Source organism: Salvelinus alpinus, chromosome 20 (assembly GCF_045679555.1).
Source record: "Salvelinus alpinus chromosome 20, SLU_Salpinus.1, whole genome shotgun sequence".
NCBI lineage: Eukaryota > Metazoa > Chordata > Actinopteri > Salmoniformes > Salmonidae > Salvelinus > Salvelinus alpinus.
The window spans coordinates 48,805,163-49,093,520 of NC_092105.1; the positions used below are offsets into that span (position 1 = coordinate 48,805,163).

The 288,358-nt window shown below is 42.8% G+C and overlaps 4 protein-coding genes and 1 long non-coding RNA gene across 12 annotated transcripts; 2 read left to right on the top strand and 3 right to left on the bottom strand.

Annotated features, from left to right (window-relative positions):
- Positions 1-12,686: 12,686 nt before the first annotated feature.
- On the bottom strand, positions 12,687-23,757 carry LOC139547029 (uncharacterized). Of its 2 annotated transcripts, XR_011669311.1 has the most exons (6): positions 23,632-23,757; positions 22,426-23,540; positions 22,232-22,322; positions 18,709-18,982; positions 18,495-18,590; positions 12,687-18,404 (listed from the first exon to the last, which is right to left on the bottom strand). It is a non-coding gene; the product is annotated as an uncharacterized lncRNA (long non-coding RNA). The 2 variants fall into 2 exon arrangements; XR_011669310.1 differs by lacking the exon at positions 18,709-18,982.
- A 78-nt stretch (positions 23,758-23,835) lies between these two features.
- Positions 23,836-29,010, top strand: LOC139547028 (putative nuclease HARBI1). Of its 6 annotated transcripts, XR_011669309.1 has the most exons (12): positions 24,176-24,314; positions 24,516-26,006; positions 26,094-26,270; positions 26,361-26,422; positions 26,505-26,591; positions 26,679-26,720; positions 26,789-26,981; positions 27,061-27,096; positions 27,196-27,750; positions 27,820-27,933; positions 28,030-28,141; positions 28,236-29,010. XR_011669309.1 is itself a non-coding variant. In XM_071356075.1 (11 exons), the coding sequence occupies exons 8-11, from the start codon at positions 27,682-27,684 to the stop codon at positions 28,604-28,606; spliced, it is 666 nt and encodes a 221-aa protein (XP_071212176.1). In that variant the 5' UTR covers positions 23,841-24,314; positions 24,516-26,006; positions 26,094-26,270; positions 26,361-26,422; positions 26,505-26,591; positions 26,679-26,981; positions 27,061-27,096; positions 27,196-27,681; the 3' UTR covers positions 28,607-29,010. The 6 variants fall into 6 exon arrangements, 4 of the variants coding, with proteins under 4 accessions (XP_071212178.1, XP_071212176.1, XP_071212175.1 ...); XM_071356075.1 differs by having other exon boundaries at positions 23,841-24,314; positions 26,679-26,981; XM_071356074.1 differs by having other exon boundaries at positions 23,841-24,314; positions 27,061-27,750.
- A 13,228-nt stretch (positions 29,011-42,238) lies between these two features.
- dnah7 (dynein, axonemal, heavy chain 7) lies at positions 42,239-242,501 on the bottom strand. The gene is made up of 67 exons (XM_071356079.1): positions 242,149-242,501; positions 233,511-233,582; positions 233,169-233,271; positions 232,550-232,730; positions 232,319-232,409; positions 232,024-232,204; positions 231,774-231,846; positions 231,322-231,447; positions 231,036-231,155; positions 228,970-229,153; positions 228,601-228,780; positions 226,522-226,794; positions 225,904-226,031; positions 223,356-223,434; positions 215,248-215,472; positions 213,773-213,919; positions 213,093-213,413; positions 206,574-206,941; positions 200,079-200,265; positions 183,932-184,125; positions 175,255-175,453; positions 173,272-173,412; positions 172,626-172,838; positions 172,388-172,497; positions 171,929-172,097; positions 169,736-169,838; positions 169,241-169,368; positions 168,770-168,982; positions 167,724-167,822; positions 167,121-167,369; positions 159,229-159,378; positions 157,374-157,556; positions 154,559-154,735; positions 150,324-150,455; positions 147,194-147,415; positions 146,009-146,206; positions 139,008-139,163; positions 138,634-138,802; positions 138,171-138,297; positions 127,794-128,013; positions 125,806-126,264; positions 125,549-125,716; positions 124,955-125,200; positions 118,834-119,063; positions 118,169-118,499; positions 117,323-117,669; positions 116,933-117,113; positions 111,439-111,624; positions 110,371-110,534; positions 106,882-107,036; positions 101,326-101,516; positions 97,027-97,160; positions 96,575-96,910; positions 82,094-82,220; positions 81,468-81,662; positions 80,276-80,368; positions 80,025-80,201; positions 79,447-79,608; positions 75,944-76,144; positions 75,501-75,662; positions 68,839-69,021; positions 67,399-67,536; positions 64,399-64,629; positions 54,762-54,914; positions 52,298-52,475; positions 51,454-51,557; positions 42,239-46,614 (listed from the first exon to the last, which is right to left on the bottom strand). Exons 1-67 carry the CDS (start codon positions 242,158-242,160, stop codon positions 46,408-46,410), a joined length of 12,042 nt encoding a protein of 4,013 aa, XP_071212180.1. The 5' UTR covers positions 242,161-242,501; the 3' UTR covers positions 42,239-46,407.
- Positions 242,502-254,241: 11,740 nt separating this feature from the next.
- On the bottom strand, positions 254,242-261,313 carry LOC139547032 (fas apoptotic inhibitory molecule 1-like). 2 transcript variants are annotated; one of them, XM_071356080.1, is made up of 5 exons: positions 261,059-261,313; positions 260,599-260,748; positions 259,995-260,223; positions 255,961-256,010; positions 254,242-254,823 (listed from the first exon to the last, which is right to left on the bottom strand). In XM_071356080.1, the coding sequence occupies exons 2-5, from the start codon at positions 260,710-260,712 to the stop codon at positions 254,674-254,676; spliced, it is 543 nt and encodes a 180-aa protein (XP_071212181.1). In that variant the 5' UTR covers positions 260,713-260,748; positions 261,059-261,313; the 3' UTR covers positions 254,242-254,673. The 2 variants fall into 2 exon arrangements, with proteins under 2 accessions (XP_071212181.1, XP_071212182.1); XM_071356081.1 differs by having other exon boundaries at positions 261,069-261,213.
- A 10,812-nt stretch (positions 261,314-272,125) lies between these two features.
- On the top strand, positions 272,126-278,134 carry LOC139547033 (P2Y purinoceptor 8-like). The gene is made up of 3 exons (XM_071356082.1): positions 272,126-272,211; positions 275,663-275,981; positions 276,098-278,134. The coding sequence occupies exons 2-3, from the start codon at positions 275,689-275,691 to the stop codon at positions 276,855-276,857; spliced, it is 1,053 nt and encodes a 350-aa protein (XP_071212183.1). The 5' UTR covers positions 272,126-272,211; positions 275,663-275,688; the 3' UTR covers positions 276,858-278,134.
- The last annotated feature ends 10,224 nt before the right edge of the window (positions 278,135-288,358 follow it).

Below are 288,358 nucleotides of genomic sequence, written 5' to 3' on the forward strand. Positions count from 1 at the left end.
TAGTGTAACGGTGGTCCTCCTCCTCTTCAACCGAAAAGGAGGAGTATTGAGGGAACCAAGGCGCAGCGGGTTGTGAACACATAATATTTATTAAATAAACAAAACAGACAAAGACGAAAACGATCTATACTTGATATAACTAACAAAACAACAAACGGAGTAGACAGACCTGAACGACGAACTTACATAAACACGAGAACGCACGAACAGGGAAAATAGCCTACACATAAAATGACGAAGTACAACACAAACCGAACAGTCCCGTATGGTGCGACAAACACTGACACAGGAGACAACCACCCACAACGAACACTGTGAAACAACCTACCTAAATATGACTCTCAATTAGAGGAACGCCAAACACCTGCCTCTAATTGAGAGCCATACCAGGCAACCCTTAAACCAACATAGAAACAGACAACATAGAATGCCCACCCAAACTCACGTCCTGACCAACTAACACATACAACAAACTAACAGAAATAGGTCAGGAACGTGACATAACCCCCCCCTTAAGGTGCGAACTCCGGGCGCACCAGCACAAAGTCTAGGGGAGGGTCTGGGTGGGCATCTGACCACGGTGGTGGCTCAGGCTCCGGACGCTGTCCCCACACCACCATAGTCACTCCCCGCTTCTGTATCCCCCTCCCAATGACCACCCTCCAACTAAACCCACCTAAATGAAGGGGCAGCATCGGGATAAGGGGCAGCACCGGGATAAGGGGCAGCACCGGGATAAGGGGCAGCAGCTCCGGGATGAGGGACTCTGGCGGGTCCTGGCTGAGGGACTCTGGCGGGTCCTGGCTGAGGGACTCTGGCGGGTCCTGGCTGAGGGACTCTGGCGGGTCCTGGCTGAGGGACTCTGGCGGGTCCTGGCTGAGGGACTCTGGCGGGTCCTGGCTGAGGGACTCTGGCGGGTCCTGGCTGAGGGACTCTGGCGGGTCCTGGCTGAGGGACTCTGGCGGGTCCTGGCTGAGGGACTCTGGCGGGTCCTGGCTGAGGGACTCTGGCGGGTCCTGGCTGAGGGACTCTGGCGGGTCCTGGCTGAGGGACTCTGGCGGGTCCTGGCTGAGGGACTCTGGCGGGTCCTGGCTGAGGGACTCTGGCGGGTCCTGGCTGAGGGACTCTGGCGGGTCCTGGCTGAGGGACTCTGGCGGGTCCTGGCTGAGGGACTCTGGCGGGTCCTGGCTGAGGGACTCTGGCGGGTCCTGGCTGAGGGACTCTGGCGGGTCCTGACTGGACGGCTCTGAAGGCTGGTCCGGTCTGGCGGAAGGCTCTGAAGGCTGGTCCGGTCTGGCGGAAGGCTCTGGCGGGTCCTGACTGGACGGCTCTGAAGGCTGGTCCGGTCTGGCGGAAGGCTCTGGCTGATCCGGTCTGGCGGAAGGCTCTGGCTGATCCGGTCTGGCGGAAGGCTCTGGCTGATCCGGTCTGGCGGAAGGCTCTGGCTGATCCGGTCTGGCGGAAGGCTCTAGCGGCTCCTGTCTGGCGGACGGCTCTGCAGGCTCTTGGCAGACGGGCGGCTTTGCAGGCTCATGGCAGACGGGCGGCTTTGCAGGCTCATGGCAGACGGGCGGCTTTGCAGGCTCATGACAGACGGGCGGCTTTGCAGGCTCATGACAGACGGGCAGTTCAGGCGCCGTTGGGCAGACGGACAGTTCAGACGCCATAAGGCAGACGGGCAGTTCAGGCGCCGCTGGGCAGACGGGCAGTTCAGGCGCCGCTGGGCAGACGGGCAGTTCAGGCGCCGCTGGGCAGACGGGCAGTTCAGGCGCCGCTGGGCAGACGGGCAGTTCAGGCGCCGCTGGGCAGACGGGCAGTTCAGACGGCGTAGAGCAGACGGGCAGTTCAGACGGCGTAGGGCAGACGGGCACACCTGTAGGGAGGAGACGGAGAGACAGCCTGGTGCGTGGGGCTGCCACAGGACCCACCAGGCTGGAGAGACCTACAGGAGGCTTGATTTTAAGAGGCACCTGAAGGACCGGGCTGTGGGGGAGTACTGGAGCTCTGGTGCGCAGCCTTGGCACCACTCCCCCAGGCTGGAATACTACACCAGCCCGTACCCTCCAGAGTGCAGGCACAGGTTGAACCGGGCTGTGGATGAGCACTGGAGATCTAGTGCCTACTACGCGCACTTCTCTCTTAGGCTCCACTACCACATTTGCCCGGTACGAGCGGAGCGTAGGCATAGGACGCACTGCACCCTCCCAGCGCTCCGGAGACACAGCACGCAGAGCCGGCGCAGGATACCCTGGACCGAAACTGCGTACCGGAGACCAGACGCGCTGAGCAGGCACAATACGCCCCGGCTGGATGCCCACACTCACATGACACTTTCGGGGGGCTGCTCTATAGCGCACCGGGCTATGGGCACGCACTGGCGACACCGTGCGCTTAACCGCATAACACGGTGCCTGACCAGTGACGCGTTGCTTATAATAAGCACGAGGAGTGCGCTCAGGTCTGCTACCTGGCTTAGCCACACTCCTCTCTAGCCACCCCCCAAAAAAATTCTGGGGTTGCCTCTCGTACCTGTCCCGCTGCCGTGCTGCCTCCTCATATCGCCGCCGCTCAGCTTTCGCTTCATCCAGCTCAGCTTTGGGGCGGCGATACTCCCCAGCCTGTGCCCAGGGTCCTTCTCCGTTCAACTCGTCCTCCCAAGTCCACAAGTCCTGGTTGCTCTGTTGAGCTCTCCCTTTTCCCCGCTGCTTGGTTCTGGTAATTTGGTGGGTGGTTCTGTAACGGTGGTCCTCCTCCTCTTCAACCGAAAAGGAGGAGTATTGAGGGAACCAAGGCGCAGCGGGTTGTGAACACATAATATTTATTAAATAAACAAAACAGACAAAGACGAAAACGATCTATACTTGATATAACTAACAAAACAACAAACGGAGTAGACAGACCTGAACGACGAACTTACATAAACACGAGAACGCACGAACAGGGAAAACAGCCTACACATAAAATGACGAAGTACAACACAAACCGAACAGTCCCGTATGGTGCGACAAACACTGACACAGGAGACAACCACCCACAATGAACACTGTGAAACAACCTACCTAAATATGACTCTCAATTAGAGGAACGCCAAACACCTGCCTCTAATTGAGAGCCATACCAGGCAACCCTTAAACCAACATAGAAACAGACAACATAGAATGCCCACCCAAACTCACGTCCTGACCAACTAACACATACAACAAACTAACAGAAATAGGTCAGGAACGTGACAAATAGAGTTACAGTAAATTTAACAGCTTCTTTTTACAAAGTAAAATGGAAAAAAGAATGGTACAAACCCGCGTAGTCAAATTATTAACATGAGAGCCAAAACTGATAAACAGGCATAACACAAACTCATCATTACACAATTGTCTTTTCTAAATAAAATCATCCTCTTCACCCTTATTATCATTCAGTTAGGCCTAATTTAAATTCAATTGTGAAGTAAGGTGCACAATTATCGCCCATTCCATCCATTGGTCATTCATTCAGTGGGCTGGCATCGTTTGCTTTCCTGGATAGAGTTAAGGATATGTTTTGCATTATTCTAAAGGCCTACTGCAACATGTACCATGCCTTCATTACCCTTACAATGCATTTGATTAGTAATAGAGTTATAGTAAATAAAACACTCCCATAACAGCTTCATTTTACAATGTAAACCGTAAAAGAGAAAGTATCAACCCCCAAAGCACGTGGTCAAATGATTTACTGTTGATAAATAGGCATAATAGAAACTCAACATTACACTATTGTCTTTCTAAATTAAATCAACCTATTCATCCCTCCTTATCATTCAGTTAGGCCTAACTTTAAATTCAATTGTGAAGTAAGGTGCACAATTATTGCCCATTCATCCATTTGTCATTCATTCCGTGAGGAGAGAGAGAGACGCAATAGTGTCAGAGAGGAAGAGGTGAAGGAGAGAGCTGACTCGGTACCAAAATATGTCCTCTTGAAAATAAATCATGAAGCAGTGGAAGTGGAAGTGGGGATTTGTTTGTATGGAGGGCAATGAGAGGGTGTTGAATATCAGTAAACATAAAATGTAATTTCTAATTTGCAGTGTGAGGCCTATTTGATTGAAAATATGTTTCATAATGCTTAGATTTTTACAAATGTACTGGTATAAGTGGTCACGCGTGACATTTCATCAACTTTGAGAACAAGCATTTGATATTGCCATTGTGCTTGTTGTTCACATGCAAATCTACCATCTCATTGGCTACAATGTCCCGCCTCCTCCCGCCTACCTTCTGCGGACATTGATTTCCATTATTAGAGCGGAGACTTTGGGTGTTTCTCAATAGGCACACTACCGTGCTCCACACTCTCATGCTCCGAATGCATTCTCCGACCATATTCTCTTGAGTACGTTCTAGTGAGGACGAGAGTGTGGAGAATGCTTCAAACAATCATTTTGAGAAGCACTCGCAACCCCCTTACTGTATTACCTCACGCTTCACCTCCCCATTAACTGAACCTTCTTCGTGCCAGGACAATGGCAGCAATACGCGAAACAAGATACACACAAATAATTAAATAAGTATTCCTTCTACAAGCTTCCCACAATAAGTTGGGTGAATTTTGGCCCATTCCTCCTGACAGAGCTGGTGTAACTGAGTCAGGTTTGTAGGCCTCCTTGCTCGCACACAATTTTTCAGTTCTGCCCACATATTTTCTATGGGATTGAAGTCAGAGCTTTGTGATGGCCACTCCAATACCTTGACTTTGTTGTCCATAAGCCATTTTGCCACAACTTTGGAAGTATGCTTGGGGTCATTGTCCATTTGGAAGACCCATTTGCAACCAAGCTTTAACTTCCTGACTGATGTCTTGAGATGTTGCTTCAAAATATCCACATAATTTTACTCCCTCATGATGCCATCTATTTTGTGAAGTGCATCAGTCCCTCCTGCAGCAAAGCACCCCTACAACACGTTGATGCCACCCCCGTGCATCACGGTTGGGATTGTGTTCTTCGGCATGCAAGCCTCCCCCTTTTTCTCCAAAGATAACAATGGTCATTATGGCCAAACAGTTCCATTCTTGTTTCATCAGACCAGAGGACATTTCTCCAAAAAGTACGATATTTGTCCCCATGTGCAGTTGCAAACCATAGTCTGGCATTTTTTATGGTGGTTTTGGAGCAATGGCTTCTTCCTTGCTGAGCGGCCTTTCGGGTTATGTCAACATAGGACTTGTTTTACTGTGGATATACAGTGGGGCAAAAAAGTATTTAGTCAGCCACCAATTGTGCAAGTTCTCCCACTTAAAAAGATGAGAGAGGCCTGTAATTTTCATCATAGGTACACTTCAACTATGACAGACAAAATGAGAAAAAAAATCCAGAAAATCACATTGTAGGATTTTTTATGAATTTATTTGCAAATGATGGTGGAAAATAAGTATTTGGTCAATAACAAAAGTTTATCTCAATACTTTGTTATATACCCTTTGTTGGCAATGACAGAGGTCAAACGTTTTCTGTAAGTCTTCACAAGGTTTTCACACACTGTTGCTGGTATTTTGGCCCATTCCTCCATGCAGATCTCCTCTAGAGCAGTGATGTTTTGGGGCTGTTGCTGGGCAACACGGACTTCCAACTCCCTCCAAAGATTTTCTATGGGGTTGAGATCTGGAGACTGGCTATGCTTCTTACGAAACCACTCCTTCGTTGCCCGGGCGTTGTGTTTGGGATCATTGTCATGCTGAAAGACCCAGCCACGTTTCATCTCCAATGCCCTTGCTGATGGAAGGAGGTTTTCACTCAAAATCTCACGATACATGGCCCCATTCATTCTTTCCTTTACACGGATCAGTCGTCCTGGTCCCTTTGCAGAAAAACAGCCCCAAAGCATGATGTTTCCACCCCCATGCTTCACAGTAGGTATGGTGTTCTTTGGATGCAACTCAGCATTCTTTGTCCTCCAAACACGACGAGTTGAGTTTTTACCAAAAAGTTATATTTTGGTTTCATCTGACCATATGACATTCTCCCAATCTTCTTCTGGATCATCCAAATGCTCTCTAGCAAACTTCAGACGGGCCTGGACATGTACTGGCTTGAGCAGGGGGACACGTCTGGCACTGCAGGATTTGAGTCCCTGGCGGCGTAGTGTGTTACTGATGGTAGGCTTTGTTACTTTGGTCCCAGCTCTCTGCATGTCATTCACTAGGTCCCCCCGTGTGGTTCTGGGATTTTTGCTCACCGTTCTTGTGATCATTTTGACCCCACGGGGTGAGATCTTGCGTGGAGCCCCAGATCGAGGGAGATTATCAGTGGTCTTGTATGTCTTCCATTTCCTAATAATTGCTCCCACAGTTGATTTCTTCAAACCAAGCTGCTTACCTATTGCAGATTCAATCTTCCCAGCCTGGTGCAGGTCTACAAGTTTGTTTCTGGTGTCCTTTGACAGCTCTTTGGTCTTGGCCATAGTGGAGTTTGGAGTGTGACTGTTTGAGGTTGTGGACAGGTGTCTTTTATACTGATAACAAGTTCAAACAGGTGCCATTAATACAGGTAACGAGTGGAGGACAGAGGAGCCTCTTAAAGAAGAAGTTACAGGTCTGTGAGAGCCAGAAATCTTGCTTGTTTGTAGGTGACCAAATACTTATTTTCCACCATAATTTGCAAATAAATTCATTAAAAATCCTACAATGTGATTTTCTGGATTTTATTTTCTCATTTTGTCTGTCATAGTTGAAGTGTACCTATGATGAAAATGAAAGGCCTCTCTCATCTTTTTAAGTGGGAGAACTTGCACAATTGGTGGCTGACTAAATACTTTTTTGCCCCACTGTAGATACTTTTGTACCTGTTTCCTCCAGCATCTTCACAAGGTCCTTTGCTGTTGTTCTGGGATTGATTTGCACTTTTTCTCTCGGCGACAGAACGCGTCTCCTTCCTGAGCGGTATGACGGTTGCGTGGTCTCATGGTGTTTATACTTGCATACTATTGTTTGTACAGATGAATGTGGTACCTTCAGGCGTTTGGAAATTCCTCCCAAGGATGAACCAGACTTGTGGAGGTCTACAATATTTTTTCTGAGGCATTCACACTCACGTAACTCATCTACTCCCCCTCTCATTACCCCCATCAGGAAGAGAGGGAGAGCCTGGTGGAGAAATGGGGAAGGAGGGAAGAGGGAGAGAGAGGAGAACAACTGGTCCGTGTCCTCTCCAATTATGCTTCTCCTTCGAGCCGTTGTTCAGAAAGAAAGATGGCATTCATGTTGCTTAAGACTGTCCTAATTGGCAGGGGAGAAAAAACTAATGAGTAAAAATCTGGAGGGGAAATTTTCTGAGCTCCCCAGTAGAAGTTATTGGGAGGTAAAGGATAGGTATCTTATCTTCGAGTGTGGGATGCCCCCCTGGTGTCTCTCTGTGAACCATGGGAGAGACTCCAGCGCCTACAGTCCTCCACTAATGTGAAGCCATCGGTGCCTTCTTGCCTTTTTCAGTTCCAACTTCATCATGTCCTTCATCACCATTTTTATTGTCGTCTTCAGCCCCACAGCACATGTTGCATTAGGACTCTGGAGTGTGTGTGACAATCAAAGATGTAAGATGAGGAGGGTTGGGTGGGTGAGGAGGGAGGCTATTTTATTCACACCCATGGAACTTCACAGTGTGGTTGTCTGAAAGCTTTCTCCAATCCCGTGGCGAAACACTTTTGAGCCCTGCAGTTTAATGAGCATTGAGGGGCCTTGAGACGTACGACTGAATTGGCCCTGGTGATTTCAATCATGTTTGGCTATACTTACATACAAAAGTAAAATGTTTGAATACGAAATAGAATTAAAACGTCAAATTTGATGATGGAGCTGCTGTGATATGACTGACGATGGAGAAAGTGTGATATGATTAACCCGGTACACTAGTTGTCCAAGGTCTTTGCCTTTTATAAATGTATTGTCATGGGTAAGAACAATTTAGTAGTAGTAGCTAAAAGCTGAATTGCAGTACCGAGTGCCATTACGGTATAAGCATGAGAAAACAGAAAAGCACCTAAGCCTATCCAGACCCAAGAAGTATGAATTCAGCATACCAATGAAAGGGCAAAAACAGTTGTAAGATCAACCCTTGCGCTGCTCTCACGTGTTTTGGCAAGCTTCAGCAGAGACCTGGGCAATGTTGTAGGCAAATAACCTGGCAAAGTATGGCAACTATTATGGTCTACACAGAAACACAAGACTGTCACAAAGCTATTGGCACTATTCACCTCATTTTCAACTGAAATATGGACCGGGTCTGTTTTTTTTTTTTGTGTGAGGGACTTCCGGTTAAGCACCGGCCAGTAGCTAGCTAGCACCGGCCAGTAGCTAGCTAGCTAACTAACTCACTATCGCTTCTCACAACTTCCCAAACATGGATTCACGCAAACGGCATTTTATGTTCGGTAAGGGGATGCCACAATAACTGGCAGAAACGGAAGCTGTTCATGGAGTGTTTTGACCACCAAACTTTTATGAGGAGCGAGTGCAGTTGTCAGGCACTTTTTGATTTGCACCCACCTCTTAAGGACAAGGAAACTCTTTGGCTTTGGCTCAAAGCCTTGAACTTGAAGAAACCACCAAACTGACCATATGTATGTTCCTACCACTTCATGGACAAGAGGACGACTGAAGAGCATTCTTTCACTGATAAGTGGCTGGGCAATGCTGCTCCAGTACAGACCAGAAGGCGACATCTCATCAGGACATCAACATATACAGGTAGCTGTTAGCTAGCTGCTTCTCGCTAGCTATCGTCACAGATGGAGTGTCCTAAATCAGACAGAAGTTATCTAGCTTAGCTAACTATGTTACTAGTAAACTCAGCAAAAAAAGAAACGTCCTCTCACTGTCAACTGTTTATTCTCAGCAAACTCAACATGTGTAAATATTTGGATGAACATTGCAAGACTCAACAACTGAGACATAAACTGAAGAAGTTCCACAGACATGTGACGAAAAGAAATGGAATAATGTGTCCCTGAACAAAGGGGGGATCAAAATCAAAAGTAACAGTCAGCATCTGGTGTGGCAACCAGCTGCATTAAGTACTGCAGTGCATCTCCTCCTCATGGACTGCACCAGATTTGACAGTTCTTGCTGTGAGATGTTACCCTACTCTTCCACCAAGGCACCTGCAAGTTCCTGGACATTTCTGGGGGGGAATGGCCCTAACCCTCACCCTCCGATCCAACAGGTCCCAGACGTACTCAATGGCATTGAGATCCGGGCTCTTCGCTGGTCATGGCAGAACACTGACATTCCTGTCTTGCAGGAAATCACAAACAGAACGAGCTGTATGGCTGGTGGCATTCTGGAGGGTCATGTCAGGATGAGCCTGCAGGAAGGGTACCACATGAGGGAGGAGGATGACTTCCCTGGAACACACAGCGTTGAGATTGCCTGCAATGACAACAAGCTCAGTCCGATGATGCTGTGACACACCGCCAGACCATGACGGACCCTCCACCTCCAAATCGATCCCGCTCCAGAGTACAGGCCTCGGTGTAAGTCTCATTCCTTCGACGATAAACGTGAATCCGACCATCACCCCTGGTGAGATAAAACCGTGACTCATCAGTGAAGAGCACCTTTTGCCAGTCCTGTCTGGTCCAGCGACGGTGGGTTTGTGCCCATAGGCGAAGTTGATGCCGGTGATGTCTGGTGAGTACCTGCCTTACAACAGGCCTACAAGCCCTCAGTCCAGCCTCTCTCAGCCTATTACGGAAAGTCTGAGCACTGATGGAGGGATTGTGCGTTCCTAGTGTAACTCGGGCAGTTGTTGTTGCCATCCTGTACCTGTCTCGCAGGTATGATGTTCAGATGTACCGATCCTGTGCAGGTGTTGTTACACGTGGTCTGCCCATGCGAGGATGATCAGCTGTCCTTCCTGTCTCCCTGTAGTGCTGTCTTAGGCGTCTCACAGTACGGACATTGCAATTTATTGCCCTGGCCACATCTGCAGTCCTCATGCCTCCTTGCAGCATGCCTAAGGCACCTTCACGCAGATGAGCAGGGACCCTGGGCATCTTTCTTTTGGTGTTTTTCAGAGTAGAAAGGTCTCTTTCGTGTCCTATGTTTTCATAACTGTGACCTTAATTGCCTACTGTCTGTAAGCTGTTAGTGTCTTAACGACCGTTCCACAGGTGCATGTTCATTAATTGTTTATGGTTCATTGAACAAGCATGGGAAACAGTGTTTAAACCCTTTACAATGAAGATCTGTGAAGTTATTTGGATTTTTACGAATTATCTTTGAAAGATAGGGTCCTGAAAAAGGGCCGTTAATTTTTTTTGCTGAGTTTATATGGTGTTCCGGTCCACTGGACCCAAGGGTAATAAAAGTGTGGAAAAGTGTGTGTGTGTGTGTGTAGGTTGTTTCAACAAAGCACCAGAACCTGTCTGTCTCCCTGCATGTCTGCCTGTCTCCTGCTTTTCTCGCACTCTTTACCCTTTGTAGTGTGTGAAACTACACAATATCTTGCGGGAACCTGCACAATGTTATTACAAAACATTATTTCGATACACTGTAAAAAAAAATCTGTATTTTCCCACACTACTCTAGTCAGGTGCAAATTGGGGGAGGGATACAACAAATAACTGGCTTTGTATGTGTGGCTCCTTACCACAATCAATCAGTATGGCAAAAATAATCTCTGCTCAGAGGGCCTTAGAAAATTTTTTTTGCAGAGGGAGAAGCTAGTGTAGGAGTGTCTTCCACTTTGGAAGATTTTTTCCAAATATGAGGATCATGTCTATGTCAATTCGGAGTCTGACAGTGAGTTGGAAGAAGAGGATTTAAAAAAATGTGTATTTTATTTAACGTTTATAGTGTGCCGCCCTATGGGACTCCCAATCACGGCCGATTGTGATCGAACCAGGGTCTGTAGTGACTGCCTCTAGCACTGAGATGCAGTGCCTTAGATCGCTGTGCCACTCGGGAGCAGAGATTGACCCTCAGCTAGCCCCAGGACCCTTCCATCAGCATCCAGTTCATCATCAGCCTGCAGGAGGAGAAATATGGATGTAAAAAAATTATGAAATTGAATGGTCCCCCCTGCATCGCTGCCATTGTGATAAGGATGCAACCAGGGCTGACGCGGATGGCGGTTACTTATGTGCAGGACAAAAAGTCTTATTTTGAACTGTTCATCCCAGGCACCACCATAAAATCATTCTGGACACAATGATTTGGAGGGAAGGTGTATTTCTGGAGAGAAATGGAAGGAGATGAAACACATGCATACTGTGCATACTCATTTACATGCATACTTTGGGGTTCTTATCCTTGCTGGTGTTTTCAGATCAAATGGGGAATCCACAGAATCCCTGTGGGATGCAGAAACTGGCAGATAACTTTTCTGTAGAACAATGTCTCTGGAAAACTTCAGAAATTATTTAACGGATTATCCGCTTCGATAACCGAAACATCAGACCAGCTCGGCGGCAGAGAGACAAGCAGCTGCAATCAGATCAGTATGGGACAAGTGGGTGGACTGCCTTCCCCTGTTTTACAACCCTGGGCCCAACGTTATTGTTGATCAGCAGCTCATGCCATTTAGGGGCCGTTGTCCCTTCAGGTAGTACATACCGTCTAAACCGCAAAATATGGACTCAAGATTTGGGCTGCCTGTGATGCTGCTTCATCATATGCGTGGAACTTGCAAGAGTACACGGGCAAGCCAGACGCAGGCTGAGAAGAACCAAGGGATGCGGGTTGTCTTGGACGGGACACAGGGACTCCGTGGCCACAAAATTACATGTGACAACTCTTTTACTTTGCACAAGCTTGGACAGGAGCTCCTCAAGAGGAAGCTGACAATGGTAAGAACAGCACGAAAAAACAACCAAGAGCTCCCACCTCAGCTGTTGAATACACGGAACAGATCTATCAATTCCTCTAAGTTTGTGTTCACTGCCGACACGTCCCTAGTGTCCTACTTTCCAAAGAAAGGCAAAAATGTGGTAATCATGAGTACGGTTAATAGGAATGGGAGAATCTGTGGCCGGGAACATCAAAAAACAGAAATCATAACGGATTACAATGCCACAAAAGGAGGGGTGGACAATTCAGACACGCTGGTGACTGGCTACAGCTGCAAAACAAGAACCCTACGCTAGCCATTTGTGATTATTCTTCAACATCTTGGACATCTTAGCGTACAGCGCGTTTGTCATCTGGATGACGTTGGACCCAGATTGGAACAGAGCGAAGCTCCAGAGGAGACGGCTCTTTCTCAAGGAGCTGGGCAAAGCATTGTTAAGACCTCAAATCCATAGGAGGCAACATATCCCAAGGACCCCAGCTTCTGCAGCCATCGTGAGGAGGATTCAGGAGGAGGATGCTGGTGCCCCATCTTAATTTTTTTGATAGGAATAACACCATTCTCTGTAATTTATAACTTGACAAGAGCTAGGTAAATGAGTAGTCCGTTTGGATAAGGGAATTGTAAATATAAATTACTCTTATTTTAGATACTGTATATTTTACTTTATAATCGCTGGAGACAAATGTGAAACCGGTCATATGGCAACACACTGAAGCATATCAACTTTCCCACAGTCAAGTTTATGAAATGCTGTACCATTATGCAGAATTTAAATTGTACAGGCTTTTAACTTGAAGGGATGGGCACTAACATGTCTTAATTATAGTGTCGTGGAAATTACCATTAAGGACTCCACATCAAAGTTAAATGAACAGACCTTTATTGATTTCGACCGGAGAGGTTACAACAAACGTAATACTCAAAGTACAAGTGTGTCAGAAGCTATGAAGGGGTGCTCTCCCTTCAGCACTCTTTACACTCATGCACAAACTAGGTGTCTCTGCTCTCAGGGTGGAGTAAGCTGATCATGACCTTGCACACATAGTTTCCAGGCATTGAGCAAAAGGAACAATGTGTTCCCTTCTTTCTGTTCTTCTATCAGTCCCCTCCCTGAGAGCAGTCACAGAACATCCTAACACAATAATCAGGAAACAACACGCTACATGTAGTCACCCATTTGCAGAGACACAGAGGACACTAAACATGTCCACATCACCCTCACGTCTTACTTCTTAACACACATTCAGTCTAGCAACAGGAGGGCATTTAGTAAATACTGATTATTATATACAAGAGGCATAACAGTAGTAAGAAAACATTTCTCCATTACCCTTTACGTCGTAAGGCTGCTGTCGTTTAACAACCTAACTTAAAACCGTCAGGTACTTAATCAAACATGGATACTAACTCATTATTGTCTATTATCATCCATTATAGGGGGGAAGGGGAGTTCCTGGAGAGACAGCAAGTTATCAGTATCATCTTCTTTTGTAGCATTGAACAGTATGGTTGCTGAGATTCGAGTTGCCAGGGAAGTACAAATGGCCTTAGCAAAATCAAACACATTAAACAAAAGATTCCCACTGAGCTATCTGGGAGCCCCAAGCTCCAAAGAGGCCTTCCAGTAAACACCCACTGATTCCCCGCAATGAGACTTTTCAACAGTGGCAATGTAGTTAGCAAGATCATTCACATTTGATGACACACCTGGGACAAAACTGCAGCATTTGTCACCAATGAGTGCACAAGTACCCCCTTGACCAGCCAATAAATAGTCAAGTGCCTTCTGTTTTGCAGGGCCACCTTGCGGAGTGATACCACTTCCTCATTCAGAGCACACGCAACTCCATATTGGGGCAGCAAAACACAAGCAAATCGGGAGAAGAAGGTCTGCACCTGAGTGGCATCTGCAAGGGATCGCTTATTAAAATGAGGGGTTGGCTGATGATAGTCCCTAAACAGAATCCTCAATTCTGTTTCTGTGTTTCCAAGGACTCTCATGGCCGGCAGCACAAACCCAACAGTAAACGTCCCTCCCCAATTAGGAGGTAAACGATGATGAGCAAATCGGCCACACAACCAAAAGGTGCCATTTTGGGTTCCTTTCAATGCGATAGACTTATTGTTGACAGAAATTGCATAACTCACATTTCCTGGTGCTCCTGTAACAGAATCATGTACTACATGAGAGCAGTTACCATGGATCCTACTATAGTGATGGGTGGGTCACTGCAATTGTTTGGTCTAGGATATACAAGGCTGACAATAAAATTTTCCATCACAAAATAAGTAATGGAGTCAGAATTCTTTGGAGGTAATTGGCCAATGACAATATTGAGGACAGTTAAATAGTTAAGTTCACCCTCAAGGGAACCCCTACATATGGGAGACCCTTGCCTACTCCCACAGGACCCCACCCACATACCCAAAAAATAAGTCTGATATGAGGTGACATTTGCTGCCATTTCAGCTCGAGAGAGGAACAGATTCCCTCCCTCATCTTGACCTCTTACTTCTCTTCCTTCGGCTGGCTCCTCCATCTGGACCACCCTCCGGGTCTGCGGTGGTACCATTGGCTCGGGACTTTCATCTTCACCTGAATGTTCACCCACTGTTAAAATCAACACAATATAGCAGATCTATACAGGCAGGCGACACACCCTAAGGGATGGGGCTCCTGCCATCCTCCTCAAGGACAGGAATTTGTCTGCAGTGCGAGACGTGAATCCAGGTGTCCCTCTCAGCTACCTTTACTGCAGTCGGGATGGTCAGCGAAACCTGATATGGTCCACTCCAACGAGGATCCTTCCAGCACTTCCTTCTGTAGTCTTTTACCACCACAAAGTCTCCAGGGCGCAGACAATGCTCAGTTCCTCCTTATAGGTTGTGCAGAGAAACCTTCACCCGTGGGAAGAGAGTCTTAAGAACATTGTTAAGTGAGACACAGTATGCAACCATGTCTTCTTCCATTCCCTGCAACGTCAACCTGTTTTGAGGAAATAGCGTGTGAGTCATTCTCATGGGTTGCCCTGTCAGCACCTCATGGGGAGAGAGACCAGTCACTGTGTCGGATCTGCCTCTCATGCTCATGCTCATGGAAGCACCTTCACCCATGCCAGACTTGTTTCACCAATCAGTTTAATCAATTTCGTTTTTAGGGTTTGGTTTTCCCATTCTACCGCACACACAGATTCAGGATGATTGGCACAATGGGTTCTCAAATCAATCTGTAAAGCCTCTGACAGGGACTGAACAATTTCATTCACAAATCCCGAACATTGTCGGAGAAGACTTTTGACGGAAGACCCCACCTTGGTATGATCTCTCTCAGAAGAGCCTTTGCCACAGCAGCTGCTGTAGCTCTCCTGCAAGGAAAAGCTACAACATTTTTAAAAAATATGTCAACAATCACTAAACAATACATGTTCCCCTCACAAGGGGTCAACTCCATGAAGTCCATCATAAAGTGCTTGTCACGCTCTGACCTTAGAGAGCCTTTTTATTTCTCTATGTGGTTAGGTCAGGGTGTGATTTGGGGTGGGCATTCTAGTTTGTATATTTCTTTGTTGGCCGGGTATGGTTCCCAATCAGAGTCGGCTGTCTATCGTTGTCTCTGATTGGGGATCATACTTAGGCAGCCCTTTTTCCCACCTTCAGTTGTGGGATCTTGTTTTCTGTTTAGTGTCTTTGCCTGACAGAACTGTGCGCTTTCGTTTTCGCTTTTGATATTTTGTTTGAGTGTTTTTTGATTAAAAGAATCATGAACACTTTCCACGCTGCGCTTTGGTCTACCCTTCCTACCACCAACGAGAGCCGTTACTGTGCTCAAAAGGCCTATCTGGCCTGGGATGGGGTGTGGGGGTTACTGAAATGCTGCGTCCAACATTGTTAGTCCTACAGATCACATATTTATTACAATACATTTCTGTAAACAGTAAATCCTACTGTACTCCAATATTTATTTAGAAGATCCACCACCACTTTTGACTCATGGTCTTGACCATGTGACAATTTAGCAAGGTATTGGAAAGTAAAACGAGGCAATGCAGGTCTATTATAATCATTAAGCCATACAGCTGAGGTGTCCTTGTGACCGTGTTCAGCCCACTGCCTTTTCTCAGTCGCATCTGCTGCTGCCTGCAAAACAACAAAATCATTAGGAGAAAAAGGGTTAGTGGGAACAGGAACTGCTGCCATCTGTAGAAAGGGGGAAACAGAAGAGGAAGCAGCCAGCTTGGCCACACAATCAGCTTTGGCCTTCCCTTGAGAAACACTGCCCATTGCAGAAGTGTGTGCTTGGCACTGAACCACTGCAATAGCTGAAGGGAGCTGAACGGCAATCAGCAAAGAAGAGACAAGATCACAGTGAGCAATAGTTTTTCCAGACCAAGTAAAAAATCCTCTATTTTCCACAATGTGCCAAAATAGTGCACAACACCAAATGCATATCTATTATCAGTATCAGTGTAATCCTCAGCGAAAATACATGCCCTGGTCAAACCAAATAACTCTGCTGCCTGAGCAGACAAGTGAGGGGAAAGTCTGGCACTTTCCACAGTTTGAACAGCGGTGACAACAGCATAGCCTACTAAAGGTTCACCCTTGCTGTTTCGCAAGGCAGAGCCATCCACAAAAAACTCAAAGTCAGAATTCAATGGAGGAACGTCTTTTAGGTCAAGCCTAGGGCTACAGTCAATCGCAATGATTAGTTCACAGTCATGTTCTTCCCCGGCATCAGCTGTATGGAGAAGAGTAGATGGGTTAAGCCGATTACAGTGGTTCGTCCTTTAAAAGTTGCAGCGTACTGGTGCCACAGAATTCTATGGCACGTTATTTAAGTGTCAACCACTGGTACCATTGATGGGAGTTTGACCACCAGAGGCCTTCAATAGTGGTTGTACTAGAGAATTTAAAGCCTCTTTTTTAAGAACATAGTATATGGGACTGATTTTAAGACATTTTGCTTAATTAATTGAATTAATATTATGGTGTTTCTATTCCAAGGGAAATGAAAAACCCTCTGCGTTTCCGTTAGGATGGAATGAAAAATATATACACCCTATGTATAATTGTAGTCTAACCAATATAAAAATGGAGATCCAGTGAAAATAAAAATTCTCATTGATTTATCAAGACCAGCCCCCATGCTTGTCTCAGAGCAGCACGAAACATTGCTAAAATAGTTGTAAGCTATTGCTTCAAATCCTATTGCATCTAACTTCAATATGCTCTTGTAATAAGTAAGACCAACACCACTTTAACAGCACATTACTTAACACTAGTGAGACTCATGTCACCTACGCTAGGCCTAGAGTATATTGAAAAATATGACGTGACTCTCCGCCAATAATTACATATAGAAGATTGGAGGATTCTAAATTAAAACCAAAAGCCGCGTCTTGGGTCTTCTGGTGGCAGCCGTCAAGGGTATTGAACCTGCATCTGTAGCAACGCATTTTGCACTGTGGGAGCCCCCATTCACAAAGTATCGAAATACAGAGAGGTGTTGGTAAAGGTATATTGTCCTGCTAATAGCCCATAATGGGCTATTATAATACTGTACATTGTGTCCCGGTCAGGATAACCAAAACATTTATTTATTAAAGAAAGATTGTTGGTACTTATTTATTTTGATCTAAAGCCATGAAAGAGTGAGTCACTCAGGTTTATGTATGTGCTGGGCTATATGACCGTGCCATCAACTTGATAATATATAACAATATTTTGGAGGTTATTTAATTTTCAAAAGATGAAAGTGAGCGATTGTAATCTGAATAATGGCCAAAATAATAAAATTTCTGTTTTTAGAGGGAGAGAAACGCTGGGCCATTTGTGCCCCGTTCATAAAGGCCAAAATATAGCTCTGCTAATAGCTATACAATGTGACCGTGTGTTTGAAAGAGTATTTTCCAGTAAGCAACAATTTGTTTACCTTCATTAGACAACTTTGTTCCAATATTTCTGTAATTCAGTGATATTTATTCCCATAGTAATTCATTATGGATCCATAACTAAATAAACTTCTGCATTTTGAAAGAGTATTTTCATCATTATTTTATGAACGAAATCATAAAGATGCTGAGGAAGAAATACTGTACTGTACAGTATATGCTTTTAAATTTGGATAATAAAGCATTTAGAAGATATAAGCCACCTGCATTTGTTTATTAGGCCACAGCAGAACAGCATAACGGTCCGGATGGCCCTTACTGTGCCTGGTGAGCAGTTGGTCGAGTTCTGTTGTCAGAAGAGGAATGGAAATGTCAGGCTGAACCGAAGACCTGATGAATCCGCCAGGTATGTTGACTCTGCCTGTCAGAGGTGGAGTTCCAGAGCTCACAGGTGTGCCTGCATGGATTGTGACTCCATCTCATTGCTCTCGTCATTCTCTGCCTGTCTCTCCGCCAATGCCGCATGGCTCTGGACCAATGCATCAGCTGTCGCCCGTATCTCTGCCCTCCGATAATGTTTCTCTTTCTGCTGGTCTGCCTTCAATGACTCGATCTCGGTTTTCAAAGTTTGAATCTGATCCATGTGCACCTTCATCAGATGAGCAGAATGGTTCGATTATAGTGACCTATGATAGAAACGGTAGATCAATTAAGAATTAAAAGTGACTCCAACACACATATGCTGTGTACACATTTTAAGAATCTATCTAACTAACCCCTTTCTTGGCAACCATGTATTTTTTCAGTGCGGCCCGTTGTCTAGCCCTTTGTCCACTGATCTCCACGGATGGTTGTTGGAATGTTTGTATGGGCTGCAAAAACACATTCACGTTTTTAGTACACAATTTTTTTAAATGTAATTTAACCTTTATTTAATTATTGATTTTATTACACAGTATGCCTACCCAAAATGCACTGAAACCAAAATACCTTTTAGTTTTGGTGATTATCTCAGCTCTGGCTCATTATCAAGTTCTCTCGTGTTTACGGTCCTAACCCTGGAACAGGTAGCACCATAGAAAGAAGCTGGCTTGATGAAAACAATGTCCATTTCGTCTGTTCTCTTTGGTAGCAATGTCATTTTTTGCCATTAGGGGGGTGTTCACACCTACAGTAGCACGGCTATAAAGAGTCTATTGTCCTGCTAACCGGGCTACAAGTGTTTGAAAACGTGTTTTCAAATGCCACCAGCTGTCCATCACAACTGTAAATAAAAACACAGCATCTTGTTTACATTCTTTACTGTAACCACAATGTCACAAATAATTTGTATCTCCCCCTATCTTTCCAATTACTTTTAGAGTTTGGGATTTACAAATGTGAGCTATTCATGTCATTTTTCGTTAAATCCAGTTTGGATTAAAGTATGACTTTTGAGTGAAGCCTTTTAGTGAGAGGTCTAATGCTTTAATGTTTGATAATATCGGCCCTCCGAATTCATATCTAAGGAGCATTTTTGACGCCATTATTAGTTACATTGTTTTAGTTTGAACGTGCAGACAGGCACTAAGAACAGCGGGAACGTTTCCCTAGTCAGCGCCATTATTAGTGAAATGCCCCTTAAAGTGTTGCTCTGTGCTACCCAGTGGGGCGGGGTGGGGGTCCACCCCCCTTTCCCCGTGGGCTAGGCCCATCCCATGCCCCCTACCCTCGTGCCTTGAACCTCACGCGCCCACTGCTGTTTCAGTGGATACAGCTGGAGAACTGCAAGGCAATTCCATTGTGCGCCACTCGGGAGCCATGAGCAATATATATTGTCCTGCTAATAACAGGGTTAATAATATATCTGTGAGAATATCCATGGGGCTTTTATATAATTCTAAATTAATAGTAATAATAATAATAATCACTTTGTTAAAAAAAAAAATATTTTGTAGATTATTTCGCTTTCAAATAACGTAAAATGAGCGAGAAAAATGCCATTCTTGAATATTGGGTGAGATATTGTTACTAATTTGTAAATAAAACCAGTTTGTTATTTAGAATTATTTATATCTGTTTTTAGAGGGAGAGAAACCAAAATCTTACAGTCATCTCATGGGTCTCCCAGTCAAGGCTGGCAGGGTTATTGTAGCAACACAGCTTGCAGCATCTGTCAAGGCTGGCAGCATCTGTAGCAACACAGCTTGCAGCATCTGTCAAGGCTGGCAGCATCTGTAGCAACACAGCTTGCACTGCTATGCAGTGTCTTAGACCGTTGCGCCACTCAGGCGCTGTAGAATGTGACTGGTCAGGAGTGGGCTACAGTACTAAATTAAGAGCAAAATAAAATAATAAAAACCTTTGTTTTAGTAAGTAATACTGAAGTTGTGCACGGTTATCAGTTTCTATTTAGGTTTATGTCACCCATTCATTGTCAGTTAGAGACACGGTAGGACCCAAAAGCATAATCAGTCCTCAAACTCCCCCTTGCGCTGGTCTGGAGCAATTAAGTAGTGACGCAGGGTACCATACTTAACCACATATTACCTCTAAGTCCCGCAGCATAATCGCAAATCTTTTAGGGGAGCAACCACTGTACATCTTTTCAGGGTAACATGAGACATTGTCAACAGAATGTTCTGATAATCCAGTAATCTGGCAGGCGTAAAATGGGCAGTTTTAGTCTGTAATAATTGCATGAACCACTCAGTCATTGCTACAATATATGAACATGCCAAACCGCCTCAGTAACAAAGCGGAGGCAGGAAACCAAACCTCAAATAACAGTGTATAAATGCTTAGCCAACTCCGTGGTACTTGGCCTATAGCCAACTCCATGGTACTGTGTCAACATAGCAGACATAAATCCATGATTCTCAGAGACAAAAAGATGGAATGGTTTGGTGTGGTCAGGCAAACCCAAACAGGGGCTCGACAGTAGAGCCTGTTTAACTTAATCAAGGCTGATTCATTCCACCACTTCAGACATTTCCTACTTTCTGCCATGAATACAATCTTGCAGAGGCTGTACTGTCTCCACTTAATCTTTCAACCATGGGTGGCAGTAACCAGCCACTCCCGTCAGTGACATCATATGGTGTTTAGTAACAAGTTTAGACAGGGACTCAAGCATATCTTTGGAGATGGTGTGATCCTTAGAAGTAATGTCATGATCCAAATACTTAACCAAACTTTTACACAACTGCATCTTAGAGGGGGACATTTTGTGTCCATTTTCAGCGAAGAAAATCAACAGTGCCTTAGTATCTTCGTGACAGATCTCCTCCGATAAGGAACAGACCAACAGTTCATCTACATGAGAAGGGCCACAGTCTGGTTTCTAAACCAGAATGTAATGGTGATCTGTAGGAGGAATGTATATGGTGGAGTCAATTAAGGTTGGATATATAATGTACTGAGTAAAGGAAAGGTAATCACATGGTCGTGGTCACTGATAAGGTTGAAGAGCTGTGGATTAGTGAGGAATGGAGGCCGAGGTCAGGTCACATTAAGGGAGAAGGAAAGAGAGATTAAAGTAGATGTCACGCGTCAAAATTTGATTGATGACCCTAAGTCCAGCTGTCAAAAAAATGATTGATGACCCTATGTTCTGCTGATGTTCTGCTGACACGTGCAAGCCCTGGGTTTCCTGTCCTGACCCCCCTTTTGGTTTGAGGGGGGTGGGGTGGTTGGGGGTGTGTGTGCTGAACATTTCAAAGAGTAAGGCCTATTTTATAGCTTATAGCCCTCCGGGGTTGTTGTCTAGGAAACACTAATGTCAGGGGCACAGCCTTATAAAGCCCTAGGAACAATCCCCCTGTTTAAGTCTGTACATGATAACCCCCTGAATATTAAACAAAAATGCCCCCTATGCCAATTTTAGGGATGTTATGCTCGGCTTGTCATGAACCCAGTGACCAAAGCCTTGAAGAAGTTCTGTGTGAAGCTCCAGAATGTTTTAAAGGATTTTTGGGTACGAGTGAAGGCCACATTTCTTACATATTCCACCCGGAGGATTCTACGGTAAAGATATTCACAGACAGTGGCCCCAAACCCGTTTATCAGGCAAAACCTGGGATTTTTTCTCCTGCTCTGGGGATGAGAGAATGGCTAAAGATCAGGCTGGCTCTCTGTAAAATTGAACAGGTTCTGAGTGGTACACAGCTGCCGGGCTATGCGTTGGAAGAACAGGTCTGCGGACGCAGTGATCTGAAAGCTCTAAGAATCGCTTCAATGGACTATGCCCCTAATAACAAAGTGACAATTTTAGCCTGTGAATTTTATGATGGTGCTAATGCTACAAAGTCTGTCAATTCTCCTGTAGCTTCCAGAGCCTGCAAAGATGTCAACTTTTTTATTCCTGTGTTTAGTTTTAAATGGTTGGATTATCCGATTTTCATAACCCTTATGAATAAGCTGGACATTCTCTTCCAAAATGGGGAACAGTTAAAGCGCTGGGCGAGGCTTTCCTTGAGACAGAGTCAAGACCAAAAGGCCCGACGGAGGATCTACCCCTGGAGTGAAAACTTACCAAGTGTTGATGGACCTAGCAAGAGAGCCATGCCTTTTGAGGGCGAACTCGACACTGATAATGGGGGGGTGGTTGCATAAGCCCCCTGGATCTGTAAGAAAGGCATCGTAAAATACCTTAATTGTGAACGGTTATAAAATGTATGTACTAAATATTTTGAATGAAATAAATGGTTTTTAAAAGCCGAATCTCACCATGTCCTGAACTCGCTAGTTTGTTCACTCTTAGCTCAGTCTGTCCCTGAGGAGAAAACTTGCTGAAAAAGACATGTGTGTGGGCGTGCGTGTGCTGGAGTGGCTGTGTGTGTGTGTGTTTCAAAACAAAGAAAACGGGGCGGGGTGTGTTCATAAATGGATATGCGTCAGCGCTCAAGGCTCTCTCTCTCTCTCTCTCTCTCTAGTCTTTGTCTTACGGACACTTACGAATCATTAACAGCATTTCAAAACATAATTTAGGTTTTAGGGTCTAATGTAGCAAGCAATACGTGTCAAATATGGGCCACAGTCAATCATGACAGCCTCTTTATGAAAGGCCTTTACTTATGACTTAAACAGATTCATTTTCTACACATCTTATTCATTAATGCTGTGGGATAAATCAGGGGTTTCTAGGTGGGCTTAAACAAATCTACAGTGAAACAAAAGTGTACATTTTACACATATGCTTATTGACTTTTAAAAAGACCACAGTAACATGACAGATATAGTGGAGATGCATGCTACACAAATCTGCTAGTGGATATTCAATGTACAACAATAGTCTTAGGTAACAAGCAATACGTGTTAAATATGGGGCCACAGTCAATCATGACAGCCTCTTTAGGAAAGGCCTTTACTTATGACTTAAACAGAATCATTTTATACCCAGCTTATTTATTAATGCTGTGGGATAAATCAGGTGTTTCTAGGTGGGCTTAAACAAATCTACAGTGAAACAAAAGTGTACATTTTACACACATGTTTTATTGACTTTTAAAAAGACCACGGTAACATGACAGATATAGTGGAGATGCATGCTACACAAATCTGCTAGTGGATATTCAATGTACAACAATAGTCTTAGGTAACAAGCAATACGGGTTAAATATGGGGCCACAGTCAATCATGACAGCCTCTTTATGAAAGGCCTTTACTTATGACTTAAACAGATTCATTTTCTACCCCTCTTATTCATTAATGCTGTGGGCATACCCCAGGATTTACATGCCGGACGGATTATCTAACCATGGAGGGAAAATTTACGGAGCTTTGAGGGAGTGTGCAAGCGTCTCAGCGATCGGATAATGGTCAGGGCTAACCAGGACCTATATCTGTAAGAAAGGCATAGTAAAAGACATTAATTATGAACGGCTATAAACTGTATGTACAAAATATTTTGAATTAAATAAAATGGTATCTCACCTTTCAACGATAGGAATAAGTCCTTTCCATCTATCACCAAGCATGCCCCCGGAGGAAAAAAAAACTTGAGGAAAAAGCCATGTGCGCGCGTGCGTGTGCTGGAGTGTATGTGCATGTGTGTTTCAAAACAAAGAAAACGGGGCGTGGTGTGTGTTCAGAAATGGCCAGGCGTCTGCGCTCAAGGCTCTCTCTCTAGTCTTTGTCTTACGGCCACTTACGAATCATTAACAACATGTCAAAACATAATTTATGTTTTAGGGTCTAAAACAGAGGCTTTAGGGTTTTAAAAAGTCAATCAGTCCCTCGTTGTCTAGAACTCCCAAACCCCAGGGCTTGAAACGTACATACGTTGTCTATTTACCGGTTAGTTTGTAGAATATCCTAGGGGGTAATAAGGTTTAGCCACACCAATCCCTTTGTTTGAACCAAATAACTTAGGAGTTAAATATAGCTGGGGTCTAGTCCTAAAAAAAACGTCACCCCCGGCTCTGTAAACTCATTCCGTACTATCACGACTTTTGAGCCAAGGCCGCAAACTTCTCAACGAGTCTAGTGAAACAGATAGTTTCCTACTGTTAGCATCGTTTTAGCGCAGTTACACACATGCAGGACAGCAGAATTGTTATCGGACTGACCCGTTAAAAAGATAATCTGGGAAACCCTCCTAATGGATCTTTCTGAAGGTGAGTTCGTGAAATAAATATATATATATATATATATATATATATATGCTGTATATTAGATTTAGGATGCGGGGACTTGTTTGAACATTGTGAATGTTATAGTAATATTAAACAGGAGTTATAGGGGTTTTAACCGATGACAACAATGATTATTTTATTTAAGTCAAATGCACATATTCATGTAATTTAAAACGTTCGCAGGATATGCAACATTAAGCCAACTGCATCCCGGGGATAAAGGATATGGAACCGCCTTCATTAGAAAGGAATTCCGAAGAGCAACGGATGGACACAGAATTTTACGAGATATCTATATGTCAACTGTATGTATTTTTTATGCTAAAATGTACACCCGAAATCGAAAATCATACAACCCTGGAGGACATGATCGAAACGGAAGGGGTACCCCCGGAACATGAAGAGTAAAACATTGAATTCGGAAGATTTCCCCGCTTCAAATGACATTTCGGAGGTCTCTGATTTGCGGTTGTTTGTGATGGGCAGAAAACAGGTTAAGGAAAACTCCGAGGCTGAAACAACATTCAGTCATGCTATTCTAAAACAGGAAGACAACGATTTTTACAGATATTCAGAAACAGATGGACAATAATTATCATTATAATTTGTTTTTTAAATATATTTTTTAGGCCATATGTTAAATGGACGTATTCGTATAAGTTAAAATGTATCTATTTTGTATAAATACATGTTAACATTATCTAACGTATGTATGATACCCAGAGGCTACAGGGCATAATGGATTTGGAACCGACAGAGTTAGATGGGGATTCTCAGAAGCAAACTGCGTCAGGTCCTTTACGTGGCCCATTCACTAATACACTATTTTCGGCGTAAGTCCCCCTCCCCCCGACTACGGAAGAGCAGATGAAACAGAGACAATTCTGCGGGCTTGTACTGAAGGCCTTAACCTAACTCCAAACACAAGCCAGCAGCCCAGGGGCCTGTTGCACAAAAGTAGAATTAAGACATCCGGGATAAATGACTCAGCTGAGCTCAATGAAGCCAAAACATGTGCGTCCAGGCTTAATTGGTTGCACAAAGACCAAGCCAGGATGAGCAGACACGGATTCATTAAGCCAGGTGAAACCAATCCTGGATAGGTGCGCGCTCACGGCTCACTCAAATAGACCCCGCCACAGATCACAGATTAACTGATTTACCATGGCAACTAGAGCCGCGTACTTTTCCCCGTCGGAAGCACAAATCCTCATGGAGGCATACGAGGAGGTAAAAGATATAATTAAGAAGAAAGGCAACACCGCCACAGTGATAAAGCAAAGAGAAAAAGCGTGGCAAAGTATTGCAGACCGCCTGAATGCGTAAGTAGTGCACAATTACACACTCACCGCTCCGCTGAAACATCACAATTACAATTCAAATATTTAATTCACATCTCCAAAAATGCAGTTGTACTGTAATTATGAAACGGTTAAATTTTTAATTGAAATGCACTGCAGATATGAGTGAAATTGTGTAAAGTAACTCCATCACACTGTATAAAGCTATGATAAATTTTTTGATATTTTTACTGAAAACAAGACAAAAATACCAAGTAATTTTTTGCAGTGTGACTCCATTAAATGTGTGTGTGTGTGTGTAGATTAAACATGAACGGGCCAAAACGGACATGGCAGCAGGTCAAAATCAAATACAAGAACATTCTGCAGAATGGTATGGTCCCTGACTAATATTTAACAAAGCACAAGCATATATTGTACCCAGAAGGTGCCTGCTCACACATTGTCTGTACTGTTTTAGCAGTGAAAAAGAATACCCACAGACAAGGCACGGGTGGTGGGTCACCAAAGGCTGACCTTACCCCAGCAGAGGACATGGCCTTGGAGCTAAATAAAGGCAGGCCCGTCTTAGAGGGGATCCCTGGGGGGAAAGAGACGAGCATAGGTTCCTCCCAAGATGCCACCCGCTTCATTCAAGGTATGTCCTTCCATCTCTACATGGGATACAACCACATTCATATTGAATCAATTTGGACTGTCTGACTTTGGTTTACCTATTGCCTTGCAGTGTCTGGCAGCACTGTGTTCCTGTTAGAGCCACCAGCACAAGCACCAGACGATGCTGATCCAGTGAGTACTCCATCAAAGGCATACTGTAGGCCTGGCATGTCTTGTCTACTAGCTTCAATATGAATCCGATTAAATGTGATAGGGTGAAGGCCCCAGTGCAGCAGCAACAGCACATGATGGAGACGATGATGAGGAGGAGACCATCTCTCTGGATTCCAGAAGGCATGAGGTATCATGTTAAGACTGTGAAAGTACTATTTACTCTACAATGGTGAGGAGTCCTCATCAAAATCAAAAAATCTAATTTCTTTTACAGGACCCAGATGCTATACAGTGGGAAAACCAGCCTGGCAACATAGTGCGTATTAATAAAAGGACACCACATCCTGCCAAATTCCAGCTGCGCTAATTGTATTGTGTTCACAGAGCTCACAAGCTATCAGAAAGTTGTATGGCAACCACCTCCGGCGCCAAATAGAACTGGCAGACATAGACATTCAGTACAAGAAGAAAAAGATGGAAAATCTTGCACTGGAGTCCGAAATAAAAAAAAAAAAAAAAAAAAAAAAAATTAACAATTAGGAAACTGGACCTTGAAATAAAAAAACTTGAGAGGGAGGTGAGATATGCCTTCAATGTACACTGTATGCTAACTGTAACACAAATGTATTATTCATTATTTTTCTTTCCTCCCCCAGCTCCAAGAAGATGACACAGCTCAAAATAAAAATTAGGTATATTCTCGTAAAGTCAAGTGAGCCATGACATATGAGCTCTTATTGTGAGCACACAGGACGGTGGCATCTTTCTAAGGTTTTTTTTTATTTTCCCAGCAATCAGTACAACCAAGTCATCGTTATAAGGCATCGCCCTCTTTTGCCCACCCCCCCAGCACCAGGTGTGGCCACTAGCCTATATGAAGGCCCAAAATTGTGTGTTCCTTTCTGCTCTGACAATGGCATGCCCATTCGTGCGAGATGTGGTGGATGAAGAAGCACTTGTGCTGAGGAGAGCCTTCAGGCGAGAAAGGGTCTTCAGGGACCGGTTGGACCCACTGGCCTTCCCTGATGACCATCTATATGAAAGATACAGGTTTTCTGCAGATGGCATCAGGTATCTATGCAGACTACTGGGTCCCAGGATTAAGCACCGCACTGCACGGAGCCATGCACTGAGTGTGGAGCAAATGGTTTGTGTGGCCTTGCGCTTTTTTGCTAGTGGAGCCTTCCTGTACTCAGTGGGGGATGCAGAACAGCTGAACAAGGCCACAATTTGCCGCACAATAAGGAGTGTGTGTCTGGCTATCAAAGCATTAGCAGATGTCTTCATCTCCTTCCCTGGCCACAGAAGACTCTGTGACATCAAAGAGGAGTTCTATAGGATTGCAGGTAAGAGGATCTACAAATTACAGGACAACTGTTAACACATAGTAGGATACTCATTACTTTGTGTGACAGGTTTCCCCAATGTCATTGGTGCAGTGGACTGCACACACAAGGATAAAAGCCCCCTCAGGTGCCCATGAGGCCGATTTTGTGAATAGGAAATCCTTTCACAGCATTAATGTTCAGGTGAACATAACTTTTTGATATTGTCCATTGACGAACACTCTGCATTGCCAGTGATGTGCATTGATTGGTGTAATATTCCTCATCTTATGATTTCAGATGGTCTGCAATGCTGACTGTGTGATCAGCAATGTTGTGGCAAAATGGCCTGGCTCAGTCCATGACTCCAGAATCTTTCGGGCCTCTGAAATCTATCAGTGCCTATCACAAGGTAAGCCACACAACCCCTATTTATAACCATCATGGCTGTGTCAAGAATATCACTGTGTTTATGAGGTAGTAATGATGAGATTTTGTGTTGACAGGTGAATTCTCTGGTGTGTTGCTGGGAGACAGGGGGTATGGCTGCCAGCCTTTTCTCCTGACACCTTTCACAGACCCCCAGGAAGCACAGCAGGCCTACAACCATGCCCATGCCAGGACCAGGGCCAGAGTTGAAATGACCTTTGGCCTCCTGAAGGCACGCTTTCACTGCCTTCACAAATTAAGGGTCAGCCCTGTTAGGGCATGTGATATTACTGTGGCTTGTGCTGTCCTCCACAATGTGGCCTGCCTGAGGAAGGAGAGGGCCCCCAGAGTGCCACCAGCCATGGACTGGGACAATCCGGCAATCTTCCCTGATGACGACAGTGGTCGGCTGCTGAGGGACCAATATGTGTTGAATTATTTTAGTTAGTATGTGTGCTTTCAATTTTGGTTAAATATGTCCTGCGGTGGCAGAGGAATTTGGGTTTTTTTGGGTTCGTTTTTTGACGAATTTGGCCTCTTATGATGTTTGTGCGGTATACTGTGTGTAATACAAGGCTGCAGGGAGGCTACTGCATCCATTCATTTGTCTGTTCAGTTGATGTGTATGGATTTGTCCTGCATTTATTTTAGTGTGCAGACATGCAGGGTGTGTTATATACAGACCTTTGAATGTGTATGTATCATTTTGTATAATATGCTTGGATTCTGTGCTTTCCATCTTGTAGAGTCACTGTGACTTCAGTTTCGAAAGGAGCTGATGGTTTACCTGCTTTGTTTTGTCCTTATTCAATAAAGGAACATAATGTTACACATTGTGTTTTTATATTCATATGGAATGTGTATTTGTTTATATGACAGAGTACTAGGGCCACACTGAAGAAAAAGGATAAAGTCATAAATTTATGAGGCTGGTTCTTTCTGCAGAAAAGCTACATATTGTTTTTACAGTTTTGATACTTATGACAATGTGATACTTAATATTCTGGCACATCAGCATGTCTTTGTTTATGAAACCATACTGAAGTACAATTTCACGAAATGCCCCACATCTGTCATTTTAACAACTGTCCTCCTTTAAAACAACTGGTTACAATATTATGACTTGTGTTTTTTTCCCCTCTGTGGCCCTAATATTCTATCATTTTATATATAGCCTTATAGTCTATGGGAAACTGTAAATTATCTAATGATAGCAACATCATCTAAAAATCATTTTTTATCCAAAATCATTGAAATTAATGATCACAAACGTTTAAATAATAACAGTGGGTCTAGTTATATGTGATAACAATGTATAGTGAGCAGTGAAATAACTATTGGTTTCCATTTGTGGTGACTGCTGACTGACATTAGGGATGAGATTAAATAGATCCTGGAATTTAGCCTGGTCTGGAGCAGGCTAGCTCCACAGAATAAATCTCCATGGTAATTTATACCATAACATATCCTCCTGCCCCCTATCCATCTTTAGTGCAACCGGATTACGGATCAATTGAGCCAGGATCACCAAGATATCCTGGCTTAATCCCTTATCCTAGTTTTGTGCAACAGGCCCCTGGACAGATAAAACGATAGTCGGTGAATCTTTCCTTCCTCATGGAACTTTTTTGAAGGGGAGGTGAATATTTGAGGTGATGTTTGTATATATATATATATACTATCTAAGAATGATTGGTATTAATTCTAGGCATTTACATGTATGTTTTTAAAAATGAAGGCTATTTATACAATGAAACATTGTTTTTATTCATAATGTTTGTAAACAATAGCTTCTGCTCCCTTAGGGTCTACTTGAACCGCTTATTAAATCAGACCTCTCAGACCAGAAAGATTGATTAGAAACCATGGCCGCCTATATTCAATCTGTGATTAGAAATGATAATTAGAAGCTATGACAAAACTATGATCAAACTATGATAATAAACTATGAAGACAGGGCTGTATGTGTGTGAATGATGAGCTATTATTTAAGTGTGTAATATTACTCTCTCTCTCTCTCTCTGTCAGGCTATGAAAAAGACAAGAGATAGGACATTGACTCCTGAGTGTTGATAGGTCTTAGATTTTTATAGACAGGGTATCTGTAAAACACAATGTGACAACTATTGAAGATGCAAAAAGGGGTTTTCAGAAATATATTTGGTTGACAGATTTGTATTATTATAAAAAGTAATATAAAAATGATTAGAATCTTTAGTATTATTATGTTACATGCGAGACATACCCAGAAATGTCAGCGTAGACAACTTACAAGAATGTGTTTACCAGGCCGTGATGAAAACATTTTAAAGGAGCTTTAATTCAAACATGCAAAGATATATATTTGAGACAATTACCAACGTTAAAAACATTTGTTACAATATCACAAATAATGTTTCTTGGACTAACACACTGTAGAGTTTCCTATTTACTAAAGAACAATCACTAAGACAAAACACAAAAAGTTGTAATACAATCAGTATACATGGCATTATATATGGAAAACAGGTACATTTTGAAAGATTATGCTGTTGATGTGATTTTTAAAAATTCATTTCTCAATTTAGGATAATACGGTTTATTTTATACTTTACTTAAATTGTATTATTTATCTTGCCTCATACCAGGCTAATACACTACCAAGCCATGCAAACAGCTAGGGACTTAACCCAGAACAGTTGTGGGTCTTTTTTTGGAACAATAAATGATCACGAATACCAATAGGCGTGATTTGATCCTCAAACCTATCAAGACATCCTATAATGCACAGACATATGCAAAAGCATAAAACTCTGACAAGAAAACAATGAAAACCTTAACATGACTACATGCCCTGCCATTATTTTTTAGTTACCATCCACCAATGGTTGAATTTGGTACTTTTTCTATGTAGATGCACCGAGCCTCCAAGTGGCTGGAGACATACAACAGGCTAAATTAAAATGACCCAGTATGTGAAAAGCTGGGGGTCAAATGTATTTTTTATGTTTGGTTTTTGTTACAACCAACAGGGCTTCCTAACATTCGACATAACTAGTAAGCCTTACGCGGGAGATTAGAACTCAAAAGTAATAGGGGGTAAGAAAGATCATAAAGGTAATTTCATATTTCGGTTTAGGGGGTTAATAACTTTAGGGGAAACAATATTCACACTATGTGTATTATAAACATGTTAGAGAGCCATCACATCATGATGTAACAGGGCTGAGTGGCGATTCAAAGTACAACAGGAGGCTTCTGTAAACTGCAATACGTGTTAAATATGTTCTACATACAGCCAAGACTGAGTGGTTTCACAAACTCTCTTTAAAGGTTTTGTAAGAAAGTAGTAACAGGCCTCATTCAACAGTCTAGAGATTAACCTAGAGACACCAAAAAACATCAACGTTTAGAGCAGCTTGGAGATTATTCCCCCATGTAAGGGGGGCAAAGAGTTGATTTACCTAACCCTGTACAAACCAAAGGAATTTCCAGAGTTAGCAAACCCTGACACTGGGTATGATAACTCTGACTCGTATGTCTAATGATTATTGTAGATGTTTACACCTGAGGGAGTTTACAGTAGGTCAATTAGATGTATAAAGGCAAAGAGAGCAACAAATTGACCTACGTGACCTCAAAGGACAGCCTACTTTATAATAGAGAATGCATGGATGTGTACTGAACATGTACCCCTTATAAAACATAGCGATCTACGGTCAAATGCATCTAAAGTTTTTAATGAAGTGGCCGCTGCATTTAATTTAGATTACTTCAACATAGTCTAGAACCAGTAAGACCATTGATTGAATGATCTGCTTTGTGCTATTGAGCAAGAGGCCTGACCCATTTCTATGTAAGAAGCAGCATCTTTATATTATTTTTTATATTCAGCTTCTTAATTAACTAACCCATAAATATTTTTTTTATTTTATTAAGTCAGCTTAACGTATATACTAGTACAACATATTAGGTACATACACTTCAATCATTAGAATTATTTTCGTATACTTGTGAAAACAACCTATACTTAGTTTTTACACGTATTCTATAATGATTTTGGTGAAGTTATTAATCACACTTTGGATGGTGCATCAATACACTCAGTCACTACAAAGATACAGGCGTCCTTCCTAACTCAGTTGCGAGATAGGAAAGAAACTGCTCAGGGATTTCACCATGAGGCAATGGTGACTTTAAAACAGTGACAGAGTTTTAATGGGTGTGATAGGAGACAACTGAGGGTGGATCAACAACATAGTTTATCCACAATACTAACCTAATTGACAGAGTGAAAGAAGGAAGCCTGTACAAAATAAAGATATTCCAAAACATGCATCCTGTTTGCAACAAGGCAAAATTTGGCAAAGCAATTAACTTTGTCCTGAAAATAAGTTTTATGTTTGGGGCAAATCCAATAAAAAACATTACTGAGTACCACTCTCCATATTTTTAAGCATATTGGTGGCTGCATCATGTTATGGGTGTGCTTGTAATTGTTAAGGACTTGGGAGTTTTTTAGGATAAAAAATTAACGGAATGAAGCTAAGCACTCGCAAACTCCTAGAGGAAAACCTGGTTCAGTCTGCTTTCCACCAGACACTGGGAGATAAATTCACCTTTCAGCAGGTCAATAGCCTAAAACACTAGGCTAAATCTACACTGGAGTTGCTTACCAAGAAGACAGTGAACGTTTCTGAGTGGCCGAGTTACAGTTATTACTTAAATCTACTTGAAAATCTATGGCTAGACCTGGAAATGGTTGTCTAGCAATGATTAACAACCAATTTGACAGAGTTTGACGAATTTGAAAATAGCCATGGGTAAAGGTTGCACAATCTAGGTGTGGAAAGCTCTCAGAGACTTACACAGAAAGACTCACAGCTGTAATCACTGCTTGTACAAAGCATCAACTCAGGGGTGTGAATACCTATGTAAATTAGATATGTATTTTATTTTCAATACATTTGCAAACATTTAAAAAAACATGTTTTCATTGTGTCATTATGGGGTATTGTGTTTAGATATGGGTGAGACATTTAAAAAAAAAATACATTTTGAAATCGGGCTGTAACACAAAATCTGGAATAAGTCAAGGTGAATGAATATTTGCACTAATTACAGTGCCTTCAGAAAGTATTCATACCCCTTGACTTATTCCAACATACATTCCACCATACCAGATTTAAATACTGTCAAAAATATTGTCGGAATGAATTCTAATTGATTGTCATAGCCCCAAAAATAAATGTTGATTACATAACTTTTTTCACATGGTAGGGTCGTGATAATTTTCTGATATCAAAATGGGATCGTAGGCCTGAAAGATTTGGAACACCTATCCTAATGGCAAAGTCCAGTACAGTGTAATGACCTCTCTCGCCTCCTAGTGTGTAACATTTATATAGTGTAGTCGCCTCTTCATTGTTCCATATGGTGTCTGACTACATTGTGACCTCTCTCCCCTACTCTAGTTACCAGAGATGCTTCACGGCCACAGCGAAGAACATAAGCCCTGCCAGCTGGCCGACTTTGTCCTCTAGAACCTGGGCCTGCTAACTGAGTTCACCATCATGCTGCTCATTTTCATCTTTGAAGACCAGATCCTTATTGACTTTGGCTTCAAGCGGGGGACGGTTGGAAGAGGGAAGGGAAATATGGGGTCATGTGTCAGTACTTGTGCTTCTTGGCCTTAAAAAAATATATTTTTTGGTTCTGTGGTGTTCCAGTCTCCTGTATGCATGATGATCGAGCTCTCATTCATGCTCCCCGTACCTCCATTCCATAAATCAGAAGCAGTGGCTTATACATATCTCATAATCATGCAGTCAGATGATGTTTACACTTTTACTCTCCTCTCCCTCCCCTACCCCTCTGTTAGGTTCCTTTCTCTATCCCATGCTGCTTCTGTTTCTGGTGAGCCATACTGGGGCATGATGCAGCTTAGATGCTGTAGTGAAGGAATACCTCAATGGGAGTCTCCCATCAACAAACACCTATCTAGTTGATACTAACACTATTGCTAAGGCCACCTTCCTTTAGGAGACTATCCTACGCAAGTAACACTTTGAATACTCTCCCCATTCCTTTGAAAAATGTCATAGGAAACGAAAAGGCATGTCACAGTCCAATTGGTCTCGAAATACATTTGTCAACAAGATAAGTTCACATATTGTCGGCTCGCATCAGTATCAGCAGATACGTCCCACTGCATTGGAGCTTCTCTCTCAGAAGAGTTCGTCACCGGTCTGTGTAAGATAGATGAAATGGCTGACTCCCAACCTGGAGAACTCAGCCCCAGACTGCTACCCACCGGCTCAGAGAGGCAGCTATCACGGCCCAGCAGCCCTATGCTCATCCATCATAACACAGTGCAGTGTGTCATCGTTGACGTCCCCCCTCCCTAATAATGTGGTGTGTCCCATTATCCATGCTTAGTGCACCTGTGCCGCCTTCCCATTGCCCCCATCTATCATACATTTGGATGTGTGTCCTATCAATGTCTATCGTTTCACGCCGAGGCGGGTGACAGTCTCAGGCAACTGTGGTGGCTTGCCCAGATAACACACTGTGATAGTAGAGTAGCTTGGCGCTAGCTAGTCCATAGACTTGCAAATTGGGAATTACTGCAGTACACCGGATGTGGAGGTCCTGGTCTGGCATGGTTACACGTGGTCTGTGGTTGTGAGGCCCGTTGGACGTACTACCAAATTCTATAAAAGGATGGAGGCGGCTTATGGTAGAGAAATGAATATAACATTCTGGTGGACAGTCCTGCAGTCAGCATTCCAATTGCACAATCCAATCTCTCAAAACTTGACACATCTGTGGCATTGTGCTGTATGACAAAACAGCACATTCTAGGCATTTTATGGTCCCCAGCACAAGGTGCACCTGTGTAATGATCATGATGTTTAATCAGCTTCTTGATATGCCACACCTGTCAGGTGGATGGATTATCTTGGTAAAGGAGAAACGCTAACAGGGGTGTAAACACATTTGTGCACAAAATTTGGGAGGAATAGGCTGTTTGTGCATATGGAAAATGTGGGTTTTATTTCAGCTCATGAAACATGGGAACAACACTTTACATGTTGCGTTTATATTTTTGTTCAGTATTTGTAGTAATGTATTAGCCTAACTGTACGGTCATTATAGTACTGCATATGACAGTTAATAGCAATATTAGTACACACAGGTTGTCGTACCCAATGACTATAAACACTATATATACAAAAGTATGTTGGCACACCTTCAAATTAGTGGATTCGGCTATTTCAGCCACACCCGTTGCTAACAGGTGTATAAAATCGAGCACACAGCAAGCAATCTCCATAGACAAACATTGATAGTAGAATGGCCTTTCTGTCACGTTCCTGACCTGTTTTCCTTTGTTTTGTATTTGTTTTAGTTGGTCAGGGCGTGAGTTGGGTGGGTTGGTCTAGGTTTGATTTTCTATGTTGGGATTTTGTGTTCGGCCTGGTATGATTCTCAATCAGAGACAGCTGTCAATCGTTGTCCCTGATTGAGAATCATACTTAGGCAGCCTGGGTTTCACCTGTGTTTTGTGGGTGTTTGTTCCTGTGTCAGTGTTTGGGCCACACAGGACTGTTTCAGGTTAGTCACGTTTGTTGGTTGTTGTATTTTGTAGTGTTTGTTGTTTTCCCATTAAAATATGAATACTTACCAATCCGCATCTTGGTCCGATCCATGCTCCTCCTCGTCTGAGGAGGAGAACGACTACGACAGCCGTTACAGAAACACCCACCATAACAGGACCAAGCGGATTGGAGAAGGAAGGCAAGAACAACAACAATGGGGAAAAGAGGAATGGACTTGGGAGGAAATCCTAGACGGTAAAGGACCCTGGGCAGAGCCAGTGGAGTGTCGCCGCCCCAAAGCGGAGCTGGAGGCAGCGAAAGCGGAGAGGAGGTTTTATGAGGCGAAAGCAAGGCAGAGCGGCTGGAAGCCCGAGAGGCTCACCCAAAAAATTCTTGGGGGGGGGGGGATAAAGGGGAGTGTGGCGAAGCCGGGTTGGATACCCGAGCCAACTCCCCGGGCTTACCGTGGAGTGAGAGGGCGTCGTACTGGTCAGACACCGTGTTATGCGGTGGAGCGCACGGTGTCCCCAGTACGCGTGCTTAGCCCAGTGCGGGCTATTCCACCTTGCCGCACTGGGAGGGCTAGGTTGGGCATCGAGCCGGGTGCCATGAAGCCGGCCCAACATATCTGGCCTCCAGTACGTCTCCTCGGGCCGGCGTACATGGCACCAGCCTTACAGGTGGTGTCCCCGGTTCGCCTGCATAGCCCAGTGCGGGCTATTCCACCTCGCCGCACTGGCAGGGCTACGGGGACCATTCAACCTGGTAAGGTTGGGGAGGCTCGGTGCTCAAGAGCACGTGTCCTCCTTCACGGTCCGGTATATCCGGCGCCACCTTCCCACCCCAGCCCAGTACCATCAGTGCCGACACCACGCACCAGGCTTCCAGTGCATTTCCAGAGCCCTGTTCCTCCTCCACGCACTCTCCCTGTGGTGCGTGTCTCCAGCCCAGTGCCTCCAGTTCCGGCACCACGCACCAGACCTACTGTGCGCCTCAGCAGGTCAGAGTCGGCCGTCTGCTCAACGCCGCCTGCGCTGCTTGCCTGCTCAGCGCAGCCTGTGTCTGAACTGCCTGCGCTGTCTGAACTGCCTGCCTTCCCAGCGCTGTCTGAACTGCCTGCCTTCCCAGCGCTGTCTGAACTGCCTGCCCAGCGCTGCCCGTCTGTCCCGAGCCTTCAGAGCCGTCCAGCCAGGACCAGCCAGAGCCGTCCAGCCAGGACCAGCCAGAGCCGTCCAGCCAGGACCAGCCAGAGCCGTCCAGCCAGGATCAGCCAGAGCCGTCCAGCCAGGATCAGCCAGAGCCGTCCAGCCAGGATCAGCCAGAGCCGTCCAGCCAGGATCAGCCAGCCAGCCAGGATCCGCCAGAGCCTTCCGCCAGCCAGGATCCGCCAGAGCCTTCCGCCAGCCAGGATCCGCCAGAGCCTTCCGCCAGCCAGGATCCGCCAGAGCCTTCCGCCAGCCAGGATCCGCCCCTCAGTCCGGTGCTGCCCCTCAGTCCGGTGCTGCCCCTCAGTCCGGTGCTACCCCTCAGTCTGTTACTGCTCTTTGGAATAGTGGGATTGACATGGAGGGTGGATATTGGGAGGAGGCCACGGAAGCGGGGGTTGACTATGGTGGGGTGGGGACCACGACCAGCGCCAGAGCCGCCACCGTGGACAGACGCCCACCCAGACCCTCCCCTAGACTTTGTGCTGGTGCGCCCGGAGTTCGCACCTTAAGGGGGGGGTTCTGTCACGTTCCTGACCTGTTTTCCTTTGTTTTGTATTTGTTTTAGTTGGTCAGGGCGTGAGTTGGGTGGGTTGGTCTAGGTTTGATTTTCTATGTTGGGATTTTGTGTTCGGCCTGGTATGATTCTCAATCAGAGACAGCTGTCAATCGTTGTCCCTGATTGAGAATCATACTTAGGCAGCCTGGGTTTCACCTGTGTTTTGTGGGTGTTTGTTCCTGTGTCAGTGTTTGGGCCACACAGGACTGTTTCAGGTTAGTCACGTTTGTTGGTTGTTGTATTTTGTAGTGTTTGTTGTTTTCCCATTAAAATATGAATACTTACCAATCCGCATCTTGGTCCGATCCATGCTCCTCCTCGTCTGAGGAGGAGAACGACTACGACAGCCGTTACACTTACTGAAGAGTTGTTAAATAATTTCTGCCCTGCTAGAGCTGCCCCGGTCAACTGTAAGTGCTGTTATTGTGAAGTGGAAACGTCTAGGAGCAACAACGGCTCAGTCGCCACGTAGTAGGCCACACAAGCTCACAAAACAGGACTGCTGAGGCGCGTAGCAGGTAGAAATAGTCTGGCCTCGGTAGCAAACCTAACTATAGAGTTCTGCCTCTGGAAGAAACATCAGCACAATAAGTGTTTGTTGGGAGCTTCATAAAATAGGTTTACATGGCCGAGCAGCCGCACACAAGCCTAAGATCACCATGCGCAATGCCAAGCTTCGGTTGGCGTGGCGTACACATTTGACTCTTGAGCAGTGGAAAACCCATTCACTGGAGTGATGAATCACGCTTCACCATCTGGCAGTCCGACGGATGAATCTGGGTTTGGCGGATGCCAGGAGAACGCTACCTGCACGAATGCATAGTGCCAACAGTAAAGTTTGGTGGAGGAAGAATAAGAATAAGAATCCTTCCAGTGAAGGGATATTTTTACGTTACAGCATACAATGACATTCTAGATGATTCTGTGCTTCCAACTTGGTGGCAACATTTAGGGGAAGGCCCGTTCTTCTTTCAGCAAGACTATACCGCCGTGCACAAAGCAAAGTACAAACTAAATGGTTTGTTGAGAATGGAGGCAGCCCACGCTGCAGTGTTCCAACATCTAGTGGAAAGCCTTCCCAGAAGAGTGGAGGCTGTTAAAGCAGCAAAGGGGGACCAACTCCATATTAATGTCCATGATTTTGGAATGAGATGTTCGACGAGCAGGTGTGTACATCCTTTTGGTCATGTAGTGTATGAATGGACAAAGCTATCGATTACGTGACACCATCCATTCCTATGTGAAGACACAATAGCGCATTGAAGCCAAGTTAGGTAGGTTAAGATGGCGTCTCATGGGCTGCATTTACACAGGCAGCCCACTTCTGATATTAGTAAGATGGCACCGACAGAATTGGCAGCTCTGCTTCTAACTTCTAAGCAACATTGCAGTATTTATTTAAAAAAATTGTGTATCAGTTCCTACATTATTAGCCCAGAAAGTTTTTTGTGTTATTACATACAGCCGGAAATTACTTTTGGATATCAGAGCGGCGGTAACTCACCAGCATTTCGAGCAGAAATACGACTTTCCCGAATTGGATCCTTTGTTCAAACCGCCCAAGGCAATTGAACTTATTCCAGAGGCTGCTCCGAGACGCAGCCAGAGGAGAAGAGATATTCGGACTGGACTTCTAGTCCGACTCGAGAAATGCACACCATCCACCTCTTCTAAGTATATTACTCGGTGATGTTCAGTCTCTGGACAATAAAGTAGACGAGCTCAGGGCGAAGATCTCCTTCCAGAGAGACATTAAGGACTGTAACATACTCTTTTTCACATTGTCCCTGTCCATACAGCCAGCTGGGTTCTCAGTACATTGCACAGACACAAACAAAGAACCCTCTGGGAAGAAGAAAGGCAATGGTGTATGATTCATGATTAACTACTCATGGTGTGATTGTGATAACGTACAGGAACTCAAGTCCTTTTGTCACCGACCGAGAATACCTCACAATCAAATGCCGACTCTATTACCTCTTCGCTTATAGTTACAGCTGGGTATATTCCCCCTAAAGCATATACCACGAAGGCCCTCAAGGAACTACACTGGACTTTGAGCAAACTGGAGACCACATATTTTATTGGATTTTTTGTAGCTGGAGACTTTAGCAAAACAAATAAGAGACCCGTTTCATGAAACTAGGCGTATGTCTCAGGTCTTTAAAAAAAAATGAAATACATGTTTTTTGGCAGAAATGCCTTCTTGAACATGTCAAATTTCAGGTGCCTTAATACGGCTTGACGTTCCGATAGCGGAACACCTCGACAACATCCGGTGAAATTGCAGAGCGCGAAATTCAAATTAAATTATTAGAAATATTTAACTTTCATAAAATCACAAGTGCAATACATCAAAATAAAGCTGAAATTCTTGTTAATCCAGCCGCCGTGTCAGTTTTCAAAGGCTTTACTGCGAAAGCAAACCATGCGATTATCCGAGGACAGCGCCCTGCATACAAATGCATGAAAAACATATTTTAACCAGGGAGGTGCGACACGAAAGTCAGAAATAGCGATATAAAAAATGCCTTACCTTTGATGATCATCTTCTGTTGGCACTCCAAAAGGTCCCAGTTACATCACAAATGGTCCTTTTGTTCGATAATGTCCTTCTTTATATCCATAAAAACCCAGTTTAGCTGGTGCGCTTCAGTCAATAATCCACTCAGTTTCCCTCTGTCAAAATGCATACAAAAGGAATCCCAAACATTACTAATAAACTTTTACAAACAAGTTAAACAACGTTTATAATCAAACATTAGGTATCCTAATATGCAAATAAACGATAAATGATGTTATTGTTTTTATCGGAGATAAACAAGAAAGAACGCGCTTTCCTCCACGCGCTTGGAAACACTACAGCCAAAATGGGAGCCATCTACAAATACTAAAACTTCTGGCTAATTTTTCCATAAAACAGCATGAAACTATTTCTAAAGACTGTTGACATCTAGTGGAAGCCCTAGGAACTGCAATCGGGGAGGATTTCGCCTTTATAATAAAAGTGACAGCCATTGAAAACAGTGGTAGGCCGAAAGTTCTTTTGGGGGGGGGGGGGGGGTGGTTTGTCCTCGGGTTTTCGCCTGCCATATCAGTTCAGTTATACTCACAGACATAAGTTTAACAGTTTTAGAAACATTAGAGTGTTTTCTATCCAAATCTACCAATTATATGCATATCCTAGCTTCTGGGCCTGAGTAACAGGCAGTTTACTTTGGGGACGCTTTTCATCCGGACGTGAAAATACTGCCTCCTAGTCCAAAGAGGTTAAACAAACTTGAATGCAATCTTTAAATACGAATAAAAATCTTAAATTACAAGCCTAGTCGGTTTAGCTAAAGAAAAAGTGAGCAACCTTCCTGCTAGCCATGATTGGCTGAGATAATGAGTGGGCTGGACATACTGAGAGATGAGTTTGGATTGGTCTGCGATATAGCACACTTCTATTTGAGCTCGTCAGTATGTCTAGGTAATCCTGCCTAACACAGATTTTTTTAATGTATCGTGTAGGAAAACTTCATAAGTTTTGCTCTCCACTTTCTGGAGGACAGAGTTTTGAAATCAGTGGAATTCGAGCATGATAGCTAAGGACATGGAGAAAACACCTGTCTCTGGATTACATCTTCAAACTAAGGGAAACCATGGCATCCGATAGGAGATACGGGTAAGATAGTCTAGCTAGCTACATTTTCAGATATTACACATTTCTAATTTTGACAGAAAGTGGTTTCATTTCAAGTTAATTAAAGTGTACTATCAGCTAGCTAGCTAATGTTAGCTGGCTGACTCGCTAGGTAACGCTACGTGTATAATCTTATTATTCGTATCTCAGAGCCATTTGCTTGGCTCGCTATAGCCAAATGTTAGCTAGCTAACATTGAACCTGGTTGGTTAGCTACCTGCAGATTCATGCAGGGTAGTAAAGTCATGAGTTGGAATTATGGTTCACTGTTTACCTAGCTAGCTAACATTAGCTGGCTGGCTCAGTAGCTAATGTTACGTGTATGATCTTATTATTCATATCTCAGAGCCATTTGCTTGGTTAGCTATAGCCTAATGTTAGCTAGCTAACATTGAACCTGGTTGGTTAGCTACCTGCAGATTCATGTAGGGTAGTTACATGATGAGTTGGGTTAATGGTACATTGTTTACCTAGCTAGCTAGCTAACATATATTCCGTCTGCCCATCTACTCCGACTTCAGAACACTCTTGTCTGAGTGTATCGGAGCACAGAATAACTGATGAATTTAAGAACGCACAACACCCGTTGAATATTGCCGGTGTCAGTAAACGTCTGCAAAAAAAGCATAATTCAATTGTTGCCAGCAACACAATCACCAACGCTCTGGATAACATGAAAACAGCCTATCCAGCTCTGCTAGGGTGAGTATAATCATCAGAGTGGGGTGTCCTCTCATTTGTCTGGAAGTAGCTAGCCAATGTTAGCCAGTTAGCTTGGGTGCTTGACTGCTGTTGTGAGTTCAGAAAGTTCAGATCAACCCTACTCATCGGCCAGGGCGTCCAGTGTGCGCTTCGAGAGCGAAACACTCTGATGTACAATCTGACAGTCCAGTTGCAGTCACCAACACTCTGGATAACATAACAGCCTACTCCGCTAGGGCGAGTAATATTACATTTACATTTACATTTAAGTCATTTAGCAGACGCTCTTATCCAGAGCGACTTACAAGTTGGACCCAAATGGCACCCTATTCCCTATATAAGGCTCAAGTCAAAAGTAGTGTACTATATAGAGAATAGGGTGACATTTGAGACACGAGACTTGAGTCCATGAAGGTGAACGGTCCATCAATGGATGGTAGATATCAAGCCGAGCAGCTGTGACTTGATACCAGCTGAATTTGTTTTGGGATGATTTGACTTCTAAAGGAGACGTGTCCATATCATCACACAGGAAACAAACGTGTTGGGGTTGTGGCTCCCTCAGTGGGAAGCTGTTTGGGCGACTGATCGGCTTTCATAAAGAGAACATCTGTGACTGATTCCACATTTCTGCTTCAGTCAAAAAGACATTGGATGTAATGTGTAATGAAGGACAGAAGCCATATTTAGTATGTGAAGAGGTATAAACAGTCTACTGAGGTAAAAGAGCAAGAGATGCACAACATCAACAACAACAACAACAGATGAAGAAGTACACAAACTAATCCAACAGTCTACTGAGGTAAAAGAGCAAGAGATACACAACAACATCAACAACAACAACAGATGAAGTAGTACACTGGGTTTCCTTTAGAAAACTAATCCAACAGTCTACTGAGGTAAAAGAGCAAGAGATGCACAACATCAACAACATCAACAACAGATGAAGCTAATCCAACAGTCTACTGAGGTAAAAGAGCAAGAGAAAACAACATCAACAACAACAACAGATGAAGAAGTACACAAACTAATCCTTCAATAGTAGAGATGCTTACTTATATTCAGTGAGCTGTTCTCTCATTTGTGTCTGGAAGTAGCTAGCAAGTTAGCTTGGGTGCTTGACTGCTGTTAATAGATAACGCTCGGATCAACCCTTATAGAGATTCTTCTTCTTCAGTGGGGTTTATCGGCGGTTGGTCTTAAAAAAGATAACACAATATTTGAGTCTATATCTAATGGCGTTCTACTCAATATACACTTTAGACTAATTTCCTGTATCCCCTTCTCCCTCATACTAGATCTCAGCCTCTCTCTTTCCCTCTGATACTGCCCACACTGTAGCAATATATGCTACACGCTCTCTGTTTCCTGACAATAATCACGCTTTCCTATCACATTTAAGGACTTATTCAACTGGCTATGTCCCACTCTTAATCTTGTAAAAATACCCTCCTCTCTTCTGTCCCTTCCTGCCGTCCTCCTCGACTTTCCTCTGTACTTGAAATAAATGCATGCCCTTATTATCTCTATTCCCCCAGAGATTGCTGGGGCTAAAGCTTAAGAAGGTGTGAAAAATGCTGAATGTGTGTAGACGAAGAAGGGCTCTCCAGTAGCAGTACCAAAACATTCAAATGCGTTTTTGCTGGAGACCCCGGGCCGGGTACCGTCGCTAGAGACCCCGGCCGGGGACCGTCGCTGGAGGCCCCAGACTGGGGACCGTCGCTGGAGGCCCCGGACTGGGGACCGTCGCTGGAGGCCCCGGACTGGGGACCGTCGCTGGAGGCCCCGGACTGGGGATTGCCGCTGGAGATCCGGACTGTTAAAGTTGTTTTCAAGTCGCAAAAACCTTCAAGCGCTATGATGAAACTGGCGCTCATGAGGACTGCCAGAGGAAAGGAAGACCCAGAGTTACCTCTGCTGCAGATGATAAGTTCATTAGAGTTACCAGCCTCAGAAATTGCGGCCCAAATAAATGCTTCAGAGTTCACGTAACAAACATCTCAACATCAGCTGTTCAGAGGAGATTGCGTGAATCAGACCTTCATGGTCGAAACGCTGCAAAGTAACCACTACTAAAGGTCACCAATAATAAGAAGAGACTTGCTTGGGCCAAGAAACACAAGCAATAGACATTAGACCGGTGGAAATCTGTCCTTTGGTCTGATGAGTTCAAATTTGAGATTTTTGGTTCCAACCGCTGTGTCTTTGTGAGATGCAGAGTAGGTGAACGGAGGATTTCCGCATGTGTGGTTCCCACCGTGAAGCATGGAGGAGGAGGTGTGATGGTATGGGGGTGATTTGGTGGTGACACTGTCTGTGATTAATTAGAATTCAAGGCACACTTTTCAATATGGCTACCACACCATTTCCCATCTGGTGTGTGCTTAATGGGACCATCATTTGTTTTTTAACAGGACAATGACCCAAAACACACCTCCAGGCTGTGTAAGGGCAATTTGAACAAGCAGGAGAGTGATGGAGTGCTGCATCAGATAACCTGGCCTCCACAATCACCCAACTTCAACCCAATTGAGATGGTTTGGGATGAGTTGGACGGCAGAGTGAAGGAAAAGCAGCTAACAAGTGCTCAGCATATGTGGGAACTCCTTCAAGACTGTTGGAAAAGCATTCCAGGTGAAGCTAGTTGAGAGAATGCCAAGAGTGTGCAAAGCTGTCATCATGGCAAAGGGTGGCTACTTTGAAGAATCTAAAATCTAAAATATATTATGATTTGTTTAAGACCTTGTTAGTTACTAAATGATTCCATATGTGTTATTTCATAGTTGTGATGTCTTCACTATTATTCTACAATGTAGAAAATAGTACAAATAAAGAAAAACCCTTGAATGAGTAGGTGTGTCCAAACTTTTCACTGGTACTGTATTATTTATACTCCGAACTCCGACATTGCTCCACCTAATATTTCTTAATTCCATTATTTTACTTTTAGATCTGTGTGTATTGTTGTGAGTTGTTAGATATTAGTTTGACCAATCAGATGAACTTTGAAAAATATCTGATGTGAAAAGATTTAATGTGACCAATTAGTCAGAAAAAAGATCAGAATTCGGCTGCCTGTGTAAATGCAGCCTTAGGGACAAAACATGGGCAGTTTGAGCTACCAGGAAGTGACGTTGCAAACTAGTTCATTGCTGCCACCTCTCATTGAGTAACTGCAGGCTGCCATTAACTTTCTCTGTGTGCGATTTTAAAATAATCAGTTCAAGGACATACAGTACATCTGGTGAATTAGAAGCAATTATTGGTACAATGATTGTTTTCGAAAAATGGTTTTATATACATGAAGATTGACCACGAAGATTGCAATTTTTCCATTCACCATAATGGGGGGGGATCCTATTTTCTGCTAACAACTTCTGCCGTACCGAGGTCGGCTAAAAACCTTTTAGTCACAGGGTCCTTAGATTAGTGATAAGGTTTGTGGGCACTATGGTGTTGATTGCTGGGCTGTAGTCAATGAACAGCATTGGTGTTCCTTTTGTCCAGGTGGGAAAGGGCAATGTGGAGTGCAATTGAGATTGCGTCATCTGTGGATCTGTTGGGGCGGTATGCGAATTGGAGTGGGTCTAGGATTTCCGGCATGATGGTTTTGATGTGAGCCAAGTAATTTTTTAAGATTATTACTTATTTCACGTGATTGGTGATTCATTTATGTTTGTCCCTCATTTGAATAGATAGGCTAGAATCATTTTAACAATTTCATTTTTAATGTGAAGTTTGCATTGTATTGCCCCATCCCTGTTGCACACAGCAATTATGGTTGATTTAAGATTTTTTTTAAACTTCAACACTGTTACTTTAATTGACACCTACTATAGTATATTTTCTTAATTTAAACTCTTGAGATGGGGAAAACATGTTTTTTTATGAATTTGAACCGTTTTTTTTTTTTTACCAAATTACCTTAGCAAAAAGGCACTCTAGTGGTGGAATGACCCATCTCTGATCACATTTGATTCTGCAGAGCTGCCCTCAGAACAACATAGAATAAGAACAATCTGTGTTTGTATCTGTCATTGGAGAATTTGAAGCAAAATTTGATTCGTTTAAAGAAAGTTGTGTTGCTCTAAAATGTTGCTCTATGTACAGATGCATCTTAGAAATCAAGAATTATTGTGAAAATGTAATGGCAATCATTGTTGGCAGACTGATTCTGATTCTGATTGTTGTGCAATCAGCCGTGTCGAATTTTAAGATTTTAAGGCTGATGTTCAATTATGTAATACAAGGCTACGGAAACATGCAAAAGTTCAATGTCCAGTGCTTGTGGGTATAGAGGCGTTGCATCTATGAGGTTTTGGGCTCATACTCATCACTTGTGCTTTTGTGTATGCTTCCGTAGCCCATCAAAGTAAAATATCATCACAAACTATTCTCAGCAATACATTCATGAAGCACTGTGTGAAAAGAAAAACAAGCCAGAGAACATCCTTTTCATAACTCTTCTTACATAAAACTGGATAAATAGTAGGTGCAAAACAGAGCATAGGGGGAAGTCTATGCATTGAGCTGGCAAAGCAGCGCCACCCCTCGTCTGATCCAGTGCTCGGCGGGCACGTCCGAGTTGAGCGCCATGGCGATTACGTAGTTGGTGGAGTGGCCAGTGGTGGAGAGTGTGCCGCGGCGCTCGCCGGTCTTGTAGACGGGGGAGAGGTAGCACATACGCTGGGGGATGTCCTGCCTTTTGATTGGTTTCAGCCACATCTGGGGGGCAGGAGAGGGAAGAATGGATGGAGGATAGGAATGGAGAGAGGGGGTACAGGCAGAGAGGGGGGGATGATGTCCACATAAGGAGTAGGCAGGAGGACAATGATGAGGAGAAAAGACAAGGTGGGATAATGGTTTTAGGAAATGGAATGGATGTGAGGAAGAAAGTTGGGACAACATCAGAGAATTAAACAATTAAACCAGTTGGAAATTTGGTGGCGTAACATTTGATACAATAGTAGTGAGAGAGTGAGACCCTGGGGTACATTAGCAGGTCTGGTAAAACAAAAAGGATAAACTGGAACACTCAACTTCTCACAAAAGCGAGTTTGTGAAATCCTCATCCAATTTGATAGCAGGAGCTGCTGGTTAGATTTGCATTTCAAATCTGACAGTGTTGTGTTTCCCCCCACAAATAATAAACACATTTTAAATAAAGTTCCGCTCTTGTCAAAACAAATTTTGATAATAAGAGTGCCCTGAAATGTCTGAATATTAAAAAGAGAATGCTTGTGCATTATTCAACAGCCGGCATTGTGAGGGCAAAGAAGAAGAGGGGGGGAAAAAAAACAACTGAGAAAACGTACAAAGCAATCAGTTATACTTTGTCTGGGAGCTTCTTGCAGGAATCTGCCACTAGCAATCTATTTTAATGTCTTACTTAATATACTATTCATACACCATATCAAGTTGTAATTAAGAAGCCCGCTAGAAACTAGGGGAGGATAAGAGAGGACAAACTTTGTTATTGCGCTTGCCATGTTTGGGCTGAAATTGATGCGGCTGGGTGAGGCCCTGAGATAGAGCTTTGAACACGACGCTGGGAACAATCTCCTGGGTTGAACAACGGAGCATCATTTTTTGATTCTGCCGTTTGTTGTTGTTTGTATTCTCCTTGGCACCTACAGGGTATTGTAGTCTGATAAAAAGAGCTGCCTCGTAGGAGTTAAGACACAGAATATAGATAGAATCTGCTCGGTTTCACTACAGTTGGGTCCACTGATACATGGGAAGATATTATCCCTCTCTCTATGCCCGGTGGAATTCATGGGAAAAGAATACATTAATCTTTATCCTCTGAAACCACTGTGAGGTAAACTGCTATGCATCGAGGGAAGATGGAGACATTGTCCTGACATGAAATGGAAACTCAGTAGATACTGAATAATTTGCAACAAACATCATCAGGATCTTAACACGTAGGCCAGGATTCAAACACACCGCACCACAAAAGCTATTTAGTGTTCGTTCTACTTAGACCTTACTTATAAAACTGATATTTACTTATACAATCCCACGTTAAACAAACTACAACTTATAAAGTCTTCATAAGCACAATATTCATGCTTTGAAAATCCTCTATAAGCTTATGTCATACTGTATAAATGGTGTATAACATATCAGCTCCCTATGTATGTTACATTACAGCTCCCTATGTAGGGTGCTTTACCCCAAAAAGCTGTGCTGGAGCAGGGCAGAGATGCGCTCAACAAGGAAAATATTTTGTGAACATTAGCTAACGGCGTGTCTGTTTCTGGTCTCAACTGCCACTACAAATAATCAAGTGGCCATGTAGGCTATCCATTACATGTGGTAGAAATATAATAATAATAATAATTAGGAGGTGCTTATGCAGTCCTGTTTCACTGTATGTACAAGAGGGTAACCTGTACAGGTGTGAAATGTGTGTTTTGCATATATATTTTTTTCACCTTTATTTAACCAGGTAGGCTGGTTGAGAACAAGTTCTAACTGCGACCTGGCCAAGATAAAGCAAAGCAGTGTGACACAAACAACAACACAGAGTTACACATGGAATAAACAAACGTACAGTCAATAATACAATAGAAAAAAATCTATATACAGTGTGTGCAAATGAGGTAAGATTAGGGAGGTAAGGCAATAAATAGGCCGTAGTGGCGAAGTAATTACAATTGAGCAATTAAACACTGGAGTGATATATCAGAAGATGAATGTGCAAGTAGAGACACTGGGGTGCACAGGAGCAAAAAAACAAAAACAATATGGGGATGAGGAAGTTGGATGGGCTATGCACAGGTGCAATGATCTGTGAGCTGCTCTGACAGACGATGCTTAAAGTTAGTGAGGGAGATATGAGTCTTTAGCTTCAGTGATTTTTGCAATTAGTTCCAGTCATTGGCAGCAGAGAACTGGAAGGATTCCTGCCAAAGCAGGAATTGGCTTTGGGGGTGACCAGTGAAATATACCTGCTGGAGTGCATGCTACGGGTGGGTGCTGCTATTGTGACCAGTAGCTGAGATAAGGCAGGGCATTACCTAGCAAAGATTTGTAGATGATCTGGAGCCAGTGGGTTTGGTGACGAATATGAAGCGAGGGCCAGCCAACGAGAGCATACAGGTCGCGATGGTGGGAAGTATATGGGGCTTTGGTGACAAAACGGATGGCACTGTGATAGACTGCATCCAATTTGCTGAGTAGAGTGTTGGAAGATATTTTGTAAATGACATCGCCGAAGTCAAGTATCGGTAGGATAGTCAGTTTTACGAGGGTATGTTTGGCAGCATGAGTGAATGATGCTTTGTTGCGAAATAGGAAGCCGAATCTAGATTTAATTTTTAAATAAAAGATTGGAGATGCTTAATGTGAGTCTGGAAGGAGACACATTCCAGTCATCCCACTCCCCCTAAGACACATTCACAGAGTGGGGTCACAGCCAGGGGATCAGCCATAATTGACGGCAACGCTGGCGCAATTATGAGGGTTAATTGCCTTAATCAAGGGCGGAACAACATATTTTACCTTTTACCTGGCCCAATGCTCCCACTGGCCTCACTTGCGGTGAAAATGTAGCAGTGCAGCAATGGCAGCTTTCTCTGTGTTATCGCTCTTTCTTGCATTCCTCCATCCCATACGTTTTAGTCATATGTACAGTTGAAGTCAGAAGTTTACATACACTTAGGTTGGAGTCATTAAAACTCGTTTTTCAACCACTCCACACATTTCTTGTTAACAAACTAAAGTTTGTCAAGTCAGTTAGGACATCTACTTCGTGCATGACACCAGTAATTTTCCCAACAATTGTTTACAGAAAGATTATTTCACTTATAATTCACTGTATCACAACTCCAGTGGGTCAGAAGTTTACATACACTAAGTTGACTGTGCCTTTAAACAGCTTGGAAAATTCCAGAAAATTATGTCATGGCTTTAGAAGCTTCTGATAGGCTAATTGACATCATTTGAGTCAATTGGAGGTGTACATGTTGATGTATTTCAAAGCCTACCTTCAAACTCAGTGCCTCTTTGCTTGACATCATGGGAAAATCAAAAGAAATCAGCCAAGACCTCCAAAAAATAATTGTAGCCCTCCACAAGTCTGGTTCATCCTTGGGAGCAATTTCCAAATGCCTGAAGGTACCACGTTCATCTGTACAAACAATAGTACGCAAGTATAAACACCATGGGACCACGTAGCCGTCATACCGCTCAGGAAGGAGACGTGTTCTGTCTCCTAGAGATTAACATACTTTGGTGCAAAAAGTGCAAATCAATCTCAGAACAACAGCAAAGGACCTTGTGAAGATGTTGGAGGACACAGATACAAAGTATCAATATCCACAGTAAAATTAGTCCTGTATCGACATAAGCTGATAGGCCGCTCAGCAAGGAAGAAGCCACTGATCCAAAACCGCCGTAAAAAAGCCAGACTACAGTTTGCAACTGGACATGGGTACAAAGATCGTACTTTTTGGAGAAATGTCCTCTGGTCGGATGAAACAAAAAATATAACTTTTTGGCTATAATGACAATCGTTATGTTTGGAGGAAAAAGGGGGATGCTTGCAAGCCGAAGAACACCATCCCAACCGTGAAGCACGGGGGTGGCAGCATCATGTTGTGGGGGTGCTTTGCTGCAGGAGGGACTGGTGCACTTCACACAATAGATGGCATCATGAGGAGAGAAAATGATGTGGACATATTGAAGCAACATCTCAAGACATCAGTCAGGAAGTTAAAGCTTGGTCGCAAATGGGTCTTCCAAATGGACAATGACCCCAAGCATACTTCCAAAGTTGTGGCAAAATGGCTTATGGACAACAAAGTCAAGGTATTGGAGTGGCCATCACATAGCCCTGACCTCAAATCCTTTAGAACATTTCTGGGCAGAACTGAAAAAGCATGTGTGAGCAAGGAGGCCTACAAACCTGACTCAGTTACACCAGCTCTGTCAGGAGGAATGGGACAAAATTCACCCAACTTATTGTGGGAAGCTTGTGGAAGGCTACCAGAAACATTTGATCTAAGTTAACACAATTTAAAGGCAATGCTACCAACTACTAATTGAGTGTACGTAAACTTCTGACCCATTGGGAATGTGATGAATGAAATAAAAGCTGAAATAAATCATTCTCTCTACTATTATTCTGACATTTCACATTCTTAAAATAAAGCAGTGATCCTAACTGACCAAAGACAGGGAATTGTTACTAGGATTAAATGTCAGGAATTGTGAAAAATGTATTTGGCTAAGGTGTATGTAAACTTCCGACTTCAACTCGATGATTGTTTACGTTAGACTGCTTATAACACTGAACCTATAGGTCAATCGGCACCATTCCTTTTGACCAAGTTACTCATGGCCTCTAGTTTATGTTTGCCAAATTAGTTGTTATTTGACTATGTCAAAGAAAAAAAAATCTAAGAAGAACAATAGGTTTTGCTTCGCTGTGAACCACTAAAAATAGTTTAAGATGATCTTTCAACTAGAAATGACAAATCATTTCCTGATGTTTGTTGCAAATTTGTATGTGTATTGCTTAAGGTGTAATTTGTGAGCTTGTGATGAGTTACTCACCACAGGCATGGCGTCGTGTAGCACTTTGGGGTAGGACTCAGCCAAGAGCTTGGTCTTTCTGTCCCAACGTGCACAGTCAAGGTAGAGCCCATAAATGTACACACCTGAGAAACACACATACAATCAGATACACGATACCTAGCACGATACCTAGCACACCACCTGTTGACGCACGCACACACACAACAGAGTACAATTTCAACATGATGCACAGAGTACAATTTTAATATTGTACTCGAGTGTAACTGTGGCTTCCACTCTTGAAGCAAGGAGCATCATGGCAAGCTGATGAAAGAGCAGCAGGGGACTGATGGAGAGGTTGCAGTACAACATGATACAACATGTTTTGAACACATTTCTAACAAATTCAATGGCTTATTTCATGTGAAATGAAATCATTTCCTTTGGGAGGGTGATGCAGGGCTGGGGACAGAGGAGGGGAGCGTCCCTCTTTCTCTCTCCGTATCGATTTATTTTCTCTCTTATTCTCCAATCATTACCTTCCTCCCTCCCTTTCTTTCCATACTCTCTCTCTAGTCTCTTGCTACCCACCATTCGCTCTAACCCTTACCTTTCAGACTCTCTCTCCATCACCTTCCTCTCTCTCTTCCCACTTGCCCTCTCTAAAACTGCTCTGGATGTGATCAGGACAAACATAAACTGGGAAAGCAGGATTTTGGCTCAGGAATAGGTCAGTTTCAATGAATGGAGGATTGTGTCAGAAAAGCAGGAATGCCTGATTAATCAAGAGAAATCACATCCCTCATCTCTTTCTCTACTTCACCCTTTTACTTCTCCCTGCCCTCTCTCACCCTTCCATCCCTCCACCCTCTGTCTGTCTCACCGTCTTCGGGGGGCTGGCAATACTCCTTGTCATCCAGCACCTCAAAGTCGAAGCCCAGCAAGTCGATGGGGATGGTGTGTTTGCGGGCATAGTTCTGCTGGCCTCCCGTCAGGAAGGCCTGGGTGAAGAAGAAGCCTGACATCCAGAATACTGCCGGAGTCCCGTGTTCATACCAGTCCTGCAGAGGGACGAATGGAGCACAGCACAAAGGCTTAATGCAAAGGCAAACTAAGGTCGGCAGGCAATTAAAGGGTGATACTTTGCAAGTGCAGTATGAAAGTTTACCTACCCCCTCATGAGGTAAAGGTTTTCTGTTAAAAACAATAAAGGCAGACTGAAGGTCAGAGACAGCCTTGTCAACAGGAGCAACACAATATCCAACAGTAGCCCCCGGCTAATAGTCAAAGTGTCAGGACCCGGTGCGAGAAACAGTCACTAATAATCGTCAGAACCCAGAAGATGAGGCAGACACAGCAGTACTAGAGATGGTGGTTTAATAAAATAACAAAATCTTCAGGCAAAGAAACTAAATCCACAATGTCCAAAAATAAAGCCAAGAGGCACAAAATGGAAATCCTCCAAAATACAAAAGAAACTCCACAAAGTGGTAAAAAACAGCAGGGAAAAACAAACCTCAAAAGACTACTCAAATAATACACAAGAACTAAACCAGAGAACCTCTGGAAAATCCAACAAGAGAAATATCTGTATAAAACAAGGCTAGGGCTGGGGCTGGGTGCTAACTTACAAACACTGAGCAAGGAACTGAGGAACACACAGGGTTTAAATACTAACAAGGGAATGACCTACAGGTGCAAACAATAATTAGAGCAAGAAAAACAAAAGGTACAAAAAAGGTGCAAAGGGGACATCTAGTGACCAAAACCCGAACAGTCTTGGCCAAAACCTGACACAAAGTTTAAAGTACACTACTTAACCAAAAGTATGTGGACATGTGCTCGTCGGAATCTCATTCTGTCACGCCCTGATCTGTTTCACCTGTCCTTGTGCTTGTCTCCACCCCCCTCCAGGTGTTTCCCATCTTCCCCATTATCCCTTGTGTATTTATACCTGTGTTTTCTGTCTGTGTTGCTAGTTATTCTTGTTTGTTCAAGCCTACCAGCATTTTGTCTCAGCTCCTAATTTCCCGTAGTCTCTCTTTTTCTGGTCCTCCTGGTTTTTGACCTTTGCCTGTCCTAACTCTGGAAATTGAATGATTTTTAAAACTGAAGGATTGTTTTGATGAGTTATTGTTTTGTGATTTTGGTTTATGTAGAATATATATATTTTCTATGTAAATGAATGTTCTCTTAAATATTGCAATTTTCTTTTAATAAGTTGAGAAGATTCTCAAAATGGGGGAGATGTCGTGGAAAATTGCAACATTATGTTATAATGCTTGTATTACATTATAATATTTACTTTCGACCAAATAGAGTATTCTTTTAACTATTCTGTGTGTGTGTTCCACTGAGGATGGGCCTCTATGAGATAGTACTGACAGAGGAGATTTACGATGTCTTTGGGTGATAAAACCTAAAGAGCATTCCAGAGAACATGAGCTAATGGTTCTGTTCTATGCCGTACCAGGGAGAGACGGTTCCCTTTTGGAGTAAGGGGGCCAGACACTGGTCTTAACAATGAAAACGGTTGACACAGCAGTAACTGCCTGCTATGTTTTATATATATATATATTTTATACAAATCGTAACCTTTGTGAAATGTTCCTAAGATCTGTGGTTCGTCAGTGTAAGTTGAGAGGGGTGTATCTTGGCTATAAAAGATCTTTGTACTTTTCTGTTGGTACTTTTCAATGGTTCATTAGAGATAGCGCATCATTGAAAGTCAAAAAAGGCTATTGCAAAACTCTTATTAAAAAATATGTAGTTTAAGTATAACTCTGACTGGTGTGTGAAGTTTGTAACTCTCCTCATTTGGTAAAGCAGAAATATGACACCACAGGTCTTAGTGCCAGCGTCGGTTTGTGGTGTTAAATAGACGGCTACGAAAAATATAGATGAAAAATATCTCGGTAGATAGGGTGGTCTACAGCATATCATGAGGTACTCTACCTCAGGCGAGCAATACCTCGAGACTACCTTAATATTAGACATTGCGCACCAGCTGTTATTAACAAATAACAGACACACACCCCCACCCCTCGTCTTACCGGCCATAGCTGTTCTGTCCTGCAGATGCACGGAAAACCCAGCCAACTGTATATTATCCTTGTCGGAGTTCAGCCACAACTCGGTGAAACATAAGATATTACAGTTTTTAATGTCCCGTTGGTAGGATGGTCTCGGATGGAGCTCATCCAGAAGTTCTGATATCCAGAAGCTCTTTTCAGTCATAAAAGACGGTAGCATCAACATGATGTACAAAATAAGTTACAAACAATGCGAGGAAAAAACAAGTGGTTAGGAGCCCGTAAAATAGGGGAAACTTCACACGGAGCATGTACCTGAAGAAACTTGAGCCTATCCAGGAAGTCATTGACGTAGCTGCCCAGGGGTTTGAGGCTGGGGTAGGACTTCTTTATCCACATGCCAGGGATACGACCTTTCAGAATGCTGTTCACAACCTCCTCCAGCTCACCAGACATCACCACCAGGCCCTGACACACAGACACACACGCACACATACAGAAACACAGTTAATGTGTATGGCAATACATTGCAGTTATTTTATTTTTGATTTAACTTATTCTTATTTACATTGCCTTTACAATGATGGCCTACACCAGCCAAAACCAGAAGACGCTGGTCTAATTGTGCGCCGTCCTATGGGACTCCCAATCACGGCCGGTTGTGATACAGTCTGGATTCGAACCAGGGTGTCTATAGTGACACCTCTAGCACTGAGATGCATTGCCTTAGACCGCTGCGCCACTCAGGAGTTATAGTGGTCTAGCCTAAATAATACATAAATCATAATACCCATACATACTGTATACACAAAGCGAAACACTAATTTCTTAAAGTCCTATGTACAGTAGGTATGCTGAACAGTGAACACTATAGCCTATCTCAGATCTAGGAAGAAGAGAGTCCCAGACTCTGGAGTGTAGCAGCCAGGAAGAGATCCAGGCTTGTCCGTTTAGAACATCCCTCCAGAGATGTGACAGCCAAATAACGGGTACTTGAGAAAGGCTACGCAAGAGGCTCCACTCCACTCAAATCACTGTCACCTCCCGATAACCCTACTCATCATCCCGTTCCTGCTTTAACCCCACAGGACTGGAGCTTCATCTGAAAAGTCGACTCGCTGAGACAGGGACTTAGTTCAAAAAACATACCGAACAAATTATAAGGGTAACACACTCAGTGTGGGAACTCTACAGTGACAGTACCCTAAGGAGGCTCCCTAGAGCTAGTTTTTGTCTCTGAAGCGATTACTAGGGCCGACTTAGACACAGAGGGTGCCCTCTCGAGTACCACCATGCGCTGAGGCATTCACACGGAGTAGGATCTAGGCAGAGATAAGTCCAGCGCTTGAATAGAAGACTGAAGAACACTAAGTGTGTTCTCTCATGGGATGTATTGGCTCCATTGTTTATATCTTTCTTGGTTACAGTTATGTTGTTGGATTAGGCTTTGAGGGTATACATCACGGAGTATGAGAGTCACTTTAATCTAGTGAATTTACCATTTGAACAACTTTAGTCGACAGGAATCGAATGCTTTTGAGCCCAGCTCTGCTTTTCAGTGGGGTAAAACAGTGGCTAGCACTTTGCAATCAAAATAAACATCTCATCAAGTCCATTTGAACCAGCGCACTTAGAACAAGCCGTATTCATGGGTTGCACCTCCATCCCTCAGTCGCGTCATGCCATTGTTATGAAGATTCTAAATTCTGACGTCTCAGCCATCGTGACTCCCAAAATGATTGTTTCGTCTAAATTAGTGTCTTGAAAATACAATGGCCTTGCTAAAGTAGACAAATAATTAGTAGGAAACCACTTTGTCGTCATTATGATGTCGCCAAATCTACTAGCTAGCAATGCTAACATCGTTAACTAATGTAAAATAATTAGCTAGAAATGCTAACGTTAAGTCCAGTACTCTCCCCTCACTCTTTGCTAGTTAGCTAACGTTATACTACATCTAAAAGCTCTTTCTCACAAGTCAGTTTTTTCGCCCGAATACTTCGAAAGCATGAAAATGGCCGCTGCAGCAGCGTTTGTGACGTTATGCAGATTTTCCGGAAAAGTGGGGGGAAAACGCATCAGACTGCATCAAAATCGGAATCTATCTTTTTTCGGAATTCAGAAGAAAAATCAGGTTGCAAGTCACATCATCTCAGTCAAATTGAAGCTGCTTTTGTAATATGTTCGAGAATTCTAAACTCACCCTGTCATCTGCTGCGTTAGATTAATTCACTAATTATTTGTCTATCCAATCATTTGGTTATTGTCAGGGGCGCAATTAATCACTGGGGACAGGGAGGTCATGTCACCCCACATCCTGAAATTGCACTTTTGTACCCCCAGTTTTATCATTGCAATGTGATACAAAAAGCGGCAATGGTGTGCTTTAGGACCATGCAGACGCCTCAGAGTGGCATTGAGATATCAGCTGATGTACGAAGGGCTATATAAATAAATTTGATTTGGGTAGGCTGTTTGAATTTTCAGCCAGATTTAGGACCATGCGGACACCACAGAGCAGGCAGACAGGCTGTGTGGAAGGAAAAGCTTCTGTAAGGCTGGCTGGACCAGCACGGGAGAGTTGAACTGATGAAGCTGCAATCAGTGTGTTGCGCTCTTTCCCCCGAGTTGTAAAAGCAAGCAGAGCTACTCTTTAGTTGACTGATGTAGCTGGCAAGGTAACTGCTGTTTAACTTGACAGAAAAAAACCTGAACTAGTGTTTATTCCCAGTGTTGAGCTATTAGCTAGTATAACTGACATGTAACGTTAGCTACTGTTTCATCCCCTCTCGACTGAGGTGAATTAATTAGCTAGCTAGTAGCTACCACAGCCAGTTCAGCTCTAGCCTCTAGCTATCTGTCAGATAGTAATACTAGCCACCTTATATCGCTATCTAACAGCTGTTGTTTGTATGTGTCACGTTCCTGACCTGTTTTCCTTTTTCTTGTATTTATTTAGTTGGTCAGGGCGTGAGTTGGGTGGGTTTGTCTATGTGTGATTTTCTATGTTGGGATGTTTGTGTTCGGCCGGGTATGATTCTCAATCAGAGGCAGCTGTCAATCGTTGTCCCTGATTGAGAATCATACTTAGGCAGCCTGGGTTTCACGTGTGTTTTGTGCGTGTTTGTTCCTGTGTCAGTGTTTGTGCCACACAGGACTGTTTCGGTTTTGTCACGTTTGTTGGTTGTTTTGTATTTTGAAGTGTTTTGTTGACTTTCATTAAATAATGAACACTAACCACTCTGCGTTTTGGTCCTCTCCTTCTGTCAGCGAGGACAGCCGTTACAGTATGTAAATGTTTTGTCCCGTTTCAATAGAAGTAAATGAACCTGGCTAGCTTTTGCAAGTTGATGAACTATTAGAAAGAGAGCTGGCCAAAAGTTTGCTAAAGTTAGCTATTCGTTTTGCCTCAATCACACTAGACCTGAATGAAACGATGAAACCAGCAGCCAAAAGATTGACATTCTTTCAGTGCAATGTGAGTTTGTATTAGTCAATATAGCAACGTAACATTATTGAACTGTCAGCTTCCCTAGCTAATTCCCCACTTTTCACACAAACACAGCAATACACAGCTATTCAGGCTTCACTGTCATGGTGCACAGTCAGTACACAACACATTATGCTCATCATGTCTTAGCAGGATCAGTTGGTGACAGGTGTCTTACAGCTACAGTCTGGGATCTGTAAATAATGGTAATTTCAATTATTGAACCATTGATTCTATTCTTTGATAATATAATGTATAAATGAACACCAAGGTCATTTTTGTCATGCTTCATCTTAGGAGGATTAGATGGTGACAGGGGTCTCAGCAGGGTCAGGCAGCCAAGAAAGACAAGTCTGTGACGAAGCTGAGGTGAATTTTTGCAGATACAACACTATATTCTCTGTGCAGCAAACACTGGACAAGCCAGATGCTTCAAGATTGAAACTATTTTTAAGGTAGCCAGTCTGACAAACCTCCAAAGTTGATTTCCAAACTGTATCAAGATAGAGGCTTTTCCCAATTTCTCAAAACATGTAAAATCAAAATGTGAGGAAGACCTGGTAGAAGCTATTGATGACGATGAATGGATACAGATACCGTATGTTTGAATGCCCAGTCATGTTCATATAATCTCAGACATAAATTACTGCAGTTTAAGACCATCCATACAACGTACTATTTGCCAGTGACACTGAATTACATGCACTCAGAAATGTAATTCCTCTGCTGGAGGTGTAAAACACAAACAGGGACATATGTGCATATGTTATGGTCTTGTGAAGGCTAGCTGAATTCTGGCAAAGAGTATGTTTTATCTCAACATCTCAGTATCTCCCTTCTTCCTGTTTTTGTTTGCTTGATAATGTTGATACTGGAGACTGTTATCAGAAGAAACTGTGTAACCTAGCGTTTATAGGGGCTAAGAAATGCATTGCCATTAATTGGGAGGTTGGTTATCCTCCCACAATGTCACAATGGATGGCAGAAATGTCAAGTTAAAGTATATTTGATTTATTACAAGATTAAGGCTATACTGTAACTGTCATATGGTCAGGATGCCTTATATGGAATACTGTACAACAAAAGGAGTCTGTATTGAAAACATGGCCATTTCAGGGGAGATACCTATTTAGGCAATCCCTAGCTGCTGGGCTGCTCAGTCACTCTGGCCTTAGCCTAACACACCTGAAACCAATAATGACTGTTTCACTAAGATCCTGAAGCTGAGTGCAGTGTTTTGGTTTGGGGCGCTGCAGGGCGGTGGACCCCTAGGGGCAGGACGGGGCGATCCAGCTATATTATGTGCAAGTAAAAAGGGCTCAACAGTACTATTACACCTATGATATGAATTACAGTGCCCTCAGTAATATTGGGAAAGTGAAGTATTTTCTCTTCTTTTGGCTCTATACTCCAAAAGTTTGGAGTATAAAACAAACAATGACGATGAAGTTAAAGTATAGACTGCCAGCTTTCATTTGAGGGTATTCATCCATATCAAGTGAACCGTTTAGAAATTACAGCACTTTTTGAACATTGTCCTCCATTTTAGGGGAGCAAAAGTATTGGGACAAATTCACTTGTATGTGCATTAAGTAGTAAAAAGTTAAGTATTTGGTCCCACATTCATAGCATGCAATGACTACACCAATCTTGTAACTACAAATGTGTTGGATGCATTTGCTGTTTGTTTTGGTTGTGTTTCAGATTATTTTGTGCCCAATAGAAATTAATAGTAAATCATTTATTGTGTCATTTTGGAGTAACTTTTATTGTAAATAAGAGTATAATATGTTTCTAAAAACTTCTACATTAATGTGGATGCAACCATGATTCCGGATAATCCTGAATGAATTCTGAATAATTATGAGTGAGAAAGTTAGATGCATGAATATCAAACCCCCAAGACATGCTAACCTCTCACCATTACACTAACAGCGAAGCATTTTTGGGGGGGGTATGATATTCGTGCATATATAATGTTCTCACTAATCATTACTCACGATTCATTCAGGATTCATTCAGGATTATCATAATCATGGTAGCATCCACATTCATGTAGAAGTGTTTAAAATAAGAGTGTCCAACATTAGATTGTGTAGAAATGCTGGAAATGAGCTTTAGATGCCCAAGAATTCTGAGGGAGGACCACCAGACCCCCCGCCAGGTTATGTCCCCCCCACTTCTCTAACCAAAGTTGCACCCTTGATTATTGTTATTGTAAAGTCAATCTGACGACATCACAATGATGACAAAGGGTTTTCCTACAAATTATTTGCTTCCTTTTGAAATGTCATTGCGCTTCCAAGACACTTTTATGTACTTTATCAAATTGTATTTGTCACATGCTTCGTAAACAACATGTGTAGACAAAGAGTGAAATGCTTACCTACGTGCCCTTTCCATTAATGCAGAAAGAAATATAATAGAAAAATAATAACTTGAGAAATATATGCACAATGAGTAATGATAAGTTGGCTATAAACACGGGATACCAGTACCGAGTCAATGTGCAGGGGTACGGGGTAATTGAGGTAGATATGTACATATAGGAAGGGGTAAAGTGACTGAGCAACAGGATATATAATTAGCAGTGATGAGTCAAAATAGTTAGTGAAAAAAGGGGGTCAATGGAGATAACCAAATAGCTACCTGGATTAACTATTTAGCAGTTTTATGGATTGTGGGTAGAAGCTGTTCAGGGTTCTGTTTGTTCCAGATTTGGTGCATCGGTACCACTTGCCATGTGGTAGCAAAGAGAACAGTCTGATTTGGATGGCTTCAGTCTTCGACAATTTTTTGGGCCTTCCTCTGACATCGCCTGGTATAGGCGTCCTGGATGAAAGGGAGCTCGGCCCCAGTGATGTATAAATTACACTCTGTAGTGCCTTGCGGTCAGATGCCAAGCAGTTGCAATGCCAAGCAGTGATGCAGCTCGTCAAGATGCTCTCAATGGTGCAGCTGTAGTTCTGTTTGAGGATCTGAGGACCCGTGCCAAAGCTTTTCAGCCTCCTGATGGGGGAAAAAGGCGTTGTCGTGTCTTCTTCACAACTGTGTTGGTATGTGTTGTCCTTAGTGACATGGACACCGAGGAACTTGAAGCACTCGACCCGCTCCGGTACAGGCCCTTCGATGTGGATGGGGGCGGGCTCGGCCCTCCGTTTCCTGTAGTCCACGATCAGCTCCTTTGTCTTGCTGACATTGAACGAGAGGCTGTTGTCCTGGCACTGACCTCCTCCCTATAGGCAGTCTCATCGTCGTTCATAATCACAGTCGTGTCATCAGAAAACTTAATGATGGTGTTGATTTAGTGTGGGTACTGCAGTCGTGGGTGAACAGGGAGTACAGGAGACAGACATGTTACCTACCCTCACCACCTGGGGGTGGCCCGTCAAGGATCCAGTTATAGAGGGAGGTGTTCAGTCCCAGGGATTTGCGCTTAGTGATGAGATTGGAGGGCACTATAGTGTTGAGCTGTAGCCTAGTGGTTATGAACATTGGGTCAGTAACCGAAAGGTCACTGGTTCAAATCCCTGAGCCAACTAGAAATACAAATCTGTTGATGTGCCCTTGAGTAAGGCCAGCATCCCAGTTTCTCAAACTAGACACTCTAATGTACTTGTCCTCTTGCTCAGTTGTGCACCGGGGCCTCCCACTCTTTCTATTCTTGTTAGAGCCAGTTTGCGCTGTTCTGTGAAGGGAGTAGTACACAGCGTTGTACAAGATCTTCAGTGTCTTGGCAATTTCTCGCATGGAATAGCCTTTATTTCTCAGAATAATGGCCCTTTTGAGCCTATAATCGAACCCACAAATGTTGATGCTCCAGATACTCAACTAGTCTAAAGAAGGACAGTTTTATTGCTTCTTTAAATCAGAACAACAGTTTTCAGCTGTGCTAACATAATTGTAAAAGGATTTTCTAATGATCAATTAGCCTTTAAAATGATCAACCTGGAGTAGCTAACACAACGTGCCATAGGAGCGATGGTTGCTGATAATGGGCCTCTGTACGCCTATGTAGATATCCATAAAAAAAAAAAAAAAATAAGGCATTTCCAGCTTCAAGTCATTTACAACATTAACCTCTCGGGTAGGGGGCAGTATTTTCACGTCCGGATGAAAAGCGTGCCCAAAGTAAACTGCCTGTTAATCCGTCATTGTAAATAAGAATTTGTTCTTCACTGACTTGCCTAGTTAAATAAAGGTAAAACATTTAAAAATCCTTAAATCTGCGGTCCAACTCAACCCAAACCATCTCAATTGGGTTGAGGTTGGGTGAGTGTGGAGGCCAGGTCATCTGATGCAGCACTCCATCACTCTCCTTCTTGGTCAAATAGCCCTTACACAGCCTGGAGGTATGGAGGGTCATTAAAAAACAAAAAGATAGTCTCACTAAGCGCAAACCAGATGGGACGGTGTAATGCTGTGGTAGCCATGCTGGTTAAGTGTGCCTTGAATTCTAAATAAATCACATACAGTGTCACCAGCAAATCACCCCTACACCATCACACCTCCTCCTCCATGCTTCACGGTGGGAACCACACATGCGGAAATCATCCGTTCACCTACTCTGCATTTCACAAAGACACAGCAGTTGAAACCAAAAATCTCAAATTTGGATTCATCAGACCAAAGGACAGATTTACAATGGTCTAATGTCCATTGCTCGTGTTTCTTGGCCTAAGCAAGTCTCTTATTCTTATTGGTGTCCTTTAGTAGTGGTTTCTTTGTAGCAATTCAATTCAAGACCCTGATTCACGCGGTCTCATCTGAACAGTTGATGTTGAGATGTGTCCGTTACTTGAACTCTGTGAAGCATTTATTAGGGCTTCAATTTCTGAGGCTGGTAACTGTAGTGAACTTATCCTCTGCTGCAGAGGTAACTCTGGGTCTTCCTTTCCTGTGGCGGTCCTCATGAGAGCCAGTGTCATCATAGCGCGTGATGGTTTTTGCGACTGCACTTGAAGAAAATCTCAAAAGTTCTTGAAATGTTCCGGATTGACTGACCTTCATGTCTTAAAGTAATGATGGACTGTTGTTTCTCTTTGCTTATTTGAGCTGTTCTTGCCATAAAATAGACTTGGTCTTTTTCCAAATAGGTCTATCTTCCGTATTACAACCATACCCTGTCACAGCACAAGTGATTGGCTCAAACACATTAAGAAGGATAGAAATTCCACAAATTAACAAGGCACACCTGTTAATTGAAATGCATTCCAGGTGACTACCTCATGAAGCTGGTTGAAAGAATGCCAAGAGTGTGCAAAGTTGTCATCAAGGCAAAGGGTGGTTACGTCGAAGACTATCAAATATATTTAGATTTGTTTTAACACTTTTTGTACTACATGATTCCATATGTGTTATTTCATAGTTTTGAGGTCTTCACTAATATTCTACAATGTAGAAAATAGTCAAAATAAAGAAAAACCCTGGAATGAGTAGGTGTGTCCAAACTTTTGACTGGTACTGTATAATATGAAGTATGCATCAATGCAAACTTTAATAGAAAGTATGCAAAGCAGTATGATGCAACCACGTAAGAAATTACAAAACATTTCTTGAACTCAATGGCGGCCATTATTTCAGCTGAAGCGAGAGAAAATACACTCTGACTTCGGAATAAAATGTTGCCTATATACAGTACATCTCATATGTTGCCTGACTACGATATTTTATCTTGATACGTTAGCTAGCGAGATAGCCACAAAAAATTGTTAGCTAGCTACCCACGAAAAATTGACATCTACCTTGGATAACAAATTGGTTTTAGGTCATTTATGTCTGCTATACTATCTTGTTAGCTACATTATTACGATTCACATATAGCTAGCTGATAGTTATAGAGTAAAATGTTTGCTTTGTGTATATATTGTTTGGTCTCTATTGCCATTGTCTTGGATAGAAGAAGGAAGGTTCAAGTCCATAGTAAGTAAATAGGGCTAACTGGCTAGCCACTTAGAATTGTTAGCTAGATACCCATAAAACATTTACATCTACTGTACCTTCCATAACATTTGTTTTAGGTCATTTTTGCCTGTTTAACTAGCTAGCTGTCTAGCTAGATTACAACAATTCACATATACTGTATCTAGCTGATAATTATGAAGTAAAACACTTGCTTTGTGTATATCTTGTTTAGTCTCTATTGTTGCCATTGTCCTGCCTGGAATGGATTGAAAATGAATGGACTGGTGGAAGGAATATGGTGGAAACTCCATGCTTGCACCAATCCAATACTTTTAAATGCATTAGGGCAAGTGAATGAGTGCACCCATCTGGAGAAGGGTAGTGACTTGGAATGCAGCCCATGTCCTCCCACCGTCAGTGGGTCGGGGAAAAACGGATGCATCTGGTTTAGAGGAAAAGCATAGAGGCAAAGCCTGAAAACCGGATGCTTCCAGGTTTCTTTTGAACCCGCTCAGGTGTTTCTTTTACGCCTGTACATTAGGTTAATGTTCTCCTTACTTTGATGGCTTTCTGGATGTTGATGCAGGAGTCTCGGATGATCCTGAGCAGGTTGTTGAAGCGGCCCATCTCCTGCACCAGCACTGTGTTCATGCTCTGGTTGTAGCTGGTGGGGTAGCGGCGCATGGATGCCTCAATGTCAAAGTCGGGCGGCAGCTTGCTGAGGACGTCTGCCGCCACGTCATACACCATGTCGTCTGATGACTTGGCGTCACCGCCTGAGGAACGTGACTGACAGGAGACAGAGAAGTTAGTGTGTGCGAGTTTGGACAACAAATACAATTTTGTGCTACTTAGTGGTATGTTGAAAAAAACTGTTTAAATGTTTCTTTTACCAGTGTTAGTCTCTTCCAAGGCCCTATCATGAAAATCCAACTATAACCTTCACCAACTCAAGATTGTTCTGACTACATACAGGCACTGCATCAATTTATCTGTACTTACTCTTGTTTCTCCCTTGAGTCTAAGCCCTGTGGTTCACTTACAACTATCTGTAACGCTCACTGAGGTCCAAGGCCTCAGCGGTACTTACTGTTAACTCTCCCTGCAAACACAAACACAAACACAAACACACACACACACACACACACACACACACACACACACACACACACACACACACACACACACACACACACACACACACACACACACACACACACACACACACAGGTTTGGTTACCAACAAGTGTCATCGTGAAATTTCAAATCCCTTTCTTGCATAAGTCTGGAGTGCCAGGGAAACAAATAAAAAACAATTCCCTCAACTTTTCAAAGTAATTCATTCTAAAGAATGGTTATTTTCCCGCTTGCCATATTTACTCACTGGTAGCTCTGTCACGACCCAGCGGTAATGGATAATCATTAGATGATAGTTGGGGTTACAGTAGGAATGACAAATAGCTGCTTCATTCCACATGGAGCATCTTCCTGTTTATCGGTCATTCAGAGTAATGGTCCCGTATTAGCTGCTAATAAAGTTCACACTTGACTGCAACTGATATTAATCTTAGTGAAGACGATAAGTATGAATCAAGATTAGGCTTCATTGAGTCCTAATTGTACTAGCAAAATCATTTTTTTTTAAAGTAGCGGAGCCTCGACAGACCATTTTTCTAACATTTGAGTTGCACTCTCCCACTTTTGCCCTCAGAACAGCAGAACTACATGGTGTCGAAAGTATTCTGGCTCATGTCGACTCCAATGCTTTCCACAGTTGGCTGGATGTCCTGTGGGTGGTGGACTATTCTTTTGTCTCGCCCATTCACCCTCTGAATGGCACACATACACAATCCATGTCTCAATTGTCTCAAGGCTTAAAACATCTTCTTTAACCTCCCCTTAATCTACACTGATTGAAGTGGATTTAACAATAAATAAGAGATCATAACTTTCACCTGTATTCACCTGCTCAGTCCATGGTCATAGAAAGAGCAGGTGTTCTTAATGTTTCGTTTGTGTGTTTATCTGTGCGCCATTATGCCTGAGCAGTTAGCCCTAAACTTTTGGCTGCCTAATTTTCAGCAAAGCTATATAAAAAAAAAAAAAAAAAAGATACTTCTAGAATCTAGAGCTGGAGTTCTCAATTTCTGTCACCCGATTGGATTTGATGTTCACTCCTTTAGAGTTCTACTGTGAGTGATTGTGATAGATGTAAGCTAAGCTTCTACGAGGTAGTATCTTGGGCCAACTCAAAGAGAGCTTTAATGGAGTATGAGAAGTGAGTGTCACGCCCTGATCTGCTTCACCTTGTCCTTGTGATTGTCTCCAACCCCTGCAGGTGTCGCTGATTTTTCCCAGTGTATTTATCCCTGTGTTTCCTGTCTCTCTGTGCCAGTTCACCTTGTATGTTTCCAAGTCAACCAGCACTTTTCCTGTTCTCCTGCTTTTTGCATTTCTCCTATTTCTAGTCCTCACAGTTTTGACCCTTGCCTGTTTCTGGACTTTGTACCCGCCTGCCTAACCATTCTGCCTGCCTTGACCACGAGCCTGTCTGCCACTCTGTACCTCCTGGACTCTGATCTGGTTTTGACCTTTTGCCTGTCCACGACCATTATCTTGCCTACTCCGTTTGGATTAATTAACATAGTAGGACTCCAACCTTATGCCTCCTGTGTCTGCATCTGGGCCTCGCCTTGGGTCATGATAGTGGGATCACAGAGTTTCTCCAAAGCCACTGATTGTCACACCATGTTATCTTACTCCGTCAAAGGCAGACAATGCATCGCATTTACACTAAAGGGAGTTTAGTTTTTTGGAGGGAGATATCTCTGTACAAACAACTTTTCTTCCTAATTAATGTTGCATGGTACAGTTTAATGGAAGGTAATTAAATATTAAAGTCTGGCAAAGATACTGATAAAATAGGTAAGACGTGTGTGTGTGTGTGTGCATATGCATGCGTACATGCACCGCACCACACACACACACACATGGGTTTGCTCTGAGTTTGGAGACATGCCATGAGAATAAATGACGTACAAAGATTTGGGACATCGGGGATAGGTGACAAGAGGGTGTGCTTTGCTTTGGTTTATGATGTACCTCCAAATTCACTGCCAACGGAAAGAAAGGGCTGTGCTAACTTAAGCCACTGTTTCAATAGATCCCAAGCCAAAACACACCGCTACGTCACTCTACATATGACTTGAGTGAGTTCACAGTTGTATGGAGGTGGACCATATGGCTAGCACTTTGCTCGAAGTATCTGTCATAAAACCTATACTGTCATTTGAAAATGGCTGTAAGAGAGCATGGCATATAACACTGCCATGAGGATGCCATGGGAGGACATGGCAGATTAGGACAACAATCATGACACTTCTGAAAACTGGGATTCACTGTGCCAAAATGTTGGTGAGCTTACTTTGTATTCCATATCTTTGCGTGTCTATATTACAAATCAAGTGTGTGTGTTCAGTGTGTGTATAATATGTGTGTGTGTGTGTGTTTAAGTAAAGGCACTACAACGGACTATTGTGGTAAGTTTGCTGGCCATACCTGTGTGAGCAGAATGCTATCGAAGAGCAGCTGCGTCTCGGACTGGTCCTTGGTGATATCAGCGTTGGCGTTCATACCAAAAATCTCAGGAGACGGATTCAGAGGCAGAGCCTTGGTGTAGTCTATGTAACTGTTATACTGCAGAAGGGGGGAGGGGGGAGAGATTGGTGACATTTAGAATAATGACTATGTAAATGATAGTTCATGAATAAAATATGGGGTTTAGGAAAATGCCAAATAAAATTGTGCATATATTATAATTGTTCTCACAAATAAATTAAATGGCACAATTGTCAGTGGCCGCTGTGTCTCGTTAATGACTTTTTAAAGGTACCTCAAAGTGAACTTTGCTTGAACAAGTTAATGTACTACTGAAATCACCTCAAGTGACTTTCTTGACTTCTCTGTCTCTTTACATCTATAGTTTGCCAAAGCTAGACCATTTAAAGTGTAGTTCTATAGTATTTGATGCCTTCATGTTGACTGTTCCTCATTCTCACTTAATAATCTTTGTTCATTATACATTATACAACAAATATCATTTTTATTTATTTTACCTTTATTTAACTAGGCAAATCAGTTAAGAACAAATTCTTATTTTCAATGACGGCCTAGGAACAGTGGGTTAACTGCCTCGTTCAGGAGCAGATTTTTACCTTGTCAACTCGGGGATTCGATCTTGCAACGTTTCGGTTACTAGTCCAACACTCTAACCACTAGGCTACCTGCTGCCCCAATGGACAAATATCATATTTAATAAGGGAAGACAGAATACATCATAACTGAAATGAATGAATATGTAATGTATCTTCGCATTATATTAAGTGGGAGCAATGTACATGTTTCATGCACAGATGGGCATTAATAATACATATGAACATGCCTGTGTCGATTAATCCCAGGGTTATATCCGATCTTTCTCGGATCTTAAAGGTACAGTTCACCTCTACTTCAGGGCTCTCCAACACTATTCCTGGATGCTACCCTCATGTAGGTTTCATTACAACCCTAGTTGTAACTAACCTGATTCAGATTATCAACCAGTTAATTATTAGAATCAGGTGCACTAGATTACGGTTGGAACACCTACAGGATGGTAGCTCTCCAGGAACAGGGTTGGAGAACCCTGCTCGAATTTGAAGTAAATGTTTTGATATTGGGGTGCAACATCCCTTTAGTTTCAACCATAGAATAAACAGCTTTGCGATTTAGGCGAACAGTCCATTTCATTTGACCAGGGCTCCCTTGAGAAAGGGATTCCGATCTCAATGGGACTCACCTGGAGAAATAAAGTATAAACTAGAAAAGGACATTTCCTAAAGAAAATGTGACGTTTAAAACTTAAAATGTTTTGGAGCTAGAGCGATGTGGGATTTTTTGTGTTCTTGCTTTCACAAAGCACACAAATAAATTTCAACCATATGAGAAGTTGTTCCTTACGTCTCCTTCTGGTGGTGAGTAATACAGGCCGCTGGGGTCAAACTTGTAGTCAGGGTCTTGAATCTTGGGGGTGTAGAAGATCGTCAGGATGGTGCGCAGCGTCCGCCGGTCCCAGTCATCCGTCACGCGGCCACCGTAGTTACATTCACCAGTCATGTAGTGGATGGCTTCAAAGGGCACTTCCTGTGTAGGGTGGGCAGAGGGAGTCATGAGCTGTCTGAAATGTAACCATATTCCCTATATAGTGCACTACTTTTGACCAGGGGATGCATATGTCTGTGTAGGTTGGGCATAGGGATTCATGAGCTAAATCCAAAATGGCATCCTATGTATTCCCTTCATAGTGCACTACTTTTGACAAGGGCCCACATAGGGACAAAAGTTGTGCTCTATATATGGAATAGGGTGCCTTTTCGAATGCTAACATGCATTCACAATGGGATGACATTTAGATATGGGTCAGTGTCAACTCAATGCAGTGTGTTTGAAGGTATTTAAAGAAGCACTGAATTATTCAAATTCAGTCCCCCAATGACAACTTCTCCTTTCAGCTGGTGACAAAACAGCAATTTTTCAATAATTGATATAGTTGCACAAGTGACAGTAGAGGTCGAATAGAACTTTAAAGTTTGGGAGAAATGTAAAGGTAGACAGGGGGAAACCACTGTCCATGGCATTGTGGATGAAAATGTCCCCTGCAAATGTTGCAGGTGGCTCTTTGGTTATGAGGGAAAATGTCAGCATATTCAAAGATGCCTCTTGTTCAGTTTCTTCACAACTTGTTTTGTAGGAAGGGGGTTGAGAAGGGCAACGGAGTACTTTCTGTGGTTTTTAAATGTCAAGGGGGTTTTGAATCGGGCTGATGAAAGAGACTCGAGTGCAGCAAAAGCACTTGTAAATGTCAGTTGGTACCCACATGTACACTTACTGTAGATATAGATCATGTTGGAGCGAGTGAGAGAACGAGCCTTATTCAAAATTGATGAAAAGTTTTTTCCCCCTCATCAATCTACATAAAATACCCCATAATGAAAAGCAAAAATTGTTTTTTTGATTTATTTAGCCAAAAAGAAAAGGAAATATAACATTTACATAAGTATTCAGACCCTTTCCTCAGTACTTTGTTGAAGCACCTTTGGCAGCGATTACAGCTTAGAGTCTTCTTGGGTATGACGCTACAAGCTTGGCACACCTGTATTTGGGGAGTTTCTCCCATTATTCTCTGCAGATCCTCTCAAGCTCTGTCAGGTTGGATAGAGAGCGTCACTGCACAGCCACTTACAAGTCTCTCCAGAGATGTGAGATAGGGTTCAAGTCCGCGCTCTGGCTGGGCCACTTAAGGACATTCAGAGACTTTTCCCAAAGCCACTCCTGCGTTGTCTTGGCTGTGTGCCTGCCTCAACACAACTCTGTTTTGGAGCTCTAAATAAAAAAATTGAATAAAATCTAATTTGATTTGTCACATGCAATGAATACAACAGGTGTACCCTACAGTGAAATGCTTACTTACAAACCGGTAACCAACAAAGTGTTAAGAAAGTATTTACTAAATAAACTGAAGTAAACAATTAATTAATAAAAATAAGAAAATAGAAAAATAACAAATAATTAAAAAGAAACAATAAAATAAAAGTAACAAGGCTATATACACGGGGTATCGGTACAGAGTCAATGTGCAGGGGCACAGGTTAGTCAAGGTAATTGAGGTAATAAGTACATGTTGGTAGAGGTAAAGTGACTATGCATTGATAATAAACAGAGAATAGCAGCAGCGTAAAAACGCAAATAGCCCGGGTAGCCATTTGGTTAGCTGTTCAGGCCTTTTGGACCTAGACTTGGAGCTCCAGTACCGCTTGCCATGCGGTAATAGAGAGAACAGTCTATGACTAGGGTGGCTGGAGTCTTTGACAATTTTTTGGGCCTTCTTCTGACACAGCCTGGTATAGAGGTCCTGGATGGCAGGAAGCTTGGCCCCGGTGATGTACTGGGCTGTATGCACTACCCTCTGTAGTGCCTTGCGGTCGGAGGCCAAGCAGTTGCCATACCAGGCGGTGATGCAACTAGTCAGGATGTTCTCGATGGTGCAGTTGTACAACTTTTTGAGGATCTGAGGACCCACGCCAAATCTTTTCAGTCTCCTGAGCGGGAATAGGCATTGTCGTGCCCTCTTCACGACTGTCTTGGTGTGTTTGAACTGTTTATTGGTGATGTGGACTACAAGGAACTTGAAGCTCTCAACCTTCAGCCCAGTCGATGAGAATGGGGGCATGCTCGGCCCTCCTTTTCCTGTAGTCCACAATAATTTCCTTAGTCTTGATCACTTTGAGGGAGAGGTTGCACCACACTGTCTGGTCTCTGGCCTCCTCCCTATAGGCTGTCTCATTGTTGTCGGTGATCAGGCCCACCACTGTTGTGTTGTCGGCAAACTTAATGATTGTGTTGGAGTCGTGTTTTGCCATGCAGTCATGGGTGAAAAGGGAGTACAGGAGGGGACTGAGCATGCACCCCTGAGGGGCCCACATGTTGAGGATCAGCGTGGCAGACGTGTTGTTACTCTAACCACCTGGAGGCGGCCCATCAGGAAGTCAAGGATCCAGTTGCAGAGGGAGGTGTTTAGTCCCAGGGTCCTTCGCTTAGTGATGAGCTTCGAGAGCACTATGGTGTTGAACCCTAAGATGTAGTCAATGAATAGCATTCTCAAGTAGGTGTTCTTTTTGTCCAGGTGGGAAAGGGCAGTGTGGAGTGCAATAGAGATTGCGTCATCTGTGGATCTGTTGGGGCGGTATGCAAATTGGAGTGGGTCTAGGGTTTCTGGGATAATGGTGTTGATGTGAGCCATGACCAGCCTTTCAAAGCACTTCATGGCAACAGAGTGCTACGGGTCGGTAGTCATTTAGGCAAGTTACCTTGGTGTTCTTGGGCACAGGGACTATGGTGGTCTGTTTGAAACATGTTGGTATTACAGACTCAGTCAGGGACGGTTGATAATGTCAGTGAAGACACTTGCCAGTTGCTCAGCGTATGCTCGGAGTACACGTCCTGGTAATCCGTCTGGCCCTTTGGCCTTGTGAATGTTGACCTGTTTAAAAGGTCTTATTCACATCGGCTACGGAGAGCGTGATCACACAGTCGTCCGAAACAGCTGGTCATGCAGGCTTCAGTGTTGCTTGCCTCGAAGCACGCATATAAGTTATTTAGCTCGTCTGGTAGGCTCGTGTCACTGGGCAGCGCGCGGCTGTGCTTCATTTTGTATTCCGTAGTAGTTTGCAAGCCATGCCACATCCGACGAGTGTCAGAGCCAGTGTAGTAGGGTTCAATCTTAGTCCTGTATTGACACTTTGTCCATTTGATGGTTCATCGGAGGGCATAGCGGGATTTTTTATAAGTGTCCGGGTTAGAGTCCCGCTCCTTGAAAGCAGCAGCTCTACCCTTTAGCTCAGTGCGGATGTTTCCTGTAATCCATGGCTTCTGGTTGGGGTATGAATGTACGGTCACTGTGGGGGTGACATCATTGATGCACTTATTGATGAAGTCAGTGACTGATGAAGTGTACTCGGAAGAACTCCCGGAACATATTCCAGACTGTACTAGCAACACAGTCCTGTAGCTCAAAATCTGCATCATCTGACCACTTCCGTATTGAGTGAGTCACTGGTATTTCCTGCTTTAGTTTTTGCTTGTAAGCAGGAATCAGGAGGATAGAGATATGGTCAGATTTCCCAAATGGAGGGCGAGGGAGAGCTTTGTATGCCTCTCTGTGTGTGGAGTAAAGGTTGTCTAGAGTTTTTTTTCGCTCTGGTTGCACATGTACCATGCTGGTAAAAATAAGGTCAAATTGATTTAAGTTTCCCTGCAATAAAGACCCCGGCCAATAGGAGCGCCGCCTCTGGATGAGCATTTTCATGTTTGTTTGAGGCCTTATACAACTCGTTGAGTGCGGTCTTAGTGCCAGCATCGGTTTGTGGTGGTAAATAGACAGCTATGAAAAATATAGATGTAACATCTCTTGGTAGATAGAGTGTCTCATGATAAGCTGTAGACCACACTACCTCAGGCGAGCAAACCTTGAGACTTCATTAATATTAGATGTTGTGCACCAGCTGTTACTGACAAATATACACAGACCACGACCCCTTGTATTACCCGGAGGCAGCTGTTCCCTCTTGGTGATGCATGGAAAACCCAGTCAGTTGTATGTTATCCATGTCGTCGTTCAGCCACGACTTGTGAAACATAAGATATTGCAGTTTTTAATGTCCCGTTGGTAGGATAGTCTTGACCGGAGCTCACCCAGTTAATTATCCAATGATTGCACGTTGGCTAATAGGACTAATGGTAGAGGCGGTCACCCACTCGCTGTCGGATTCTTACAAGGCACTCTTACCTACAACCCCTATATTTCTGTCTCTTCTTCATGCAAATGGCATGGATTTGAGCCTTGTCTGGCGTCGGAAGTAAATCCTTTGCGTCTGACTCATTAAATAAAAAACTCTTCGTCCAGTACGAGGTGAGCAATCACTGCTCAGATAGCCAGAAGCTCTTTTCAGTCATAAGAGACGGTGGCAGAAACATTATGTACAAAATAAATTACAAATTAGGCGAAAACTCACACAATAGCAGAATTGGTTAGGAGTCCGTAAAATGGCATCCATCTCCCTCACCACTCTTCCTCAATTCCTGCGACCTCGTGGCTTGGTTTTTGCTCTGACATGCACTGTCAACTGTGGGACCTTATATAGACAGGTGTGTGTCATGTCCAATCAATTGAATTTACCACAGGTGGACTCCGCTCAAGTTGTAGAAACACCTCAAGGATGATCAATGGAAACAGGATGCACCTGAGCTCAATTTCAAGTCTCATAGCAAAGGGTCTGAATACTTATTTAAATAACGTATTTATGTTTTTAATTTTTAATACATTTGCAAACATTTCTAAAACCTATTTTCACTTTGTCATTATGGAGTATTGCGTGTAGATTGCAATTCTATATTTTTATACATTTTAGAATAAGGCTGTAACGTAACAAAATGTGGAAAAAGTCAAGGGGTCTGAATAATTTCCAAAGACACTGTATAGGGAATAGTAGTGACGTAGTCGAGTCACTAAACCTCGAGTCCGTGTCGAGTCCCAAGTCCCCATGTGCTCCAGTCCGAGTCAACATCCGAGTCCCCAATGGTCGAGTCACGATTCCATATGGCTGAAGTCCGAGTCCCAGTGCTCGAGTCCTGGTCCAAGTGCTTAAGTCTGATTCACAGGGTCCACATTAACTCAAAATGTAGTTATTTACCCAGTCAGATATAGTGTAGTGGCAAGCGGAAATTATTTAGTCAATATGGTTTATGAATGTAAAATGCAGACCGCCAATGCACGATACAAAGAACAAAATGTAGCACAGGTAATAAGGGTCATACCTTTGAACGGTTAGGGCTAGAAACAAGCTGTTTTCTTCGTGGAAAAGAAAGAGACATGTCAGAACCTGGCTATGGAATGCAATTGGGAAAGTGGGAGGGTTGAGCAAGACAACGTACTTAAAGACAGCCTACTTTTCTATACTCAAGGGGAAGAGAGACAAACATAGCTATACTGTTGTTTTACTAGTAAACTCAATGCTATTGTTTTTAATTTAGTAAAGCAGCTTGTGTTTCTTAACCAGGCAAAGGGTAGCTAAACTAAAGGCTGGTGACTGGTTAGCTACGGGAAACAAAAGCGGCGCCTTCACGACATGTATGATCAGAGGCGGAGCCGGAGCGCAGCCTGCCTGCATGTCTGCCCACACTCATCGCTTGTTGCCCCGCGGCTCACCAGCTGATGTAGGCTGTGTGTGCGAGTCCAAGACTCCGAGTCCAAGTCCGTGTCACCAACGGTCGAGAAGGCGAGTATGAGTCCAAGTCACCAATGCTCAAGTCTAAGTCGAGTCACAAGTCATGAAAACTGGGACTCGAGTCTGACTGGGGAATAGGGTGCCATTTGGGAAGCAGCTAATAATGTATATGAGAGAGAGAGAGAGACAATAATCACAACCCACACATTAGGTTGACCCTGACTATTTAATGTTGTTGATAATGACTTTTTCCACAAATATTGTGAATTTTATCAGAATCTCCCACAAGTCTTCAAATGGGTTGAGATCTGGTGACAAAGACGGCCATGGCATATGGCTTACATCATTTTCATGCTCATCAAACCATTCAATGATCACTGCCATCCTATGGGGACATAGCCATGGTAGCTAAAATAATGGCCTGCCCAGCATTTTTAAACAATGACCTCAAGCATGATGGGATGTTAATTGCTTAATTAACTCAGGAACAACACCTGTGTGGAAGCACCTTCTTCCAATATACTTTGTATCCAATATTTTAGCAGTTACCTGTAGCCCGGGGTCAATTATGTTTTCAAAATGGACGTCCGAAACTACAACAGGGAACTAACCAATATTTTAAAAAGTCATAAAAATACATGCCAGGGGGTCAGCTTGATACATTTTTGCACTTTCACAATAGAGGACAGTTGTTAAACGTATTGCTAAACTCAATTCGTAGAAATAATAAATTAGGGCCAATAACACAAAAGCATGTGTGTGTGCATTTTTATTGGGAGTCATGAAACTCTGGAAGTGTGTGTGTGTGTTTGTGTGGTGTATGTAGTGTATAGTATGTACCTCATACTGCTCCAGGAACATATGGAGCTGCTGGACAGAGATCCTCAGGTCGGTTTCATTGAACTCATACGGAATGTTCCAGCCCATGGGACCAAACTTCTTCCTCTCCTGGATCAACGCGTGGAAGAAGCACAGGCCATACAGCAGCCTCTTAAACACACCCTGTGAGAGACCCCACAAACACACCCACATTTAGTCCACCATCTTACAAAGAGTGTAAAAGATGTACAAACACCTGAGACACACAAACGTTACGACCATTATGTATTCCTTAAAAATGGTTCTACCCACATTCATAACAGCCACGGTACCATTATTGATTGAAACATCTCAGGCGGTTAATGAAAAATCTTTCTATATCATTATGGATTTAGAGGGACAATCTGACATACAAATATGTACTGTAGATATATATATATATACACATAGGCAGACACACACACCGGCTTGCTGCTGCTGGAGAAGAACTCTGGGTCGGAGATGGGGTCCATGAGGAAGGAGCGGGCGATGTTGGCGCGGAGGCCTTTTGGCGCCTCATTGGTCATCTTCACCCCGTTCTGAAGCACTGCCACAGGGAAGGTGGGCGAGGGGTAGCTGGTCAGCCACAGACGGAAGTCTGGATGGGTGGTGTCAGGGTTCAGCTCCTAACAGAGGCACACAGGGTAGAGACATTGGGGTATACTAACAGACAAATGTTTATCAGTGTATAATACCCCTTATACTGTAACGGTATTATTGGGGACTCTGACTTAAAGAGGCAATCATAAGTTGCTACATCCGTTTTTGGATGTATCTACCCATTGATTCTTGAAGAATATAACTTAGAAAATGCCTCATGAGCTTAGTTCAACAGTCGTACCCCAAAGCCCAAAATATAAGCTTGTTTTACTCCAATGTTTGTAAACAAAGTAAATGTAAACACACTATTTAGCCTCAAAACATGGTTTTACCTCTATAACTTCCTTCATACTGCATGTAGAAACATAAAAATGATATCCACGAGTTCATCTGACTCTGCGTAAGTAGAAAAACAGAAAACGTAATCTCGCAGTATCCCTTTAGGATCGTTTCCCCCCCGAAAAAAACATTAGATGTATTTATTTTTACTCAGACCACCTGTATATTTGACACCCCTGGGTTAGACAGTTGAATTAAGCTCATGAGGCATGACTGATCAGGGACTGATGATCAGGAACTGATTCCGACCTGGGACACCAAATGAGTGAAACTACAAGGTAGAAAAGACAACCAGAATTACAAGTGTATCTTTAAAATGCTGTAAAATACATGTATGTTTGAGGAATTTTAATTATGGGATTTCTGTTGTTTTGAATTTGGCGCCCTGCAGTTTCACTGGCTGTTGACGAGGTGTGACGCTACCGTCCCACATACCCTAGAGAGGTTAACCAGCATTGCTACCACAGCATTCTGCAGCGATATGCCATCCCATCTGGTTTACGTTTAGTGGGACTATCAGTTGTTTTTCAGCAGGACAATGACCCAACACACCTCCAGGCTGTGTAAGGGCAATTTGACCAAGAAGGAGAGTGATGGAGTGCTGCATCAAATGACCCGACCTCAACCCAATTGAGATGGTTTGGGATGAGTTGGACTGCATAGGAAAAGCAGTCAACAAGTGCTCAGCATATGTGGGAACTCCTTCAAGACTGTTGGAAAAACACTCCTCAAGAAGCTGGTTGAGAGAATGCCAAGAAGAATCTAAAATATATTTAGATTTGGTTAACACTTTTTTGGCTACTAAATGATTCCATATGTGTTATTTCATAGTTTTGATGTCGTCACTATTATTCTACAATGTAGAAAATAGCAAAAATAAAGAAAAACACTTGAATGAGTAGGTGTGTCAAAACTTTTGACTGGTACTGTATATACATTTATACTGACTCAACACACGCACACCCACTCACATACAAGCTGCTGCTACTCTGTTTATCTTGTATCCTGTTGCTTAGTTACCTTACCCCTATATATATATATATATATCTACCTCAATGAGCGCGACGTATGTTTGTTGTTGTTGAATGCTGTCGAACACCGAAACCTGTCTAACGCTGAAATCTGAACTAAAGACCTCGGTTTAAAAGCTGACAGTGTTTTTATATACTTTTATTTTATTTTGAATCCTGCGGCTCTGTTGGGCTAAATTGCTGTGAGCGTTGCTATCTGTCCCGGGATCCTGCCAGATTCCGTATAGGGGGAGAGACGCGAAAGCCCAGCTAGCTTAGCTGCGGCCTCAAATGGAGGCTGCTATTGAACGTTTCCAGCGTTGCAGGAGCTGCGTTTACTTTGCTTTGTTCCGGGACAATGTGGACCGCGCTGACTTTCAATGTAGCAACTGCTTGCGGAGGACTACAGGAGCGAAGTAGCAACTCTTAGCAAGCAAGTAGCAAACCTACATAAGCTATTGGGGAACCCACGCCCACCTACTTTTTTTTTCTTCTTCCACCCCAGTAGCCAGACGCCGCTCTGGTCTGGTGGAAGATTTGCCGCTGTGTCGGCTCTCCACAGCCGACTGGCCGGTGCTAGGCAGGGTTCCATCCCCGAAGGGGTCTCCCCCTTTCCTGGAGAACGGAGCTGATCTCGACCCAACCAGCCATGGAGGTACGTCACTCGCCGTGGAAGTCGAAAAAGGCATCCTCTGGCAATGGGGCTCTCCATGGAGATGTTGAGCCCAGAACTGACACAGACCAGAAACAGCTTTGGCGACCAGGATCCAGAGGTCCCGGCGCCTTCGTCCTTGGTGGCTTTCCAATCAAGATCGGATCCAGAGGGACCTGCGTCTTCGTCCTCGGCTCTATCTCCCTCTCCGGTGGCTTCTACCTCGGGTTCAGATCCTCGGAGCTCCCAGCCTCACTAGACCGTGAGGCTGCCTGAGAGACCGGCCCATTCAACAATCACCAGCTGTCACGCCCTGACCATAGAGAGCCCTTGGTTCTCTATGGTGTAGTAGGTAAGGGCGCGACTAGGCGGTGTTCTAGTTCAATATTTCTATGTTGGTGTTTTGTATGGTTGCCAATTAGAGGCAGCTGGTAATCGTTGCCTCTAATTGGGGATCATATTTAGGTAGCCATTTTCCCCACCTGTGTTTGTGGGATATTGTTTGTGTGAGTGTTTTTGTGCACCACGACTTTCACGTTTCGTTGTTCGTTTCTTGTTTTGTTGAAGTTTCACGGTTAGTAAAGATGTGCACAACCGAATTTCGAACTACTACTATTCTAACTCTCAACCGTAAGTTGACTGAGTTCCTAAAAAATATATATTTGTATTATTTTTTGGGGGGGGGGGTCGTGGGAAGACTAGCGGCCTGGGGCCCTAAGCGACCGCTTATGTCGCTTTTGCCTGGAGCCGACCCTGACTGTAGTCAATGAACAGCATTCTCAAAAAAGTGTTCCTCTTGTTCAGATGTGTTAGGGTTGAGGGGAGGCTTCGGTGGGCACCACACAGCTGGATTTGCCTTTGTAGTCCGTGATAGTCTGTAGTCCTTGCCACATGTGTCGAGAGTCTGAGTTGTCGAACATTGATTCAAGTTTGAGTCTGTCTATTTTTGCCTAATGGATTCACGGAGATCGTACCTACTTGCCTTGTACGCCACCAAATCATCAGGGTTTGTTCTGCTAACATTGAATGCCTGAATGTCTTTGGTTGGGTTACTGTATGTCTGGATTGTTATTGTGGGTACAACATCATCAACACATTTCCTAATGAAGCCTGTGACTGACGATGTATATTCCTCAATGTTGATGGATGAGTCCTGGGTGGATAAATCTTTGAACATATTCCAATCAGTATTCTCAAACAGTCCTGCAGCATTGAAGGGAAAAACTGGTTAAGTGCCTCTGTAACCCCCACACCAAACTAACTAACTAAATGATTATTATAATATTGAGACTGAGGTGTGTCATCACAGTGCAAGCTGCCCTCTGACCTCACACACTCTCTCCATAGTGGACATCCATGAGGTGGCCAGGTGACAGTTCTGTAGGACCACCCAGGTGCCCTCCTTCACGCCCGTCTCAATCAAGCTCATGGCGATGGGGCCCTGGCCCTGGCCCAGAGACAGAGAGGTCAACTTGTTTCCACTGAAGCCCTGGGGAACACACAGACAGACACACGCACACACATACAGACACACGCGTACAGACACACGGTGCAGACACACGTGTCAACAGGCTGCTTTAAAAGGGGAATCCCAAAGATTGAGTGACAAACGTACCATTAATTGCCTAGCTATAGCATGATAATGACTTGAAACATTTAAGGATATTTTAACCTTGTAGAAATCTACAAGCTTTATCAATCTGTGATCTATCTACTCTGCGTGTCTACTCGTGTTTTTTCTGTAAAACATCTATAGCAACAAGACCAGCTAGGGACAAGCAAAACAGGATGGTTGTTTTTCCACAACAATTGTCATTTAGGCTAAACCTAGGTAGAAATGGGCCAATGGAGTGGCAATGAGTGGCATGATGGCACAAACAGACTGGTACCCAGGCTTATTCATACCTGCTCATCACCAAACTTGAGTAAGGCGGCCATGGGGTCAGAACCGGGGGAGAGGATGAAGATGAGGGGGGCGCAGCAGTGACTGTCCCCAAATGCTTTCCCCAGGTTGAAGGGGGGCGCCTCGATGAACTGACGCCCCAGACTGTCCGATACAAACTCCTGCACCATGGGAATGACCTGGGAGGCAGGAGGGTGAAGAATGTGGATTTGACTGTGTGTGTGTGTGTGTGTGTGTGTGTGTGGTAACTCACCTTGTCTGGTCTAAGACAGCGTATAACCAGCATCTTCTGAAACTGTCCAAGGTTCTGCTGCCATTCTGCTGGGAAAGGTGTGTGGTGGGGAGTCTGCACATGAGCACACGCACACACATTGTTATTGACAATATCACATACTCACTACATACAAAGACATTCGATTGATGGTTTAACGATAACTAATCCCCTCGTCTCTCTAAACTACAGCATTGAAATAAAAACTTTAAAAAGCTTGCTTCACACACTCATATTCTTCACCTTTTACCAACTAGCCTAATTCTTGTTTACAACATTAAGACAAACCAGGAAGAACTCCCTACAACGCAACTGAATTCCAATAAACCCCATGTCCAGGGCCAGCTCTGCGAGAAAAAAAAGCGGGGTGTTAAAAGTGGAATGGTACCCTATTACTTACATAGTGCACTTCTTTTGAGTAGAGCCCAATGGGAGCATAGTGTTTCCTTCCAAATGTCTGAACCACGGTAGCCAAACGACACGAGCCTCACAGGCTGTTTATATAACTAAACGTGAGCTTTAATACTCCCCTTAATAATGAGGGAATCCATGGCCATTTTGCATTCATCAGACGCAAATCTGGAGGGGATTGCATTTACGCGGTGCCCATAATCAGGTTATCCCCACGTATAATGGAGACGATTTGGCATCACATTTGTTTTAGGTACGTGGGTGTGTGTTTGTGTGTGTGTGTGTGTGCGTGCGTGTGTGTTGGGAGTTCTTTATTGACCTGTAGCAAGATTAATCAAATGTAATTAAGTGGTAAGAGAAGCAATCTGGGATGTGCAGCGGGGCCAGCCGATGTATTTGGTTAATGCGTGGAACCGCTGCGCCGGGTAGGGAGAGAGATGGTGTGAGTGAGGAGGGATAATCCCCGGATACTTTTGAACACATTTTTACATCAGACGTCTGAGAGTTGTTTTGCTCTTAGAGTTATATGGAGTAAGGATCTGATTTCATTGTTCACGGAGGTAGGTACCTTCACTGTCTGTGGCTGAAACCTATTTAAAGTTAGAGGAAAGTTAATTGTATTGGATGTGTTTGTTTGTTTGTGTGTGTGTGTGTGTGCATGCGTGCTCTTGTCTGCCTACCTGTCTGTGTGTGTGTATCTACAGACCACATAGTTAAACATAAAAATCGTATTATATTGTATTGCAATGCTACAGTAACGCACCGGGCTATCGTACACCTCCTTCCAGGCGTCTTTCATACGGGACATGTCCTTGCGCAGGCCCTTGAAGCAGTCCATCTCATCGAGGCGGCAAAGCTCATCCCAGGCCTTCTTGGGGAGCCAGGTGCAAGGGTTGGCGTGGGGGTTGTCCAGGCCCACGCCACCTGTTAGCAGGAAGCGCCACTCGCTCTCATCCACCTGGTGTGGAGGATTGGGTGGAGAGGGGGGAAAGACAAAGGGTCAATCTGGAGCTTTGCTGGGAATGTGAGGCTTTGGGATCCTGGGAGAGCTAAGACCCATATGCTCCTGACTGGAAATATATATATTTTTTTATTTCACCTTTATTTAACCAGGTAGGCCAGTTGAGAACAAGTTCTCATTTACAACTGCGCCCTTGCCATGTGTGTGTGTGTGTGTATTGATGATATTAGTCAAGAGAAGTTGTTGATGGAGAAGGAAATATGTGGTTATGCATTAATATAACCTTGCAGTGACGGTGTGATAATGCTATGGGAAAGTTGTGGCCATATACAATAAACCAAACATAAACCAATACATACACAGAGGTTCTGTGTTCATGTCTATGGTTCTGACAATATTTTGAGAACGTTGTTGTAAAGCTAACCCACCAGCTTGTCGTGCATGAGCAGGTTGACGTTGAGGCAGAAGGAGAAGAGCAGCTTGTCTTTCTCGAATAGCGAGCGGCACACATTGACGTAGAGAGAGTAGGTGAAATGGTCCCTCAGAATCTGTAACCTGGGGTAAAAACAATAACAAAGATTTGATTAATGCCTAGGTTTAGGCCTTTGTCGACTAAACTTTTATTGAAAGTGTTGATTTTCTTAAATGTGTTGCAAAATGTAAAATAAAGCTTGAGAAGTAAAATGTCATTCATGTTGATTCTCGTCACTTTGGTAATACATTATGGGACAGTAGCGTAAACTATAGCCTAACAATAATAATTGATGTAGCTTTTAGAGCATTTCATTACTACCTAAAATCTAGCACCGCTTGCAAAACCCCCAAAAAGAAGCACAACAACTTATAAAAAATGGAAAGCGAATGGTGTCTAGTCAGCTTCAGACAGAAGTAGAAGCAGTTTGGAAAGGCATGTCTCTGCTTTGGCTTGAGCGGAGAGAGAGGAATCGATGGTTTGGCAGGGAGAAAGTCAGTCTGACAGATAGCACAGGAGCTCTTCTTCAGGACATCTTGCCATCTATATGCACTATGGTGCAGACCTAGAATAACTATAGTTTTAACAGTAACACATTTTCCTGTTGAACAACTAGTTTAAATATATTTTTAAAGATATATTTTTCTTCTTTATTCCCCTAACCCTAACACCCCTCCCGTAATTGGTTTAAACTAATGGACAACAATACTTAGACTTCTACTTCCAGTTTATACATACTATATACATTTTATGGACATGGTACATTTACATTAATTATATATTTTTTGTCCCACCCCTCAGCTACCCTCAACCCCTCCCATCTATCTCTGAAAATCATCCAGTATATGTTTCAACTGTGCTGTGATGTTTCATAAAAGTTTGGAATCTTTCTATTCTCATAGATTGTAAACTAAAGATTTTTTACTAAGAGTATTACTATTTGGAATGGAAATGGCGCCACACCAAACTGGAAGTCTTCCGACTAGCTCGGAAAGACAGTACATTGCAGTATCGAAGAGCCCTCACTGCTGCTCGATCATCCGATTTTTCCAACTTAATTGAGTAAATTAAGAACAATCCAAAATCTATTTTTGCTTTACTGTCGCAAAGCTAACTGAAAAGCAGCATTCCCCAAGAGAGGATGGCTTTCACTTCAGCAGTGATAAATTCATGAACTTCTTTGAGGAAAAGATCATGATCATTAGAAACAAAATTACGGACTCCTCTTTAAATCTGTGTATTCCTCCAAAGATCAGTTGTCCTGAGTCTGCACAACTCTGCCAGGACCTAGGATCAAGGGAGCCACTCAAGTGTTTTAGTACTATATCTCTTGACACAATGATGAAAATAATCATGGCCTCTCTGCATACTGGACCCTATTCCAACTAAACTACTGAAAGAGCTGCTTCCTGTGCTTGGCCCTCCTATGTTGAACATAATAAACGACTCTCTATCCACCGGATGTGTACCAAACTCACTAAAAGTGGCAGTAATAAAGCCTCTCTTGAAAAAGCCAAACCTATATTTTTTCCATACATTTAACCTTTCTAATCTCATAGTGCCCCCAGATTGTGAGCTAAAGATGAACACCTTTCCCAGGAGTATGATTATAATATTTATTGACTGACTATGGCTTTCCAAATTGCCCAACACTGCTATTTGTAAGGGTCATTTTAATTGCATGTTGTGGATTTTTGACTTAAAAAAAATTCCTGAACCTGAACCTGAAAATTCCTGAACCTGAACCTTCCTGAACATTCCTGAACCTGTGACCAGAAACAAGCTACATAGGGGCAATACCAGAATAAATGATCTATTGATTCTGTCTCTTCACAGCAAAATCTACAGAGCTGAGATTGTTGTATGCCCCATATATATAGCATTCTGTTGGTGGCAAGAATTTTATATAATTTAAATTGAAGTGTTGAATCAAGTGTCGTTTTTCAGAACCAGTTCATAAACCATGTGCCATGGAATTGGTATGTCAAAACTCTTCTCATTTATTTTGCAATCTGTATGGCACAGCTGTCAACATATTTGTCCTCAAATTAAACTGATTTATTTTTCTATTTATGCCAGTTCCTTTCAGCCAATTTGTATCTTTATGTCAAGCAAACAAGTCCCCTACCGTCTCCCTTTTCCGCTTGCCTGCTGCAATCAGTTGGTTGTAAATTTGGATTGAGCAGACATTCCCATATATTTTGATAGCTGCATATGGGACATAACTCCTCCGTTTATATTCATATAATTAAAAAAGTAACTTTTTTCCATAATATTTTTATTAAATCAGCATATTTCAGTTTAACCATAGCATTTGTATATTTTCTGGAGGATAAAAGTGAAATTGTAACTAGCTTTGTATGGATTGTTTAAGGGTGATACTTTAAACAACATTTAATTTTCAATTAGTCGGAAATGAGAAGTTGTAATCTGTATAAAAGGCAAAAAGGCCATTTTTGAACAAAGGATGAGCCTTAATAATCTACCATTTTAGAACCATTTTAGGATTAAGTATAATTTATGTATGAGTGAAGCTTTTAGTGAGAGGTTTAAAGCTTTAATATTTAATAATTTTAGCACCCCAAACTCATATTCATTATATAAATAGGCATGCTTAATTTCTCTGGCTTAGCATTCCAAATAAAATGTAATATTTTTTGCTCATATGATTTAAAAAAAAGTGTCATCTGGAGTAGGCAGTGCCATGAGTAAGTAAGTAAACTGTGATAGGACCAAAGAGTTAATCAATGTGATTTTTTACCTAAATAGACAAGTATTTACCTCTCCATGGTTGCATAATCTTATCTATGTTTGCTAACTTTCTATAGAAATTTATTGTGGTAAATTCATTTATATTTTCGGAGATGTGAATACCAAGTATGTCTACTTCACCATCCACCCATTTAATTGGTAAGCTATAAGGTATTGTAAACACAATTTTTTAACGATCCAATACGTAGTATGGTACACTTGTCATAATTAGGTTTTAATCCAGAGAGGCTAGAAGTGATCAATATCTTCAATGAAAATGTGCAGGGATCCAGATTGCGGACTTAGAATAAAAAAATAGACTCATCGGCATACATTGACACTTTTGTTTTTAGCCCCTCGATTTCTAACCCATTGATGGTCTTGTTGGATCGAATTTTAATAGCTAGCATTTCAATGGCCATAATAAATAGATATGGAAACAACGGACAACTTTGTTTTAATCCTCATGAAAGCCAAATACTTTCTGAGAAGTAACCATTATTTACTATTTTACATCTGGGGTTGCTGTACATAACTTTAACCCATTGTATAAGAGACTCACCAAAATTAAAGTAATCCAGGCATTTATATATAATTCTAGTCGTACTTTATCAAAAGCCTTTTAAAAATCTGCTATGAAGACCAGGCCTGGTATCTTTGATGTTTCATAATGTTCAATTGTTTCAAGTAACTGTTGTATATTATCTTCAATATATCATCAATGTAAAAAATCTGTCTGATCAGGATGAACAATATCTGGTAAAAACCTTTTTTATTCTACGTTCTACGCATTTTGGCAGGATTTTCCCAGCACGACATTGAAATGTAAGAGGCCTCCAGTTTCTTAAATGGACTGGATCTTTATACATTACCACCTGGGTCCTGTTTTAGTAGTAATGAAATCAGACCTTCTTGTTGAGTACCTGAAAGTCTACCATTTGTATAGGAGCAATTAAAACATGCTAATAATTGATCTTTGAGTACATCAAAAAAGGTCTGATATGCCTCTACTGGTATACCGTCAAGCCCTGGTGTTTTTCCAGACTGACATTTTTTTATTGCATCAAAAAGTTCTTCTTCTGTAAATTGGCCTTCACACAGGTCTTTCTGTAAATGTCTTAATTTTACATTATTATTATTATTATTATTAGGAAAGAAATCCTTACAGTTAACATCATTCAGTGGAAATGGAGGAGACTGAAAAGAAAACTTCTCAAAATATAATTTGGGGAACCATGGATGACTCCATCATTTGTAACGAGTTTCTGTAAATTATTTTTGGTATGATTTCTATGTTGAAGATTCAAGAAAATGTTGTTGCATTTTTCACCATTTTCTATCCAATTCGCTTTATATTTGTAATATATTACACTTGATCGTTCTTGAATAAGTACCTCCATTTCTTTTTGTTTCATCCACGATGTGCCTCTATAGTACAGTTTCCTTACCATTGTCATGACGTTGGCCCGATGGGGGAGGTTTATGATCCCCATAAATACCTTTCCCCTTTTTCCTCTCTCTACTCTACCAATGCGACTCTAGTAAAGCCTTTGTTAACATTGAGAGAGAGTCTGGTGACATCAAAAGATGGGAAACGGAAACATATTTCGGTAATCCAACCAGGTGAAAATATGCGTTGGGACTTAATGAATATGATGTCAGTTCAGTTGGCGTCTGAGACATGATTACTGATGATAGGATGACATAAATTGTATCTTGGAAAATCTACACATTCTAGTTATCAGATTCACATGGAATTGTTGTGCAATTTGAATATTTAAATATGAAACTATTTGTGAAAAGATTAAATGTAATTTTTAGCTTCTTAATGAGAGAACGGTTTGTCAGAAGAACACCATTCTGCTCACTCACAGGCCCCGCCCAAGTGAACAGACATGGGTTGTAAAAAATGAAACACGCCCTTCTTTCACCACTATATAAACCGGTTGGCGAAAATGTAACTTCCTGTTCCAAGGACGTGTGGACTTGTGGTCCCCACGTTGAAAAGACAAAGACCACCGACAGAACTAAGCCAACCTCAGCAAGAACCTAACGAAATTAGCATCGAATTTCAAGGTGACGACCTACACGCCGGAAGGATGAATTTCGACTATACCAGCCAGAATATAGCATGAGCATATAGCATGGCAACTTGGTATGAACTTTGAACCCTTATTCACTAAAGAAGTGATACCTCCTAGCCGTTGCGTTAGCGCAGCAACTGTAGACGTGGGCTAGGAGAGGACGGACAGAGTATTTGTTCTACCACACAACGACGGTACTACCAAGTAACCGTTCTACCACCAGACATTCTTCAAAGGACAACCCGGACTCCCGGACTCCCATCTACGACGAACCTATTAAATATTTATTGCATTTTCCTTTTCCAAATGGGCGGTAATTTAGAATGCATAATAAACTGTATTTACGATAGCATAGCTGCCTACGGCCCGATAGAGACACACAAAACCTTTTTGCTCCTCAGTCTTCCCGCTCTTTCACTCAAACCCAACACCCTTTCTTTGTGTAACCAGCTGTCATATCTGTTCCGTCCACTAGGGACATTTTCCTTTATGACATAATTTGTAATCAATGTATGATATATTCTGTGTATATGTAATTCAGGTATTTAGTAAATAAATAATTAAAACAAATTTTGTATTGCTTATTCAACTTGTTAGCCACGGTTTGTGAAGATGACCAATAATTTACAACTTTCAGATGAGACTAAATAAGGTGACGATTAAATATTGACTGCTACTGATGTAAAAGATTACCAGGTCTTTAAGAGTTTATTCGGAAGATAACAGCTCTATAAACATTATTTCGTGGTGCCCCGACTTTCTAGTTAATTATTTACCTGATTAGCTTAATCAGATAATATTAATTACAGAGAAATTATTTTATAGAATAGCATGTCATATCACTTAATCCGGTATAGCCAAAGTCACTACACCAACTACCTGCGCTGTTAATTCCTCTATTTCCTTTATTAATCTAATCTCTTTTGACATAAACTGCTTTAGTTTTAATGATGAGTATTGTATTGAATGTCCTCTAAAATTACATTTAAAAGTGTCCCATACAATAAGGGGATCTGCTGTACCTATGTTGTGCAAAAGAAAGTCAATTATTAATTATTTTGTTGTGTATGTCAACAAATGGGCTTTGATTAAATTTCCAATTGTCCACGTGGAAAGTTATATGGAGGCCAATTAGATGGTGGTCTCCTATTAATCGTTTTTAAACTTTTGATGCCAGCAAGAATGAGACTAGGAAGTAATCAAGACGGCTATATTGATTAAGCCTCCTCCATGTACAGTGGGGAGAACAAGTATTTGATACACTGCCGATTTTGCAGGTTTTCCTACTTACAAAGCATGTAGAGGTCTGTCATTTTTATCATAGGTACACTTCAACTGTGAGAGACGGAATCTAAAACAAAAATCCAGAAAATCACATTGTATGATTTTTAAATAATTAATTTGCATTTTATTGCATGACATAAGTATTTGATCACCTACCAACCAGTAAGAATTCCGGCTCTCACAGACCTGTTAGTTTTTCTTTAAGAAGCCCTCCTGTTCTCCACTCATTACCTGTATTAACTGCACCTGTTTGAACTCGTTACCTGTATAAAAGACACCTGTCCACACACTCAATCAAACAGATTCCAACCTCTCCACAATGGCCAAGACCAGAGAGCTGTGTAAGGACATCAGGGATAAAATTGTAGACCTGCACAAGGCTGGGATGGGCTACAGGACAATAGGCAAGCAGCTTGGTGAGAAGGAAACAACTGTTGGCGCAATTATTAGAAAATGGAAGAAGTTCAAGATGATGGTCAATCACCCTCGGTCTGGGGCTCCATGCAAGATTTCACCTCGTGGGGCATCAATGATCATGAGGAAGGTGAGGGATCAGCCCAGAACTACACGGCAGGACCTGGTCAATGACCTGAAGAGAGCTGGGACCACAGTCTCAAAGAAAACCATTAGTAACACACTACGCCGTCATGGATTAAAATCCTGCAGCGCACGCAAGGTCCCCCTGCTTAAGCCAGTGCATGTCCAGGCCCGTCTGAAGTTTGCCAATGACCATCTGGATGATCCAGAGGAGGAATGGGAGAAGGTCATGTGGTCTGATGAGACAAAAATAGAGCTTTTTGGTCTAAACTCCACTCGCCGTGTTTGGAGGAAGAAGAAGGATGAGTACAACCCCAAGAATACCATCCCAACCGTGAAGCATGGAGGTGGAAACATCATTCTTTGGGGATGCTTTTCTGCAAAGGGGACAGGACGACTGCACCGTATTGAGGGGAGGATGGATGGGGCCATGTATCGCGAGATCTTGGCCAACAACCTCCTTCCCTCAGTAAGAGCATTGAAGATGGGTCGTGGCTGGGTCTTCCAGCATGACAACGACACGAAGCACACAGCCATGGCAACTAAGGAGTGGCTCCGTAAGAAGCATCTCAAGGTCCTGGAGTGGCCTAGCCAGTCTCCAGACCTGAACCCAATAGAAAATCTTTGGAGGGAGCTGAAAGTCCGTATTGCCCAGCGACAGCCCCGAAACCTGAAGGATCTGGAGAAGATCTGTAGGGAGGAGTGGGCCAAAATCCCTGCTGCAGTGTGTGCAAACCTAGTCAAGAACTACAGGAAACGTATGATCTCTGTAATTGCAAACAAAGGTTTCTGTACCAAATATTAAGTTCTGCTTTTCTGATGTATCAAATACTTATGTCATGCAATAAAATGCGAATTAATTACTTAAAAATCATACAATGTGATTTTCTGGATTTTTGTTTTAGATTCCGTCTCTCATAGTTGAAGTGTACCTATGATAAAAATTACAGACCTCTACATGCTTTGTAAGTAGGAAAACCTGCAAAATCGGCAGTGTATCAAATACTTGTTCTCCCCACTGTATATCTCACTAGGTCAGGGTTTTTCAGCCTCCATATATCAACTAGTTCTAATGTATCCATGATCTTCGTGATCTCCTTTAGTGCTTGAGGGTGATAGTTTGTAGAGTGATTTCCTTTACGATCCATTGAGGTACTTAAAACCGTATTATAATCTCACACCATAATAATAGATTCATTAGTTGCTTGTGAGCTCAATAGATTTTTATATATATTTTCGAAGAAGTGTTGATCATCATTATTTGGCCCATATAGATTAATTAGCCAGATCTGTTTTTGGTCCAATAGCATATTTAAAATAATCCATCTTCCTTGTGGATCTGTTTGCACAGTAAAGTCACCCCTTTTGAGTTTCTTTGCCCATGAAAAAAAAAATTATTTCTCCCTCCCAGTCCTTTTCCCACCCAATCTCATTTATATTTGTAGAATGAGTTTCCTGTAAGCAATGTATATTATATTATTTATCTTTTAGCCATGTAAACATTGCTCTTCTTGTTTAATGATCTGCTAAGCCATTCCAATTTTAACTGGCTATACTTATTTCCCCACTTACCATAATAATACCCACGTTTCAATTATACTTACCACAACCAATGTTTGTAAACTTACCATTAAAAAGCACCATGATGATTAAGTGTCCATATAGCTGTACACTAATATTTGCACTGTTAAGCATACTATAGCTGCAAACTTTAAACCTCCAATTGTCCTAATATTCCACCCACTAAAACCTCCCCCCATATCTAGGTCTGTTTTCACTAAGAAAAGTCTGTTTTCACCATCTCCCTGACTCAGGATGCACTTTTGCGTCCAAAGGCAAACCCCTGGCCGCCAATTGGCGTTGGCCAGAGGGAAATATGGGCAGTCCCATGATAACATAAATATCTTCATGGGTGCTTTTTAAGAGAACTAACCAAATAACATGGAAGACAGTCAGAAAAAAATATAATAGTAACAATAACAGAAAATATTGATAGAAATAATAACAGCACAATCTTATAAACGCATGCTCATATTTAGATAGGCCTGGCAAGAATATAAGCATGTCAGCCCAGCCTGCTCACTTTTTATGAAAAAATGAAGAGAAAACAACCTAAATATATCACAAGACCAGTCCTTTTTTATGTCCATTACATGCTAGACATATTTCATGTACTCCTCATTATATCCTGTTGTATTCCGGCAAAAAAAGGAAAAAGGAACATAGATTCTAACGGCCTCAAATTTTTACTTGCAGTCATTAGTCTTAGGCATCACACTGCCCATAAAGGAATACAACTTACAATCGACTCTGACACAGCCATGGCACGATAGCCAAGAATACAAGCAGTACTGACAATCCAGAGCAAGTAAACCTATAAAACCAACCCTCTCTCCACCCACACACATTTTGTTTTTTATTCCAGGGTCGTTGCTCTATCACCTCGGCTGTTTTACACCTAGGCCTATATCATTAGGATCAAGAATATAAAAGGTAGCATAAATAGCTTATATAGAAATACACTGCTCAAAAAAATAAAGGGAACACTTAAACAACACAATGTAACTCCAAGTCAATCACACTTCTGTGAAATCAAACTGTCCACTTAGGAAGCAACACTGATTGACAATACATTTCACATGCTGTTGTGCAAATGGAATAGACAAAAGGTGGAAATTATAGGCAATTAGCAAGACACCCCCAATAAAGGAGTGGTTCTGCAGGTGGTGACCACAGACCACTTCTCAGTTCCTATGCTTCCTGGCTGATGTTTTGGTCACTTTTGAATGCTGGCGGTGCTTTCACGCTAGTGGTAGCATGAGACGGAGTCTACAACCCACACAAGTGGCTCAGGTAGTGCAGCTCATCCAGGATGGCACATCAATGCGAGCTGTGGCAAGAAGGTTTGCTGTGTCTGTCAGCGTAGTGTCCAGAGCATGGAGGCGCTACCAGGAGACAGGCCAGTACATCAGGAGACGTGGAGGAGGCCGTAGGAGGGCAACAACCCAGCAGCAGGACCGCTACCTCCGCCTTTGTGCAAGGAGGAGCACTGCCAGAGCCCTGCAAAATGACCTCCAGCAGGCCACAAATGTGCATGTGTCTGCTCAAACGGTCAGAAACAGACTCCATGAGGGTGGTATGAGGGCCCGACGTCCACAGGTGGGGGTTGTGCTTACAGCCCAACACCGTGCAGGACGTTTGGCATTTGCCAGAGAACACCAAGATTGGCAAATTCGCCACTGGCGCCCTGTGCTCTTCACAGATGAAAGCAGGTTCACACTGAGCACATGAGCACATGTGACAGACGTGACAGAGTCTGGAGACGCCGTGGAGAACGTTCTGCTGCCTGCAACATCCTTCAGCATGACCGGTTTGGCGGTGGGTCAGTCATGGTGTGGGGTGGCATTTCTTTGTGGGGCCGCACAGCCCTCCATGTGCTCGCCAGAGGTAGCCTGACTGCCATTAGGTACCGAGATGAGATCCTCAGACCCCTTGTGAGACCATATGCTGACACATGCACATTTGTGGCCTGCTGGAGATCATTTTGCAGGGCTCTGGCAGTGCACCTCCTTGCACAAAGGCGGAGGTAGCGGTCCTGCTGCTGGGTTGTTGCCCTCCTACGGCCTCCTCCACGTCTCCTGATGTACTGGCCTGTCTCCTGGTAGCGCCTCCATGCTCTGGACACTACGCTGACAGACACAGCAAACCTTTTTGCCACAGCTCGCATTGATGTGCCATCCTGGATGAACTGCACTACCTGAGCCACTTGTGTGGGTTGTAGACTCCGTCTCATGCTACCACTAGAGTGAAAGCACCGCCAGCATTCAAAAGTGACCAAAACATCAGCCAGGAAGCATAGGAACTGAGAAGTGGTCTGTGGTCACCACCTGCAGAACCATTCCTTTTTTGGGGGTGTCTTGCTAATTGCCTATAATTTCCACCTTTTGTCTATTCCATTTGCACAACAGCATGTGAAATTTATTGTCAATCAGTGTTGCTTCCTAAGTGGACAGTTTGATTTCACAGAAGTGTGATTGACTTGGAGTTACGTTGTGTTGTTTAAGTGTTCCCTTTATTTTTTTGAGCAGTGTATATAATATACCTCTATCTGGCATAGAGAAGTGCTTCCATAAGCCAGTTATTATGTTGGTTCTACCGTTAACTTTAATCAGTTTATCCTAGTGTTAACCAGCCCGCCACACACTAATAGAGACAACAACCCTGTTGACAAAACCTAATCCATTTGCCGGTGTGTATCGGAAAAATAATCATTGTTTACATTTTTATATTGAGATTTATTTTTTTAAATGTAAAAGGGTAATGACCCCAATTATTTTAGGATCTTATAGGCCTATTCCAATAGAGAACCTAGGCAGGTTTTTAATTCTATAATCCTTTATCCTTACAATAAATATATTCATATTTACTAAGTTCACATCCGCGAACAAGGGCCACACTATATAACAGCTTTTAAGTAATAACACACCCAACCTCTACAATTAGGCCATGACAAACTAAAACTAAAAACAACCTTTGTATTTATAATGTACAATCTTCAAATTAAATAATAAAACATTCATAAAGAAAAAAGGTCACACTTACCCATCTTCGCCTTCCCCTAAATCAAAACTTGATATTATTTAAGTCCATATAATCCAAAGTTCCATATTGCTTGAATAGAAAAAGTATAAATTCATCATACCCATTCTGCATTACCATAAATCCAACCTTATTTTAAGTCGACATAGTCTACGGTTCCTTACTGCATGAAAAAAATATATAATAAAAAAGTCCATTATGCCAAAAAAAAGTTTTTTGTAAAAAACAAATTAATCCATATTTGTACTGCGTAATGCGGTGCAAATATGTATTGGGGACTACTTCAACTGGAGGTAGCTATCACTCACAGCCACGTTGTAATCTTTGAGTCCTTGAACATTTAGTTGTTTACATATAATTTATCGACCACAAGATTAACATTCTGCTTCTCTGCTCAGAGCCTTTTGAAAGTGGGGTACAGGACACGTCGTCTCTCCATTATTTCATGAGGAAATTGTTCATGAATAGAGAATTGGGTGTTCTTCAATTCCCAACCCTGTTTTAACAAGGCAATGTTCATTTTGTAGTGGCTTAGCATAGCAACGATCGGACGGGGTCTTCCCTCTGCTCTGCCACCGAAACGGTGAGCCCTTTGAAAATCAATAGTTTCCACCTGTTCGTCCGTCATCTTAAGTTTACTGTCACACCCTGATCTGTTTCACCTGTCTTTGTGATTGTCTCCACCCCCCTCCAAATTGCACAACAATTCCATGTGAATCTGATAACTAGAATGTGTCGACTTTCCAAGATACAGTTTATGTCATCCTGTCATGAGTAGTAATGTCTCAGACAACAACTGATCTGAGATCATATTCATTAAGTACCAACGCATATTTTCAACTGGTTGGATTACCGAAATATGGTTCCGTTTCCCACCTTTCGATGTTACCAGACTCTCTATGTTACAAAGGCTTTACAAGAGTCAACTCTATAGAGTAGAGAGAGAGAAAAGGGGAAAGGTATTTATGGGGGTCATAAACCTCCCCCAACAGGCCAACTTCATGACACTTGTATTCTTGGAGGATGCTAAATGTAAAAGGATGCTAAATGTATTCATGTTAACATAATCAAGTCAAACCAATTAACCAATTCTATTTTGAAAGTTTGAATAAGTTGTGACGCTCAAATACTGTATGACTCTTTCAACATGCCACGGAAAAGGTCGAAAGCTGCAATTAATTGTATGATGCCTGAAAATACTGCAGAGTAAGTCAAAGCCATTTGCAAACATTGCAAACAGCAAGTTGGACAGATAGCAAAAACTACTTTGAACCTCTTTGTTCATCTAAGGCTAAGTGCTCTTGTTTCAAACACTATACCATCTTTAAAGGGATAGTTTACTCAGAATACACGCTAACATGATTGTACACCTACCATGGTTGTAGTTGATTCAATAAGGCAGTTTTGGGATATTTCGTTTCCTTATAGCAATATTGTGTTACTGTTAGCATTCTCAGTAACACAACATTAAACTGTTGTTATGCATGTGTAATAAAACTGTATATACTTTTTGAGCAACATTTTATTAGCATGTTGTTACATAATACTTTGGTAATTGCATTTTAATTGCATAGCAATGAGAGGAGAGTTTTTGCAACTACTGTACACAGAAGGAATAGTCACTGTTCCTTATTCCAATGTAATAATGTAATATCTCCGTTATTATGCAATTAAAGCAATTTCCTAAGTCCTATATAACAACAACGTTGCTATTGTAATAAGCAAAGTTACTACACATGTATAGGGACTTCATGTGAAGTGTTACTGTATTACCTTATGTCTCACTCATAATGAAAATGTATGTGTTAGTCATTTTGAAGCTGCCAAAGTGGTCTACTCTAATGTTGAGGTCATTCACGTCCATCATGTCTTTTATTCTAGCTAGGCTATATTAATATTCAAGAGCCCTCCAAACCATATGCTTATAATATATTTAGACTGATTCAACTAACTGTATTTTGGTTCTTCATAAAATAGTTGGCAGCCATCAGATACATATTTGTTTTGCGTTCAAATAACTTGCATATATTCAAAAACGTAAAAATATTGTTTGGTGTTTCTGAGACCTGTATTTGAATATCGAAGGAAATAGTTGACAATAGTTGATTCACTATAGTCAATTACCTCCAGTATTTGAAAAGTTGGTGTATTAAAATAAACTACAAAATACAACTATGTTCTGCAAAGGTCTGCTATGGTTCAACATTTCTGACGGTTCGTTACAATATGTCAATGTAGCCTACTTGTATCTGTCCCTAGTAAAAAAATACATATTTGATAGGTTTAACAGTAGCCAATGATATAGCTTGGTCAATGCTTTGTCAATCATTCAAAGTGGCTACAGTACCAAAAACGTATCATTTGGCAAGAGCTAAAACATTGCCCATGCAAATTATGGAGTGCAAACTCTGACAGCAGACGTGCAATTATTAGTTAGGCTACATGCTGCATTGACAGTTATTCTCATCTGCCATCACTTCTACTTATTATGCATACAATAGATTTTGTGGGTTATGATGGAACCCCCTCCCCCTACCGTATTTATCTTACGAAGTGGCCATTAAATCTCTCTGAGTGATGCCACTGCATTAAATCAAACATACTTGTTGATTAGGGCTGCTAGGACTCTAGGACTGTGACCTGTTCTGCAGTCTGCTTCGAGCTAGTGTGTTGTCTGTCAATGCACTAGGCGTCCATTTTGGATTCAGTGTTTACACTTAGGTTAAAGGAGCAAGCAGTATTCACAACTTTTAAAGGCCGTCAGACAAACACACTGCCAGGCCGGACAGTAATGTGTCAATAAGCTACAGCTATGTAACCAGCAATGTCTTTGTCTGTGACAACCCCACAGACAACCAATTAGTTACCGTAAGGATAGGAAGGGGAGGGGAGGGGAGCTCACTCACTTGAATGAGTAGTTCATCTACTTTTTATTTCCTTTTTCATCACTCTTTGGGGCCATATTTATGCAGGATATATGAATGCACTGACATTCAAGCTTATTTGTCCTATGCTAGACAATGTTTAAAAATGTCAATTGACTTCAATGGAACACTTCCGCTTACTAACTTTCAGCATCCATGACACGCTTAATACTGTGTGCAAATCAAAAAACACACTATCTGCAATATTTGCATTCCGCCAAAAATATTTTCATCACAATTTACTAATTAGCTAGCTACCTCTGGTCCAGGATGTCACTCTTGTCCGAGTTGTCGATGGAAGCGATGAAGAGGTTGATGAACCAGGTGAGCGAGTACTGGTACATGGGCTCGATGTTGGCCAAGTCTGCGATGGAGAAGAAGAGGATGGCAGAGTGCACAGCGATGGGAGTGTAACCCATGCGCGTCTCGTCGATCTTCACCTCCGTCACCTCGGCGATGGCCTGCTTCTCCGAGATCTCGTTGGCCAGAACCTTAGACGAGGAGAGGATCTTGACGGCCGTCTCATCCTCCAGGATGTTGCCCTCTGAAGAGGACAGCACCTCCAGGATCTTGTCCTCGATCTCCTGCAGCTGCCTGGGGGGGGAGGGGGTGGAAAGGTCATGTGATTAGTACCAGAGTCTACTGTGCTACCTGTTCCTTTGTTTGAACAGACTGAATGATTGGAACTCCCCCATTTGTTAAGCAATTACCTCTTGTTCTCGGCCCCCTGCAATATGAGGGCCTGTTTCTCCTCCTCCAGGTCAGGCCTCTCCCTGGCCACCACAATGCCCAGCAGCTGGTCCTGCATGCCCTCGGGGGTGATCATAAAGTTCAGTAGGGTCACCTATAGTACACACACACAGTATAGGGCAAACATACACAATACATCAGCCTTCACAATGACAAACATCACTATAGAGTTTACAGTAGTGTGTGGGGTGGCAGTTAGCCTAACAGTTAAGAGGCCGCTGGTTCGAATCCCCGAGCCGACAAGGTGAACAATCTGTCGATGTGCCCATGAGTAAGGCACTTAACCCTAATTGGTCCTCTGGATAAGAGCGTCTGCTAAATGACTAACATGCAAACGTGTGTGCTCATTTAATGGTTCGCACTTCACTACTATCCAATCCCACAGTGGTAACTTTCACCTTAAGCTACTGTAATAGCCTTTTTTAAAAGCTACAGCAATAGCCTTTTTCCTCTTTCACAAGTGAGAGAAGTGAGCACATCTCAACCCACACACCCAGTCCTTAGGGCCTACTATCCTAGAGGTTAAAAGCTGGTATCTGGTATCTACTCCCCGCTCTAATAAATGAGTGCACTTCTCCAGGCATCTAATTACATTTCTATTAATGCCAAGGCCTGCTCAGCTGGTGGTAAAGACTCTCAAAGCCTGTATATATCCCGGAGCTGCCATTTTCAAAAAATAATCAAATCTGCGCTCCCTGCAGTTCCTTTGGCCTGGCTTAAAAGGTGTATTTGAAAAATGTTAGCAGTGCAAACAACCGTTACAAAACAACTCAACAACCACCCAGTAGCCTATTCACAACCAATAGTAATCTAATTTCACCCCTAAAACGACTTTTTATGTGCATTTGTAGAGACATCACTGGGGGAACCACATAGTGCACTGGCACTGCAAACATTGTACACTTGTAGCTATCCTATGAAATCATTTTGCAACAAAATGTTCTGACATAATTTTTATTAAAAAAAACTGACAATATATCAGCATACAAATTAGATGTTACAATGTTTTGGATAAATCATTTACAGATGTCCATGTCAATAGAGTGATGGATAGATGACAAGGTGATTTGCAAAGCCTATTCATCACTGAAATGTGCCGATCACAACAGCTGTAATATCTTAATAATAACACAGTAATTTTACAACAAAAAATGTAAAACATAGGGATGGATTGATCAGGGGATGTTCATTCAATGAAAAACCTGTTATGTCCAACTCAATGCCTATCCACGGGAGTAGCCTACCCATACATCCAAAAGACTACTGACTGGGAACGTACAGTGCATTCGGAAAGTATTCAGACCCCTTGACTTTTTCCACATTTTGTTACCGTTACAGTCTTATTCTAAAATGTATTAAATTGTTATTTTTTTCCCTCATTAATCTACACACAATACCCCCTAATGACAAAACAAAAACAGTAAAAAAAAAAAAAAGTTTGCTAATTTATAGAAACTAAAAAACGGAAATATCACATTTACCATAAATATCATAAGTATTCAGACCCTTTACTCAGTACTTTGTTGAAGTACCTTTGGCAATGATTACAGCCTCAATACTTCTTGGGTATGATGCTACAAGCTTGGCACACCTGTATTTGAGGAGTTTATGCCATTCTTCTCTGCAGATCCTCAAGGTCTGTCAGGTTGGATGGGGAGCGTTGCTGCACAGCTATTTTCAGGTGTTCGATCGGGTTCAAGTCTGGGCTCTGGCTGGTCCACTCAAGGTCATTCAGAGACTTGTCCCAAAGCCACTCCGGCGTTGTTTTGTCTGTGTGGATAGGGTCATTGTCCTGTTGGAAGGTGAACCTTCACCCCAGTCTGAGGTCCTGAGTGCTCTGGAGCAGGTTTTCATCAAGGATCTCTCTGTACTTTTCTCTGTACATCTTTGCCTCAATCCTGATTAGTCTCCCAGTCCCTGCCGCTAAAAACATCCCCACAGCATGATGCTGCCACCACCATGCTTCACTGTAGGGATGGTGCCAGGTTTCCTCCAGACTGATTCCCTATATCCAGTGAAAACATCATAAAAAAAAAACTGCTGTTTGTTCCGAGCTCACTGGCTCGTGAATAGGCTAGCTGATACAATGTTGCAAGTTTGCTGGCGACAGCTTCAGCTTCATCACCCAGTTGATGATTTGATACAATGTTGTACTTCACTAGCAATAGCTCAAGTCAAGACAGAAAGAAAGAAAGGGAGGCAGACAGGCGGAGTAGAGAGATGATTGTGAAATATGTTCTACTGTTTTTACTTGTCGGCTTTAGGCCTATGTATTTTACTTAGTTGATGATTAAGTTATAGGGTTACTTCTGCATTGGCCTATAGGCTATCTCTGACTTCTACGCGCTCGTTTCTTTAGCTGCCAATGGATAATCATGTATCAATGTGTCCAAATGGCAGAATTGTATCGTTTAACTTCAGATTTTTATGATTAACCATTTGACAATGATTTTGAGAAACAAAAAACGTTATTATTGAAATGAAACTGGCACGCAGATTGGTAGTAATGGTAGGATAAATTGAAAGCTTCCCCAACGTGAAACTCACAAGCTGCCTATTGCACGCAAGCGCGTGCACACATATGGAGTTCCCGTGAAAAAACGTGCCCGCTCATGGAAATCAAAGGCCCATCGAACTGATTAGTTCTGGCGCCGGCGCTGGGCCTGCTCCGATTGGAGGTATTGTGTTTCAAATATGGCTCGATGGGAAGAATGAGAGCCTATCATGAGAGTGTACTGTAGGCAGTCAGGAAAAAGTGTGCTCGTAAAAAATGAGCTGAATCTATTTAATGGGGGCCTATAAAAAACAGGCGGGTGGCCCTGCAAATAGATGCTTGAAATGCGATCCTTGGTAATGCCTTTTTTTCTCCATAATGCCATTCACTTTATATGTGCATTATCTGAAAATTGCTTTTTCTGGGGGCCTGCCCGAGGACACACACTCACTTGCTTGTATTGGTGTTGCTACATTAAATGGGACAATATTGAGTGATTGGCTGATGTGTGTTGGGTGGTAAATGCATCTTTGCTCAAGTGCTGTTACCCTGAAACTGCAGTGCGTAACCCGCTGTAAACTTCGCTCCCTTCCCTCTTTGAGAGAGATATCATACTTTCGAAGCAGCTGTCTGAAACTCTGTCTGAAAAGCACTGCAATTATTAAGTAGAGTGGATCTGGTGTACAGTTTTGTTCTAAGAGCAGTACCATATTTGATGTTTAGAACACCATTTCAAAGTCTGAATGTTACAATTTTCATTTTAAAATAAGAGGCCTATTTTAATCATAGACTATGCTCCAATGCTACGACGATGCTCAGCCATTTTGTATGGAGCAGATACAGTTTCTAAAGACTACATGAGGAAGGAGAAAGGTATAGCCAGACTCCCCTATAATTCTGCATTGTATCATTTTCACTTCCCTTAGCACATACAGCATAAGATTGCACATCTGCATGCCAGTGAGCTCTGGGAAGCGTGAATGAGCAGTAAAGGCTCATTAGAAGAAAGTTACACCTGCCTCAGGCACATGTGCTGCTCGGCTATGGATAGAAACACACATACTGTAAAGTCACACTTGGGGAAGAACAGAGTCCATGCAGACAGGTGTCGTCGTTCTAAGGAGGTAGATGTGATAGTGAGGCTTCGCTTTGAAATGAAGCCTCGCAAGTTCAACCCCTATGGAGCTCGATGGCTAGTTTCCTTCAAATGCAATTGCCTAAACTGGTTATCTTAGCCATGTGTGTACATGCTTTAGTATAATTGCTCAAATCCAGTACAGTGATCATAAATTATAAACAGAGTTGTCATCTACGGCTGTTACTTATTCACAAAACTGTTTGTGTTGTATTTCATTGTATTAAAAAAGGGATGAATTATCCTAATTACAGATATTATCAAATACAGGTCCATATTACAATGGAGAGCAGAATGATCTGTTTTCTCTTTAAATTTGTTTTGAATGTTTTTTTTGGTCCTGTGCAGTTGTAAATCAAACAAATACGTGTGAACACCAATTTTTTATTATTATATTAACTTATTTTAAAAGAAATACTGAAATGTGCTAGGGTGCCAATACTGTATTTGACAACATCTGTAAATAAGAATTATTTTGCTATGAATCCACCTTCAACAATAAAGTATAACGGAGGCATGTTACAAATCAGTTTGCGTGTGTGTGTGCATATGTTCCTCCCTCCTCTCTGTGTGTGTCCTGTGTGTGTTACACGTATGTGTGTGTGTGTGTGCGTTCTATGGTAGTCTAACCTTAACAGAAGTTTCGGGCAGGTAGTGGGGGTTGCGGAGCTTGGTGGTGATGTAGAAACGGAAGTCCGGGGCATACTCGATAGTGGAGTCTCCCAGGCGGATGCAGATGGCACCGCCCTGCTTGAAGGTCTGCTTCAGCAGCAGGGGCTCCAGAATGGCATCCAGCTCCTCACCAATGTTCTCCAGGAGCACTGAGAAACAACAGGGCTTTGTTCAATAATACTGACCAGATAAATGAGTGCAAAACGGATTAGAACAAAATATGTAAAAACATACAAATTTTACCCTCTGGGAAGAGTGTTGTGTTTGCGTGTTTGTGTTAGTTGTAAAACGGTTTATTTCCAGGTTAGACCACACTTGGCAAATTATAGATCATTCTGTAATACACCTGCTCTGAGCTGCTTAGGCTTTTCGTATGCTTTCGCCGAAAAGCCTATTTGAAATCTGACATGTTGGCTGGATTCACAACCAGTTTAGCTTTAATTTGGTATCTTTCATGTGTGATTTAATGAAAGTTTGATTTTATAGTAATTTTCATAGTAATTCATTTTAATTTGGCGCTCTGCATTTTCTCAGGCTTTTTGCCAAGCGATACAGTAGCGTCTTGCCTAAACTCAGATTTTTTGTGTAACATGAAGTCCTATGAGTGTCATCTGATGAAGATTATCAAAGGTTAGTGATACATTTTATCTCTATTTCTGCTTTTTAATGCTCTCTTTAGCTGGAAAAATGGCTGTCTTTTTCTGTGACTTGGCTCCTAACATAATCGTTTGGTGTGCTTTCGTCGTAAAACCTTTTTGAAATCGGACACTTTGGCTGGATTTACAACAAGTGTAGCTTTAAAATGGTGTGAAATACATGTATGCTTGAGGAATTTTAATTATGGGATTTCTGTTGTTTTGAATTTGGCGCCATGCAGTTTCACTGGCTGTTGACGTGGTGGAACGCTACCGTCCCAAATACCCTAGAGAGGTTAACTTCTTGGGACTATAGGGGGTGCTGTTCCGCATTAGCATATTTGGGTCTCCAAATTAAACTGCCTCGTGCTAAATTCTTGATCGTACAATATGCATATTATTGTTATTATTGGATAGAAAACACCTTCTAGTTTCTATAGAAGTTGGAATTTTGTCTCTGAGTGGTACAGAACAATATCTACAGCACTTTTCATGACAGGGGTCAGATTTCAGAAATTTTTACCCCTGATCTGGAGTCTGTTTTTAAGGCGACAGTGAATGCTATGAAGAAACCGACACTGCCTACGTCTTCCTCTGGGTGTCTGTACGTCATCACGTTTTGAATGGAGTCTATTGCACAATCCCAGCCCATATAAAACCACAAAACGTGGGAGGATCTCTCTCTCTTCTCCGCGCGCCACAAGCAAGATGGACATCGGACCTGCCTCATTCCAAATCGTTGTTTAACTAGTTATATTTCTCCGGTCATGTTTTCAGTCGTTATAGTTGTTAAAAACATCATAATGTAGTTAATTTGAACCGTTTTATAGCAATTTATATCCGTTTAGTGCGATTTTGAGGAATTTCTTTGTCGTGCACTTTTTAGCTTTGGAAACGTTTCGGGGTGTCGGTCGTTGGTGGTGGACATTTCGAAGGACAGAGGACATCTATCGACCAAAAGACGTTTATAACATAGAAAGGATACATTGCCCAAGAATATGATGGAAGAACAGCTCAAAGTAAGCAATATTTAATATGATAAATCGTTGTTCTGTCGAAATATTTTAAACGCATATTTCGCCATTTTGTTTGGTATAGCTTCACTTGGCGAACCCTGTATTGAAAAGTAAGGATAATTTTAAAAATGTAAATCAGCGGTTGCATTAAGAACTAATTTGTCTTTCGATTCCTGTCAACCCTGTATTTTTTAGTCAAGTATATGATTAGCTTTCGATTAAACTAGATCACTCTGAAAGCTGACGTTCCTCATTTTGAGGCTTGAGTTGTGACTATTTCCATTGTATAACCACGGTTTTGTATGGCTAAATATGCACCTTTTCGAACAAACTGTATATGTATGTTGTAAAATGATGTTACAGGAGTGTCATCGGAAGAATTCTGAGAAGGTTAGTGAAAAAATTAATATATTTTGGCGGTGATTACGTTATAGCGCTCTTTGGCTGGAATCGATGCTCTGGTAACGTTTGCACATGTGGTATGCTAACTTATCGATTTATTGTGTTTTCGCTGAAAAACGCTTAGAAAATCTGAAATATGGTCTGAAATCACAAGAACTGGGTCTTTCCATTGCTATGCTTTGTCTATTTTTATGAAATGTTTTATGATGAGTAAATTGGTCATACACGTTGCTCTATCTAGTAATTCTAGTCGATTTGTGATGGTCGGTGCAATTGTAAACTGTGATTTCTACCTGAAATATGCACTTTTTTCTAACAACACCTATCCTATACCATAAATATGTTATCAGACTGTCATCTGATGAGTTTTTTTCTTGGTTAGTGGCTATCAATATCTTAGTTTAGCCGAATTGGTGATAGCACCTGAAGGAGTAAGAAACTGATGGAGTTAGAAAAGTGGTGTATTTTGCTAACGTGTTTAGCTAATAGATTTACATATTTTGTCTTCCCTGTAAAACATTTTAAAAATCTGAAATGGTGGCTTTATTCACAAGATCTGTATCTTTCATCTGGTGTCTTGGACTTGTGATTTAATGATATTTAGATGCTACTATCTACTTGTGAAGCTATGCTAGCTATGCTAATCAGTGTGTGGGGGGGGTGGGGGGTGATCCCGGACCCGGGGTAGAGGCTCGTGAAAGGTTAAATTGATGTAGTTTTGTCCTCGAGCTGTTCTTGTCTATTAAAGTTATGTATTATGTCATGTTTCATGTTTTGTGTGGACCCCAGGAAGAGTAGCTGTCCTTCTGTTCACCTGACTTAGAATTCCTCACAATCAAATGTCGACTGAGAGAATTCTCTTCGATTACAATAACAGCCGCATATATTCTCCCCCAAGCAGACACATCGACGGCCCTGAACGAACTTTATTTGACTCTATTTAAACTGGAAACCAGTAAGGCTGCATTCATTATAGCTGGGGATTTTAACAAGGCTAATCTGAAAACTAGACTCCCTAAATTCTATCAGCATATCGATTGTGCTACCAGGGCTGGTAAAACCCTAGATCATTGTTATTCTAACTTCCGCGATGCATATAAGGCCCTCCCCCGCCCTCCTTTTGGAAAAGCTGACCACGACTCCATTTTGTTGCTTCCAGCCTATAGACAGAGACTATAACAGGAAGCTCCCGCGCTCAGGTCTGTTCAACGCTGGTCCGACCAATCTGATTCCACGCTTCAAGATTGCTTCGATCACGTGGATTGGGATATGTTCCGCACTGCGTCAAACAACAACATTGACGAATACGCTGATTCGGTGAGCGAGTTTATTAGCAAGGGCATCGGCGATGTCGTACCCACAGCAACTATTAAAACATTCCCAAACCATAAACTGTGGATTGGTGGCAGCATTCACGCGAAACTGAAAGCGTGAACCACTGCTTTTAACCAGGGCAAGGTGACCGGAAACATGACCGAATACAAACAGTGTAGCTATTCCCTCCGCAAGTCAATCAAACAAACTAAGCGTCAGTATAGAGACAAAGTAGAGTCGCAATTCAACGGCTCAGACACAAGAGGTGTGTGGCAGGGTCTACAGTCAATCACGGATTACAAAAAGAAAACCAGCCCCGTCGCGGACCAGGATGTCTTGCTCCCAGACAGACTAAACAACTTCTTTGCTCGCTTTGAGGACAATACAGTGCCACTGACACAGCCCGCTACCAAAACCTGCGGACTCTCCTTCACTGCAGCCGACGTGAGTAAAACATTTAAACGTGTTAACCCTCACAAGGCTGCAGGATCAGACGGCATCCCCAGCCGCGTCCTCAGAGCATGCGCAGACCAGCTGGCTGGTGTGTTTACAGACATATTCAATCAAACCTTATCCCAGGCTGCTGTTCCCACATGCTTCAAGAGGGCCACCATTGTTCCTGTTCCCAAGAAAGCTAAGGTAACTGAGCTAAATGACTACCGCCCCGTAGCACTCACTTCCATCATCATGAAGTGCTTTGAGAGACTAGTCAAGAACCATATCACCTCCACCCTACCTGACACCCTAGACCCACTCCAATTAGCTTACCGCCCCAATAGGTCCACAGACGACGTTATCGCAACCACACTGCACACTGCCCTAACCCATCTGGACAAAAGGAATACCTATGTGAGAATGCTGTACATCATTCATTCATATGCCGTTCTGTACCATCACTCATTCATATATTTTTATGTACATATTCTTCATCCCTTTACACTTGTGTGTACAAGGTAGTTGTTGTGAAATTGTTAGGTTACTCGTTGGTTATTACTGCATTGTCGGAACTAGAAGCACAAGCATTTCGCTACACTCGCATTGACATCTGCTAACCATGTGTATGTGACAAATAACATTTGATTTGACTTGATTTGCTGCTTTTGCAACAGCTAAAGGATATCCAAATAAAATACCAAAAAATATCAATATCAATACCAAATACAAGGACACAGCACTTGTAAATGCTGTTCCTGTTGTCTGCAAGTACATATTGACCTGACTGCTAACCCGAGTTGGGCTTTGTTTTTATATTTGTGCTTTGTATCGCTCTCCCAGCCTATGCCGCGACGAGAGCTACTGGATTGGTAAAAGCTTGTTTGTTACTGTGAACAATTGAATCATACAGATGAAAAACCACATGAATCATTATAAAAAGTAAGAGGAAAAAAATGACATTTGATGTGGTATTCACACCCCCCCCCCCCAATTTAAAAAGAAATATTTAACAATATCAGCATTTTTTTAAAGCACATATGGTTCTTCGTTGCAAGGGTTACATTTTCTATGCAGTTTTGTAAAACAAATAAATACTGAGGGCACAACAGTCAAGTCTATACGATGGCGGTGGGAATTGAGGCAATGCAAATCCACCCCAGGGCTAAAACTCGAGGGACGTATTGAACAAAGAGAGAACAACACAAACAACCAACCAAACATGTTAATCTAAAAAAGATTGCATCCATCTACCCACAAAGATGATAGTCAGCTTCCCTCTTCCCGCAAAGACACATGGATTTAACCAAGGGTTCAACCAACACACTTAGTTGAACACACATCTAATTTGTTATGTACAGTAGTGAATATACATTGAATCTATTTCTATGCAGTAGCCTATGTTTACTCCATCCCAAGGGTCCTGGGGGTGTAGATATAAATGTATCTAAAACTGTAAGTATCATTAAAACTCTCGCCCTTAAGAATAGAGAAACAAATGCCCACCACCACATCACATTTCTGTGTTCTCTGATCCTGAATACAGATTCACATCTGTATCTGTTATTGTGGTGACAGGAGACCCCTTCATGTGACCAGGAGTACTGCACCAACCAGAGGCTAGTGGTTTTAGTCTGGCATTCAAACTCATGTGCTCAGTTTAACCATAGTTCCACTTCAAAATATAGTTTGGATTCTAGGCTATGGGAGTTCACCTGGTGTTCCAAACTGGATGCAGTTCTCCAGGGTGCGCACAAAGTCTCCGTCGCTCAGTTTGATGATGTGCAGACTGTTGGCCTTCTCCATGTTCTTTACCCACTTGTTTGCCTGGCCCTGGGGGTCGATCATCAGGGGCCACCGTCGGGCATTGCTGCACACACACACAAACACATAGAGAACAGTTAGGCACAACATGACACACACGCACAGGCACACACACACTCACACTGGGAGGACAGTGTGGCCAGGGCTCGAAATTAAAGGAGTCCCGTCATTCCGGGGACGATAAAAATGATGCCAGGGATGGTTCAAAACAGATGTTGGGACAGATGCGGGACGGTAAGCCAGAAAGATATATAACAGTGGTTCGATAGTAAAATGTTTAAACACAAAGACAAGGTTGAAACAGATCACAACATTTACAGTTGAAGTCGAAAGTTTACATACACTTAGGTTGAAGTCATTAAACACATTTTTCAAACACTCCACAAATTTCTTGTTAACAAACTATAACAAACTATAGGTTTGGCAAGTCGGTTAGGACATCTACTTTGTGCATGACACAAGTAATATTTCAACAATTGTTTACAGATAGATTATTTCACATATAGTTCACTGTATCACAATTCAAGTGGGTCAGAAGTTTACATAGACTAAGTTGACTATGCCTTTAAACAGCATGGACAATTCCGGAAATGATGTCATGGCTTTAGAAGCTTCTGATAGGCTAATTGACATCATTTGAGTCAATTGGAGGTGTACCTGTGGATGTATTTCAAGGCCTACCTTCAAACTCAGTGCCTCTTTGCTTGACATCATGGGAAAATCTAAAGAAATCAGCCAAGACCTCAGAAGAAAAATTGTCTGGTTCATCCTTGGGAGCAGTTTCCAAACGCCTGAAGGTACCACGTTCATCTGTACAAACAATAGTACGCAAGTATAAACACCATGGGACCACGCAGCCGTCATACCGCTCAGGAAGGAGACCCGTTCTGTCTCTTAGAGATGAACGTACTTTGGTGTGAAAAGTGCAAATCAATCCCAGAACAACAGCAAAGGACCTTGTGAAGATGCTGGAGGAAACAGGTACAAAAGTATCTATATCCACAGTAAAACGAGTCCTATATCGACATAATCTGAAAGGCCGCTCAGCAAGGAAAAAGCCACTGCTCAAAAACCGCCATAAAAAAGCTACGGTTTGAAAAGACTACGGTTTGCAACTGCACATGTGGACAAAGATCATACTTTTTGGAGAAATGTCCTCTGGTCTGATGAAACAAAAATATAACTGTTTGGCCATAATGACCATCGTTATGTTTGGAGGAAAAAAGGGGAGGCTTGCAAGCCGAAGAACACCATCCCAAACGTGAAGCACGGGGGTTGCAGCATCATGTTGTGGGGGTGCTTTGTTGCAGGAGGGACTGGTGCACTTCACAAAATCATGAGGAAGGAAAAGTATGTGGATATATTGAAGCAACATCTCAAGACATCAGTCAGAAGTTAAATCTTGGTTGCAAATGGGTCTTCCAAATGAGCAATGACCCTGTGAACAAAACTATGTAAATAGCTAAGGAACACAAGGACAAAGTCTCAGTTCAGTAGCCTTCAGTTTCAGCTGAAGCAATGTTGCAGCGTGAGGCAGAAATACTTTGCCCGTTTTACAGTGTGCATTTGGTGCAGGTCAGGGAGACAACCATATTATATTGATAACCATAGTAGCTAGCCATAGCCTACAGATAATGCAAATGCCACAGCAACTCCCGACACACGAAACCTCAGCTCCTGGCCGGCGGACCACAGAAAGGCTGGGAGAGAGTAAAATGTGCAATCTAATAGGCCTATTTGCCCAACATTGGAATGATATTCTAATATTATACATTTCCATAACCTAAATAATTACATATGCAATGCCTAGCCAGCTATGTCATTGTTTGAAACCTGGACATTTTACATAGCCTATCTTACCTTGCTTTTAATAGCCTACAGCCAAAATCCGACCATAGACAAAAAGCTAAGATTTCCTGGTACTGTATGCCACTGAAACCAGCATTTATTCTGTCCAAAGGCAGTAAGGCAAAATCCTATTGTTGCATCTTCAGATATTCCTTCTTTCTAAGTCTATACCATTAGGCTGAATATCAATCTTTGTCGCATTATAAGAAACGCTGGCATCAGATGTGCGTTTGAGAATGGTGTTCTCCAGTAATAGCATTTTGGAACATTCACGCATATGGCCGAGACAAGTGAACACATTGCTGCGCTTGTAATGTGAATTATTCACAGTTTATCGACTTTTAAGCTACAGTTGAAGTCGGAAGTTTAAATGTATTTGGCTAAGGTGTATGTAAGCTCAGTTTTTCACAATTCCTGACATTTAATCCTCGTAAAAAATCCCTGTTTTAGGTCAGTTAGGATGACCACTTTATTTTAAGAATGTGAAATGTCAGAATAATCATAGAGAGAATGATTTATTTCAGCTTTTATATCTTTCATCAAGTTCCCAGTGGATCAGAAGTTTACATACACTCAATTAGTATTTGGTAGCATTGCCTTTAAATTGTTTAACTTGGGTCAAATGTTTCGGGTAGCCTTCCACAAGCTTCCCGCAATAAGTTGGGTGAATTGTGGCCAATTCCTCCTGACAGAGCTGGTGTAACTGAGTCAGGTTTGTAGGCCTCCTGGCTCGCACATACTTTTTCAGTTCTGTCCACAAATTCTCTATAGGATTGAGGTCAGGACTTTGTGATGGCCACTCCAATACCTTGACTTTGTTGTCCTTAAGCCAATTTGCCACAACTTTGGAAGTATGCTTGGGGTCAGGTTGTTTGTCAATGTTTGAGTTCCAACTGCTAGGGAAGAGAAACAAGGCAGATTCTAGTCAGACTCTCAATCTCACAGGCCACGGTAACCACCCACCCTTAAAGGGGAAGGTGAAAATGTCTGTCTCATCTGTAATATTTTGGTTAAAAGGCAGGTCACAAAAAATGTAATGAAACAATAAACCACATTACATTTTACTAGTAATAGATTTATAGTTATAGAAACATTACAAAGCACGCTCATCCGTTTTTTTGTGTTTTGTTGGTGTAATTTTAGTGAAAATCTTTGTTTGGGACGGTTCAAGTTAAGTTTGGGATGCTGAAATTGCACATCGGGACGGTGAGGAAAAAAATTAGTTGCGAGCCCCGAGTGTGGCTCTGCCTAGGCAGTAAGCAGGAGAGACCTCCTATGGTTCTTGCATTAGGTAACAGAACATGGTGAGTGGGATTGAAACGTAGGTAGGCAGCCTAGCGGTTAAGAGCGTTGGGCCAGTAACCGAAAGGTTGCTGGTTCGAATCCCCGAGCCAACTAGGTGAAAAATCTGTCGAACTGCTATTGAGCAAGGCTGTTGGCATACAATGGCTGCCATGTATCACCAGAGGGGGTTGCTAAAAGTACTCGAAGTGGTGGCTGAGGTAATATGTTGGCTTAAGTTGTGGACTTACGAGATGATGATGCCATTGTCTACAGAAAAGCTGTCCGATGGCAGCCCGGCAATGGTCCAACTGCGGATCTTGACCGGCTCGCCCAGCGAGTTCATCAGGGACATGTTGCTGGAGCACGGGATGTCTCTGCTCTTACACAGCTCCATCCACTCCTCGGTCTGAGCCTGGAAAACACATACAAATAGACATGGGAGCACACCATCCCACGAGCACAGATCAAAAAGTAATAATTTCATATCGTCAGCTCATGAAAATAATTATTTTAATCACAAACATTTCCCACAATCGCAACAATGTTTTTATCAGTGTCATCTATTTTTCATGACGGCTCGTGTTTGTTGTTAAAAATACTTGCGTGAGTGGATGCGGGGGTAGCAATAATAACGTATTTCGAGGGAGACTCTTTAATGCAGTTCCTTTTGAGCATCATAGAAAAGCATACAAGTTAAATATTTAACTTATCTGGCGTCCTCTCGTCTTTGTCACATCAAAGCTCTTAGTGTTGACTGAGGCCAAGTGCATCAAAACACACACAGGCAAACATGCTGCACATAGATGTAAACACTCTCTCAAGTGCTCACTGACATGCAAACTGATTCTATGTCCCTGTATGTACCTTTTTTAAATTCGTACAGTATCTACCTGTGCTGTATACTGTATTTCTTTATGTCCCTCTATGTGCCAGCATGTTCATATACGCACCTGTATATCAATTTATGTCTCAGTTTTTTACCTGTATGTCACTGTAATTCTATGTCCAAGTACGACCTGTTGCGCATTGGCACCGGGATCCAATATCACCCTTTACATCATTGTATTTCATTTTTGGAGTCAATTCCATTTAATATCCTGGCAGTTGAAAAGAACATGGAATTTCTCTCCAGGAATTATTTTCAATTCCCGTATTGACCGGATAATATCATGAAAGAGGATATCCTGTGTATGTCTCTACCTTGTATTTACCTACTTTAACCAGTATGTCTATTCTGAGCCTGTATATCTGTGTGTGTACCTACAGTATGTACCAGTCTTTCATGATGCCTGTGTGTACCACCACTGTGTACCTACCTGTCTATAGCTGGAGGTGAATGCCCCCAGGTAGGCTACGATGGCTGACGAAATGAGGATGTCCCCTGTCAGGTTGGTGTAGAGGTCCCCAAGGTTAAAGGCTGTCTCGCTCCAGCGAGTCTTCTCGCCACCCAGCCCACCAATCAGCTGCTCAGCTCTCTCCAGCTTCTTGCTGCACAATTCCACCTAGAGGTCGAGAAGGGAAGGACAAGGCTGAGGATTTGTAACATTACCGTCCGTGTCGCGTTCAGTAGTCACTAAATGGGAAAACGTTTTGAAATAGTTTGGGTAGAACCTTCACTGTTTCAAAACGGCTCGTTTCATATGTACTGAACATGAACATGGCCTTGTTTAAATAATGCAGAGGCAGAGGCTACCACTCCATTAAAATGCAATTATCATCTTGTTTTGATTGAATGATTGAAGGCAGGCTTTACCAACAATTTATCTTATAAGGACACTCAACAATGACACTCAATATCCTTCCAAACATTTGTACATAGGAGTTACTTTTGGAAGAGATTTGAAAAATAACAGATAAATCTTAAATAGAACAGAAATGATTGTCGATTGATGGCTATTTAATTCTCCCGTTTTAGCTTAGTGTGTTTACTTTTCATGTTGAGAAAGTTTAAATGAAAATAGATAAAACTATATTAGAGTATTTGCACCTACTCCGATCGCCTGGGAAAACCCCTATATGATTGTTGGTCTTTTGGTGTTCAAAAGGTACACTTCCCCAAATCTGTGCCTCAGCACAATCCTGTCTCGGAGCTCTACGGACAATTCCTTTGACCTCATGGCTTGGTTTCTAATCTGACATGCACTGTTAACTGTGGGACCTTATATAGACAGGTGTGTGTGCGCCTTTCCAAATCATGTCCAGTCAATTGAATTTACCACAGGTGGACTCCAACCAAGATGTAGAAACATTTGAAGGATGATCAATGGAAACAGGATGCACTTGAGCTACATTTAGAGACTCATAGCAAAGGGTCTAAAAACGTATGTAATTACAAAAATACAAAAAATAAAAACTGTTTTTTCGCATTGTCATTATGGGGTATTCTGTGTAGATTGATGAGGAATTGCTTTTATTTAATCCATTTTAAAATAAGGCTGTAACGCAACAAAATGTGGAAAAAGCCAAGGGGTCTGAATACTTTCCAAATGCACTGTATCTGCTCTTCAGCAAATGTTAAATCGGGAAAAATGCTTTCAATTCTTTCACAAAATTCTGCCAATAAGTCGAGCTACCACAAATCGTGTTAAGCAAGTGCTAAGAGGGAGAGAGCTATAGAACTCTTTTGAAAATGACCCTTTAAAACAATTCAGGGGCCTCCCAAGTGGCACAGCAGTCTAAGGCACTGCATCGCAGTGCTTGAGGCGTCACTACAGACCCGGGTTCGATCCCAGGCTGTGTCGCAGCCGGCTGCAACCGGGAGACCCATGAGGCAGTGCACTGTTGGCATAGCGTTGTCCGGGTTAGGGAAGGGTTTGGCTGGCCCGGGATGTCCTTGTCCCATCGCGCTCTAGCGACTCCTTGAGGCGGGACGGGCGCATGCACGCTGACTTCGGTCGCCAGCTGTATGGTGTTTCCATACGACAGACTGGTGTGGCTGGCTTCCGGGGTAAACGAGCAGTGTGACAAGAAGCAGTGCAGCTTGGTAGGGTCGTGTTTCGGAGGACGCATGGCTCTCGCCCTTCACCTCTCCTGAGTCCGTATGGGAGTTGCAGGGATGGGACAAGACTGGAACTACCAACTGGATATCACGAAAAAGGGCTAAAAAAAAAACCGACCAAAATAATATATAGATATATACAGTACCAGTCAAAAGTTTGGATACGGGCCTGCCAAGTGGCGCAGTGGTCTAAGGCACTGCATCACAGTGCTAGCTGTGCCACTAGAGATTCTGGTTTTGAGTCCAGGCTCTGTCGCAGCCGGCCTGACAGGGAGACCCATGGGGCGGCGCACAATTGGCCCAGCGTCGTCCGGGTTAGGGGAGGGTTTGGCCGGCAGTGATGTCCTTGGCCCATCGCGCACTAGCGACTCCTGTGGCGGGCTGAACGCAGTGCACGCTGACACCATCGCCATGTGTACGGTGTTTCCTCCGACACAGTGGTACGGTTGGCTTCCAGGTTAAGTAGGCATTGTGTCAAGAAGCAGTGAGGCTTGGTTGGGTTGTGTTTCGGAGGAGGCACGGCTCTTGACGATCGCCTCTCCTGACTCCTGAGTTGCTTTGATGAGACAAGACTGTTGTACCAATTGGATACCACAAAATTGGGGAGGAAAAGGTGTAAAATTTAATAAAAAGTTTGGATATTATTTTACTATTTTCTACATAGTACATATGGAGTCATGTAGCAACCAAAAAAAGTGTTAAACAAAACAAAATATATTTTAGATTCTTCAAAATAGCCACCCTTTGCCTTGATGACAGCTTTGCACACTCTTGGCATTCTCCAACAAGCTTCAACTGGAATGGTTTTCCAAAAGTCTTGAAGGAGTTCCCACATATGCTGAGCACTTGTTGGCTGCTTTTCCTCCACTCTGCGGGCCAACTCATCCCAAACCATCTCAATTGGGTTGAGGTCGGGTGATTGTGGAGGCCAGGTCATCTGATGCAGCACTCCATTACTCTTCTTCTTGGTCAAACAGCCCTTACACAGTCCTGAGGTGTGTTTGGTCATTGTCTTTTTGAAAAACAAATGATAGTCCCACTAGGCACAAACCAGATGGGATGGCGTATCACCGCCAGTTTCACCAGCAAAGCACCATCACACCACCTCCTCCATGCTTCACGGTGGGAACCACATATGCAGAGATCATCCATTCACCTATTCTGCGTCTCACAAAGAAATGGTGGTTGGAACCAAAAATCTTACATTTGGACTAAAGGACAGTTTTCCACTGGTCTAATATCCATTTATCGTGTTTCTTGACGCAAGCAAGTGTCTTCTTCTTATTGGTGTCCTTTAGTAGTGTTTTTTTGTTGTTGCAGCAATTCGATCATGAAGGCCTGATTCATGCAGTCTCCTCTGAACGGTTGATGTTGAGATATGTGTTACTTGAACTCTGTGAAGCATTTATTTGGGCTGCAATTTCTGAGGCTGGTAACTCTAATGAACTTATCCTCTGCATCAGAGGTAACTCTGGGTCTTCCTTTCCTTTGGCGGTCCTCATGAGGGCCAGTTTCATCATAGCGCTTGATGGTTTTTGCGACTGGACTTGAACAAATGTTTATGTTCTGCATTGACTGGCCTTCATGTCTTAAAGTAATGATGGACTGTTGTTTCTCTTTGCTTATTTGAGATGTTCTTGCCAAAAAATGGACTTGGTATTTTACCAAATAGGGCTATCTTCTGTACACGGCTATCTCCAAGATGATTCAAATCAAAATCAAATCAAATCAAATTTTATTGGTCACATACACATGGTTAGCAGATGTTAATGCGAGTGTACCGAAATGCTTGTGCTTCTAGTTCTGACAGTGCAGTAATATCTAATAAGTAATCTAACAATCTGAGGTGCCTACTATAAAAAATATGTTTTATTTGTTTAACACCTGTTTGGTTCCAACATGATTCAATATGTGTTAGTTCACTGTAGATGTTAAATGTCCAATGTAGAAAATAGTAAAAATAAAGAAAAACCCTGGAATGAGCAGGTGTGTCCAAACTTTGACTGGTACTGTACACAGTTGAAGTCGGAAGATTAAATACACCTTAGCTAAATACATTTAAACTCAGTTTTTCACAATTCCTGACATTTAATCCTAGTAAAACATCCCTGTCTTAGGTCAGTTAGGATCCCCACTTTATTTTAAGACTGTGAAATGTCAGAATAATAATAGAGAGAATGATTTATTTCAGCTTTTATTTATTTCATCACATTCCAAGTGGGTCAGAAGTTTACAGACACTCAATTAGTATTTGGTAGCATTGCCTTTAAATTGTTTAACAAGCTTCCCACAATATGTTGGGTGAATTTTGGCCCATTCCTCCTGACAGAGCTGGTGTAACTGAGTCAGGTTTGTAGGCCTCCTTGCTCACACATGCTTTTTCAGTTCTGCCCACACATTCTCTATAGGATTGAGGTCAGGGGTTTGTGATGGCCACTCCAATACTTTGACTTTGTTGTCCTTAAGCCATTTTGCCACAACTTTGGAAGTATGCTTGGAGTCATTGTCCATTTGGAAGACCCATTTGCGACCAAGCTTTAACTTCCTGACTGATGCCTTGAGATGTTGCTTCAATATATCCACATAATTTTACTCCCTCATGATGCCATCTATTTTGTGAAGTGCAGCAGTCCCACCTGCAGCAAAGCACCCCCACAACATGATGCTGCCACCCCCATGCTTCACGGTTGGGATGGTATTCTTCGGCTTGCAAGCCTCCCCCTTTTTCCTCCAAATATAACGATGGTCATTATGACGAAACAGTTCAATTTTTGTTTCATCAGACCAGAGGACAATTTTTGTTTCATCAGACCAGAGGACATTTCTCCAAAAAGTACGATCTTTGTCCCCATGTGTAGTTGCAAACCGTAGTCTGGCTATTTTATGGTGGTTTTGGAGCAGTGGCTTCTTCCTTGCTGAGCGTCCTTTCAGGTTACGTCGAAATAGGACTAGTTTTACTGTGGATATGGATACTTTTGTACCGGTTTCCTCCAGCATCTTCACAAGGTCCTTTGCTGTTGTTCTGGGATTGATTTGCACTTTTCGCACCAAAGTACATTCATCTCTAGGAGACAGAATGCGTCTCCTTCCTGAGCAGAATGACGGCTGCGTGGTCCCATGGTGTATATACTTGCGTAGTATTGTTTTTACAGATGAACGTGGTACCTTCAGGTGTTTGGAAATTGCTCGCAAAGATGAACCAGACTTGCGGAGGTCTACAATTTTTATTCTGAGGTCTTGGCTGATTGCTTTTCATTTTTCCCATGATATCAAGCAAAGAGGCACTGAGTTTGAAGGTAAGCCTTGAAATACATCCACAGGTACACCTTCAATTGACTCATGATGTCAATAAGCCTATCAGAAGCTAAAACTATGACATCATTTTCTGGAATTTTCCAAGCTGTTTAAAGGCACAGTCAATTTAGTGTCTGACCCACTGGAATTATGATACAGTGAATTATAAGTGAAATAATCTGTCTGTAAGTAATTGTTGGAAAAATTACTTGTGTCATACACAAAGTAGATGTCCTAACCGACTTGCCAAAACTAGTTTGTTTACAAGAAATTTGTGGAGTGGTTGAAAAACGAGTTTTAATGACTCCAACCTAAGTGTATGTAAACTTCCGACTTCAACTATATATTCCATTGGATTAATGGATGTAATACTACAACAAATACTGATCCATTTGTATTTTGGTCTTAAACCATTATGTAAATATTTGAAAGAAAGTGGATAGCTGCTAACCAGAGCTGGCTGGTGTATTGAAGGAGATAATGGTTCACCTCCGTAATTTGTGCCTAACCCCACTGACCTGATTCTCTAGTTCAGCCTTCTTGTTCTTGTTGGCCTCCAGTGTCTGCTGCAGCTTTGCAAGTTTGTCCTGGACCTCTTTGAGGGCAGCCTGTTTTTTACGCAGGCTCTCCATGGCCACCTTCAGCTCCCCCTCGGCCTGAGCTAGCTTCTCCTTCTTAGGGGCCACCACTTTGGCCACTCTGAGCGAGAGGAGAGAATATATAGGTTGGGGTTCCATTCAGGAAATGTAACTTAACATTTTCTAATAATAACCACCAAGGCTTCTTTCAATTTACTTCAATAAAACAACTCAGTATCCTTGTGAGATTCAAGAAAATACTATATTGTACTGTACTATTCAATGTGATCACAATTCTTCTTACACATTACAGCTCTACACGTTACTCACTTGTCGTAGGATTCCATGGCGCGCACCCACTTGCACAGCCCCTCGGCGGCCGTGGAGGCGGTACGGATCTTCTCGGGGACAAAGTCTGGGTTGGTGATGTACTGTTTACGGATAATGGCGATGAGGTGGGGTGGGATGTTTTCCTTGTCATACTCATGAAGGCTCTGAAGAAACTTCATGTCTCCAAGGAGCTTCTTGGCCGGGCCCCAGAAGTCCTCCACCTTCTTGCCGGAGCCCGAGGGGTCAGGGATGCGGTCCGGCTTCAGGCCCTTCAGGATGCAGATGGCCTCCATCACCAGCTTGACCGCCGGTGGAGGGCTCTTCATGGACTTGACCACTGTGATGTCCTAGACAAAGGGGCAAACAATCACAGTCACCTAGGGCTGAACTTTGTTTGTGCATGTGCACATTTTTGGGTGCATTTAATGTTTATGAGAGATTTAGGCTATGCCAAAGTGTTGTGCACATGATTCTCAAGTTAGGATGTGGTCCTTTCAGCATCATCTTTATATAAAGTTATACATTGACTTAGCTGCATCCCAGATCTCTATATGCTTTAGCAAACTCTTCTGACTGGCTTGACAAAGAATGAAAACAACATTCTTGGCTGAACCACAAACTTATCTGGAGACAGGCTATCACTGATTGGGCCTAACATTTATATACAAAGAAGAAGAAATATACTGAATATAGTTAAATGGCATTTGGAAAAATATCCTGCATTATTTTGGAAGGGGGGTGGGCAAAGGCTGAATTCTGAGAGGGGTTGGGATAAAGCAGAAGACAAGTCCATTGGAGATTGGACTATAAAGTCAATGTAAAGCAATCTCCCAATCGTTTTCCAACCTGGTTGGTTAGTGTGTCCAGAGCGGACAGGGCTGACTCTAGGATGGGCATGGCGATGGCCAGGTCGGCGTCGCACTCGTCCTTGATGGCCTTGGCCGCCATGGCCTGTTCGTTGGCCACCGCCTCATCCACCTTCACCACCTTCTCCGTCTTGGCAACCTCCACCGACTCGTGCTCAATCACCACCATCATCTCATCCACCTCCTTGCTGGCCACACGCAGCTGCGGCTGCAGGGCCTCCAGTTCCACCTGCATGGTGGCTACCTGGGCAGCTGCAGACTCCAGCTTCTCCAAGCCCACTTCATAGCGGCGCTTCAGCTTCATTACTTCTCTGTGGATGCAGAGAGTGTTGGGTGTTTCAGCTTAATTATGTCAGTTTAATGGGTGGTAATATATTCATAACCACTGGCATAATATCAAAATCTCTTGCATCTATATTAAAAATTATTAACATTGACTCAGATCTGTTTAGTGCTCTCTTGCCAACAACCACAGGTGTTGGCTACACAACACAAATAGATCAGGGACCAGGCTATAAATGAATGTAAAAGCCACATATTTGTGGGGAAAATATGTCGACTGTTTCTCAATCCAAAGGCAGCTGCCTCAAAGGGAAGCGTCCTTGTGGATTGAGAAACATCCTTCTTGTTTTGACTGTTTCTTACGCTCTCTTCTTCTCCAACAGAGCCTTGAAGGTAGAGATGAGCTCCAGGTAGGAGGTGGGCGTGACATAGTTATGGCGTTGCAGCTCGGACAGGAAGCAGGCCGACAGCTCGATGGTGGACGTGTGGAAGCTCTTGCACATGTTAATGCAGCCCATTCGCGACTCGTCCGTCATCTCGATGTCCTCCAGGAACCGTGAGGCCACCGCCTGCAGCGCGTCCTCTGGCCAGCTCTGGGAGGAGAGAGGAGAGGGTATAGGTGTGAAGTTGCCCCTAGAGAAACTGATCTTTTAGTTTTGCAAGGTTAGGATTGGGGAGGGGAAGCTGATCCTAGATCAGAGTAAATGAAAAGCCTGCCTGAGTTCCATAATTATATACAGTACCAGTCAAACGTTTAGACAAACCTACTCAATCCAGGGTTTTTCTTTATTTTTTACATTGTAAAATAATAATGAAGACAACAAAACTATGAAATAACACATATGGAATCATGTAGTAAGCAAAAAAGTAATTTGGGCACCACGGAAGAAAATGTTTAACGAGTTACCATCTCCCAAATTAAACTCTGGAAGATAGGTTATATATTGATAACAGTCACTTATTAATCATTACCTCATATCAGTCTCATTCTGAACAGTCGTAACCCTCTTGGATCTGCAAGAACCCCAACCTTTGCTCATCATTCAGTACCACACAAATTGATTTAATTATTTATTTACTAATTATTTATTTACTAAGTAACTAAATAATAACAGAGAATACACATACACACTTACATGAGACAAACGTCTCCAGTGGACTGACAAGCTATGACGGCTTATTACACAGAGACGGAGAAGGGGGTTGGGAAAATAGAGACAGAGAAAAAGGGACATTTATCGTGGATACATTCTAGGACTGTCTTCACATTAAAAGCGTGCCCAGAGTAAACTGCCTGCTACTCAGTCCCAGTTGCTAATATATACATATTATTAGTAGATTTGGATAGAAAACACTCTGAAGTTTGAATGATGTCTGTGAGTATAACATAACTCATATGGCAGGCAAAAACCTGAGAAAAATCCAACCAGGAAGTGTGAAATCTGAGGTTTGTAGGTTTTCAACTCTTGGCCCATCAGTGTCTATGGGGTCATTTTGCACTTCCTAAGGAATCTAGTTTAGAACCTTGTTTGATGCTTCTACTGTGAAGTGGAGCCGAATGAGAGGGGATTGAGTAAGGTCTGCCATGAGCTGAACATGCGCTGACCATGCGCATTCACGTGAGCGAGCTCTGTTCCATCGCATTTCTGAAGACAAAGGAATTCTCCGGTTGGAACATTATTGAAGATTTTTGTTAAAAACATCCTAAAGATAGATTGTATACTTCGTTTGACATGTTTCTACGGACTGTAATATTACTTTTCGTCTGAACATTTGCCTGGACCTGCCCGCGTGTCGTGAGTTTAGATTGTGTACTGAACGCGCAAACCAAAAGGAGTAATTTGGACATATATGATGGACTTTATGGAACAAATCAAACAATTATTGTGAAACTGGGATTCCTGGGAGTGCATTCTGATGAAGATCATCAAAGGTAAGTGAATATTTATAATGCTATTTCTGATTTATGTTGACACCAACATGGTGGATATCTCAGATTATACTCAGATTATTGCATGGTTTGCTTTTTCCGTAAAGTTTTTTAGAAATCTTACACAGCGGTTGCATTAAGGAGAAGTATATCTTTAAATCTGTGAATGACACTTGTATCTTTTATCAATGTTTATTATGAGTATTTCTGTGATTTGATGTGGCTCTGTGCAAATTCACGGGATGTTTTGGAGGCAAATGTAAACTGAGGATTTTGGATATAAATATGAACTTGATCGAACAAAACATACATGTATTGTGTAACATGTTGTCCCGGGAGTGTCATCTGATGAAGAATATCAAAGGTTAGTGATTCATTTTATCAATATTTCTGCTTTGTGTGACTCCTCTCTTTGGTTGGAAAATCACTGTATGCTTTCTGTGACTAGTTGCTGACCTAACATAATGATATGTTCTGCTAGCGGAACCCCAGTCCTAGACAGGTTAATCATATAAACACAGCAAAAAAAGAAACGTCCCTTTTTCTGGACACTGTCTTTCAAAGATAGTAAAAATACAAATAACTTCACAGATCTTCATTGTAAAGGGTTTAAACACTGTTTCCCATGCTTGTTCAATGAACCATAAACAATTAATGAACATGCACCTATGGAATGGTCGTTAATGTGCAACGGATATGATTAGAAGTTATCTCCTATGACTCCTAAAATCACATTCCTATCTTAACAAAAATAGTTTAATCCATGTCTAAATCACATAGACAACGTATTGGATGGAAACTTGACAGCTAGAGGGGGTTTCCTTCCGAAGTTACAGTATTTGGTTCCTACAATTTTTAATAACATCACAAAATAAAAAGCAAAATAACGATAGCCCTATTTGGTAAAAGACAAAGTCCATATTATGGCAAGAACAGCTCAAATAAGCAAAGAGAAACGACAGTCCATCATTACTTTAAGACATGAAGGTCAGTCAAGCAGGAACATTTCAAGAGCTTTGAAAGTTTATTCAAGTGCGGTCACAAAAACCATCAAGCTGTCACACCCTGATCTGTTTCGCTTGTCTACATCCCCCTCCAGGTGTCGCCTATCTTCCCAATTATCCCCAGTGTATTTATAACGGTCTGTTTGTCTGTTGCCAGTTTGTTTTGTTTCGTCAAGCCTACCAGCGTTTTTCCCGTGCTCCTGTCTTTCTCTAGTTTCTGTTTTCTAGTTTTCCCGTGTTTTGACAATTATGCCTGCCCTGATCCTGAGCCTGCCTGCTGTTCTGTACCTTTAAAACTTTGCTCTGGAGTACTGACCTCTGCCTGCCCTTGACCTGTCGTTTGCCTACCCCCGTTGTTGTAATACGCATTTGTTACTTCGAAACTGTCTGCATCTGGATCTTCTCCTGAACCTTGACAGTACGAACTGGCCATGACGGACCCAGCAGACTCGGACCAGCTCCACAACGCGTCTCCTCCCAAGGAGCCACCATTGGAAGGCACGAGGAGTTGCTACATGGTCTTATCGAAGGGTTCTAGACCTTGGCCGAATGGCATGACCGCCGCGCATTGAACACATTTCTGGAGCAATTCTGTGGGTTGTCTATCAGGCAGACTACCATGACGGTAACCTCCCAGCCCCTCAGTAACTTGGCTGTTAGCAGCGCGGCCTACCCGGTCACACCGGTTTCCCGAGAACCCCGCTTACCTACCCTGGAACACTTTGCTGGAGAGTCGGGAACCTGTCGGGCGTTTCTCGCGCAGTGTTCTCTCATCATCGGGCTGCAGCCCTCCTCCTTCCCCTCGGACCGCTCAAAGATAGTGTACCTCATCACGCTGATGCCCGGGAGGGCTCTCGCTTGCGCTACAGCCGTGTGCGAACTCCAGACTGAAGCATACGGCCAACTGTTGTTCCCACACAGAGGTGAAGAAGGTTTTTCATTCTCCACTGTCCGGGAGAGAGACTGCCCGGAAGACACTCCAGCTTTGGCAAACTCCCGCAGTGTGGCAGACTTTGTGGTGGATTTCCGCACGTTGGCAGCTGAGAGTGCCTGGAACCCGGAATCGCTGTGTGACATGTTCCTGCACGGATTACCGGAGGAAGTGAAGGACGAGCTAGCAGCCCGGGAACTACCAAAGGATCTCAACTCGCTCATTGCCTTGACCATCCGGATCGACGGGAGGCTACAGAAACGTAGGAAAGATTCCACCTCGCCTCTGAGGCATCCCGGAAGTCCCCGACATTTTCATGGCCGAGAGGACCCGAGGCTACCCGAGTTCCCCCGAAAGTCTCCGAAGGTCTGTCGATTCTTTTCAAGCCGATGCAAATAGGCAGAGCTAGGCTGTCCCCAGCCGAACGTCTACACCGGCTTCACACGAAGAGTTGCCTGTATTGCAGGACTACTGGTCATTTCATGTCCTCCTGTTCACTAAAAGACCAGGCTCACCGGTAGGGGCGAGAACTTTTCCTCCCCCTTTACTCGTACCCCTTTCCATACCATCCTGCTGTGGGGGAACCAGTCAAAATATCTCTGGATACTCATCGACTCTGGGACTGATGAGTTTTTTGGATATTACCCTGGTGTCTGAGCTGTGCATCCCCACTCATTCCCTTTCCATTCCCATGGATGTTAGAGAGTGCTGGACGGCCGCTCTATAGCCTGGGTCACCCAAATACACCTCCAATCAGCCTACGCGTGTCAGGGAACCACAGCGAGGCAATCCAACATCCTCAGGTTCCCATGGTACTGGAATATTCTTGGCTCCAGCGAAACAATCCAATCATAGACTGGACTGCTGGTGCCATCATGAGCTGCAGCCAATTCTGCCACGGCCATTGTCAGAAGTCAGCGCAGCCTGCCCCGGGTCATCTTCCTGTGGGCTCAGAAGTTGACCCGGAACTCTTCGCCATTCCCGCAGAGTACCAGGACCTCCGGGATGTTTTCAGTAAGGCCCGGGCCACTTCCTCCACACCGACCCTATGACTGCGGGATCTTCTTTGTGGAGAAGAAAAACAAAACCCTGCGCCCGTGCATCGACTACCGGGGCCTATGTGACCGCTACCCGCTACCACTCATCGCCTCGGCCTTCGAGGCGCTCCAGGGGGCCACCATTTTCTCCAAGTTGGGCCTGCGGAACGCCTACCACCTGGTGCGGATACGAGAAGGGGACGAGTGGAAGACTGCCTTTAACACGGCCAGCAGTCACTACGAATACCTGGTCATGCCAGTTGGCCTTACCAATGCCCCAGCTGTGTTCCAGGCCCTGGCCTGGACCGGTTCGTCTTCGTTCGGTTGTGAATTGGCCCCAGCCTACGTCCAGAGCGCAGCTGCAACGCTTCCTGGGATTTGCCTACTTTTATTGCCGATTTATTCGGGGTTAAAGCATCCTGGCTTCCCCCTTGTCTGCACTCACCTCTCCCAAGACTCCATTCACGTGGTCACCAGCTGCTGACCGGGCGTTCCGGGACCTCAAGCACCGCTTCACCACTGCTCCCATATTGATTCATCCTGACCCGTCCCATCAGTTCGTGGTGGAGGCCGATGCTTCGGATGTCGGAGTGGGGGCTATCCTGTCCCAGCGTTCCACCCTGGACCTCAAGTTACATCCCTGCGCCTTCTTCTCCCATCGCCTCAATGCCACGGAGAGGAATTACGATGTGGGGAATTGTGAGCTTCTCGTGGTGAAGATGCCGTTGGAGGAGTGGAGACACTGCTTGGAGGGGACGGAACATCCGTTCATTGTGTGGACGGATCACAAGAGCCTGGAATATCTTCGCACAGCAAGCTAGGTGGGCCCTGCTTTTCACCCAGTTTAACTTCTCCCTCTCCTACCGACCGGGATCCAAGAATATCAAGTCGGATGCTCTGTCACGCCGCTATAGCCCTGCGGCTACACCCTCGGACCCCGAGACCATCCTTCCCACCTCGTGGCTGGCGACAGCACTCTGTTGGGGAATAGGGAAGCAGGTCCATGAGACTACGCAGCATTTCCAGCCGGGGGGGGGGGGGAGGGGAGGCTAGATAACCGGGTGTTTGTTCCTGACGCTGTCAGCCCCTCGGTCCTGGAGTGGGCCCACTCCTCCACGATCCAGGAAATCTTAAAGCTACAGCATACAATGACATTCTAGACGATTTTGTGCTTCTAAATTTGTGGCAACAATTTGGGGAAGGCCCTTTGCTGTTTCAGTGTGCACAAAGCGAGGTCCATACAGAAATGCTTTGTCGAGAACGGTGTGGAAGAACTTGAATGGGCTGCACAGAGCCCTGACCTCAGCCCCATTGAACACCTTTGGGATGAATTGGAACGCTGACTGAGAGCCAGGCCTAATTGCCCAATATCAGTGCCGACCTCACTAATGGTCTTGTGGCTGAATGGAAGCAAGTCCCTGCAGCAATGTTCCAACATCTATTGGAAAGCCTTCCCAGAAGAAAGCCTTCCCAGAAGAATAGCAGCAAATGGTGGACCAACTCCATATTAATGCCCATGATTTCTAATGAGATGTTCGATGAGCAGGAAACAACATACTTTTGGTCATGTAGTGTATATTACCTGGAACCAGTCGATGGTGCAACAGTTGATGAGGGCGGGGAAGCGTCTCAGGCGGCTCCGGAAGGTGTCTCCAATAGGGCTCATGGCCAGCACCACGTGCAGCTGCGAGCGGCAGCGCTCCAGGAACATGTTGAAGAGCGATAGCGGGCTGCCATCCGTCTGCTTGTCGCGCTCCCGCTGACGATCAAGCACACGCATGCGCTCGCAGATCTCTGCTTTCTCGTCAGTTGCAAACAAGTTGGGTACCTGGCGTGAGGAAAGGGAAAAGGAAGGGAATGAGGATTTTTTTTCATGACACTGTAGCCATTTTTTTGTTGTTGATTATTATAAAACATTTTAAACCACCTAAATGTTTGCATTTAAGTATTTCGTAAATTGAGATATGGGTGTGTATCTCGAATGTTCATGCAAACCATTAATTAATTCATGCAATATTAACATGATTTAAGAAAAGTTCAATTTAGGCAAATTACATAAATCACATAATGTATACGCCTAGTATGTGTGTTTGTCTCTGTTGTTGTGTCTGTGACCCTGAATTTCTCTATAGGGGATAAAGAAAAGTGTCTGTCTGTCTGTCCATCCATCCATCACCTCTCCAGTGTTGAGCAGGTTGCTGACGTCCTCCAGGAAGGACTCCATCTTGATCTGCGTGTCAGTGAAGAGGAAAACACCGTGCGTGTCGCCCTGCGTGGACTTGCGCATGATCAGCTTGAGGTCGTCACGCCACTCCGTCATGCCATAGCTCTTTGCAATCTCCACCTGTTCAGAAAGTATATTGTAATTGTTATTGACAGTTTATGTAATTTTATACAAAATAAAATTGTTAATAAAAAATAAAAATTCTCCACCTGGAAGAGCTCCGCCTCCGCCATGTGGGCGGCCAACCGGGTAACAGACTGTCTCCCACTCCCGCCCACCCCAACCAGCAAGGCATGGCCGCGCGGCTGCTTGAGCACGCGCGAGATGCGGCACACATGCTCGATGGCGAAGCGGAAGAGCACCAGGTTCATGGGCGCCTTGCTGACGTTGTTGTACTCATCCAGGTGCGACTCAACCACCTGCCGCAGCTGGTCCAGGTTGTTCACCTCGCGGTAGTTGCGGTCCTCGCCCTTGGGGTCGTGGAAGTCGCAGAACATGAGGCTGCGGAGGTCATCCTCCGTCACGCACCCGTCCTGGTCCTGGTCAAGGTGCTGGAAGAGCTGGTGGAAGTCCTCTTTGAGGTAGGACTGGGACACCTCCTGGAGGTAGCCCACCATCCAGGCCCGGTCTGAGTCGTGCACTAGACGGTCGTAGTACACCCTCTGGACCTGTGAGAGTGAATGAAGTAGCAATTTGTCAGCATGAGAATTGAACACCTGGGGCCGGTTGCACCAGTTGGGCATAAAAAAGTTGGACTTAAATGCTAGGTCGGGCATAGCTACATCTGACTTTGGGATCATAATTTACACCTGTTGCACCAACCAAAAATATGACTAGTCATACGTAAGTTTGAAGAAAGCAATGTGGGCATAGCTATGTTATGAGATTTGATATGTCATAATGATGGTTGCTATGCACCGCCCATTACAAGGCTGTTACCATCCTAGTGGCAATTCTAAACTTTGCGAGGCATGTCCCATCACTTCGCAAAGCCCGCCACTATGCATGCACGTTTTCTTAACCACAACTGGATGGATCAATCAATAATTACTGTGGAAACGAGTATCACTAAATTACAAAAATATTGTAATTAAGTAGGCTAATGCCATTGAAGGCATTTACCATATTGTTGCTTACTGAAACTCCCAAAGTCATCCTTCCGTTTTAAATACTTTAATCAGTGTGTGGTGACTATAATTTCAGGACCGTTATGATTAGGACAGCGTTATTGCACTGCTTTGAGATAAACGTCAGATTTTTGATTTCACAGAATCTCCATTTGGATATTTGGTTACAATTAGGCTGGGAAAACGTTAGCCAAATTGAAGTGAGTGTTCATGATGCTAATCTTTAGTCTAGTTTGCTCATCTAACAGTGTCATCAGAACATTTTGCTAACATATTATGTAGCCTACACTAGCCTAGTATAACAGGTGTATTATTTTGCTCTTCAGTCACGTAGTAGCCTAGGCTACATCCTGACTTAAAGCCCTTGACTTGTACCTGTTTTTTTGGTTAATTGAGCTCTGGCTGGGCAAATAAGTGAAGGTGGCAGCTCAAAGAGACAGGATTAGTTTGCTAATATCTGATCAGACATATTTAGCATGCTATAATGTAGCATATAAATCAAGTGTATTATGTTGCTATTGACTCGCGCATAGGCAACTCAAAAAGAGGTTGTGAAATATACTCACATCCTTAAAAAATATATAGATTTCCATTATTTTTCTGTGCATATCATGAAAAAGACAGTCCCAATTTAACACCCTACACCTGCTCCCTAGTAGGCATAGAATCTACGTCTACACGTAGCTTATAGAAGGGCTTACACCCAGGTGGGAGCAACAGGTATAATTTTTGGGCCTGGCATAGAGCACATTTTACGCTGGAAATAAAGTTACGACCCACTTAAGACCAACTGGTGCAACGGGCCCCTGAATATTATTACAATTTACACGTCATGATTTGTTAGAACCTTGAGAATATAGACTCATGGGCCAGTTTATTCAGGTACTGTTCGATTGAACGTCAGAAAGGGCAAAACAAGTGACCTAAGCGTCTTTGAGCGTAGTATGATCGTCGGTGCCAGGCGAGCCAGATCCAGTATTTTTTTACTTTACATCTATGTTCTGCTTGTCTGAATTATTTATGTTTTACCTGTCCCGGGCAAGCATGAATACTGAGCCCTGTATACATACCTCATGCACCCAGAGGCGCTTGATGGCGCTGGGGTTCTCAGCTGTTTCAGGTCGGGACAGACAGATGCCCTGGATGACGCGGGAGAAGTCTCGCAGGTTAAAAAGGTAGTGGGACTTGGCTGGGGTTGGCAGCAGGTTCTTGGTGGCCTCCTGGTACACAGACATTGTGCCATTGATGATCTGAGCGGTCAGTGTTGCAAATGGCTTGGGGAAAGCAAACCTGGTGAGGAAGAGGTGAGGAGTCATAAATTATATTATAAACACGCAATAACAATTGTGCAAACGTTCCACATGCGCACACACACACGCACACTTACACACACACTATAGCCTCAGCCGTGTTAGCAATTCTTCAACAACACAGACCCCAAAGCAAATCAAGGGGAGATAAATATATTTATTTAAAGAGAACAAATCATAGTTGTTATGCTGGAAAGTGGATGGTTGATGTTCATTGTTCTCTGTTCTCATTGTTTCTCCACTGAACAAAGAGACAGGATGTAGTTTAAACCAAAACCTAGCCTGTGGTTGACCCATTAGAATTCATTGCAGAAAAATTGGGCCAATGGTGAAAATACAAAGTATCCCATGTCAGCTTCAATGTATAGATCATTTGGACCAATGACAACTTGACACACATAGCTACAGTTGAAGTCGGAAGTTTAAATAAACTTAGGTTGGAGTCATTAAAACTTGTTTTTCAACCACTCCACAAATTTCTTGTTAACAAACTATAGTTTTGGCAAGTCGGTAAGGACATATACTTTGCGCATGACACAAGTAATTTTTCCAACAATTGTTTACAGACAGATTATTTCACTTATAATTCACTGTATCACAATTCCAGTGGGTCAAAAGTTGACTGTGCCTTTAAACAGCTTGGAAAATTCCAGAAAATGATGTCATGGCTTTAGACGCTTCTGATAGGCATTTAAGACAATTGGAGGTGTACCTGTGGATGTATTTAAAGGCCTACCTTCAAACTCAGTGCCTCTTTGCTTGACATCATGGGAAAATCAAAATAAATCAGCCAAAACCTCAGAATTAAGAAATGTAGACCTCCACAAGTCTGGTTCATCCTTGGGAAAAATTTCCAAATGCCTGAAGGTACCACGTTCATCTGTACAAACAATAGTATGCAAGTATAAACACCATAGGACTACGCAGCCGTCATACTGCTCAGCAAGGAGACGCGTTCTGTCTCCTAGAGATGAACGTACTTTGTTTTGCGAAAAGTGCAAATCAATCCCAGAACAACAGCAAAGGACCTTGTGAAGATGCTGGAGGAAACAGGTACAAAAGAATCACAAAGCCCTGACCTCAATCCTATAGAAAATGTGGGCAAAACTGAAAAAGCGTGTGCGAGCAAGGAGGCCGTCAAACCTGACTCAGTTACACCAGCTCTGTCAGGAGGAATGGGCCGAAATTCACTCAACTTATTGTGGGAAGCTTGTGGAAGGCTACCCGAAACGTTTGACCCAAGTTAAACAATTTAAAGGCAATGTTACCAAATACTAATTGAGGGTATGTAAACTTTTGACCCACTGAGAATGTGATGAAATAAATAAAAGCTGAAATAAATCATTCTCTCTACTATTATTCTGACATTTCAGAATAAGAGGGAATTTTTACTAGGGAATTTTTATGAGGATTAAATGTCAGGAATTGTGAAAAACTGAGTTTAAATGTATTTGGCTAAGGTGTATGTAAACTTCCGACTTCAGCAGGCTGTTAGCCAGCCTGCCAGCTTAGTGGAGTCTGTGTCACACCCTGGCCTTAGTATTCTTTGTTTTCTTTATTATTTTAGTTAGGTCAGGGTGTGACATGGGGAATGTATGTGTTTTTGTAGTGTCTAAGGTGGTTGTATGGTTTAGGGGGTTAAATAGAGTAGATGGGTTTGTGTTTAATATAGGTGTCTAGCTGTGTCTATGGTTGCCTGAATGGTTCTCAATCAGAGACAGATGTCATTAATTGTCTCTGATTGGGAGCCATATTTAAGACAGCCATAGGCACTAGGTTTATGTGGGTAATTGTCTATGTTGAACGTAAGTAACTTGTGTGTGCACTTTCGTTTATAGCTTCACGGTCGTTTGTTTGTTTTGTTAGTTTTGTTGTAAGAGTGTTTCGTTTCGTGTTACGTCTTCGTCTAAATAAAAGGAAGATGTATTTCTCACACGCTGCGCCTTGGTCTCCTCACTACGACGATCGTGACAGAATTACCCACCAAAGGACCAAGCAGCATGTGAAACAGCAACAGGACCCACCTACACAGGATTCATGGACATGGGAGGAGATATTAGATGGAAAGGGACCTTGGGCACAACCCGGAGAATATCGCCTCCCTCGTGAAGAGCTGGAGGCAGCTAAAGCCGAGAGGAGGCGATATGAGGAGGCAGCACGGAAGCAAGGCTGGAGGCCCGTGAGTACAACCCAAAAATTTCTTGGGGGGGGGGGCTGAAAGGGAGTGTGGCGAAGTCAGGTAGGAGACCTGCGCATACTCCCTGTACTTACCGTGGAGAGCGAGAGTACGGGCAGACACCGTGTTACGCAGTAGAGCGCATGGTGTCTCCTGTACGTGTTCATAGCCCGGTGCGGGTTATTCCACTTCCCCGCACTGGTAGGGCTAGATTGAGGATTGAGCCGGATGTCATGAAGCCGGCCCAACGCATCTGGCCACCAGTGCGTCTCCTCGGGCCGGCTTACATGGCACCAGCCTTACGCATGGTGTCCCCGGTTCGCCTACATAGCCCGGTGCGGGTTATTCCACCTCCCCGCACTGGTCGGGCGACGGGGAGCATACAACCAGGTAAGGTTGGGCAGGCTCAGTGTTCAAGGGAGCCAGTACGCCTACACGGTCCGGTATTTCCGGCGCCACCTCCCCGCCCCAGCCCAGTACCACCAGTGCCTACACCACGCACCAGGCTTCCTGTGCGTCTCCAGAGCCCTGTTCCTCCTCCACGCACTAGCCTTGTGGTGCGTGTCTCCAGCCCATTACCACCAGTGCCTACACCACGCACCAAGCCTCCTGTGTGTCCCCAGAGTCCTGTGCGTCCTGTTGCTGCTCCCCGCACTAGCCCTGAGATGTGTGTCTTCAGCCCGGTACCACCAGTGCCGGCAACACGCACTAGGTCTAATGTGCGTATCCAGGGTCCAGTATGCCCTGTTCCTTCTCCCCGCACTAGCCTGAAGGTGCGTGTCCTTAGCCCGGTACCTCCAGTTCCGGTACCACGCACCAGGCCTACAGTGCGCCTCAGCCGGCCAGAGTCTGCCGTCTGCCCAGCGCCATCTGAGCTATCCATCTGCCCAGCGCCTTCTGAGCCATCCGTCTGCCCAGCGCCTTCTGAGCCATCCGTCTGCCCAGCGCCTTCTGAGCCATCCGTCTGCCCAGCGCCTTCTGAGCCATCCGTCTGCCCAGCGCCATCTGAGCCATCCGTCTGCCCAGCGCCATTAGAGCCGCCCGTCTGTCCCGAGCCGTCAGAGCCGCCCGTCTGTCCCGAGCCGTCAGAGCCGTTCGTCAGTCAGGATCCGCCAGAGCCGCCAACCAGCCAGGATCCGCCAGAGCCGGCAACCAGCCAGGATCCGCCAGAGCCGGCAACCAGCCAGGATCCGCCAGAGCCGGCAACCAGCCAGGATCCGCCAGAGCCGGCAACCAGCCAGGATCCGCCAGAGCCGGCAACCAGCCAGGATCCGCCAGAGCCGCCAACCAGCCAGGATCCGCCAGAGCCGCCAACCAGCCAGGATCCGCCAGAGCCGCCAACCAGCCAGGATCCGCCAGAGCCGCCAACCAGCCAGGATCCGCCAGAGCCGCCAACCAGCCAGGATCCGCCAGAGCCGCCAACCAGCCAGGATCCGCCAGAGCCGCCAACCAGCCAGGATCCGCCAGAGCCGCCAACCAGCCAGGATCCGCCAGAGCCGCCAACCAGCCAGGATCCGCCAGAGCCGCCAACCAGCCAGGATCCGCCAGAGCCGCCAGCCAGCCAGGATCAGCCAGATCCGTCAGCCAGCCATGAGCAGCCAGATCCGTCAGCCAGCCATGAGCAGCCAGATCCGTCAGCCAGCCATGAGCAGCCAGATCCGTCAGCCAGCCATGAGCAGCCAGATCCGTCAGCCAGCCATGAGCAGCCAGATCCGTCAGCCAGCCATGAGCAGCCAGATCCGTCAGCCAGCCATGAGCAGCCAGATCCGTCAGCCAGCCATGAGCAGCCAGATCCGTCAGCCAGCCATGAGCAGCCACATCCGTCAGCCAGCCATGAGCAGCCACATCCGTCAGCCAGCCATGAGCAGCCACATCCGTCAGCCAGCCATGAGCAGCCACATCCGTCAGCCAGCCATGAGCAGCCATATCCGTCAGTTAGCCATGAGCAGCCAGATCCGTCAGCCAGCCATGAGCAGCCAGATCCGTCAGCCAGCCATGATTAGCCAGATCCGTCAGCCAGCCATGATTAGCCAGATCCGTCAGCCAGCCATGAGCAGCCAGATCCGTCAGCCAGCCATGAGCAGCCAGATCCGTCAGCCAGCCATGAGCAGCCAGATCCGTCAGCCAGCCATGAGCAGCCAGATCCGTCAGCCAGCCATGAGCAGCCAGATCCGTCAGCCAGCCATGAGCAGCCAGATCCGTCAGCCAGCCATGAGCAGCCAGATCCGTCAGCCAGCCATGAGCAGCCAGATCCGTCAGCCAGCCATGAGCAGCCAGATCCGTCCCTCAGTCCGGAGCTGCCGTCCCTCAGTCCGGAGCTGCCCTCCAGTCATGAGCTGCCCTCCAGTCATGTGCTGCCCTCCAGTCATGTGCTGCCCTCCAGTCATGTGCTGCCCTCCAGTCATGTGCTGCCCTCCAGTCATGTGCTGCCCTCCAGTCCGGAGCTACCCCTCAGTCCGGAGCTACCCCTCAGTCCGGAGCTACCCCTCAGTCCGGAGCTACCCCTCAGTCCGGAGCTACCCCTCAGTCCGGAGCTACCCCTCAGTCCGGTGGCGCCCTCTGGGATGGTCTTCAGTCCAGGACTTGCTACAAGGTTCGCCGCTCCAGAGGCGCCACCAAAGCGGGTATTGACAATGGTGGAGTGGGGGCCTCGTCCCGCGCCCGAGCCGCCGCCATGATGGGGGCCACCCCGGACCCTCCCCTTCTGTTTCAGGTTCTGCGGCCGGAGTCCGCACCTTTGGGAGGGGGGGGGTACTGTCACACCCTGGCCTTAGTATTCTTTGTTTTCTTTATTATTTTAGTTAGGTCAGGGTGTGACATGGGGAATGTATGTGTTTTTGTAGTGTCTAAGGTGGTTGTATGGTTTAGGGGGTTAAATAGAGTAGATGGGTTTGTGTTTAATATAGGTGTCTAGCTGTGTCTATGGTTGCCTGAATGGTTCTCAATCAGAGACAGATGTCATTAATTGTCTCTGATTGGGAGCCATATTTAAGGCAGCCATAGGCACTAGGTTTATGTGGGTAATTGTCTATGTTGAACGTGAGTAGCTTGTGTGTGCACTTTTGTTTATAGCTTCACGGTCGTTTGTTTGTTTTGTTAGTTTTGTTGTAAGAGTGTTTTGTTTCGTGTTACGTCTTCGTCTAAATAAAAGGAAGATGTATTTCTCACACGCTGCGCCTTGGTCTCCTCACTACGACGATCGTGACAGTCTGCCACTAGCACAGTCAGTGTAGTCAGCTCAGCTATCCCCATTGAGACCGTGTCTGTGCCTCGACCTAGGTTGGGAAAACTAAACATGGCGGTGTTCGCCTTAGCAATCTCACTAGAATAAAGACCTCCTCCATTCCTACCATTATTGAAAGAGATCGTGATACCTCACATCTCAAAATATGGCTACTTAATGTTAGATCCCTCACTTCAAAGGCAGTTATAGTCAATGTCATCATAATCTTGATGTGATTGGCCTGACTGAAACATGGCTTAAGCCTGATGAATTTACTGTGTTAAATGAGGCCTCACCTCCTGGTTACACTAGTGACCATATCCCCCGCGCATCCCGTAAAGGTGGAGGTGTTGCTAACATTTATGATAGGAAATTTCAATTTACAAAATAAATACGTTTTTTTGTCTTTTGAGCTTTTAGTCATGAAGTCTATGCAGCCTACTCAATCACTTTTTATAGCTACTGTTTACAGGCCTCCTGGGCCATATACAGTGTTCCTCACTGAGTTCCCTGAATTCCTATCGGACCTTGTAGTCATGGCAGATAATATTCACATTTTTGGTGACTTTAATATTCACATGGAAAAGTCCACAGACCCACTCCAAAAGGCTTTCGGAGCCATCATTGACTCAGTGGGTTTTGTCCAACATGTCTCCGGACCTACTCACTACCACAGTCATACTCTGGACCTAGTTTTGTCCTGTGGAATAAGGGTTGTGGATCTTAATGTTTTTCCTCATAATCCTGGACTATCGGACCACCATTTTATTACGATTGCAATCACAACAAATAATCTGCTCAGACCCCAACCAAGGATCATCAAAAGTCATGCTATAAATTCTTGGATAACCCAAAGATTTCTAGATGCCCTTCCAGAATACCTCCGCCTACCCAAGGACGTCAGAGGACAAAAATCAGTTAACCACCTAACTGAGGAACTCAATTTAACCTTGCGCAATACCCTAGATGCAGTCGCACCAGTAAAAACAATAAACATTTGTCATAAGAAACTAGCTCCCTGGTATACAGAAAATACCCGAGCTCTGAAGCAAGCTTCCAGAAAATTGGAACGGAAATGGTGCCACACTAAACTGGAAGTCTTCCGACTAGCTTGGAAAGACAGTACCGTGCAGTATAGAAGAGCCCTCACTGCTGCTCGATCATCCTATTTTTCCAACTTCATTGAGGAAAATAAGAACGATACTGTCGCAGAGCTAACTAAAAAGCAGCATTCCCAAAGAGAGGATGGCTTTCACTTCAGCAGTAATAAATTAATGAACTTCTTTGAGGAAAAGGTCATGATCATTAGAAAGAAAATTACGGACTCCTCTTTAAACCTGCATATTCCTCCAAAGCTCAGTTGTCCTGAGTCTACACAACTCTGCCAGGACCTAGGATCAAGGGAGCCACTCAAGTGTTTAAGTACTAAATATCTTGACACAATGATGAAAATAATCATGGCATCTAAACCTTCAAGCTGCATACTGGACCCTATTCCAACTAAACTACGGAAAGAGCTGCTTCCTGTGCATGGCACTCCTATGTTGAACATAATAAACGTCTCTCTATCCACCGGATGTGTACCAAACTCACTAAAAGTGGCAGTAATAAAGCCTCTCTTGAAAAAGCCTAAATTTGACCAGGAAAATATAAAAAACTATTGGCCTATATCAAATCTCCCATTCCTCTCAAAATAAATTGAAAAAGCTGTTGCACATCAATTTACTGCCTTCCTAAAGACAAACAATATATACGAAATGCTTCAGTCTGGATTTAGACCACATCATAGCACTGAGTCTGCACTTGTGAAGGTGGTAAATGACCTTTTAATGGCGTCAGACCGAGGCTCTGCATCTGTCCTCGTGCTCCTAGGCCTTAGTGCTGCTTTTGATACCATCGATCACCACATTCTTTTGGAGAGATCGGAAGCCCAAATTGGTCTACACGTACAAGTTCTGGCCTGGTTTAGATCTTATCTGTCGGAAAGATATCAGTTTGTCTCTGTGGATGGTTTGTCCTCAGACAAATCAACTGTAAATTTCGGTGTTCTTCAAGGTTCCGTTTTAGGACCACTATTGTTTTCGCTATATATTTTACCTTTTGGTGATGTCATTCGGAAACATAATGTTAACTTTCACTGCTATGCGGACGACACACATCTGTACATTTCGATGAAACATGGTGAAGGCCCAAAATGGCCCTTGCTGGAAGCCTGTGTTTCAGACATAAGGAAGTGGATGGATGCAAATGTTCTACTTTAAAACTCAGACAAAACAGAGACGCTTGTTCTAGGTCCCAAGAAACAAAGATATTTTTTGTTGAATCTGACAATTAATCTTGATGGTTGTACAGTCGTCTCAAATGAAATTGTGAAGGACCTCTGCATTACTCTGGACCCTGATCTCTCTTTTGACAAACATATCAAGACTGTTTCAAGGACAGCTTTTTTCCATCTACGTAACATTGCAAAAATCAGAAACTTTCTGTCCAGAAATTATGCAGAAAAACTAATCCATGCTTTTGTCACTTCTAGGTTAGACTACTGCAATGCTCTACTTTCCGGGTACCCAGATAAAGCACTAAATAAACTTCAGTTAGTGCAAAACACGGCTGCTAGAATCTTGACTAGAACCCAAAATGTTTATCATATTACTCCAGTGCTAGCCTCTCTACACTGGCTTCCTGTTAAGGCAAGGGCTGATTTCAAGGTTTTACTGCTAACCTACAAAGCATTACATGGGCTTGCTCCTACCTATCTTTCCGATTTGGTCCCGCCGTACATACCTACACATACGTTACGGTCACAAGACGCAGGCCTCCTAACTGTCCCTAGAATGTCTAAGCAAACAGCTGCAGGCAGGGCTTTCTCCTATAGCGCTCCATATTTATGGAATGGTCTGCCTATCCATGTGAGAGACACAGACTAGGTCTCAACCTTTAAGTCTTTATTGAAGACTCATCTCTTCAGTAGGTCCTATGATTGAGTGTAGTCTGGCCCAGGAGTGTGAAGGTGAACGGAAAGGCACTGGAGCAACGAACCGCCCTTGCTGTCTCTGCTTGGCCGGTTCCCCTCTCTCCACTGGGATTCTCTGCCTCACCCCCTGTAATAGGGTTAGAGTCACTGGCTTACTGGCGCTTTTCCATGCCGTCCTTAGGAGGGGTGCGTCACTTGAGTGGGTTGAGTCACTGACGTGATTTTCCTTTCTGGGTTGGCACCCCCCTTGGGTTTTGCCGTGGCGGAAATATTTGTGAGCTATACTCGACCTTGTCTCAGGATGGTAAGTTGGTGGTAGAAGATATCCCTCTAGTGGTGTGGGGGCTGTGCTTTGGCAAAGTGGGTGGGGTGATATCCTGCCTGTTTGGCCCTGTCCGGGGGTATCGTCGCATGGGGCCACAGTGTCTCCCGACCCCTCCTGTCTCAGCCTCCAGTATTTATGCATCAGTAGTTCATGTGTCGGGGGGCTAGGGTCAGTCTGTTATATCTGGAGTATTTCTCCTGTCTTATCCGGTGTCCTGTGTGAATTTAAGTATGCTCTCACTAATTCTCTCTTTCTTTCTTTTTCTCTCTCGGAGGACCTGAGCCCTAGGACCATGCCTCAGGACTACCTGGCCTGATGACTCCTTGCTGTCCCCAGTCCACCTGGCCCTGCTGCTGCTCCAGTTTCAACTATTCTGCCTGCGGCTATGGAACACTGACCTGTTCACCGGACGTGCTACCTGTCCCAGACCTGCTGTTTTCAACTCTCTAGAGACAGCAGGAGTGGTAGAGATACTCTGAACGATCGGCTATGAAAAGCCAACTGACATTTACTCCTGAGGTGCTGACCTGTTGCACCCTCGACAACCACTGTGATCATTATTATTTGACCCTGCTGGTCATCTATGAACATTTGAACATCTTGGCCATGTTCTGTTATAATCTCCACCCGGCACAGCCAGAAGAGGACTGGCCACCCCTCATAGCCTGGTTCCTCTCTAGGTTTCTTTCTATGTTCTGGCTTTTCTAGGGAGTTTTTCCTAGCCACCGTGCTTCTTCACCTGCATTGCTTGCTGTTTGGGGTTTTAGGCTGGGTTTCTGTACAGCACTTTGGGATATCAGCTGATGTAAGAGGGGCTTTATAAATACATTTGATTAGATTTTTAACTGTATGAGTCCCGGCCTGGAACCCCTTCACAGATTATAAACAGTTGTTGAACTGAAAAACAACCCATGTCCCTGACCCATTAATCTTCAGTTCCCCATTAAAGAAAAACAACTAGTTCCATTGATCTTTAGTTCTCTGCATTGTATATTTATCTTTTAATATTCTTACAGCTGTCTGTCAATACTATCAACAGAACACACCCCCCTTTGGCAAAACCTGGAAATAAAAGTGCCATATAGTAATTTGAGAAGATGTAGCCAGGCTTTGAACCTCATTACCTTCAATCATGCAGGTTTGTTTTTACAATTTACATGACAATTTACTCGTGAAAACATGCGTGTTGAAAGATGGGAGTAATGTTAATATGTGAATACAAGAATATAGGAGTGTACATGACAAAGTACAGAACATTGCAAAATACATACCACATCGAAATTCTCTTTCTTGTGCTATTTGAGGTGGAACGACCCGAAAAGGGTTTATTTGTCTAGGAGGTTAGGTCTAGGCCTAAATATGTACTGTATATCTAGGCTGAACTATATATCTATGTTGCTGAAGAGAGGGCTAACTTCTCAGCAACACTATATTGTTACCTTATAGTGAGGTGCCAGTCCATGATTCTGGAGAAAATTGTGTACATGGTCTTCTCGTCAAAGTCGTTGATGGTGACCGTGTTTAAGTGGCGTAGGTAGCGGGCTGTGATTGGGTTTCTCCCACCACCTGAGGGCAGAAATCCAATGCTTTGAAAATGGCTTTCAGTAGAAGGTGCCCTTAGGCTCAGATCTAAGACCATCTCACCCTCCCCAAATTCTCAAATCAGTTTCCATAGGGGCACAGAGTTAGAAAACGTAGAAAGCGCACTTGGGACAAATGACTGTGATAGCATGTAAACCTTTTAAACGCTTCTTTCAATGCCCCCCTAAGAAAGAGCAATAATAATACATTGAATAAAAATGGGTCTTTAAATAAACAGCAACTGCTGAATAGTGTTGTGAAAAAAAGTGTGAGCAAATAAACTCAGTAAAGGGGCAGCTGAGCTGTACGTGCTAGACTCACCGGGCGGCCCCATGGCGCACATGATCTGGATGTCCACCAGCTTGATCATGGAGCAGTCCTTCATGTCGTACCAGTTCCAGTGGTCCAGCCACTGACGCAGCAGCTCCACGGGGGGCTGGGCCCCGTACGTCTCCCTGGCCGGCATGTTCACATCGTCCACAAACACCACCTGGACAAATAAAGAACTTATATTACAATGTCTCTCACTCTGCTGCAATACTACTCTTCAATGTCAGCATAACACTACATCAAGGACTTATCAACGCCATTATTATCATTCAAGAATTAAACACATACACACATGACAATGTCAGTCACTCATGCACGCACGCATCCATGTGCACACACACACACACACAGCCTGGCGAACCTACCGTTCTCTTGCCCATGGGTGGGCCGTACACCCCTTTGCGGCGCTTATCCAGCTTTGACATGATGATGTTCTGTGTCTGGGCGGCTGTGGTCTGTGCTGAGAAGTTAATCATCAGGGGGCTATATAGATCCTTATTCAGACGGTTCAACAGAAAGTCCTGCAGAGAGTTTGTGGGAAGTTAGGGTTGTTTCACACTACTGAGCTGTTGGTTAAACATTCTTCATAGTAGCTAGAACCAGTCCTGGTGAGAACTGTTGAAAAGTTGAAGAGAAAATATATGAGCCAGCGCAGATCGGTTCGTGTTGGCACTGTAGTGTAAAAAGTGTTTTTCCTTTGTGACTATAACAGCTGTTTCAGATGGTTCTTTGAGATTCATGGTCCTTTGCACCAATTCCTTTTGAGTGGGGAGTTGAGGGGATAGTCTAAACTACAGTCCCTAAATTTGAGTTTGAGGTAATGTAATCAAATAGCCTAGTCATGCATTGTGAGTTGACTAATTACTATTATTTTGATTGTATGACCACAGAAGATTTAGGATATTATGAATCTTAACTGGAAAATAAGAACGCTTATTACGCAACACTCTTCTGTTTTGCTCGTCTCAAGCTGGTATTTTGAGTACCTCTTGTAGTGTTCTAGGAATTGGATTTTTAAAAATTATGCTTTTACAATGAGAGCTTTTTCTTGCACCTACTACAGTAAGTACTTTCTCAGTATCCTCCAGTGATGATCCATGGCCCGGAGCCTGTAGGGACGATCCCCTGCACGGAGCCTGCAGCGACGGTCCCCAGTCCGGAGCCTCCAGCAACGGTCCCCATTCCGGAGCCTCCAGCGACGGTCCGCAGACCGGAGTCTCCAGCAACGGTCCGCAGTCCGGAGCCTCCAGCGGCGGTCCGCAGTCCAGAGCCTCCAGCGGCGGTCCGCAGTCCAGAGCCTCCAGCGGCGGTCTGCAGTCCAGAGCCTCCAGCGGGGGTTCCCAATCCAGAGCATCCGGCGATGATCCACGGTCCGGTTCCTCGGGCAACGATCCACAGTCCAGAGTCTCCGGCGACGATCCACGGTCTGGTTCCACGGAAGCGGAGGGATCAGCGTGAGGAGCGGGGGCTACGTCCCGAACCGGAACCGCCACCGAGGATAGATGCCCACCCGGACCCTCCCCTTTAGAGTCAGGTTTTGCGGCCGGAGTCCACACCTTCGGGGGGGTACTGTCACGCCCTGACCTTAGAGAGCCTTTTTTTTCTCTATTTGGTTAGGTCAGGGTGTGATTTGGGTGGGCATTCTATGTTTCTTTTTCTTTGCTTTTGGCCGAGTGTGGTTCCCAATCAGAGGCAGCTGTCTATCGTTGTCTCTGATTGGGAATCATACTTAGGCAGCCTTTTTCCCACCTAATGTTGTGGGTAATTATTCATTTTTTCGTGTGTGTTTGTGTGCGCCACGGTTGCGTCACGTTTGTTTCTGTTTACCTGTTATTTTTGTGAAGGTTTCACTACGATAAAAAGTAATGTGGAATTACATGCACGCTGCGCATTGGCTCATCTATGACAGGGAGTTCGAAGACAGTGAACGTGACACCATGTCCTTGTGTGGAATTGTTTGTTTGTAAGTGCTTGTGCACTATGTTACTGGTGCGCGTCGGGTTTGTACCCTTGTATTTATTTTATTTTATTGCTGTTGGTTTTGAAATTAAACTGCTCCGGCTATTACCCACTTCTGCTCTCCTGCATCTGACTTCACAGCCACCAGTTCCGCAACCCTTACAGAATTCCACACCACCCATATGGAGTCAGCATGAGCAGGTGCCCCTGGTATAAGGGTCGAGGAGTGCGTCCTGGAGCAAGAGGCGATGATCCACCATCTCGGCGCCGCCATGGACCACGTTGTCCAAACCATGGACCGCTGGGAGAGACAGGGAGTTCCTCCAGCGCCTCCCCCAGCACAACAGGGGCCTCCCCTGCACCCGGTTCCAGTGGGATTTGCCTCACCCTCCCCGGGGAGTACGATGGGACGGCTGCCCGCTGCCAGGGTTTCCTGCTGCAGTTGGAGATATACCTGGCAACCGTCCACCCGGCTCCTTCGGGCCGTGAGAGGGTGTCCGCCCTTGTCTCCTGTCTCTCGGGGAAAGCCCTGGAGTGGGCCAACGCCGTGTGGGTGGAAGGAGATGCGGTGCTGTACCACTTTGAGGAGTTCACACGTCGTTTCCGGGCAGTCTTCGACCACCCGCCCGAGGGCAGAGCGGTGGGTGAACGTCTTTTCCACCTACGGCAGGGGATGAGGAGCACACAGTAGATCGCTTTGGACTTTCGGACCCTGGCCTCCGGAGCAGGATGGAACGACAGGGCCCTGATCGATAAACGGGGCGCGCCTCAATAAACGGGGCGCGCCTCTTCACCAAACTTGATCTCAGGAGTGCTTACAACCTGGTGCGTATCCGGGAGGGAGACGAGTGGAAGACGGCGTTCAGTACGACCTCAGGGCATTATGAGTACCTTGTCATGCTGTACGGGTTGATGACTGCTCCATCAGTCTTCCAAGCCTTTGTAGACAAGATTTTCCGGGACCTGCACGGGCAGGGTGTAGTGGTGTATTTTGATGACATTCTGATATACTCCACTACACGCACCGAGCATGTGTCCCTGGTGCGCAAGGTGCTTGGTTGTCTATTGGAGCATGACCTGTATGCCAAAGCTGAGAAATGTCTGTTCTTCCATCAGTCCGTCTCCTTCCTAGGGTACCGCATTTCCACCTCAGGGGTGGAGATGGAGAGTGACCGCATCTCAGCTGTGGAGATGGAGAGTGACCGCATCTCAGCTGTGCGTAATTGGCCGACTCCCACCACGGTAAAGGAGGTGCAGCGGTTTCTAGGGTTTGCCAATTACTACCGGAGGTTTATCCGGGGTTTTGGTCAGGTAGCGGCTCCCATTACCTCACTGCTGAAGGGGGGACTGGTACGTTTGCAGTGGTCAGCTGAGGCAGACAGGGCCTTTGGTCACCTGAGGGCTATGTTTACCTCAGCTCCCGTGCTGGCCCAACCTGTATCCCTCTTTGGCATTCATAGTGGAGGTGGACGGGTCCGAGGCTGGGATAGGAGCCGTGCTCTCTCAGCACTCGGGTACGCCACCGAAGCTCCGCCCTGTGCCTTCTTCTCGAGGAAGCTCAGCCCGGCGGAGCGAAACTATGATGTGGGGGACCGGGAGCTGTTGGCTGTCATCAAGGCTTTGAAGGCGTGGAGACATTGGCCTGAGGGGGCTAAACACCCTTTTCTCATCTGGACTGACCACCGCAATCTGGAGTACATCCGGGCGGCGAGGAGACAGAACCCTCGTCAGGCAAGGTGGGCCATGTTTTTCAACCGTTTTGTTTTCACCCTTTCTTACAGACCAGGTTCCCAGAACGTGAAGGCAGACGCACTGTCCCGGCTGTATGACACAGAGGAGCGGCCCATGGATCCCACCCCAATACTCCCGGCCTCCGGTGAGGGAGCTCGACGCGGACATTGAGCAGGTGTTGCGTGCAGAGCACGCTCCCCTCCAGTGTCCCGCTGGGCGTCTGTACGTTCTGTCTGCAGTCCGTGACCGGCTGATCTATTGGGCCCACACGTCACCCTCCTCTGGTCATCCAGGCATCGGTCGGACGGTGCGCTGTCAGTGGGAAGTACTGGTGGCCCACTTTGGCTAAGGACGTGAGGGTTTATGTTTCCTCCTGCTCGGTGTGCGCCAGGTGTAAGACTCGTAGGCACCTGCCCAGAGGTAAGCTACACCCCTTACCCGTTCCACAGCGGCAATAGTCACACCTGTCGATCGATTTCCTGACCGATCTCCCCCCATCACAGGGAAATACCACGATCCTGGTCGTTATGGATCGTTTCTCTAAGTCCTGCCGTCTCCTCCCGCTGCCCGGTCTGCCAACGGCCCTACAGACTGCGGAGGCCTTGTTTACACACGTCTTTCGGCACTACGGGGTGCCTGAGGACAAAGTGTCTGATCGGGATCCCCAGTTCACTTCGAGGGTCTGGAGGGCGTTCATGGAACGTCTGGGGGTCTCGATCAGCCTTACCTTGGGTTTTCACCCCGAGAGTAACGGGCAGGTGGAGAGAGAAAACCAGGATGTGGGTAGGTTTCTGAGGTCTTATTGCCAGGACCGGCCGGGGGAGTGGGCAGGGTTCGTGCCCTGGGCAGAGATGGCGCAGAACTCGCTCCGCCACTAACCTCTCCCCCTTCCAGTGCGTACTGGGGTATCAGCCGGTTCTGGCTCCTTGCCATCAGAGTCAGACCGAGGCTCCTGCGGTGGACGACTGGTTCCGGCGAGCGGAGGAAACCTGGGACGCCGCCCATGTTCACCTTCAGCGTGCCGTGCTGCGCCAGAAAGCCGGCGCAGACCGTCACTGCAGTGAGGACCGGGTCTGGGTCTGGCTCTCGACCCGAAACCTGCCCCTCCGCCTGCCCTGCCAGAAGCTGGGTCCGCGGTTTGTGGGGCCATTTAAAGTCCTGAGGAGACTGAACGAGGTGAGTTACAGGTTACAACTTCCCCCCGAATACCGTATTAACCCCTCGTTCCATGTGTTTCTCCTCAGGCCGGTGGTGGCTGGACCGCTCCAGGAGTCTGAGGTGCGGGAGGTCCTCCGCCCCCTCTGGACATCGAGGGGCCCCGGCGTACTCCGTTCGATCCATACTGGATTTGAGACGTCGGGCGAGGGGCCTTCAGTACCTCGTGGACTGGGAGGGGTACGGTCCGGAGGAGAGATGCTGGGTTCCGGTGGAGGACGTGTTGGACCCTTCAATGCTGCGGGTGTTCCACCTTCTCCGTCCGGATCGCCCTGCACCTCGACCTCGGTCGTCCCTGAGGCCGGTGTCGGCGCGCGGTCAAGGGGGGGTACTGTCACGACTTCCACCGAAGTTGTTTCCTCTCCTTGTTGAGCGGTGTTCGGCGGTCGGCGTCACCGGTCTTCTAGCCATCGTCGATCCACTTTTCATTTTCCATTTGTTTTGTCTTGTTTTCCTACACATCTGGTTTCCATTTCCCTCATTAAGTGTTGTGCATTTAACCCTCTGTTCCCCCCATGTCCTTGTGTGGAATTGTTTGTTCGTAAGTGCTTGTGCACTGTTACTGGTGCGCGTCGGGTTTTGTACCCATGTAATTTTTTTAAATGTTTATTGCCGTTGGTTTTGAAATTAAACTGCTCCGGCTATTACCTATTTCTGCTCTCCTGCGTCTGACTTCACTGCCACCAGTTCCGCAACCCTTACAGTAACTTGTATTGTAAATAAGAATATAATATGTCTCTTAACACTTCTAAATTAATGTGGATGCTTCCAAGATTATGAATAATCCTGAATGAATAGTCAATAATGTTGAGTGAGAAAGTTACAGACACACATATATCATACCCCCAAGACATGCTAAACTCTCACCATTACAATAACAGGGGACATTAGCATTTTTGGAGGGGTATGATATTTGTGCAACTAACTTTCTCACTCATCATTAATCATGATTCATTCATAAACATTACTGAAACGTCATATTTGATGCTTAAAGAGCGACTGCCTTTAAAAAGCAACGCATCCCTTTGAAAACGGCCTATGCTGCATCGATATTAGTCAGAAACAGTTATGCTAGTGTCAAAATAGACTACAAAGTGTAAATAGGATAATTTTGCTCATGAACTCAGTTTAGTCTAAAACGGAGTTAGGGAAATCCATGTGTCACACATTAGATGCAAAACTGCGCGACTAAAACGTCTTATGCTTAGTGAAATCCCCCCAACGTGGAATCGGTCAGGAAACAAGAATGAAATTCATATATTTTTAAAACATACAAATTACTTGCAGTAAAGCCGCTCAACATCTACATCACATTCAGTCATCTAACAGACTCCCATCCAGAGCAACCCACAGAAGCAACGATGGTCAAAGCCCTGCTCAAGGGCACGTCGACAGATCTCCCACAAGGTCAAAAACGGGGACCCGAACCAGCGACCCATCAGCAGCCAGCCCAAGCTCCCAACCGCCAGGCCACCAGCCCTCCAAGACCCCCCCCCCCACAGTTCCCCGAGAGCTGCCCCTCAACCATCCGAGACCCCCTACACAGTCCCCCCCCCCCCAGTGAAAAATGTTTTATAATAATTCCAGTGCAGCATTTGTAGAACGTTAACGAGCTAGAGAATGGATGGGGGCTGTTAAAATGATGGATCTGGAGGCCTGCGCTGTCACACCTCTCTCCTCCTCAGAGCCGAAAATAGCGCTCTGGCGGGAGAGCTTGGCAGTGGCGGCAGCACGTACAATGTATCTGTCGGCAGGGCGTGCCCACTGTCGAGCCCAGGCCGGGTTCTCGTTTATCACCCCTGGCACACCGGAGACGCCCTGCTCTGCCAGGCATGGTTACAGGCAGTCGGTTCTGCTCTGTCGGACAGAGCACAGCTGGGCTAGATGGGGAGACGAAGCCCCAGTGAGCAGTATTAGAGTAGCTGGTGTCTGATCTATAAGCTAATGTTTCTACAGGAAGACCAGGCAGACAGGTGATGTACCTAAGGTGATATGGGGCTGCTAGGGTTGCCTAAGGGGAGGCTAACTTCTACCTGCCACTTTTAGTGGTGTCTGGTTGATTCAATATGTTTGATTATGCCGTTGGTGGTAGAGTAAGAGTGCGTATATACTGTGAAGGTAATGTGTTTAAGGCAAGTGACCTCAAACATTGAGGCAATTATTACAGGCTCATCACTTAAATGCACATAGAGAAATATAGGGTCAGAAAATCAGTACAGAAAATCTGATCAATCGATTAGCTGGACTGGAGGATTAATGGGAGGATGGAAAAGGCTTTTACAAGGAACATGAAAACCAAGCCAAGTAAGAACTTCCAAGGCCATTATTGAAACCCATTGTTGAGACTGGTGTAAAATCAGACACTGATTGGTTGATTGAAATAATTGGTGTAAAATGAGACACAGCTGAGTGGCTGATTGAGATAATTGATAAATAATGACTGAGATAAGAGGCCACTCACAATGATGTAGACACTTTTGCCAGTGCCTGTGGGGCCGATGAAGATGGTGGGCTTCTGGTGGGTGATAAGCAGCTCCATTAGAGCTGTGTAGCGCACTGTGTTCTCCGTGGGAACAATGATCTCGTTGAAATGCACATCCTTGGGGATAGTGGGCGCCATCTTCAACTCGTCAGTCCACAACTCCCACCTCCCTGGGCCCTGTAGAAGAATACATTATTTTATTAAAAAAAGAAATTACCTCAAACTGTTAATTTATTTAGGCCTTAAAGTGATCGCTTACTCATTTCATGTCTTAGAGCAACTCGATATCCACTCACTGGAAACACAATTCAATTAAGCCCAATGGAAGTTGCCTTACTGTGATAGTGATATAGCGAATGGATGTTGTCAAGTGGCACAGTATTTTATTACTGGGTGTAGTACTCACTCCTTAAGACTTACAGTTGACCCCTGCAGATAAGGTGCTACTTTGCACCTTGGGGCTACCGTACAAACCAGAGAACTACTGCCCCTCTCATTGAAACCATGGAAGTTCAAGGACGACCACGGTACTTGTTATGTTCTGTTAATTACTGATGTCCCCTTTAAGAATGGAGAACCCTTGGTCATGCGCAGTGTTGTTCTATGTTATTCTGGTACTAACTCGTTTTAGTAAATGTGAAGCTCCAGTTCAATTCCTTGTATTCGGAGTCTTTCTTATTATATAAATAACTAATAAGAGCTAAAACACTACAGTACTGAAGGTACTGTTAGCAGAAAACAGGATACCCCATTATAGTGAATAGAGAAATGTTAATCTTTGTGGTCAATCTTCGTGTAAATAAAATACAGAAATCGAAGACAATCATGGTACCAATAATTGCTTCTAATACACCAGATGTATGTCCTTAATCCAATTATTTTAAAATCACACAGAAAAAGTTTAGGATAATTTAATTGCTAATTGCAACCTGCAGTACGCGGTCGGCCTTCACCTTGAGTTAACTTGAGTAACTTCCTGGAGAAGCTGAAACTGCACAAATTATGTCACCATGAGACGCCGTCCTAACCGACTTAATTTGGCTTCATTGCGCTATTGAGTCTTATTTACAGTCAAACTCAGTTGGCTCTTCAACAATCAACATAAACGTGAGACTCACTCTGTGGAGCTTATTGTAGGTCTTACCTGGTTCCGACCAATCTCACCTCTTTAATGAAGCGATACTCATAGAGTGTGCCCTCCGTGGGCAGAGGCACAGTCAGCTGCTTGGCAGGAGACTCCACATGCTCTAGGATGCCATGGCGTGCCCGTGTCTCTTCGCTCAATGCACCCTCCATCATCTCTCGAACCAGGCTGTCAAACTTCACCCGTCCGGACTCCGTACAGCTGGCACCCACCGACCACACCAGGCAGAAGATGAAGATGCCCTGTGGTGCCGAGATAGAATGATAGTCAGAATCTCACAAAATGCTCACAATAAAGATTTCTCAGGTGATAAAACACAAATGGAATGCAGGAAGGATTCCATTACACAGATGGCTGACAATGACAGGTAAGCAGGGAGTATAAATCAATATAGAGGTATCCTTTCTGTAGCAGTTCCAAGAGATTGCCACAAACTGAGTGAAGCGCAATAAGGTAGAACAGAAAACCAGCAGGCTCCGGACCTAATAGGGTAAGAGTTGAATAACCCTGACTACAGAATATCATTTTTTACAATATTAATTTATATTTCTTAATTTATTTAACCAACAAGTCCATGACACAAACTGTTCACACCTCTCTTGTTGGCAGTGAGAACATTTTGTATTTTCAAAGATCATTTCCTGCAATTGTACCCGCGGTCCGTATTGACGCCGTTCTGGGTCCAGATCCAGACCACGGTCTGCCTATTGAGAATGGCTGGCCTACGATAAACCCTACAGCAAAAATAAACCATACAGCAAAAATGGTTATTAATTCAATGCTTTGATAAGAAGACTAGCTGAAACTAGCTGAAAGCAAAGAGGATATCATCAGTATAGTATGCCACAGGAAGAATAATACCAAATATGTTTTATAACTAAACCAAGATAGACCACAGCCTGTCGTTTCCAATAGAAACAAATGAGTCATAGTGGGCAGAACAAGCAATGAGGTGGGCAGAGCCAAGCACGAGCTAGCGAGATCATATTTGCCCATTCTAGCATGCATCTGCATATTTCCATTAGAGAACGCTTACTTGGTGAAGTGTGCGTGTGTAATAACAAAATTTGCCTTTGCACACCTTTTTTACAACTTTGGCAAGGTGTAAAGTCTACAAAACTTAGTCCACTCTGTTCAAAGCAGATTCTAGTTTTGACAACAAAAAACTATATTGACATCAAAATGTTTCGTCGATGAGAAAACTTGCAGAATGTTGGTCGAAATTGCCATGACGTTGGCCTGTGGGTGAGGTTTATGATCCCCCCCCCAAAAAAATACCTTTCTCCCTTTCCTCTCTCTTGACTCTATAGAAGGACTCTTGAAAAACCTTTGTTAAACATAGAGAGTCTGGGAACATCAAAAGGTGTAGGGAAAGGAACCACATTTCGGTAATCCAACCAGCTGAAAATATGCGTTGGTACTTAAAGAATATGATGACAGATCAGTTGTCATCTGAGACATTATTACTAATGATAGGATGACAAACTGTATTTTGGAAAGTCTACACATTATAGTTATCAGATTCACATGGAATTGTTGTGCAATTTAAATGTTTAAATATGAAGTCCCCACGTTGAAAGGACAAAGACCACCTACAGAACTAAGCCAACCTCAGCAAGAATCTAACGAAATTAGCATCCAATTTCAATGTGAAGGTGACGACCTACACGCCAGAAGGATGAATTTCGCATATACCAGCCAGAATATAGCATGAGCTTAAAAGTATGGCAACTTGGTATGAACTTTGAACTCTTATTCACTCCAGAAGTGATACCTCCTAGCCGTTGAGTTAGCAGCAGTCACTAAACGTGGGCTAGGAGAGGACGGACAGAGTATTCATTCTACCACGCTCCAGTTCACCACTAGACATTCTTCAGAGGACCAGAGATCCATAAAGGATAAACCGGCCTTCCATCGACGACCAATCTATCGAAGCGCAGCTCAGAGTAAATATTTATTGCATTCTCCTTTTTTTAAATGGGCAGTTATTTAGAATGCATAAGATTCTGTATTTACGATAGCATAGCTTCTCCCTTTGTTACTCAGTCTTCCCGCTCTTTCACTCAAACCCAACCCAATCTCTTTGTGTAACCAGCCTTCGTATCTGTTCCGTCCACCAGGGATTTTTTCTTTATGACATCATTTGTAATCAATGTATGATCCTTTCTGTGTGATTATTTAGGTATTTAGTAAATAAATAATTGTTAGCCAGGGTTCGTGAAGATAACCAATAATTTACCACTTTCAGATGAGACTAAACAAGGTGACGATTAAATATTGACTGCTATTGATGTAAAATATTACTAGGTCTTTAAGAGTTTATTCGGAGGATAACAGCTCTATAAACATTATTTTGTGGTGCCCCGACTTTCTAGTTATTTATCTAACCTGATTAGCTTAATCAGGTAATACTAATTACAGAGAAATTATTTTATAGAATAGCATGTCATATCACTTAATCCGGTATACCCAAAGACACTACAAAATCCATCTCCTTCCATCTTCTCCCACTGCCAGCCACTGGGCTTCCTCTTACAATCATATGTGGTAGTGAGTGGAAACGCCAAGTGGATGCTTTACATTTATACATACGAGGAAATATCTGTCTCATTGTCCTATCTGTGATAATACCACTGCTTTCACAATATATGATTAATTCAGCACAGAACAATCTACAGGAGCTGGCTCATCTACTAAAACATTTTGGGTCTCAGTGGAGGTGGTACTTTTTTTTAGCTTTTCGATTTATTTGACCAAACAAGTAGATTTCAATCAGGGATACATTCAGAGGGATAACCCTCTTTTAATCATGTCCATGAGAAGGTGGCAACTACTTCTCTGAATTTAAAGTTAACAGTCTTTAGTGTTTTGAAACTCATTTAGAATGAAGTACCTATTAATTGATTCAAAATTGTCAACTATTAAATTGTCTACTTAAAATGTTACGGTTACATTGTGCACGGTGTGTGTGACAGAGTGCTTCATCTGGGTAATGTTTATTAGGCAAGAAACAGAACAAAACAGGAACTCCTCATACTTGTCAAATAAGAACCACTCATGTTCAGTTTCCGTAGCAGAGCGTTAAAAATGTTTTCCATTCCATGCCCTAATGAACACGACCCTCGCCACAGGGCCTCTCCCACCCCTCACCTCTAGCCAGGAGCAGATGTCCCTCTCATTCATGCCCTTCATCTTGACCTCCTCGCTGTACTCGTCCATCATGCAATCCATCAAGTTCATCAGCGAGTTCACCAGGTTTGTGTCTGATGTCGGGGAGAGCTCCTGGAAAAGGTACACAACCATTGAGATACTTTTTCTTGACGCTGTATATTGTATGTGAACCCTTTCGAAATACCTGGATTTCTGCATAAATTCATCATAAAATTTGATCTGATCTTCATCTAGGTCACAATAATATACAAACACAGTCTGCTTAAGCTAATAACACACAAACAATTATACGTTTTCATGTCTTTATTGAACACGCCGTGTAAACGTTCACAGTGCAGGGTGGGAAAAGTATGTGAACCCTTGGATTTAATAACTGTTTGACCCTCCTTTGACAGCAATAACCTCAACCAAACGTTTTCTGTAGTTGAGGATCAGACCTGCACAACAGTCAGGAGGAATTTTGGACCATTCCTCTTTACAAAACTGTTTCAATTCTGCAATATTATTGGGATTGTCACACCCTGATCAGTTTCACCCCCTCCAGGTGTCGCTTTGTTTTCCCCAGTGTATTTATGTATTTATCTGTGTTTCCTGTCTCTCTGTGCCAGTTCGTCTTGTATGTTTCCAAGTCAACCAGCGTTATTCCCCGTTCTCCTGTGTTTTGCATTCTCCTTTTTCTAGTGCTACTGGTTTTGACTTACCTGTTTCTGGACTTTGTACCATTCTGCCTGCCTTGACCACGAGCCTGTCTGCCACTCCATACCTCCTGGACTCTGATCTGGTTTTGACCCTTTTGCCTGTCCACGACCATTCTATTGCCTACCTCTTTGGATTAATAAACATTTTAAGAATCCAACCATCTGCCTCCTGTGGCTGCATTTGGGTCTCGCCTTGATAGGGATGTCTTGTGTGAACTGCTCTCTTGAGGTCATGCCACAGCATCTCATTCGGGTAGAGGTCAGGACTCAGGTCAGGACTGGGCCACTCCAGAAGGTTTATTTTCTTCTGTTGAAGCCATTCTGTGTTTTGGGTCATTGTCCTGTTGCATCACACAACTTCTGTTGAGCTTCAAATGGCGGACAGATAGCCTAACATTCTCCTGCAAAACGTCTTAATAAACTTGGGAATTCATTTTTCCGTCGACGATAGCAAGCTGTCCAGACCCTGAGGCAGAAAAGCAGCCCCAAACCACGATGCTCCCTCCACCATACTTTACAGTTGGGCTGGGGTTTTGATGTTGGTGTGATGTGCCTTTTTTTTCTCCACACATGGTGTTGTGTGTTCCTTCCAAACAACTCAACTGTAGGTTCATCTGTCCACAGAATATTTTTCCAATAGCGCTGTGGAACATCCAGCTGCACTTTTGCAAACTTCAGACGTGCAGCAATGTTTTTTTTGGACAGCAGTGGCTTCTTCCGTGGTGTCCTCCCATGAACACAATTCTTGTTTAGTGTTTTACGTATCGTAGACTCGTCAACAGCGATGTTTGTATGTTCCAGAGATTTATGTAAGTCTTTAGCTGACACTCTAGGATTCTTCTTAACCTCATTAAGCATTCTGCGCTGTGCTCTTGCAGTCATCTTTGCAGGACGGCCACTCCTAGGGAGAGTAACAACAGCGCTGAACTTTTCCCATTTATAGACAATTTGTCTTACCGTGGACTGATGAACATCAGTCATGTTGTAACCCTTTCCAGCTTTATGCAAGTCAACAATTCTTAATCTTAGGTCTTCTGAGATCTATTTTGTTTGAGGCATTGTTCACATAAAGCAACGCTTCTTGTGAGTAGCAAACTCACATTTCTGTGAGTGTTTTTTATAGGGTAAGGCAGCTCCAATCTCATTGATTGGACTCCAGGCTAGCTGACTCCTGACTCCAATTAGCTTTTGGAGAAGTAATTTGCCTAGTGGTTTACATACTTTTCCCAACCTACACTGTGAATGTTTAAATGATGTATTCAACAGACAATGCTTTCAATTGCAAAGGCTCACACTTTTTCTTGCCACCGTAATTCTATTCAAATCAAATCGGATTTGTCACATGCACCGAATACAACAGGTAACCATGAAATTCAGTTTTAAGAATAGAGTTTACTAAATAAACTAATTTTTAAAAGTGTGTGTGTGTATATATGGGCAGGGCTACAGGTTAGTCGAGGTAATTTGTACACTAGGTAGGGGTAAAATGACTATGCATATATAATAAACAGTGAGTATCAGAATGCAAGTAGTCCAGGTGGCCATTTGATTAATTGTTCAGCAGTCTTATGGCTTGGGGGTAAAAGCTGTTAGGGAGCCTTTTGGACCTATACTTGGCACTCCGGTACTGCTTGCCATACAGTAGCAGAGAGAACAGTCTATGACCTGGGTGACTGGAGTCTTTGACCATTTTTTGGGCCTTCCTCTGACACTGCCTAGTATATAGTGATAGACTGTTCTCTCGATTACCCACAAGCTTGGCCCCAGTGATGTCCTGGGCTGTACGCACTACCCTCTGTAGCACCTTACGGTCGGATGCCGAGCAGTTGCCATACCAGGCGGTCAGGATGCTCTCAATGGTGCAGCTGTAGAACTTGTTGAGGATCTGGGGACCCATGCCAAATCTTTTCAGTCTCCAGAGGGGGGAAAAGTTGTTGTGCCTTCTTCACAACTTTGTTGGTGTGTTTGGATCATGACAGTTTGTTGGTGATGTGGACACCAAGGAACTTGAAACTCTCAACCAACTCCACATCAGCCCCAACCTGTTCGGCCCTCCATTTCCTGTAGTCCACGATCATCTCCTTTGTCTTGCTCACATTGAGGGAGAGTTTACCAGGTCTCTGACCACACTGCCAGGTCTCAGACCTCCTCACTATAGGATGTCTCATCGTTGTCAGTGATCAGAGCTAACACTGTTGTGTCGTCAGCAAACTTAATGATGGTTTTGGAGTCGTGCTTGGCCACGCAGTCGTGGGTGAACAGGGAGTACAGGAGGGGACTAAACGTGCACCCTTGAGGGGCCCCCATGTTGAGGATCAGCGTGGCAAATGTGTTGTCTACCCTTACCACATGGGGGCGGCCCATCAGGAAGTCCATGATCCAGTTGCAGAGGTAGGTGTTTAGTCCCAGCGTCCTGAGCTTAGTGATGAGCTTTGTGTACCACTCCTTGAAAGCGGCAGCTATAGCCTTAAACTTGGTGCAGATGTTGCCTGTAACCCATGGCTTCTGGTTGGGATATGTACGTTAAGGTCACAGTGGGGACGACGTCGTAAATGTACTTAGTGATGAAGCCATTGACTGAGGTGGTAAACTGCTCAATGCCATTGGTTGATTCTGGAACATATTCCAGTCTGTGATAGCAAAACAGTCCTGTAGCGTAGCATCCACGTCTTCTGACCACTTCCGTATTGAGCGAGACACTGGTAGTTTTTACTTGTGAGCAGGAATCAGGAGGATATAATTATGTTCAGATTTACCAAATGGGCGAGGGAGAGCTTTGTACACGTCTCTGTGTGTGGAGTAAAGGTGGTCTAGAGTAGTTTTCCCCCTCTGGTTGCACATGTGACATTCTGGTAGAAATTAGGTAAAACGGATTTAAGTTTCCCTGCATTAAAGTCCCCAGAAGCTAGGAGTGCCGCTTCTGGATGATCATTTTGTTGTTTGCTTATGGCCTTATACAGCTCGTTGGGGTGCGGTCTTAGTGCCAGCGTCGGTTTGCGGTAAATAGACAGCTACGAAAAACCTTGAGACTACCTCAATATTAGACATCGCGCACCAGCTGTTATTGACAAAAATACAGACCCCCACCCCTCGTCTTACCAGACGTACCTGTTCTGTCTTGCCGATGCACGGGAAACCCGGCCAACTGTGTATTATCCGTGTCGTCGTTCAGCCACGACTTGGTGAAACATAAGATATTCGTTTTTTTTTATGGTTTTGGGACTTACCTGGGAGCAAGTCTTAAAGAAAAAATCTTTGTCCAGTTCGAGGTGAGTAATCGCTGTTCTGAAATCCATATATTCTAGTCTATTCTGAATTCACTATTCAACTCCAATGATTGCCAGGTCAAAAAACATATACAACTGTAAATACACAAGTCACTAAATTGAATGAAAACCAGAAGAGACAGTAGTCCTGGAGTTGAGAAACCATTGGATAACATGGTGCGCATGATGTTTAATATAAATATATCTATGGGAATGTCCAATATAGAATGACTAGATCTTTGTATTGTACCTGGGTGGCCTTGCGTATCAGCTGGAGGCAGGCCGGCAGCATCCGGTCAAAGAGACCAGTGATGAGGTCCTTGTGCATGGCGTTGACTGTGGTGGGCAGTGTGTTGAGCCAGGACAACATGAGGGGCCGCCAGCCCAGCATGTGAGGCTCCATGTAGATCATGCCACAGCGAGACACCTGTTACACACAAGACAAACACTTGTCTTGTCGGCTATAGAAGGTTGTAGTTTAGCCACTGAATGTCATAGAAATGAACCAAACGGTATCCTTACAGCTTGTTTCTAGCAAAGAACATTGCGGACCGAAGCACCGTTATAGATCACTTTATATGAATCAGATCTGTTTTAGTGCATGGTGTGTGGAGGAATTGGCCATCACATCTATGGATAGCTGCCTATAGCCTAGTTTGGTCTGTCAAACAGGTAGGCCTACCTCTTATCGCCCTCTTGTTGTGAGTATAGTCAAATTAAAATGAAGGTTGAAACTATTTCCGACTGATTGTGCCGCGGCTGCTGCTTCAAGGGTCAGCACCACAATGTAAGTTACTCGAATCTGGCATATTGTGAGGTCAATAACTCTGATAAATAGCTTCCTCATGGGCAAGAAACATTGCTTTTATTAAAATCGATTAAAGTAGTAGAAAGCTATCAAAGTTGTCCAGTGCCATTAAAGTATTCATACCCCTTGACTTATTCCATGTTTTGTTGGGTTACAGCCTGAATTCAAAATGGATTAAATATACTGTATATATGTTTTACACATGTACACACAATAACCCATAATGACAAAGTGAAACCATGTTTTTAGACATTTTTGAAATACATAAATATTCACACCTCTGAGTGAATACATGTTAGAATCACCTTTGGCAGCTATTACAGCTGTGAGTCTTTCTGGGTAAGTCTTCCAAGAGCTTTGCACACCTGAAATTGTGCAATGTATGTACATTATTATTTTAAAAATAATAATAATAATTCAAGCTTCAAGTTGGTTGTTGATCATTGCTAGACAGACTTAAAAATGTCTTGCCATAGATTTTCAAGACAATTTAAGTTAAAAAAAAGTAACTCGGCCACTCAGGAACATTCAATGTTGTCTTGGTAAGCAACTCCACTGTATATTTGGCCTGTTTTAGGTTATTGTCCTGCTAAAAGGTGAATTTGTCTCCCTGTGTCTGTTGGAAAGCAGACTGAACCAGATTTTCCTCTAGGATTCTGCCTGTGCTTAGCTCTATTCCGTTTTCTTTACGATGAAAACCCCCTAGTCCTTGCCGATGACAGGCATACCCAATAACATAATGTGGCCACCACCATGCTTGAAAATATGAAGAGTGGTACTCAGTGATGTGTTGTGTTGGATTGCACCCAAACATAATGCTTTGTATTCAGGACATAAAGTTAATTTCTTTGCCCAATATTTAGAAGTTTTACTTTTGTGCCTTATTGCAAACAGGATGCATGTTTTGAATATTTGTATTCTGTACATGCTTTCTACTTTTCACTCTGTCACTTAGGTTAGTATTGTGGAGTAACTACACTAAACACTATTGCACACAAATTGAGTCCATGCAACTTATGTGACTTGTAAATCACATTTTTACTCCTGAACTTATTTAGGCTTGCCATAACAAAGGGGTTGAATACTTGACTCAAGACATTTCAGCTTTACATTTTTTATTAATTTGTATAAAAATAAATAAAATAAAAACATGATTCCACTAACATTATGGGGTATTGTGTATAGGCCAGTGACAATACAGGCTGAAAAAGTCAAGGGGGTGAATACGTTCTGAATGTACTGTAGGGCTGCCCAGGAACTCTGGGTTCAAATCATATGCAACACAGAAAGGGGTTATTCCTGACCACAACATGACCTTACAAGAAAAAATGTATTATGTGGATTATAATTAATGGAAAAAATGTTAAGGGGTTGATACACTTTTCGTTAGGGCAAATCAAGTCTGACATTTTAAAGTGCAAAGTACAAACTTTAGAAGCCTTTTTAAACCTTGAATACACAAGTTTGCATTTCCTGCTGTGCATGAAAATTCCTGCAACAACAGGATGATCAAATTAAGATACGTTATTTATACAGTTTTAGCCCTACCCCTATAAGAGCCCCAAGTTTTTCTTAGTCAGGTTATGTGGTCAGAGAAAACTCTGGACACTACATATGATGAACTTTGTGCACAGGACTAATGTGTCAATGAAACAGTCCTTGTCATACTTAATGTGTTCACAGAAGATCCAAGTGGACTGTATTATTTAATTACCAACATGCACAAATTCTGCGAGACATACATAGTGTGCCATTGGTCCTTCTGGTGTCATGTTGTCTGTAATTGTGACTGTAATTATGCGCTAAGAGGATTGGTCTCTCCCTTTAGTGACCCGCATTGTGACTGTGTGGAGGCTGATACCGTTACACAATACTGTACAAGAAGTCTGCCCCAGTTATGCAACTGCATATCTGACTTCTTTCTCTAAGACATCAGAGAGAATGTTACCTGATGCTTGTTTTGTTTGGGCCATTAAATCTCATAAAATCCCCCTGATGTTTCCTGACATAACACAGTGCAGATAATAAATACATAATTGACAGTGACTTTAAGTTGGTTAAAAGATTTGTGATCTAAAATAGTCGGGATTGAATGAGGCCATGAGTTATGCATCAAGATGTGACGAAGATAATGACATTTCTTGCTGATAATACTTCAATTAGCCCTTACAGAACTTCTTCTCCCACCATTATCAGTGCTGTATGTATTTGAGAACTATATTGAGAACGTCAATAGAACTACAACTCCCAGTCTCACCGTGGCTGGGGAGGCCACCTCCAGGTCCATGGGCTCGAAGATGAGGCTCATCTGCGGGGACATCTGAATGATCTCTCCGCTCATCAGGCACAGCTTCTTATTGTCGTCCAGCACCGTGTTCATGTTCTCGATCCACACAGCATCCACCGGCCCGTCAAAGATCAGCCACTTCCTGTCCGGACTCTACGGATGGAAAGAGGTATGTGCTGTGCGGTACTTTCTAACTATCACTAACTATCAGTTTTCAAGTAGCACAAAAGAGGAGTGGACCCATGTGCACCCAGATGATTACGTGGCTGTGTGGGTGCTAACAAGTGAAGCCTCCCACTCTCTCAATCTTTGCTGTCACCACAGGTTATGGTCATGCCCATTTCAGTCTTAAATAAAATAGCTCATGTAAAAGGAAAACTACAGCAAAGGGAGATCCTGCAGTGCTCAACGTTTGTTGAGGGATTGGGAGGTATTAGCGGAGCTCACAAGTTTCTGAAAGGCTTAAAAGTACATTTAAAAAATAATTCTGAGGTAAATCGGAGTTGATTTAAAGATGGCCCATACGGATTAAGCAATAATCATATGCACATATTCATACTTCCCCTGACACTATTCACCTCAAGTCCAACTTTCAAGGTCATAACAGACCTCATTTACAAATGTAGCGTTCCAGAACTGATGTAAATTAACACCTACACATGCATAATGGAGGTCGACATCAAGCATCAATCCTCCAATGAGAAAGCTGGCAGGAGTTCTGGTTAAATTGATTTGTTATAATATAAACAACTCGAGATGCGATCGGCTTGGGCCATCTGGTGCTCGAGAAAGCATAATGTAATCATCTGACAGAAAACATTACTTGAAAAGATCTCCCTGAACCGGGGGGGGGGGGGAAATCACATAAAGTATGCAGATGCTTCCTGTGTCAAAGCTAATGATTTCAAATTAAAGTGCCAACAAAACTGGAATTTACTGGATTTAATGTGTTAAATAACAAGCAGGAAATAAAGTATTCTAGCCTAGTGAAGCCAGGCGTCGTTCGGTGGTACGCACTTTATTGCTTTAATACATAAGCTGTCAAAATATATTGAAAATACCTATGTACTTCAATACCTCAAGTTGATAAGTGAAATATTTTGGGAAAAAACAACAAGCTCCTGAAGAGAAGTATGATCAAAAGGTGTCAAAGCTACCCGTTGTTTCTGTCAATTACAATTGTTGACTGACAAATAACAGCGGATTTGTTTAATAGGGAAATGAAGATATTTTACTGTCATTCTGTCATTTCTTACTGTCATTCTGTCATTTCTAACAGCCTCCTAGACGAAGGTCTCACAGCATTTGACCCACTGCAGTGACAACAAGTTAATTCCCTTGAGTTATTGATCTCTGTGAACATCTTAATCTCATTTTAAAAGGTTATAATCCACAGATTGTCACTAAAATCCCTGTTCCCATGGAAACAGTGCATGGCAGCAGAGCCATATAATTAAACAATAAGGCCCGAGGAGGTGTGGTATATGTCCGATATACCACGGCTAAGGGCTGTTCTTAAGCACCACACAATGCGGAGTGCCTGGACACAGCCCTTAGCCGTGGTATATCGGACATATATCACAAACCCCAGAGTAGCCTTATTGCTATTATAAACTGGTTACCAAATAAATTAGAGAAGTAAAACAAAATATTTTGTCATACCAGTGGTATACGGTCTGATATACCATGGCTTTCAGCCAATCAGAATTCAGGGCTCAGTTTATAATTTAGAGTTTGGTCATTGCGGTTTCTGTCGGAATGTTCTGAGTGCCACTTTCTCCATTTGTTTTCTGTTTTTGGAGTTTACCGTGGATGAACATTTTACCTGAGAGCAGGCGAAGGCCCTGTAGCTGACCGCCAGGATGCCGTCCGACCACTCGTGAGAGACCGGGTCAAACTGACCATACAGCTGGCCCATGGTGATGGACTTGGGATTTATAACTGTGATCTGGACCCGGTTTTCATCCATTAAACCCTACAGTACATAGACCACACACACAGACACAGACACAGACACACACACACAAAATGAGCTGATTAGCAACATTATCTGTGGACAATAGAAACCAGTTACTTAAAATAGATAACAGATCCAAGCCCATCTGAAAGCACCAGAAAAAAAAAGAAAAAAAAGACAGCTAGAACGCAATGTAGATTAGGCGAGCACCTCATTTGACCACACTTCCTCTGCCAAGGCATAAATCGCCTCCGAGATCAATGTCTCCATGATAAAAAGCTTCTCCAAACAAAGGAGGAGAGCCAAAACCACAGCGAGTGGCATTTCTGAGTGGAGCTGTCAGACGGTGTTAAAAAAGAAGCGGAAGCTTGCGGAAATGAGAGGAGGATGGACATGACGGGCCGTCTAGCGTTGCCGGGGACGATGATAAATGTGACATCATTCGGCATTCCATCATTTGCCATTCTGTCTCCTCCCATGGGGAAGCTAGAAGGCCTCTCAGGCATGTAAACACCTAACGGCTGTGCTGTGCTTGTCTGGGAAACAGTGATGTCTAGTAAACAGTGCAGAAGTGGACCAACTATAGGGAAAGGATGTACTAACTAGACAAAGTGCTGCCAAAGAAGAAGACCAGAGGAGCAAGACCAGCAAGACCAAGAAAAAGTTACACTCATAAATTAAGGTAGCCAAATAGCAGTAGTTCTCCAACAACGACTGTTTGTCTGTCTGGAAAGGAATAAAACAAATTAACTACAAACCAAAATCTCCAGAGTCCCCGACGGCAGACAACCCCTCAATGCCGAATAAACTAACCAGTTTTACTGCAGATTTGACTCACAAATGCCGCTCAATCACCAGGTGCAGTCACAAGAACGTGGAACTTAGCACAGACAAAACCGCGGAGATGGTGGTTGACTTTAGAAAACGCCTCCACCATCTATCCCCTTCGAGATTGGTGGCTCAGCTGTTAGCATGGCTGAATCATTCAAATTCCTGGGGACTATCATCTCCCACAACCTCAAGTGGGAGGACACCATCACAGTGGTCACCAAGAAGGCACACCAGCAGATGTACTAAACTCCGCTGAAAAACTCAAAATCCCCCAGTCAATCCTGATCTTTTTTTTTTTTTTACCTTTATTTAACTAGGCAAGTCAGTTAAAAACAAATTCCTATTTTCAATGATGGCCTAGGAACAGTGGGTTAACTGCTTTGTTCAGGGGCAGAACGACAGATTTTTTTACCTTGTCAGCTCAGGGATTCGATCTTGCAACCTTTCAGTTACTAGCCCAACGCTCTAGGCTACCTGCCGCCCCCTTTAAAGAATCAATCCTTGAGTCCTTTCCTCAACATCCTCCAACACTCTCTGGTTTGGGTCTGCATCTGCCTGCTCCAAGGGCAGACTGCAACACATTGTCCGGTCTGCAGAGAAGGTCATCAGCTGCCACCTATCAAAGATCATTGCAAACTACTCCCATCCGGTCACCCCCTCTTTCAAAAAGTATCCTTCGGCAGACTGGTTCAGGTCAATCATGACCAAAACTACCCGCCAACTGAACAGTTTCTTTCCCCGTGCTGTGGCCCTCACCAACCGGCAATCTGGACCATAGAGACTAAAGGACTATGCACCTTATGTTGCACACCACATCAAGCCATCGCTGAACTGTACACAAAATAACTGCACCACACTCTGTTCATCTCTCCACACTTAGATACACTGACCGTACAAAACATTATTTCCATGACATAGACTGACCAGGTGAATCCAGATGAAAGTTATGATCCCTTATTGATTCACTTGTTAAATACACTTCATTCACTGAAGATGAAGGGAAGGAGACAGGTTCAAGGAGGATTTGTAAGCCTTGAGATAATTGAGACATGGATTGTGTATGTGTGCACAATTCAGAGGGTGAGTGGGCAAGACAAAAGATTTAGGTCTTTGTACGCGGTATGATAGTAGGTGCCAGACGCCGTAACGTGTGCGCTCAGAGTCAGGAACCTAGTTTAGGGAGTGAGTGTTTTAATAAATAAATGAAACAATAAACACGTAACACAAACAACGCACCGAGATGAAAACAGGGTCAAAAACACCTGAGAAAAGAATAAAGGGGAGTGATAGATATAGGGAAGATAATCAAGGAGGTGATGGAGTCCAGGTGAGTGTCATGAGGCGCTGGTGCGCTTGACGATGGTGACAGGTGTGCAGGATAATCAGCAGCCTGATGACCTAGAGTGCCGGAGAGGGAGTACAGTACCCCCTCCCTGACGTGCGGCTCCAGCCACAGGACGCCGACAAAGGGGACGAACCCGGGGATCAGGTGCGGACCGGTCACCCCTGCTGAAGCGCAGGAACCTGTCACGCCGGCTGAGGCGCGGGAACCTGTCGAGCCGGCAGGGAGCGGGAACCTGACAGACCGGCTGAGGCAGGGGAGCATGGCGATCCGGCTGAGGCATGAGAGCCTGATGAGCCGGTGGAAGCAGGGGAGCCTGCGATCCGGCTGAGGCATGAAAGCCCGACGAGCCGGCTGAGGCATGAGAGCCCGACGAGCCGGCTGAGGCATGAGAGCCCGACGAGCCGGCTGAGGCATGAGAGTCTGTAGCAGCTCCCGGACAAATTTACACTGACACAAAAACAAACAAAAAACACTCCCTGATGCTTCCTTTAGGTGAGGTGCTACTCTGTAACGACAACGCTGAGAGTTGGGAAGAAAGTTCAGGGAGTGAGTGTTTTAATAAATAAATGAAACAATAAACACGTAACACAAACAATGCACCGACATGAAAACAGAGTCAATAACACCTGAGGAAAGAACCAAGGGGATTGACAGATATAGGGAAGATAATCAAGGAGGTGATGGAGTCCAGGTGAGTGTCATGAGGCGCTGGTGCGCTCGATGATGGTGACAGGTGTGCGGGATAATCAGCAACCTGATGATCTCGAGGTCGGAGAGGGAGTATACGTGACAGACGCACCGGTTTGAGTGTGTCAAGAACTGCAACACTGCTGGGTTTTTCACACTCAACAGTTTCCTGTCTGTATAAAGAATGGTCCACCACCCAAAGGTCATCCAGCCAACTTGACACAACTGTGGGAGGCATTGGAGTCAACATCGGCCAGTATCACTGTGGAATGCTTTCCAAGCCTTGTACAGTCCACGAATTGAGGCTGGTCTGAGGGCAAAAGGGGATGCAACTCAATATTAGGACAGGTATGCCTAATGTTTTGTACACTCATACTGATCCTGCAAAATTGCAAATCCATCAAGGGAAGGATTTAGACACGTTAACTTTCTCCACATTTTGTTAGGTTACAGCCTTATTCTAAAATTGATTCAATTGTTTTTCCCCCTCTCATCAATGTATATACAATACCCCATAATGACAAAGCAAAAACAGATTTTTTGAAATTTTTGATAATAAAATGGGTTAAAATAAAATAAAGAAATATCACATTTACTTAAGTATTCAGAGCATTTACTCTGTACTCTGATGAAGAACCTTTGGCACAGATTACAGCCTTGAGTGTTCTTGGGTATGACGCTACAAGCTTGGCACACCTGTATTTGGGGAGTTTCTCACATTATTCTCTGCAGATCCTCTCAAGCTCTGTCAAGTTGGATAGGGAGCATTGCTGCACAATTATTTTTAAGGTCTCTCCAGAGATGTTTGATCGGGCTCAAGTCCGGGCTCTGGCTGGGCCACTCATGGACATTCAGAGACTTGTCCTGAAGCCACTCTTGCATTGTCTTGGCTATGTGCTTAGGGTTGTTGTCCTGTTGGAAGGTGAAACTTTGCCGCAGTCTGAGATCCTGAATGCTCTAGAGCACGTTTACATCAAAGATCTCTCTTTACTTTGATCCGTTAACTTATGCCTCGATCCTGACTAGTCTACCACTCCCTAGCACTCCCTACAGCATGATGCTGCCACCACCAGGCTTCACAGTAGGGATGGTGCCAAGTTTCCTCCAGACGTGATGCTTGGCATTCAGGCCAAAGAGTTCAAAATTGTTTTCATCAGAACAGAGAAACTGGTTCTCATGGTCTGAGAGTCTTTCGGTGCCTTTGGGCAAACTTCAAGCGGGCTGTCATGTGCCTTTCACTGAGGAGTGGCTTCCGTCTGGCCACCCTACCATAAATGCTTGATTGGTGGAGTGCTGCAGAGATAGTTGTCTTTCTGGAAGGTTCTCCCATCTCCACAGAGTAACTCTGGAGCTCTGTCAGATTGACTATCAGGTTCTTGGTCACCTCCCTGACCAAGGTCCTTCTCCCCCGATTGCTCAGTTTGGCCGGGCGGCCAGCTCTAGAAAGAGTCGTGGTGGTCCAAACTTCTTCCATTTAAGAATGATGGAGGCCACTGTGTTCTTGGGGACCTTCAATGGTGCAGAAATGTTTTGGTACCCTTCCCTAGATCTGTGCCTCGACACAATCCTGTCTCTGAGCTCTACGGACAATTTCTTTGACCTCATGACTTGGTTTTTGCTCTGACATGCACTGTCAACTGTGGGATGTTATGTAGATAGATGTGTGCCTTTCTAAATCATGTCTAATCAATTGAATTTACAACAGGTGGACTCCAATGAAGTTGTAGAAACATCTCAAGGATGATCAACGGAAATAGGATGCACCTGAGCTGAATTTCGAGTCTCATAGCAAAGGGTCTGAATACTTATGTGAATAAGGTATTTCTGCTGTTTTTTTTCTTCATAAATTTGCGGCGAATTTCTAAAAACTTTTTTTTGCATTGTCATTATGGGTTAGTGTGTGTAGAGTCCTGAGGATATATATTTTTTATATTATATATTTTTTTAACCCATTTTAGAAAAAGGCTGTAACAAAAATGTGGAAAAAGTCAAGGGGTCTGAATACTTTTCAAAGGCACTGTATATCAACTGTAGACCCACTGTGCAGTCATGGCCAAAAGTTTTAAGAATGACACAAATATAACATTTCAAAGTTTGCTGCTTCAGTGTCTTTAGATATTTTTGTCAGATGTTACTATGGAATACTGAAGTATAATTAAAAGCATTTCAAGTGTCAAAGGCTTTTATTGACAATTACATGAAGTTTATGCAAAGAGTCAATATTTGCAGTGTTGACCCTTCTTTTTCAAGACCTCTGCAATCCGCACTGGCATGCTGTCAATTAACTTCTGGGCCACATCCTTACTGATGGCATCCCATTCTTGCATAATCAATGCATGGAGTTTGTCAGAATTTGTGGGTTTTTGTTGCCTCTTGAAGATTGACCACAAGTTCTCAATGGGATTAAGGTCTGGGGAGTTTCCTGGCCATGGACCCAAAATATCAATTTTTTGTTCCCCGAGCCACTTAGTTATCACTTTTGCCTTATGGCAAGGTGCTCCATCATGCTGGAAAAGGCATTGTTTGTCACCAAACTGTTCCTGGATGGTTGGGAGAAGATGCTCTCCGAGGATGTGTTGGTACCATTCTTTATTCATGGCTGTGTTCTTAGGTAAAATTGTGAGTGAGCCCACTCCCTTGGCTGAGAAGCAACCCCACACATGAATGGTCTCAGGATGCTTTACTGTTGGCATGACACAGGACTGATGGTAGCGCTCACCTTGTCTTCTCCGGACAAGTTTTTTTCCGGATGCCCCAAACAATCGGAAAGGGGATTCATCAGAGAAAATGACTTTACACCAGTCCTCAGCAGTCCAATCCCTGTACCTTTTGCAGAATGTCAGTCTGTCCCTGATGTTTTTCCTGGAGAGAAGTGGCTTCTTTGCTGCCCTTCTTGACACCAGGCCATCCTCCAAAAGTCTTCGCCTCACTGTGCGTGCAGATGCACTCACACCTGCCTGCTGCCATTCCTGAGCAAGCGCTGTACTGGTGGTGCCCTGATCTCGCAGCTGAATCAAGTTTAGGAGACAGTCCTGGCGCTTACTGGACTTTCTTGGGCGCCCTGAAGCCTTCTTCACAACAATTGAAGATCTTGATGATCTGATAAATGGCTGATTTAGGTGCAATCCCACTGGCAGCAATATCCTTGACTGTGAAGCCCTTTTTGTGCAAAGCAAATGACGGCACGTGTTTCCTTGCAGGTAACCATGGTTGACAGAGAAATAACAATGATTCCAAGCACCACCCTCCTTTTGAAGCTTCCAGTCTGTTATTTGAACTCCAGCTTTGTCTCCAGCTTTGTCCTCGTCAACACTCACACCTGTGTTAACGAGAGAATCACTGACATGATGTCAGATGGTCCTTTTGTGGCAGGGCTGAAATGCAGTGGAAATGTTCAGTTAATTTGCATGACAAAGAGGGAATTTGCAATTAATTGCAATTCATCTGATCACTCTTCATAACATTCTGCAGTATATGCAAATTGCCATCATGCAAACTGAGGCAGCAGACTTTGAAAATTAATATTTGTGTCATTCTCAAAACTTTTGGCCACGACTGTATATCCACTGCTCATTCTCTTATAGCTCTATGTTAATTTCTTCCTTGTTGTATATGGTGTATAACTTTGTTTAAACTCCTGTCTGTATTATGTCTCTAAGTGTTGTCCATCACTAGCAGCACCATATCACCAAGTAAAATTCTGAGTATGTGTAAATGTACTTCACGAATAAAGGTGATTCTGATTTAGAAAACATGGTTCTCTTTTTACTATGGCAGCCAAAGTGATTGGACACCTAAGTTTGGCTAACATGGACTTCCACAAACTCATGCATGGATGTCAATTGGAGATTAAGTATGAGGGTTGCTTTACGAGCACATCTCAAGTCAAGATTCAGCCCTAAGAAAATATTAAATGAACTGCCTTGGAAAATTCAATCCGACCCATCCTAAACAGCAAATTGTTCACCAGCCAATCAACCATGGCACTGAAGTGTCACATTTGATCTCTATACCTTATATTTCTTTGAAAATGAACAAGAGGGGTTTTAACGCCTCCACCAGAGGTCAATGCCCCCTCTATTTCAACCCTAAAAAATTACGCAGGCTGCTAATACATGTTCACGAATTGGGGGTGGGAACGTTCTGGAGATTTCCACGTGGAGTGAATAAACAACAACAATAAAGCGCTGACAGCTGTCAGTGTATCTAGCTAACATGCTGCTAACATTGTGGATCTACTATAGCTGCATCAACCAAACCAGTGGAGCGTGTAGTGAAGGCGAGTTCCTATTGCATGGCCCGGTACCGCGGGTGGGTGGACATGTTTCCGTGGTTGAAAATGTACGTTTAAACCCCCTATGCACCATCGCTGAAGCAGCCATATAGGCTACGGCGAAAAGCTGTTTGATACAGCTGTCGCAACTCGCGGAGAGGAAGAACTTTGCAGGTGCTTCTGATTAATAAACAATGCCATGCTGGTGGATGGTAACATTCAACTGAATCCCAGCCCTGGAAAGAAATGTAGACTAAAACGTATTAGCGCGTCATCTCATAGAGGAAACACATGCAATTGACACAGAAAATATCGAAGATACCAGTTTGGCTTTCCCACTTCGAGCCCAAATATATCATACTTTGACTAAGAAGATAACTTATTGACTTAAATCATTGTGCAACATCATAGGTAAGCTATTGGCATCATCTTTCAGCTGAAAAAAAGTGAATGAAAAAAAATGAATTTCTGCTCCTGTGGGCCTTTAAAGGGGTTTTAGACACAGAATTGAACTAAAATGCCATATCTTAATTTGATCCAGTTTCACACAGCAGGAAAATAATCCTGCAACAGCAGGATGATCAAAAGAAGATATGGCATCTGTATGTAAGAAGTGAAAGTTACCTTCTCACAGATGTCTTGTAGGGCTGCTGCCAGCACCCGGTAGGCGCACGTCTTCCCACCAAAGGGCTCCCCCACCAGCATAAAGCCATGGCGCACGATCATCATCTCAAAGATCTGCAGGATCTTCTCTGCGAAGAAGTCTGTCACCTGCAGGTTCATCTTATCGCTGTTCTCTTTGATGGCCTCCAGCAGGAGACGATAGTCCGGTTTGGGGAGTTTGACCCCGGGGAACAGATCAGAGGTGATGCCCTGGGAAGATGCACACGTATAGTGGTGGGGTAACAACAGCAAGAACGGGCAAATCTGGTGCAGTCCATGATGAAGTGATGCACTGCAGTACTTAATGCAGCTGGTGGCCACACCAGACTGTTACTTTTGATTTTAACCCCCCCCCCTTTGTTCAGGGATACATTATTCCATTTCTGTTAGTCACATGTCTGTGGAACTTGTTCAGTTTATGTCTCAGTTGTTGAATCTTGTTATGTTCATACAAATATTTACACATGTTAAGTTTGCTGAAAATAAACGCAGTTGACAGTGAGAGGATGTTTATTTTTTTGCTGAGTTTATATTGTCAGGAAGTGACTTTGCAAACTATCTCACCCCAAAGAGCGGTAGATCATGAGCCAGGAACTTGGGCAGGTTGACGTCAATGATGGACCTAAGCAACAGGATGTCTTCGTTTTCATCAGGATACTTCAGCTGTGACACGAGAGAGAGAGAGATAATGGTGTGAAGAGGTAGATACATATTGAGAGAGAGACAAATGTGGGCCTTGTGGGGAAAGATATCATTCAGGAGCCTTTGTGTGCACTGACACGCGCTCTCTTTCAGACGAGGGAGCCTTCAGTGGTATTTGCCGCTTTAGCTCAGGGGCTAAATGCACGCCACTATTTTCCAAAAGTAATTTTGAAAGAGGCGACAGGGTAAAGTCCTGGAGGCGGCAGTGCTGAAATTGATGTAAAAATTACATGAATGCATTGCGGCGCTCCGAAAACAACCCTTAGAGCCTGGGAAAGAATATGTTCTATTTATATGGGGAACCAGGTTCTGGGTTCAGACCTTTATCTTTGAAAGTCAATCTTCCAGGTTCTGTCTTCATTGTACTCTGCTATGTCATTGCGTGTTAGGAACGAACGCCCCAATTTCTCACTGCCATCACAATGTCAAAAGAGACCATTTCAATCTAATGTGGCTACAAAGAGTCATGTTCGACTTCATATTCAACTTCAGACAATGACAACCTGGTTTGAGAGGACAAATTGTCCCATTACTAACAACAAGTGTTATTAATAATGTCCCCTTTTGTCCAATTGATCTAGCAATAAAAAAAACATCACAATCGTGAAAGTGAGAGGAAAGGAGCAAAGGATAAATGTGAGGACATTGTGGGGCCTGTAGGTATGCACATTTTTGTTTTTGCCCTAGCACTACACACCTGATTCCACTTATCAAAGGTTTAATGATGAGTTGATTAGTGGAAGCAGTTGTGTAGTCCTTTGGGTTCACAGGAACAGGATTAAGAAACACTGCCGTAGAGGTGAACATTGTGGGAACTTAGAGGACAGAGGTAAACGCTTATTGTGGGTACACTGTAGGGACCTGAATGACATGGGCAAAGAGTCAATGTGATGACTTGTGACAGGTACCTTCAGGTTCCCGGCGGCGGTCAGCACAGACTTGACGGCCCTCATGCCGTAGTCGTAGTGGTGCTGCATGGACAGCTGTTCTGAGCACAGCCTGTAGGTAGCCACGATCTTCACCGACAGTGGCCGGGCAGTCACAAACCCACAAGAGTAGAGCACAATCTCAGATATCATGGCGTAGTCCGGGACCATCATGGCCACCGTCCTGAAGAGAGCCTATCGAAAGGAAACAACCCACCAAAATTGTGCCTGCTTCCAAAATGATATCTTACTCCGTACATAGTGCATTACAACCCTATGGGCTCTGGTCAAAAGTAGTACACTATGTAGGGAATAGGGTGCCATTTGGGATGTAACATATGTCATGTGTGCCATCATGTGATCCCGTACAACCAGATGGCTCTTGGGTACAGTCACTGAGGCTTGTGCTAATGTGATCTCAGATAATAATACTAATACATTTAGCACAGGTACCTTTAGGTTGTCTGGCAGTTCAGAGCGACCGGCGTATCCTGGGTTCATGGTGATGAACACAGCACAGGAGGGGTTTAGTTTTAGCTCCGTCCCCTCAAACAGCAGCATTTCAGCATGGGAAGTAATACCTGAGAGAGAAAATGTAGGTATTGTAATGTATGATAAAAGTGCCTGCTAAAAGGCATATATCATTATTATTATATTACAGAGACCGGGACTACATTTGACCAGTGCCATTGACTGACCATGCTAGCGACAAGTAAGAACATGTGGCCAAATGCGCTATAGTTGAAGTACTAACAGTTGAACTATACACCTAAACACCTCTTTGTATGGTGTGAGAATGTGTATTATGGCGTCTCACACACACACAACTCTCTGTATGTTGAGAATCTGTCTTTAAATGGACGCTCACACAGCTCTCTGTATGGTGTGAGAATGTGTAAATTATGGGGAATTTCTCTCACACACACTATGGGACTCTCTAACACACACCTCTCTGTATGGTGAGAATCTGCTGGGCTACCACTGATAGAACCTCCAGGTCAATGCGGTTGAACTCGTCGAAGCAGGCCCAGGCTCCACAGGACAGCAAACCCTGCCAAGCAACAAGAGATATGACAAGAGAAGCATGCACATACACCTCAAATAGAGAATTACATTTGAAATTAGTAAGTAAAATTACATTATTTTAGTAGAAACTCATTTATGCACATCTAGGAAATGTATACTAAACACATGTCAATCAGGATTTAGACAGGGACATAGTACCATCTCAGCTGCACCCCTTAGTCAATGTTATTGTATGCTCTCTAGATAAAAAGCAACGTTTAAAGATCTAAAGCCTTTGATACTTTGGATCATTCACTGTTGTTGCCTAGGTTGTCCTCTGTCGGACTTGATCAAAATGCCTGCAACTGGTTCAATAATGACCTAACTGATAGGTCACAAAAGGAGTACCTCAGGGGTCTATTCTAGGGCCAGTACTCCTCACATTGTATATTAACGATATTGGTTCCTTAGTGAAGAACTGTATACTTTTATGTTGATGACACTGTGCTGATCTACAAACTGCTTTTAAATGTCATACAAAACTCACTTATTGACCTTAAACGGGTACTGAATGCAGCTAAAACTAAATATATGTTTTTTTATAGAGCCCACAGCATTGGCATCACAGACGTGCATATTTGCACTTTGAATGGAGCACAAATTAAGTGAGTCCCCTCATATAAATACCTTGGCATTTGTAATTTAAAGGAGTTATATGTCAAATGAAGCCCCCTTGTGGAAACTAGGCAATTTGCAACACCACAGCCTGAATTCAAACAACTGTCCCCCCTTCCCTCCTTAAGTTTAGTGTTTGAGTCTTTTGCTTTTGGTTTTGTCCACCAGCTTCAAATTGAAACAGCTGAAACAGACACATACACACAGCGTAACTTGGACCACTTGCGGTTGCCAAGGCTTCGTTGTGATATCCATCTTGCTGCCACACAAGTTCTTTAGGAGGTTCAGTAGTAGCCTATGTCTTAGTACCCATCATGGACAACAGGAGAGCACTCAACCTTGGGAACGTTAGCTATCAGTTACATTTTTCCCCAAAAAGGGACAATCAGCTTTTCTGGATGAAAATCCTTAACTCAAGGCTAAAAGTCTCAATGTGCATGCCACCCAAAACACAATATCTGTATTGTACTGCATGGCTCCAGCAGTGTTGTTAGAACAATGTGTCAAGTGTGGATATTAAGAATTTGTCAGTCCATATTCGTGTGGGCAGAGAAGTGTTGAGTAAAGGATGAGTTAAAACTTGAATTAAATTAAAGCGGAATAACCCAAAGGACCCTCTTAAAAATCTAAGCTCTTATACAAGTGGCCTGAATCACAATGACCTGCATTGGGGGCCACACCATGGGGGTCCTCTTTTGGGTAAAAAAAAAAAGGTATACAATTCTGTTAAGCAGTTATTATAAAATGTTATCATCATATTTGAGTAAATAACTGCCTCACGGAATGCCTATAAAGCCCGGTACAGATCTAACAGCCGAGACAAGATGGTTTTATGAAGTTTGCTTGATCTAAACGATGTAGTTTCAGAACGTCTTATGTCAGCTGCTGGAGTTTCCAAGATGCAACATGTCAAAAGAGACAGATTTGTTTAGCCAATCAAAGAACAGTGTGCTGATGTTCTGTATTTAGCCAAGCAGCTAGCTAGCTAGCCGATACACATGTGCCCTGTTTGTGGTGCATGTATGTCATGATACTGGTTTGCTACAACACTTGCTACAACAAGTGGCAACTTTGTAACAAAGTTTTATCACATCATTCCAAAGTGTCACTGTTACCATGGAAACGGTCTCAGCCCTGCATCTCATTTTTTTTGATCTGAATGACCCCTCTTCAATCAGCTGGTCTACAATACAACATTTTAAAACTGGAACGTTTTTCGTTTATCATAACTTAAAAACTGTATTCATGAGCATAGGCCATTCATCAATAGAGCCATGCCAACTAGAAGCTGAGCCCTACAGTAAGAGTGGGTGTGAGGGATCTTAGCCTGGTTAAACATGACTGAACGCTGCACACACCATTGTTGCTGCACACACCATTGTTTCACTTCACTTATCAATGGTGAGTGTCTGGTTCACTCAGGTTTAGTCAGGTTTTACCACGCAAGAGGGATATGCCCACCTTGAAGAACTTGCCCAGGGCGATGTAATCCAAGCCGTCGGAGCAGTTGAAGACAACACATTGCTTGGCCACAGCCTTGGCCAGATCCTTGGTGGTCTCCGTCTTCCCTGTACCTGCGGGGCCCTCAGGGGCCCCTCCCAAGTATAAGTGCAGGGCCCCAAACAGTGTTCTGTAGGAGAAGCGGCAGACCTGTTTTCAAATGCTATTTGAAATCATTTCAAATACTTTATCTATGCATGATTGTGCTTGCCTGGCACAATGGAACCAATAGAATAGTCACAAGGAGTGCAAACCCCGCACACTTGGCACTCTAATCCTTCTAGACCAAGTCGCATGAAAGATTTCATATAGTATTTGAACACAGGTCTGATTTGAGTGCATTGCGTTACAGTCACAGCACATCAGCATGTTGAGGGTCCTGACTTGCCAACGAGTGCGGTGAGTATTAGTGGTCCTTACCTGTAGCAGCGGTCAGTAAGTGGAGTGATGACCAGGCGTGGTGTGTTCCCCAGATACTCGTAACCATAAGCAAGGCCGGCGTTGATCATCTTAGTCTGGAGACGGTCCTCCTGTATATACAGAGGTCAAGTCAACACAAACCTGGTCAGTTAGTACCTAATGGAGCCAAAAGGTAAAATACATAGACACAAACAAAACATGCATGCATGCACACATACACACACACGCATACACTTACCACCCAGTAGTAGCGTAGCTGACTGAGCCACTCAAAGTCAGTCTCGTCCCTGATGCCTTTCTGGACCAGTGTGGCTAGCACATCTCGGGCGTGGACGTCCTGTACCACCAGAGCACCCAGGGTGACCCGGTTCTGTTTGGACAGCTTCCCGCGCACCAGCATCACAATGTCATCGATCTGACTGTTGTTCTGCTGCAGGTAGACATCCAGGGCCTGCAAAACAAAAAGGGAGACATCACTGGTTTGACAGGGAAATATATGTCAATCATAGGGTCGTATGCAAAGGCATACACCCCATGCACTCTCAGTAACTTGTGCGGGCTTTTACACGCACGCATGCACGCACACAAACACACACACACACACACACACACACACACACACACACACACACACACACACACACACCAGGTTTTTCTTAACATGGTCCAGTGCTCGTCAAGTGGTTCTTCCTCAGTTAGGTGTGAGATAGCAATTAATCTGTTCTGTAGCATGACAGCAGCCTATATTCCTATATTTCTGTATTTATTTGACAGTGATAATGCACATCAATAAGATGTGCCAGATTAAGTCAGCTGGCTAGTTTTCATCTGTAGATATTATATGATATAAGGTAAACTCTTTCCAATGTAGTTTGGCCTTGTACCTTCTGCCCTGAGACGATGGCCGCGTGAATGTCTTTGGTCCAGTACACCTGGGAAACACACAGCACCGTCTGGCCGGGCCAGGTACGCACCCAGTTGATCCTCAGGTCCTTGGGGTATGCTTCAATGGCCTCCCCAATCACCTGGGGCACACAACCATTGGATTTGAAAATAATGATCAAAACAACACTGTAATTAGGAGAGAATGTGTATTTTATTTAACCTTTATTTAACTAGGCAAGTCAGTTAAGAACAAATTCTTATTTTCAATGACGGCCTAGGAACAGTGTGTTAACTGCCTTGTTCAGGGGCAGCTCGGGAATTTGATCTTGCAACCTTTCGGTTACTAGTCCAACACTCTAACCACTAGGCTACCTGCCGCCCCTCGTAATACCACAAGTAAGGCCTATCAAAGTAGATTTTCTGTTTAACGGATGCTCTGCACAACATTTCTCAAAAATAAAATAAATACATTTTAACGATTCATATGAATCGATTCTTTAAAACAATAATTATTTTGATGAAACAAACAATTCACTTTGCCATTCTAGTATCTGGAATTCGGGTCAATCACAGTGAATTAAATGATATGAATCAAAATAATCATTTGTGAATCGCAGTAATTTTTGAAAAAAATATTGGCTGTAGCCTTCCTTTTGGATTATGTGGCTGCAAAACTTGTTTTGTAGATACTTCAAGTTGATATGGGCATTACATTTATTGGACAACTCAAAAGATGCTAGTCTGCCTGCAGAGTAACCACCTCTAAGTTAATACAAACATGACTAAACTGGAAATGGTACGTTTCCTTAAGACAATATGTGTGCTTGCTTCAGCTGTCTAAAAAGATGTGTATGGTAGCGTGGGATGTGTTAAATGTAGAATTCAAGCTGAATAGAAGCGGAAGCAGTTTGTTATAGTAAGAATAGGTCATCAATTATACAAATTGGCAGAACTATGCATCTGAAAAATTAACTGTGCCTAAAACTCACCCGGGACAGGCTTTCAATGGTGCTATCCAACCTCTGACACCAATGTAGTTAATTAGGGGGGTGCCCTGACTAGGACTCAACTGTGGTCCCTGTGACTGTCATTACAATACTATTATACCAAAAGGCTAAAATCTGTTGGTAAGGTCCATTAGATGTTGTACTAAGGTTGTTTAGTATTTTTCAGTGTAAAAATTGTATTTAAAAAAATTGTGTTTCATTTGTATTCTCTCGCTCGCCTCACTTTTCCAAAAATGTAATCCATTAAAGAGTAAATGAAGTTTGTATGGCCTAAGTAAGAAGCCTATATCCCGTTTCTGTAGTGTGAGGCAAATTTTATGTCCAAGTACAACCTCAGGAGAGGATCCTATCACAGGGCCTTACGCCCAATCTATCTCCTTAATGCTGAGTACCAAGAAGAGACGCATCGGGTCCTACTTTTTACAATCTTTGGTATGACTCAGCCTGGGATCGAACTCCCAACCTTCCAATCTCAGGGCGGACACTAACCACAAGGCCACTGAGTTGGTTATATAGCCATGAGTACCCTGTTGTGAAAAATATTTCTCACCTTATTTTCTTTTTACAAAAAATTGGGAGAAAATTGTTTTTGAAAAAAAAGTATCTTCAAATAATTTGCACCAAAATCTACTGTATTCACATAGAGCTGAATCCTTAGTAGGCAAAAATAGTTACATTTTCAGGTTTAATTTGATCTAGAGTAATTCCCCAAGTACTTTTTATTTCTAATAATTTCTGAAGGCTTAAGAAAATTCTGTCTCCGTAGAGTCCATCTAGTCCAACTGATTGCCTAGCCAGTCCATGGTACAGTGTATTGTGGGTGTTGATGACACTGTACATTATCTCTCAAAATACTGGTCCAGGGTCAGATATTAAATTTAGCTAATAAATCCTATTTTTAAGCAGACCTTAGACACTGATATCAGATCTGTTGTTAGAAGATCAATGGAGTTGCCATAAGTACTGGTACTGTACCTTATGCAGGGAGCTGATCATACCCATCTCTAGCTCTAGGAGCCATTTCTCCACCTGGCCGCGGGCCTTGGAGGTGGAGATGATATCTAGGAGCTCCACCACCTCTCCCTCGCTGCTCTTCATGTGGGTAATGTCCAGCACGTCTGTGAACACCACGTCGTTGATGCCCTCGAAACACTTCTTCAGATGAGGCTGAACCCTAAAGAAAGAAAGGGGACAATCATGGATAGCATTTATGCAGCGTTTTTCACTGGGATGTATGTGGGTAACTCTTCTCACATTACAAGCACACATTTGTAACACCCTTTAGGGACACAAAGTAGTAAAAAAATATGGGCCTAGTTCACCCCAAAAACAAAGTTTGTCAGGAGCACATACAGTGCATTTGGAAAGTATTCAGACCCCTTGACTTTATCTACATTCTGTTACGTTACAGCCTTATTCTAAAATGGATTAAATAAATGTGTTTCCTCATCAATCTACACACAATAGCCCATAATGACAAAGTGAAAACAAATGTATTAAAAATTAAACACAGAAATATCTTATTTACATAAGTATTCAGACCCTTTGCTAAGAGACTCGAAATTGAGTTCAGGTGCATCCTGTTTCCATTGATCATCCTTGAAATGTTTCTACAACTTGGAGTCCACCTGTGGTAAATTCAATTGATTAGACATGATTTGGAAAAGCACACTCCTGTCTATATAAGGTTCCACAGTTAATAGTGCATGTCAGAGCAAAAACCAAGCCATGATGTCGAAGGAATTGTCCGTAGATCTCCGAGACAGGATTGTGTCGAGGCACAGATCTGGGGAAGGGTACCAAAAAGTTGTGTGCAGCATTGAAGGTCCCCAAGAACACAGTGGCCTCCATCATTCTCAAATTGAAGAAGTTTGGAACCACCACGACTCTTCCTAGAGCTGGCCGCCCGGCCCAACTGAGCAATCGGGGGAGAAGGGCCTTGTTCAGGGAGGTGACCATAAACCTGACGGTCAGTCTGACAGATCACCAGAGTTCCTCTGTGGAGATGGGAGAACCTTCCAGAAGGACAACCATCTCTGCAGCACTCAACCAATCAGAACTTTATGGTAGAGTGGCCAGACGGAAACCACTTCTCAGTAAAAGGCACATGACAGCCCGCTTGGAGTTTGCCCAAAGGCACCTAAAAGACTCTCAGACCATGAGAAACTACATTCTCTGGTCTGATGAAACCAAGATTGAACTCTTTGGCCTGAATGTCAAACGTCATGTCTGGAGGAAACCTGGCACCATCCCTACGGTGAGGCATGGTGGTGGCAGCAACATACTGTGGTATGTTTTTCAGCGGAAGGGACTGGAAGACTAATTAGGATCGAGGGAAAGATGAACGGAGAAAAGTACAGAGAGATCCTTGACAAGAACTTGCTCTAGAGTGCTTATAGGACCTCAGACTGGGGCGAAGGTTCATCTACCAACAGGGCAACGATCCAACATCTTGAGAGACCTGAAAATAGCTGTGCAGCGACGCTCTCCATCCAACCTGACAGAGCTTGAGAGGATCTGCAGAGAAGAATGGGAGAAACTCCCCAAATACAGGTGTGCCAAGCTTGTAGCTTCATACCCAAGAAGACTCAAGGCTGTAATCACTGCCAAAGGTGCTTCAACAAAGTATTGAGTAAAGGGTCTGAATACAAATATGTAAATGTGATATCAGTTTTTTATTTGTAATAAATTAGCAAAAATGTCTAAACCACCTCTTTTTGCTTTGTTATTATGGGGTATTGTGTGTAAATTGATGAGGGGAAAAAACAATTAAATCTATTTTAGAATAAGACTGTAATGTAACAAAATGTGGGACAAGTCAAGGGGTCTGAATACTTCCCGAATGCACTGTAGACCTACAACCGGACGCACAACACATATTGCATGGAACATGAACAGTTTGACTTCAGACCACTTTTTATGTATCAAAAATGCCAAACATGTTTGTTTGATGTTGATTGGATAGGATAGATACCGTGGAAAGATAGAGGAGAGAGTGTGCTGAAATAGCAGTGGGATGTAAACAAACCCATGCAGCGGTATATGTTTTTTGGACACAGCAGCTTACACTGCTCGATCATCCTAGGCCACAAAACTAACAAACTTTAGATTTTAGGATTAATCATACCCTTAATAGAAGGCATAATCCAAATGTAAGCAGGTCGCCTATTTATCTTGGCCCTCCTGGGTGGCAAAGTCCTTGCTTTCCATGCATCACTTCCCACAATTAGATGTCCTTCCCTATCTGTATAACACTGCCACAGTTGGAGCATCTCGTTTATGCCTACTGCTTGTGATTATTATATTGCATGCAAGGGTTTGCCTGGAAAATCAACAAAACGTTTGTTATTCACACCGCACGCAAACTATTGCATCTGTCCTAATCCTGATGATAATCAGCTATTGATTGTCCTCTAACCACCAGTCGGGGAACACAAAAGAGACTAATCAAATCTCACATACGACACATGGACCACGCCTAATCATTTTGTTGTGCTTTCTGTGACAAATTACTTTGCAATACATTATTTTGTGTTGGATTGAAGTCTAACACACAAAAAAAAGAAAAAAAGCAGTTCTTAAAAAAAGGACAGTCGTTAATTAAAAAAATACTCATGAATCATAAAGGAACCAAGCAGCGTTGGAGAAAATGTGTGGCTGCATGAAATGGTTGTGTGGGTTGACTGGGTTGGTCTTGCCAAACTTCGATACAGAAAGAACTGCGGTAAAGCACTACAGATGGGAGAATGGCACATCCTTGCTCAAAAGGGCATTAAGACGGCACACTAGGTCCTATTCAGCCTCGCAACAGATTCATCGCCTTGTCAAAATCAAACTACCGTAGGTGTTTGGAAAATTCTGTCTTTTCAGAAAAGTCAGTGACTGCACGAGGCGACATGAGGCTAATGAAATTCATGGCAGTAGTGGATGAGAAGGGGAAAAAAGAAACAGAAGAGTAAAGGGCTGAGCCTCCTTTGTCTGAAATCACATTCATTATAAACCACATACCTTTGGTGAAATAAGACATGGCATGCTTATCAGCCTTTCGCCTACTCAGGGAGCCACAGTGGAGTAAGTAGGGCAGAGTGTCGTGAGGAGAAGACATTATAGAATTAAATTCCCACAGTAAGTACAGGATTTTCGTTTTCGAAGCCTCAACTTTTTCTCTTCTTCTCCTTATTCCCATCTCTTTTGAGCCGTCTTGATGAGGTGGTTCGGAGAATTCCTTTATTGCTGAATGAAGTGTATGTAGTGGCCAAGTTTGTGTGTTCTGTTCATATTATACTTTGGGAGGTTATTCTCTGAACAGGAGTTGTGAAAAACACCTGAAATGTAAATATGCCCATATACCTCACTACGGAAGGAACTCAAATGCCATCACTACTTTAACGCCTCTGTATGACCAACCGCTACAATGCATCTATCTATTGTATAAATAACCCTAATATCTGATACACATTAAGAGAGATGGCACCGTACTGTATGTCTGCCGTCTTGCGTGCTCCAACTCGACTTTGCTATTTTGTGATTATTTTGGCATTTATCTTTACTTTCTTTGCTCGAAATGTGTCTGCTATTATTTCCTATGATTAACAAAAACTTTTGAACATCGGCAGTTAATAAACGAAATTCCGGCATCAACTTCGATTCATCTGCCTGGGCTCTTTGTGTACCTCTGAACCAATCTTCGGCTACAAAAGAGGAAGCGCAGTCTAAAAAAAAGGCAGGAGAGTGAGCGGGGGTCCTGGTAAAACTAAGGCGAGGAGAAAACCGGCCACCACTTCCCTCAAAGAGACTCTTGTAATTGCAATATCCTATTTTTCTGAAACATGGCTTTCTGACAAGATACCCCCGATGGCTAGGGTGTAACGGTTCAGTAGGTATTGCGGTTTTGGGGTCATGGCATGGTTCGGTTTCAGTTCAGCGGGAAACTGAAATGCCAACAGTTACTGTAGTTCATTTTTGTTTAAGAAAATATAAAGTGTTGTTATTCTTCAGAAAGTATTCATACTCCTTGACTTGCTGCACATTTTGTTGTGTTACAGCCTGAATTTGAAATTGATTAAATTTATATTTTGTGTCATTGGACTACACAAAGTACCCCATAATGTCAAAGTGGAAATATGTTTTTTAAAATGTTTACAACTTCATTAATAATGAAAAGCTGACATGTCTTGAATCAATAAGTATTCACCACTTTGTTATGGCAACACTAAAGTTCAAGAGTAAAAATGTACTTAACAAGTCACTTAAGTTGCATGAACTCACTCTTTGTGCAATATGTGTGTTTAACATGATTTTATAATGACTACCTCATCTTTGTACCCCACACATACAATTATCTGTAAGCTCCCTCAGTCGAGCAGTGAATTTCAAACACAGATTCAACTACAAAGACCAGGGAGGTTTTCCAATGCCTCGCAAAGAAGGGCACCGATTGGTAGATTGGTAAAAACAAAAACAAAAAGTAGACAATAATTATCCCTTTGAGCATGGTGAAGTTATTAATTACACTTTGGATGGTGTATCAATACACCCAGTCACTACAAAGATACAGGTGTCCTTCCTAACTTAGTTGCAGGCAAAATCCTAGAGGAAAACCTGGTTCAGTCTGCTTTCCAAAAGACACTGGGAGACAAATTCACTTTTCAGCAGGACAATAACCTAAAACACAAGGCCAAATATACACTGGACTTGCTTACCAATGCGACATTGATTGTTCCTGAGTGGCCTAGTTACAGTTCTGACTTAAATCGACTTTAAAATCTATGGCATGACTGGAAAATGGCTGTGTTGCAATGATCAACAACCAACTTGACAGAGCTTGAACAATTTAAAAAATAATAAAGTGCAAATATTGTACAATCCAGGTGTGCAAAGCTCTTAGAGACTTACGCAGAAAGACTCAACGCTGTAATCGCTGTGAACGGTGATTCTAACATGTATTGACTCAGGGATGTGAATACTTATGTAAATTAGATATTTCTGTACTTCATTTTCAACAAATTGCAACAATGTCTCAAAACATGATTTCACTTTGTCATTATGGGGTGTGTAGATGGGTGATACATTTGTTTTATACATTTTGAATTCAGGCTGTAAAACACAACAAAATGTGGAATAAGCTAAGGAGTATGAATACTTTCTGAAGGCACTGAGTAATTTTAGGGCTGTGCGATATAGCCAAAATATCATATAATTTATTTTTATTTTTAATGTTGACAGTATTTGACTGTATTTTATGTTTTGTGGTATCAAAGAAAAATAATTGTCAGTATTTTAATCAATTTCTGCATTTTCTGTACTCCTTTGAGATGATTTCCCCACTGCCATGTTGGGCTGTACGATATTGGCAAAACATTGAGGCCATATTGAGACCTCAACCCCATCGAACACCTTTGGGATGCATTGAAACACCGACTGTGAGCCATGCCTAATCGCCCAACATCAGTGCCCAGTCTCACCAATCTTTTTGTTCCAACATCTAGTGGAAAGCCTTCCCAGAAGAGTAGAGGCTGTTATAGCAGCAAAGGGGGGTCCAACTCCATATTAATGCCCATGATTTTGGAATGAGCAAAAAAATATACCAAACATGCAACAATTTCTAAGATTTTACTGAGTTACAGTTCATATAAGGAAATCTGTCAAATGAAATCAATTCATTAGGCCCTAATCTATGGATTTCACATGACAGGGAATACAGATGTTTCTATTGGTCACAGAAACCTTTAAAAAAAACGGTAGGGGCGTAGATCAGAAAACCATTCAGTATCGGTTCTGACCGCCTCCTTCGCATAGAGTTGATCAGGCTGTTGATTGTGGCCTGTGGAATGTTGTCCCACTCCTCTTCAATGGCTGTGTGAAGTTCCTGGATATTGGCGTGTCTGGAACACGGTGTCATACACGTCGATCCAAAGCATCCCAAACATAATCAATGGTTGACATGTCTTGTGAGTATGCAGGCCATAAAAGAACCTGGGACATTTTCAGCTTCCAGGAATTGTGTACAGATCCGTGCGACATGGGGTCGTGCATTACCATGCAAACATGTGATGGCGTGGATGAATGGCACAACAATGGATCTCAGGATCTCGTCACAGTATCTCTGTGCATTCAAATTGCCATAGATAAAATGCAATTGTGTTCGTTGTACATAGCTTATGCTTGCCCATATCATCACCCCACCTTCACCATGTGGCACTCTGTTCACAATAGGGCTGGGCGATATGGCCAAAATGTCATATCATGGTATTTTTCTAATTTATGACGGTATTTGGTGGTATTTTATGTTTTTGATTAATAAAAGTTCTACATTTTCTTTATGAGTAGTGCGTGACCCTAGGGTGGCAACACATATATTCAAATTTATTTAAATGGCTCTTTCACCATTCGGATTGTTTTATACTGTTCAATTCAACTTCAACCTAAAATAATTTCCTGCATTTCCACCAATTTCTGCATTTCTTGCACTCATTTGAGATAATTTCCACACTGCCACGATATGGGCAAAAATACTAGGCCTTATTTTTAACCAAATGTTGCAATTGTGATTTAGATCAAAACACTTGGGTGAACGTTTGGAATCATGGAAATAGAATGTTTATTATAATTATATAGTTAGAATATAAATAATAGTGGGCACTTTGAATACAGTGTTGTTGGACATGACAACGAATTAAAATGCCATGGACGAGTTGTGACAGGTTAGGAACCAAAGTGATATTCCGTGTTTCCTAGGGGACTCTTTAATCTTTAGCTACATTACAACTTTATTCATATAGCCAACATATTCATGCTTCGCCTGTTCCTCTTTGATTTAGAAGATACTGTTGCACAAACAACATGCTGATTTAGGCCTCAGTACCTTTAGCTAGCTAACTAGCGATTAGCAGTAGGGGCTAACACAAGTTAGCTTAACTTGCAAATAAAATACAAACTAGCTGTTTGCAGATGTAAGAAACACAAACTAAAATTGTAATTATAGAACGCTTGTGGATTTACATTAATATCAAAGTGGAAACAACATCGTTGTCATCAACATTGTTGCATGTGCTGCATTGACCATGCAGACTGAACGAAAGTGTCTCGTGGTCAAGCAACAACAAATGCGCTCCTTGTGTGACTGGGGGTGGGACTAGGTCTGTGTGGAAAGCAGCATGGAGAGAAAGCGGAGCGGGATGACTCAAATAGCGGAGTAAACTATAAAATGGACGTTACACACGGCGTATCACATTTAACAAACCAAACAATCAAATACCGTTATAGAAGGTAAAGTAAAAACCCAAACCGGTATGTGCATCAATACCAGTATATAGTAAAATACAGTATACCGCCCAGCCCTAGTTCACAACGTTGACATCAGCAAACCGCTTGCCCACACGACGCCAAACAACCCATCTGCCCGGTCCAGTTGAAACCGGGATTAATCCGTGAAGAGCACACTTCTCCAGCGTGCCAGTGGCTGTCAGATGTGAGCATTTGCCCACTGAAGTCGGTTACGTGGAAAAAATCTTAGGTTGTGCAAACCCACAGTTTCATCAGCTATCTGGGTGGCTGGTCTCAGACTTTCCCACAGGTGAAGCCGGATGTGGAGGTCCTGGGCTGGCATGGTTACACATGGTCTGCGGTTGTGAGGCCAGTTGGACATACTGCCAAATTCTCTAAAACGATGTTGGAGGCGGCTTATAGTGGTGAAATGAACATTACATTTTCTGGCAACAGCTCTGGTGGACATTCATGCAGTCAGCATGCCAATTGCACTTTCCCTCAAACATCTGTGGCATTGTGTTGTGTGACAAAGTTGCACACTTTAAAGTAGCCTTTAATTTTCCCCGGCACAAGGTGCACCTGTTTAATGATCATGTTGTTTAATCAGCTTCTTGATATGCCACACATGTCAGGTGAGGAGTATGTTGTCAAAGAGGAAATGCTCACTAACAGGGATGTAAACAAATGTGTGCACAAAATTAGAAAGCAATAAGCTTTTTATACATATGGAAAATTTCTGGGATCTTTAATTTTAGCTCACAAAACATGGGACCAACGGTTTACATGTTGCGTTTATATTTTTGTTCAGTGTATCTCAGTTCTTCCTAACAAGTGGTTAGTGTGTCCCTGAAGTCTTATAGCAAAGGCTTGAGCTGTGATTTTTCAAGAGCAATCAATTTCATTTCAGCAGTGTCACAATCAAGCTAGTGATTGCCTGCCTCAGTTGAGTTGCACTCTAGGACCTTGGGCAAGAAACACTTTATCCACAAAAATAGCCCACTTTTAAGACTTAAAGGGATAGATTTACAAAGAGTTTACATTGCTGCAAAGCTTGGGCACCTCTTATACTCGGGAGGGAATACAAATCATACTGTTACCTTCCATTTACCCACCTATCAATGCTACAATACAACGCATAATTTACACTGTGACGCACTAGTGAAATAGGGTTAATCCCACAGGGATAGGACTGTAACAGTCATTTTAGCATTTGCTTTACCCTGCCTGGAGCGCCAGATGGACAGATTTTTCCATTTTAAGGCTATACCATTGGTGCCATTGTGCTAGGCAAGTTCATTCAAGCCCAATTAAGTATTAAGAATGATTTCAAATAGTATTTGAACCCAGGTCTGAACAGGTATAAGGTTAACGCCAGTGCTCTTACCTTGTGGGGTCTTTGGTTTCAGAGAGGATCTCCAGCAGCTCGTCGTTGGACAGGAAGAAGAATCGTGGAAAGTAGAGGCGCTTCTTCTCCAGGTATTCATTGAGGCCCTTCAGGATCAACTCCAGGAACTCGTTTGACTTCTTCAGCTTCTCAAGCATTTGGTCGATGGCCACTACGGCCAGCACGTGCTTGTCCTGTCAGGGATAGAGGGAAATGGATTATTTCCAATAATCTGGGCCTGACCTGTATTAAAAGGAGCAATCTTGCAGTTGCAACATACATTTTTGGACTTAAATTAGTAATAACTAGAAAAGGACATTTACTTAAGTAAATGTGGTGTGCTTGCTAGTCTTGAAGTATTTATGGTTGTGAAATAGTACATTTATCCAGAGCGACTAGTAGTAGTGATGGCAGTAGTATTAATGGTAGTAATACGGTTTTCATTGGCTATGTGTTAGTTATAGTGACCCATTTTGGCTGTGGTTTGCAGGGTTGGAAATTAACACCCGCCACCGTCCAAATGTGGGTAGATTTTGGCATTGGTGGGTAAGAATATCTATTTCACCAGTCACGTGTGCGGGTGGTCACACAGAACATTTGGGAACAGGCCACAAGTAGAAGTTGGTCGAATTGACAAGAAAGGCTACTAAAGTGTGACTTTTTCATTGTGTTTCTTGGCCAGACATTGTTTTCTTCACACACTAGGTTGTTTGCTCCAACTGTCTGCTGCTAGGAAGACATCGCCGTCTGAGTTTATTTTCATCACAGACAAGCAAGCTAGCTGAACATTTTTATCTCACCTAATGATTGTGCTTGATTGAGCATGGATCACTCCTAAAAACTTATATTCATGAACTATTGGTAATTTCTTATCATTAAAACACTCAAATACTTTCATTGTTCTCCTATATCAGTGGTCACCAACCGGTCGATCGCAATCTAATGATAAAGCTTTGCGTTCCTATTTATTTTATGTTTTTCCCGGTGTTGGCAGTAGGTGAACTTTATTCAGCAGCCCTAGTGCCGGGAAGGCAAAGTGTTCCTATTTTTAACCATTTCATGTGTCTGAAGGTTGAACTCCGCCTACCCGGCAGGCGCATAGAGCAAGTCAAGTTCACTAATAGGCCTACCGCTGGCTAATCGGATAGCTCAGATCACTGTGTCTCCAGTTTCCTTGAACCATAGACTGCAAAAAGAAACCTCAAACGCACAGCAACGTTGATACTATGAGATCAGTGGCGATCGGTGCCATTTAAGATGAGGGAGGAAGATCATTTATTTTTATGAGCATGGCCTTATTTCTATTACAGCTCAATGCTAACACTGATAGGTTTAGGCTACTACATGATACTCATAATTTCCCTATACCCATCATGAGGTTGCTACAAATTAGCCTATGAATGAAAGTTTACAACATAGGTGCACAGGTCAAGATAAATTTGAGTAATCAAGGTGTAATCACATTGACACATTCAATACCGCCTTACACAATCTTGCCTGCATCTAGCTGATCTAGGGTGTAATCATTAGTCCAACAGTTGCAAATTAACATTTTTGTTCCGTTTAAGACATTTTTTTCTACAGAATCGGTGGAATGAATTCACCCCTGATCACACACAAACACAGTTCACTTTCATAGCAGCCAGACCGTTGTATAATTCCTTCTCACATCTATGCGCTCTCCTCCTCTCACCATTTCCCTTCACTTGTACACTTCAGTGCACAACACATCAGCTGTCTGTGACCAGGCGAAAAAACCTTTCCAAGCCATAACATCATATTATAAACATTAATCGCTACACACAGCCATATCACCGCTTCAATCATGCAGTACAGTGTACAGATAGCAAGCAGTTAAGCAGTTACACCGGCTGGCCCTGGTGGCAATAAATTAATAAAACCAAAAGCTTACCTTGACTTGGAAGAGTTACAGTGTTGGATAGCAATAGCCAGCTAGGTAACATAGCATCCTTGTTTGAGCCGGGTGTTTGAGTAGGCTAAACTAGCTAGCTGCATTCACTAGCTAAGTAAGTGAAAATGAAAATTGAAAAAAATTATAATAATCTTGCTAGCTCTCTGTCTCGCCATTTTGAGCCTGTAATCGAACCCACAAATGCTGATTCTCCAGATACTCAACTAGTCTAAAGAAGGCCAGTTTTATTGCTTCTTTAATCAGCACTACAGTTTTTAGCTGTGCTAACATGATTGCAAAATGGTTTTGTAATGATCAATTATCCTTTTAAAATGATAAACTTAGATTAGCTAACACAACGTGCCATTGGAACACAGGAGTGATGGTTGCTGAAAATGGGCCTCTGTACGCCTATGTAGATAATCCATATTTTTGATCAATTTGATGTTATTTTAAGGGAGAAAAAAATGCTTTTCTTTAAAAAACAAGGACATTTCTAAGTGACCCCAAACTTTTGAACGGTAGTGTAAATCATTTCAATATGGTCTGAGAAGAACAACATTGGCAGGGCAATTCAATTATAGCCAATATGCAGTGATAATGTATTAGGTAACATCATTGCTAAAGAACTGTCTATAATTGGTTAATGTTGCATAGGCTTACGTTTGTTAAGTCATATTTAAAAAAGAATCTGAGTCATAGATCTTGACTTGCATTTTGAAAAAGTGAGCTTGACTCAGAAAAGGCTGGTGACCACTGTCCAGGATTTATTTGTGTTCTTCTACATTGCTACTTAGGAGCACATAATTTAGTCCTTGTAAAAAAATAGAGCCGTGAACTGTAATAATGAATATGCCATATAACTCTGTCTTTTATGGCAGGGCACTTTGTTGATTCTTGATGTTCAGTTGTAGAACTGTTTATCTGTTTTTACTATTTTATCTAAACGTGAAAAAAAAAAAACTCAAATTTTGTCAAATCCAATTACAATCTTGTCTTATCGATGCAACTCCTCAACGGGAGAGGCAAAGGGAGAGGCAAAGGTCGAGTTATACGTCCCCCGAAACATGACCCGCCAAATGACCCGCCAAACATGACCCGCTCCTTAACACCCGCCCACTTTAACCCGGGAAGCCAGCCGCACCAATGTGTCAGAGGAAACACCGTTCAACTGACTACCGTCGTCAACCTGCAGGTGCTTGGCCCGCCACAAGGAGTCGCTAGAGCGTGATGAGCCAACTAAAGCCCCTCGGCCAAATCCTCCCCTAACCTGGACGATGCTAGGCCAATTGTGCGCCAGACACGGCCTGTTATAACACAGCCTGGGATCGAACCCGGGTCTGTAGTGACACCTCAAGCAATGCAGTGCCTTAGACCGCTGCGCCAGGTCACAAAAATTAAATGAAATTAAGCAATATACCCCATTACTTCTTACTAGTAATATATTTCCTGTTTTAGAAAAACAGAATGCACACCTGTTTTTTGTTTTTGGTGTAATTATGGCAAAATAATATATTTTGGCTGGTAGAAAATCTGAGTGGCTGGTAGATTTTTTGTATCCAACTGTCAGTGGCTGGACCAAAAAGTAAATTGATGGTGGTTTGTAGGTGTGGAGTTATTATAGTGAATTATAGTAGCCTAGTATATTAGGCTAGAGTGATCACTATATCATCAAAAGCCATATCATGTGCATTTAAGTTCTCAAAATCCTTTAGTTTAAGCATTCTGAAAGTTTTGTGCCAGTGGATTTCAGTTTAGAATGTTGAAGCCTGCATTCCACCATTGAAATGAATGTGGAAACAACCAGCTTTATAGTTTATAAAGTATGAATGGTAGCAAAAAGCTTTGTTGAAACCATCTAAGTTGAGTCAGTCTGCACATGTCAACATTTGGGTGGTGTTTTTAGCTGAAACAGATCTAGAGTAGTGTGTATCCAAATGTTGCCTTTGAAGTCTATGGAGTTAAAGTTGCAAAAGTATATATAGTATCAAGAGGCTTTTGACAAGATTTTAGTCAGTCTTCGCATTTCAATGTTGGTTTCATGTTTGTAGCATAAATGGTTCAAGAGCAGTGGTGAATCCAAAAATGTACCATGAAGCATATGGAGCTTTTATACACATTTAAATGGTTATAGTTCAAAAAGTATAAATGGTTTCAAAAAGCTGTATACAAGCAAACTACTCGAGACCAGTCTGCACGTTTCATAGTTTGAATGGTGTTTCTATCTTAAATGGTTGCAAACTAGTAGCAACCAGAATTTTTCCCATTCAAGTCTATCACCGAAATGCATTGGGATTCATGCAAATATGGTTGTAGTGTGAATAGTACAAGTAGTATCAACAATGTGTTTTCAAGCAACAGCACCAGAGACAGTCTGCACGTGTTAAAGTTGTTTTGGTGTTGGTATCTTTAACTGTTCAAGAGCAGTTGCGAATCCAAATGGTATTGAGGCGGTAGGTAGACTAGCGGTGTAACGACCTGGGTGTCGGGGGGTGCGAAGTCAGACGCAGGAACAGCAGAGCTACAATACGTTGAGTCTTTAATGCCCAACTGGCAAACAAAATGTCCAACACGGACGTACTGGGTGTCATACACAACGGTCCAACGACACGAGAAACAAACCCAGTCCACAATAACAATATACACTCCCGGAATCCAAAAGCTACAATATAACAATCCCGCACAAAGAAGCGTACGGGCTGGCTGACTAATAAAGCCACACTAATTAACAATTAACTGAACACAGGTGATACAAATAAACACATAAGGAGGGGGAGGAAAAAGAGTCAGTGGCAGCTAGTAGGCCGGTGACGACGACCGCCGAGCGCCACCCGAACGGGAAGGAGAGCCTGCCTCGGTTGAAGTCGTGACAAGCGGCTAGAGCGTTTGAAACTGGTTCGAATACTCGAGCCGACAAGGTGAAAAATCTGTTGATGTGCCCTTGACTGAGGCACCTAACCCTAATTTGCTCCAGAGGCGCTGTACTACAATGGCCGACTCTGTCAAACAACACATTTCACTGCACTTATCCGGTGTATGTGACTTTAAAAAATGTTTTATGCCCATTTAAAACATTGTTCAGAAAGTATAGATGGTATCATAAAGCTGTATACAAGCAACCTATTCCAGACCGGTCAGCAGTTTTAAAGTTTATAGTTTACACCATTGAAAATAAGTAGCGACCTGAATTCTTCCCATTTAAGTATATGGCCATTGAAATTCATTGGGATCTCTTGCAAATATGGTTATGTGAATAGTAGTACCCCTTTCCACTCCCAGATACGGGTTGAAAATTGCATATTTTGTCATTGATAACCACCTAAATTGGAACGTAGTGGATGTACAGTAACATGCTACTGTATACATGACGTCAGAGCTCCGGTTCTCCGCTTCACAGCTCTGTATGGGCATTGACTGACAGCCGTTATAAACGTGAGCACCGCGCATGACAAGAAGACGACCCATCCCTCCCATACTTGGGATACTTTTGTTCATTTTTTGTTGTCCGAGTGAGGGAAATGTTGTAAATCGAGAGGATATCATACATGCTTTGATATCACACAAACAAACCATCCACCGGAGTTCGAATGTGCACCTCACATTTCCATATTTGCAAAAAACTCATGTAATTTACAGTCTCAACGTTTATGATCGCTTTGTTTCACCCACAGTTACAAGGGTGACATGTGTTATACCCTGGGTTGTCCTGAACAGAATGAGCCCGTTTGTTGTATTGCGATGAAAATTTGCCGTGGTACACGCGCATGAATGCACCTGTGACTCCATTCTACGTGCACCAAAATTACAATTTGTCTGAAGTGACTTTTGAAAGCCTAACACTGTACGACTGTATTTATTACTTAGCTAGTCATGTTGGCAATAGAATAAGCTTTCAAATGATGCCCACCTGACCCAGATTGTGATTTATAATTGAACATTTTAGGATAGCGTAAAACAACAACAACAGTAATTGTGTGATGGTGGGGATGTTCCAAACAAAAAAACTACAAGTGTGCTTGCTTCAGTTCCTCAATGGCAAAGCTATGAGAGGTCAAAGTATCACCTTATAGTTAAACTCTTTCATTAAGTCATGAAAGTGCATTGAAATGACTTAGTAACTGTGCACAGGTGGAGACGTGTGTGGCCACTTAGAGACACCAGTTGGATCTCTCACTCAAACCCTTGTAATTGTTTTGCCTTATCTTGTACCTACTCCAAAATGTTCTTATTATGTTACTGAATGTGTCCAGAGCATTTTCAGATGTTGTTGTCCATATAAGCACATTTCCATGAGTGTGAGGGTGTCCATGAGGGTAGCACTATTTATTTGTATTTATTTTAAGCACAAACACTAAATAACCTCAAAACATGGTTAAAACTATAATTTTGATGAGATGGATGGTCAGTTCTTGCATCCATAGCTATGTCTATACATTTGAGAGCGGTTACATTTCTCCTGCCCCATCCCTTTTTACTTAAACAGGGGCGGTGATACTGCTTTGTCATTGTTTCAACTGCTGATTGCCGCTTTAAGAGTAGGAGTGCTGATATAGGATCAGTTTTGCCTTTTAGATCATAATAAGGATTATATGGACAGGGGGGACCTGATCTTAGATCAGCACTTCTAGTAAGACTCTTTTTGAATACAGGCACTGATGTGTGTGACAATTTGAGTTACCCAGCTACATGGTTTCTTATGTCAGAATATGGCCCTGACTGTGATAGAGCAGTCATTCTTATTCTATTTGCCACACTTCTACGGTATCATATTCACTTAGAGATTAATCATTACTTATGATATGCTTGTAAAATGTAAACTTTAGTGCAAATCTAGCATTGACATGCACAAAAGTCACAGTGTGTCTTAAGTTGTTATTCTGCAATTTGTCTCCATCTATATTTATAGCATCGATGTTCTGAGTTTACTCCAATATCCTCATTCAAGCCTCCAGCCAAACATAAAACTAGGATTTTTTTTTTTAAGTCTTGAGGCCCACAGTACAATTCAGGTCTGATCTGATCTCAGCTTTCAACTAATTTAACATGTTGGCTCTAGACATCCCTGGAAGGCCTAAAGTCTATCTAATCTTCCAAGGTTAGATGGGGAATGCATGATCACGGCTCCGAGGGATACTACCGTGCTGATATAATACGAAGAGCACAGACAGAGATAATGCAGAGAAACATAACTCATAACTAAACTTGGAGTTATAAAGTATCTTCTTAACGACAGGGGGAAAGTTTTAAATGTATCCATTTTACTGATAAGAGAGAGACTAAACCATTTTGTTGTTGCCGTGATCAACTGGTGTGCTTTTCCTTTTTGAGGCAAATGTTAATAAAAGTTCGAAACAAACACGTAACACCAAAATGGATATCTATCTCTGTGTGTACTAAATTACAACTAAACCACATACTGTAGACCAACTACCTTCAGTCTTCCCTTCTTCATAAAATAAGAGAGCAAAGTTAATACAGTACAGCGAGTCCTATTGGAACTTGAATTCGTCATTATTCACATTATCGGCTGAAGGCTTTAGAGATTACTCTAGTCTAGCCTTTTTGTAATGTATACAGTAGTTGTACAGCACAGAGCAATTCCCACAGATATACTATTAATTGAGTTCTAAATTTAAATCTATGGCAATTCCTATCCATGTGAATGGAAAAAAAATAGGCATAGAACAATGTGCGACCCTAGATCAAATACAACACGTACTCTTTACTCTTCTCAGGGTTGCACTGGAAAAGTCTAAGTTCTTGAAGTAAAGAGGGGAGTTATATTTGAGGATGGGGGGGATTTAAAAACATGCTTTTATTATTTTATCCTCTCTTTCTGCCCTCCCACAAAGTATAGAACCCACACAGCATCTAGTAAGAGATAATAATTGCCTTTCTTCTCTTACCCTGATTGCTATTGATTTATTTGAGGCAGTGGCTGGAAATTGTACTTTAATGATGTCTCTCATTCCAAAATAAACATTTTCTGAAGACTGACTCTAAAAAGCATGTAATAAAGAAGTGGTAATAGGCACCCCATCTCACTAAGCCTTCTTTAAATCACCTTTTGTAACTGTGAAAATTAGCAATTTGATGATCCTACTGCGAGAAAGGGGAGACTGTATTTTCTAAGATTAAATCCCTTTTTTGTTGGATTTTATGGGCGATAGTCTCCCTTCTCGAGCTTACATTATTAGCGACATTCCGGCTACTGTAACCAACTCACGATAACAGGCTAAATCTAATCATCAACCTCATTTGGCAAGCAAACTGTGAAATAAAAAGCTGATTTGATGAGTTTGAATTGGGTGATTGTGCTAAGTTGCTCGCTCCTTCTTCAGGACAGATGATTTAGCCATTGTAGCATTCAGACAAATGGCAGCTCTTGCATCAGACTCAGTTTTCTTGCACATCTCTTGGTATAATACAATATAATAAAAGGGGACATTTCTATTCAGTCTGCGAACAGAAAGGCTTTGTGAGGAGTGAGACACTGAATGGGTCCTCTCCTGAGTGTAAGCGCATTTTAAAAATCTACGTTAGTTTCTCTGAAAACCCCCCTTCCCTCTGTACACATAGCAATGCGCATGCCCCACCCACCTCAGGATTCTTCCCTTTCCAGTCATTATTTCCCTGTTTTTGTGGGGTGGAAATTAACTTAAGCTGCCACACACAGTAATTGTCACTGGATCTATTTATGAAAAGCAACGCACGCTCCAACTGTTGCTTGTACAGAGCGCATTTTCCTATTGTTTTTACGACCCCGCAAACGTCTGATAAGACCGGGTGACATGCAAGTCCCCTTCAAAATGTCAACAATGGAACGTGGTTTTTTGGTTTGCATCTATTTCAAAGGCAACGCGTGGACAGGGATTAAACGCACCAAGGTAATATTCATGGATGACATTGCCATAATGTATGTTTAATGTGTCATTGTAGTCTTTATTGGCCAAACAGATGAAATCCTTTCGCATGGGAGTTGAATTGACACGACCAAGAGTTATAGTAGAGTATAGTACAATAAGAGTGGTACTGCAGTACCTTAACTAAAAACATTGTCATGTATAACCTTGTCCCCCACACACACACACACAGGCACACAGTACCCCACCCCTCTCCTCCACCTCCTCATCAACCTCCTCAATTTACACCTCCATTCCTCCATGCAGATCTCCGTTGTGCTGCTCTAATTACAAGTGTGTGGTGTCAAAGCATTTTACCTTGAGAAGGAAGGAAAGAGAAGGAGGGGGGGGAGGAGGGGAATTCACAGACAGACACAGACACACTCTTTCTCTCTGCTTGGCATACCTGACAGCTCAATCATGACTTATTTTAGTTCAGGACATGACCCCACCCCCGCCCCTAACTGGGAGAAATACTGACTGTGAAAAAACATAAGAAAGAAAACATGAACAATTTTCACTCCCATCTGCATCTGAGGACAAGCTGACACATTAATTGACACATTAAAGTGGAGAGTAAATAATGACTTGCGGGATGAGGCTGGTGTGAGCTTCACGGATCTGGAGCGCACCCCTGTGGTTGAAGATAAAAATAAATCACATAAAACACACACACACACACACAGACTCAATCTAATGTGGGAATTAGATTGAAAAAATATAAAAATGCTCCAAAATGCTTTGTGTGACCACCCGCCAATGTGGCTGTGAAGAATAGACATTTTACCAGCCAATGCCAAAATCTACAGTACCAGCATTTGGCTAGTGGCAGGAGTTAATTTCCTACCTCACTACCGTGTACATAATATTCTGGGATGATATAGGAGACAGAGGAGAATGCGATCATTGCACAAGTGTGTGTTGATTTTTTATATACAGTTTAAAGATCTCATTCATTTGAAATGTTTACAAAGTACCTCAAGCCGCTTCCAAAACTTAACAACAAAATGTCGTAGATAAGGGTTTTGATCTTGCACACATTGTAAACTATTTGTGTGTTGGTATATTCTATAGAAGGGTGTTAATATTAAGAAAAGGATACCCACCTGTTTTATAAACATTCTCCACCTCCACAATGTTATATGCAAGAGAATTTGATACAAACAATCATGAATATGAGTGAAATTCATCATGATCGGTACAGTAGAATGTGAGATTGTAATGGGGTGGTACCTTAGAAAGATGCAGGTTGGATAGAGTAAATACCATGCAAAAACAACAAAAAGTATGCCCTGTCTATATGCAAATGAGCCAAACGTTTTTATTCTAAAACATTTATCCAAGCAACAAAACACAAAAATAGGCCATGGTTTTAAAATGTTGGCATGTGTTGTTTCAAAGAAGAAAAGTATATGAATATTGAACAGAATTCAATAAATACATACATTCCTACCAAATTGAATTTTGTGTCAGTTTTTTGTTTGTTTATGTGCTACAGCCTAATTCAGTCAATATTTGGTGGATTTTTTTTTACATTAAGTGTTGAGTATCTTACTCCATTATGCAGCTGTTAGGCTACAATTGTCAGAACTGTATTTTTGATCTTTTATCAATTTTGAAGAAGGTTGCTAGTAGGCCTACACATAACATCACACCGCATGGACCCACACATCCCACAAAAATACATTAAGACAGACTATAGGCCCTCTGTCCCTTTGCAACCTCATTTTCTTTGAGACTCCACCTGGCCCGCTCTTTCCAGACAAAATCCATAATTTCTATTTGATGGTGCAGTCAGCCGAGTTTCTGGAGGACACTGGGCTGATATTGATGTGTCTCATTTCGGGTCTGCTGGGGACACCAATTACCCTTTCGAGAGTCTCTAGGATAGGGCTACTGGTGTACGTGTTTGTGTGTGACTGTGTGTGTGTGTGTGTGTGTGTGTGTGTGTGTGTGTGTGTGTGTGTGTGTGTGTGTGTGTGTGTGTGTGTGTGTGTGTGTGTGTGTGTGTGTGTGTGTGTGTGTGTGTGTGTGTGTGTGTGTGTGTGTGTGTGTGTGTGCGTGTTTTGCATGGGATGGTTCTTCTATCCATGTGGGGACCAAAAGTCTGCATGGATAGTAAAATAAGGAAAATTATCCCTCGTATGGGCATTTACCATGTCCACATGAGGATAAAGCTTAGGGGTTAGGTTTACAATTAGGGTTAGGGTTACAAATAATCATTTGATTAGCTGCTGAACAGCTAATCAAATGGCTACCTGGATAATTTGCATTGACAACCCCCACCCCCCACCCCCTTTCTTTTACGCTGCTGCCACTCGCTGTTTATTATCTATGCATAGTCATTATACCCCTACCTACATATACAGTACCAGTCAAATGTTTGGACACACCGACACATTCCAGGGTTCTTCTTTATTTTTTACTATTTTCTACTTTGTAGAATAATAGTGAAGACATCAAAACTATGAAATAACACATATGGAATCATATAGTAACCAAAAGAGTGTTAAACAAATCAAAATATATTTAATATTTGAGATTCTTCAAAGTAGCCACCCTTTGCCTTGATGACAGCTTTGCACACTATTGGTATTCTCTCAACCAGCTTCATGAGGTAGTCACCTGGAATACATTTCAATTAACAGGTGTGCCTTGTTAAATGTTAATTTGTGGAATTTCTTTCCATCTTAATGCATTTGAGCCAATCAGTTGTGTTTTGGTATACAGAAGATAACCCTATTTGGTAAAATACCAAGTCCAAATTATGGCAAGAACAGCTCAAAAAAGCAAAGAGAAATGACAGTACATCATTACTTTAAAACACTTTAAAAGTTTCTTAAAGTGCAGTCGCAAAAACCAGCAAGCGCTACGAAACTGGCTCTCATGAAGACCGCCACAGGAAAGGAAGACCCAGAGTTACTTCTGCTGCAGAGGATAAGTTCATTAGAGTTACCAGCCTCAGAAATTGCAGCCCAAATAAATGCTTTGAAGAGTTTAAGTAACAGACATTTCTCAACATCAACTGTTCAGAGGAGACTGCATGAATCAGGCCTTTGTGGTCAAATTGCTGCAAAATAACCACTACTAAAGGACACCAATAAGAAGAAGAGACTTGAAACATGACCAAGAAACACGAGCAATGGACATCTGTTGTTTGGTCTAATGAGTCCAAATTTGAGATTTTTAGTTCCAACCGCTGTGTCTTTGTGAGACGCAGAGTAGGTAAAAGGATGATCTCCACATGTGTAGTTACCACCGTGAAGCATGGGGAGGTGGTGTGGGGGTGCTTTAATGGTGACACTGTCTGTGATTTATTTAGAATTCAAGGCATACTTAACCAGCATGGCTACCCACATCCTTCTACAGCGATACGCCATCCATCTGGTTTGCGCTTAGTGGGACCATCATTTGTTTTTCAACATGACAATGACCCAACACACCTCCAGGCTGTATAAGGGCTATTTGACCAAGAAGGAGCGTGATAGAGTGCTGCATCAGATGACCTGGCCTCCACAATCACCCGACATCAACCCATTTGAGATCGTTTGGGATGAGTTGGACTGCAGAGTGAAGGAAAAGCAGCCAACAAGTGCTCAGCATTTGTGGGAACTCCTTCAAGATAGTTGAAAAAGCATTCCAGGTGAAGCTGGTTGAGAGAATGCCACAAAAATTCGTCAGCTGGTGATTGTCAAGCAAATAACTGTCGATCTCACATTAATTGACTGTTAATTAACATAAACACATTTAGCATCTCCTGGCTTCCACACATAGCCTACAAGCCAATGATGCTGACCTTTGGAACATCTACATTTGAAAAAGTCTAATAAATGTAATATAGCCTACACCTTCACAATAAATCCCTTATTTATTTTAGACAAGTCTAAAGACTTTGAAATGAAGAAAATGTAGTCTATTTCAGAAGAACAAAATAGCATACTCTGAGTTGTCCTTATGTTAGGCCCTGATCTGGCTATGCCAAATGGCTGTGTGCTACACTAGTTCATTTAGCAGACAAGATTGGCTTATAATTCCGTGGCATTATTTTGTAGTATGAAGAATACAATTGAACAAAGCTGAATAAAATAGAAGGGATATTTTCTCTAAACGATTTGAGGGAGTGTGCACATGCGGCTATTCTGTGTTGGGCGGTTAACAAAGAAAAAGGTACGCTTAATTTAGAGTTTTTAATGTAACTTCAGTTGTTCTACATTGGGCTATACGTTTTGATTGTTAATACATTGTAAGGCTGCATGATGCAACTCTAATGATGATTTCAAAAAAGTCGCTTGAAAGGCATGAGCTCTGCTTTGTTTTTTGCGCAGGCTGTACACACTACATCAGTCACTCATTTACAATTTGACAAGCACTTGATAATGCCTAGAATTTCACGGCGGCATCCCCTTTGTGTGGGCGAGTGGCTGTTGTGCCCTTCTCCCTGAGTGCTGCGCACTCCATCAAGTGATCAGGTCTATCTCACAGGCTACAAATGAAGACAGACACATCGGAGAAGCAACTCCCCACATCCTTATCCAATTCCGAGGTGCATATTGAAGATATTGGAAGAACTGTCCACCTTTACTTTTCGTCAGCCAACAAGATGAGTAGGCCTAACGAACAACAAAAGCATTAGCCTATGTCAATCTACTATCCCCCATGGTACAAAGTTGACCTATTATTTTCTGTGAGAGAAATACTTATTCAAAACATAGTCTGGGACAGTTGTGGGATGTGATAGATCCCAAAATAATAAAACCACTAGCATTAAAAAATATATATATACGCAATGTGGCTGACGGAACAGATCAGAATGTTTAGCTTAAGATATTTATTCACATTATAAGAGCACATGGTAGTAAGCTATAAGTGTGAATGTTCCAATAGAAGAAAACCCCATTATCAAAAGTGACCGGAACTGCAATTATGCATGTAGCTTTTATTATAAAGGTACATTTTTATGGTGAAAATTATCTTCCCCAAACTTGAAACTCACACGCTGCTTATGTATGCCAGTTAGGCTCTACACCCCTTGTAAAGCGTATTAATTTGCTTAATTTTAAGAAGTTATTTGGTCACTTTAGTTGTAATACAAACCTTATTAAAACATATATGTCTATGGGCTAGGCTACATGAGGTGTGGGACTATTATTTGAAAAAGTAGCAAAAAAAAGCATTGTTTCTTATGCTAGGCATCATTCACAAGTGATAATATATAATTCACAAGTGATAGGCTAATATTGTCACCCATCAGACTATTCTTGATTTAATATTCTCTTTACATATACTAAATAATATGTGTGAAATGTGTTTTGATTTAGAATGGACCATTATCAGGCACCTGTAGCAAAACAGGGTCAGCAGGAAAAAATACATGTAATCTATGCACTTAAATAGTGAATGAAGGACAATTTCCCCATGGTTTATTTTCATGCCAGCCAGGTAGGCTATACTCCTGTTGTAAATATAAGCAATGTGCTTAATATTAGGAAATTTGAAAATAAATATAGTAGGTCTAGCCAATAGAAAGCTGATTCTCCACTTTTTAGTAGAGGCCATCACTCTGTTTTCTTGAGCAATTGCATAGCCTATACCAGGAGCAAGTTTGGTAGGCTACTAATGACTATCATCAGCATCAGAGCTTGGAGAAGCCTAATTACCATGACTAAACGGTCACGTGGAATTTGACTGCCTTCATGAACGTTGATTGCCGGTGTGGAGGTAATATGGTCAGCGCAACAGCCCTATTTGCATGGACTCTCTGTAATAATGGTTTTTAACATGATTTTTGAATGACTACGCCATCTCTTTCCCACACACATACAATTATCTGTAAGGTCCCTGAGTCGAGCAGTGAATTTCAAGCACAGATTCAAAGACCAGGGAGGTTTTCCAATGACTAGCAAAGAAGGGCACCTATTGGTAGATGGCTAAACATTAAAAAAAGCAAAACTGAATATCCTTATGAGCTATTAATTACTTACACTTTGGATGGTGTATCAATACACCCAGTCACTATAAAGATACAGGCGTCCTTCTAACTCAGTTGATGGAGAGGAAGGAGGCCAATGGTGATTTTAAACCAGTTAGAGTTAAATGGCTGTGGAGAAAACTGATGATGGATGAACTACACTGTAGTTACTCCACAATACTAAGTTAAATGAGTGAAAAAAAGGAAGCCTATACAGAAAAAAAATCTTTGAAAACATGCATCCTGTTTGCATTAAGGCAAAAAAGTTTAAAAAAGTTTAAAATGTGGCAAATAAATTAACTTCATGTCTTGAATACAAATCCAACACAACACATCACAGAGTCACACTATTTTCAAGCATGGTGGTGGCTGCATCATGTTATGGGCATGCTTGTCATCGGCAAGTACTAGGCAGTTTTTTGGGATAAAAAGAAAAGGAATAGAGCTAAGCACAGGCAAAATCCTAGAGGAAATGTCACGTTCTCACCATAATTCTTTTGTGTTTTCTTTGTTTTAGTGTTGGTCAGGACGTGAGCTGAGTGGGCATTCTATGTTGTGTGTCTAGTTTTCCGTTTCTATGTTTGGCCTGATATGGTTCTCAATCAGAGGCAGGTGTTAGTCATTGTCTCTGATTGGGAGCCATATTTAGGTAGCCTGTTTTGTGTTGGGTTTTGGGGGTGGTTGTTTTCTGTCTTCATGTCTTCTGTCTTTGTGTCTATGCACCAGATAGGACTGTTTCGGTTTTTTACATTTATTGTTTTGTAGTTTGTAGTGTTCACGTTTTTGTCATTATTAAAACATGATAAACACTAACCACGCTGCGCTTTGGTCTGATCCCTGCTACACCTCTTCTTCAGACGAAGAGGAGGAAATCTGCCGTTACAGAACCACCCACCGAAAAAGGACCAAGCAGCGTGGTAACAGGCAGCGGCAGCAGGAGCAGCGCGAGAAGGAGGAATGGACATGGGAAGACGAGTTGGACGGTAAAGGACCCTGGGCAGATGGGCGGCAGTGGACCACTCAGCACAGCAGCTACGTAGGCAGCGGAGTCGGCACTCAGCTAATTAAAAAGTAAAATCCTGCACATGCACAGAAATATCCATATTTTTTGCCTGGGCAAATTGATATACAAACACGCTGTATCCGAGGCCGCCATCACAATGCTCTAGTTCTTTAGACAGTCAAAAGTCCAAAACAGGTAAACCCACACGCACGTAGGCACAGATCAGGATACCAAGCTCCCTGAATTCATATGTCGGTAGTCGAAAGTGAGTTACCCGCCTTACATTATGTGCCAACTGGAAAAACACTATAAATTCAATCCCTTAATAACTGATGTATGAGTGTGTGTTTGTTACTACTTACCAGAGAGACTTGCTTCATGGTGTCCCTCCAGGTCTTGTCGACGGCAGTGAAGCGGCGTCCCTCCTCTGGCATTTGGGCCATGATGTCTGGGGAGCTGAATATGGGCTCTAGGTAGAGCCAGGTGGACTGCACCTTTAGCCACTCGTCCAGGATCTCCTGCAGCAGCAGAAGCTTGCCTTCCCACTCCCTGGGGATGGATGGATGAATTAATGAATAAATCAGGGGCATATTCATTAGGGCACACCGTATCAAAAAATTGTTTGTGATCTGAGATCCAATGTTTTATATTTGGTGAAAGTACAGAATGTTACCTTTTATTTGAGGGTATTTTCATATCTGTTTTACCATTTAGAAATTAAAGTACTTTATGTATCTAGTCCATTTGAAGGTGTCATAAATACAGTGTGTAAAGGCTCTGGTGGCCCGGCTGTTGCATCCAGCAGTGTGTGTGACGTTTGGTGTGGTGTTCTTTGTTGTTTTTACACTTTGTTTGTAAACCATCTGTCAACGATTGCTTTATAGTGGCGGGGTGTTAGACTGATCTTGTTGATCGTGTACATACCCGCTACAAACGTATTAAGTTATGAAAACACTGCTGACAGCGGAATCCAATACAGAAAAGAAATCCTACTACAATGCAACTCACACACAAATGCAATGGATATCCCAATGGCCCATCTAATCCCCTATTGTCTGCGAGTGGATTACAAACCCAAATGCAAAAGCGGAACACGCGGGGGAATCAGACAGACTTATAAAATGTAAGAACAAACTTCCCTTACACACCACCTTGCTGATCAACGCCCAGTCACTGAGGGGGAAAGCGGATACGCTGTCAGCAGCAACATGAATACCGGGAGGCCTGTTTGATGGCGTTTACTGAGACTTGGCTGGATGACAGAGTCCCGGACAGGGAAGTGGGGCCGGCCGGGTTCACACTGGTCAGAGCGGACCGTGATCTGACCATCACAGGGAAACATCACGGAGGGGGCGCCTGCCTGCTTGTCAGGGACCAGTGGTGTAAATTGATCCTGGTAAGAGAGAGACTCTGTACCCCTGACATTGAACTGCTTTCTGTGTCACTGCGACCCTACTATCTGCCCCGTGAGTTCACCCAATTGTTTGTTACCGTCGTGTACATTCAACGAAAAGCTAATATAATAAAGGCATCAGAGATTATTTATTATCTGTCACAGAACACTGGAATCCATTTTCCCCGATGTACCCACATTTATTTTTGGGTATTTTAACTGCACTTTGCACAAGGTCCCACGCACGTACCACCAGTATGTGAAATGTCACGCTACGAAAAATAAGACTCTTGATTTGTGCAATGAGACAATACCAAATGATTTCTCTGCCACCTGTGCCTTCTTCGACAAAAAGGCACAGGGGCGGAGCTTCGGTGGCGTACCCGAGCTCTGAGAGAGCACGGCTCCTAGCCCAGCCTCGGACACGTCCACCTCCACTATGAACGCCAAAGAGGGATCCGGATGAGCCAGCACGGGAGCCGAGGTAAACAAAGCTCTCAGGTGACCAAAAGCCCTGTCAGCCTCAGCCGCCCACTGCAGTCGCAACGGTCCCCCCTTCAGCAGTAATGGTAATGGGAGCCGCTATCTGACCAAAGCCCCAGATAAACCTCCGGTAGTAGTTGGCAAACCCTAGGAACCGCTGCACTTCCTTTACCGTGGTGGGAGTCGGCCAATTACGCACGGCTGAAATGCGGTCACTTTCCATCTCCACCCCTGACGTGGAAATGCGGTACCCTAGGAAGGAGACGGACTGTTGGAAGAACATTTCTCAGCCTTGACGTACAGGTCATGCTTCAAAAGTCGACTAAGCACCCTGCGCACCAGGGACACATGCTCGACGCGTGTAGCAGAGTATATCAGAATGTCGTCGATATACACCACACCCTGCCCGTGCAGGTCCCGGAAAATCTCGTCAACAAAGACTTGGAAGACTGATGGAGCATTCATCAACCCGTATGGCATGACGAGGTACTCATAGTGCCCTGAGGTGGTACTAAATGCCGTCTTCCACTCGTCCCTCTCCCGGATATGCACCAGGTTGTGCGTATCCTGAGATCCAATTTTGTGAAGAAGCGCGCCCCGTGCATTGACTCGATCGCACTGGCGATGAGAGGCAGCGGGTAGCTATACCTCACAGTGATCTGATTGATACCCCGATAGTCAATACACGGGCGCAGACCTCCATCCTTCTTCTTAGCAAAAAAAGGCAAGTGAAGTGGAGGGCCGAATGTATCCCTGCCCCAGGGATTCGGAGACATGTGTTTCCATAGCCGCCGTCTCATCCTGGGACAGAGGACACACGTGACTCCTGGGAAGTGCTGCGTCTACCAGGAGATTTATCGCACAATCCCCCCGTCGATGGGGTGGTAATTAAGTCGCCCTCTTCTTACAGAAGGAAAGAGCCAAATCGGCATATTCTGAGGGGATGCGCACGGTGGAGACCTGGTCTGGACTTTCCACCGTAGTCGCACCGATCGAAACCCCTACACACCTCTGTGAGCACTTTCGTGACCACCCCTTGAGAGCCCTCTGTTGCCACGGAATATTGGGGTCATGACAGGCCAACCAGGGTAGGCCCAGCACCACAGGAAACACAGCAGAATCAATAAGGAAGAGACTGATTCTCTCCTTGTGACCCTCCTGCGTAACCATGCCTAGTGGGGCGGTGGCCTCCCTAATCAGCCCTGACCCCAATGGTCGACTATCTAGGGCGTGCACAGAGAAGGGCATATCCAAAGGAACAAGGGGAATCCCTAAACTATGGGCAAATGAACGGTCAATAAAATTCCCAGCTTCCCAATACTTATTTTCCACCATAATTTGCAAATAAATTCATTAAACATCCTACAATGTGATTTTCTGGATTTTTTTTTCTAATTTTGTCTGTCATAGTTGAAGTGTACCTATGATGAAAAGTACAGGCCTCTCTCATCTTTTTAAGTGGGAGAACTTGCACAATTGGTGGCTGACTAAATACTTTTTTGCCCCACTGTACATGTGAGCAACAGGGGGCTCTGGGTGAGCCTGGGGTGACACGATAGTGCCCTGCCTGCTGCCTCGAATCCCTGAGGAACCCCCCGACAAGCAGTGTGCCCTCTGCGGCCACAGATGGTGCAGGGAATGGCCCATCCTCCGGTCGCCCTAAGCGCAGCACCTCCCAGCTCCATGGGTGTCGGAGCGGAGGTGCTGGGGGATGGAACTGACAGGTCCTGATCCGGACGTCCGCGGGTAGCCAGCAGGTTGTCCAGGTTGGGATTGAGGTTTTTTTGATGAGAGTGGTTGTGTTCATTTGGGATCTATCGCAACCCACAACTGTCCCAGACAATGTTTGGAATATTTATTTATCGCACAGAATAGAATAGTTCAATTGTTGTACTATGGGGGATGGTAGATTGACTTGGCTGGTGCTTTTGCTGTTCGTTAGGCCTACTCGTCTTTTTGGCTGATGAAAAGTAAATGTAGACAGTTCTTCTAACATCTTCAATATGCGCCTCGGAAAGACAGACACCGATGTGTCTGTCTTCACTTGTAGCCTACTTCAGAGCTGAGATAGATGCCTGTGAGAAGAACCCAATCAAATGACGTGCATTGGCTAATAAGAATTGAGGTATCTGAGAGAGCCATGTGAGTGAGAGGTGCTTCGGAACATGCAGCCGGGCAAAGGGATTTCTGATTATTAAAATCAGCCCAAGAGCACAACGGCCACTAAAGGCATGGATTTTTTTAGGGGCCATTACGGACACTAGGGGGATGCTGCCGGGATATTAGAGGCATTAGCAAGTGCTTGTCAAATTGTGAATGAGAGACTAATGAAGTAAGTGCAGCCTGTGCAAGAAACAAAGAGCTCATGCCTCTCAGGCAACTTTTTTTCAAATCATCAATCGAGTCGCATCATGCACCAACACCCCATAATTACAAAGTGAAAACATGTTTTTCGGAATGTTAACACATTTATTGAAAGTGAAATATAGAAATATCAATTTTACATAAGTATTCACACCCCTGAGACAATATATGTTAGAATCACCTTTGGGAGCGATTGCAGCTGTGAGTCTTTCTAGGTAAGTCTCTAAGAGCTTTGCACACCTGGATTGTACAATATTCGCACAATATTAATTTTAAAATTATTCAAACTCTGTCAAGTTGGTTGTTGATCATTGCAACACAGTCATTTTCCAGTCATGCCATAGATTTTCAAGTTGATTTAAGTCAAAACTGTAACTAGGCCACTCAGGAACATTCAATGTCATCTTGGTAAGCAACTCCAGTGTATATTTGGCCTTATGTTTTAGGCTATTGTCCTGCTGAAAGGTGAATTTGTCTCCCAGTGTCTTTTGTAAAGCAGACTGAACCAGGTTTTCCTCCAGGATTTTGCCTGTGATTAGCTCTTTTCCTTTTCTTTTTATCCTAAAAAACTCCCTGGTCCTTGCCGATGACAAGCATACCCATAACATGATGCAGCCACTACCATGCTGGAAATTATGAAGAGTGGTACTCAGTGATGTGTTGGATTTGCCCCAAACATAACACTTTGTATTCAGGACATAAAGTTAATTTCTTTACCACACTTTATGCAGTTTAACTTTAGTGCCTTTTGCAAACAGGATGCATGTTTTGAAATATTTGTATTCTGTACAAGCTTCCTTCTTTTCACTCTGTCACTTAGGTTAGAGTAACTACAATGTTATTGATCCATCCTCAGTTCTCTCCTATCACAGCCATTAAACTCTGTAACTGTTTTAATGTCACCATTGGCCTCATTGTGAAATACATGAGTGGTTTCTTTCCTCTCCTGCAACTGAGTTGGAAAGGACTGCTTCTTTTTTTACCCATCTACCAATAGCTGCCCTTCTTTGCAAGGCATTGGAAAAGCTCCCTGGTCTTTGTGGTTGAATATGTGTTAGAAATGCACTGCTCGACTAAGTGACCTTAAAGATAATTGTATGTGTGGGGTAGAGAGATGATGACATCATTCAAACATTATGTTAAACATTATTATTGAGTCCATTATGTGAGTTGTTAAGCACATCTTTACTCCTGAACTTATTTAGGCTTGCCATAACATTTAAGCTTTTCATTTTTGATTCATTTGTAAACCTTTCTATTTCTAAAAACATAATTCCACGTTGACATTATGGGGTATTGTGTGTAGGCCAGTGACACAAAATCTGAATTTAATACATTTTAAATTCAGACTGTAACATAACAAAATGTGGAAAAAGTCAAGGCGTATGTTAGGACCTTGTAAACAGTTGGATTGTTCCACGAAATGGGTGCATTTTGGGCATTCAAATATTTGTTCTTTCAACATTCAGTTGCATGAAGGATATGTTTAGCCTATGGAAAAAAAAACTTTTCCCATCTCAGGGATTAAAATCCTATGAACTAAGAGCATTTTATCTGCACTTGTACCACACTGTCTGTCAACTCTGTTACCGACACTTATGTAGCTAACTACCTAACTATTATTTAAAAGCATGTTTGAGATAAATCCAAAAAGTTCTCATTGATCAAGTATCCCTTGTACAAATAAACTCACGTAAAATATCAAACTAATAAAGTTAACATTGGGCATCTAACAAGGTTGACGATTTACAGGCTTGAGGTTTTAGGTGAAAATCGGCCATTACTTATCATATGGTGAAGAGCATGGGACTACATGGTGTTCATGAAATTAGTAATTATACATATGTTCCACACATAATGAAAGTTAAATCAAATTCCAGTTTTCCTAAAGTGAATTGAGCGAACAGGCTTGATGTGTTGAGCTCGAGCACCTCAGACAAAGATGATAAAACAATTATTAATAGGCCAAAAAGAGAGAGATGACTTACTTCCTTTCCCACCATGCTGTTCAGAGGACCCAAACAATGTCTCCTACTGTGAATAATTTAACTTGGTGGAATGGTCCATTATTTTAAAGGGGTAAATTGTTTGTTTAACGGGGTTGGCCTTAAAATGAGGGACAAACGTAAATACATCACTAATAACATCAATATAAATAATAATCTTCAGAAATGACTTTGCCAAAGCATCAAAATAACGAGGCCTTTACAATGATGGTGAAACTTGGAAGTAATGTTGGGATTAAGTGGGTTGAAATGTTCCTAGAAGACACAGGGTTTATGAAGGGCCTTTATTCATATTAAAAATCGGATTTATTAAATTCTCCATTGTTGTCAATAAAGGTGGTAATTGGGAGAATATTCAGTGTGCACACCATATCCCCCCCAAAAAATAAACATATATACGGAAAACAAAAACAAGCAGTTCTTATTGGAACTTCCGGTTTCAGTAAATGTTCTACCATTTAGTGCCAAATGAATATGACCCAGACAAGTACTGTGTACTGCCATATGTGTACGATTCAATTGGAGAATATTGTACAAAATTCACAGTATTTTTTAACTGTAATTTAAACTCCTCACCTGCTCACCTAATTTTATACCGCCCCCCTCCTCACCTGATCTCAGCCTCGAAGGGCTTGATGAAGGGCGAGCCCCGCATGGTCTGCGTCTTGACAATGTGGTCGTCCAGCAGCATCTGCACTTCGTCCACCGACGACAGGATGGACGTGCCAGTCTCGCGGTAGGGCAGCAGGGCAAAGTCCATGTCGCCCCACTCCAGGGCCATCTTTTCCATGGCCTTTTCCAGCGAGTGCTCCTTGCTGGCCGCCTCGCTGACGCCCTCGAAGCTGGCCAGGTGGGCCTCCAGGTGCAGTGGAAGGAAGCGGGCCACGCAGGCACCTTCCTCGGCTGGACGCAGCGGGAAGCCCACCACCGCTGACATGGTGTTCCAGTGGCGGTCACGTAGCCCCGGGTTACACAGCACCTTAGTTGGAGGGGATTTGGTTTATTGTTAGTCTCTTGTATCATATACTGTGCCTACATCCTAAATGACCAGAGCCCATAGCTACAGTAGTAGTGCACTACATAGGGAATAGTTTGCCATTTGGGAAGCATCCAGTATGCAGTGTCTTGGCTAAGTGTGGGGTCAATGAGCCTTGGATTACACAGCATCTAGGGTTACACAGCAACAGCAGCAGGCTGTTGTATCGTGTACTGTATCATCATATTACTGGGAAATGTATGATGCTATTCTTATACTGTTGAGAACTAGCTGTAAAAGATTAGTGTGGGTGACATGAGTTGGCCGCTGCAATACAAGGTAAAAGTTATTTGAGATCTAGTGGAAAGTGCTGCTACATGAATACAATCAATTATTCCAGTGTCAGTATTAGACAGAATAATAATCAAATCAGTGCATAAATCATGATGGTCGGTGCGATGTTAAAGGGCCCTGTTTCCCGATGGAACTTAGGCTTACAAGTGTTTAAACAATGCATCTTTCCTACAACGGCCCGAAGACGTAACATGCGTTTCCCAAAACACCACGCACGCAAAACGAACGGTTGCTAAGTGCGTAGTTACTGATAGGATCGAAAGAAAGGGAGCGCTGCTCTCGGATCAGCTTTCTCCATTAAAATCTTACCTTAACATCATAATTATTTCACAATACTGACAACAAAATCAGCTCCTAGAGAGATATTACCACCTACGGCTGCAAATAAAAATGCACAAAATCACAGATTTGGCACATCATTGTGTACATGTTAGGCTACACATCATAACATATATTGAGATAGATTACAGACAGTAGCAAGTAGCAAAAAATAATTCAACTGATTGAACATAAAATGTATATTAATATGATTTAACTAGACCTATAGCCTACTGTTTACCCTGAGTGTACAAAACATTAGGAACACCTGTTCTTTCAATTATGTAGGTGAAGGCTATGATCTCTTATTGATGTCACTTGTTAAATCCACTTCAAATCAGTGTAGATGAAGGGGAGGAGACAGGATAAAGAAGGATTTTTCAGACTTGAGACAATTGAGACATGGATTGTGTATATGTGCCCTTCAGAGGGGGAATGTGCAAGACAAAATATTACTAATATAACATCAAAATGTATTGGTCACATACACATATTTAGCAGATTTTATTGTGGATGTAGCAAAATGCTTGTGTTCATAGCTCCAACAGTGCAGTAATATCTAACATTTCACAACAATATACACAAATCTAAAAGTAAAAGAATGGAATTAAGAAATATATAAATATTAGGATGAGCAATGTCGGAGTCTGGAGTATATATATATCATGATGTGTGTTTTGTCCTATATTTTTACTTTATATATTTTTTTAAATCCCAGACCCCGTCCCCGCAGGAGGCCTTTTGCCCTTTGACAGGCAATTTGTTCTTAACTGACTTCCAAGTTAAATAAAGATTAAATAAAATAAAATAAAAATATACAGACCCAGTCAAAAGTTTGGAAACCTACTCATTCAAGGTTTTTTCTTCATTTTTACTAGTTTCTACATTGTAGAATAATAGTGAAGACATCAAAACTATGAAATAGCACATATGGAATCATGTTGTAACCTAAAAAGTGTTAAACAAATCAAAATATATTTTAGATTTTAGATTCTTCAAAGTAGCCACCCTTTGCCTTGATGACAGTTTTGCACACTCTTGTAATTCTCCAAACCAGCTTCACCTGAAATGCTTTTCCTACAGTCTTGAAGGAGTTATGCTGAGCACTTGTTGGCTGCTTTTTCAACTCATCCCAAACCATCTCAATTGGGTTGAGATCGGGTGATTGTGGAGGCCAGGTCATCTGATGCAGCACTCCATAATTCTCTTTCTTGGTCAAATAGCCATTACACAGCCTGGAGGTGTGTTGGGTCATTGTCCTGCAGAAAAAACAAATGATAGTCCCACTAAGCGCAAACCAGATGGGATGGCGTATCGCTGCAGAATGCTGTGGTATAGATGCTGGTTAAGTGTGCCTTGAAATCTAAATAAATCACTGTCAGTGTCACCAGCAAAGCAACCCCACAACTGTCACATCTCCTCCATGCTTCACAGTGGGAACTACACATGCAGAGATCATCCGTTCACTTTCTCAAATTTGGACAAATTTGGATACGGTTGTCCTTCTGGAAGGTTCTCCCATCTCCTCAGAGTAACTCTAGAGCTCTGTCAAAGTGACCATCGGGTCCTTGGTTACCTCCCTGAACAAGGCCCTTCTCCCCCGATGGTCAGTTTGGCCGGGCGGCCAGCACTGGGAAGAGTCTTGGTGGTTCCAAACTTTTTCCATTTAAGAATGATGGAGGCCACTGTGTTCTTCGGGACCTTCAATGCTGCAGACATTTTTTGGTACCCTTCCCCAGATCTGTGGCTCGACACAATCCTGTCTCGGCGCTCTACAGACAATTCCGTCGACCTCATGACTTGGTTTTTGCTCTTACATGCACTGGTAACTGTGGGACCTTAAATAGGCAGGTGTGTGCCTTTCCAAATCATGTCCAATCAATTGAATTTACCAAAGGTGGACTCGAACCGAGTTGTAGAAACATCTCAAGGATGATCAATGCAAACAGGATGCACCTGAGCTCAATTTCGAGTCTCATAGCAAAGGGTCTGAATACTAATGTAAATAAGGTATCAGTTTTTTTTTTTAATACATTTGCAGAAATGTCTAAAAAACAGTTTTTGCTTTGTCATTATGAGCTATTGTTTGTAGATTGCTGATAATTTTTTTAATCCATTTTAGAATAAGGCTGTAATGTAAGAAAATGTGGAAAAAGTCAAGGGGTCTGAAATACTTTCTGAAGGCACTGGATGTACGTGTGATGGGATGTATAGACATTATGGACGGTATGTGGATAGAATATTTAGTATATCTGTAGAATACGTAGGATAGAATAGTATATATACAGCAGTAGTTTAATAGGGTGGCATTGACTAGAACCCTGTATATACATATGAAATGAGTAAAACACTATGTACACTTTATTAAAGTGACCAGTGTTCTATTATTAAAGTGATTCCATGTCTATGTACATAGGGCAGCAGCCTCTAAGGTGCAGGGTTAGTCCTCTTGTCCAGATGGGATAGGGGAGTACGATGGCAATTACTTAGTCCGTGGATCTATTGAGACGGTATGCAAATTGAAGTGGGTCTAGGTGTTAGGTAAGTTTGAGGTGATATGATTCTTAACTAGCCTCTCAAAGCAATTCATGATGTCAGAAGTGGGTGTTACGGGGTGATCGCCATTTAGTTCAGTTACCTTTGCTTTCTTGGGTAAAGGAGCAATGGTGGACATCTTAAAGCAAGTGGGCACAACAGACTGGGATAGGGAGAGATTGAATATGTCTGTAAAACACTCCAGCCAGCTGGTCTGCACATGCTCTGAGGACGCGGCTAAGGATGCTGTCTGGGCCGGCAAACTTGCAAGGGATAACACATGCTTAAATGCCGTACTCAGGTTGGCCACGGAGAACGAGAGCCCACAGTCCTCGAGAGCAGCCCGCGTCGACGGCACTGTGTTATCCTCAAAGCAGGCGAAGAAGGTGTTTAGCTTGTCAGGGAGCAAGACGTCGGTGTCCTGGTTTTAGCTGGTAGCTGGTTTTCCCTTTGTAATCCGTGATTTTCTGGACTCCCTGCCACATATGTCTTGTGTCTGAGCCGTTGATATGCAACTCCACTTTGTCTCTGTACTTGTTTGATTGCCTTACGGAGAGCATAACTGCACTGTTTGTATTCAACCATATTCCCAGTCACCTTGCCGTGGTTAAATGCGGTGGTTCGTGCTTTGAGTTTTGCGCGAATGCTGCCATCGATCCACGTTTTTTGTTTTGGGTAGGTTATAATAGTCACAGTGGGAACAACATCCCCTATACACTTCCTGATGAACTCAGTCTGTGTGTCAGTGTACATGTCAATGTTATTCTCATAGGCAACCCAGAACATATTCCAGTCCACATGATCAAAACAATCTTGAAGCATAGATTGAGGCGTGCTCCCTCTGCTGTCTCCTGAAGTCCACGATCAGCTCCTTCGTTTTGTTAACGTTAAGGGAGAGGTAATTTACATGGCATCACTCCGCCAGTGTCAGGGTTCCACCTGTCACCAGAGGGCGGCAGAGACCATCCTAGAGACATTAATGACAGTCAGGTGTGTCCTATTTACTCAATATGATTTCCCTGTTAAAAGAGGTGTGTTTTCTGTTGTCCTTTGCTTAAGCTTGAATTGTGTGCCGTGTGCGTTGGTCTCCTGAGAGTGTTTGTTGTTTTCCCAGTGTTACTGTGATCCTTCCGTTACCATTTCTCAGTAAAGTATTATGTTGATCCTTAACCACTAATTCCTTGTCTGTTCTCTTCTCTGCACCTGGGTGCAACCTCACCATGTCACAGCCAGGGCCCTCACCTTGTAGGCTGGCTTGTCATTGATGGTAATCAGGCCTACTACTGTTGTGTCGTTTGCAAACTCAAAACGATCTTTCAGCATGGATTACGATTGGTCAGACCAGCATTGAATAGACCTTAGCATGGGAACTTCCTGTTTGAGTTTCTGCCTATAGGAAGGGAGAATGGAGTCGTTATCTGATTTGCCGAAGAGAGGGCGGGGGAGGTCCTTGTAGCCTTCCTGGAAGGGAGAGTAACAATGGTCGAGAGTTTTTGATGCGTGAGTACTACAGGCAATGTGTTGATAGAACCTCAGCAGCATTTACCTCAGATTTAATTAAAGTTAAAGATTTAGTTAAAGTTCCCAGCTACAATAAATGCGGCCTCAGGATATGCGGTTTCCAGTTTGCACAAAGTCAAGTGTAGTTCCTTGAGGGCCGTCGTGGTATCCGCTTGAGGGGGAATATACATGGCTGTGATGATAACCGAAGAGAATTCCCTTGAGCGGTAATACAGTCAGCATTCGATTGTGAGGTATTCTAGGATGGGTAAACAAATCGTCTTGAGTTCCTGTACGTTACCACAATCACACCATGAGTAGTTAATTATGAAACATAGATCTCCGCCTTTCTTCTTCTTGGAGAGTTATTTCTTATCTGCACGATGTACTGAGAACCCAGCTGGCTATAGGGACGGGGACAGTATATCCGGAGAGAGCCATGATTCTGTGAAACAGAGCATGTTACAGTCCCTGATGTCTCTATGGAAGGAGATCTTTCAGGCTGTATGTAATAACACATAACACAAAAAATGTTCTGGCCTAATAATGAATGAAATAACAAAAACAAAAAAAATACTGCAGTTGCTTAGGAGCTAGAAACAGAGTGGCCTTTGAACGGGGTATGGTAGTAGGTGCCAGGCGCACTGGTTTGAGTGTTTCAGGAACTGCAACGCTGCTGGGTTTTTCACGCTCAACAGTTTACCGTGTGTATCAAGAATGGTCCACCAAAAACAAACAAAAGATATCTGATGTAAAATATACTGTCCGTGAAATGTATGTAGTATGCATAAGCTAGAAGTGGAAGCCTATGTGTTGTTGTCCATTAGTTTACTCCAATTAGGGGAGGGGTGGTATGGTTAGGGGAAAATAATAAACAAGGAAAATATATTTAAAAAATATATATATTTACAACAACAACAAAATATGTATGGGGGGGTTGGAAATGATGCAGCCAATTACAATGATGGAAGCCGCAATATTAAAGCTGATCCACCCCCCCAAAAAATAAGAATGGTCCACCACCCAAAGGACATCCAGCCATCTTGACGCAACTCTGAGAAGCATTGGAGTCAAACTTTCGACACCCGACGAATTGAGGATGTTCTAAGGGAAAAAGTGGGTGCAACTCAACATTAGGAAGGTGTTCCTAATATTTTGTACACAGTGTATATTTGAATGCACTCATCTTGGTTTTCATTTGAATCATAATTTTATACATCGCTTGTTTGTATCAATTGCAAAGACATTGACAACTGTATTCGTAGTCAACTTTGTTCAGAAGTTATCGGCGGTCACAGTGAGACGGATAAGTTTAGAGGAGATCTTCTGTGTATAAAGTGACGCTGGAGGGCAAAAAAAGCATTAACGACACACTTAGCTGTTCTACGAGTGGTCTGAGGCAGATTACGTTTTCAAGTGCAAAGATTTTCAATCAACCGCTACATACCTGTACGAGGGGGATGTGCTCCTTAAAGGCCTCCACCTCAGCCTTAACACGGCTAGCAATGTGCAGAGCCTTGGGCGTATCCCCGAAACCCTTCTCCAGCTTGTAAAGGGCACGCCAATAGTTGCCCACATCGCCCTCCACCTTGTCTGGGTTGACCGCGGACAGTGGCCCGTGAACCCATTTACGGTGCTGGTTCTGGAACTCTGAGGCTGTCTCGTAGAGGCGGAGGAAGGGGAGCAGGCGGTCCTGGACCTTCTTGCGCTGCGGGTACTGGGACACGGGCCAGTTGAAGGCCTCTTCCTCCTGGTTGAAGCCGTCGATCTGTAGGGGGAAGGGAGGTGGAGACAGAGGCGTCAAGGCAAAGTGGACTGCTGACACCATGGGCAATTACAGTGGTAACAAAAGAAAGCAATCAATTAATTATCAAAAAAATTACTCAGTGTGAAAGTTTTTTAAGATATATGAGGGTCTGTGTTATTGGAGATACTGAACCTGCACACCATATGTAAACACAAACACTCATCATCACTTTATTATACTGTCTCTGCTGCCCTCTACAGTCATTTCAGAGAAGAACAATAATACTTTATTGTCCACTGTTATTTTCAGATCAACACCTTTCAGCAAGCATGCTAATTGCATAAAACCCTGGCGAAAAGCTACGTCCCAATCCTCCTCACCTTCTCCATGGCGGTGTCCAGTTTGGAGTTAAGGGCCTGTGCCTTTTTCAGGTACTTGCTGAGCTCGGACAGGTCCCCGAAGGTGACAAACTCCTCCGCCTGCTTGGCATAGCTCTCTAGCTCCTCCACAAACCTCTCACACCGCAGCTAAAGAGGAAATACAGTGGGAGAGATACACATTTGGAGATAATTGTTCGTATGCACTATCAAAGTAGGTGAGTCAGTGGTATTGTACTTAAAGTGTGCAAGTCTAAATATATGTTGCTCTCTAACTCTCACAAAAACATTCCAGATGGACTACATACTGTATTTATTAATTGGATGGTTCACCCATCGATCGGGTTCCCACCTATAAATATCTGGGCATGGATTGACAAAGACTTAATGTTTAAACAAATATATATGAATGAGCTAGTTGAAAAGCAAAGATTTAAAGTCTTTTTTTTTTTTCTTTTTTTTTTTTACATAGATCTTGCCTCACCCTAAATAGCAGGAAGCAGATTGTACAGTCAACTTTCCTGACAGTTCTTGACTATGGTGACACCATTTACCAGATTGCAGCAGCCCTACTCTTAAAACGTTGGATGCCGTCTACGATAGTGCCCTTCGCTTTATCACAGGTGAGTTTTAATACTAACCACTGCATCCTGTATCAAAAGCTTCGCTGGTCCTCATTAAAGTCCCATAGATCACTTAATTATAAATGTTTTGTTTACAAAGCTCTACTACACAAGCTTCCAATTTACCTAATTTTGTTGCTAACGTATAAAAGAATGAGCTAAATCCTTTAGTTTTAGTTTAAGTGCCAACATTGTTGGAATAACCTACTAAATTCCTTGCATCTTGTTCCCTGGTGCCACTAGGGGAGTTTAGGACTCGGGTGTTGAATGAATTGAGGATTGCAGTTTCGATTGATGGTAGTGGTTTATTTGTTGACATTGTGGTGTTGAGGTTGTGCCTTGTGGTTATTTATATTCTTCTGGTTTTATTTGTAAGGTACATTTTTCTTCCTGTTTGTGAGACAATGTTTGTACTCAGGGCACCATTGGGAATGAGACTGTGGTCTCAATTGGGCTACCCTGAATAAATAGAAGTTAATAAATGGTCTGGACATGACAACTTTTTAAATTAATGGTTATCTGTAGTGATTTATGCTGGAGTTTTGTTGCAAGGTCATTTTAATGCAAAGTACTGTATGTCATTGATGTGAGGTGGAGGATAATTGGTTGTTTTAGGTTATTGTGAGGGTTTGGTGTACTGTTAACTTTCAAGAGTGGCTTAGACAGATTATCAGGGTCATGTTCATCAGGCACCAAACTGACGAAAACAGAGTGAAACAGGGAGGGACTACCTGGACCAATAATAAACGCTAATTGTTGTTTTCAGTTGCAGTGTTTTACTACAAGGTGCACTAATGAATACACCCAATATGGTTTTTTTTTTACTTCCACTCTCCCTCCCTCTGTCTAACTGACCTTAAGGCCACCCTGGTACTGCTCTGTCTTCTCCCTGGTGATCTGCCGGTGCTCCTCGAAGATGGAGGGCATTCGTGTGTGCCACTGGAAGGTCTGCCGGTTGAGGCGCATGTCCACAGGGGAGAAGGTGACATAGTCCACTAGGAAACACAGACGGGTCTTGGACTCTGACAGCTTGGTCTCCAGGAGGGGCATCTCTGTAGCCTCCACCTTGTCCACAAACGCCTGGTAAAGTGGGATAGAATGTGGTCAATTCTGGGAATAGAAAACTAGAAGGTCATAGTGATGCTTACTTTTATTTACAGATGTATTTGTGAGGTTCATTAGGAAATGACAAGGGTAACACTTTCAAGTACTTTAACATTTCTCAAAATAAATGGTAACCACTCGATATGGTATGTATTATTTATCAAATAATTTGTTTAACAGGGACAGTACACAACAATCAAATTAGACAATGCTGAGGTGTAATAATGCTGGACTTAGTTAGACAGCTATTTTGTTTACCAAATGTGCGACTTGTTTTAATGAATCCCAAGGAAACTGACTGACGACCAGACTCAAAATAGAAAAATGTAGGACTTTTGAATAAAACTCACTGAACTGTTTCTGCTTATTTGAGCTGTTCTTGCCATAAAATGGACTTGGTCTTTTACCAAATAGGCCTATCTATACCACCCCCACCTGTTAATCGAAATGAATTCCAGGTGATGACCTCATGAAGCTGGTTGAGAGAATGCCAAGAGTGTGCAAAGCTGTCATCAAGGCAAAGGTTGGCTACTTTGAAGAATCTCTAATATAAAATACATTTTGATTTGTTCAACACTTTTTTGCTTACTACATGATTCCAAATGTGTTATTTTATAGTTTTGATGTCTTTACTTTTATTCTACAAAGTAGAAAATATTAAATTAAAATAAAGAAAAACCCTGGAATGAGAAGGTGTGTTCAAACTTTTGACTGGTACTGTACATGTAGGTAGGGGTAAGGTGACTATGCTATGCACAGTAAAAAAACAGCGAGTGGCAGCAGCGTAAAAAAAAAAGATTGGGGGGGGACTATGCAAATAGTCCGGGTAGCCTTTTGATTAGCGGTTCAGCAGTCTTATGGCTTGGGGGTAGAAGCTAAGCCTTCTGGATTTTTGGACTTGAAAAATGTCAACATCGATTGCCTTTTCTTGTACATTTTTTATTTGGCTCTCCCACGATTCAAATTCAGTAGGGAGACGACTAGACTAGGCTACGTGACATGATTACGTAGGGACCTCTTCACTAGCTGACCACCACTACCAAGATCTGTGTCAAGATCAGTTTCTTAACCCACTGGCACTCCCCATAACCTCTATGTACAAATAAGAGAGTAGGTCTGGAATCAGTGTGGAAGGATAGGATGATTACATAGAAGGATCACAACGCTTTTACATGATGGTCTTTCTGGTGGGTGGGAGAAATAACGAGGAAGTAACTTCATTTAATGCTGGTCGCTATTATTAGAATGTCTACAGTGCGAACAGTGAAATAATTAATAAATCATGTTGCGAGAGGTACCGAATCTGGGCAAATAGGTGCAGGAACAAACAAAGTCAAATTTGAGAGGTGCCGGATCCTGTTCAAATTAAGCACTGCACTGGTGGATGACTAACTGATAGTAAACGGTAGGCAGGCTATAGTAGCCTATGCATCCGAATGGAGAATGGGAGGCGCGCTTTACGAGAAGAGATTTATGAATAAAAATAGCTCATTTTTAATCGTGGCCACCAGGTTTCACTCCAGTAGCCTACAGGCTTTTTGAGGAGATACTTTCACTGTCTGACAGGTGGTAGGCTAATCCGCTCCTCAAACTAGACTCTGTATGCTGTGCGTGTGTGAAAAATAAAATTATGCAAAATTATGCAAATTAACCTATACTGATAAGCATGACCGGTCAAATATATTTTTGCTGTCTAACCAATTAACGGTTAAACGTTAACATCCCTAATATTGAGAATATGTGTCTATTGATTTGGCACATTTTTCAATATATTGTTGAACAAAGTAAACTCTACTGGCATATCAAAGTTCCAGAGTGGGATATCAGCGAGTTTAAAAGTTATGGCCCATTATATATGGAGAAATTGGCATAGTAGGCAATAAAACCTATTACAGCCCTCCTTTTACTTGTATCACTGGACACCCTGCAAATCACCAGCAGAGGGGGACTATTTTTAATGCCAGAGTTCTCCCCAGGATAATTTAAGAAGGTGGTGCTGCTGACTATGGCCGGGGGGAGGCCCGGAGGTGGGCAGTGCCACTTTGGACTCAGAGATTTTTTTGAACACATGTAACTGCCATTTCCTGCAATCTAAAGAAACATGTTGCCTTGTATGATAACCAATAAATGTTGGTAATGTTTACAAATTGGATTCTAACTCTAAAAGCAGCAGAGATCCCACTCTGGAACTTTGATACGCCCCGTAGAGCAGGGGCTACCAAACCTTTTTGTCCCGCGACCCCATTTAAATATAAACCACAATGTAAAAAAAGGGATGTAATGAACAGCCAATGTTTACTTTTTTAATTGGGACGATGATTGTCTATTACAAATCAGTCTGACAGTACTTTTGACCGTATTTCAATATGAAGGAAGTATGGTTTGAAGTGACTAAAATCCATCAGAAAGGTATTAGGAAGTTAGGAAAATCATCAAGCAATAATTTTGTATGATCTTCTGTGTAGAAGAGAACATCATGACTGATGTTCTTATTCCCCCAGTCTGATTTAGTGCCTGGTCTTCTACACTCTGTTCAAATTAGGCTTATGGGCAATGTTCCTGGGAGTCTTATCTTTCAGTGATGTGGTCATAATATTTTGTTGCTTAAATCGTTCACATTTTTTTACACATTTATTTTACTATGTCAGTATGTATTTGTTGTCAATGTTTTGGCGTCAAACTAGTGGCAGTTGTGAAAAAAGTAAATAGTTGGACGAGGTGCAAAGGTAATGCCATTGTTAATTTTTTCATCAATTAGGATATTTTCTCTTCAACCATATGTTCTATCTACTCGAAACTCATGAACAATATGTAGACAGATATAAACAATGCATACTACAATTGAAAATACATATTATACGTACAGTCGTGGCCAAAGGTTTTGAGAATTACACAAATATTAAATTTCACAAAGTCTGCTGCCTCAGTTTGTATGATAGCAATTTGCATATACTCCAGAATGTTATGAAGAGTGATCAGATCAATTGCAAAGTCCCTCTTTGCCATGCAAATTAACTGAATCCCCCCCCAAAAAAATTCCACTGCATTTCAGCCCTGCCACAAAAGGACCATCTGACATCATGTCAGTGATTCTCTTTAAACACAGGTGTGAGTGTTGACGAGGACAAGATTGGAGATCACGCTGTCATGCTGATTGAGTTCGAATAACAGACTGGAAGCTTCAAAAGGAGGGTGGTGCTTGGAATCATTGTTCTTCCTCTGTAAACCATGGTTACCTGCAAGGAAACACGTGCCGTCATCATTGCTTTGCACAAAAAGGGCTGCCAGCAAGATTGCACCTAAATCAACCATTTATCGGATCATCAAGAACTTCAAGGAGAGCGGTTCAATTATTGTGAAGAAGGCTTCAGGGTGCCCAAAAAAGTCCAGCAAGCACAGAACCGTCTCCTAAAGTTGATTCAGCTGCGGGATCTGGGCACCATCAGTACAGAGCTTGCTCAGGAATGGCAGCAGGCAGGTGTGAGTGCATCTGCACGCACAGTGAGGCGAAGACGTTTGGAGGATGGCCTGGTGTCAAGAATGGCAGCAAAAAAAACACTTCTCTCCGGGAAAAACATCAGGGACAGACTGATATTCTGCAAAAGGTACAGGGATTGGACTGCTGAGGACTGTAATTTTCTCTGATGAATCCCATTTCCAATTGTTTGGGGCATCCGGAAAAAAGCTTGTCCGGAGAAGACAAGGTGAGCGCTACCATCAGTCCTGTGTCATGCCAACAGTAAAGCATCCTGAGACCATTCATGTGTAGGGTTGCTTATCAGCCAAGGGAGTGGGCTCACTCACAATTTTGCCTAAGAACACAGCCATGAATAAAGAATGGTACCAACACATTCTCCGAGAGCAACTTCTCCCAACCATCCAGGAACAGTTTGGTGACGAACAATGCCTTTTCCAGCATGATGGAGCACCTTGCCATAAGGCAAAAGTGATAACTAAGTGGCTCGGGGAACAAAACATCGATATTTTGGGTCCTTGGCCAGGAAACTCCCCAGACCATAATCCCATTGAGAACTTGTGGTCAATCCTAAAGAGGCGGGTGGACAAACAAAAACCCACAAATTCTGACAAACTCCAAGCATTGATTATGCAAGAATGGGCTGCCATCAGTCAGGATGTGGCCCAGAAGTTAATTAACAGCATGCCAGGGCGGATTGCAGAGGTCTTGAAAAAGAAGGGTCAACAATGCAAATATTGACTTTTTGCATCAACTTCATGAAATTGTCAATAACAGCCTTTGACATTTATGAAATGCTTGTAATTATACTTCAGTATTCCACAGTAAAATCTGACAAAAATATCTAAAGACACTGAGGCAGCAAAATTTGTGGAAATTAATATTTGTGTCATTCTCAACTTTTGGCCACGACTGTATATACAATCATAAATTACCAAAGATATGGTAATTTATAATAAGATAAGTTTACATACACTTAGGTTAGAGTCATTAAAACTAGTTTTTCAACAACTCCAAAAATTTCTTGTTAACAAACTATAGTTTTGGCAAGTCGGTTAGGAAATCTACTTTGAGCATGACACAAGTAATATTTCCAAAAATTGTTTACACAGATTATTTCAATTAAAATTCACTATCACAATTCCAGTGGGTCAGAAGTTTACATACACTAAGTTGACTGTGCCTTTAAACAACTTGGGAAATTCCAGAAAATGATGTCATGGCTTTAGAAGCTTCTGATAGGCTAATTGACATCATACCTCCAAACTCAGTGCCTCTTTGCTTGATATCATGGTAAAATCAAAAGAAGACTTCAGAAAATAAATTGTAGACCTCCACAAGTCTGGTTCATCCTTGGGAGCAATTTCCAAACGCCTGAAGGTACCATATTCATCTGTACAAATAATATTAAGCAAGTATAAACACCATGGGACCACGCAGCCGTCATGCCGCTCAGGAAGGAGACGGATTCTGTCTCCTAGAGATGAACGTACTTTGGTGCGAAAAGTGCAAATCAATCCCGGAACAACAGCAAAGGACCATGTGAAGATGCTGGAGGAAACATGTACAAAAGTATCTATATCCACAGTAAAACAAGTCCTATATCAACATAACCTGAAAGGCCGCTCAGCAAGGAAGAAGCCACTGCTCCAAAACCGCCACAAAAAATCCAGACTACGGTTTGCAACTGCACATAGGGACAAAGATCATACTTTTTGGAGAAATGTCCTCTGGTCTGATTAAACAAATATAGAACTGTTTGGCCATAATCACCATCGTTATGTTTGGAGAAAAAAGGGGGAGGTTTGCAAGCCGAAGAACACCATCCCAACCGTGAAGCACAGGGGTGGCAGCATCATGTTGTGGGGGTGCTTTGCTGCAGGAGGGACTGGTGCACTTCACAAAATAGATGGCATCATGAGGAAAGAAAAATATGTGGATATATTGAAGCAACATCTGAAGACATCAGTCAGGAAGTTAAAGCTTGGTCGTAAATGGGTCTTCCAAATGGACAATGACCCCAAGCATACTTCCAAAGTTGTGGCAAAATAGCTTAAGGACAACAAAGTCAAGGTATTGGAGTGGCCATCACAAACCCTGACCTCAATCCCATGGAACATTTGTGGGCAGAAATGAAAAAGCGTGTGCGAGCAAGGAGGCCTACAAACCTGACTCAGTTACACCAGCTCTGTCAGGAGGAATTGGCCAAAATTCACCCAACTTATTGTGGGAAGCGTGTGGAAGGCTACCCGAAACGTTTGACCCAAGTTAAACATTTTAAAGACGAAGACAAAAGACAATCTTAAAGACAATGCTACCAAATACTAATTGAGTGTATGTAAACTGGGAATGTGATGAAAGAAATAAAAGCTGAAATAAATAATTCTCTCTACTATTATTCTGACATTTCACATCCTTAAAATAAAGTGGTGATCCTAATTTGTACCAGGATTAAATGTCAGGAATTGTGAAAAATGTTGTTTAAATGTATTTGGCTAAGGTGTATGTAAACTTCCGACTCGAACTGTAGATGCAGTAAAGGAGTCAATGGAGCGCAGATCATTCCATTGAGCATATTGGCGCACATTCAAACAATCTGATATAACAAAGTGGATATTCGTCAAATCCTTCAAGATTTATGTATTACAACAGTCACTTAAGTCCGATTTTGATATATTTGGCTGTTTTCGGTGCATAGCATTTAGCAGACACTTCTTCTAAATTTTAACTACCATTCCTATAAATGGGTTGGCTGACAACGTGACAATGTGCGTGCTTCCATGGGGCAGAAGTCTGCCTGTTGTTGTGATTCTGGATGGCCAGATTCCTAGCAAGAATGACAAGAAACTGCAATGTGGGGAATCGTAAGTGGCTTGCGTCATCTTGTTATCAAGTCAAATCTAATTTTATTTGTCACATGCGCCGAATACAACAGGTGAAATGCTTACTTTACAAGCCCTTAGCATAGTTAATAAACAGCGAGTAGCAGCAGTGTAAAAACAAAAGGGGGGTATTAATGTAAATAGTCCGGGTGGCTATTTGAATAATTGTTCAGCACTCTTACGGCTTGGGAATAGAAGCTGTTAAGGAGCCTTTTGGACCTAGACTTGGCGCTACGCTACCGCTTGCCGTGCAGTAGCAGAGAGAACAGTCTAGGACTTAGAGTCACCGGAGTCTTTGACCATTTTTTGGGCCTTCCTCTGACACCGCTTAATATATAGGTCCTAGATGGCAGGAAGCTTGGCACCAGTGGTGTACTGGGCCATATGCACAACCCTCTGTAGCGCCTTACGGTTGGATGCCGAGCTGTTGCCATACCAGGCGGTGATGCAACGGGTCAGGATTCTCTTGATGGTGCAGCTGTAGAACTTTTTGAGGATCTGGAGACCCATGCCAAAACTTTTCAGTCTCCTGAGGGGGAAAAGATGTTGTCGTGCCCTGTTCACAACTTTCTTGGTGTGTTTAGACCATGATAGTTTGTTGGTGATGTGGACACCAAGGAACTTGAAACTCTCGACCCGCCCCACTACAGCCCCGTCCATGTGAATGGGGGCGTGTTCGACCCTCCTTTTCCTGTAGTCCACGATTGAGATCATGTCTTGTTTTGAGGTGTTTTGACTGATTTCATTTTAATGCTAATATGGCTAAAATTCGCTAGCTAACCAACAACTAAGAATGTATTTGAGAAACAACGAGTGGTCATTGTGCAAATGTGTTTGTCTTTTCAACAAACATTGGAGACGAAATATAGCTTACACGTTGTCAACAATCTAAGTCAACATCATCTGTTGTGTCCCATGGTTGCGCGCACATTGTTTTTATTGCTAAACAAACAACCTGTCAATAAGCTGGTTAGCATAGCTAGCATACAGAAATCGTTGGTGGTAGTCAAAGTCGTTTTTAACCATAATGCAGTTGATTGGTGACGATGACATGAACATGCGTTGGGGTTGACATCCTTACAAGCATTTTACTCCGATTTTTACGTCAACATGATGTGAAATACACATATTAAACAATAGCCTAAATGTAGGCTACTTTTTCTGGGGGGCAATGAGGAGATTCAGGATCTTTCCCCCACGTGTTTCCATGGCAATTCCATTGTTTTGGTCAAGTTCGATTGACCTCTTTACCGCAACTATTGGTATAGATTTTCTGTTAATTACCAAAATTACTCAAGATTCCAGTAACTTTAGTTATAATTTTTTTTCGATTATTCTTTTAGATACAAATGTCAAATCTGTTAACAATCCTTCCTCCAAAGGACTGTTCTATAGTTTACATTCTGTGGAAATCCCCCAAATCATGATATTTTATGTCTGGGTTTCGAATCACTCATGATACACACTACAGCAGCAGCAGCGAGTGTAATGAGGGACCTTACCTTGAGCTCCATCAGTTCCTGTGTGTTGGGAGGGGTGCTCAGTGCATTGTCTGCGATCTTCTCAAATTCATCACAGAGCCTGAAGTCACACACACACAGGCACACACAGGACACAAACACACGCATGCACACACAGGGGATCTGGTAATTCATCACAGAGCCTGCAGTCAGACCATATTAGAGAGAACTCAGAGTCTTTGGCAGCACAGCCAGGCCAGAGCATGAAAGTCTGACTAATGAATGATAGCACTTTACAGGGAGCTCTGAATGGTATTGGGATTTAAAGGTCAGTAATGTAGGGCTATAACACTTGTTTTTGTAAAAAAAATTATACTTGTTCACGAAGTGGGGTCAGCTAAGGTCCTGCACTCTATTTGGTATTGGTCAAAAGTAGTGATGCACCGATATGACATTTTGGCCCGATACCGATATCCGATATTTTCCTTGCCAAAAAAAAAACCAATACTGATAACCGATATTTAAAATTTTAGCGGCCTTTTAAGCATTAACACACACACATGGACGCAGCGGTCTAAGGCACTGCATCTCAGTGCAAGAGGCCTCACTAAAGTCTCTGGGCCGTGATTGGGAGTCCCACAGGGCGGCCCACAATTGGCTCAGCGTCGCCCGGTTTGGCCGGGGGTAGGTCATAATTGTAAATAGGAACTTTTTATTAAGTGACTTGCCTAGTTAAATAAAGGTTACACACACAACTGACCAAAAAGTTATTTTGTTAGCATGTCCCCATTACCAGTAAAACATAATCAAAACCTATTTCTTTCACTTACTTGCTGTGATGATTCATTGTTCATTTGTTCAGTCATTTCATTCTCAACCAGGATTTATATGGAACGCCGTCTGCGTCTTTGCGTGTCAAAAAACATACTAATTAACACTATTTGACATGTCAAATAAGATTGTTGACCAATCAGGACCTGAATATGACTGCACGTCACATAATAATTTAAAGCATTCATACATTTTTTACGTAGTTATTACACATTGATTACACTATCACTCGTATTTCATATGTCACAACGATTCATCGATACGTATGCTATGATGCTGTCACAACATTCATCGATACGTATGCTATGATGCTATTAAAGTTGTCTCGCGCACCTACAATGCTGGTCATAAAAAAAAGTTGGCTAGCTCATGGATGCAAACAATGTTCTTCCCCAAAAACATAGCAAAACGAAATAATCTGTTTCAGTAGCTATAGTTAGCTAGGTGTCATCCTCTAAAATAACCCTAATTTATAATACAGTCCTTATTTGATTAATGGTGGTCGGACCCATCTATGTGAAGCTAGCCACAATAAGGATTAGCCTTCATAAAAGTATGGCATAATTCTACTATTTGTATTCATTTGCAACACTGTCAATGACATACTTTTATTTTGACGGCAAACCGCAAATTCCACTATTGTGCCTAATTCTTATTGTGGCTAGCTTCACAACACATAACCTGGTCCGGTCGAGCCTCACTAGCCAGATGAAGCTAGCTGGCTGCTTAAAACGTTAGCTTTGGGCAACAGGGTTAATTAGCTGGCTAGCTATTTATTTTCATGGACTGAAGTTCAATTTCAATAGGCGAACAACAAGTGGCAACCCAGCTAATACTTACAAGGATTCATAAATCATTGCTAAGAATAATGAAAATGACTGCAGTTTTTACTGGTCATTGTTTTCAGGCTGGTTGTATTGGTGCTAGCTAGGTACCAAGCTAAAGCTAGCTACCCCAGGAGTTGCGGTCGAACATATTATGCTTTATTACCAACGCGGTATTGTAAACACATCGTTCGTGGCCGGTGTTTGCTTGTTTGCTGACTTTTTTGTACAGCTTTCACAGTACTACTGTATCTTTTTTGACAAGCAAAGATCCAAACGGCGTTCCATAGTATGTATGTTGTGAAGCTAATAGCAGTGACGCTATTACTGTGTAACTCCGGTAGGACAACATCGGAAAAATAGCGCACTTGGTAGTGTTAACTGGTGCTCGACAGAACGGTTGATTGTCAAGGGCAATGATTTCCATTATCTTGGCTTTAATGGATTTCACCTTTTGAGTTGTCTCGCTAAAATGTTGTTACTCTTTCAAATGACTGCTTGACATGTTGACTGCTCGATCCTCACAGCAGACATTGTGGGCTAGTTTATGAATGCTGTGTTGCACGTATAGAGCAACATTTTACGTGGCGTCATGATGTCACGTACCTTCGTTATATAGGTATGAACGTCAGCTTTGACATCGGTTTTTCACATCAGGTGTTAAACTAGACATTGGCCGATACCGATGATGGCATTTTTAGCTAATATCGTCCGATTCCGATATGTTCACCGATATATCGTGCATCCCTAGTCAAAAGTGAGAAGTTTGATTGCAGAACGTATTTTTATGCCCAAGGTATTTCTTGAGGAGAACCTTCACTCTGACAGAGCACTTTCTGCAATGGCCTCAGGGATGATTTTTGTGTGTGCTTTGTTTAGGCCTAAGGTTCATTCTGAGAGAATGGGAATCTTCACAGGGTAGAAAAGTGACTCACTTCTTGTTCATTTCCTGGTGGTTTTCCAACATATGTGTGACCAAATGTTGCCGCAGTCCCTCGGCACGCTTCACCAGGGCACGGATCAGTTCGTGGCAGTGCACTTCAAACATACCCAGGCGCACCACCTGTTGTGCACAATATGGCAGGGAAGAGAAGACAATGGAAAATCTCTATTGCAAACCATGTTTGAATGACCAAAGCTTGTTAACAATGCTGCTTGAAACTAGTGTTGTAACTCTAAATCCTAGCAGCACTTTATCAAGCTCAATACCAACAGTGGTTGCATTAGCCTATCACTTCTCTAAATGACTGCAGTGAAGCATATCCTCCAAACAAATCCAAACAGTCCATACCCTCAGGCACCCAGTATCTATTGAGTATATCCCCATTTCGTATATTTACCATTTTCCAGGCCTAAATGTCCTCAATAAAGATAAAATGTGTTTCACCTTCCTTAGTTGAATTTACTTTTGAATGTAGGCATACTTATTTTACGTAACTCTGTTAAAGAGGCGTATGGTGGGAAGGGTGGAGGCCAAAATGAGCAATTCAACTTCCATAGGGTATCTTTAAAATGGACTAAAATGTAACATTTGGTCTAAACTAGATCCACACCTTGCTGGAGCTGTACTGGATCTCATCTGCCAGCTGTTGGTAACGGGTGACCTCCATCATGATCTCCGGGAAGGAATGCTGCTCGCGGAGGAACTGCTCCACGTCATCCTGGGCCTGCTGGGACACCAGGGGAGCGTACTTGTCGTAGAGTCGCACATGGTCCAGAGGCCCGGCACTCTCCTCCCAGATGACCCTCCTCACTTCCTCCTGCTGGGCCTGCATGATCTCCGGGAGGACGATGGGCTTGAGTGTGCTCCCGCTCTGGCAGCCCGGCTTGGGAAGAGTGTTTTTGGATGGAAGGTGGATGAGGTGGGTGTTAAGTCTTATACTCGTGCAGTAAATTGTGAGGGTAAGACACACAAACACAGTAGGATGTCTACTTCTTCAATTCAAGTCAAAGAGATACACAGTGGCACTGTCATCCCAACACACAGACACACACACACACACATATATATACAGTGGGGAGAACAAGTATTTGATACACTGCTGATTTTGCATATTTTCCTACTTACAAAGCATGTAGAGGTCTGTAATTTTTATCATAGGTACACTTCAACTGTGAGAGACGGAATCTAAAACAAAAATCCAGAAAATCACATTGTATGATTTTTAAGTAATTAATTAGCATTTTATTGCATGACATAAGTATTTGATACATCAGAAAAGCAGAACTTAATATTTGGTACAGAATCCTTTGTTTGCAATTACAGAGATCATACGTTTCCTGTAGTTCTTGACCAGGTTTGCACACACTGCAGCAGGGATTTTGGCCCACTCCTCCATACAGACCTTCTCCAGATCCTTCAGGTTTCGGGGCTGTCGCTGGGCAATACGGACTTTCAGCTCCCTCCAAAGATTTTCTATTGGGTTCAGGTCTGGAGACTGGCTAGGCCACTCCAGGACCTTGAGATACTTCTTACGGAGCCACTCCTTAGTTGCCCTGGCTGTGTGTTTCGGGTCGTTGTCATGCTGGAAGACCCAGCCACGACCCATCATCAATGCTCTTACTGAGGGAAGGAGGTTGTTGGCTAAGATCTCGCAATACATGGCCCCATCCATCCTCCCCTCAATACGGTGCAGTCGTCCTGTCCCCTTTGCAGAAAAGCATCCCCAAAGAATTATGTTTCCACCTCCATGCTTCACGGTTGGGATGGTGTTCTTGGGGTTGTACTCATCCTTCTTCTTCCTCCAAACACGGCGAGTGGAGTTTAGACCAAAAAGCTCTATTTTTGAATCATCAGACCACATGACCTTCTCCCATTCCTCCTCTGGATCATCCAGATGGTCATTGGCAAACTTCAGACGGGCCTGGACATGCGCTGGCTTGAGCAGGGGGACCTTGCGTGCGCTGCAGGATTTTAATCCATGACGGCGTAGTGTGTTACTAATGGTTTTCTTTGAGACTGTGGTCCCAGCTCTCTTCAGGTCATTGACCAGGTCCTGCCGTGTAGTTCTGGGCTGATCCCTCACATTCCTCATGATCATTGATGCCCCACGAGGTGAGATCTTGCATGGAGCCCCAGACCGAGGGTGATTGACCGTCATCTTGAACTTCTTCCATTTTCTAATAATTGTGCCAACAGTTGTTGCCTTCTCACCAAGCTGCTTGGCTATTGTCCTGTAGCCCATCCCAGCATTGTACAGGTCTACAATTTATCCCTGATGTCCTTACACAGCTCTCTGGTCTTGGCCATTGTGGAGAGGTTGGAGTCTGTTTGATTGAGTGTGTGGACAGGTGTCTTTTATACAGGTAACGAGTTCAAACAGGTGCAGTTAATACAGGTAATGAGTGGAGAACTGGAGGGCTTCTTAAAGAAAAACTAACAGGTCTGTGAGAGCCGGAATTCTTACTGGTTGGTAGGTGATCAAATACTTATGTCATGCAATAAAATGCAAATTAATTACTTAAAAATCATACAATGTGATTTTCTGGATTTTTGTTTTAGATTCCGTCTCTCACAGTTGAAGTGTACCTATGATAAAAATTACAGACCTCTACATGCTTTGTAAGTAGGAAAACCTGCAAAATCGGCAGTGTATCAAATACTTGTTCTCCCCACTGTATATATATATTACCCATTCTGAGTAGAGCTTGGTCTCCACGCGCGGCACCAAGCTGATGGATTTCAGCATGATGTCGTAGACGTTGAGAAGGATGACCTCAAAGTCTTTGAAGTCAGGCTCAAACTTGATGTCATTCTCATCCAGGATCAGACGCAGGACAAAGCCAGGGTGCTCATAGGCCCTCACCGAGTACTGGGAGATAGGACCCTAAAATCAAAATGACTGGCATACACTGAGCGTGTGTGTGTGTGTGTGTGTGTGTGTGTGTGTGTGTGTGTGTGTGTGTGTGTGTGTGTGTGTGTGTGTGTGTGTGTGTGTGTGTGTGTGTGTGTGTGTGTGTGTGTGTGTGTGTGTGTGTGTGTGTGTGTGTATTGTAGTTACCGGGTCCTGGGAAATGAGGTGTGTGTAATCCTGGATGGACTCCAGTGCTAGACTCTGGAGCTGTGAGGCCATCAGGGCAGCCACACAGTTGAAGAAGGACTGCAGTTTGGCTGCGTTGGTGTTGCTGGGGACCAGCTTGCGTTTGTTCCCCTGGTAGTAAATGTGCTGAACTTCGGGAAACCACCTATTCATAAGCACAAAGTTAGGTTATAGGATAGAAATGGAAGACAAGACACAGCCCGGCTAAGATGCTACTTTTCACTGACATGCCACCTCGGAAGCCTGCTAGTTATTTTTAGGTGTTTGGTAGTATCAAGCACAGGAGGTTGGTGGCACCTTAATTGGGGAAGACGGGCTCATGGTAATGGTTGGAGCGGAATAAGTGGAATGGTATCAAATAACACATGGGGTGTTTCTCAATATGCATTCTACTGTGCTCCACACTCTCATGCGCCGAGTGTAATCTCCGACGATGTTCTCTTGAGTAAGTTCTTGTGAGGACGAGAGTGTGGAATGCATAAAACATTACATTTCAGAAGCACTCGCACTCCCCCTACTGTATTACCTCACGTTTCACCTCCCCATTCACTGAACCTTCTTCCAGCCAGGACAATGGCAACAATAGACGAAACAAGATATACACAAAGCAACCGTTTTACTTCATAACGATCAGCTAGCTATATGTGAATCGTAAAAATCTATCTAGTCAGGCTGTTTAACAAGTAAAAATGAACAAAAAAATGAATATTATGCAAGATAGATGTCAATTCTTCGTGGGTAGCTACCTAACAATTCTTTGTGGCTTTCTGGCTAGCTAACAGTAGTAGCTAGACAGTTAGCCCTATTGACTCATGGCCTTGCGATCTACGGTACGTAGGCAGGTAAACATGCCAAAACTAACACAGCATGCATTTATTAACGTATCAAGATAAAATATTGTTGTCAGGCAACATATGACATGTGAATAGTCAGCATTTCATTATCGTTTCAGCTCATATAATGTCCACCATTGATTTCAAGAAATCGTGCGTCATTTTTTTACTTTGCTGCGTCATATTTCTTTGCATAATTTCCGTTGAAGCTTGCATCGATGCATGTTTGAAAATATTTACAAACGAAGTACGCTTCTCGAATGTGTGCTCCATTTCACATGCCTTGATTTTTACTCATACTCTGACCCTGCCATGCCCCAATTTGCATGCTCAGAGCACAGTAGTGTGCATTTTGAGAAACACCTATGGTTTTCATGTGTTTGATGCCATTCCATTTGCTCCGTTCCAGCCATTATAATGAGCCGACCTCCCCTCAGCAGCCTCCACTGGTATCAAGTGTTGGATTATAGCTTGAAATATGCTTTTTCATGTTAACATATTAGAACTTATTTGATTGCTGTATAATGAATGTATATGTTGAGGTCAATGGAGGGATAACAACTAGGTGTATGGAAAGTTACTGAGTGAGGAAGGAGGAGTGCAGAGAGCTTACATTCTGTTAGAACATGTTATTGTTAAATCTCAAGGATCCTATAAGGAGAGGGAAATGGTAACCGTCTGGTTTCAGTAACAGATAAGGTAGGACAGCCGTGAATTAAGAAGGAGTGAGGATTCGGGCCGAGGTCAGGTCAGATGAAGTGAGAAGGAACAGTCACCACTTAAGGTCTTGCCTAGCAACAGAGATGTATTGACTGTCTAGAGGTGCAAGGAGTGGACTCCGCCTAGGAGGGTATAAATATATGTGCTTGTGTAAACATGTCTTTGTCTTTGCAGCCTTTTGACCCAGTGGGTGAATAAACATGGTTTGAGCTTTGACTACTTGTCTGCTAGTTTTTCACTCTGTTTGTCAGAACCTAACAAAAGTCCATGTGGAATCGCTTGCTAGTTAGCAGTGCACTTGTAGTATTCATCCTGCAAGTGACATCAATCCTCCTGAGACCTGAAGTAGTTGTTTCCTTTTTCAGCAAGGGACATGGCTTTTGTGGGGTGACAGGAAATGTAAGTGTAAAGTGTTAGTATGCAGGTCACTGGTTCTAGTCCAGTGGGAACCTACTCTATTACATGTACTCATACTTTTTGAGGAGGATGTCCTTGGCACACTCAATGTGTCTGGTGACTAGATGCTGGAAGATGGAGAGCTCCATGGACTCCTGCCTGTTCTGGAACTCCTCAACATCGATGAGACGCATCTTCCTACAAGGAGAACGCAGGGGGTGAGAGATTAAAGAAAAAGAGAGGCAGACATAGAGCAGAAAAGATGACAATACTGGATATAAAGGCTTGGGACAGTGAAAGAGAAGAAAAATATAGAAAGAAATAAGACTATGAGAATAGGATGGTAGGATAGAAGTGTACTCACTTGAAAGACACATGCCACAGGTCCAGCACTGATAGCATAGTGGGGTTGATGGAATGCAGCTTGTCTCTCATCCTCTTTTGGGCATAAAGGAATGATTTGTTCCATGGTTTAGGGACCACCTCCATTCTTAAGAGTGAAAATTATGTACAGCAAGGAAAAGAGGATAAGAAGAAGTTTAATATTTTTAAGAGGAATACAATTTGACAAAAAAAGGATAATTAGAACATTTCAACCAACATGGTCTTCGTCAAGTAACTGAAGACCACGACGGTCAAAATGTTGCTTTATTAAACAACCAAGTTCGGGAGCAACAAAACACTCAGGGGACATTCCTTTTTTTCTATAGGTAATTAATCTGAGCCCATGTGGTTTCTTGTCCATGTAATAGGACCAAGTGTGTTTCAAAGTACTGCACACATTGTCACATTCTCTCTCCATGTTATGGGACTTACTCAACTCTGTGAGGAGGAACATCTTTGACCTTGTCTTCATCGTTTTCCCTCGGGTCCCGAAGTACGAAATCCACTGCAAACAGCGGCAACAAAACAACATGACTAATTAAAAAGCAAGACTGTGCAGCAAAAGGCTAATAATAGATATGCACATTTTAGAACAGAACCTAGAGAAAAATCTGAGTCTACAGACAGATATGCCTTAATGATAATTTAAAGAACAAAGATGGATTTGTGTTGGGTTAGGTACCGATGGCTTTCTTCACACTGAGAAGGTAGTCCTCCTTCATCTCGTCTGATAGCAGCTCTATGGTCCTAGTCAGCCTCTTCAGGTGAGTGGGCACCAGGTCCAGAACATTCTCCAGCCAAGAGTCCTCCATGGCTGCCACATGCTCTGTGTCGATCCCATTGCGGATGTAATAGTAATATCTCTGGCAAGGTGGACATAAAAAGATAAGACACATTAAAGAGCTAATCCACAGTTGCTACATTCATTTTTGGACCTATTAATTAACAATATACCCCAAAATGTCACCTTCCCTTACCAGGATATCCTTCTCTGTAGCTGTGGGGGACCCACAGGTAGGGGGCTGACTGTCCTCCACAATGGTTTTGCCACTGGCAGACTCATGCTGCCTGAAACACGGGGTAATTTGGTGAAAGGAGAATGTTGTATTTCAGTGAAAAGTGCTACCGAATGTCAAGTGAGTCGGTGTGTGGATGCTTGGATGGATGGAGATGAATAGGCAATGTATGGATTGATTGATTGGACTCACAGGATTATGCCGACCAGGGCACTGCGGAACTGCTCCCGGTCTTTTTTGGGCTGAGTGTGGCTACTGCTGCGATGTTTGGAGGACTCTGATGACAGGCCAGCCTCTCTGCCCTGGGAGTCCTCCACGCCTCTGCTCAGGCTCTGGTAACGCCTGGTCCCCGACCCTCCACCCAGCACATCTCCTACAGTGGACAGTGGAAACACGTCATTATAGGTCACATAAGACACTTACGGGGGGGGATTATAAAGCATAGTATTGCCTTCTCCACACAGTTACAGTGGATGGACTTTATCATATAGGTCACAAAGAAACATATGGGGCATTGGGGTGATGGGAATATATTCCACGCAGTTACAGTATGTGAGGCTAAGAAAAAAACATGGTGAGGGAAGTCAGTTATAAAATCCATAATTTTTTTACCACTCAATTTACAGTTTGTGGAGGGTGTGTGTATGTTCAAAAAGTATTGTTCTTATTGTAAGGAGCTATGTCTACTCATTGATTGCAACATACAATATGCTGTTCTCCATTAGAGTCACCTTTGGTTAATTATGTTTTGAAAACTATAACGAAGTTGAAACTATGTCCAATTTGCTACATCAGTGAGAACATAACTTACTGGACAGTCTAACTGCCGCCCCAAAGCCATGGGACTCTCCTCTGACTGGCGGCTGCAGGACAAAGGCAGGAGCTGTCTCCTGCCACTGGGGTTTGGAGCGGATCTTTGAAGACAGATATAATTGAATAGTTTAGTGCAAAACGAGAGAGTACGGGACTAATAAATTAAAATAATTGGAAATGTAACAATTAGATGGTTAGTTATTTGAGTTACACCACCCACACTTTCTATGAAGCAAAGCCAAGACATTATGCTTAGTCTATATTGGACAAACTTATCTGTTACATCGGCTTACTGGTTAGCAATTGCCAAAGCCTGGGAGACTGATGTTAGGGAGCGTACCTGTGGAAGCTGTGGTAGGAGGCGGTTTGGACTGTCAGGGATCTTGGTCAGCTTCTTATTATGCAAAGACTTCTGTGAAGGGAACGTTGAACATTGTCATTCGGACCTAGGTGGCTAGCTGGACATGACAAATGTCACTGAGTAACAATCGGAAATGATTCAGATGCCCTGACTTTTTCCACATTTTGTGACATCCTTTTTCTAAAATGGATTAAATTAAATGTTCCCCTCATCAATCTATACACAATACCCCATAATGACAAAGTGAAAACAGGTCCTTCAAAATTTTTGCAAATGTATTAAAAATAAGAAACTATAGTTTTGGCAAGTCGGTTAGGACATCTACTTTGTGCATGACACAAGTATTTTTTCCAACAATTGTTTTTATTTATTTTTATTTCACCTTTATTTAACCAGGTAGGCAAATTGAGAACAGTTTACAGATTATTTAATTGTATCACAATTCCAGTGGGTCAGAAGTTTACATACACTAAGTTGACTGTGCCTTTAAACAGCTTGGAAAATTCCAGAAAATGGTGTCATGGCTTTAGAAGCTTCTGATAGGCTAATTGACATAATTTGAGTCAATTGGAGGTGTACCTGTGGATGTATTTCACGGCCTACCTTCAAACTCAGTGCCTCTTTGCTTGACATTATGGGATTTTTTTTATTCTCTACATTGTAGAATAATAGTGAAGACATCAAAACTACGAAATAACACATATGGAATCATGTAGTAACCAAAAAAGCTTTGCACACTCATGGCAATCTCTCAACCAGCTTCATGAGGTAGTCACCTAGAATGCATTTCAATTAACAGGTGTGCACAGTTAAAAGTTAATTTGTGGAATTTCTTTCCTTCTTAATGCATTTGAGCCAATCAGTTGTGTTGTTTTACCAAATAACCCTATTTGGTAAAAGACCAAGTCCAAATTACGGCAAGAACAGTTCAAATAAGCAAAGAGAAATGACAGTCCATCACTACTTTAAGAAATTAAGGTCAGTCAATCCAGAAAATTTTAAGAACTTTGAATGTTTCTTGAAGTGCAGTGACAAAAGCCATCAAGCGCTATGATGAAACTGGATCTCATGAGGACCGCCACAGGAAAGGAAGACCCAGTGTTACCTCTGCTGCAGAGGATAAGTTCATTAGAGTTACAGCCTCAGAAATTGCAGCCAAAATAAATGCTTCACAGAGTTCAAGTAACAGATACATCTCAACATCAACTGTTCAGAGGAGACGGCGTGAATCAGGCCTTCATGCTCGAATTGCTGCAAAGAAACCACTACGAAAGGACACCAATAAGAAGAAGAGACTTGCTTGGGCCAAGAAACACGAGTAATGGACTTTAGACAGGTGAAAATCTGTCCAATTTGAGATTTTTGGTTCCAACCGCAGTTTCTTTTTGAGATGCAGAGTAGGTGAATGGATGATCTCCGCAGGTGTGGATCCCACCGTGAAGAATGGAGGAGAAGGTGTGGGGGTGCTTTGCTGGAGACGCTGTCCGTGATTTATTTAGAATTCAAGGCACACTTAACCAGCATGGCTACCGCAGCATTCTGCAGCGATACGCCATCCCATCTGGGTTGCGCTTAGTGGGACTATCATTTGTTTTTCAACAGGACAATGACCCAACCAACCTCCAGGCTGTGTAAGGGCTATTTGACCAAGAAGGAGAGTGTTGGAGTGCTGCATCAGATGACCTGGTCTACACAATCACCCGACCTCAAACCAATTGAGATGGTTTGGGATGAGTTGGACCGCAGAGTAAAGGAAAAGCAGCCAACAAGTGCTCAGCATATTATGTGGGAACTCCTTCAAGACTGTTGGAAAAGCATTCCAGGTGAAGCTGGTTGAGAGAATGCCAAGAGTGTGCAAAGCTGTCATCAAGGCAACGGGTGGCTACTTTGAAGAATTGTCACTTTTTTGGTTACTACATGATTCCATATGTGTTATTTCATAGTTTGTCTTCAGTATTATTCTAAAATGTATTAAATAGTAGAAATATAGAAAAACCCTGGATGTGTCCAAACTTTTGACTGGTACTGTGTGTGTGTATATATACACTGCTCAAAAAAATCAAGGGAACACTAAAATAACACATCCTAGATCTGAATTAATGAAATATTCTTATTAAATACTTTTTTCTGTGCTGACAACAAAATCACACAAATATGATCAATGGAAATCAAATTTATCAACCCATGGAGGTCTGGATTTGGAGTCACACTCAAAATTAAAGTGGAAAACCACACTACAGGCTGATCCAACTTTGATGTAATGTCCTTAAAACAAGTCAAAATGAGGCTCAGTAGTGTGTGTGGCCTCCACGTGCCTGTATGACCTCCCTAAAACGCCTGGGCATGCTCCTGATGACGTGGCGGATGGTCTCCTGAGGGATCTCCTCCCAGACCTGGACAAAAGCATCCGCCAACTCCTGGACAGTCTGTGGTGCAACGTGGCATTGGTGGATGGAACGAGACATGATGTCCCAGATGTGCTCAATTGGATTCAGGTCTGGGGAACGGGCGGGCCAGTCCATAGCATCAATGCCTTCCTCTTGCAGGAACTGCTGACACACTCCAGGCACATGAGGTCTAGCATTGTCTTGCATTAGGAGGAACCCAGGGCCAACCGCACCAGCATATGGTCTCACAAGGGGTCTGAGGATCTCATCTCGGTACCTAATGGCAGTCAGGCTACCTCTGGCGAGCACATGGAGGGCTGTGCGGCCCCCCAAAGAAATGCCACCCCACACCATGACTGACCCACCGCCAAACCGGTCATGCTGGAGGATGTTGAAGGCAGCAGAACGTTCTCCACGGCGTCTCCAGACTCTGTCACGTCTGTCACATGTGCTCAGTGTGAACCTGCTTTCATCTGTGAAGAGCACAGGGCGCCAGTGGCGAATTTGCCAATCTTGGTGTTCTCTGGCAAATGCCAAACGTCCTGCACGGTGTTGGGCTGTAAGCACAACCCCCACCTGTGGACGTCGGGCCCTCATACCACCCTCATGGAGTCTGTTTCTGACCGTTTGAGCAGACACATGCACATTTGTGGCCTGCTGGAGGTCATTTTGCAGGGCTCTGGCAGTGCTCCACCTGCTCCTCCTTGCACAAAGGCGGAGGTAGCGGTCCTGCTGCTGGGTTTTTGCCCTCCTACGGCCTCCTCCACGTCTCCTGATGTACTGGCCTGTCTCCTGGTAGCGCCTCCATGCTCTGGACACTACGCTGACAGACACAGCAAACCTTCTTGCCACAGCTCGCATTGATGTGCCATCCTGGATGAGCTGCACTACCTGAGCCACTTGTGTCGGTTGTAGACTCCGTCTCATGCTACCACTAGAGTGAAAGCACCGCCAGCATTCAAAAGTGACCAAAACATCAGCCAGGAAGCATAGGAACTGAGAAGTGGTCTGTGGTCACCACCTGCAGAACCACTCCTTTATTGGGGGTGTCTTGCTAATTGCCTATAATTTCCACCTGTTGTCTATTCCATTTGCACAACAGCATGTGAAATTTATTGTCAATCAGTGTTGCTTCCTAAGTGGACAGTTTGATTTCACAGAAGTGTGATTGACTTGGAGTTACATTGTGTTGTTTAAGTGTTCCCTTTATTTTTTTGAGCAGTGTATATAAAGTATTGATGGATATATATATATATATATATATAAGTATAATCTTTCATATATATATATTGTGTTGTTTAAGTGTTCCCTTTATTTTTTTGAGTGTGATATAAAGGGAACACTTAAACAACACAATATATATATATATATATGAAAGATTATACTTTATTAATCGAAAATCAAAAGAAATGCAGAAAAAAATAATAGTTTCAATAGCTGGTGTTGCCCCCTTTGGCTGAAATAACTTATTGTAGCCGTTTCTAGTAACTGTATCAGTCTTTTACATCGACTGGGAGGCATTTTTGCCCATTCTTCTTTACAGTACTGATTCAATTGTGTCATGTTCGAGGGCTTTCTTGCATACACGGCCCGCTTCAAGTCCACCCACAGCATTTTGACAGGATTGAGATCTGGGCTTTGACTCGGCCATTCCATAACCCCACATTTCTTCTTTTTGAGACATTCTGTTTTAGCTTTGCTTGTGTGTTTTGGATCATTGTTCTGTTGCAAGATCCACGTCCGGTTCAGCTTCAGCTTTTTGACAGATGGCCTCACATTCTCCTCAATAATTCTCTGGTACAATATGGAATTCAAGGTTGACTCAATGATGGCAAGTTGGCCAGGCCCTGAGGCAGCAAAGCAGCCCCAAACCATAATGCCACCGCCTCCACACTTTACTGTTGGTGAGGTTCTTCTGTTCAAAGGCAGTGTTTTGTTTTTGCCTGTCTAGATCACATTGTTCCAGTAGTTTGGTCTTTACCCAGATGTTGTCTGGAGATGTCAGTTGTGTCTTGATATTCTTTTTTGAGAGCAGAGGCTTCTTCCTGCCTGACCTCCCATGTAGGCCAAGTTTGTCCAGTCTCTTTCTGACAGTTGACTCATACACTTCGACATTGATTGTGGCAAGAGAGGCCTGTAGATCCCTTGATGTTACCCTGGGGTTCTTTAAGACTTCTATGAGCATCTTTCTGTCAGCTATTAGGCTGAATTTGGTGGGACGACCTGTCCTAGGTAGATTGCCAGTGGTCTGGAATTTTCTCCATTTGCAGATGATCTATCGGACAGTGGAATGATGTACTTCGAAATGCTTGGAAATATATTTGTAATTCCTCACGACTCATGGGCATCAATAATATTTATTCTAAGGGCCTTGGATAGCTATTTTGATAGTGGCATGATGTGTTATCACACACCCAAATGGTTAAAACCAACCAGACCAAGTTACTCTCTACTGATTTTCTAATCATTAGCACCTGTTTTGGTGCACCTGATTCTAATTTTAACCATTTTATGTGATGGTAAAGGTAGGGGTGTACTAACTTTTTCCACATAAGGAAATTGCATTTTTGTTTATTTTAATTGAATAACATTTTCAACGTTTTTTGTTGTTGTGATTTGTTAAATTGGGTTACATTTATCGATGAATGTGGATGGAATTTAGCTCAAATAACCATGTGTCCAAATATGTAAAAAAAAATATATATAATTACTTTCCAGGGGGTGTATTTACTTTTTTAAATGACTGTATATCCACTGAGTGCTGAAGAATGTAAGTATAGCCTAGCTACATAACAATATTATGCAAATGTTTATGTTTTTGTTGTAATTTCAATCTTTGTAAACAAATAATGTAGCTTCAAAATGTATTTTAAGCCACAGTCTGTCCTGCTGTTCCATAGCTGAATAATGGACAAAAGGAGCCTAACGTTACTCCTTATAGTCCAAGGACCTTACATGTTCTGTTTAAAGGCTAATTGGCTATGGCTGCTAAAACAGCCAAATACTAAACTCAGCAAAAAAAGAAACGGCCCTTTTTCAGGACCCTGTCTTTCAAAGATAATTCGTAAAAATCCAAATAACTTCACAGATCTTCATTGGAAAGGGTTTAAACACTGTTTCCCATGCTTGTTCAATGAACCATAAACAATTAACGAACAGGCAACTGTGGAACGGTCGTTAAGACACTGTCAGCTTCCAGACGGTAGGCAATTACGGTCACAGTTATGAAAACTTAGGACACTAAAGAGACCTTTCTACTGACTCTGAAAAACACCAAATGAAAGATGCCCAGGGTCCCTGCTCAACTGCGTGAATGTGCGTTAGGCATGCTGCAAGGAGACATGAGGACTGCAGATGTGGCCAGGGCAATAAATTGCAATGGCCGTACTGTGAGACGCCTAAGACAGCGCTACAGGGAGACAGGACGGACAGCTGATTGTCCTCGCAGGGGCAAACCACGTGTAACAACACCTGCACAGGATTGGTACATTCAAACACAACACCTGCGGGACAGGTACAGGATGGCAACAACAACGAGTTACACCAGGAATGCACAATCCCTCCATCAGTGCTCAGACTGTCCGCAATGTACTCTGGAGTGGGATGGATTTGGAGGTGGAGGGTCCGTCATGGTCTGGGGCGGTGTGTCACAGCATCATCGGATTGAGCTTGTTGTCATTGCAGGCAATCTCAACGCTGTGCATTACAGGGAAGACATCCTCCTCCCCCATGTGGTACCCTTCCTGCAGGCTCATCCTGACATGACCCTCCAGCATGACAATGCCACCAGCCATACTGCTCGTTCTGTGCGTGATTTCCTGCAAGACAGGAATGTCAGTGTTCTGCCTTGGCCAGCGAAGAGCCCGGGTCTCATTCCCATTGAGCACATCTAGGACCTGTTGGATCGGAGAGTGAGGGCTAGGGCCATTCCCCTCGGAAATATCCGGGAACTTGCAGGTGCCTTGGTGGAAGAGTAGGGTAACATCTCACAGCAAGAACTAGCAAATATGGTGTAGACCATGAGGAGGAGATGCACTGCAGTACTTAATGCAGCTGGTGGCCACACCAGATACTGACTGTTACTTTGATTTTGACCCCCCATTTGTTCAGGGACACATTATTCCATTTCTGTTAGCCACATGTCTGTGGAACTTGTTCAGTTTATGTCTCAGTTGTTGAATCTTGTTATGTTCATACAAATATTTACACATGTTAAGTTTGCTGAAAATAAACACAGTTGACAGTGAGAGGACGTTTCTTTTTTTGCTGAGTTTGCATCTGAAAATGAATCGAAAATTGCGGTACGGTTCTAAAAACATAAAGGCCTCTACTTTGATATCAAATCAAAATAATTTCACAAAGCAAAATATACACTTACTGTACACTGTTTTAACTGTTTTAACACAGTTGCCGCTGATAGTATTTTTCAGTGACAACACGCCTTCTGTTTACACACAGCTGTTCAGAGTTGCAGATATATCATTAGCATAGGTAGTCGACTCTGAAATATGGCCGTGGAAACCCTAACGTAAACTCACCCCATTCCGTACAAATGTGCGTAACCGCGACATTCAAACGAGGCAACAAAGAAAACTAATGGAACTGTAGCGACTGTGTTGACTTCAAAATCGGGGGTGTGAACTAGGTTTCTATTCAAGCGTTGATCGACATGGTAATGGCTCTATAGTATTGGAGAAAAGTTGAAAAAACGGACCCTCCGTTATATCTTGACGTGTCATGTCGTAACGTACAGCACGCATAAAGCAACTATTTCTGTCTTACAATCTCTCTCCACCAGGTGTAGCACTTCTCTCATCGTTTAAAAACAAGAAATGGACAGTGACGGGGGTAAGGGGGGGATACCTAGTCATTTTTTGCGTCATCATTGCATGCGATCATCATTCTCAAAGCCGCTGTTTACTTCTAAGATCACTTTAGCACCGCCCTAAAAACCCGATTCAAATTCGACACAAACCTTCAAATAGGTATGTAATGACACATTATATAAACTCTTTATAGTGTTTTATTTACATTTTAGAGGCGATAAGTTGGACAGATCGAGTGAAAAAAGCAATTTTCCCACACGACATCTGTCCTTCTCACTATCACGCATTAGTTTTGCTTCCCCACCCGCCATTTTTAAAAAGACCCGACGGGGCTCATTGCCTGCTTGAATTATGCAGAAACGGGCAGTGTTTAGGTCATGTAATTGATTCTGTTGGAAAGGGGAGAAATTGTGCTTTACAATGGTATTGACATTACAGTTGATCTGGAAGTATTACGTTTTTGGAGCGCTAAAATAAGGGCAATTGTACGGACCAAGGTGATGTACGAGTTTACGTTAATCCTATAAAGGTAAATTTGACCTTTTTTTTTTCAAAAACTATTTCTCGCTGATATGCAAGATACGTTCCGACCTTATATTTCCAATAGCGTACCGCAAGTGATGCATGTTAATGTTCAGAGCAAGTGTTGGCACACTTAACAAAACTCCCCCAGCCAGAAGACGTCAATTGTTTTCAGGATTCAATTTCAACCACAGGATTATGTCATCATGGTAACCAAATTTTAACATAGACAAACCTTGTATAAAATATGTTTAATCTGTACCTTTAAGACAACGTCAGATCTTCAACGTTATGTACACTATCAGAAAAAAAAATAAACAATAGGCTGGGAGGCACCTCTTACTGGAGAATGTGTCTATCTAAAGCTACCTTTTGTTTCTCCCATCCATGGTTTTAACCAAGCCAAGCCCAGCCCTGCTTAGCTTTGATATTTTCCAATGAATATTACCAATGTGAGAATGATTGTTGAGTCATGCCAAAGGGTAGGTTTAACAGAGCAGCAAATTAATAATGCTATTTACAAAGGCATCAAAAGCTATTGTTTCAATTTCACACAGGATTCAACCGCAAAAAAAATAAACAAAATGGCCTCGTGGTTTCAAGCACTGGTTGATTTCAAATGTAAAGATATTTAGTGAAATTGAATTATGTTTGGTTGTCAACACAAACAAATATCAACATTTGAAGGAGTTTGATGTGTCTTCTACTTGGACAGTTCCATCTGTGCCACTGACTTAGTCTGGCTTTAATTCCAGTTTGTCTATAAATTAATAATTGATATGTTGGATTTCCGTCTCAACCTAATTTTTTCGTTCAGGTTCCATCTCAACCAACTTAAGTAACTTAGCTAACATTATGTGGGTCATGTTAGAGCAAACTCACCTGAGTTTCCATGTTGAAGAATGTAAAGAAATTATGTTATCCTCTACATACTAGTGATTGCCGTATTTAAACAAATGTAACTTTGTAACCGTTTCAAATATTGGTCGAAGTCAGCTAACGTTAGTTAGAGGAGGTAACGTAGCAACGTTAGCAGCACATAAAATAATGTCACCACAACTTTCGCAAAACGCTACAACTAAGAAACCTGCATGTTCCTTCTATGCAAAGCTTGCTAATAACTTATTCTTTTTTTTTTACAAGTATCTAGCAATTGTTTGCCCATCAAATGTGGCGTTATCTGGTTTCTTTCATAGCTAAAATCAGCCAAGTAAGTATATTTCTCGACAGCGAGCTGTTGCCACTTGCCATTTTGGTTGCTAAGGAAGCGACGCGACATGCCTCCTCTCAACCACGCCTATTCCTGTACATGAGGCTTCAGGGCAATTCCATAATAACGGAATTACGCGAGACTCAGATTTTTCCCTTTAAAATGTATGTCAAACATAAACGAATGATTGTTTATTTAAACAACCCATACAACTCTATGCACAATGACTACTTTTAACAATTTCCGCCAAATCGCATTTGCTTGAAGAACAGTGTAGACTGCCAGCCCATTCCTTTTAAACCAATGAGGGCGATTGTATGGTTGCCATTACAGGACGCAATTTGCATTCAATTTTAGTTGCTTCTTGATTACTTCATGAAACACCCCCTTCCTTGCAACTAATAAGTAATTAATCTGCAACTTTGTTGCATCCAGTTGAAACTTTTCAACTTTGTGCAACTAGTTGCAGCAACAGCCAATAAAAAGAAGATGTATGCAAATTTGTGTACATGGTTTATCAGTCAATACATGTAATTTCGAAGAGAACACAAATCTCTGTTACAATAACCAAACGGTTGGATAAACAAATAATTTGTGAAACCACGACGTAATGCAACCAATGAGTTGGGGTGAGTTTGGAATTCTCAAACATGCAGCTTCAATGTAATTGCCAGTTGCATGCCATTTTCATGGCGTTTGAGTTGCTTCATGTAACCGCAACGTTGCTTGAGAGGATGCCACCAACTAAAATTGCGTTAAAGTTGCTTTGTGTAACATTAGCCTGAGTGCTTCTAGTACAGGCTCTCCAACCCTATTCTTGGAGAGCTAACAACAGACTCCTTTCTGTGTTTACACACATTACCGCAAGAGAGCGATGCGCTCAAGTTGTTCGCAGAACAAGGGGGAGTTCTTTTAGAACGCCAGCAAAAAAAGTATCTATTTATCTTAATACGTTTGCGGGTCTATGGCGCTTTACTTGAGCCGGAGCATCCAGGAGCGATATGTATGTGGCCAATTTTACGCCATATGTATTACATTTAAAATAAAATAAATTGTAAACATTAAATATAAAGTTGAAAATGTAAACATGATATTTTCGAGGAAGGGGGAAATAATGGATGTTTAAGTCAAAAACCAAATAATTGAAAGCAAAATGTCTAGAATGGTAAACAAAAACAATGATATAATAAAGCAAAAACCCAAAACTTGCAAGCAATTAATTTTATGCAAAAATCCTTTTCAGTTCAACTTTCCCAAAAATCAGTTATATTGAACCCATTTGCCTACGCTCTTGCCTGCATTTACTACCTTTTGGTTACGCTACTCATACCTTTGCTTTTTTTCAGGGAAGGGTGGGGTTTAGAAAGAGGCGTAGACAATGAGTCTCCATTGATCGACTAGTTTGAGTGACGGTTCATCTTAACCCAATCAATGAACACGATAGAGTGGATTTTTTTTCTATTGGCTACTTAAACAGATGGTCGGACGTCACCATTACACACCAACTAACCAGTTACAAACAACTGCCCAGAACTTTGGGTATGAGGTAATTTATATGTTTACCTAAGTAATTACATGGTTTGTCATTAAATCACCATTTTGAAGTGCGTTAGTTGGCCAAATGGAATGACTCGCAAGACGCCATGCCTGTAACGTTACAGCTAGCTACTGCCAGACATCTGTGGCGTTGTGTGACAAAACTGCACATTTTAGAGTGGTCTTTTATTGTCCCCAGCACAAGCTACACCTGTGTAATGATCATGATGTTTAATCAGCTTCTTGATATGCCACACCTGTCAGGTGGATGAATTATCTTGGCAAAGGTGAAATGCTCACTAACAGGGATGTAAACAAATGTCTGTGAAATACGAGAGAAATAAGCTTTTTGTGCATATGGAACATTTCTGGGATCTTTTTTATTTTGGCTCATGAAACATATGACCTTTTTACATGTTACGTTTATATTTCTATTCAGTGGTTATTGACCCATGACAATATTGAAGTAGGTTCAGCGCTTAATTTGTAAATCGGGAGCTCCCGGAACACATAGTGAGTGTGGGGGGGAAAGTGCGTGTGAGAGAGATATTACAAACTGTTTTTTTGCTGTAAAGGTAAAGGAAAAAAATTGTCCAACCTTAGTTTTCAAAACCTCCCACAAAGACTCTCCCCATGTCAAGCCCATTTAACTACTGAGATTCAACTTCTATCTCAAAGCCATGAGCGGGCATGTGGATGTGATGTTTAGCCTCCTTCTAAGGCTGTTTTAAAGACTCTGGCTGTAGTGTCTATTTATTTTCTCATTTTGAGTGTTAACCTGGGTGTCCCCTTTAGCCTTGTCTACAAGGCTTGCTGCCACCAAATGCGCCTTTGTTCAGGCATGTTCAAAAAACTTTTTTTCTGAGGGCTCTTTGTTGTTTTTTTACGTCTGATGCATAGGATGTTAATGTACTATACATTCCACCCACTCTTTTGCTAGTTTACTCCCTCCAGTCGTTTCTAAACCAAAGCTACATTTTTGCATGTTGTACAGCCCAACTTTGAATTCTGCATGACAAGCCAGGGGTTATACGTTTGCTTGTTCTTGAACTGCAAATTGCACCTGCTCCGAGCACTTCGTCGGTGGAGGCACTGCCCCCCTCCACCCCAGCTCCCTGTCTCCCTCTCCCGCTGAGTCTGACTTGCTACTGGAGGTGCCGGTGGTGATGCTGAACTGGCGGGATTAGCATCGCCATCAGGAACAGTTTGCCCCTCACTCGTCTCCTCCGGCACTAATAGTTCTCTGGCTCGTTATGGGTTCGATTCACCATCTATCTCTGGATTTTTGGATTTGAAAAATGTCAAACTCGATTGTCTTTTCTTATCAATGTAATTATTTGGCTTTCCCGACGACTCAAATTCAGTAGGGAGACGACTAGGCTATGTGACGTGATTACGTCGGGACCACCTATTCACTAGCTGACCACCACTGCCAAGTACTATGTAAAGATCAGTTACTTACCCCACTGACCCTCCCCATATGTACAAATAAGAGAGCAGGTCTGGAATCAGTGTGGCAGGATAGGATGATTACATAGAAGGATCACTGCGCTTTTATATGATGGTCTTTCTGGGGGGTCGGAGAAATAACGAGGAAGTAACTTCATTTAATGCTGCTTTTATTAAAATGTCTACAGTGCGAACAGCGAAATAATTAATAAATCATGCCGCGAGAGGTACCGAATCTGGGCAAATAGGTGCAGGAACAAACAAAGTCAAATTTGAGAGGTACGGCTCAAATTAAGCACTGAGTACGTTACTTAACTATATAGTTTAGTTGGCAGGCTTAAATATAGTTTCGTTGGCAGGCTTAAGTTGGCTGACTAGCTAGCCAAATGGAGTGAATCTCAAGACAATACATGCCTGTAGCTAGCCAAAGCCAGCTTTAGGGTTAACCGTCTATGTTTTTATTAAACCAAGTCTTGTCGAAATAGGCCATTGTGATTTTAGTCCCATCACGTATGTCTCCAGTTAGCTAGCTAGGTAACGTTACATGTATCCACCATGACAAAACACTCTTACATCATGATATTTAAATCACATGTTGCCCTTTATGGACAGCTACTTGGTTTACTGAAAGCATACATTCAAACTAGTCATACATATCTGATTGTATCTGAATTACCCAAAGCAAAATGTTCTGGACTAGCTGGTGGCATAATTTTGGGTGAGCTGTAACTTCTCAAGGCATACAGTACCAATCAGTAGTTTGGACACACCTACTCATTCAAGGTTCTTCTTTATTTCTACTATTTTCTACATTGTAGAATAATAGTTTAGAAATCAAAACGATGAAATAACACAAAAGGTCTCATGTAGTAACCAGAAAAGTGTTAAACAAATCAAAATATATTTGAGATTCTTCTAAGTAGCCACCCTTTGCCTTGATGACAGCTTTGCACACTCTTGGCATTCTCTCAACCATCTTCACCTGGAATGCTTTTCCAACATTCTTGAAGGAGTTCCCACATATGCTGAGCACTTGTTGGCTGCTTTTCTTTTACTCTGCGGTCCAACTCATCCCAAACCATCTCAATTGGGTTGAGGTCGGGTGATTGTGGAGGCCAGGTCATCTGATGCAGCACTCCATCACTCCCCTTCTTGGTCAAATAGCCCTTACACAGCCCTGAGGTGTGTTGGGTCATTGTCCTGTTGAAAAACAAATGATAGTCCCACTAAGCGCAAACCAGATGGGATGGCGTATCGCTGCAGCATGCTGTGGTAGCCATGCTGGTTAATTGTGTCTTGAATTCTAAATAGATCACTGACAGTGTCACTGGCAAAGCACCCCCACACCATCACGCTTCACGGTGGGAACCACACATGCGGAGCTCATCCGTTCAACTCTGCGTCTCACAAAGACACTGCGGTTGGAACCAAAAATCTCACATTTGGACTCTTCAGACCAAAGCACAGATTTCCACTGGTCTAATGTCTATTGCTCGTGTTTCTTGGCCCAAGCAAGTCTCTTCTTCTTATTGGTGTCCTTTAGTAGTGGTTTCTTTGCAGCAATTCAACCATGAAGGCCTGATTCACGCAGTCTCTGAACAATTGATGTTGAGATGTGTCCGTTACTTGAACTCTGTGAAGCATTTATTTTGGCTGTAATTTCTGAGGCTGGCAACGCTAATGAACTTATCCTCTGCAGCAGAGGTAACTCTGGGTCTTTTTTTCTGTGGCGGTCCTCATGAGAGCCAGTTTCATCATAGCGCTTGATGGTTTTTGCGACTGCACTTGGAAGAACCCGGGAAATTTTCAGCTTCTAGGAATTGTGTACAGATCCTTGCGATATGGGACTTTAAAAATGTCTTAATGGCCTGCATACCAGACATGTTCCCCATTGAGCATATTTAGGATGCTCTGGATCGACATGTACGACAGCGTGTTCCAATTCCCGCCAATATCCAGCAACTTCGCACAGTCATTGTTGAGGAGTGGGACAACATTTCACAGACCACAATCAACAGCCTTATCAACTATATACGAAGGAGATGTGTTGCGATGCATGAGGCATATGGTGGCACACCAGATACTGACTGATTTTCTGATCCACACCCCTACCTTTTTTAAGGTATCAAATCAAATTTTATTTGTCACATGCACCGAACACAACAGGTGTAGACCTTACAGTGAAATGCTTACTTACAAGCCCTTAAACAACAATGCTGGTGATGTGGATGCCAAGGAACTTGAAGCTCTCAACCTGCTCCACTACAGCCCCGTCGATGAGAATGGGGGAGTGCTCGGTCCTCATTTTCCTGTAGTCCACAATCATCTACTTTGTCTTGATCACGTTGAGGGAGAGGTCGTTGTCCTTGCACCACATGGTCAGGTCTCTGATCTCCTCCCTATAGGCTGTCTCATTGTTGTCGTTGATCAGGCCTACCACTGTTGTGTCATCTGCAAACTTAATGATGATGTTGGAGTCGTGCCTGGCTGTGCAGTCATGAGTGAACAGGGAGTACAGGAAGGGCTTGAGCACACACCCCTGAGGGGCCACCGTGTTGAGGATCTGCGTGGCGGATGTTGTTCCCTACCCTTACCACTTGGGGGGGGGGGCTCGTCAGGAAGTCCAGGATCCAGTTGCAGAGGGAGGTGTTTAGTTCCAGGGTCCTTAGCTTAGTGAAGAACTTTGAGGGCACTATGGTGTTGAACGCTGAGCTGTAGCCAATAAATAGCATTCTCACATAGGTGTTCCTTTATTCCAGGTGTGGAGTGCAATAGAGATTGCATCATCTGTGGATCTGTTGGTGCGGTATGCAAATTGGAGTGGGTCTAGGGTTTCTGTGATAATGGTGTTGTGAGCCATGACCAGCCTTTCAAAGCATTTCATGCCTACAGACGTGAGTGCTACGGTTTGGTAGTCATTTAGGCAGGTTACCTTAGTGTTCTTGGGCACAGGGACTATGGTGGTCTGCTTGTTGGTATTACAGACTCAGACAGGGAGAGGTTTAAAATGTCAGTGAAGACACTTGCCAGTTGGTCAGCGCATGCTCGGAGTACATGTCCTGGTAATCCGTCTGGCCCTGCGGCCTTGTGAATGTTGTTGAAAGGTATTTTCTCACATTGGCGGCAGAGAGCCAGACACAGTCGTCCAGAACAGCTGATGCTCTCATGCATGTTTCAGTGGAATTATAAGACTATTTCTCCCTATACCATTTGTTTTTCATTAACCTTTGACTATTGGATGTTCTTATAGGCACTTTAGTATTGCCAGTGTAACAGTATAGGTTCCGTCCCTCTCCTCGCTCCTCCCTGGGCTCGAACCAGGAACACAACGACAACAGCCACCCTCGAAGCAGCGTTACCCATGCAGAGCAAGGGGAACAACCACTCCAAGTCTCAGAGCGAGTGACGTTTGAAATGCTATTAGCGCGCACCCCGCTAACTAGCTAGCCATTTCACATCGGTTACACGAGCCTAATCTCGGGAGTTGATAGGCTTGAAGTCATAAACAGCGCAATGCTTGACGCACAACGAAGTGCTGTTTGAATGAATGCTTACGAGCCTGCTGCCACCGCTCAGTCAGACTGCTCTATCAAATCATAGACTTAGTTATAAAATAATAACACACAGAAATACGAGCCTTAGGTCATTAATATGGTCGAATCCGAAAACTATCATCTCGAAAACAAGATGTTTATTCTTTCAGTGAAATACGGAACCGTTCCGTATTTTATCTAAGGGGTGGCATCCATTAGTCTAAATATTCCTGTTACATTGCACAACCTTCAATGTTATGTCATAATTACGTAAAATTCTGGCAAATTAGACGGCCCAAACTGTTGCATATACACTGACTCTGCGTGCAATGAACGCAAGTGACACAATTTCACCTGGTTAATATTGCCTGCTAACCTCGATTTCTTTTAGCTAAATATGCAGGTTTAAAAATATATACTTCTGTGTATTGATTTTAATTAAGGCATTGATGTTCATGGTTAGGTACACATTGGAGCAACGATACGCACCGCATCGATTATATGCAACTCAGGACACGCTAGATACACTAGTAATATCATCAACCATGTGTAGTTAACTAGTTATTATGATTGATTGATTGTTTTTTATAAGATAAGTTTAATGCTAGCTAGCAACTTACCTTGGCTTACTGCATTCGCGTAACAGGCAGTCTCCTCGTGGAGTGCAATGAGAGGCAGGTGGTTAGAGCGTTGGACTAGGTAACTGTATAGTTGCAAGATTGAATCCCCCGAGCTGACAAGGTGAACATCTGTCGTTCTGCCCCTGAACAAGGCAGTTAACCCACCGTTCCAAGGCCGTCATTGAAAATAAGAATGTGTTCTTAACTGACTTGCCTAGTTAAATAACGATTAAATAAAAATAAAAGAATCGGCCAAATCGGTGTCCAAAAATACCGATTTCCGATTGTTATGAAAACTTGAAATCGGCCCTAATTAATCGGCCATTCCGATTAATCGGTCGACCTCTAGTAGAAACAATATGACTTGACTTCAAAGCAAAACTTCACTGTGTTTGAAGAGGCTGCATTGGGAAGAGGTGTAACGTTTGTCTATTTCGTCCTCCTCATCGGACGAGGAGAGGGGAGAAGGATCGGACCAATATGCAGAGTGGCAAGTGCTCATGATGATTTATTAAAACCGAACTGAACACTGAAATACAAAAACAATTAACGATGTGCAGAAAACCGAAACAGTACCGTGTGGTGAAAAAACACTAACACGGCAACAAACACCCACAAACCACACGTGAAACCCCGGCTGCCTAAGTATGATTCTCAATCAGGGACAACGATTGACAGCTGCCTCTGATTGAGAATCATACCAGGCCGAACACAAAAAACCCAACATAGAAAACACACATAGACAACCCACCCCAACTCACGTCCTGACCATACTAAATAAATACAAAATAAGGGAAAATAAGGTCAGGAACGTGACAAGAGGATGCCTCAACACCCTGAAAAGATGTTTGTGGTGCACACTCTCATCACACTTTTTTTTGGTGATAAATAAGTGTATCATCTTCAAGCTTGATAAGGGAAGCAAATGCATGTGTTATTCTCATAAATGTAGCCAATACATTCATTCTTTGTAACAATTAGAAATGTCATTGCTTTAAACTAGCAGCGAGTTCATGATCATGTGTTGTTTCTAGAAAGAAAGAGAGAAGGAACAATCACAATTCAACAACAAAAATGTTGTCCTCCCCTGATTCAGAATGTAGCGTTTTCATAGTCATGGAATGCTTTAAAATCTCTTTGGGATAGGGGGCAGTATTTTCACATCCGGATGAAAAGCGTGCCCAAAGTAAACTGCCTGCTACTCAGGCCCAAAGGCATATAGGATATGCATATAATTGGTAGATTTGGATAGAAAACACTCTAAAGGTTCTAAAACGGTTAAAATAATGTCTGTGAGTATAACGTAACTTATTTGGCAGGCAAAACCCCGAGGACAAACCATCCAGGGGAGAAAAAAAAATTGAGGTCACTGTGTTTTCTATTGGTTTTCTATGGGAAACTAGACTTGAGGCACCTGGTTGCAGTTCCTGTGGCTTCCACTAGATGTCAACAGTCTTTAGAAATTGGTTGATGTTTTTCCTTTGAGAAATGAAGAAGTACGGCTGTACTTTCTAAGTGTCAGGCCAAGTGGACTCTTTTGTTTGGTGCGCGCGACCTGGAGCGCGCGACCTGGAGCTCGCTCCTCTTTGATTTTATCCGCTATTCAACACAGTATATTCCGCCTTAAATTTTAGCGATTATTTACGTTTTAGGATACCTAAAGTTGGATTAAGAAAGTTGTTTGAAATGTTTGGACCAAGTTTACAGGTAATTTATTAGATCATTTGTGGGCGAGTTGGAACCGGTGTATTTCTGAATCAAACGCGCCAAATAAATTTTGGGGATATAAAGAAGGAATTTATCCAACAAAATTACCATTTGTGATGTTTCTGGGACATATTGGAGTGCCAACAGAAGAAGATCTTCAAAGGTAAGGCATGAATTATATCGTTATTTCTGACTTTCTTGTCGCACCTGCTTGGTTGAAATATGATTTTCTTGTGTTAGTATGATGGGGTGCTGTCCTCAGATAATCGCATGGTTCGCTTTCACCGTAAAGCCTTTTGAAATCTGACACGGTGGCTGGATTAACAAGAAGTTAATCTTCGTTTTGGTGTATTGCACTTGTGATTTTATGAAAGTTAAATATTTCTAATAATTTAATTTGAATTTCGCGCTCTACAATTTCACCGGATGTTGTCGAGCGGAACGTCTAGCCGTAACAGGTTTTAAGAGCTTTTGAAGATTGAAATATGGGTCATAAATACAAAAAGACATTTAAAAAAAAAAAAAGAGGTGACTTTCTCCATCCTACCTGATTCAGAATATATAATTTTCATAGTAATGGCTTGGTTCAATAGCTATTGATGAGAGAATACCGAATATCGACCAAATATCCAATATAAAACACATTTTACCTAGGTTCCTAACCTTACACCTCTTTACTTGAGGCATCCAGCAGACGCCAGAGAATGGCTTCTCATAAAAAATATATCTCTTAGCTTTCACTTCACAAATAACGTAGTAATGTACCATTTCAAGAAACCTATCCATTTTCTGCAGTGTCTAATCTAGGTAACTAGGCCTTGGCTACATGTTCCACCACAGTTGACTACAGCATATGTGACACAGGTTGGCGAGGTCACACTGATTCTGAAATGGGTTTTAACAGTCTAGACAAAGACAATAAGGGTCAACTTTGAGTGAAATTACATGGATTTAATAAAATAAGTAATGTCTGACAAGTTCAACAAAATATACACATTACAAAAATGTTGAAACACCTGACACACAAAACAAAATATACACTATATATACAAAAGTATGTGGACACCCTTTCAAATGAGTGGATTCGGCTATTTCAGCCACACCCGTTGCTGGCAGGTGTATAAAATCGAGCACACCGCCATGCAATCTCCATAGACAAACACTGACAGTAGAATGGCCTTACTGAAGAGCTCAGTGACTTTCAACGTGGCACCGTCATAGGATGGCACCTTTCCAACAAGTCAGTTTGTCAAATTTCTGCCCTGCTAGAGCTGCCCCGGTCAACTGTAAGTGATGTTATTGTGACGTGGAAAGTCTAGGAGCGACAACGGCTCAGCCGAAAAGTAGTAGGCCACACAAGCTCATAGAACGGGACCTCTGAGTGCTAAAGTGTGTAGCGCGTAAAAATCTTCTGTCCTCGGTTGCAACACTCACTACCGAGTTCTAAACTGCCACTGGAAGCAACATCAGCACAAGAACTGTTCGTCGGGAGCTTCATGAAATGTATTTCCATAGCCAAGCATCCACACAGAAGCCTAAGATCACCATGCCTCCGTGCACAAAGTGAGGTCCATACAGAAATGGTTTGTCGAGATCGGTGTGGAAGCACTTGACTAGGCTGCACAGTGCCTTGACCTCAACCCCATCGAACACCTTTGGGATGAATTGGAACGCAGACTGCGAGCCAGGCCTAATCAGTGCCCGACCTCACTAACGCTCTTGTGGCTGAATGGAAGCCACAGCAATGTCCCCACAGCAATGTTTCAACATCTAGTGGAAAGCCTTCCCAGAAGAGAGGAGGCTGTTATAGCAGCAAAGTGGTGACCAACTTAATGCCCATGATTCTGGAATGAGATGTTCGACAAGCAGGTGTCTGTCCACATACTTTTGGTCATGCAGTGTACATAATACAAACAATACAGTAACTATGCCTGAATACATATAGTCCTCTTTTGATATAAAATAAATAGAATCTGAGGGTAACAGCACAGTTTATTCCGTTCATGTCAGACACTGGCTAGAATCTAGCAAAAGAAGTCCCGTTCCATTGAATTGACCCCAAATCAATCAATCACAGATATAGGAAAACTGGTGCATGGACAGGTTTACGTTATACTTAGGACAGGTATATTTTCACGTCAATATCCAATGGCAAGTGTCAGTTTTTAATCTCTCCTGGACAGACTACATAAATATAAATGGTAGCGTAGATCTGTCAAAATACAACGGGATGCATGAGATAACGAGCAGCATTAGTTCTGGTGCTTTGGACAAATCACAATTTCGCAGATGTTAGCACTTTTTTTCCCCGAAGGGGAGTGGACATTTTGCCCAGACTTGCCCGTAACTTGCAAAGAAAGATTGTGGAGCTCTTCGTTACGGTTTCTCTAAACACCCAGAACATAATCAAGTATCTGACCAATTATGCGAGACTATAGTTCTGGGTTAACTGCTATTAATCATTCTTAACACTTTACACCTCCAATACAGCATCAACATTCTGAGTGAACCCCCAGTGTGGTTTTCCTTTATCTGCAACTGTTAGAATTTGGGCCAACAAGTTCATATACTGTATTTACATACACTTATCCCCTACCAAACTTGACTAAACTCAATGTATTCATTAATTGTAAGGGCTGACATCAAATAATCATTAACATAAACATACCATTGATGTTACCAACTATGCACGGGACAGATCTGTTTATAAATACTCCAGTTATTACAATTCATTTGTTTTAGAATGTTGCAGCCTACACACAAAAGCAAATAATCCTGGCACATTAATGCATTATAAGTGAGCTGCATGGCCCATGGACAGGTTCTCCAAATGGCACCTTATTCCTTATATAGTGCACTACTTTTGACCAGGGCCCATATGGCTCCCTCTGGTCAATGGGAATAGGGTGCCATTTTGGAAAGCAGAATGTGTGTTTTGTAAATTACAAGTACAAGGATGATTCCTCATACACAGTGCACTTTCTGGAATGTGACTGGAATATCAACTTAAAAATTAAGAAATGTTTTCCCATTTAGGAAAAACATTTTTATTGACATAACTACTCCTCTTGACACAACTGTGCAACCTGCCTTTCACCCACTGGTGATAATGTCAGTTTACCAGATAAAATTATGTCTACAGAACTGGAGCCCAAGAGGTACCTCTGCACGATGCTCATGATCTTTGGTGGTTAACCATCTAAGATCATGGACATTGTGCAGAGGTACCTCATGGACTCCAGCTTGACAGTGAAATATCACACAGCACCAATGTTCAGTCTATTATTTTGTCCCTGATTTGAAAAAGGCTTTCTTCACTCCAACAAAGTGCTCAAAACACCTATACAGACAATCACTCTGTGGTTTCAGCTATCTCTGTGCCGTCCACAAGCAAAGTGTGGATAATGCCATCTCGCCTCTTTCCACTGCTCACGGCCTTAATGCAACAGTCATGGGCGCTTAGAGTGAAGTGTGTCTCAGTACCGTCTTCCACAAACTCCCCCTGTGAACGAGATAGAGATGAACAGATTGTCATTTATGATCAATAGATTTCAGTAAAGTTTAATGTAATGTAAATATTATACATAAATTAAGAGTGTATGGAGGGATATAGAGGGCCAATTTGATTTTAAGTGGGCTAGGAGGTTAGGAGTGGTGCATTTACCTGTTTTTATTGCGTCTTGTTTATAAAATCAAATAATGTTAATCATGCAACCTCCATTTTTTTCCTAGAATCCTCTCATACATTTTTCTAATGGTATCAGGAATTGAAAAAAATATTTTGTGTTAAAATAATCAAAATGATATGTGCCTCATTTGCATTAATACACTGGGTGTATTTAATACATTAACATAAAGGTGTGGAACAGGGCTGCAACCACCAAAAACGTACTTTGTCTAGGCCTACAGTACCTGCATATACCAGTGCTGTCTAGACTGACTCATTAATTACCATTGTTGTCACATTCTGTTACATAATTCAACAAGTGTGTCAATAGCAAGATCCCCTTGGATTAAAAATCAACACACTTGGCTCTAGATTACAGCCATAATATCACTATAATCCAAGTGTTCATTTTCAGAAGTTGCTTTCATAACAGCACATTAATTTGTAAACATTTCAACTATATTAAATTATTACGTTCTTCAATTCCCAAAAAATTTACACCCATCAAAAAAGGTAACTTTCTTCTCTTTCTTGTGATGTAAGTGTTGAGACGATGAGTTAAATCTACAACAAAGCTTAAACATTGTTATCGATGCAACGGAAAAACAACGCATTCCATTGAGCCCTTTCCAGCCATTACCGGAGTGTGCTTGACAGGTCATTACAAAAATGTCTGCGGTTGTAACGTTAATGGGGAAATACTGAACTAACTTAAAAAATTGATTTAATTGACACTGAAAAGTCAAACATTTTAAAATGCCTTTCAGACGGATGAAGCACTCTTTAAATAGCTAAACTATTGAAGCGTGACCACCGGACAATCAAACGTTTTGTTGCGAATCGTCAGCTGTCGATTTTGCACCCCTCAAACACAGGAAATAAACAGATTGTCCGGTAGACGGGGCATCCGCGTTGTTACTATTCATCTTTGTGCTAAGTGATTCTCAGCATGATTGGAGGGAAAATGCTTACCGCTGTCTCCATTTTTTGTCCATTACACCAAATATCCATAGTGTCTTTCTCTGTGGAAAGAGAAATAACACATATTAGGCAAACATCAATAAAATACTTCAGGATACACAGAAAATGTAAGCAGCGCATATTGTACTCCTGATTGAAGATCACCATGAGAACATGCCTTTAAGTTAGCTGTGACTTGGCTTCTGCCAAAGTAAAGCATTTTCTTTAGGCTATGTTCAGATAAGCTTTTGACTGATTTCAAAGGAGCGTGAGTCAAAATTACCAATGGAACTGAAAATTAACCTGGATTTCTCCAGTCTCTTTCAAATGCTCTCCTGCTATCATTTATCGAGATGGCATTGTTGGTTATGGTAGTAGGCCTAACTCATGTGTTTTCCTTCAGTGTTATTATTCATGTAATTATTTAGAGAGCACATTCAATTAAACTGTTAATTTAAAGTAGATGTGACATTTAAGGGTAGTGTGCATAACACTTCAATTGTTTCTGAGAGCAAGGGTGATGGACTCAGGGATTTTTATGCCATTGAAATGCTTGTGTGGTCCACCTAAGTGTTTTTTTCGGGTCACCTAAATCCAAACAGTGGGGGGGACCCATTCAGTGTAAACTGAAACAACTAAAACCAGATATAAATTATGTAGAAAAGATAATGACCTACAGTTGAAGTCGGATGTTTACATACACCTCAGCCAAATACATTTAAACTCAGTTTTTCATAATTCTTGACATTTAATCCGAGTAAAAATTCCCTGTCTTAAATCAGTTAGGATCACCACTTTATTTTAATAATGTGAAATGTCAGAATAATAGTAGAGAGAATTATTTATTTCAGCTTTTATTTCTTTCATCGCATTCCCAGGGGGTCAGAAGTTTACATACACTCAATTAGTATTTGGTAGCATTGCCTTTAAATTGTTTAACTTGGGTAAAATGTTTCAGGTAGCCTTCCACAAGCTTCCCTCCTGCAGCAAAGCACCCCCACACCATGATGCTGCCACCCCCGTGCTTTACGGTTGGGATGGTGTCCTTCGGCTTGCAAGCCTCCCCCTTTTTCCTCCAAACATAACAATGGTCATTATGGCCAAACAGTTCTATTTTTGTTTCATCAGACCAGAGGACATTTCTCCAAATAGTATGATCTTTGTCCCCATGTGCCGTTGCAAACTGTAGTCTGGCTTTTTTGTGGCGGTTTTGGAGCAGTTGCTTCTTCCTTGCTGAGCAGCCTTTCAGGTTATGTCCCTATAGGACTCGTTTTACTGGGGATATAGATAGTTTTGAACCTGTTTCCTCCAGCATCTTCACAAGGTCCTTTGCTGTTGTTCTGGGATTGATTTGCACTTTTCGCACCAAAGTACGTTCATCTCTAGGAGACAGAGCGCGTCTCCTTCCTGAGCGGTATGACGGCTGCGTGGTCCCATGGTGTTTATAATTGCTTACTATTGTTTGTACAGATGAACGTGGTACCTTCAGGCATTTGGAAATTGCTCCCAAGGATGAACCAGACTTGTGGAGGTCTACAATTTATTATCTGAGGTCTTGGCTGATTTATTTAGATTTTCCCATGATGTCAAGCAAAGAGGCACTGAGTTTGAAGGTAGGCCTTGAAATACATCCACAAGTACACCTCCAATTGACTCAAATTATGTCAATTAGCCTATCAGAAGCTTCTAAAGCCATGACATCATTTTCTGGAATTTTCCAAGCTGTTTAAAGGCACAGTCAACTTAGTGTATGTAAACTTCTGACCCACTGGAATTGTGATACAGTGAAATAATCTGTAAACAATTGTTGGAAAAATTACTTGTGTCATGCACAAAGTAGATGTCCTAACTGACTTGACAAACTTTAGTTTGTTAACAAGAAATGTGTGGAGTGGTTGAAAAACGAGTTTTAATGACTCCAACCTAAGTGTATGTAAACTTCCGACTTCAACTGTATATATATTTTTTTACAATATAGTCTTTGAGAACTAACAATCACCAAAATAAAAGCTAGACAGTCAGGGAGAATAGAAAATTCCCAAAATAATATTCTAAAATAAAATTGAGCAGTATTTATTTTGTTTGAGCAAAATAATACAGAATTATCCATGGCAAAATGCATAGAATTGCAGGAAAGTAGCTTTAAAATTACAAAATTTTCTCTCAGCTGCCTGTCAAAATGTGTAGAATTGTAGAAAATTTGCTTCTGAAACTGAATTTTTTAAAATCCGCTCCATGTAGAATTGCAGGAAATTGGCCTAAAAATTATAAAAATGATCACACCGCCAAGATGGGGGGCCTCTACAAATCAGCTGCGTCAACGAGCCGACTGCGCCCATTTTCACGCCAACCAGTTGCTTCTCTCTATGAATACAGGGACAGGGTTGCCAAATACAATCAAGGAACACATACAATTAACTGCCTACCAACACAAGTGGATCCTGAGCTTGTAAAGTGGAGACGTCAAAGAACGTCAAGTAAATATTGCTGGAGAAACCTTGACTTTGGAGACAGCGTCGTGTTTGTTAGCAAATGCATTTGCAGTGGTTAATTAATGGTAAATAAGTGAATTGTTTCCCCCCACAGTTAGCCAAGATGATTAGCTAGCCACCTAAAATGGTTTACAGTCAGGCAATTGCTTCTACACTATTTTGCTAATGAGCATGAAGCTGCCGTATCCGTGGCGCTACCGTGTCAATAAAATGTGTCCAAAAATTACGTGGTGTCTTCAGTTTTTTTACATTATTACACGCAATGGTAAAATATATGTATTTTTTTAAGGTATTTTCAGACTTTATTAAAACAGATAGTGAGAGTATAACAGTGGGGAACCTATGCTGACACTGTAGACGCTGCGGTATTACCGCTAGACCGGCCAACCCATCTGAGCCAATTCTTAGAAAATGGGACAGTATCACATGATATCTGAACTTATCTGAGCAGTGGTGTAGAGGACAGGTGGCAAAGTGCCAAACCCTCCCCAAACCCGGACGACGCTGGGCCATTTGTGCGCCGCCCTATGGGACACCCGATCACAGCCAGTTGTGATACAGCCCGGGATCGAACCAGAGTCTGTTTTTTGACACCTCTAGCACTGAGATGCAGTGCCTTAGACCGCTGTGCCACTCGGAAGCGCAGTTTTAGGTGAGAGGTGCCTTGCTCAAGGGCACAACAGCAGGTGATGGCATCTCCATTTGCCAGCTCTCATCCAGCTCTCGGTTTCCCCCTCAGACCTAGGATTGGAACTGGCAACCCTCTGGTTACTGGCCCACCTCCTTAACCTCTGGGCTACCTGTCTTTCCCAGTCTGGAACAGTTACAAGGCCTACTGTTTTCCATAAGCCCTAGGATGGTGGTGTGGAGTTTAGAGGCTATAAAAATAACAGCCTCATCCATGACATAGCACCAGTGGAAGATAAGTGTTGCTATTCTAAATAGTCCAGTCAATTCAGGTGGTCTTTGTTTTGATTGTTGAGGGGCACGAGTTTTAAGGGCTGTAGCATAAAGAAATAGGCTAACACTATACTAACCACACTAGGAGTGAATGTTTTTACAGTCATGCCCACTCTGTTCAATAGTGAACCATCAAAGGTACTATAGCCTAGCTAGTTCCATATCCTCAAACTAACAAATGCAACAACCAATAACCTAACACATGGGTCTGTGACAAATTTGGTTTAGCACCATTGCCTTCATTGTGTTACGACAAGTCAGACCTAACGTTACCTTGGGACATTTTAAAAACAGTGAAGTTTATTTTGAACCCATCTATTTCACTTTGAAGTTCCGGAGTGGCTGACATAGCCTATCAGCATTCAGACTTGAGTAATTTGATGTAATTTATATTTTATGGGAGGTGCTTTGCAAACATCCACAAAATACAAACATTGTCACAGCAATCTTTGGCACTTTGTAAATAAATCTCAATGGCTCAAAAAGTCAGGCAGACAATGTGTTAATGGAGGCCACCATCAATACCAGTTTTCCCTTATAGTAGTTGACATACTGTATGTTTGCATTAAAAGCTGGGGAGAGGAAATATCTTACCCAGGACGACCCTGCAGTCGATGCCGTCCAGGTTGAGCAGCCAAGTGTTGGTGACTTTGGAGCGGTTCTCCATGTACGTTTTCAGGCTCTTTCCATTGATCTCCAGGGTGTATTCGTAAGCAAAGCCGCTCACTGCATCAATGTTAATGGTCGCTTTGGTGGCCGCACTTCCCACGTTGAAGGTCTCCTTTCCCACCAGCTTGAACATCCAGTCTCTTCTTACAATTTCCTGGGCAAAGGGACAAATGCAAGAGGTCCAATAATTCAGTGTGATTCTATGTTATTGTCATACTGTTATAATATTGGACCTACATTCAAAATGCCTACATTTACTTTTTTGACAGTACCCGAGTAGTAATTGTAAGCGAATATACATACACACACACACACAACATGGCAAAGGCTGACATGTCAAATGGTACTCTGAATGCGACTGCCATTGAGGGAGATCAAGAGAAGCTACCACTCAATCTCAAACAGAGAGAGGGAGTGAGTTGAGTGAGTGGGAAAGATTCTCCGAGTTTGTTGATGCTTGACGTTTTGTCTGCTTGTCTAATAAATAGGGTTAAGTGTAACATTATTACCATTATTTATCAAGTTTTACCTTTCCATCTATGTAGATTACCCTTTTCCCAGTGGTTGTGCCATGTTCAAACTCAATCCGATGGACTCCATCGCTCAGGGCCACTTCCCACACTCCTACCAGGTCGCCCGACATTCTGACCTCCTCACTGGCCCGCTTTGGCCACCAACTCTAGAACATTGAAACAAGATTAACTAAACTTTTCAAAGGGGTCACGACATAGCATGGTGCCACACCGAAATAAATCTATTAGAAGGACCTAGCTACGTTCGCTAGTTAATTTGAGTAACCACAGTGACGTTAGCCTGGAGATAATTTAGCATATTATATAATTTAGCTAGCTAACCTTAGTTAGATTAACGTTACTGTTAGTTACATATTAGTTATTAAGGAGCCTGTTTGCTAGCTAGTTAGCTAACGTAGCTAACTTAATCATGACACTGATAGCCAAAGCTAGCTAGCTAGCTAACGTTGGGCTTACCTTTCAGTACCTTGCTAGCTACGTTTCGGGAACGGTTAACCAGCTAGAAAGCTTGCTACTGTAAAAATATAACAATAGTTTAGCTAGTTCGCTAGCTATATCTACACGTAACGTGCTTGTTTGTTGCTAGCACATCCACAGTTTGCTTCAAGTCCAGCAACGCATCAAAACAACCAAAACTGATACGTTACTATGGAAACCATGCCACGTGACAGGCTAGGAAGAGAAGGAACTGCCAGATGCGTCAAAATAGCCAGGAAGTCAGCCCGCAATGGGGAGCCAAATTTAAAATGGAATCATATGTAGGCTACTGACTGCATAAAATGACCTATTTCCTACTGTGTACATGTAAGTCAGAATATGTTTAATGATAAGTAGAAACTCAGTATTTCGAAGTCATGATAAAAACAGAGCTTGACCAGTCGGCCTTCAACCTAGTTAATACATTTCAAATCAAATTGTATTAGTCAAATGCGCCGAATACAACAGGTCACCTTACAGTGAAATGCTTACTTACGAGCCCCAAACCAACAATGTTTTTATTTTTATTTCACCTTTATTTAACCAGGTAGGCCAGTTGAGAACAAGTTCTCATTTACAACTGCGACTTGGCCAAGATAAAGCAAAGCAGTGCGACAAAAACAACACAGAGTTACACATGGGATAAACTAACTTACAGTGAATAACGCAATAGAAAAATCTGTATACAGTGTGTGCAAATGAAGTAAGGCAGTAAATAGGCCATAGTGGCGACGTAATTACAATTTAGAAATTAACACTGGAGTGATAGATGTGCAGATGAGGAAGTGCAAGTAGAAATACTGGTGTGCAAAAGAGCAGAAAAACATATGGGATGAGGTAGGTAGTTGGTTGGATGGGCTATTTACAGATGGGCTGTGTACAGCTGCAGCGATTGGTAAGCTGCTCTGACAGCTGATGCTTAAAGTTAGTGAGGGAGATATGTGTCCAACTTCAGTAATTTTTGCAATTCATTCCAGTCATTGGCAGCAGAGAACTGTAAGGAAAGGCGGCCAAAGTAGGTGTTGGCTTTGGGGATGACCAGTGAATTATACCTGCTGGAGCGAGTGCTACGGGTGGGTGTTGCTATGGTGACCAGTGAGCTGAGATAAGGCGGAGCTTTACCTAGCAAATAGTTATAGATGACCTGGAGCCAGTGGGTTTGGCGATGCATATGTAGCGAGGACCAGCCAATGAGAGTATACAGATCGCAGTGGTGGGTAGTATATGGGGCGTTGGTGACAAAACGGATGGCACTGTGATAGACTGTATGAGGCTATTTTGTAAATGACATCGCCGAAGTTAAGGATCGGTAGGATAGTCAGTTTTACAAGGGTATGTTTGGCAGCATGAGTGAAGGAGGCTTTGTTTGCGAAATAGGAAGCCGATTCTAGATTTTATTTTGGATTGGAGATGCTTAAGATAGGGGGCAGCATTGGGAAGTTTGGATGAGAAGCGTGCCCAAAGTAAACTGCCTGTTACTCAGGCCCAGAAGCTAGACTAAGCATATAATAGTAGATTTGGATAGACAACACTCTAAAGTTTCCAAAACTGTTAAAATAATGTCTGTGACTATAACGGAACTCATATGGCAGGCGAAAACCTGAGAAAAATTCAATCAGGAAGTGGGAATTCTGAGGTTTGTAGTTTTCAAGTGAATGCCTATCGAAAATCCAGTGTCTGTGGGGTCAGATTGCACTTCCTAAGGCTTCCAGTAGATGTCAACAGTCTTTAGAAGTTGTTTCAGGCTTCTATTGTGAAAGGGGAGAGAATAAGAGCACTCAGAGTAAGTGGCTCAGCTGAAAGCCATGAGTTGTTTATCGCGTGTGGCCGTGAGCGCGACGGCCGTTCCCTGAAAACGGTATTGTCCGGTTGAAACATTATTGAATATTTATGATAAAAACACCCTAAGGATTGATTAGAAACATCTTTTGACATGTTTCTACGAACTTTAATGGAACTTTTTTGACTTTTCGTCTGGATGTTGTGCCCGCGCTTTGTACATATGGATTACTGAACTAAACGTGCGAACAAAAAGGAGGTTTTTGGACATAAAGATGAACTTTATCGAACAAAACTAACAGTTATTGTGTAACATGGAGTCCTGGGAGTGCCACCAGATGAAGATCATCAAAGGTAAGTGATTAATTTTAACGCTATTTCTGATTTTTGTGACACCTTTCCTTGGCTGAAAAATGTCTGTATGGTTTTGTGGCTAGGCGCTGTCCTAACATAATCGCATGGTGTGCTTTCGCCGTAAAGCCTTTTTGAAATCTTACACAGCGGCTGGATTAACAAGAAGTTTATCTTTAAAATGGTGTATAGTACTTGTATGTTTGAGGAATTTTAATTATGAGATTTCTGTTGTTTGATTTTGGCGCCCTGCAATTTCACTGGCTGTAGGCCAGGTGTTCCGCTAGCGGAACCCCCTTCCCAGAAAGGTTAATATGAGTCTGGAAGGAGAGTTTACAGTCTAGCCAGACACCTAGGTATTTATAGTTGTCCACATATTCTAAGTTAGAACTGTCCAGAGTAGTGATGCTAGTCAGGCGGGTGGGTGCAGGCAGCGATCGGTTGAAGAGCATGCATTTCATTTTACTAGCATTTAAGAGCAGTTGGAGGCCACGGAAGGAGTGTTGTATGGCATTGAAGCTTGTTTGGAGGTTTGTTAACACAGTGTCCAAAGAAGGGCCAGATGTATACATAATGGTGTCGTCTTCGTAGAGGTGGATCAGAGAATCACCCGCGTCATTGATAAATACAGAGAAAAGAGTCGGCCCAAGAATTGAACCCTGTGGCACCCCCATAGAGACTGCCAGAGGTCCGGATAACAGGCCCTCTGATTTGACACACTGAACTCTGAGAAGTAGTTAGTGAACCAGGCGAGGCAGTCATTAGAGAAACCAAGGTTGTTGAGTCTGCCGATAAGAATACGGTGATTGACAGAGTCGAAAGCCTTGTCCAGGTTGATGATGCATGGTATTGTCTTTTATCGATGGCGGTTATGATATCGTTTAGGACCTTGAGCGTGGCTGAGGTGCACTCGTGACCAGCTCGGAAACCGGATTGCATAGCTGAGAAGGTACGGTGGGATTCTAAATGGTCGGTGATCTGTTTGTTCACTTGGCTTTCGAAGACTTTAAAAAGGCAAGGCAGGATAGATATAGGCAGGATAGATATAGGTCTGTAACAGTTTGGGTCTAGAGTGTCTCCCCCTTTGAAAAGGGGGATGACCACGGCCGCTTTCCAATCTTTAGAAATCTCAGACGATACGAAAGAGAGGTTGAACATTTTAGAAAGAGAAGGTCCAGATTGTCTAGCCCAGCTGATTTGTAGGGATCCAGATTTTGCAGCTCTATCAGAACATCAGCTGTCTGGATTATGGTGAAGGAGAAGCGGGGGGGCTTATGCCAGTTGCTGCGGGGGTGCAGAGCTGTTGGCCGGGGTTGGGGTAGGCAGGTGGAAAGCATGGCCAGCCATAGAGAAATAGTTATTGAAATTCTCGATTATCGTGGATTTATCGGTGGTGACAGTGTTTCCCATCCTCAATTCAGTGGGCAGCTGGGAGGATGTGCTCTTATTCTCCATGAACTTTACAGTGTCCCAAAAATTTGGGGAGTTAGTGCTACAGGATGCAAATGTCTGTTTGACAAAGCTAGCCTTAGCTTTCTTAACTGACTGTGTATATTGGTTCCTGACTTCCCTGAAAAGTTGAATATCATGGGGACTATTCGATGCTAGTGCAGTTGCAGTACGCCACAGGATGTTTTTGTGCTTGTCATGGGCAGTCAAGTCTGGAGTGAACCAAGGGCTATTTCTGTTCTTAGTTCTACATTTTTTGAAAGGGGCATGCTTATTTAAGATGGTGTGGAAAGCACTTTTAAAGAACAACCAGGCATCCTCAGGGCAAGGATCTCCTTCCAGAGAGATCGTAACATACTCTGTTTCACGGAAACATGGCTGTCTCTGGATATTCTTTCCATGTCTATTCAGCTATCTGGGTTCTCAGTACATCGTGCAGACAGGAATAAAGACCTCATGCGTGCTCATGTATTGACGTACACACGTGTCTATGTGCCTATCTCACAATTTCAATGTTTTCCAATACAATGAGATCTGTAGATTCTCTGTCTTTATCACCATAAGGGCTCAAATGCAGTTCTTTATCTACAGTTCTCGGAAGTTAACATACACGTAGGTTGGAGTCATTAAAACTCATTTTTCAACCACTCCACAAATTTCTTCTTAATAAACTATCGTTTTGGCAAGTCGGTTAGGACATCTACTTTGTGCATGACACAAGTAATTTTTACAAAAATTGTTTACAGACAGATTATTTCACTTATAATTCACTGTATCACAATTCCAGTTGGTCAGAAGTTTACATACACTATGTTGACTGTGCCTTTAAACAGCTTGGAAAATTCCAGAAAATGATGTCATGGCTTTAGAGGCTTCTGATAGGCTAATTGACATAATTTGAGTCAATTGGAGATGTACCTGTGGATGTATTTGAAGGCCTACCTTCAAACTCAGTGCCTCTTTGCTTGACATCATGGAAAAATAAAACAATTCAGCCAAGACCTCAGAAAAATTATTGTAGACCTCCACAAGTCTGGTTCATTCCTGGGAGAAATGTCCAAACGCCTGAAGGTACCACATTCATCTGTACAAACAATAGTACGCAAGTATAAACACCATGGGACCACACAGCCGTTATACCGCTCAGGAAGGAGACGCGTTCTGTCTCCTAGAGATGAACGTACTTTGGTGCGAAAAGTGCAAATCAATCCCAGAACAACAGCAAAGGACCTTGTGAAGATGCTGGAGGAAACAGGTACAAAAGTATCTATATCCACAGTAAAACGAGTCCTATGTCGACATAACCTTTATGGCCACTCAGCAAGGAAGAAGCCACTGCTCCAAAACTGCCATAAAAAAAGCCAGTCTACGGTTTGCAACTGCACATGGGGACAAAGATTGTACTTTTAGGAGAAATGTCCTCTGGTCTGATGAAACAAAAATAGAACTGTTTGGCCATAATGACCATCGTTATGTTTGGAGAAAAAGGGGGAGGCTTGCAAGCCGAAGAACACCATCCCAACCGTGAAGCACAGGGGTGGCAGCAACATGTTGTGTGGGTGCTTTGCTTCAGAAAGGACTGGTGCATTTCACAAAATAGATGGCATCATGAGGTAAGAAAATTATGTGGATATCAGTCAGGAAGTTAAAGCTTGGTCTTCCAAATGGACAATGACCCCAAGCATACTTCCAAAGTTGTGGCAAAATGGCTTAAGGACAACAAAGTCAAGGTATTGGAGTGGCCATCACAAAGCCCTGACCTCAATCCTATAGAAATTTTGTGGGCAGAACTGAAAAAGTGTGGGCGTGCACGGAGGCCTACAAACCTGACCCAGTTACACCAGCTCTGTCAGGAGGAATGGGCCAAAATTCACCCAACTTATTGTGGGAAGCTTGTGGAAGGCTACCCAAAACATTTGACTTAAGTTAAACAATTTAAAGGCAATGCTACCAAATACTAATTGAGTGTATGTAAACTTCTGACCCACTGGGAATGTGATGAAAGAAATAAAAGCTGAAATAAATCATTCTCTATACTGTTATTCTGACATTTCACATTCTTAAAATAAAGTGGTGATCCTAACTGACCTAAGACATGGAATTTTTACTAGGATTAAATGTCAGGAATTGTGAAAACTGAGTTTAAATGTATTTGGCTAAGGTGTATGTAAACTTTCGACTTTAACTGTACTTCTCTGGGAAGAAGATAGACTTCAAGCTAGCTTGTCATGCGCTCTCTGGGTAATCGCCACACACTTTCATATTTGTTTGAGAAGTCCCAAATGTTTGGGATTTGCAATGTTGTTGCCAGCTATTTTTTTCTAGGTTGCTGTTATAAATGAGAACGTGTCCTCAATCAATTTACCTAATAAAAGAAAAGCAAATACCAAACAGAGTGCACTATGTACACCTTGTTTATTAGTGTTGCATGTCCATGGTGGCAAAATAGTTGGATATGAAGAAATTTCGCACTTCCCCTTTTCTAAAGTAATGTGCACCTATTTCCTGACCCTCTACAGTACCATTGCATCCATACACCAACCGCCCCTATCTGACTCGAGTATGTGTATTTTCAGACAAGTACTGCTCTGTCTTCCTTTATCTATGCCATATCCAGTTGGTGATACATTGCTCTTGGGTCATTCTGTGAATAGAGTGCCTTTTGGGTTGTGTAATTTTGGCCAAAATAACAATTTCTTTCATAAATTGTAACATATCATAAAAAACACATGTTCAACTTCATAAACATCCCATCTCAAGAGTTTAAATTAAGAAAAATGTATATAAAAGTGACTATGAAAGTGAGTGTGGACCGTGAAAAGGTTGACAATTTCATCTTAAATCAGCCATTGAAGCTTGTTGTGTGCAACAGGGAGGGGAAATAGAATGCAAACTTAACAACAATATTTCAACTTGTTACAAAATGTCTAGCCTGTCTATCTATGGGTAACAGTGTTGACATGTTATTCTTGACGCGCTCAGTTTTTCACTACAAAACACAAATAGAAAATGTCCGAAAGAGTAGAACCAGCTCACCTGTTTTGCTCTATGATTTGACTATTAGAAGTTCAATGTCGCTTTAAAACATTTTTTTTTAAAGGGAATAGTTTTACCATATTAAAGCGAGAGTTTAGTTCACATTAGAGGGTTTATTTTAAACCTGAGGGCTTTACAATGATGGGGAAAAGTTAGGAAAATCTTGGTTTGAGTGGATTAAAATCTTCCCAGAAGTATGACATTTTCAGAGACAACAAACAAATGATTTGAAAGAAATCACAGTGTTATTGGAATTTTGAGTGTTTCATCTAAATGTACACACCATCTCAGAGGTACACAAAAGGCACTCTATTTGTGGAATGACCCTTTTCACAGATGTGAGTCAGATCTGTAATCTGTGTGTGGAGAGTCAGCGAGCAAGATCTAGCTAACTGCTTACAGCTGTGAAATGTGATGTTATGAGACTGAAGTGGGAACAGAGAACAGTGTGCTTTCTTCATTGTTGTTCACCAGATTCACGAGATGTCTGCTCAAGGGCAGGCATGGGCTGTCTTCCTGTTGATAGCAAGAGTTCAGCTTTTACCGGATCCTATAATCATTGGGTTATTGTGATGAGACAGGAGGCGTGCCCTTTCATGATAACTTGACTTTTTTTTAAATTATATGTTAAGCGTATTTCTGCTCTCCTCCAGTTTAATGTTTAGACCTGTGCGGTGTGCCATGTGTATAAAGTCATGCTCGTCATTAATGACTTGCCTCGCTGTAACTATGAAAGTACATGAACACAGCTGTCTACTTTTATATCTAATTCATTTAACTTTGCAAAATACCGGCATCTTTAGAGTGAGAGCAACCTTAGTTTGTGGATCTACAGTATATTGTAATAATAATTACATTACTTTTGAATATTACTTATTGTTGCATTATTTTACACATTGTAAATATGATTGTTTGTTATAATATATATTGACATTAATTCAAAATAACTTGTCTAGCATTGTGTCTGATGTTGATGTTGTGAGGATGGGTTTGCTGCTCACTGGGGTGTTGCTTGGTTAAAAAACTCACAAGCTGGAGGTGTGCAAGGATGTGGTGAGAAAGGTGAAAGCTGCATGGTAGGACGTACAGTTGAAGTCGGAAGTTTACAGACACTTAGGTTGGAGTCATTAAAACATGTTTAACATCCACCCCACAAATTTCTTGTTAGGAAACTATAGTTTTGGCAAGTCGGTTAGGACATCTACTTTGTGCATGACACAAATCATTTTTAAAACAATTGTTTACAGACCGATTATTTCACTTATAATTCACTGTATCACAATTCCAGTGGGTCAGAAGTTTACATACACTAAGTTGACTGTGTCTTTAAACAGCTTGGAAAATTCCAGAAAATTATGTCATAGCTTTAGAAGCTTCTGATAGGCTAATTGACACCATTTTGAGTCAATTGGAGGTGTACCTGTGGATGTATTTCAAGGCCTACCTTCAAACTCAGTGGGAAAATGTGAAAATCAAAAGAAATCAGCCAAGACCTCAGATTTTTTTTTGTAGACCTCCACAAGTCTGGGTCATCCTTGGGAGCAATTTCCAAATGCCTGAAGGTACCACGTTCATCTGTACAAACAATAGTAAGCAATTATAAACACCATGGGAACACACAGCCGTCATACCGCTCAGGAAGGAGACGCGTTCTGTCTCCTAGAGATGAATGTACTTTGGTGCGAAAAGTGCAAATCAATCCCAGAACAACAGCAAAGGACCTTGTGAAGATGCTGGAAGAAACAGGTACAAAAGTATCTATATCCACAGTAAAATGAGTCCTATATAGACATAACCTTTATGGCCGCTCAGCCAGGAAGAAGCCACTGCTCCAAAACCACCATCAAAAAGCCAGACTACGGTTTGCAACTGCACATGGGGACAAAGATTGTACTTTTTGGAGAAATGTCCTCTGGTCTGATGAAACAAATATAGAACTGTTTGGCCATAATGACCATCGTTATGTTTGGAGGAAAAAGGGGGGAGGCTTGCAAGCCGAAGAACACCATCCCAACCGTGAAGCACTGGGGTGGCAGCATCATGTTGTGGGGGTGCTTTGCTGCAGGAGGGACTGGTGCACTTCACAAAATAGATGGCATCATGAGGTAAGAAAATGATGTGGATATATTGAAGCAACATCTCAAGACATCAGTCAGGAAGTTACAGCTTGGTCGCAAATGGGTCTTCCTAATGGACAATGACCCCAAGCATACTTCCAAAGTTGTGGCAAAATGGCTTAAGGACAACAAAGTCAAGGTATTGGAGTGGCCATCACAAAGCCCTGACCTCAATCCTATAGAAATGTTGTGGGCAGAACTGAAAAAGTGTGGGCGTGCACAGAGGCCTACAAACCTGACCCAGTTACACCAGCTCTGTCAGGAGGAATGGGCCAAAATTCACCCAACTTATTGTGGGAAGTTTGTGGAAGGCTACCAAAAACGTTTGACCCAAGTTAAACAATTTAAAGGCAATGCTACCAAATACTAATTGAGTGTATGTAAACTTCTGACCCACTGGGAATGTGATGAAAGAAATAAAAAGCTTAAATAAATAATTCTCTCTACTATTATTCTGACATTTCACTTTCTTAAAATGAAGTGGTGATCCTAACTGACCTAAGACAGGGAATTTTTACTAGGATTAAATGTCAAATAGAGTGCCTTTTGGGTTGTGTAATTTTGGCCAAAATAACAATTTATTTCATAAATTGTAACATATCATAAAAAACACATGTTCAACTTCATAAACATCCCATCTCAAGAGTTTAAATTAAGAAAAATGTATATAAAAGTGACTATGAAATTGAGTGTGGACCGTGAAAAGGTTGACAATTTCTTCTTAAATCAGCCATTGAAGCTTGTTGTGTGCAACAGGGAGGGGAAATTGAATGCAAACTTAACAACAATATTTCAACTTGTTACAAAATGTCTAGCCTGTCTATCTATGGGTAACAGTGTTGACATGTTATTCTTTACGCGCTCAGTTTTTCACTACAAAACACAACTAGAAAATGTCCGAAAGAGTAGAACCAGCTCACCTGTTTTGCTCTATGATTTGACTATTAATTTTATGATTTGACTTTTTTTTTTTTTGTGTGTGAAAACATGGGAACATCTTGTGGTTCAATGGATAAAAATTTTCCCAGAAGTTTGACATTTTCAGAGAAATTTTTATTTTTATTTTTAAGAAAACAGTGCTATTGGAGTTTTGAGTTTTTCATCAAAATGCACAGACAATCTTAGACATACACAAAATGCACTCTATTTGTGGAATGACCACAGACGTGTCAGATCTGTAATCTGTGTGTGGAGAGTGGGCGAGCAAGATCTAGCTAACTGCTTACAACTGTGAAATGTTATGAGACTGAAGTGGGAACAGAGAACAGTGTGCTTTCTTCATTGTTGTTCACCAGATTCACGAGATGTCTGCTCATGGGCAGGCATGGGCTGTCTTCCTGTTGCTAGCAAGAGTTCAGCTTTTACCGTATCCTATAATCATGGGGTTATTGTGACAACACAAGAAGAGTGACCTTTCATGACAACTTTAAGATTTTTGGTCAATATTTTTTATAATATGTCAAGTATATCTCTGCTCTCCTAAGATTTCTACATGGTTCTCTTTTCATTCATAGAGTTTTTATCCACTCATCCAGTTCAATGTTTAGACCTGTGTGTATAAAGTCGTACTAGTCATCAATGACATTTCTCACTGTAACTGTGAAAGTATGCAGCTGTCTACTGATATGAGAAAAAATGGCAGCTTCATTAAATAGTACCCGCAAAACACCAGTCTCAACGTTAACAGTGAAGAGGCGACTCCGGGATGCTGGCTTTCTAGGCAGAGTTGCAAAGAAAAAAACATATCTCAGACTGGCCAATAAATAAAAAAAAATGAAGATGGGCAAAAGAACACAGACACTGGACAGAGGAACTCTGCCTAGAAGGCCAGCATCCCGGAGTCGCCTCTTCAATGTTGACGTTGAGACTGGTGTTTTGCGGGTACTATTTAATGAAGCTGCCATTTGAGGACTTGTGAGGCGTCTGGAGATGGAACTGGGCCGACATTCTGCTGATTTTCTCATAGAAAAAAAGCCCAAACTCAATACAGATTTCTGTTCCCAAAACTACAATCTGTTATTAACACAGTGCACTAAGTTTTGTGGACGTAACCCCCCCCCCCCCCCCCCCCCAAAAGAAAATGCCATTGTATACAAGGCGTGCAAGAGCGAATTTAATTATTGCACACGCACACTTTTTTTCCAGGTCGTTGTTGTAAATGAGAATGTATCCTGAATCAACTTACCTAATAAAAGAAAAACAAATACCAAACAGAAACAGAGTGCACATACATTATTACACCTTGTTTACTAGTTATGCCTGCCTATAGCAGTTGGATATGAAGACATGACGCACTTCCCTTATTCGACAGTAACGTGCACCCGTTTCCTGACCTGCTACAGTACAATGCATCCAACCCCCAACCGCCCCTCTCTGAATCAAGTCTGTGTATTCTCAGAGGTAAGTACTGCTCTGTCTCTTTGCTTTACACTTTTTACATTTTTAATTGTAACCTTTATTTAACTAGGCAAGTCAGTTAAGAACAAATTCTTATTTAAAATGACGGCCTACACTGGCCAAACCCGGACGACGCTGGGCCAATTGTGTGCCGCCCTATGGGACTCCCAATCACAGCCGGTTGGATTCAAACCAGGGTGTCTGTACTGACGCCTCTAGCACTGAGATGCAGTGCCTTAGACCGCTGCGCCACTCGGGAGCCCTTAATACAGAGATACTTCAATTTGAGCTGTTAATGTCCAAAATCTGAATTTGAGATTGTTAAAGATTGTTAAAGCCTAAAATGTTTGTTTCAATTCAGAGTACCTTAGGGATAATGTTCAGATATATTACATTCTATATTTGAAGTTAGAATGAATGCATTCTGTTTAGATGCATACAGTACTTGTGCTATTTACTTTTGGCAAAGCTTGTGTTTTGGTTATATAGTTCATATAAGGTTAGAGTGCCACTTCACTTGCACATGGAGGGGGATTTTACTGTGCAAGAGCCAAGATCCACTGTTGGAATTTCATATTTTGTACAACACTGGAAATGTGTTCTATAGTATATAGAAAGCACCAGCAGACACAGTCACATTTGGTTTGTGGTTATGAACACCCTCAATATGTTTGGGTGAAAGTGTTTTTAGTCCTCGTGGTGTGTTGTAGTATTTTACAATGGGAAGTTCACTCCAGAGCCAAAAACACATTATTGTCACCACAAGAATAGAAAAATATGACACTCAATGCAAAAAAAACAGATTTGATAGACAATGTTTTTATACTAACACCTATAATAAATTATACAGTTCATCATACACAATAGTTGTTGTTGCCTAAAGCCCTATTTGCACAGGACTAGTATTACAAGAGATTCTCAGTTATGTTATTTCCCAGAGTGAAGGTGGTTCCAGAGGACTATTAGCGCAGGCTTAGTTTTTAACTGTCCCCTTTAATACTTTTTTCATTCAGAATTGACTTCCGGATGGAAGGCTGTTCTAGACGTGATGATATTTCAACTTATCGATGGTATAGCCTAATATTGGCTTTTAGTAAGAGAAAGTTTAAATAATAATGCACTTCAATGAAGAAACAAACTGTATGCAGTCACATTGCATTTTAGGCTTAATTTGCATGTTTGCAACTACTTATACATTTAGAGATTTTGCGTTATTTTGGTCTAGGGTTTTCTAACGATCAATTAGCCATTTAAAATCATAAACTTGGATTAGCTAACAAAACGTGCCATTGGAACACAGGAGTGATGGTTGCTGATAATGGGCCTCTGTACGCCTATGTAGATATTCCATAAAAAATCTGCCGTTTCCAGCTACAATAGTAATTTACAACATTAACAGTGTCTACACTGTATTTCGGATCAATTTCATGTTATTTTAATGGACAAAAAAATTGCTTTTCTTGCAAAAACAAGTACATTTTCAAGTGACCCCAAACTTTTGAATAGTAGTGTATATCTATTTTTCAACTGAAAAATTACATTTACATAAGCATTCAGACCCTTTACTCAGTACTTTGTTGAAACACCTTTGTAAGTGATTACAGCCTCAAGTCTTCTTGGGTATGACGCTACAAGCTTGGCACACCTTTATATGGGGAGTTCTGCAATTCTTCTCTGCCGATCCTCTCAAGCTCTGTCAGGTTGGATGGGGAGCGTTGCTGCACAGCTATTTTCAGGTCTCTCCAGAGATGTTCAATCGGGTTCAAGTCTGGGCCCTGGCTGGGCCACTGAAGGACATTCAGAGCATTGTCCCAAAGCCACTCCTGTGATGTCTTGGCTGTGTGCTTAGGGTCATTGTCCTGTTGGAAGATAAACAGTCTGAGGTTCTGAGCACTCTGGAGCAGGTTTTCATCAAGGATCTCTCTGTACTTTGCGCTGTTCATCTTTCCCTCGATCCTGACTAGTCTCTCAGTCCCTGCCGCTGAAAAACATCCCCACAGCATGATGCTGCCACCACCATGCTTCACCGTAGGGATGGTGCCAGGTTTCCTCCAGACATGACACTGGGCATTCAGGCCAAATAGTTCAATATTGGTTTCATCAGACCAGAGAATCTTGTTTCTCATGGTCTGAGAGTCTTTTAGTGCCTCTTGGCAAACTCCAAACGGATTGTCATGTGCCTTTTACTGAGGAGTAGCTTCCGTCTGGCCACCCTACCATAAAGGCCTTATTGGTGGAGTGCTGCAGAGATGGTTTCCTTCTGGAAGGTTCTCCAATCTCCACAGAGGAACTCTAAAGCTCTGTCAGAGTGACCATCGGGTTCTTTTTCACCTCCCTGACCAAGGTCCTTCTTCCCCAATTGCTCAATTTGGCCCGGCGTCCGGCTCTAGGAAGAGTCTAGCTGGTTCCCAACGTCTTCCATTTAAGAATGATGGAGGCCACTGTGTTCTTGGGGACCTTCAATGCTGCAGAAATGTTTTGGTACCCTTCCCCGGATCTGTGCCTCGACACAATCCTGTCTCGGAACTCTATGGACAATCCCTTCGACCTTATGGCTTGGTTATTGCTCTGAGGTGCATTGTCAGCTGTGGGACCTTATATACAGACAGGTGTGTGCCTTTCCAAATCATGTCCAATCAATTGGATTTACCACAGGTGGACTCCAATCAAGTTGTAGAAACATCTCAAGGATGATCAATGGAAGCAGGATGCTCCTGAGCTCAATTTCGAGTCTCATATCAAAGGGTCTGAATACTTATTTAATTAAGGTATTTCAGTTTTTTTTTTTTTTTATTAATTTGCAAAAAAAAATTAAAAACCTGTTTTCGCTTTGTCATTATGGGGTATTGTGTGTAGATTACTGAGGAGTTTTATTTATTTAATACATTTTAGAACAAGGATGTAACGTAACAAAATATGGAAAAGGTCAAGGGGTCTGAACACTTTGCGAAGGCATTGTATTCTACAGACTTGTATACACAAAGTTGTTGATATTTTATAAAATGTTGATTGTAGATAACATTTTATTTGGAAATATGCACCAAAAATGCTGATTACGTACATGTCTTTAGTATTTTAAAGATTACAAAAGTAAATATCCACAATCTGCTCTTTACACGTCCGGTCCTGGAATGTCATAACAAAATTAAACAAAAATATTTAGGCTGACTTCATCCAGTGTCCAAGAAAATGTATTTGCGGTATATACAAATATGTGCTTATTTAATTAGATGGTTACTAATTTGCATATTTTAATACAATATTAGGGGGGAAATTACCCTATTAGGGTGTGGTGACAAATATTTGGTGATCTTTAATTCATTTGCACATTATTGTCTGCCAATTCTTGTTTTAAAACAAAAGTTCTGATCCCACGCGACACTAGCTAGTACATTGGGCTACAGACAAGACAATGCTACCCTTTTACATAATCTAAATGTCTGTCTGATCATAGGTAGTCTGTGTGAAGTCATTGTCACCATGGCCTGGAGTACCAACAGCACCAAACTGGACAACATCACCTTGTCCCTGTTCCAGAACGTGACAGCTAGCACAGCTATCTCCATCATCTACATCGTGGTCACCGTCATCAACCTGATAGGAAATGGCCTCTCCATGTGGCTTCTCCTCTTCCGTACCTCTCCCAAAACTCCCTCCATCATCTTCATGATAAACCTGACCCTGACTGACCTGGTCTTGGGCCTCGTCCTGCCCTTCCAGATCAAGTATCAGATGCAGGGGCATAATTGGAGCCTGGGCCCGGGCATATGCAGGTATTCTTGTTTATTTTTTTAATCATCATTTATTTATCCTGATCAGTCTCATTGAGAAATATGTCTTTCTTTTGTCACAGATGAATAACGATTAAATATATTCTGATCTTCCACAGGCTCCTGACCCTGGTTTTCTTTGCCAACATGTACTGCTCAATTCTAACTATGACCGCCATCAGTGGAGACCGCTACCTGGGCATCTGTTGGCCCATGCTCTTCCGTGAGACCAGGGAAAGGAAGTCATTCGCTGTTATCGGCTGTTTCGCCATGTGGACAGTCGTCCTATCTGTCCTGTACCCATTAATGACAACCGACCTGACCTTCTACGTTCCAGAACTCGGGATCACCACCTGCTTTGACGTTCTGAAGAGGGACATGCTTCCATCAATGGAGGCCTGGGCTGCTTTCCTCCTTACCCTGTTTGTCATCCTCTTCCTCATCCCGTTCTGCATCACTGTATTCTGCTACGTCGGCATCATCCGCAAGCTGGCCCGAGTTTCCAAGACCAACCAGAAAGAGAAAGCTATCCGTCTTGCTGTCACCGTCCTAACGGTCTTCACACTTTGCTTTGCTCCCAACAACATCCTCCTCCTGGCTCACACCATCCGGAGGCTCTTCTACGGGGACTCCCTCTACATGGCCTACAAGCTGACTCTTTCCCTCAGTTGCCTCAACAGCTGCCTCGACCCCTTCATCTACTACTTTGCCTCTAGGGAGTTCCGTCAAAAGCTGAGGCAGATGCTAAGGCTGAGAACACTGAGCAGTCTGGACACAGGGAAGACAGACCCGCACCGAGAGAGCCTGTACTCTGCCCAGTATGTGTCTGGTGGACAGGGCGGAGAAAACACCAGAGTTTCTGTTAAACAACACTGTTAAAAAACTTTGCCTGTAAAGTGGAGAGAGAGGGCAGATGACAACCAAGATGGCATGTCGCAATATCTCGTGTTGGGTCAAATGACATTTCAAAATAATTTCACAGGATGGAATGTTTTTGTGTGCTGTATATAGATCCAGTAACAAACCAGGGCAGATGGTGCTTCTGCATTTCCAAAGTTTGGGCTCTATTCAATCAGATCTGCTTTGGCCGACATCGGCATAGCTGTTGTTTTGATGCTGTCAGAGGTGGAACTGAGTTAGAGCTGTCAAATCCACAAGTGGCTCCTGGCAGTATACCTAAAGAGGACATTGCAAGTGATTTCGCATTAACATTGAAAGTGATTTCGCATTAACAGAAATCACTTGCAGCCTTGTTTACAAGTTTGAACACTGGAATGTGAGATGTAATCTACACCTGGTTTAAGATGATAGAAATACTCATAATTTAGTTGAATGATTTTTCAATTTGAAAGTAATTATTTATATAAAGCCTACACTTGCTCTGAACATCTAACGCAAGTAGGGCGGGTGTGGCTTTCCTGACAATGATTGCAAGAGCCGCTGCTCACTGATTTGACAGCTCCAATGCAGTTCCACCTCCTACACTGCCAAAACCTCGGCTTAATATTATTGAATCTTGGCCTTAGTAAAAAAGGGTTATTTATTTTGTGAAGGAATGTTGCATCTTGCATAAAGATAGGAATAAGATAGTGTGGCTAAGTGAGAGCTTATGTGCTCTCTGCCTCCTGCCAATTCGGGCAAATTCATTATTTCATTGTGTGAATTATTAAGTATACCCTTTGTTTGTTCAATGTTTATTGATTCCCCGCTAAATATATCACCAGTAATGCATTTACTGTTAATCACCATCATTTCCCAGTAATCTAGACCGTTATGGTGTGGTTACATCGCTAATCTTTGTTCTTTCCTGAAATATATATGCATATGAATTTACCGTTCTAACTCTGAGTGGACACATTGTTTTCAGATCTCACAAACTATGCTACACTTGTCAGAAATACATTTTGGTTTATTTCATTCGATTTAGGAGTTTACAGTCATTTTCCCCAATGTCGTTAGTTTGGAGCGCTCAAAGTTTGCATTTGTCTGGTTTCTTTGTCCTTTCTAATGTTGAGAGCACACACACATCTGAGCATGGATAGAGAGAGGCCTAGGGCTATATGGCCTCTGTGTTATGATTGAGGTCAAAACTGTGTGAGTTGAAAGAAAATTATGAAGTGTTCAATTTAGAAACTGTGATTAAATGTTATACTCAAGCCTTGATGGATATAGAAATGATCTTTGCAAGTGCATATGTATCTTTTTGAAGTCCTGTGATTCAGATTCGTTTTGGGTTCATAGCACGGCCGAGAGTACTTACCACCAGTCTAAACAGTGTGCCCGTTGTAATTTGCAAACCCATTTGGCAGTCAGACGCCCACCGGCGGGGTGGTCCCTAAAACACACCACGCAGTCAGCGAACGGCAGACCATAATTCGGTGGATGTGTTTTCACCTTTAAGGGAAGGCTGTGTAGTCTTGCCCTACCTGTGAATGTTCAGATATGACAGGTTAAGCCTGATTCCTAGGTTATTTATTTTGGCTGTTGCCAGTGTATAATATATATTGAAAATCTAAACTACAATATCTAGAAAACAACTGGCTGTAACTAAACCACTCCTTAAAAAACCTGATCTTGATCCAGATGATGTGAAAAATTATAGGCCCATCTCAAACCTCCCGAGTGGCGCAGGGGTCTAAGTCACTGCATCTCAGTGTTTGAGGCATCACTACAGACACCCTGATTCAATTCCAGGCTGTATGACAACCGGCCGTGATTGGGAGTCCCGTAGGGCGGTGCCTAGTTAAACATGCCTAGTTAAATAAATGTTAAATAAATACAAATAATAACTACTTTTCCTTTCAAAGATTCTAGAGAAAACTGTTGCTCACCTTCTTCCAACAGTTCCACCATGAGGCCAAACACAACCATACTCTACAGGTTAGCTATACTCACATCCCTGAGCATGTGTGCCAAATATCGCCACCATGTGGTTGATCTGAGTATGTTTGCATATGAGTCTTGATAGTGTTTTGAAAATGTATATTAAGATTTGTTACAGTACGAGTAATCATTGCGAGCTCACAGAACAGGGCTCCGGGCAGCCGAGCGGAAATGGAGGAAAACTCGCCTCCCTGCGGACCTGGCATCCTTTCACTCCCTCCTCTCTACATTCTCCTCTTCTGTCTCTGCTGCTAAAGCCAATTTCTACCACTCTAAATTCCAAGCATCTGCCTCTAACCCTAGGAAGCTCTTTGCCACCTTCTCCTCCCTCCTGAATCCTCCTCCCCCTCCTCCCCCCTCCTCCCTCTCTGCTGATGACTTCGTCAACCATTTTGAAAAGAAGGTCGACGACATCCGATCCTCGTTTGCTAAGTCAAACGACACCGCTGGTTCTGCTCACACTGCCCTACCCTGTGCTTTGACCTCTTTCTCCCCTCTCTCTCCAGATGAAATCTCGCGTCTTGTGACGGCCGGCCGCCCAACAACCTGCCCGCTTGACCCTATCCCCTCCTCTCTTCTCCAGACCATTTCCGGAGACCTTCTCCCTTACCTCACCTCGCTCATCAACTCATCCTTGACCGCTGGCTACGTCCCTTCCGTCTTCAAGAGAGCGAGAGTTGCACCCCTTCTGAAAAAACCTACACTCGATCCCTCCGATGTCAACAACTACAGACCAGTATCCCTTCTTTCTTTTCTCTCCAAAACTCTTGAACGTGCCGTCCTTGGCCAGCTCTCCTGCTATCTCTCTCAGAATGACCTTCTTGATCCAAATCAGTCAGGTTTCAAGACTAGTCATTCAACTGAGACTGCTCTTCTCTGTGTCACGGAGGCGCTCCGCACTGCTAAAGCTAACTCCCTCTCCTCTGCTCTCATCCTTCTAGACCTATCGGCTGCCTTCGATACTGTGAACCATCAGATCCTCCTCTCCACCCTCTCCGAGCTGGGCATCTCCGGCGCGGCCCACGCTTGGATTGCGTCCTACCTGACAGGTCGCTCCTACCAGGTGGCGTGGCGAGAATCTGTCTCCGCACCACGTGCTCTCACCATTGGTGTCCCCCAGGGCTCTGTTCTAGGCCCTCTCCTATTCTCGCTATACACCAAGTCACTTGGCTCTGTCATATCCTCACATGGTCTCTCCTATCATTGCTATGCAGACGACACACAATTAATCTTCTTCTTTCCCCCCTCTGATAACCAGGTGGTGAATCGCATCTCTGCATGTCTGGCAGACATATCAGTGTGGATGACGGATCACCACCTCAAGCTGAACCTCGGCAAGACGGAGCTGCTCTTCCTCCCGGGGAAGGACTGCCCGTTCCATGATCTCGCCATCACGGTTGACAACTCCATTGTGTCCTCCTCCCAGAGTGCTAAGAACCTTGGCGTGATCCTGGACAACACCCTGTCGTTCTCAACTAACATCAAGGCGGTGACCCGTTCCTGTAGGTTCATGCTCTACAACATTCGCAGAGTACGACCCTGCCTCACGCAGGAAGCGGCGCAGGTCCTAATCCAGGCACTTGTCATCTCCCGTCTGGATTACTGCAACTCGCTGTTGGCTGGGCTCCCTGCCTGTGCCATTAAACCCCTACAACTCATCCAGAACGCCGCAGCCCGTCTGGTGTTCAACTTTCCCAAGTTCTCTCACGTCACCCCGCTCCTCCGCTCTCTCCACTGGCTTCCAGTTGAAGCTCGCATCCGTTACAAGACCATGGTGCTTGCCTACGGAGCTGTGAGGGGAACGGCACCTCCGTACCTTCAGGCTCTGATCAGGCCCTACACCCAAACAAGGGCACTGCGTTCATCCACCTCTGGCCTGCTCGCCTCCCTACCTCTGAGGAAGTACAGTTCCCGCTCAGCCCAGTCAAAACTGTTCGCTGCTCTGGCACCCCAATGGTGGAACAAACTCCCTCACGACGCCAGGTCAGCGGAGTCAATCACCACCTTCCGGAGACACCTGAAACCCCACCTCTTTAAGGAATACCTAGGATAGGATAAAGTAATCCTTCTAACCCCCCCCCCCCCTTAAAAGAGTTAGATGCACTATTGTAAAGTGGTTGTTCCACTGGATATCATAAGGTGAATGCACCAATTTGTAAGTCGCTCTGGATAAGAGCGTCTGCTAAATGACTTAAATGTAATGTAAATGTAATCATGTCTGATTTACAGGGTTGGGTAGGTTACTTTCTAAATGTAATCCGTTACAGTTACTAGTTACCTGCCCAAAATTGTAATCAGTAACGTAACATTTGGATTACCCAAACTCAGTAACGGAATCAGATGACAGCCAGCTTGGAGTTTGCCAAAAGGCATCTGAAGGACTCAGACCATGAGAAACAATATTCTCTGATCTGATGAAACCAAGATTGAACTATTTGGCCTGAATGCCAAATGTCATGTCTGGAGGAAACCTGGCACCATCCCTATGGTGAAGCATGGGGGTGGCAGCATCATGCTGTGGGGATGTTTTTCAGCGGCAGGTACTGGGAGACTAGTCAGGATTGAGGGAAGGATGAACAGAGAAAAGTACAGAGATCCTTGATGAAAACCTGCTCCAGAGTTCTCAGGACCTCAGACTGGGGCGAAGGTTCACCTTCCAAAAGGACAACGACCCAAAACACACAGACAAGACAACTCCGGCGTAGCTTCGGGACAATTCTCTGAATGTCCTTGAGTGGCCCAGCCAGAGCTCAGACTTGTACTCTGGAGATACCTGAAAATAGCTGTGCAGGAATGCTTCCCATCCAACCTTAGAGCTTGAGAGGATCTGCAGAGAAAAATGGGAGAAACTCCCCAAATACAGGTGTGCCAAGCTTGCAGCGTCATACCCAAGAAGACTCAAGGATGTAATCGCTGCCAAAGGTGCTTCAACAAAGTACTGAGTAAAGGGTCTAAATAATTATGTAAATATGATATTTCAGTTTTGTTTTGTTATACATTTGCAAAAATGTCTAATCCTGCTTTTGCTTTGTCATTTTGGGGTATTTTGTGTAGATTGATGAGGGGGGAAAAAACAATTTAATTCATTTTAGAATACGGCTGTAACGTAACAAAATGTGGAATAAGTCAAGGGGTCTGAATACTTTCCAAATGTGCTGTATAGTGTATGTTTTGTAATTTATATTTACATTTTTGACGACCAACGTAATGAGTAACTTTTGAGTAACTTCAATAACACTGCTATCTCTTTTTAGGACACATGGAAATTAATTTCCTTAGGTATTGATCATGCAAACACAAAAATTGGGACACAGCAGGCGTGAGATTCAAACCTATAATCTCTGTTCTCTATCTATGGAATTAGTTCACTGCATCATCAGAATGGAGAAAGAATGCCATGTTTTTTTTACGCATACAAAGTTGTTAATTTTTGTTGTTTCAAAGGAAACAAGCACTTATTAAGATCAGGCGTGGCCAATTAGTGGGCGAGTCCAACCAACCTGAACACACTTAACAGGATAAGGAATAGAGATAGTTTTGTTGATGCTGAGAACGGAAGGTATACGTTTTTAAATAATATTATTCCAATGTTCTCTGAACGTTACAAGTTTTCTTGTGGTTTTTATGGAACGTTTTGCTTAACATTCTGAGAAAATATAACTTTTCCTACAGGTTAATGTTTTCTCATGGTTCTATTTAAAATCATGTTCTCAAATTGTTTCGAGAACGTTAAGAAAACTTTACATTAAAACCACAAGAAAACTTTAGTAACGTTCAGAGAACGTCCTAAAGAATGAAAATGTCCAATTCCGTTCTCAGAACATTTAAAAGTCTTTCAGTTTAACCGGATAGGACAATTATTGCTTCATTCCCAGAACCAATGGGAAACCAAAAACTTAAGTTCCCACAACTTCCAAGGAACCAAATGTGCTACCAAAAAAGCTCCGGACAATTAACACAATTGCATTTTATTGATGGCAATTTGAATGCACAGAGATACCGTAACGAGATCCTGAGGCCCATTGTCATGCCATTCATCCGCCGCCATCACCTTATGTTTCAGCATGATAATGCAAGGATCTGTACACAATTCCTGCGAGCTGAAAATTTCCCAGTTCTTCCATGGCCTGCATACTCACCAGACATGTCACCCTTTGAGCATGTTTGGGATGCTCTGGATCGACATGTACGACAGCGTGTTCCAGTTACTGGCCAGCATCCAGCAACTTTGCACAGCCATTGAAGAGAAGTGGGACAACATTCCATAGGCCACAATCAACAGCCTGATCAACTATGCGAAGGAGTCACGCTGTATGAGGCAAATGGTTGTCACACCAGATACTAACTGGTTTTCTGATTCACGCCCCTACCTTTTTTAAAAAAAGATATCTGTGACCAACAGATGTATATCTGTTTTCCTAGTCATATGAAATCCATAGATTAAGACATCATTTATTTATTTCAATTGACTGATTTCCTAAGATGAACTGTAACAGTAAAATCTTTGAAATTGTTGCATGTTGCGTCTATATATATATTTTTCAGCTGAAACAAACCACCCACATGGCAGCTTCTTGTCAATGTTGCAAGCTATCTGACCGTTCGGAATTGTAACAATTCATGGCTTCTGCCCCATCGATGTGCATGCATTATCCCCCCACCCCATTCCTTTCTCTGTGATGTCTTGACGGCCCACAACTAGCATTTGCAGGTGTGGGCCCCTTGCTCTACACCCACAACTCTAAACTTCAGAGGACGCTGCTTGACTTCATACTGGAGCACCTCTTCACTGGAGCAGAGTACGACAGCCACAGTAGAGGTAGACACTTTGCTTTAGAGAGAACGAGAACAAGATCACTGCACTCAAATACCCAAGGTCCCCAAACTTGACTGGAAATCAATTGTTAGCAGAAATTGATTAAGTCAGGGTATTGTGCAATGATGATCAAAAACCCATCCATAAGACTAGAGATAATACCACCACTCAGCGCTGTTTGATCCTGTGGGTCTTACACATCGTACCTTTCCCCAGCAGATGGCAGTGTTCTTCTTTGTCAGACTGTAGGCTCATACAGCTGTAGGCTCGTGCAGTTCACTTCCTGTTCCTGTTAGAATTGAATCATGATAATACACTCGGATGTTAAATGCACAGCTGCAGTCCTAGCTAATGTATCTACACAGAGGTGGTGCTGGACTATAAATCAATTCATATTTTCCTCCTCAAACCTGACCTAACAATTGACTTTAAATCCTGTAGGACAGCCAATAATACACACGCAAGGCTACAAGTTGAAGAGAATATTAGTATTTGTTAGGTGATGTGTCTATGGACACTTTCTGTAGTTTTTGGAAGCGTTTTTACGAGAGTCACTGATTCCACAGGGGGAAAGTTATAAAATAAATATGGCTATATTTAAACCAAAAAAATGTACTGGTTCAAAAGAAACTGCATGCACAGCTTTATTCTCAGAGAATGTCTTTTGTATTGGACAGTTCCTGTATGTTGCATTGGGTATTGAGGGGAGGTATTAATAATCAATGGTTTTTGATGACAGCTTTTCGCATGCGAAACATATTGCGTCCTAACACGAAAAGTACAGATACGTTAGTAACCGCACAAGAGGGGTTTTCACATATGTTCAAACAAATGCATTATGGGACTATTGGTTTGGAACATGTAATGTAAGATCTATTGTTTTATTTGATTTGCCTCATGGCCGTTATAGTATAGAGTAGTCACTTTTCTATTAGATGGTGGATTGGTGATCAGACTCGGGACAAAGGCGTTCCGTGAGAAAATAGCATTCACTTTGGTTCACCTCTGAGAGTGTCTAATTGGCTCTGTGAAGGATTGAAGCGCTGAGGGGGCACAAAGTATGTGACGACGTCTTGGGGTTGGTCTGGAAGTTATACAATTTTGCATGCTTCAAACTCCTGAAACAGCCTTTTCCTGCAATCTAGAGCCACAATCGGTATGCTTAATTATATGTATAAAATGTGTATATTTTTCTGCATATATAAGCATTCCTCTTGAGCTGTCTGTTTTCTGACTGGTGGTTATTTTGTTGAAGAAATGTAACATGCTTCTCTGCATCTCTGCTAAAATCTGGGTAAAAATGTAAAGGAATGTGAGTCTTATTCAGTACATTTAATTATTGCTAACCTTGCCAACAGGCATGCCAGCTAAGAAAACACTTCAGTAAATGAGGAATACAAAGTATATTGAAAGCAGGTGCTTCCACACATGGTTCCTGATTCAATTAAGCAATGAACATCCCATCGTGCTTCGTGTCATATATAAAAATGGTGGGCAGGCCATTATTTTGGCTACCATGGCTATGCCCCCATAGGATGACAATGCCCCCATTCGCAGGGCACGGGTGGTCACTGAAATGGTTTGATGAGCATGAACACGATGTAAGGCATATGCCATGGCGGTCTCAATCACCAGATCTTAACCAAATTGAACACTTATGGGAGATTCTACAGCAGCGCATGAGACAGGGTTTTCCACCACCATCAACAAAACAATATTGTGAAAAAATGGTGTCGCATCCCTCCAACAGAGTTCCAGACACTTGTAGAATATATGCCAAGGCGCATTGAAGCTGTTCTGGCTTGTGGTGGCCCAATGCCCTATTATGACATTTTATGTTAGTGTTTCTTTTATTTTGGCAGTTACCTGTAGCCAGTGGCGATTTTAGCATGTACATTTTGGTGGGGAAAACTCAAACATATTTTTTAGGATGCATGCCAGCAAAGCCACAACACAACACTAAACAATACATTAATTGCACTATAACGGTGACAAACGGTGGCCACAAACTGTCAGGGCCTACATAAAGCTGTCCCAACAGCAGATATTTATTTTCAGTAGCATGGAGTGAATCCTTACCACCGCTACACCTGGCTATTAGCGGAGCCTTGTCTGGCAGCAAAACAGTTCATTCAGCCTCATTTACTGGCTTTTAAAAAACATTGCTTATATGGCTGACTTGCTTAAACAAATGTGTTTTCTACTTACAATAAGATTTACAAACTATGGCATAGGGGAACGATAATAGTATGTTAAGAGGCAATCCGTAATTTAGATTAAGACATTAACTTCTCTAGGATAGGGGGCAGCATTTTCACGTTTGGATGAAAAGCATACCCAAATTCAACTGCCAGCTACTCATCCCCAGAATATAAAATATGCATAATGTTAATACCAGCAACAGTGTGTGAAAACCTTGTGAAGACTTACAGAAAACGTTTGACCTCTGTCATTGCCAACAAAGGGTATATAACAAAGTATTGAGATAAACTTTTGTTATTGACCAAATACTTATTTTCCACCATAATTTGCAAATAAATTCATAAAAAATCCTACAATGTGATTTTCTGGATTTTCTTTTCTCATTTTGTCTGTCATAGTTGAAGTGTACCTATGATGAAAATTACAGGCCTCTCATCTTTTTAAGTGGGAGAACTTGCACAATTGGTGGCTGACTAAATACTTTTTTGCCCCACTGTACGTATTGTGTAACATGAAGTCCTATGAGTGTCATCTGATGAAGATCATCAAAGGTTAGTGATAAATTTTATCTCTATTTCTGCTTTTTGTGACTCCTGTCTTTACCTGGAAAAATGACTGTGTTTGTCTGTGATTTTGCGGTGACCTAACATAATCGTTTGTGGTGCTTTCGCTGAAAAGCCTATTTGAAATCGGACACTATGGTATAAGATACATGTATGTTTGAGGACTTTTAATTATGAGATTTCTGTTGTTTGAATTTGGCGCCCTGCACTTTCACTGGCTGTTGTCATATCGATCCCGTTAACGGGATTGCAGCCATAAGAAGATAAGCATGTCCCATTCAAAAAAATGTAGAACCAGGAACAGATATAACCCTTGGTTCACTCCAGACCTGACTGCTCTTGACCAGCACAAAAACATCCTGTGGCGTACTGCATGAGCATCGAATAGCCCCCACGATATGCAACTTTACAGGCAGTTAGGAAAGCAAAGGCTTACTTTTTCAAACAGAAATTTGCATCCTGTAGCACACATTCCAAATCGTTCTGGTACACTTAAGTCCATGGAGAATAAGAGCACATCCTCCCAGCTGCCCACTGCACTGAGGCTAGGAAACATTGTCGCCACCGATTAAATCCATGATAATTGAGAATTTCAATAAGCATATTCTTATCGGCAGAGTCAACAGCCTTGGTTTCTCAAATGACTGCCTCGCCTGGTTCACCAACTACTTCTCTGATAGAGTTCAGTGTGTCAAATCGGAGGCCTGTTGTCCGGACCTCTGGCAGTCTCTATGGGGGTGCCACAGGGTTCAATTCTCGGGCCGACTCTTTTCTCTGTATACATCAGTGATGTCGCTCTTGCTGCTGGTAATTCTCTGATCCACCTTTATGCCAATGACACCATTCTGCATACTTCTGGCCCTTCTTTGGACACTGTGTTAACTAACCTCCAGACGAGCTTCATTGCCATACAACTCTCCTTCCGTGGCCTCCACCTGCTCTTAAATGCAAGTAAAACTAAATGCTTGCTCTTCAACTGATCGCTGCCTGCACCTGGCCACCCATCTAGCATCACTACTCTGGACGGTTCTGACTTAGAATACGTGGACAACTACAAATACCTAGGTGTCTGATTAGACTGTAAACTCTCCTTACAGACTCACATTAAGCATCTCCAATCCAAAATTAAATCTAGAGTCGGCTTTCCTATTTCGCAACAAAGCGACCTTTACTCATGCTGCCAAACATACCCTTGTAAAACTGACTATCCTACCGGTCCTTGACTTCAGCGATGTCATTTCTAAAATAGCCTCCAACACTCTACTCAGCAAATTGGATGCAGTCTATCACAGTGCCATCCGTTTTGTCACCAAAGCCCCATATACTACCCACCACTGTGACCTGTATGCTTTCGTTGGCTGGCCCTCGCTTCATATTCGTCGCCAAACCCACTGGCTCCAGGTCATCTATAAGTCTTTGCTAGGTAAAGCACCGCCTTATCTCAGCTCACTGGTCACCATAGCAGCACCCAGCCGTAGCACGCGCTCCAGCAGGTATATGTCACTGGTTACCCCCAAAGCCAATTCCTCCTTTGGCCGCCTTTCATTCCAGTTCTCTGCTGCCAATGACTGGAACGAATTGCAAAAATCACTCAAGCTGGAGACTCATATCTCCCTCACTGACTTTAAGCATCAGCTGTCAGAGCAGCTTACAGATCATTGCACCTGTAAATAGCCCATCCAACTACCTCATCCCCCATACTACATTGTAATTACTTCGCCACTACGGCCTATTTATTGCCTAGCTCCCTAATCTTACCTCATTTGCACACACTGTATATAGACTTTTCTATTGTGTTATTGACTGTACGTTTGTTTATTCCATGTGTAACTCTGTGTTGTTGTTTGTGTCTCACTGCTTTGCTTTATCTTGGCCAGGTCGCAGTTGTAAATGAGAACTTGTTCTCAACTGGCCTA

Excerpts from the sequence above, each read along its gene's own strand:
- LOC139547028 (XM_071356073.1), top strand. The coding sequence starts at position 27,682 with ATGTCTTCATCTCCTTCCCTGGCCACAGAAGACTCTGTGACATCAAAG. Across the intron at positions 27,934-28,029 it reads TTCACAGCATTAATGTTCAG|ATGGTCTGCAATGCTGACTG; the intron begins GTGAACATAACT and ends TTATGATTTCAG. Across the intron at positions 28,142-28,235 it reads CTATCAGTGCCTATCACAAG|GTGAATTCTCTGGTGTGTTG; the intron begins GTAAGCCACACA and ends TTGTGTTGACAG.
- LOC139547033 (XM_071356082.1), top strand. The coding sequence starts at position 275,689 with ATGGCCTGGAGTACCAACAGCACCAAACTGGACAACATCACCTTGTCC. Across the intron at positions 275,982-276,097 it reads CTGGGCCCGGGCATATGCAG|GCTCCTGACCCTGGTTTTCT; the intron begins GTATTCTTGTTT and ends GATCTTCCACAG.
- LOC139547032 (XM_071356080.1), bottom strand. The coding sequence starts at position 260,712 with ATGTCGGGCGACCTGGTAGGAGTGTGGGAAGTGGCCCTGAGCGATGGA. Across the intron at positions 260,224-260,598 it reads TAATCTACATAGATGGAAAG|GAAATTGTAAGAAGAGACTG; the intron begins GTAAAACTTGAT and ends CCCTTTGCCCAG. Across the intron at positions 256,011-259,994 it reads CGACTGCAGGGTCGTCCTGG|AGAAAGACACTATGGATATT; the intron begins GTAAGATATTTC and ends CTCTTTCCACAG.
- dnah7 (XM_071356079.1), bottom strand. Across the intron at positions 226,032-226,521 it reads TCCAGTACAGCTCCAGCAAG|GTGGTGCGCCTGGGTATGTT; the intron begins GTGTGGATCTAG and ends TGTGCACAACAG. Across the intron at positions 167,823-168,769 it reads CCGCCGCCGGGAACCTGAAG|CTGAAGTATCCTGATGAAAA; the intron begins GTACCTGTCACA and ends CTCGTGTCACAG.